The sequence below is a fragment of the Citrus sinensis genome, chromosome 7, assembly GCF_022201045.2.
Source record: "Citrus sinensis cultivar Valencia sweet orange chromosome 7, DVS_A1.0, whole genome shotgun sequence".
Taxonomy (NCBI): Eukaryota; Viridiplantae; Streptophyta; class Magnoliopsida; order Sapindales; family Rutaceae; genus Citrus; species Citrus sinensis.
The window spans coordinates 4364638-4567500 of record NC_068562.1 but is presented as its reverse complement, the minus strand read 5'-3'; the positions used below and the strand labels follow the sequence as shown (position 1 = coordinate 4567500).

Here is a 202863-nt window from a genome sequence, read left to right as displayed (position 1 = left end):
TTTTTATAACTATATAGAAATTATTCCCATATAAATGTCGCTATATGAAGATTGGAGAAAACTTAGAATTAAAATAAATAAATAATTAAAGGGCCAAGCACTTTCGATTGTTAATTAGTATCGTGGGTTACTGGTAATGTGAATAGGCACACATACCCACCAGCTTTTGTTATAGTCAACTATTTATCAATTCTTATAATGGATCCGGTCATATACGTTAGAATGGAGAAAATTATGGTGCAACGGTGGTACGGTACCACCGTTGCACCCAGTCGTTGGATCTCATTGGATTCATTCATCTAAGTAGATCTAATGACTGGATGCAACGGTGATACCGTATCATCGTTGCACCGTAGCCGGACCCATTGCAACTTGCATGTTTGCCTTTGTGTTACGGGTGGGTATTCACTATTCAGTTTTGTTATGTTTGAACCAAAACAAACCGAACTGTATTATGGCGGTTCGATTCAATTCGGTTAGGTTCAAATAGTAAAAACTAAATTGTTTATTAACCTTTGAACTATTTATTTTATTTAGTTTGGTTTAAAATTAAACCAAATTGAAAAACTAAAGATTTCAAAGAGAAAAATAAAAATTAGAAATAAATTTTATGTTAGTTAATACATGCTATTATTAATATGATATTATATACTTTAATTTTTTTAATTGTCAGTGCTTGGCTCGCGTTAGAACACGTGTGGAGTTCTAAATGTTAGAAGGCATATTGAAGAATCAAGAAATTATGAATGTTATGACTAATTGGCAATGGGACTTCGAAGTTTCTTTAATATGTAATTCTTTGTTGTTACTTTCTTGTTTTATTTATTATTGTACATTTGCAATTTGTAATGAATTTTTAGATTATGTAAGTTCATTTCGTGTTGGACTTTTATTTTGTTGTTTATTATTTTGTGAATTTATGAACTTAAGATTATTATTATAGTAATAATATATTAAAATTATGTTTTTTTTAAAAAAATTCAATATATAGGATAGAATTGTTCGAACTAAATAAAATAAAACTAAACCATAGAATCGAACCGAATTGGTTCAATTCAATTCAGTTCTAGTGATTGATTCGGATTTAGTTTGTAATTTTTTTTAACTAATTTATTTTGATTTGGTTCGGTTTTCAGCCAAAACAGAACTTAAATTGGATAGAGTTCAGTCCGACTTTGTGCATTCTTCACCTCAATTTTTTATTTATATATTTTTTCAAAATCTCCATTTTATTAAGAAAGTTTTGCATGAAATAGTCGTAATAATACTGCAGCATGAAATCATATTATGTGTTCTGAATTTTTTTCATTATCAATGATTGATCAATTTTTAAAAACAAGTGTATTATATATTTGAACTTATCAATGATTGATCAATTTCAAAAGTAAGTTTATTATACCTTTTGAATTTTATTAGACCAGTACACAATGCAGTAGTGCCCCATTCACGACTTCCTCCATTTGAAAAATTGATAATTTGATATCCCGTTGTTGACCCACCTCTTGATATCAGGATTAGGTGCCTGATGTTTTTATCATACAAAACAAGATCGCTAAACATTATCGATGGTTGCCTTGTCATCAAATAACTCTAAACATATCGACAATTTTTGCTTTTCTTATTTCATCCCTATATGGAAATCACGAATCATACTAATATTTATAATAGTGTGGGCATAATCACATAACAGTGCTTAGCTATATTCAAAATTTGTTTGTCCAATCAACAATATAACAATTGAGTTGTTCATATTTATATAATTTTTTTTAAAAAAATCAATGGTTATCATTTTAAAAGAAAAAAATATATATAAAATAACGAAATAAAACAAAAAGAAATATTTGCAATAAACAATTGAAAATTTTGATGATCTGGGCCCTTGAGCTTGTCCAACTGATCATGCTTTGGGCTAGTCCAACTGATGATGCACATGCCTATGGCAAGAAACGGGGCTCCAGAGCCCCTACATCCTTCGGGTCGGAAATTCTTCTTCTGGGTTTTATCTTGAATAAAAAATTGACTAACAGGTAGTATCCAATAAACCCTTGACTTGATCGGGAAAACCCAGCCAGATTGCATTTTCAAGATAGAGAAGCTTGAAAATGTTCTTAAGCAGCAGGTTTCTTTCCTTCCCGATGGTGATTGGAGCAGTTATGTAAGTTCGCTTTGTTTGTTCTATTGTTCTACACTTCATATCTTTAATTTGAGTTCATCATAGTACTTGGATTCATATTTTTCTTGAGTTTATTCTATTCATTGGAATTAGAAATTATCTTTTTAATGCGTGATGTGTATTTGGCTTTAATTATCATAGCTTGAAGCTTTAATATGGAATTTTATCTTAAATAAAACATAAGTCCATGGAATTGTAATAATCGAAACTGAATTGTTAGAAACCAGATTTAGAAGCTCCCTTATGATTATTTTGTAGTTTGGAATAGTGGTGGATAATATGTCTTCGTACTCTCCTGATCATGTACTCTTGAAGAAGTCCTTTTTTTTTTCCTTTTTTGTGTTTGTGTAGGTTGCTGGCCCGCCATTTGAGTTAATTTAAGTGAATCCCTTGTAATTGATTTGTTAGTGATTAATTCCTAATAACATACATCAACAGTTGACCTTTGCCATTTGCGTGAGATCAAGGAGATTCATATAGAAATGCCAAAATGGAGCCGGAATATGTGATTTGATTAATGATTTGATGCAATCTTTAAGAATTGAAATTTGTGCAAAAGATGGTGTCCGGAACTAAAGAAAAAGTTACATGTATGCATGCCTTAATCAGGTACGTGGATAAGGTATCCATAGAGCCATGTGATCTTGATCCTTTGTTCATTTTCTGAAAATAGTAGAGCCATGGCATTGCAATTTTTATGAGCAGCAAACCTGCAGTTCATAGTGTACTGTGATTGAGATGATACTGGCTTCACTTCTCGCTTTGATTTTGGAACAGAATTGTGAAGGTGGCAGTGATATAGAATTTATTTCCTGTCTTCAATCGCAGAGTGTTTTTATTTCTCAATGCTGTTTAATTTTCATATTCATATTATTTTTCTCAGCCTGCATTAAGGTGATGCCCCTTATTCTAAAGCAACCTCTTTCAACTTTTGCATTCATCTTTTACACCATTTTGCCTGATAGAATGAAGCTTCTTGCAATTCTTAGTTTTCCACAGAGCTTGATCTGATTATAGCGAATATCTCTAGAGCTGTAGGGATGACTCAATTAGGCTTTTTTGCAGAATTGGAGTTGTTTCCGGGAAGGCAATATTTGGGCCCCCACTTGATGAATACTGGAGAAAGAAGCTTCAGGAAGAGGCAGCTGCAAAGGATTCTGATGCAAACTCAAGTTAGCAGATCTTATACTGAATTTCCTCTCACCTGTTGATAGGTGGAGTAGGAGTCTTTGATATCATACAACATTTCCTTTTTGAGGAGGCTTAAAACGTGTTCAAATATTTTCTACTTCTTGATGTTCTTCATTGCAGAATTTGAAATGAGGCTAGTCCAGTCATGCTGAATTATTCAACTGATCAAATGTTTTCTGCTCTTGATGTTCTTCATTGCAGAATTTGAAAGGAGGCTAATTCAGTCATGCTGAATTATTCTACTGGTAATCAAGAACCCTTGTTGATTGATAGGATGCATTTTGTTTAATTTTTAGTTTTACTGGTCAAAGGAGAAAGTATAAGCAACTTCATCTCCTGAACTGTGCTTGGATTGCAGCACTCAAATAAATACTGCCCTTTTTTTTAGGAAGAAAGCAATTGACCCCCACAATGCTTTTATGGATATCCAAATCCTTGCTCTCACACATTGTGAGTGCAATAGTTTGCCCACTAAGCCAAAAGCCCATTGGTAAATAATGCCGTTGAACCTTAAAATTACTTCAGTGGTAAGAGTTATATAGGCTTCTTGCTTTCTGTTACATGACCACAGTCAAAATTTCATTTTACCTAATGTTTATTACCTGAAGATATCATACGTTCTCTGTTTTGTACAAATGCGCATGTATGAATGTTTCATATATGTAAAAAGAGCTGACACTGATTGTAGCATATGATAAAATCTTATAGAATGCTCAGTTCATGGGGATGCTTAATAATATCGCTTTCGTCTAAATTTCTGTTTTCTAAAGAGAGAACGTATGATTATGAATTGAATGCTTGTAATTGTTAAGGCGACATAGGTTATGGTATAGTTTTGTTCGTTATAAATGTGAAAGTATAGCATGTTTTCACATGAGGTGTTCAGTCCTAAACATTTAAGAAGACAAGAAATTCAATAGCAAATCAGAAACAAATACATTCAAGCAGACCCACCAAGGATCAGAAGAAACACTCTGCAACACGACTCAATTATTCGAGAAAGAATAATCGATCTCGAAGAAATCATAATTTCGAAGACGACGCACTAAGTAGCCAAAATAGCTGATGTCTCGACGCCTGCCAGAAAGGAAGATTTTACGTACTGTCGCGATTTGCTAATGTATTTCAGGACCACAGCACAACTACTTAACTGAATCAATCAGAAGCCTATCCATATCTGTTATTTGTTGTAACCAAGGCCAAGGAAGTTCATGTTCATCCACATACGAAATGAACCAAGCAAGTTGCCGTGCTACACGAAATCAAGATCTTACATGTTTGCAAGATTATCTTAACTTCAAAATTCAGTTCGCCACTTAACTCGATATCCAAATTACAAAAGAATCAAATAGAAAACAGGCAAGAGTATGAGTAGAGTAAATTAAGAATAATTTTCATTTGTGATTTCAGTATACGCTTAGGAGTTTTATGGTAGTCAATCATAATGACGTTCAGTGACATACAGTGGAATACAACCAATTTACGGTATCAAAATGAAAATGAATTACAAATGCGTTGTAAATGTAATGACGAGTGGGACACCCAACCACTTAATTCCACAAATGAAAAAAGGGAATGGCGAAGATTCTTGTGGCAAGAAGCATCAATCAACAGCAAAATAACTTCCTTGATTATGTGGGACACATTAATGCACTTTCCTATGATGCTGCCAGGGGAAGGTTGTTAACCGTCCAATGACGAAATGAAAATAGTGAACTTAAGAGGGCGCCAAAATCCAAGGAGCTTCTAATATGTGCAAACACAAAGAGAGACATATCGTAGCAACAGCAGAAGACCTAGCAGTAACATATCTCACAATCTCAAGACCACTGTCAATAACAGTCTCATTAACAACGTCTACAGATCTTTTCATACCATCAAATAGCTTCTCCAGCAAGATTTCTAGGAAAGATCTGACCATTTCGAAAGTAACTCTCCCAGAGACATCAAGGACAAATTTCCTATTGCTTGGCACTGCCAATGTAGATGACACTTGCCTAACCCACCCACTATGTTTAACTTCGCCAAACGAATTCCTTGCTTTAAATTGAGTTGACAATGCTTCTTGCCCAGAAAGCTTCTTCCTTCTCGCACCCAGTCCCTGATCAACAGCCAAGTATGGGGAACCTGAGCTCGAATTAGAACCTGTTAACACTTGATGGGATGTTTTGACAAGAGTCTCCATTGTACCATTACAAACTGCTACCATCATGTCTCTCACTTTTCCTTCGTGTTTGGGGTTAGTCAATGCCGCAAAGAATTGATCATATGTGTTTACATCCAGAGTCTTATCCAGATAAACAGAAACCGCCGTGCTTACTAACATTTGGATACAATCCCCAATTAGTTCTCTACTCCTCTCATCGCCACAAACCGCATTCAGCCATCTTGGAATTGAATTGTTATCATGGTCCATATTCATCGAACGAGTAGAATTCGAATGCATTTCTCCACAAGACTTCCCCTCTGAATAAAAGGCCATAATTAAGTTCCTAGCAAAGCTTCCCACAACAACAGAAGCAAAACCAGACCCAGCTGTTGTAAACAGCTTGTCGAAAACTCTGTCCTCAAAACTAGGATTATTGTTTGCACCCTCATCACTCTTAGCCTGGAATCGATATCCACGCAAAATTCCTCTAGTTAAAGCTTGTGTGACATAAACTACCGACTCAGAGAAGTCATTTGAATTCATGATTTTGGAAATTTGCTTAAGACTATTGGGAATTTGGTCCGAATCAGACTTCAAGAAATCTTTCAATTCCTTGGAGACGACTCCAAATGTTTCAGCAGAGTCAGAGATAGCCTCTGCGATAGAAATCAAAGCTCCTAAGAACTTGAAAACTCTCCTTCTCTTCCTAGCCACAACTGGCAGATTATAAACCTTGTACACGCCGTAACCACTAAAACTACAAGCTGCGACTAAAAACAGCCACTTCTTCTTTTCCCGAGTAAAATCAAGACCCTTTTTCAACAGTATAAGCTCCATAAAAAAAGACTACAATATCAAAAAGCAATATTGATTCTAACCCACAAAAAAGCCACACTCCCTGCTATATATTTCCCAACTAAAAGAACACAAAAAGGAAGCTAAAAGAATTCTAAACTTGCTTTTCTAGTTCTTATTTTCCTATTGGGTTCGCAATAACTGAATCATCAAAATAAAAACAAATGAAAGAGGAGGCAGAGAAGCAAGAACAGACATCCGGGGGGCTCTGGCTCTCATAAAGGAAAAAAATATGACGTAAAAAGGTGGTTGCAGAAGACAGTGCCCTAACTTGCGGGAAAAGGGAAGTGTTTCTGAGGGTGAGAGTGTGCGACTTTTCAATTTTCAGGATATGGAGGAGTGGCGGAGAGAGCAGCGAGCAGCTAACCTTTCATAATAACCACCGCCTGGAAATTTGTTAAATGCGAATTACGTAGCTGTTGATTTTGTGGGTCAACGAAAGTTTGCTTTTCCTCCAACTCACCCGGTGGATCTCTTATTTTGAAAAAAATACAAGGTTGGTTGTTAAAATGGCCTTACCTGTTTACCCCTATTATGAGCTAGCCTCAAGTCAACTACACGAGTCTCCTACACTCTAATCTCTAATTGGACAAACACCGGCACCAGCACCTGCATTCTCTTCTCCAATTTCCTTCTCTTTCCCCTTCTTTTCCTTTTTCTTAAAAGATAGATTAAAAAAAAAAAAGAACGCGTGTTTCTTTTCTTATTTTTTATTTTGTATAAAAATCTATAGTACCTTCTTTTTTTTAATAATAACAATTATAATGATGATAATAATAATTCCTTTAACTTCATATGCATTTTTTTTTTTTTGTACTCACTCATTTCTTTTTTTGTTTTGAAATGTTACCGCAAATGCACAAGAAATTAAAATTTTCTTTGTGGTTAGTCTGGTCAATAATATGTTATGTTAAAGAAATTTCCATCATGGAAACCAACGAATTCGAGGAAAGTGTTTTGAGTCCCCCACTTTCCCCTAGTGAGACTCTTTTCCTCCCTTTAAGAAATAGAATAAGATAAAATCATTTTTAAATAATATATGATAAGATAGAAATATTTATCGTATAATATAATTTTAGACAGCATTATAAAAAACTAGAGTTTGTCTTAGTAGTACTATGATAATAAATATTAGTTTTTTAAGGAAAAAAATTAAAAAGCTCTCAGCACATTATGTATTCGCGATTAGGATTGGCAAATTGTGGGGTTAGGCGGAGCTTTTCTAAGCCTATGCCAAAGCCTGTGTAATTGGTAATCAACCCAAATCTTCTTAAAGCTTGTCCAAACTTCAACAAGTCGGACCTAAATAAGCCTAGGCCGGGTTTGGGTCTTCAATAATTTTAGTTAAGGTTGCAAGGTCTTATTTTTTCTATTAGAAAGCTTTCAGTCATCACAATTTTATAATGTATGCAGATAGAGTTTTTTACATTCTGCTAAGGCAATTCCAAAAAACATAAATTTTCAGATACTCTTCCTAGAGCATCTATTCGAGATTTAGCCATTTGGATGTCATTCTAATGGGTGCAGGCTATGAGGTTATCATTTTGCATTCATTTGTCTTAGTTGCCAAACTTTATATGTATAGACTAGTTCAATGTAGAAATAATACTTGTTTGAGGTAATGGCTGCAATTCTTGGGTGGTTTCGTGGCTGCACTTTTGCACAGTTGCTTTGCTTGTTTAATTTAGGTTTGGTTGTGGAGTAATGCTATAGCCACAAATTCTTGTATAAATTTATTTTATACAAACTGATGTGGCGTTAATTCATTGGTTGAATTAAATATTTTTTGGCCCACATGATTTATTTATATTATTTTATATTTTCATTCAACCAATGAATTAATATCATATCAATTTATATAAGAGTTTGTAGCTCTTTGTTGTGACTTTAAGTCATTAACTTGTGTTTTTTTTTTCCTTTTCTTTTGTTCTTTTAATTTATAAATTATAAGCCTAGGCTAGTAGGCTTAGGCTCAGGCTTTTTGCAAATGTCCTTAACTAGGCTCGTTTGGGGTGGACTTCAAATCTATAATTTCATGATGTGGGCCGACTTAAAGCTCACAGGACATAGGCCGAGGCCGGCCAAACTTGGGCCAAGTTGGACTTTTTTTGCCAACTTATTTGTTCAATATTATATAATACAAGAGATTAATAAAATCTTTAGACATTGACAATACCGCCTCTATCTCTTTCCATAATCCACATATTTCGATCGATTTATTGTACACATTATCTCTTCAGTAATTGATTAAAGTAATTTAATACTAGTAACTGTACGTTTCAAGGTTATTGTTCTAATAAACATAATCCCTATAGTACCCACTATAGAAGAGATGAAAAAGTTTGATTTACAAAAGTAAGCTAGAATTATCCAAACCCAACCAGAAAGATCAAAGTTATTTTAGAGGGAATCAGGAACATACATAAAATTACAAATACTAGCTTCAGATAGAAGTCAAAGCTGAATAATTACGAAATCCGAACTCGATGTCCAACATCGCAGGTAAGATCAGGACACATACCCCACCATGACATTGCCACTTCAGCTTCAAGCGTGGGGTCCACAAAGCCCCGACTCACATCTTGCGGAAAAGCTTTGACTAGGTAAACAGTGCAACAAGAATGATAAATACGTACATAAATCAATCACGCTTCCTAAATCCCCTCTTAAAAATAGGACACCTTCTCCTTGTGGTTGTGATGTGAACCCGAAGTTGGAGACCGCGAGCCGCCGCAGTTCGATAGCATGCAAATTCTGATAACCAGCCACTTGGAGGACGCATGTTGCATACGTGGCAAGCTGGCATCGAAAGTCTAACTCTTCAAACCTGCGCCAACGCGTCCTCGTATTCTCCTAATTTTTACTAAAAGTTAAGAAGTATAAGAGAGAGAGAGTGTGTTTTATGTTTTCTGGTTGTCTTTGTATTTAACTCTTCTCATATATTTTGGAAAACAAAAGGAAAAAAATTAATAAAAAAAAGGGCAAAAACAAAAGAGGTGGAGTTGTTTTCATTTCCCCGTTTGGGTAGAGCATTTTCTGTTATAATGACTCTCCATTTGTTTCGGCTGTGAGTATTTCCGCTACCATCAAAACGTTCTATACTCGGAACCTTTCCGTATTCAGCACAGTTTGGTCTTACGCGTTTCCCACATCCGATTCTGATAATATCAGCCGACAAAAGAAGCTTTCCTGAATTTCTTCTTCAGCTTAGTGAATACCATTCGTGCAAATTAAACTCGATTAATTCAAAGGTATTTGTTTTATGTGTATTTAAATCATACTTCTGATATTTACTTTTCGTTTTAGAATATTTATTGTTCAACGTCGGCTATCAATAATGGAGTTTTCAAGAACTTAAACGATCAAAGGTGCTTTAATTTGCCTTATCAATTATTCATCCTATGTCTAAATTCGTATAATCAATTCGAATGGGATTTTGTTGATATATATATATTATTTCACTTGATTCCTTTTGTTTATTAAAAACCACTCTTCTTCTTTCTGAAGAAACATGAATATGAATCGGCGTACCAAATAATCAAATTAATTTGTACGGAATTCTGCAGCTGTTTCCTCGCTTATTTTCTCTATCATAACAATGCATAGAAAATAAAAAAAAACATTTTGAAGGAAATTTCCTGCCTTGTTAAACTAGTTTTCTAATCCAAAAACATCAGAATTCAAGTTGGACTCAAAAACTTCTTGATATATAATTTCTTGTATTCTTGATATTGAAGAAATAGTAAGCTATATAGAACTTGAGAAATTTCTACACAGTTGCCTTTGGAAGATCATATCATATTAATTACTTAAATTACGAAACAAGCAGACGCCGCTCGCTTATCTTCTCTGCCTCATGCAAGTCCAACATTAATATCTGTCTTGTGTTTTGAATATTATACTCAATATGCAATTAATAAGTTATCAATTAAGTTCGTGCATATATGCAGCCTTCTGTGGTGTTTACAAAAGCTCCACGCCCTTCCCTATGAACCAAACTTGAAGCTCTTCTAATCAAGAAAATGGAAATAATCCCTTATCAGCCTTACATCGACCCCGAATTTGAATCTCTCATCGAAAGAATTCACCCTCCCAGGTATCATAATAATCTTCTTTTTCTCTTATCCTCTTTTTTTCTATTTTCATTTTCCTTTTCCAGATTTTCAATGACATACTATTTAACCTTTGATGCATGATATTTGATTAGACGCAAATCATTTTTTTTAATTTGCAGGGTTTGTATTGATAATGACGCATACCAAGACTGCACGCTTGTTAAGGTTAGAACAATAAATGATTAATACATTATTCTTATATATGGTGCTACAAATCAATTCATTTAAATGTGCCTGTTGTTGGTAGCTGAGTATTGAACATTTTAAACTTCCCGATAATTTTATTTATTTACTTCTAATATTTTGAGTTTAATAGTGGGTCCCTAGTTGTTGGAGATTCCACCATAGATGTAATGTCTCATGTGTGAATTAACTTTAGAAAGATACCAGGCACGCATTTCATCAAGATTACGGTTGCTGGTTGTAACCCTAGATAGTCATTAACCAATCGTTTAATTAATTAATGATTCTGATTAAGTTAATATAATAATAAATGAATCAGTCCCTCACTACTTTCCCATACTCCGCTATTATGAGTGGAAGTTACGAGGCGGAAAAAAGTGAGTGATTTGTGGCCTGCAGCGCCATTAATAGAAATCATTTTTTTTCTTTTAAAATTAATGTATCAAATAAAAAGAGCAAGATGAAAGAAACCAAAAGCTTATGACAGTTAGCAGAGATTATTTTCTTAGCTTTTGAATGTCAGGGAAGGGAGGGCAGCAGCTGCCAGGCAGCAGTTGTGTTGTTTGCATGGTGGTAATGTTTAGGAGAAGGTAGCTATTCGTGTAAAATACTTTGATTTCGTTTACATCAAAACAACTATTGCCTGCCAACCTAACCAAATGCGTAATCTAGTTGAATACAAACCAACCATGAAAGAGTGATATCATTATATTGTATTATATTAGATGTAAAGACGACAGACGCAGTTTTCATTATATTGTGATTATGACTGACGCAGTTTTCATATAACTTTGCCCAGTTGCTATCTAACTCGGCTTTTGAAACTGGGATGTTGACATCTAATTTGAAAGTTTTCACGGGCTCCATTCCTTATTTATTATACACATAGCGCATACGATGAATCAGTAATTTTCATGATCTGAAACAACCTGTATCACGATCTATAATGACTTTTTTTTTAAAAAAAAATATATATACATGATAATAATAGGTTGATAGCGCAAACAAGCACGGGATTCTGCTAGAGATGGTCCAAGTCTTGACAGATCTTGAACTCGTGATATCAAAATCATACATTTCCTCTGATGGTGGATGGTTCATGGATGGTAAGCACTCGATCAACTTCCCTCTTTACATCACCTTACTCACCTAGTATGTGCGTGCATTTATTTATATCCGGATATTTTATTTTTATATTTTACAGAAAACAGAATTTAAATTACTTTATGAACTAATTTATGAGCTATAGATGAATCACGTACCCACGATGGTTCTGTGGCTAACTCATGTGGGTTTGTTTTGATTGCATGATGGCATTCAGTCTTCCACGTGACAGACCAGCTCGGAAACAAACTCACTGATGAAACCCTCATTCTTTACATTCAACAGGTTCCCCCTCTCGAAAAAAAAAAAAAAACTCTCTCTGTGTTTATTATTATTTTTAGTATTTAATTTCTTAAAAATATATATGTATATTTTTCAAAAAGAGACGCTTATTTATATATATGCATATAAACAATGATTACTTGCAGGCGCTGTGCGCTAGCAGAAGAGGAGGAGGGGCATCAAATGAAGTACAAAAATGTCTCAAAAGAGATGTTAGACCACGGCACGTATCAACCGAAAACACGGCCTTAGAGGTGACTGGGGTGGATCGACCGGGTCTAATGTCCGAAATATCAGCCGTGCTTTACGAGTTAGGATGCCACGTGCCTGCTGCCGTGGCATGGACCCACAAGACAAGGGCCGCGTGCATATTTTACATAGAAGATGGGTTGGAAGGCAGGCCCATCACAGCCCCAGAGATGCTGGCCCACGTAGAAGACCAACTAGAGATTGTGGTTGGGGCCCATCATGGGGAAGGGGAGACAAGGAGTGTGAGGCTAACCACTCCCATGCCCGGTCGGACCCACACGGAGCGGCGTCTCCACCAGTTGATGTACGCCGACCGGGACTACGAGCTGTGTCGGGGCTGCGATGGTGGTGCTGGCCATTGGAATGGGTGTACTCGGACCCATGTGTTGATAGACAGTTGCAAAGAGAAAGGATACTCGGTAGTGAACATTAAATGTGTAGATAGGCCAAAGCTGTTGTTTGATACTCTATGTGCATTGACTGATTTGCAGTATGTAGTGTTCCATGCTGCAATTAGCTCAAAGGGCTGTTTCGCCGATCAGGTACGTACCGGGAATATTCATCTTCACAGAGAAAGATAAAATTTGTTCAGTCAGTCATATTAGCCTTTTTCATGTTGAGCTAGCTATTGTTGATGTTTTGTTTGAATGCTGAAATGGCAGGAGTATTTTATAAGGCAGACGGATGGCTGCACTTTGGACACAGAAAGCCAAAGGCAAAAGCTAACCCAGTGCCTGATTGCTGCAATTGAGCGGAGAGTTTCACATGTATGTGTGTCTATACATATAGTTCACGTAATAATAAAACTCTGCTGCTCATGCTTAATTTACAAGCATTCCCTCCGTGCATGACTCGCGATTTAAGTACTTTTGTGCAGCAGGGTTTGAGGCTAGAGATTTGTACTCAAAATCGAATGGGACTGCTCTCAGACGTTACACGAGCCTTCCGCGAAAATGGACTCTCAGTATCCATGGCTGAGATCGGAACAAACGGAGAGAAAGCAACCGGTTCATTCTATGTTATGGATGCTTCGGGGCATGATGTGAATCAGCGTACTGTGGAACTTCTGAAACAAGAGATTGGGGGATCCGTCTTGGTGGTTAATAAATCCTCTAATCGAACTTCTCAAACTTCTTCAGTAAGTCTTAGTAGAAGCAGCAGCGGCGGCGGCAGCTTGGATGATAGACCAAAATTTTCGCTAGGGAACTTGTTGTGGTCTCGTCTCGAGCGTCTCTCAGGCAACTTTAGCCTCATCTGATCGTGATCATGAGCTAGTTCCCAACTCAGGAACTGCTTTGATCATCACGTACTTGTGTGAGTGTGTCTAGATTAGTTTGTGTGTTCGGAGTTCAGCTTCTCTCTCTCTCTGCCTTAGCTAGTCGGTGTAGTCTGTGATGCTTTGATCTACAAAATATGCTCTTCTTGCACAGTCATATGTATATAAAGCATAAATACAAATAGTAGAAGGCAAAAAATTTGAAAATCTTCCTTCTATTAGAATTTGGCTCAAATCTGTAAGTAACGCATTAATGCCAAAAGATCCATGGCCAAACACTCTGTGTCCCTACACGGTTTCAGAAGGCTCTTTTCAATTTGCAGGAGAAAGGCATGTGTAGAGCCAAAGGAGTCTGCATATATGCAAATCAAAATTTCAAACGAATGCAAAGAAGATGATGCTATTGCCATAAACGAATTTGGATCACAGAAATATCATTTCTTTGTCCAGCTGTAAAGGGACTTTTCTTTTCACGATCCTTCCATGCAGCGGCTGCCAAAAATACGAGGCCTGAAAAAATTCCAATTGCCTTTCATTCTTATCGATAAACAAATGCAGTTTTACTGCCGCAAATCAGTAAGATTAAGGCTAATACTTGCCACCGCATGCTTTGCTATAGGGTTGCTATTCGGTTTTGTCTGAACCAAATTGGAAAAATGTCGGTTTGGTTCGAACTATGTAATAAGAACTGAATCGATCAGTTTTTCAGTGGCTAATACATACAATACTTCTTTTCGTTATAAAATCATTTTTTATCAATTTTTTGTAAACATAAATAATTAATGATTACAATTGAATTGGACTGAAAAAAAAGATCAAATTTTGGTGAAAAGTCTAAAAATTTGGTTAATATAAAATTAAAAAAATATTAAACTTTTTGAACCAAACCAAACTTAAGAACCAAACCGAATTATTATTTCGGTTCAATTCTCTTCCTAAGTTTGGTTCACATTTGGTTCATAAATTCTCGAACCGATCAAGATTGGTTTGGTTTGGTTCTTGAGAAAACTAAAATGAACCTATTAACATCACTCCTACTATCATAGGTTGATTCCTAAAACCTTATATATATTTTCTTGTTGCCTAAAACGCTATTTCCTCTTGTTAGGTGGAGAAAAAAAAATTAAAAGAATGAAACCACCTGTTGTTTGATAAAGTTATTAGTCGAAAACTCCGTGATTTCTAAAAAACATTAAAGCTCTACAATAAAAGCAAAGAGTGATAGAACATTAAATGATAATATTACGTTTGCCATGAATAAGTTTCCACAAAAAGTCAAATCTCATTTGTATGCCAAACAGACGGTGGGCATATGGCAATTGGCAAAGGCTCATCAAATAATATATCTGTTTCTCGTGTTGAGAAATGCTTTAACGCCTAGCTGGGCGATATTCATGATGGTTGGTGATACGATGTAATTAAATCGAGAGAAATCGAAGGGCTGCAAGCTAAATTTAGCCTAAATGCAAAGGTTGGCGGTTAGGTTAGGGTTTTAGGTATCTACAGTAGTTTTAAGGCGTTTGTGCTCTTCTTGGCATGTGTAAGAGTAAAAGGATATGATAAGAACACTGATTTCAAACACCACATGGCTTGTCGTAAGAGAGATCATCATTATTCATAGGCTTTTGAGTTTTGAGGCCAATGTGTTGCATATGTGTGATGTATCTTAATTTCTTGGTCAAGGCTAACAAGATTCTTGTCTCATCTCGCACGGGTGTTTAATTAAAGAGGCAACTTCGTCCTCGTATGTAGACAAATTTTGTTTATTGTGTGGAGAATTTTGCCCTCAAATTCAAATTCCAAGCATCCTATTCCGGCACGCTGATGCCTAACTTTGGTCGTGGTTAAGAAATTTCCTGTCTTACCTCACACGGCTACAACTTGATTCCTCGCAGAGACTTTTGATCAATAGCACGTAGCAAATTAAAGCTTTTTTATTTGTGGCCTCTTCTACGAGAAGACTTGATAGGAGTTTGCTAATACTGCATTAGGAATGTGAGAAAGAAATCCCTACTTTTAGCAGATTTGATCAAAATATTACTCATTAAAGTGCTTATATCCAAAAATGTAAACCAAACAATGCTAAGAAAGTGCAAACAAACATACATAAAAATTTAGGAAGCATGAGTAACATAACAGCACATGACAATCATATTCATATCACAAACTTAAAAAAAAGGTTAATTCATAATTTCTAAATTCTTTACACATATATAATTACATGAAACATGACTAAACAGTCCTCAAACACTATAGAACTACCACAGTCAGCCAATATTTCAACAAATGGGTTGAATCCCTCTATTTTTTCAGTATGATCCAATTAGCCTACATTAGTAAATATAAACCCACTATGTATCGGTGGAACTCCTTAACCTTTTTTTGTCTTTCTTTTCAGTTGATAACACAACCTCACCCATAATCAATAAGTTTGAGATCGGGGAAGTACAACTTAATCCTACTAGTGGGATAAATATTGGCAATTAAGACCCTAACAGGCCAAAATAAGAATAAAAACACAACCTTGTTGTATATATAAATCTATTTAAGTTTTAAATTTTATATCTAAGGTTTTGATAAGTCTGTATATGACTCCTAGTCTCCTACCGCTATTCCCATCCAAATAAATACAACAGTAAGTAGACTTTCCAAATCTGCCCTTCAGCTCAGCTCTTCCATACTATTGTATTTTAAATTTACAAGGATTTTTATCAAATTCAATTAAATAATAATTAAAAAACCAAAAATAAGAGTATTAAACAAAATCAAACTTCCAAATTAATGAATACAAACAGTTCCTCCATGGAAGGAAAATGAGAGGGAGAAAGTATGTACAAATGAGAGAGAGAGAGAGAGAGAGAGAGAGTCAAATGGGACCTTTGGCTATGATAGTGATGGTATGGCGGAGGTGGCTTTGTTGGCTCCACCGGTTGGCGTGGTGATCGCAAAAAAAACTGCAAGATTGTGGCTTTTGCTCTTTTTTTTTTTTTTTTTTTTGGGATAAGAGATCATTTTCTTTGATCTGAAAATGGCCGGTTTTGTGGTGGCGGTCAGATGAGAGGATAAAATTTACACAGATAAGGGATAACATTTGTACTGTTTGCAACATGCATCGATTCCTTCTCTTTTTTTGCATTAGTTTTAACTTTTTGAAAATATTTAACATTTTTTTAATATTTATGGTGGGCCAAGCGGAAGAGAGAGAAGCACATGTTTGCCATTTTCCTTTCAATTCTTCGGAGTCGTGTTCTTTGCTTCTTTAAAGAATCAAACTTAAAAATTACGGTATATTGTTCAGCAGCATCTTCTGCTTATCAGTAGATACTCGGTTACAATTCATCCCGTATTGCATGGAATAATTTCTCTTTTTTCCTAAAAAAATAAAATAAAATAAAACCGAAAAAAAAAAATCCCACAAATACTTGGGACTAATGAGGGTCCAGATATTCATGTAGTTGACTGTCCTATAGACATGAAGCCAGGAGAAACTCCTGCACTAATAAACCATAAAGAATCTGCAATTACAAGAAGAAAGAATTTGTGATGGAGATTGGAGAGTGAGCATCTTACTATGATCTGAAAAGTAGCAACTCCAATTCTTCTGGTTTACACTTGGATCGTCTTTAAGCCTGCAGCAATTGGCATGCCTATGAATCCAATGACTATGCTGGCAAACCACTGTGTCAAAGTAAGAGGCGTTGTATTGGCAAAAGTGCCCAGAAACTCAACAATTATGATCTGGAAGAAGACGGTGACGCCAAGAACAGATGCAAAAACATAGTTATCCAATATGCCTTTGAAAACATTTATTTCCTCCATCTCCCGCGAGCTTATCTCATTGAAAATCTGCAGAATTTGATGAACAGACTTAGAAAATCGATAGTATGCAAAGAATGCTCAAGAAATCTTTGCAAGAAGTTTACCTGACAAAAGACAAATGAGTTGAATATAAGTGTGTTCAGTTCTAGAGTAGAGTCGGGGCCATCAAGCCAAAATATTGCTTTTCCTTTTGCCTGAAGCAATGATATCACCATAAATTGATAAAGTGACTGCCCTAAGATATTCCTCCACATGACATTACTGATGAAATTCCCTCTCTTTCCGACTGGTGGACGCTTCATTAATTCATCAGTTGGTGGCTCTGTTGCAAGTGCAAGAGCTCCCAGTGTATCCATGATCATGTTGACCCACAATAGCTGCACAGCTGTGAGGGGAGCACTACCTGGAACATTGTTCAATGCAAATGGATAAGTAGGAATCAGGAGTACTGCTTAATACCAAAGAGCTGAATATTCAAATTCAAGGGTAAAAAGGTAGACAAGCAGTGTGCTTTCTTACCAGTCAAGCAAGCTGAAGAGAAATTGACAATCAGCGCAACTATGTTGACGGTCAGCTGGAACTGCACAAATTTTTGAATGTTTATGTAAACTGAACGTCCCCATTTGGCTACTGTTGCAATTGTAGAGAAATTATCATCCAAAATGATAACATCAGCACTCTCCTTAGCCACCTGAAATATGGGAATTACATTACTTGAATATTGGCACCAACCGGAAGCCATTTTTTATCATCAAAGAAAAGCTTCAGAGTTGATTCGAAAACTGACAGACTTTACGAAAATGCCAATGATAAGTTTATTAACGACTTATGTCTCACTATGAAATCATTTGTAGTGTACTAACCTCAGTTCCAGCAATGCCCATTGCCAGTCCAATATCTGCTTCATGAAGTGCTGGAGCATCATTTGTACCATCACCAGTTACGGCGACCACTTCATCAAATGTAGTTCGCAAGTGCTTTACCAATGTATGCTTGTCTAGAGGCGAAGATCGAGCCATCACCTGGAAAAGCAGGTAAAATCATTAAGTCCCTCGTTGGTTAGATAAAGCGACCTAATCATCTTTTCAAAAATAAATAAATAAATAATAAAAAAGGTTACCTAATCATCGAGCACCAAAATGAAGAATGAAGGTTTTCTAGTAAGTAGAATGTAAAAAGTACCTGAATTTTGGGAATTAATTCCATCAATTCCTCTGTAGTCTTCTCTCTGAAAACTGGACCTTCAATGGCTATACCATCATCAGTAAGAATCCCACATTCCCTTGCTATAGCCTTTGCAGTGTTTATGTTATCTCCAGTAACCATTCTTACAGTGATACCAGCTGAACGACAGACTGCAACAGACTCCTTGACTCCAGGACGAACAGGATCCTTAATACCCACAATTGCAATTAAAGTATACCCAGAAACTGGAATCGGGTTTTCAGGCAAGAATCCAGTCTCCAGTTCCATAAAGGCAAGACATAGAGTTCGAAGAGCCTCATTAGCAAACTGATCAATGGTAAGTTTGAGATGGTTAAGGGATTCTTCATCTAGAGGAACTACTTCACCAGTTGAATTAACTACCTTGTCACATCCAGATAAGACTATTTCTGAAGCTCCTTTACTATGGGCACGTAAGCCTCCTCCAGGGAGCTCCAGCACCACTCCCATCCGTTTCTTTGAAGAGTTGAAGGGCTCAACTTTAACAATTTTAGATGTTTGTCTCTCTGCCTGGAAATCTCCACCAAGAGACAGGCCAAACTCCAATAAAGCAGTCTCAGTTGGTGTTCCCAGTATCTCACGTTTTCCATCTTTGTTGACAACAACTTCACCCCCAGTGTTGGTAAAGATTGACTGTAGCAGGAGTTGCACGGCAGAATCAGGGATCTCAGAGCACAAGCTAGAAGCAGAATCAGTTTTACTTACTTCCTTGACATTCATGCATATGCATGATTTCACAACAGTCATGTGATTAGTTGTTAGTGTGCCAGTTTTGTCACTACAAATACTGGAAGCTGATCCCATTGTTTCACAAGCTGCCAGATGCCTGACAAGTGCTTTGTCATTCATCATCTTCTTCATCGCGAAGGCAAGGCTCAATGTCACAGCTAATGGAAGCCCCTCTGGAACTGCAACAACAACAATTGTCACAGCAACAGCGAAGTATTCCAACAGTTTCAAAGCATCATCTCCCGACCAACTCCAGATGCTCCCTTCTCCCAGTTTATGACTGAGCAATCCTTGCACCAAAACAGCAAAAGTCACGACGGCAAAGAAAAGGCCTCCCTTTCCAATAATGGTTGCCACTCCATTCAATTTCACTTGCAAGGGAGTTTCATCATCTCCTCCTTCACTTAGAGTAGCCATCAGTTTACCCCATTGGGTTCTCATTCCAACAGTCGTAACCATCATCTTGCACGAGCCATCTTGGAGTTTGGTTCCGGAAAGCATAAAAGGATTTTCTTCATTCACCATAACTGGCTCACTCTCTCCCGTTAAACTTGATTCATCAATCAACACAGAAAATCCTGAAACAAAAAGTCCATCAGCCGGGACCTGGTCTCCGATACCAAGATGAACAATATCACCAGGGAGTAAATCATAAATTGACAATTTCTGTCTGAATCCATTCCGCGTGACCTGAACATAGATCTTCTTTTTCTCCTTGTCTAGATCCTTGAACTGTAAAGACTGGCGATAATCGCTTGTAGCTGTAACGAACACAACCAACAAGATACTAGCAACAATTCCAAGACCATCGTGGGCACCGTGAGGCCATCCTTCCATTACAATGCCAACTATCAAGGACACAAAAGCACAAGCCCCAAGTATCATCAGAGTCATATCCTGAAGTGCTTCCCAAACAAATACCCAGAAACTCCGTGGAGTGCTTTCAGCAAATTGATTGAGTCCATATATCTCTTGTCTGCGATTGAACAAATCAGTATTGGAAGTGAGCCCATCAGAGATTGATGTGGATAGTTTTTCAGCAATGCCAGTGACACCACCATGAAATTTCAGTTTCTTCACATCATGGCCTTCGGTAATTGATCCCAACTCTTCGGCGCACACTTGAAAACCAGCGGCTTTGACTTCCTCAGGTACATTGTAGTCGCTTGGTGTCACACCTGCAATTAGTCCATGAAGAGGGGTGAGGTTGAGGAAGATTTTTTATACATGTAAAAGTTCGTTAATTTGAAGAAGCCAACTCACCTAAAAGAAATTGGATGGCAGCTTTTGAAACCAGAACTGCAATGCGCAATTTCTCCTGCATATGGTAAAAACAGAAAAAAGAATTTAGCCCCGCAAGTTGAATTTCGTAACACATTACAAGTTAGTTTTCAAAGCAATGATCCCTACACTGCTCTGCTCTGCTCTGAAAAATGAGTTACATCATCATCAGGGAATTGCTCCTATAATATTTACTATATGCTAAATAGAAGAATCTAGATTCTACAAGAAGTGTGATATGATATGTTGAGTCACTTGCAAAGATCGAGATCATGTCAGCCCTCAGAATGCCCATTCTACCACTGACGATTGTTCATGCATTCGGCATTTATCTCAAGCAGGGTTTGCTGCTTAATTATTTCAAGTTCAGGGGAATTATAAATAATCAAGCGAGATGAATTTGTAATTAAGCACCAGTCATAAACGAATAAATAAATAATTCATTTCCGGATATATATATATATATATATACTGCATACATAAACAAATCTTTTGCTAGCAGGGTAGAGAATCTAGTTTTAAAAAAGTGGCAAAGATGAAGGAGAATATATATATATATTTATTTATTTATTGGTATCGTGCATGATTTGGCTATATCAGAATGACAATTTAGTTTTACTAAAAGAAATATTATTATAGCCCTCACGCCTCACCAGATGAGATGGCACGACCAATATGATGAACGATCATGATTAGCAAATGATCTTTTAATAAGTTCATAAATATGAATGAAAATATTGGGAAGTCGCATGCATGATAAGAAATTGACAATTAATACTTCGATCGTGAAGTATGAAGGAACCTGATTGGTTTTGCGCATAGCGGCAGCCTCGTAACGTTTGGAGAGGTTGGCAGTGAACCGAAACCTGCGTTTCGGATTCTTGACAACTCCGCATAAATTTCTCCATTTCTCCAACGCTTCAGTTGAAGAGTGTTTTGGTTTCACCCCAAAGTTCTCTTGCAAATAGCTCTCCATGATTCCCCACTTCTAACTGTTTCTTATTTCTTCAAGCTACGTACGTACTAATTAAAAGGAACCACTAGATTTATTTTATACATGCAAATTAAAGACAATCCGAAATTACCAGGAAAAAAGTTGAAACGAGTAAAGAGTTGGTCGCGGTAAATGCAGCCGCAGTACATGGAAGTTTCATTGATATTTTCTTCTTGGTACTTTTTTTTTTTTTTTCTTTTTCCTTTTTTTTTTTTTAAGTGAATGGAAAAAAAAAATGATGAAGATGTTTCGATTTATGTGAGTTTGATTCGTGTAACAATTAAGTTCAGGCGTGATATTAACAAAATGGACTAGTACAAATTGTGGAGGAGATTTGAGAGGGGAAAGAGCGAGGAGTAGTATCCGATCCGAATTTTGATGCATTTAATTTGCTCGAATAACGCCTAAGGGTAGTTAACTGTGTCTCCTGTTCTTATGGGAGGGAACGGGTTACTAGGAGTCAAAATGATTTAAAAAATTTTTAAAATCGTTTTATTAGATGGATCGACTAATTATATTTATGGGATAGCTGTTAAGCTGCATCGTTCACCTAAAAATAATTTTTCATGACTCCTTAATTATTTAATTAAATAACAGCTGAATGTCATACACAAAAGTTGATTTTGAATTAACGTAAGCTACATATTATATTTATGGAGCTTTGAGAAAGAATTTATTAAATTTGATTACGAATTAAAGAGTTAACTACTAACGGTGTTATACCGTTAATACTAATTTGGCGTTAGTAAGTAGTTACGTTTCAGAAGCATTTAGCATCAGTCGTTACGCGTCGCACCCACTACCCGGGCACACGCGGAAAGAAAAAGAGTAAAGACAAAGTGGTCGCCTCCCCTCCTAGCTAAGGAATTGAGCCTAGGAAACGTCATTGACTTTTTGCTTTTGCCTTTGCTTTTTCAGGCCGTCTCTGCCCGAGCCATCAATCGTTGATTAAACTTTGTTTGCCTACAATTATGACCGAATTAAACTACATATAGAAACCTAATAGTCTCGCTCATATGACAAAGCTATATATATATATATATTGAAACTCAAATCTGTAAATTAACCAGCAAACAAAATTTTCCCATGATGTGGTTTATATCTAATCGTCAAGTTATTATCTAAATCTAACATTGTTTATCGACTTGTTTCTACCAGTGAGACATGAATTTTAGTTTTTTCCACTTCTGTACTGATTAACATTTGCATCGTGGGGTTGGTTAGTTCACATATTTAGTGGGCTTTTAATTGATCGGACCCATCGGGTTCAGTGACGCGCTATCATTGTGAATAGCTTTCTTTAATTAATACAAGACGAAGCTTCGTGAAGCAATTTGGTCCAATAACACAAACGCTAGCCTTTTGTTTTATTCCCTCTATCTAAGACTATCTAAGACCTGTTACACAACAGCATAGGGAAGAGCAATTCCAGGTCCAGCTTTCATGGCATCTTCCGAAGAAGACTATTCAGATAAAATTACAACTAAATCTTCAAGCCTAATTCACTGCCGTCATCAATATGCAATATGCTGTGACAGCCAACAGCACGAGGATAATCAACAAAAATCTCCATCAATTAAATCTATCTTGCAAAGAGCATAAGAATAACCTCTAGCGTGAAGTGCAGTGGTGATAAACAAACATGAGGACGATCAACAAATTTCCCATCAATCAAAACAATAACCTCCACTACCCAGGAGAATAGACTGCACAAATGCCAAAATGCCGCTGCAAATTTCCAAGAAAAATGTTCAAAATAGAGAAATAGATGACCATGGTATCACCTAAGCATCAAAACAATTAATCCACAGTTACCAAGAACCTAGAAACAAATTTATCTTGGAACTCCTTATTGACGACACTTCTCAAGTATCACCATTAAATTGGAAAACCTCTAAAATTCCAACAATGCATCATTTGCCTGGAAGAGGATCATCAGGGCTTGAGGGCAATGGCCAAACCAAACCTAGGAGTTTTCTCCAACGCCTTAGTGTCAACCTCACTAGAAATCGTAAGCAATGATTTTGGAATAACCTCATGCTGCAGCAGCGCACCAAGCTTTCCATGGTTGTTGAGCTTTGCCTTCACTACTGTGAGGTGATCAACAGCATATGATCCTCCAACTGTAAAAGTATTCTCATTTGTTGAAAACCTTCTGGTGATCTCTCCCACAGCAGCACTCTTCTTCAAGTTGTCCAGATGATGTACGTATGATGCTCTAATTGTGTCTCCCTTGTCACCCCTTAGGAACACAAAAAGAGAAAGAACATGTGAAAAAAAACCTCTATGTCACCAAAATTTCTAATAGAATAGACTGAAAATGAATCTAAAAGCTTACAGAATTATTGAAGCACATGAATCTGGTTTGGTCACACTAATGCCGGCTGTGTACTTTGTAAAATTACCAGATGTGGTATCATACCCAGCCTCAGCACCAAAAGCAATGCTCGGGGTACCAATGGTGGCTGTAACATCAATGCAAGGGGATTGATTCAAAGCAATGGCTGAAGTAAAGGTGGCATGATCATGGAAGTACTGAACCTCCAACTACAGAATGAAAGGCAGATAAAAGTTCAAAAGGGTAAGATTGTCTTCTACAAAATGTCAGCATAAGAGATGCCAAAACTTCATACCTTGCCAGAGTTATAATCAGGCACTTTCAAGGAAGCAATAGCCTTTGTTGATGGAAGGATCTCAGTAAGAGTGAAGGTTGTCAAAATCTGCAAGAAAACAGAGAAAGTACATGCTGGCTCAAGAAGGAATTTTTGAGGTAATTTTTTTTTTTAAAACAAAAAGGGAGAGAAGAATGAAGAAGCCCACATTAGACTCTGTGTCCACTTTGACATCGAATAAAACATTCTTATACTTGTACTGTGCAGCAACATCACCAGCAGAGAGTCCTCCCTTTTTCACAGCAGTTGATGTGAGAGCCTGAAAAGAAGAGTAAAAAATTACAAAATTACTCAATAATTAGTCAACAGAGAAAAATAATAATAACGGGACCATCAAAATTTCAGAAGGCCTGATGATAATCCATTCCTCTAGGGTTCTAACGAGGAACAATATCAAATATGGTCATAATTAATCAGACTTCATGTTCTGATTCTTGGAGACTTTGTATAGAAGACACTCGAAACTTGTAGAACGACAATGTTCTAGCAGAAAACTGCCACAGCAACGGCCTGAGCTAAAAATTATGCTTTCATCTAATGTAAACAAAACAAAAGACAGCAATAAATTAAGTATTTATATAGATAGTTTTTAGATACCAATCCTGGGCAACCTAAGACCAAGAGAAATGGAACCTTAAGCTCCACACCACCAAGTCCGTAAAAAGGATTGGTCTTAGCCTCTTAGGTCCAAATCCCTTCGGTCACACCTTCCAGACCAAACTGCACGTTTCACAAGTCTACTGTTAAATAACCGTAGTAAAAAATACAAGCTTCAAGATGGATTCATCCATCATTTGTAACATGCAACAGTGAGTTTTCCACTCTTGCTTCCAAACGGATTACAATCTAAAGTTTCCCCGAAACATTCACTTAACAAAAGCCATATATTTCTTCCTACAACGCCAAATAACAGAAACCTTAAACTTGTAGCACAAGACTAGGATCTGTTTTGTCATCACATAATTAAAGAACGCCAAATAACAGAAACCTTAAACTTGTAGCAGCTTTATTAATAATCCAGTAAAGAAAATTAATCTTCAATCATAAATTGCCAATGAACTTAAAAGTTCAAACACCGGCAGCCAATACAAAAAGAAACAAAGCGAAGGAATAAATTTACAGACGAAATCCGAGAACACATTCTCTCATTAAAATCGAAAGTTCTAGACATGCAGCAGTACTTAATCAAAAAACGGTTGATAATAAATAAAACCATGATTAAATATTCAATCCTAACCCACAAACAGAGAAAGTTACAAAGCTAGATCAGTAAACGAATTTACATACAACATACCACTCCGGCACCGCTGTAAGTGGAGATACTGATTTTCTGATCGGCGTTGTAGTCCTTCGTCAAAAGATCTAATTACAAACACAAACACTCATAACTAAACTTCCGATTATTATTATTTTTTTAAAAATTTTCTGTGTTAAGAATGAATAAATATAAATTCATAAAAAGCAAGACAGATGCGGGCGACAATAACCTTTGGCTTTTTTACCGATGTCGGCGAAGAGCCCCGGTCCCTTACTCATGGTTGACTAGTGAGAGAGACGAAAGTGAAGGATCTGTGCGAAGTTTGGGAGAGCCAGAGGAGTGGTTCAATAGTAAGGGAAATGCTGCCAGGGTTTATTTTCTTTTTGTTTTCAAATTTTTTTTCTACCACGAATGCGGAGAAGTCAAGTCTGGTGATTACCTGTGACCTTTTTAGGTAACAGGCAACTTTTAGACCGTTGGATCTGATTCGAAGCAAAGTTTATTGTTAGTTTGTGGTGTGGGTCGTAGTCGCAAACTCCCGGAGACTGGGCTAAACCAACCTTTGGTCACAGCTCACAATGTCTAACTGCCACGAAGGGTCGTTTCAAAATCACTTTTTTTTTTTTTTTTTTTAATTTATCACTTGTGAGATACTATTACTTCAACTAATGCTAATTTTAGTTTTTAAAAAATACTATTATTTTTAAGTAGTCATTTTTGTGAGAAACGTCATAAGCACCAACCTTTATTTTGTATTATTATTCGAATTTGGGTGACTGCAAAACTAAGAGTCAAGTTACGATTTAAGGAGAAATAATCACAATCTAATTTTTGTATTTATAATTATCATTCCATTTTTTTATATTTAACACTGATTTTTTTTTTACGAACTAAATACGATATTTAGAGATAATAATTAGTTAATGTGAAAACCAAAAGAATTCCTCACAAATTTTCAATTTCTTATTGAAACTATTAAATTGAAATATTAAATAGTTACTCTGATTGAGCCTGAGAGAGAAAGAGCTTAAGAAGTATAACTAAGAGTTTAATTTATTTAATTTTACCAAATAAATTTTAATTTAAAATAGAGTTTGGCATGTCAAAAATCTTTTATTAAATTTTGATTTACAAGTTACTCTAAATATATATAATTATAAGAGTATAAAAATATCAAAACACAACCTTTCAAATATTTTTAATTTACAAAAATTAATATCATTCACATACCTGCATTTAAACCTATTCAGCCTTCAACGAAATTTAAATCTATTTAATTTTTTTTAAGAGCCCTAAAATATCATATATAGGAACAAAATAAAGAAACTTAATTCATATGATTGGCATCGAAAGATATAACTTTTATAATTAATACATCAACTTCAAATAAATCGTGAGAGAGCGAATGGTTCATTGAACATGTTAAAGTTCTTCAGATAGTCCATTCAACTGCATAAAAAGGTTTAAGGGTTGGCAGAATCCACAATAGGTCGAGTGAATCACATCACCCTTCGCTTCCATACTCCTAATAAATTCTAAAAGCGTTTTCCCATATATCTATGTTCATTTGATTGAAATACAGTAAATAAAAATCATATTAATTGATTTTTTCCAAAACTTAAATCATAATATTAGCAAAATCTTTAGCAAACTGAAATCATAACATCAACAAAAACTTTAGCTGGCATCGCATTACAGGTGCAGATATGGCAAGCGTGGAATCACAAAATCTTAAAACTAAAGGAACTGGAAACCATGAATTAGATCAGAATTCTGACCATATAAAATGATCTTCCAAATTCCCAACCATATTTTGTGTAACCAAATTTGAATTTGCATATTGTACAAAACTTACTTCGGGTGCAAGAGAAATTATTTTTAAGTCAAATTGATAACCATATCAGCTCAGAATAATATGGACCTTTAAAGCAAACGTCTTGGCTTCTCTATACAAAACCAGTTGAACTTGTTATATAGACGCCAACTTTTAAATGTATCAATCTGAGGACCACAATCGACTGGCAAACATTGTTATTGTTAAGAATTTCACGGATGTTAAAATCTAGGCAAGCCATAATCTCAACATTCACAACACATTCAGAAAATGCTTGGTTGAATGGCATGAAAATTTATAGTTGAAAACAATTCTGTTGTTCCGAAGACAGAATAGTATCTACTCAACTTTGTGAACTTTTAGAAAATAGAGGAACATTCAGTTAAAAAGCATAAAAAAAGCTGACTAAAATTAGAAGGAGGGTTTATAATTCATGTATGAAAACCACAGCAGACTTACAGTCCACTCTCCTAGAAATCAAATTCAATCCGACTAGCCTAGAATACACCAATATGCAACCAAGGTAGATTTTTATAAAGATAATATATTATCATACAAAGAATCACAATCAGATGAACATATGCATCGTATAATCAAAATATTCTTCATGTAACTTCGGCATGTGAAATGGTTCACGCATCTCTATCATTATCCATATTCATGCAAGTAGTAACCAATAACAATAATAAACTAAGCAACCAAGCATTACTATGCTCTGTTACAGCCATACCAAAACCACAAGCAACAAAAAGTTAAAACTCCCAACACATAACATGATTGACTGGTATTCAAAACAATAAACCTTCTAATCAAACTTGTAACCGGTCTAGGAAAAACTATTATGCATCAATGCTGCATTGCAATGTAATTTGTGACCTGACCCAAAAACACAACACCGATACAAGTATGAACATATAACATAAAGCCAGAAGCCCACAACATTAAAAAAAAATATTACCAAGAAATTTTAAAATATAGAATTAAAATTGAAACGACGAGGAGAAAATCCAAAGAAGTATCTTAAATCTCCAACATAAGCCCATAATCGGATCCTCATGGCATAACACAATAACAATAGAAATATCTTAGTGACATTGCCAAAACAAAACATCCTAAATCCATAAAATCTATGATTAAACAAAAACTTTAAAAACAACCTCTTATAAAAATTAGTCAACACTCTGCATAATATCCTCTGGGGTGAACTTGGTACCCTTCTCCTTGTCAGCGGCGGCACGTCCCTTGGCCTTGCGATCGAGCAAAGACTTCCTGTCCTTGTCCAGACGGAGCTTGGTGATCACGACCTTTGATGGGTTGATTCCCACATTCACAGTGGATCCATTAACCTTCTCGCGAGTGATGCGCTCGATGTGAATGACCCACTTCCGGCGATACACTTGAACGACTTTGCCCTCGCGCCCCTTGTAGGTCCCACGGACAACCTGGACCTCGTCGTCCTTGCGCACAGGCATCGACCTTACGTTGTACTTCTGACGGAGGTCAGTGGACAGCGGCGCGCTCATCAAGATGCGGCGCACGCTGGAAGGGGCGGTGAAGTGCGCCTTCCGGTTCTTACGGCGAGAGGATGACACCCTGGGGTTGTACTTCATGGTGGATGTGGAGGACTGGGCCTAGGGTTTTACAACAGCGGCAGCTAGAGGAAGAACTGGGAGAGGCTAGCAAATTAAGGGTTTGTGTGGTTATATATAGCTGCAGTCTATCGAAACGGTGCCGTTCTTGGAGGGAGAAGAAATTAGGGTTTTGTTTACATAAATGGGCGGGCTTAGTTTGGGTTAAGATAACTATGAGTTATAGGCTTGGAACATGCCATGTTTTCCCATTCTTTTGGGCAATCAAATCAAGCCATACTGCTACTAAATAAGGCCCACATTGCTTTTCCCATAAGAGCGATGGGCTTGGAGTGGCGATATTTACGCTCTCAAAAGTCCTTTCAACCCCCTATTTAACGAACCCTGCCTTATTCCATATAAAGGCCCTGCTAGCTTTTAAAACTGAGAGGTGACGATGGTGATGAATAATAAGAAGAGAAATTGGGTTTTATAGTTTATTTTTTGGGATACACAAAAGAACAAAGATGTGATTTCACAAGGAAGAAGGCGCCAACAATAGAAGGGGAAGGAAACTTCAAGATCTAGCCAAAACAAGACGACTTCAGTTTCATACCAAGAAGAAATAATAGAGAAATTTGATTAATTACAAAACAGATGAATACTTAGAAACAAAATAGATCATCAACAATGATACAAATGATGCATCACAAGCAAACTACCAAATTTCAGAAACTACGAGTTCAAAAAGTAAGATAACGATTACCGATAGGCATTTTTCTCCACAAACATTACAACGAACTACAAATATATTAACAGTTAATAATACAATTTGTGAACTCAAATGGGAAGTTCTTTGTGGTGCCAACGTCACCATGTCACATGCACAAGCGGCAGTGTTGCCGTGTTGGCCAATTAATTTCCGACACGTGTGGCCACTCCTTTACAGCGCCTCTTTTTTTTTCAACCCCGCTTCAAATGATTCATTCATTCATCCTCTTATCTTAGCTTCTTTTTTTTTTTTTTTTTTTAATGCTGTTACTAATATTACATCATATATTATTAATATTTACAAACATATTATACAACTGAAATTTTCTTTGTGTCATATACTCCTCTAAAGTACTGTCTAGATTCTTTAAACTCTCTCTAATATTCGAAGGGTGTCCACTTCTCTCATATTTTGTAAGAAATAAACTGTCTCCACTCAATTATTTAATAATTAAGAGGAGACTGAAACTAACTCTCATAACGTTTTTATAGAGGCTCGAGACCTTACTCTCAATATTGTAAGTGCAATGATTCTCCTACTAGGTTAAAGACACATTTATAACTTCTTATGTTACACTTAATTAGACGAAAAGAGTACATTTTCTCTGCCTCTGGCTATTCATAAAATTTTCCTTCTCTTTTTTTTTTTCCTTAATTGTATTTTTAATGTTTTTAAACTTTGATAAAACATTTGAATGGAAAAATGATAAATTCACTTGTATACCATCCCCTTGTTCAGTCACCGGATCGTGCTGATAAATTTTGAAACGCAACGTGTGACCTCTCGTAAACAATGGTAATGGTAAACATCAACTGATTGCGGGAAATTGAATGACAGGCATGGACTTGACATATATTGAACTTTTTCACATCATCATTAACAAATCATGGTTACGTTATATATACCATCAGTCATTCAGTTGTAACTCACAAAATTCTACCGCAACAGCCTAATAAATAACCTAATTATAAGTACCCAAAACAAAATCCTTTCTATCGGTTACATCGGTACGAATGCTACTAAAATTCATCTAAACCAAAACTTCTGTTGAGAGTTGGGAGAAATTTCTTCAGTTCATTTTTCTTTAATTATATAATTAAATCCGTTGGCAAATTTGTCAAATCTTATTTTATAAGTCACGAAATTTCGCTACACAGTCTTGCACCTGCGTGGTGAAGACAAGTATATGGTATTTTAGCAATACATTACAGAGAAGTTCACAAAATTATCCTTTGATATGCAGATCACACTTCCCATATAACGAAGGGAAGAGAATTTCCGTCAGCACCCAAAAATAATTCGATTCAATTAGCTAGGCCATTAAAGGGCAGCATTTATGAGTCATCACATGCACCATAAATACAGCAGGGAAAATTTATCTCGCCTTCTGCAGAAAGAACCCTAATGGCAATAACAACAGCAGCATTGGAAGCCGAAAGGCCTTGAAGAAGCGTGAAATCTCTTCAAAGAAAAGAAAAAACAATGAAGAGTTGGGGAAATTTAGGGGTTGTTGACACTATCTATGAAGAAGAATATGAATGCTCTTCTCCTTCGCTCGCCCCAAGTCCCTCCTCTTCTCCTCCAAATTTCCATTCCAAAAATTGGTAAATTTAATTTCTTACTAGTATTATTTTCTACTCATTAAATGCATTTTTATTTTTAAAAAATTTTTGAATGTTTTATTTGTTTCTTGTCACTTGCGTGCTAACAAAAAAAAAAAAAAAATTATCTTCTGAAATGAAAGGTTCTTGGAACATTCGAATCTATATGCATTTTCTTTACAGAATGAGGGAGTTCCCCAAATTTTGTCTTAATAATTTATCGAACTTTGTTTCAATTAGGACACTGGCAAATGGGTGCAAGACGGACGTGTTGATACGAGTCCAGGGAACATGTTTCCTTCTGCACCGGGTAAGTTGATTCACCAATATTCATTCTGTACACTGTTGATTTTTCGAGTTTTAATTTTCACTTGTTGAGTTGATCATCTAGATAATAAGAGGGATTTTCTTTTTGGATTTCATACTCCTATTACTTCCAAATTCGTTCAAAATAGGATACATTACCAGAAATGTTTTTTCCTCCTTTTTTTCCCTCAGTGTCTATAACTGTCAATGCTTTTTATTATATCTTCATTCAATATAAGGTCCGTTTAAAATTGAGGTTGGACAGTTATATATTTTAATATACAATACTAAAGTATTTTGTAAACATATTTTAAAAAATATGTTAATATAATTTTTTACTTGTATGATGAAAAATTAATTATATCTTTACTAATTTTATTAAAATTATTATTTAAATTTATATTTACGACATATTATTAAATTTTATTTTATAATTATAACTTTTTTTTAGTAGTTTAAAAATTACAGCACCTTAATTTTAAAAAAGAACATAATCGAAATAAATTTTAAACTAAGGTTTGAGACTTTAAATATTTTAAAAATTACTATATGCTAATTAAGTTTTTTTTTTTTTTTTACTTTCTTTCCTAAAACCAAATTTAAGAAATTTTAGTGAATGATTTATTTACGCTCATCAACATTTGTTTTCTTCATCAATTGGCAGGCAATGCTTTTATTAGGTAGTATTTTAGTGTTGTTTATTACCATAATAGAGAAAAATCACATTCTAGTGATCGATACACAATCGAAAGCAAGGTTATTTTAAAATGACTTCTGCAGCTTTCATTACATATTTCAAACAGCTTTCATTCATATACCTATCAATTTTAATTTCCTTCCTCTTTTCAAATACAACAAAAGAAACTATCGTGCATATCGTTCAATTGTGCCAAAGTACAAAAAATTATCATTTTAGCCAAAAATTTTAATTGAATTCATCAATACATGTGACGCAAGATCGATAAAAGATTAGAAATGCTCGGATCAAGAAAGGATCCTGATCCTTTTAAATAACCATGGTATCATTATGTTATTTCTCCAAAAAATTATGAATTATCGTTTCACCCAAAAATAAAAAAATGTCAAGCACTCAGGGGAGACCAAAGCTCAGAATGTGAAACATTAAATGGGGCCATATGTGCGTGTCATTTAAAAACACAGACCGTACTCTTAAGCAATTAATGTTAGATTATGGGCTCTGATTAATATTTTCATCTGTGTTTACTTCCTCATAGGATCCTCTGACATCAAGGAGCACGTATTTAAAACGGCAACTAACGGACCACAAGGAGTTAACTCTCGCTCCACCGTTGAACATAACGGCCGAAACCTTCTCTTTAGTAGCAGAATTCTGTTACGGGACACGCATTGCCATAACGCCGTTCAACGTGGCGGCACTTAGAACGGCAGCGGAGTTACTCCAAATGACAGAAGCTAACTGTGACGGCGACGAGAATTTAAAGCAGCTGACGGAAACATTCTTCCGTCGGATTGTCACCGTTAACAAAGAGTACGCGTTGATAGTTTTCCGCTCGAGTCTCGCTCTGCTTCCCGAAGCAGAAACGACAGCGTTTCTTGTGAGCAGATGCATTGAGGCTTTAAGTTTGACGGATGAGGGTTATGGGGTCGTTGAGCTATTCGAAGAAGTTGTAAGGTTGGGCGCCGAAGATTTTAAGCTCGTCGCCGAGTCCATGAACCAACGGTTTACGAGCCACGATGTGCTTTACGAAATTGTCGATCTATATCTTCAGGTATAATATTATACATGATAGTGTCACATTCATCTTCTGTTACGTATTACTTACAACAATTTATTTATTTTTCAGAAAAACAGTAGTGGGGAAATGACTGAGGAACAGAAAGTAGAGATATGCGATTCCATTGACTGTAACAAGCTCTCGTCTGGATTCCTCTTACACATAGTGCAGAACCCCCGAATGCCGTTACGATTCATGATACGAGCAATGCTGGCGGAGCAGCTCCACACCCGCAGCTCCATCTTCTCTACAGGAAAAACTAATAATAATAATAATCATCATCATCATCACAACGCAAGCGAAGACCCCGTCACGCTCGGTGCAATCCTCCAACGTGACGAAGCTCTTCGCGAAGCAGTTCAACTGAAGGCAGCAATGGGCGCCACGAGTTTGCGGATACAGAGCTTGGAAAATGAACTGGATGGAATGAAGAAGCGGTTGAAGGAGACTGAGAAAGAAAGGAGTGACCTATCTGACTTGAATAATAGGCTTCTGCATGAGAAGGGAAGAAGCATATTATCCTCCTCAACGTCAGCTGGTAAGTCTGCGAGTTTTCACTATGGGGACGTTCCCAATAAAAAGATTGTCGGAGGTGAAAGAGGATCAGTTTCTTCGTTGAATGTACGGGATGTTGGTGGCAGAGGCCGATTGTTGCTGTTAGGGACTGAGGCTTCACGAAATCATGACAAAATGAAGAAGAATATCGGCCGCAGGTTGATTAATGGATTAAAAAGCGCTTTTCGGGTATCAAAACGAGCCTCGCCTGATAAACAAACTAATGCTAATAGTAAATTGGCAAATAGTCGTCGAGATGAAGGTTAATTAATTTTATGGTCATCACAGATTGGCTGCGCATACTTAATTACACAATTTATAATTACAAAAACTGTCTCTTCGTCGGTCTACGGTAATATTCATTGAGATTAATTTGATCATGGATAGATATATTTAAGTTAGGTATTAAGTTTTTGCTTTTACGTCTTTTCTAATGCTGAATCTGAAATTAAGTGCAGCGAGCAGCTGTTCGTTATTAGTGTTGTATGAGAGGATGAGGTCCATTTTCATTAGTCGTCTCTAATGTCGATCAATGGTGTCTACGACAACACAAATAGATCGAGGGACGTATTGGCACAAACTCTAATAAGTTCTTAGAGAGCGCATTTACATGCTTTTTAGTGAGTATTGGTATCATCGGTACAGCAATTACGGCCGTTGTGGGTGGGTCAAATACCAAATTTCGATCCGAATCAAAACTTCGTTTTGAGTTGCGTCTATAGGTCTGTACGAGGTTAACATATAATTATGTCGGTCATTATTCTATATTCTAAACTTCTGGTAATAATATATAGAGTGATTTGAATGAGTGATAATAAAATTTAAAAAGTTGACACTCCTTAACTCTTTGTATTCTATATTTGTTTACATTATAGCAATTGTATTGTACTTTACGTGCTATGAAATTGAATTTTTTTATAAATTGACACACCACCAACATAATTTTCATTTTCATTCTTTGCCTTTTTACTAAATTTACTACTAAATTTGAAAAATTAAAAATTTAGTTCTATAAACTCAGGTAAATACCTAATATATCCTTTGTTAAATTAAGTTCTCTTTATAACATTATTTAACCCAAAAAAAAAAAACAATGAGAGTTCTTTATTTTATTATTATTATTATTTTCTTTTGCTGATAAAGACAAACACTGGAAATGTATAAGAGTAATGATACAGCCACAAACTCTTGTACAAACTTATTTTGTACAAACTGATGTGGCATGATAAGATTGGTTGAATTAAATATCACTTGGCCCACATGATTTGTTTTTATTAATTTATATTTTTATTCAACCAATGAATTAATGCCACGTCAGTTTGTACAAAATAAGTTTGTACAAGAGTTTGTGGCTGTATCATTACTCAATGTATAATCCCAACCTCTGTTTCTTCTTACTTGCCCAGGTGCACTGCATTTGGCTATAGTTTGTAGCAGGATAAGCTTTTTTTTTTTTAATTAAAAAATTTAGGGTGCACCACAAATTAAAAGTTAATTTGTTATCATTTAGGATGCTTCAAAATTTTGATGGGAGAGAACTGAAAAATATTAAATCATAAAGAGTTTTTTTTTTTTTTTCATTTTTCATGAATTGAATTCTAAAGAGATTTGAATCAAAAGAGAAGATGAAATTTAATAATATTCAATATCAAATACTGTATACCCAAATTACTAAAACAAGAAACAATAGCTGGAAAAGAGCTCAACTTTGGAGTGAGGGTGTACTTAAAAACTTTGTTACGCTTGTTCATTCTATACAGAAGAAGAAAATAAGCATATACTGTGATGGAGTTTTGCAGTGGGTTCAAAGAGAGAGTAAAAGTAAAATAATTTTATATAATATTTGTTTGTCTACAATCGGAATTGAGGCTATACGTAATTAAGTAATAAAATTTTTAATAGAAAAGTGGGTTTGGACTTTGGAGAGTGATTAAGTGGGTTTAAATATTCTTACTTTATTTTTATCAAAATAATAAATATAATAGCAATTAAAAAATAAATAAAGGTCTAGTACAGTGGTTATTGATTGATTTTTTTTAGAGACTTAAAAATACTTTTGAAAAGGTGAAAGTTAATTTTAGTTTTTGATAAAATTTTTTTTAAATCACCATGTCCTACAACATATTTTAACAAGTAAGGCAGACATAGCTTTGTAAAATCTGATTTTAAGAATCAAATTTATACTTATTATAATTTTATATACATCTTCACATATATTATAAAAATGTAAAGTTATTTTTATTCAATTAGAAAATAAAATCATTAAATTTAAGGAGATTATTATTATTACCAATTATATTGAGATAACAAAATAAATAAATAAAATAAAATAATTTATTTTAGTTATTAATTATTATATATACACAATGAAATATTATTATATATACATATTTATAAATGCATAAATAATTTTTATTTAATTTTACATCAATTTCAATAATTTATATTCTTATAAAATTTTAATAATGAGATTTATCAAAAACAAATGATTGTCTTTGAAGTTTATAACACTCTTAAAAATAAATTTTACCAAACATTTAATTAGTTCCCTCCACAATTGATTATTTTTATACCAAAGCTAACAACAATTATTTTAAAAGTTATAAAATTAGGAAACTGGCCCAACGTAATTTTACAATAAGAGAATCATTTTCTTTAATAAATTAAAGAACAAAAACAGATACTCTAATTTAATGTATTGTGTATATATATAGGGTGTTGTTCTAGTATGAGAATTAGAGGGTTAGTTGTTCTAGTATGAGATGGATTGGAACAGTATCCGGAACTATTTGTTGGCCTTTGGATGTAAAAAAAAAAAAAATTCTAGATGATGTTCCAATTTGGGATTGGAACAACGCCCTACACACACACACACACACACACACATATATTAAATCTCTAATAAAAGATTCCTTAAATTATTCAAACAAACTAAAAGAGAATAAAACACACACTCCAATATACTAATAATAAAATATACTGCATTAGAGTTTGTATTTTATTAGTCTTTTTGTTTATTCCTTACTTTAATATTTTAAATATTCCCTTATTAAATAATGACTATATATAGAGAAAGAAAAATTTTTCAATCCGAGTTAAAGTGCAGGAATAGATTTACAATGCTATAAATCGATTTTTACAATATTATAAACTAATTTATGATACTGTAAATCTATCTCAAATTTGATAAGCACTATATATAGCGAAACACTTATTGATCTAGTAGTTAATGCTTATCCTAATTTTGGGTAGATCTCCCTCTCACTCTTTAAAGAAGATTTTAAAGACTAAGTTTAGCATTGAGATTATGAGATATAAAAATATTAATGTCAAATAAATTACACTACCCATGTTAAATAAAGTTAGTCAATTTTATGAAGTAGCATTAAATATAAGATCATCTTCAAGGCGTAACCGAATATTTTTCGCAACGGTTTCATTTAATTGGTGAACTAAATTCTAATTAGGAAATGTTCATTTAACTGGTCAACTTAGACGTCTAGAGGGTTAAAAAAATTATTTTCAAATTTGATCACCTGAACCTTATATTCCACGTGTACATATAATATAACGTGGAGTTATCTATATTTATGGTTACTTCTTATTATATAAATGCTGCCTATGGATGACAATTTTTTTGTGCTGCGTTAGTGCGTTTAATTATTGGCAAAAATCTCATCTTTTTTTTTTTTTTATTAGTTTTGTATTTTAATCTCGCGGCACTGGGTTTGCAAAATCAAGCAAAATCAAGCAAGTTCAGAAGCATGAAATCAAATCTCAGTTTCTAACAACCTTTCCCACTCAATTTATTTCATTTGAATGAATCAATCTATGTGTTCGATCGAATAAGATACATTTGTTATCAACTTGGTAAGAAATCTATGCAGTCTAATTCCACTTTCAACCGAATTACGGTTATTAAACGATTCACGAACCTCTTACCTGCAAATTTACATTCAGTCCGAATCTTCTCTCTGTTCGTTGATTGACTGTAAATTCCGTTTCATTTGAGCTGGTGACAAGCATATTTTGGTTAAGATTATGGAGAAGGTTGTGGCAGTAGCTGTGGGAGCGACTCGGCCGGCAATTTGCAGCCCTTCGCTGGCCGAGGTTGACTTTCGAACGTCGGTTAAGATGTCAGGGTTTTTCAACGTGTCGAGGTTGAGGTCTTTGCAGCCGATTAAAGCATTGGAGGAGTCGGCAACTGCTTCGGTGGTTCAAGAATCTGCTGCCATTTCTGGTATTGCCTTTCCTTCTATAATTTGTCCCAAAAACTTGATATAAAGAAAATATCTGATTTATTTTTATGTTCTTTCTAGTAACGAAATAGCAAGAAAATTTTGCCAATTGAATTATATGATTTGTCAGCTTTTTGATTGTCTTCTTATTTTAAATATTTATCCTCCTTCTTCGTTTCGGCTTTAGTTGGTCATAGCAGTTGAATGGTTGTTGAAAATAGCTTTTGAGTACTGTTAATAATCTAATGATTGTTGTACTGTCACTGTTATTTATTCATTTATTATTATTATTATTTTTTGGGTTCAGCGGGATTCCTAATGTAATGAGCTTTTAATTAATTTGAAGGTCTTCTTTTATTTTATGCTGTTGGGTTATTGTCTGGGAATAAGAAAGAAGAGAGAGTCAATGTTATACACTTTATCTACTCCTTCAACTATGTCCCATAAAGCTTTATATAGGCTCCATTTGATATTCTGTTGTCACTTTGAAGCTGCAGCAGCTGTAAAATGGAAGCAGTAGCTGTCAAGTTAAAGTCAATAGGTGTCTGGAAATCCTAACTTTTGAAGTTGGGTAAAATATAAACTACATAGGTGTGTGGGATAATATCTGCTTATATTCCATAGCAAAGTTGAAAGTTTTTACCAAATGCTTTGGCATCTTTGCTTTGGAAGTACAACTGCTAGAAAACACTAAGAAACAAAGCCATAGTCTACTACTTGTGTATTAGGAAGATAGGGAAGATAATTGGACGATTTTTAATTTAAGTTTAGTGCTTTCAGTACTCTGCTTTAGACATGGTAATTTGTATAATTATTATATGTGAATCCTGAAGAAATATATAATATATGTTTTTAGGTGACTAGCTGAGGTCGTTTGGCATTGATTTCTATTCTATCGCATACTTTATATTCATATTTGCTTAAAAATGTAAATTAATATACGGCTTCTTTTATCAAGATTTTGTTCACATGGATCCATGTAGGCTACTAACTTTGACCATCTAATAGGTAACAATCTCTGCCAGAATTCTACTGTTGCAAAGTCGACAAACATCTTGTGGCACAAAAATTCAGTGGATAAACGTGACAGGCAACAGTTACTTCAGCAAAAAGGCTGCGTCATATGGATTACTGGTCTTAGTGGTTCAGGTTAGTGATGGTGTGTTTTCTTTGTATAACTTGATGATTGGCACCTGTTTGGGATGATTCAAATAATCTCTTTGTTTCACTCTTTGGTGTCAGGGAGTCAGTCAACAGGAGATGTTTCTTATAATCATAACATAATAACGTTTTACTGATTTTGTTTACATGTCTCTGATATGCTAAAACTATTCCACAAAAAGACTGTTTCATGCATATGGTTGCAGGGAGAGGAACTGGATAGGTAGCAATAAATAATAACGTACATCTATTATTCAGTTAACACATTCTGCTTATATGATGATCTAGTTCTTGCTCCTGGAATTTGACTACGAAGCCTTCCTCTCTTGGCTTTAATTCTCCATCTCTGCATAACTTCTTTCTGTCCATGATTGTTCATTTATTGGATTTTAACTGAGGATGAATGATTTTCCCGTTTGATGTCCCATAGATGCATTTTGCGGTAAGTATATGTAGTACAACTGCATGCTTTCAAGTGGAAGCGGCCTATAGTAGGGGGTTAATATATGCTGAAAGGAGCGCTGATAAAATTTTCAGATGATGATTTAAAGCATTGTTTATCATTTTATGATGGTTTTTCAGAGCTAAGCAAACAAAACATATATTACAACAAGACATGGTTAGTTTCCGAAGGATCAGAACATGATCCTCGTAATGTTAGGATATTTTTGGCTGATCCTATCAAGGGCATATGAATGTTTTATGACCTAGGAAAACCGAAAATTTATATGCCTTTATTCTTGGATTCATATGGAAGGTAAACTGTCATACTATTCTAATTAAACTCAATTCTTGGGTTCATAATGAAATAATTGAATGAAAGTTACACTATTCAGTATGTAAATTAAACACCCTCCCAGATTAAGGTGAGAAAGGAGCTCTATGAAAGTTAAGAGAGGTGAACAATGATATATGGAAGTTGACTTCAGATAAAACATGAAATGGAAGAAAAATATTTCATGAACAATTTTGTTAAACACAAGTTTGTCTTGTAAAGGCAGAGCGTGCTTAGCATCCTGTAAAATATACATCTGTGTTTCAGGTTTTTTCGCTTAAGTGTAATTATAATTCCTATTGGTTCAAGTCAATTAGGAGTAACTTACAGACTTGCATTCAATTGAACTTAGCTATCCATTGGGTTTTAAGCTTGCGTGCCTATTCAAGCTTGTTTTCTCCTTTTATGCTTGGCTAAACTTGAGTTTAAACGAGGTGCGAATTTTAAATAGTCTAATCCAATTATAATCTCGTAGTCAAAATCCTACATTACTGGAAATTGATGGTCAAAGTCAAGATAATCTTCTTTCTTGTGTATTGTGATTATTTTTTTCTAAATACTGGAAAGTAGTGAGTGTTGAAATTTATGTCTCTTTCACATCTCCAAAGACATTTCTTGTTCTCCACGTGCAATCTTCTTCTCATCACCCTCCCATCCTGAATCTTACTTTGTGAACCTCCTCTTTATATATATCATTCCTCTTCTCTTTCTCTAATAGTTTAGATTCTGATAATAGGAAAAAGCACTCTGGCGTGTGCTTTGAGTCAGGCCTTGCACTGGAGAGGAAAGTTGACCTACATTCTTGATGGGGACAACTGCCGGCATGGACTGAACCGTGATCTAAGTTTTAAGGCAGAAGATCGTGTGGAAAACATACGCAGGATTGGTAGTGTCTTTGTTCTTTCAATACATCTTTTTCTCCAATAATTTTTTAATCTTTTCTTGCAATTCACTATTTTGTGTTTTCAGGAGAGGTAGCAAAGCTTTTTGCTGATGCTGGTGTTATTTGCATTGCTTGTTTGATCTCTCCTTACAGAAAAGATCGAGATGCCTGCCGTTCAATGTTGCCAGAAGGAGATTTCATTGAGGTATGCGGCACTCAATGTTGTAGTTTCCTGTAAGCTCTGCATTGGAGTGAAGGAACTGACTTTTACTGATGCTGGTTGAAAATTGCCAAACCTTACCTTTGACAGGTGTTCATGGATGTGCCACTTCAAGTGTGTGAGGCAAGGGACCCAAAGGGCCTTTACAAGCTTGCACGAGAAGGGAAGGTCAAGGGTACTTTCTAATCTGTATTTGAAGTGTGCCTCTGTGGATTCTGGCTGCTTGTGTCTTCTCACATTTCTTAGCTCTCAATTTTGAAATCGGTCTTGCAGGTTTTACTGGGATTGATGATCCATATGAACCACCATTAAACTGTGAGGTTGGTGTGCATGTTTGGTATAGATTTGAACTTGCAGAAACATGGCGCATATCTAAATGGTTGTTTTGATCTAAAATTGTGAGGAAGACACACCACTCAATTATAATTTTAAAGGAAACTGCATGCATCTCTAACCTCAGTAACCAACATTTGTATGTGGAAATGGCTATTGGTTGGTTAGGAATAGTTGTTGTGACTTTCTTTTGTTCGTCTGACCCAATAAATCTGAAGCTTCTTGTGGATTGAAGGATCCTAGGAGTATTTAGTATAAACTACTTCAAGATAAATTGGTCATGCATTTCTTTTCTCTCCCCTGGATGCAATTTATATATTTAAATAATTGAAGTTAAAGCATTATCTTTTGCAGATAGTACTAAAACAGACGGGAGATGACTGTCCTTCACCGGCTGATATGGTTGAAACTGTGGTATCTTACCTGGATGATAATGGCTTCCTGCGGGCCTAATTTGAAGAGAAAGGTCTCAGCTCTTGGTTTCCATTGCCTTTGGTCACCTGCAATACTTTGAGGTATCGACAAAAATCATGGTACGATCCAGTAAGGAAACTGATTGTTTCCTGCATCTGTAGCGACAATAAATGTCTGGCACTTTAATTACTCGATCGAGTAGTTGACGTCAGTGCCAAGCAAGTTGCATAGCGTTTCGCGTCTTTAATTCAGGTTTGTTTTGGAATAAGTTATATGTTCATAGGGTTGGGGATCGATGTAAATCAGTGTCATGCAGCATTAGAATAAAAGTTGTCTCAGGTTTGCAAATTTCGATTGTACACGTACCCAACCCCGGCATCTTTGTATTACCATATTTGTGATAAGGAGCCAAGCTCTTACAGGCGTCTCATTTCATTTCATTGAGTAGAAAATTTTGTAATTTTGTTATGAAACGAGGCGGATCCGATCTAATCTTGAATTGGTTTTCAGTGAGACATGCTCCACTCATCAGAACAATACATCTCGTAGTGTACGTTCATCAACTGAGAATAATTAAAGATCTTTTAAAGCAAGCAATATGAATTTTGCAACCGAAATATATGTATCAGAGTTCAAGGCAAGTCCACACGGAGAAAACAATATCAGGTTAAATTTTGATTGCATTATGACATAAAGATGGCATGTGATAAGGGACCCAAGATATTGTTCTTACGGTGTCGGCGAAGATAACAGCCGCCCGTTTGGGTCCAAACGCAAATTCCGTGCAAGTTTTGTCTACGTGCAATCATTGTTTTTCAATATGAAGATAATGGTATTTGGTCGGGTGCATGTGCATCTTTTACTAATAAAAAATAAAATAAAATAATGAAAATAAATATATTATATGCTTCCCTTTATGACTATGAGGCCTATGATTAAAGCCTAATTTCATGCTTTCAGAAGCAACCTGGTATTACGAACCAGTAGCAGAACTATATACATACATACATATATATATATATATATATATAATATATATATAGAGAGAGAGAGAGAGAGGTGCAAGTGCCCAAATTTTTCTAATGTAGATGTGCTCTTAAACTGTGATTTAAAGTAGACACGCTATTAATTTATATAATATATCAAAGTCAGTGTTTAATTTATTATAAAGTTATATGGTTTAACGCATGTCTGCATTGACTCTTTTAAATCATATGACTTAATAATATATTCATATGATTTCTCTCTCTCTCTTTTTCTCCTTCTTTGTATATTGTTAAGTGCATGAGTCCTTTTTAACATTCACTCTATTAAATCTTATAGTTTAATAACATATCCACTTAAAAAAAAAAAACACAGCACCCTTACTTTGAGAATATATATTGGTAAGCAAGCAAAGCGGTCAGGTTTTCGTAGATAAAACAGATGAAAGAAGCGGTAAAGAGGTTGGAATTAAAGGAGATGAGGATAGCTTTAATCTGCAGAAAGAAATATATAGGATTGCTTGTGAAGTTCGATGGAGGAAATGTAGATATGTGATCATAGCAATGAAAGTTTAACATCACTCATTTTCAATTGCTTATCTGGTTACAGTTGCCTACGGTTCATTTTTCGCAAGGTGCACATGTCACTTACCTATAAAGTTTGAATAACAAGCCATCTTACCCTATAATCTACGATCGTTAGAAATGGCGTCTCTAATGAATTATTTATTAATTATTATCGGGGCAGTTGGTAACTCAAAAGAAGTGCACCATCCAAATCTATGACATCGGAAACTCTCCCTAATAGGCATTCCCAGTTTTCTTTCCTCTCACAGCACCATCTAATTGTATGTCTTCATAAAGAACAGAGTCAGGAGATAGCTGAATTACCATTTACTGGATTATTACCACACGTACAGAATGACAATAAATTAATTTTACTAACCCAACGACCGCTGCTGAACTAAAACCAAATAAACAAAATGCCGAATATAAATACAAGAGAGACGCATTGAATTAGAACGAAGATCAAATGAAGGGAAGAAACATATCTCCTCTACTGTGACTTTGTATGGACAAGAAGCAGACCACAAGCGCCATGGTCAGTGAGACTGCAGCAGAGCTCACAGCTTCAAACGTCGAAGAGAACCGCCGCTCCTGCAGACTCCAAACTGTGCTGACAAACAAACTCAAACCATCCACCACCATTACCAGCAGCATTGCCATCTTCAATAAGTGACTCAGTTTCAGTGCACAAGGACAAATCCAGAAACTGAAACTTGCAAACTAACTTATCCTAACTCAAACACTCTCTTTCAGATACGTAAGACTTGGAAACTTTATAGCTGCTGGTTTTTGTTTGCTTTTTAACAGCAGAAATTGGGTCATCTAGTACATAAACCGAAAGACCGTTGCTTCCACGTTGCTTCTCACTTTTAAATCTTACCTTTCCATCTGAAGTACAATTGTGTTTGTTTGTCAAAAATGAGAAATGGGATCAAGACTATATTGAGACAATGAAAGGTTTAGATTTTGCTTTCATACATTGACATAAATCTAACTTGCAATTCCTTCCAAGGCAATAAAATTTGGTGGGTTGGGTTTGCCTTTTATTAATTATTATTAACAGCAATTTAGTTTGGAAACATCGAAGGGCGCATGACTATTTGTCATGATGTTAACATGTTAACAAATCATTGCAGTACCGGATTGACCACCCATAATAGAGGTTGAAATCTAGCACTGATTACTAAGAGATCTTTTAGATAACCCAAAGGCCCTACCTTGTATGGGAAGAACCAATAGATGCAAAAAGCTATGGTGACTGCTAATTGCTATTGTCCTCACTTCAATAATTTGTAATCACTCTATAATCTTGAATACAGATATCCCTCCATCATCTCCCTTGGTAAATTTGCACTGCTGCCTTGTTATGTATTTTTAACCTTTAGTTGGGACATCTTTGTTCCACTCAATTGTTACTTCACTATTACATCATTGGCGTTTGATGAATCCAAGTTTCCCCTTCACAATGTAATCTAATAGCCCGTGGCATCACTTATTAAAAACTTAGAAATAAAGAAGAGTCTCATTGCCCCCTCATTTTATTTATTTCTTTATTTTTTTGAAATAAAATAAGAATAAAAATGGAAAATGAGCTTGAGGTGGAGATTTTCTGACCGTCGTGTAAAATATTTGAGCAATTCATTTTGAAAATACATTTTTAAAGTTGCTTCCATACATCAAATTCATACATCAAATTTTCTGTAGGTTTGTGGGAGAAATTTGGAGTCCAATGATGTATCCGACTATCCGCTCTGGTTAAATCCTTCAATCATACCTTGAACAGATCTCTGAATTTTGCTCACTCACTAGCAAAAAGCTCAGGAGGCCTTTAGATGTTTGTCTGTAGCTCTTGCCTTCAAATTCTATTTGACTGGGCAGAAAGAAAAATAACAAACAAAGATTAGCCGACAGAAATTACAGCAGATAGAAAAACATAATATGGGATGGAACACAAAAGAGAGAAGGAATGAAGTCCGCAGCACTAAATAATTTATAAACCACCTATTTTAACCTTGAGAATTTACCTGCATTTCACTAGCAATGGAAGGCAGCCATCGTTCCCCTCTAATCTGTTTCAATTCTGCAACTCTTTCCTCCTCCTTTTTGGCTTTCTCTTTCGCAGCTGCATCTTTGGCTTCTTGTCTCACTAATGATTTCTGGCAAGCATCTCTTGCAGTAGCCAATACATCCACCCCATCCACAACGACAGATCGAAGTTGCCGTTTGAACTGTAAACCATTTAGACGATTGAATATAAACAGGAAAGACCAATACACTTTCAAAACCCAAAAAAGAAAAGAAGCAAACCTGCTTTGATTTCATATCAATATCCTGTCCAGGAAGGATTCTTGGTTTCTTTTTTGGACCTTTAAGCTCATCTGTTAGCGCAAATATAAGCTTCAGTGTTTATACAAATCGTAAAAGCAAAAATGAGATGAAAGGTTAAGATTAGAGAATGGTAGAACTCCAATTACTTGAATTTCCCCAATGGCAGGTTGGTGTCCTGTAAACTAGTCAGGCAGCTCTTGGCAGGATATTTACTAAAGATTGGGCAAGGCCAAAAATGCAGTTCCCCTGGAGTGGTTTTTAAGGTAAGCAACTCATAGGTATATAGAGAGTATTGCACTCAAGGGCGTTGCTCTTTTCTCAATCACTTAAACCTACTTGAATTAGAGGCTTCGTATGACACTAATGACATTGGGAAAATATGTCTAATGATTGTTGGCTTCTGGCCCGTGCTTTTAAAATTAAGAGATTGGTGGGTTGAATGCTGCATACCAATAAACAACTAAACTAATTTACACGAACCCAACATCAATATTTGAATCATAACCAAGTGCTCTTATTTGCAAGTAAATACATTGGAAGCATGTGAAGAATATCAATATACCTATATGATCAAATACTATCCCAGGTGGAGAATGTTTGAATAATTGAAGAACGCCTTCATTTATCACCTGATCATTATCAGGTACAGGAACGTCCCTCGTCATCTCTAAACTCTTGTCTAAGATTTCATCCAGAAGCTTTTGTGCCTGTCATGAAGTTTTTTATTTACTGCACAAACTGAGTCATTGAAATAATAATTATAAGCTTCCTAAGCTATTCATTTTTTTCCGCTTTCATTTGATTAATTCATTATTTTGTATTCAACGATAGAAGTACATATAACGACCAGATTCGATTAATGCTTCATTTCAAGAATAAGCTACCAACAGTACATATATGGAATCAGTTCTAAACGAAAAAGTTAAAAATAAAGTTTTAAGAAAATGATCAATGACCTTAATATGGTAGTGTTTGAGCTTGTGGGGTTTGTGTTGCTGGTCATTTTCATAACCATACTCTATGTTTGAAGCTGAATGGGCAACGGATTTGGCTGTTGTTGTTGAGCCATTATCGATACCAAAAGTGGTGGTGGCAGCGATTGACTCTACGGCTTCCCTCCACTCGGCGGGCCCATCTTCCTCCCCGCTGCTGCTACTGCTTCGACTTCCCATCTGATCACTAACGTCTCGTCCAACACCTGTTTGATCAAATTTCTCTTAACACTCTAAAGTGTTAAAAAGTCAAAATCTTTTATTTTTAAAAAAACTCACCCGAGTGGGCTAGCCCAAGCGAAGTTTCAGAGCACATTAATTTTGGGCCTTAAAGAAGCAAGCCTACTCCTTTCGTATCGCTATCTGGGTCGGGCCGCACTTGACAAAACGCAGAATTTCGATTTCACCTCTTGCAACCAGCGTCAGCGGTGGCCGGCTAGTTCACCGCCTCAATTCTCAATCTCAAACGCTCAAATCTCCTTCAAATAGAAGAAGCAAACTCCAAAAAGAGTGGGGGAAAATATCAAATCGCTTTCTGTTATTTCCTCCAGAAAAAGCCTGCAGTTTGAACCCTAATTCGATAAAAAAAAGTATCTTATTAGCTATTTGTGAGCTGGAATAAAGATGGGGAAGAAACAGCATAGCAAAGATCGAATGTTCATAACAAAAACGGAGTGGGCCACCGAATGGGGCGGCGCCAAATCCAAAGAAGTCCGTACCCCGTTCAAACGTCTACCCTTCTACTGCTGCGCGTACGCCTTACTCTCTTTCTAACTTTGTTGCATATAATTGATTGTAATTTATGCTTCATTGGATGTTCCTGATGCAGCCTTACATTTACGCCATTCGAGGATCCCGTGTGTACCGCTGACGGCAGCGTATTCGAGTTGATGTCAGTATTTGTTTTATTTTGGAGATAAGTGTAATTATTGTGAGTGATTTTGGTTTAATAGAAAATTTTATTTATTTTGTTATTCTGCGTGCTTGCAGGAGTATAACTCCTTATATTAGAAAGTATGGGAAACATCCAGTTACTGGGACTCCGCTGAAGCTTGAGGATTTAATACCACTCACTTTCCACAAGAATGCTGAAGGTTTGGAAATTTTTTTTATTTTTTATTTTTTGGCCTTATAAACTTATAGTTCATTGTACAGTTTATATTCTTTAGTTAAAATCTTTAAGCATAATTTGTGAATGCTACGTGATTACATGTGGATCCAAGAAATTAATTTGATGAAGTTGAGTTTGAGTTCCACTCAAGTATGTTGATGCGTAGCTCTTAATTGTGACATGTATTGGCTTTCTTCAGGAAGATACTTACCTTAGTAGATAGTTTGTGCTACTAGTAGCTTGAATAGTATTTCCTAATCTGACAGTAGTTATCTTTTGTGTATTACATAGGCTATTTGCTTGTGCTAACCTATGAGTTATGACATTAGTGTTTTTTAATTTTTTGGAACTGTTCATTTTAGTTAAGCTTTCTTATGAGCTTACATTTTCATCTGAATTTGGCTTAAAAAAAAGCATAATTTTTTTATTATTATTTTTTCTAAATTAATGCTTTCACAAACTGTTCTTTAGATGTGCACTGGCTTTTGAGTCACGGATTTGAAGGTGATTGTTGACCGACAACTCATTTGAGGGACTAGAGCATACTGTTATGTAATTATGTTTAGCTTTGGAGCTAGGTAATCTATTGGTGAAGATTTTCCCTTTCTCTGCAGGAGAGTATCATTGCCCTGTGCTAAATAAAGTTTTTACTGAATTTACACACATTGTTGCTGTGAAGACTACAGGGAATGTGTTCTGCTTTGAGGTCTGTTCCTTGCCTTATTATAATCTTCATGGGTTGTTCTTTCAGTTCTGTGTATATAGTAGGTAAATAAATCTGTCATCCATGTTCTCTTGTCTAATAGGCAATTAAAGAGTTAAACATCAAGACTAAGAACTGGAAAGAGCTCCTAACTGATGAACCATTCACAAAGGAAGATCTTATAACAATTCAGGTAATTAGCAGTGGAGGACATACCCTGTTTAGCCATGTTGATCAAATGTCAATGGGTTTTTCTAGCATAAAATTGCCAATTAATGAGGTTGTTATCTGGTTGGGTGGCGTTTGTTGCAGAATCCTAATGCACTTGACACCAAGGTTACACTGGAATTTGATCATGTTAAAAAGGGTCTGAAAGTTGATGATGAAGGTGAGACATAGTATTTGCCTCTATTGTAAGGTCAGTTATAGATTTTCCTGCCCTCTTCCTGATTCTGATGTTAGTTTCCATTTTCCAGAACTAAGAAAAATGGAGTCAGATCCTACTTATAACATAAATGTTGCTGGGGATATCAAGCAGATGCTGCAGGAGCTTGGTACTGAAAAAGGACAAGAAACTGCACTTCTTGGGGGAGGTGGCAGCAAGGCCCAAAAAGAAAGGGCTGCAGCCCTTGCTGCCATTTTAGCAGCAAGATCGCGCATTGAAGAGAATTCCAAATCAGATGCAAATGGAGAGGCTAAAGCCACCAAGGCTTTCAGTATTGTTGATGCAGCATCTGCTTCAGTTCATGGTAGAAGTGCTTCTGCTGCAAAAACTGCATCCAGTGATAAAACAGCTGCTCGTATAGCCATGCACATGGCTGGTGAGAGGACACCTGTGAATGCAAAACTGGTTAGTAATTCGCTGATATTGATATCTTTGACACAACACAATAGCTGAAGTTCAGTTTTCCATCCCTCCTTCCCAAAGCCTACTTTCTAGAAGTGTAGTTTTAGGAGATTACATCAAATGCATTTACTCCCACTAGTTATGTTTTTACCTCAGTTATAGATGATGATATGTTTTTCTCTTAACTTGTAACTTAGATTCTAACATGATTAAGCTCGAAATACTTTAATATTTAGCAATAGTTACTCATCAACATGATAATTCAACGAAATGGTGGGATGGTTAATCGCTGAAGTATGATTTGGGACAATCTAAAGAGTTCTTTAAGCATCAATCCTTATTGCCATATGTTAGTTGACCTTCCAAGTCATTCGTGTATTTTGGCTGAATAGATTGCTATAACCATCTTAGAATGTCAAGCTTATCTGGTCATTTTAATGTTTTATGCAATCAATTGCCTGTTAGAAAGTAATGCCTCTGTTTTATGGCAGTTATTTTCATCTCCGGGTCATACTTGTCAATGCGATATCACTACTGTGACACAGCAGTAGGTTAAAGTTATCAAAAACAATGATAAGCAATAGTGTAGATTTGACCTGAATTTTTGTTCCAGGTAAAGAGTCGTTATACTACTGGTGCTGCTTCACGATCCTTCACATCTACGGCATATGATCCTGTCACCACAAATGAATTTGAGTATATCAAAGTTGAGAAAAATCCCAAAAAGAAAGGTTATGTGCAGCTGCATACAACACATGGTGATTTGAATATTGAGCTGCACTGTGATATAACTCCCAGATCATGTGAGAATTTCATCACACTCTGTGAACGTGGCTATTATAATGGAGTGGCTTTTCATAGAAGCATAAGGTAGTGTGACAGCTACTTGATTATAGTTCAACGTAAATTACATTTTAGTTGGTCTATCAGCATCACTGAAATCGATAAGGTGCTTTTATCCACCTCTGTAGGAATTTTATAATTCAAGGTGGCGATCCTACTGGTACAGGAAGAGGTGGCGAATCTATATGGGGGAAGCCCTTTAAAGATGAAGTAAACTCCAAGTTGCTTCACTCTGGAAGGGGTGTTGTTAGTATGGCTAATAGCGGTCCTCACACAAATGGTTCCCAGTTTTTCATCCTGTACAAGTCTGCGACTCATTTAAACTACAAACATACAGTTTTTGGCGGAGTTGTTGGTGGTTTGACTACACTGGCAGCTATGGAGAAAGTTCCTGTTGATGAAAATGATCGACCTCTGGTGAGTCTCTGTGTTAAGTATCCTTCTTTTCGAAATCGTAGACATTGAATCTGCAGCAAACTATTTTTGCTTCAGATTTTCCAGTTTAATGGTTGTCCAAACGTCTGATTCTAGATATAATGTGTATTTTCTGCTATGTTATCTTCTACTCAAGCAAGGCCTGTATTTATGCATTCTGCATTGTATGTAGGCAAGAATAGTGATTAAAAATTAAAAAATCATTTGGTAATAAATTTGGAAAGTTCAGCACCAATAGTGTCATCAGAGCAGAATTGGTATGTGTAATATATACATATGAAGTTCGTGATATTTTATGAAGTTCTGTTTGCAAATATCCATTTGTTTTATTTGAAGTTCTTGCTGGAACGTATATAGATTTCAGCTTATTCGACGTTTATTAGAAACTATAATTAACCTACTGCACTCCTGTACCTTACTTATATGTTCTTTTTCTCTCATCTGTGCAGGAGGAGATTAAGATAACCGGTGTAACAGTGTTTGTCAATCCTTACTCAGAACCAGATGAAGAAGAAGAGGAAGAGAAGGCCAAAGATGAGAAAAATGCTGAGGATGAAGATAAAGTTAGCTTCTGGATCCTTTTGACATTTTATTTTCTCTTTTTCCAAATTTTGGTTTGCCAAAATATTATCTGTTTTATGTTTCTTTACATTTCAGGATAAGGTTGGGTCATGGTATAGCAATCCAGGTACAGGAACACAAGCTGGAGCTGTTGGTGGTGGAGGGGTTGGAAAGTACCTGAAAGCTAGGAGTGCACCCATTGATTCTGCTGCTGATGACGGTGGATTGACTGCCATTGCAACTGCCAAAAAAAGGAAAGTAGGAGTTTCGGCAGGTGAATTCAAAGATTTTTCTGGCTGGTGAAAATTCCCAAATCTTTTACCATAATTTGTGGACAGTGATGAAAAATGCTTTTGAGCTGGTAGGTGCCATCATTGTAATTGTATTCTTTTCAGTGAGAAGAATAGACCAAGAAAGGAAACATAAAAATACAGCTGCATGTGTATTCATAGTAGTATGTACAATGATTACGGGATGCATGGTCAGAGTTTGTTTCAAGTTTTTCTGAATTCTAATAAATGTAGATTTTTTTGAAAAAGAGTCTCTCTTTTCTCCTCTTCCTCAAGTACTAATTACTGCTTCCTAATCAGTTTCTCTTGTTTTCTGGACTTGGTAGGCTTCTAGCTATTCTCTCCTTTTACCTGCAGTTTACAGGATGTACTAACTGAACGGTTTTGACCACTTTCTTTAAGAACAGTGGTTTGTACTTTAGGCTTCTGGCTTCCAGCTGGTTATATAATTGATAATGTCTGTCCTATCAGTTTCTTTATTCAGAGACCTAGGCTCAGGGTTCTCTTACTTCAATGTGTGCTCCTTTTTTTTTTTTTCCCTTCCAATTTTCAGGTGTACATTTCATTCATCCTCTGGTGAAATGAGTTAGCTCTAGAGTCGAGCGTCAATTAAAAAATAGTGTATAATTAAGATCCAAGTGCTAGTATAGCTTTATATGCTAACCACCAATTCTCTCTTTTTACTTTTATTGGAGAAGATTTACAATTCTGAAGAGCATCTTGGTTTGCTTGGTAAGACAAGTATAAGATGTGATTGATTATGAACTTCTTCCAGCAGTACAGGCAGAGAATTCTTGATTCTTATTGTGTTTTTTCTGAGGGGCAATATGACCATATCCACTTATCCAGTTGTCCACCAACTTTCTTGTTCCCTGTTCTGCGTGCATAAAAAAAGGAGCAGAAGATGACACAATCAAGTTGCAGGAGCGTAAACATAAAAACAGGCCAGTTTGGCATTCACCGGAGCGGAGTGACTGAGTGTGTATATATTTTTGGTGACGCACAAGCTGCGCCATGCTGACGCTCTTTGGAAGCATCCATGAAAAAAGGAATATAATCGCTCCCAAAAACTATATATGGCTGCCAAGAGCATCATGCAACATAGCTTTAAATGGAGCATGTGGACCACTTTGCATGAAAACATCTGATTTTGACAACGAAGAAAAAGGTTCTCGAATGGAATGGCTTTTAGAGTTTAAAGATTTAAGGATCAACCGGGTGGGCTAGTGCCAGTAGTATTCAAGAATCATGTGACTCACGTTTATCACAAAGTCTTGATTATATTTTTGTGTGCAAACATTCATGTTTGTGTTTCAACCAAAAGCCAATCATTTGTATTGTAAGTAAACAAATATAAATATTTTCAACCAAAAATTTTCCCAACACCATATGCAACTTATGAACTGAGTTTAATTAGTTCTAGATGTCATGTCGAAAGCTGAGAAGACAAAACTCATTTCTGGTGATAATTAATTAATTAATTAATTAATTATAGAACAGTTAGGTAAACTACTCTAATTAATCTTACATGTAGGGCCTCTTACAGCGTCATTAATGGAGAAAAAGTATAATTAATCTGATAAAAGAAAAAAGGTTGGTCGCAAAGAAAAGTTCGTATACACGTAGAGGTAGGGGCCTTTTGTCCATCGGCATTATGGCATCATTCATGATCAGGGTTTTTTTTTTTTTTTTAAATCTTCCGCTCGATCTATTTATGGTCCACTGCAAACGTTATTTTCATTCCGCAGGTGTGGTATCAAGAAGACGTGAAGAGAAAGGGGGGAAATATATTATTTAAAGAAAAAAGAGACGAAGAAACCTTGAAGAAAGTATGTTGTTCTGATGATGAATATGAACATTTTGTCTGGTTTAAGTAAACCCCACAATTACCATTTTTAAAGTGATATGAAGCTGTTGTTTCTCTTATCAATCGATAATGATTTTGTAATAATTTATCAAGTCTATATATTATGATAGATCATAGATGAAAATATTAACCCACCGAACCAGTCGTAAACGCATATTTTTTTTGTAAGCCGTTTCCAAATATTATATTATGGTTAAGGCAATGACATTTCATCTGACGCAGACGTTTGATGCAATAATCTTGAAAGGGAATGAAGCCAAGAAAGGACCCACGCGGCAACAACCATTGATCGTTCCTTAATTTAAGCCTTAGAATGTCTATGTCTTATCGTGTTTTAGTATTTTAATAATTATGAAATTCAACTAATTAACAGCATGAAGAGAGGAGGTGATATTTAATAATTAAAGAACTAGAATGGAATGACCAAATAATATAGTTGTTAATTTCCAGAGGAATTGGAACCATTCAAAGGAATATATTTCTTGAGAAAATTTCTTTGGGAACTGAGTGACTCAAATTGACCTTTCATTCACAACAAGTTTTGAATTGCAAGATTGCACATATGATTCCCTACTCTTCTGTACCTGCAATGTCGTGTGATGTTAGTTTCCGAGAAAAAAACTACCTTAAATCAATTCTCAACAACAAAGGGACAAGGAGTCCAAACATGGAATTCTCCTAATGATTGATGGAGAAACCCGATGACGATATCCGGAAACTGCGAACGAATTATGTTACCAAACTCGACAAATGAAGGAGGAATAAATGGAAAATTGATCACTAGAAGCTATAGCTAGAGAATCATATTCAACCCAAGCGATATCAAATCTTGACCGTTGATTTAAAATCTTACAAGAGGGATAGGCTTAGGCTGACTCAATACGACAGTGAATAAGTAGTAGGCCTATACATAATAGGACAAATCAAATATGGATTTTGTGCATAGAAAGAATTAAGATTGAGCTGAATGACAAGAGAATAGAGACAACGAAACCTTATAGTGGGCTGGTGGTGCAATCATAATGAACCAAGTTAACCAGGAAGATAAGTTAAAAGAGTCATGTAGTCAAGTGGGTGGTGAGGCATGGAAGAAAGCTATATTTATAAACCTGAAGCATCTAGAGAAATGGTCTAGTTTCTTTCGGTCGAGCGCATGGAGTATATATTAGTGACAGTGCGTTCATAAATAACCATATCGTATCATATGAAAATGGGATGAGGGGGAAAATGGAAAAAAGAAAAAAAAAAGTTGAAGAGCATGCCCTAGAACTTAGGGAAAGGTACATTTTGGTATTAGAAAAGAGCATTATTATATATGTGACAAATTCATGTATGGGGTAACAGGGGTTAGAGTAAATAACTAGTATATATAGAAAAGGAAAAAGTTATGTGCAGAGTTTGGAAAGGGATTAGGAGGCAAGGAATGGTGAATGAGTTGTGTTGGGGGTGATGGGTGGTGGTGGGTTTGATGATATGATGATGCAGGCCGGCAGCTTTACTACTCTTTGCTGTCTCTCTCTTCATCCAAAAACCCATTTGGCACGCCTGCTCCCACTACAACCCATTATTATTATAACATTCACTTTCTTACTCCTCTTTATAACATTCAAAAGCCAACCCACTATTCCTTTTTTTTTTCAAAATATATAAAAATATAAAAAGCTAATCCATCCATTCACTTTATATCATCTCCCAATCTTATTAATATTATTTCACTCTCTCTTTCATCTTTTGTTAGGAAGAATTCTATTTCTAAACCGAGGGTTAGTTCAATATGAGACCTTCTAATTCAACCGAGAAACCTATATAAGAATCAATTACACCCCCAATGTAATCTTCTTTAAGATAATTATAAAAAAAAAAAAAAAAAGGAGGAACCCCAAAAAGCAGAGCACTAGAAAAGAAGGAGAAACGCAACCTCACTGCATTACTCATCGATTACACAAAAAAGAAAACTCATTTTTACTAGACTTATTGTAGGTCCCCATAGCTCAATCTCCCCCGTGTTAATATATTATTGTTATTATTATTATTATTATTATTATCAGTGCCAATGCTTAATAAAATCCAATTTTTAGGATCCTCCTTTAATCATTTCTCTGTCCCAATTCCCACTGTTAAAAACTCAAAACTCCCTTCCACAAAACAAACCCAACATGCAAACTCCAGTATATCCAAAATAAGCTTCATTGATGCGGGGTCTCTTCAAGTTAAATGGATACTTTGTTTAGACTAGTGAATCTCCAACCCGATCAATCTTTCAACTCAAGCAGAACATCAAGCAGCTCTAGATCTTCAAAACAAAACAATCACTACCAGACAGCCGAGGAAGAAGAATGCTTCAACTTTTTCATGGATGAAGAAGACTTCTCCTCGTCTTCTTCCAAACAACACTACTACCCTTATCACCAACCCCACCACTCCACTCCCACCACCACCGCCACCACCACCACCACTAGCAGCACTCCCCCACATCAACCCAATTTTGACCCCACTCTTGACTTCTCTTTCGAATTCTCAGCCAACTGGGCTACCGACTTACTCATCGAAACTGCACGCGCTAGTGCTGATAAAAACAGCGCCCGCGTTCAGCAGTTGATGTGGATGCTCAATGAGCTCAGCTCGCCTTACGGCGACACCGACCAGAAGCTGTCTTCTTACTTTCTCCAAGCCTTGTTCGGTCGCATGACCGATTCGGGCGAGCGGTGTTACCGGACTTTATCATCTGCCTCGGATAAGACTTGCTCTTTTGAGTCCACGAGAAAGATGGTGTTGAAGTTCCAAGAGGTGAGCCCTTGGACAACTTTTGGTCACGTTGCTTGTAATGGTGCAATTATGGAAGCTTTTGAAGGGGAAAGCAAGTTACATATTGTTGACATCAGCAACACGTATTGCACACAATGGCCTACTTTGCTTGAAGCCCTCGCCACCCGCACTGACGACACCCCACATCTGAGGCTCACCACTGTAGTAACTAGCAAACCTGTCGGTGGCTCCGGAGCTGGAGGCTTAGCCGCGGTGCAAAAAGTGATGAAAGAAATAGGTAACAGGATGGAAAAATTTGCTAGGCTAATGGGGGTCCCTTTTGAATTCAATGTCATTCACCATGTTGGTGACTTCTGTGACCTCAATTTAACCGAACTCGATGTCAGAAGCGATGAAGCGCTAGCTATAAACTGTATCGGTGCTTTACATACGATCGCAGCAGTTGATGATCGCAGGGACGTTCTGATATCGAATTTGAGAAGCTTGCAACCGAGGATAATAACTGTTGTTGAAGAAGAAGTTGATCTCGATGTGGGGATTGATGGGGTTGAATTCGTTAAGGGTTTTCAAGAATGTTTAAGGTGGTTTAGGGTTTATTTTGAGTCATTGGATGACAGTTTCACAAAAACAAGCAATGAAAGATTGATGCTGGAGAGGGCAGCGGGACGGGCGATCGTTGACCTGGTGGCCTGCCAACCGTCCGAGTCAACGGAGAGGAGGGAGACGGCCACGCGCTGGTGCGGACGGTTGCATGGGGCGGGGTTTAGCCCATTTATGTTCAGTGATGAGGTGTGTGATGATGTACGCGCCTTGTTAAGGAGGTACAAGGAAGGCTGGTCAATGGCACAGTGTCCCGACGCTGGAATTTTCTTGTCCTGGAAAGATCACACGGTCGTTTGGGCGAGTGCATGGAGGCCGTGATTGATTATTTCGCACGTGCATGCATGGAATGAGGATTTGAGGACTGCGGATTGTAATTGGGTGTGTTAATTTAATTACTAGGAGATCAGGAACAAATTGATGATAGAGGAATTTGCAATTAAGGAAGGATTTGCTTGATTTCAATAGGGCTAATGCAAGTAATTAAATTGGTTTTCATTAACTCGGCCCCTTGTTACCATTTTGTGATTAATTTTAAATTTTCATTTCTTTCAAGAAAAATTGGTTAATATATATGCTCAATCCACGTCTTTAACCTTCCATTGAATAATGAATAGGCTAGGTCGTTGGTCATTACCAACTGAGAGGAGATATTTTTCTTTCCTTTTCTTTTCTTTATAAATTAATTTCTTCAACTAATCAACTCAATAGCTATTATAAGACATTCAATATTTGACCAAGCAATGGCTCACTCAATTGTCTCCACGCTTATCCCACAATAGAGACAAAAAAGCACTACTGAACTTCAAGATATACTCAAAACCAAATAGAGTTATTAATTTCTAAGCTATTTAGATGTATGGTTGGTGACTCGGCATTAGCTTCAAATAAAATTGTTCTCTTGTTTTTTTGTGAACTTTTAATATAAGTAGGTCCAAAACTAAAATGGGTTAGTTGGTGTATATTTGGTGTAACAAATTAAGGTGATATCAGGTCGATGGTTTTTTTTTTTTTTTTAATTAATTAATTAATTATTTAGAGCTAATTGAAAGGAGGGTGAATTTGAATTCCAATAATCGATAGGTCCAACCAAACTAAATAAACTACGAGAGGGTCGTTTTCTAGTTGTGGGGGAGACTTAGAATCTTAGGACGGCTGCTCGGAAGTGGGTTGCGTTTGGGGGAATCTTTGTGAAAACGTGTTTAGCCATTAGTGGTACAAGTGTTGTAGTGGGCAGCATGCTGTATTGATGTGTATGCTTGCACTTTCTCTTCTTTCGTGCTTTTAAGCTTATAATCTATCGATGGCCCACACAGCCCCTATCATTGATGCCCCCTAAAATAAACTCCTCCTATTTCTTCCACTGTGGTGATGTTGGTTGAGTTTGGAGCTGCATGCTTTTTGTGGAAACATCTTTCGCCTAAAAGCTGTAAAGCCATTTGAACTGCAATTTTTTATTTGAAAATGGTAAGCAAACACTTCAATTCTTTCTTTTCTATCTTAAATTGTGTGTCTTTTAATTAACTAAAAATTATAAAGGGTTGGAAACTTTCAACTAAACATTAACTTGTGACTTAAAATTTTGACAATAAATTTCGTAGCTCTTCCTCATATTTCGTCTAATGACGTAGATTTAAAGCTGAAATTCACTTGCACAATATTCACTGAATTCTTAGCAACTGATATATATAATTTTGTACCAGCGCACTTCAAACTCGCGTTGCACACAAAATATATCAAAGCATGGAGCACTTTTTAATTTTTATGGTCATTTGAAATGTCTCAAGCATACCCTAATGAGGTTAAGCGGTGGGTACTTTTTGGCCCACAGAAAAAAGAAAAGAAAATCGAAGTGGGAACTGCTTTTTAGGGTTCACACTTCACACCTTAATCTTTTGATAAGACTTGCCCCCTCCACGTTAACATGCCAAACTTCTTTTCATGGCCGCTCCTTTTTTAAGCTTTTTAATATGGCTTTCATTTATTGAATTATTTTTTCTTGTCATCTGGACAATTTCTTTTTCGTCCTTTTTTCTTCAGATAAAGAACGGGTCAGGATTGGCCCATTGCTCCTTCTTTGGCTTAGTTAGGCTTCTTTCTTTGGTTTATATATATATATATATATATATATATATATATATATGTCCACTACACACAGGCCTTAGGCCCTCTTTCTGGGCCTCGCTACATCTTGGCCCAATTGAGCAGTGCTTGATCTCGCCCATCTTAAACAATCGGCAAAACCCAACTGTGGGAAAATAGTAAAAAGAGAAGTGAATACCCACGTAATCTCTGTTTTTATTTTTGGTTTTTTTTCCCTCAAATTTGAATGAGTTTGAATATAAATGTTTAGATTACATTTTTTTTAAAAAAATATCAGACCACTCATTTATTTTTATAAATAAAAAAACTCAAACATGATTTGTTTGTCACATATATCTTTATATTTCAGAATTAAAAAAAAAAAAAGAGCACTAACTTTATAGTTTAGGAAATAAGCATTTTTAGTAGTAATATTTTAGAAATACGATATTTATTTTTTATTCAGATCTTTTTCTATTTTGATTTTAAAAAAAAAACACAAAAGTGTACATTTTTTACTCAAATGTAAATATCTAACACATAAGTTACCAAAAAAAAAGAGTATGTTTTTTAAAAAGTGTGAAATTAATAAAATTCTAAACTTTAGACGTTTAAAAAACAAGCCTTTACACAACTGGGATACATAATTTGTATTTTAACTAATGCATCACCAATATAAATTCACCAATACAAAATAACACAGCACGGTAAAACAGTCATAGATAACTTTTGTTATGGCATATGCATATTATATAACTATAATTATACGCGTAGATTTTGAAAATTCAAATTACAAATGTAGTGAATCTATTTTCTAGCTTGAAAGATCTCACATAAAAACTATTGAAAGTAATAGTTACATTATTTGCTAAAACTTCTCCAGAAATGAGATTTCTTTTCATTATCTACTCCATAAACACTCCATCCTCCTCAAAACTAGTATTAACATCCATCACATAAACAAACAATGTATAGGTTCACTGGCCGTGCTCAAAGACTGAACATTGAACTCGGTATTGTTGCCGTGTGAGCCAAACGCCAAAAGCTTTTGAAATGGAAACGCAACAAATAGGACCAGTGAGAGAATAATCAAGAGCCTCGATATATGAATATGATACACTAAAATCATTTAGAAAAAGGACGTAAAATCATATTAACCGCTCCATCTGGAAGGAAGTCTCCACTTTTTATGCCAGTAAATTGATACTCTTGACCATAAAGGGAACCCAAAATTATACTCAAGTGGCCGATCAGCTGGCCCTCTAACTATCAACGGTAACCATATGTATCTCGATTCCCTCAAGTCAGCAGGATTCCACCGATCTGCCATGAAAATATACAAACCTGGAAGCCCTGCCAAAGGAATCACATACGTGCTTTGTGCAAAAAATGTTGTAAGCCGAAACACTTTGTTCCCACCAATGCATGGGTTTCCCATAGCCTCCCATGGCCCCATGATTGACTCGGCTGCATGCACCAGTGCTTCGTTTGGCGCCCATCCAGTGCAACCAGAGGTGACCATGTAGTATGTGCCCAGGTGCTTAAATAGAGCCGGGGCTTCCCGGTGTTGTCCCACAAGAATCCGTCTCACAACATTTGAGACATCCAGATAATCCGAGGTTAACGGTCCAATGTGAAGTTCACTATTGTCCTCAGAAGAATAGACAAGATATGCCACACCATCATCGTCTTTGAAGATCGTCATGTCTCTGCTGTCAAATCCATGAGGCCGCTTGCTATAAAGATAATCAAATGGACCAGTTGGGTAATCGCTAATGGCGACACCAACAGCAGCTTTAGTGTAGTTGCAATCATCAATATGCATCCACATTACATACTTTCCAGTTCTGTCATTGTAAATAACTTTAGGCCGCTCAAGCACGTTTAATTTGTAGAGATCATGTGTCTCATTCGTCTCTTCTGCTGCCAACACAATGCCCTCATTTTTCCACGTCCACATGTCCTTAGAGGAATAGCAACCAACTCCTATGATGTCAACCTGGATTAAGGATTCAACAATTCAATGAAAAAATTCTTGGAAATAGCAAGCTAGATTTGAAGTAAACAGTGAAAAGTGAACTATCCGTCCTATAGATACTGAAATCAGGGACTATGATGACATGAAATGGTAAGGCAATATAGCTAAGTCACCAGTGCATGTGAAGGCATGACACGACAAAATGACATAACAGATTCTTAGTAGCAGAATAGGATCAAAATGGTCTATATTCTTAATTCTGTATCTTCATGAATTTCTATGTGAAGTCTCACACCTGATACCACTTTTAATTGAGCTAAACATAATGTTAAAGACAACTATAGCAGCAAGAAGAGGGTCTGTGTCATGGGTGAAAGCATGTTCAACAAAATAGATAGGAAATGTCGTTAAGAAAATGTACAGGGGTATACTATCGGGTGCTAAATCTCATGCTTTAATTTACAGTTTTACTGAGGCATTCACGCATCCTCAATCTCTACACCTCTAACTCCTACGTATCAACGCTCATGGTGTAGTGCAGCTGTTGGCCTCACATCTGAGCACAAAAGAAAGTCAACAATTTGAAAATTTGCACCACATCAGAGATGAGTGATTCATGAGAAAAAGAAAATACTCCGACCATGTACATAAGTGGAACTATTCTCATAACAAAGAAATTATTAAGCTGAAATCTCATGTACGTTGAGAGTATTAACATCCAGCAATGGCATTTGATGAAACTTACTAATTTGCTGGAAGTATTATTCCAAAGAATATTTCATTATTACTTATTTCTGAAAAAGAAAGCCACAACTCAATAATAGGACCAAATCCCAAGTAATCTGTCTCTCTCTCTAAGTTATCTATTAAATATTAAGAAAAAGTGAGACAAGCACAAAGAGGACAAATAGCTCTTCCAGAATAAAGTTCCAGAGAAGTATATAGCAACTGCACCCTACAGGAATTTCCAACATGGAAGCTAGAAAATGCCTAAAACACCAGTATTGCAGATGCCTCAATACTATATGCAATACCAATATCTTGTCCTACGAAATAAAACTGATTTCATTAAAATGATGGCCCCCTTTTTTAACCCAGTAAGTAACTAAAAACCCCTGTCCTCAACACCTAAGATCCACAAAAGAAGAAAATCCCAATATGAGAAACCAGACATATCTAAAGGCAAATAAAATCCTAGATGAGATACCAATCATATGAAATTTCTGAAAATAATAATAATAAAAAATAAAAAATATATAGACACACACAAACACACACACACGCTAGTTCTATAAATTTGCATAAGCTCTTTTTCCAAATGCATGCAATAAGAACCTAGTGAACGATAAAAGCAAGAAACGTGGTGAGAGACATAAGCAATGTGAAGTGTCTCCATAGGAAGGTGATCCTAGTAATTAGCAACATGCTTTATTCAAATATGACAATCAATTTAAGAAGAAAACTAACTCGTGCTGCTGCCTTCTTGTGAGCATGGTAGGTGGGTCCATCTTTGTACTCTCCATACCAAAAATATGTGCGCGACCTCTCATCATATAATATACCTCCTCCGTGAGCTTGAATGGGCGCTCCCTCGGTATCCAACCAAATCCTGCCGGGGTAGTAATAGAAGCTATCGTTCCCATTATCCTTCATTGGATCTATAGCAGTTTTCATATCAGGGAAGAAGACATGCCGAAGTTGTGAATTCTCATCAAGAAATTCATCAATCAGTGTGGTTGTCCGCTTAGGTCTTCGTTTAGCAGCACGTGGTGATCGTTTTCCCCTAGGTGGGGGAATCTGAATATTCTCCTCTTCTACCTCTACTAGTTCACGGAATGATGGGTTATGACTGATGTGCAATTCGATTTCTCCGCTTGTCCCATCTTTATGACTAACAAGGGAGAAGAAGTGAAGCAGAAGAAGAAATCCCGCCAAGATCCACAATATGATAGACACTGAACATTTGCTCCCTGCATTGCAAGGGAAAGTGGTTGGTTTTTTGTATTTGTTCCTCATCCTCATTTTTCTCTTCCTTTTTATCCCCAAGATAATGCTGCAATTAAGAAAATGCAACCTACGGAGATAATAAACCCGACCAAACATAAGTCACAACCATGCTAATCTCTATTTGGTCAAAAAGCTATCATTTTCAGAAACTTTGAGCAATATCATGATAAAGAATTTCATATAACTGATTTGATTGTAAAAAATCCCCTAAATTTCTCAAATTGCGCTCTTTCATGATTGCCATACAGGATCATTGGTGGATAAAATGAAATATACCGGGTTATTAACTTCATGATTTAGTTAAAAAATTGCCAAAAATTCAAAATGGGAAGAGAATTAAATTCAATCCCAGCTTCATGCTTACTCATAAACATTAAAGCCAGTGGGGAAAAAAAAAAAGATCAATATAAAAACAATAAATCCAGTGTCTGTTACCACAAAAACTTCCTAAATATTGGACAATGAAGTTAGTTTTACACGTTTATCTATAAATAAAGAAAAGCGGGGCATTTTATTATTTATTATTATTATTTTTATCACTTCAACATGAGAAAAACCAGCTATCGATAATCAATCATCAAACAATCATATCCGTCTCAATACCAACTTCAATTAACAATAGTACCAATTGCTCAATCTCGCATAGCAGATCCACTTACACAGCTTAAACCCTCAAAGCAGAAAAAAAATAAAAAATCAAAACACCCATACTTAAAACGTTCAAAAGGAATAAATAAATAAGACAAAAGACAGAGCAAAGTGAAAAAAAAACTTACCTGACAGCACGCGAAACATGAGTTGAACATAATTTCCAGACATGGGTTTTTCTTCTAAAACTCCTTTTCAAAGTTGAAACTTGAAAAGAAGTAATATAATTATATCAGTTATCAAAACAATAAAATCGTATCCCAGCTCAAGGCTCAAGCTTGGTAACTCAATAACTATGAACTACAAGGGAAGTTGCTTGCTGGGTTGGTTTTGTTTCCAACTCCAACCGGATCTGAAAATGATGATTGTGACTCCCTAACGAACAAAACTTGGCCTTGCTTAATTTAATCTCTTTGAGTTGTGCTGCCTGCTTTGTTAGACTTTGAGTTTGAGGTGTCCCATGGATATGGCTACGGCATGTGAGTGCGCTTAATTAATGAATGAATGAACGAACGAGTCTGCCTTCGTTCTTTGTTAAGAAGTTACTAAATTAACAGTATCCAATGACATTTTGACAGTTAACTTTTTTTAAAGTTCGGGTGCAGTCAATGCTTCTTACACAAGTGACAGTAACTATGTAACAAATCACACATTAATAATTTCTTTTTCGAGCAAGATATTAAAATTTTAATCCATTTTAATAATATAATAACCAACCAATAATTCAAACAAGTGAACAACAAATAAAGTGGAACATATATCAGTGCCCAATAATCATCTAAAATATATATATGTATATTAGTGCCCAATAATGGCTTGTAATCTTGAGCTCTTGAAATAGAAAATGTATTATATGATGTGGTTCATTTCCTTATAATCAAAGGTGCAATAAAAGGTGCAAGCTGTTTAGTCATATTTGTTAAAGAAAAAAAAAAAAAAACACGGTGTAATAAATGTAATCCTTTAGACCGATCACTTCCTTAAATTTGCTGCTATTTAATGAAAACCGTCCCATTTATGTGATCTATTCGCATAATGGGTAGTAGGTGTTGCTGCCATTCAAAGATATGAAGGTAGGTGCGTCCCGTTGACACAGATGGGCATCTAAATTTTGTGATTAGTTGACCAAATTTGAGCATCACAAATAAATAGCTTCATTACAGTTCGCACAAAATGATGCCTAAACCATTCAAAATGAAAAAAATCATAATTGTGTTATGATTTTCCGATTGGGTTTCAAACGAACTGTATGTTTCGACAAATTTTTATTTGTAATATTGATAAAATTATATTAAATTTTAAATTAAATTTAAATGGATCATATGAACATGAGTCTCGCGAAATTGTAATTATAGTATTAGTAGATTTATATTATATTATTCTCATAAATAAAAAAAATAAATTGATGATTAGTATATAAAAATATAAAAGCAGTTAAATTCTACTTACACACTAAAACTAACATATACAGTACAAAATCTTTAAAAATCCTCTAATCTCAAATAAAAAATAAGATTCTAATATATAAGTAGTATAAGCCTGTTATTTTAGCTCTTACCGAGGCCGGATGAAAACTCTGGAAGGATTTCGCAATGTACATTTAAAATGTTAAGTTGTAATTTATGATCTATAATCTATCTGGGGGATTGGGGATGATGGAGCATCTGGAAAAGTGTCTTCCCTTATCTTGCCAAGCTCTTGCCACCCAAGAAATTATCAAAGCCACCATAAAAATAGAAAGAGACAGCATCCATGACCATAGCAATCGAATCGAAAACTTAAATGATGTGCATTGGTTCACGGCAACTTCAGCAAATGTGGTCTTCACGATTGTGCAATTTGTCAAGCTTTGCAAGTCAGGATAAATGTCTAGCATGCCCTGCACCGATTCACTGTAAGCCCTAGCTTTGTCATAAGCATTCTGGGGGATAAATTTTCCTTGTCTCAGGCAATTTTTAATAGAATTCTCCCCGTAGCAGGTGAATCCCGAAAGAACCTACAATGGAATTTTCTGCCAAAAGTAAGTTTGCCTTTGCTATCATAAATGATCAGTTCATGAAATCGTTTGCTTACGTTGGGTAATTCACCAATTTGAATGTCATCCTTGGCGCATTTTTCTGGCACATATGTGCAATTACCAGCTGAGAAAGGGTCACATATCTTCCCAGATCCGAATAGACCGTCAACTTGTTGATGTAATCCGAATGACAAATACACACGATCTATAGTTTTGTTGATCTGCAAAAACAACACACGCATAAATCTATAGGCACGCATTGCAGCCTCTGCAAGGGTATATGTAAACGAATGAAGTGAATAAATGAACTCCTACGTAGTACCTCGCTTATGAACTTATGAATAATGTAGCCTATGTTTGATAATACTTCATCTGAATGTGTTGAATTCATGCAAGGTAATATGACGCTCAGACTGTTATTTTGGGGATTCTGCTCAAAATCCTCAAAAGCTGAGCATGTGTCTTCTGCAAAACTGTATTGCCGTGTGAGAATTTAACAAATTAATTACATACGGATTTGGAGTTACAGCTTCAAGTTCAAACTAACTAACTATGTACTAACTCACTTATGCAGGAAGAAATCAAAGCCTGTCAAAACCCAGCACAGAGTAGTTAAGATCCAGCAGAGGATAATTATACTGGAATTTTACCCGAAAAAATGGTCAGAAAATTAAGGCTTTTACCGAGTTAATTTAATTGAGCTGAGGAAAATGACCGTGGGTGGGACACATGCAAAATTGACTTACGTGATGAATCCGTGATGCCAGTGCAACAGGAGCAGAACTGAGCCAAAGCAGCAAATAACCATTAGTCTCTAACACCATATGTCAAGGGCTAGTTCGCGTATGATGAAGTTTATTACCAATTGCTGCGACCACCGAGATCAAGTTGATGCTTAGAATCACAACATGTGATGCTTGCCTGTGCCACATCAAAATAATAATAATTATTATTATTGATTTCTATATGTAAGGAAATGAATAAATTTCTAGTAACTTGACTACGGGAAAAAGAGCAAGATGCTGCTTACGAAGCATGGACGCCGTTTTCAATGGAGTGACCATTTTTATGAACAAAATTTTGGATGGTTTGCGATTCGTTTCCAAGTCTACGGATTGTGACATTCAAGAGGAGGGATGTCTGTTTATCATACTTCAGCAATTGAGATTGTATTAATGTCATGTTGTTGATCACTCTTTGGATGGTACTACACATCTCTTGTCCTGCTTCGAGGATGGTGTTCTTTAACTTATTGGTCCTTTGTAAGGAGCTTTGGTTTTGTTTGAGGACGAAGCCTGTAGCGACTCTGGAATTGAAAAGTACATACACAATATTGCACAAATTATAATTTGATGAGTTCAAAACCCCCATTACAAAATTATCGTTCCCGTGTTGGACTTGGACTGAGAATTGAAATTCACGACAGTTCCTGCATGTAATGCAACAATGGTACTTACATGGTGAAAACGGTAAACAAGATGACCAAAAGGAACATCACGACATAGCAACAATCAGAATCTGAGAAAAAGCCACTCCCTGGACTCTTCAGCCTCACGAAAAGGCCAAACCCCAGCCCGGATAGCGCCCAGATCGCAGCTATTGCATATCCATGGACTCCTGTAAATGCCGCAGACTGAAACATCATTAAAAGAGGAACACTTCGCTTAATGATCAATTCTAAGTTTCAGATTCCACAAGTTGATAACTTTAATCCCCACTTGATGAATTGAGACATGTAAAGTGTGAAGTTTTAGATTTTTACATGTGAGTGGGAGTGGGACGGGGGGCACAATTTATGCTTGAGACATGCAAAAAATGAATTGCCTATTCAAGTAACTTACAGCCCAGTAGTGCTTGTTTGTAACATTGTAACCTCCACTATAGTACTTGAAACGCAGAGGATCGGGTCTCTTGAAGCCGTGCTCATGATCCTCATCATCGTGAGCAGATGAACCAAAAACTACCAACTTGGGCGAAACAACAGAGGTTAAAAACAAAAGGAGCATAAATGCAGCCACAACTCCATTTGGTTTAGACATGATGATGAAGATTTTCTACACTGAAAATAAAGGGTAGCGAATGTTGCATCGAAATGCTTTTTTTTTCTTTCTAACTTTAGAGATAAAAATAAAAGCCCTTGGGCTAGCTAAGACTTGGAGAGTAAGGTAAGAATAGCTTGTGGCTATGGTTTTGTGACTTGTTTTGAGGTGAATCCGCGACCCGGAATTTCGGCTCATGATAGTTGAAGAATTTGACTTCGTGTCTTCGTATGCAAGCCTCTTCTTTTAACAGAACCAGAATTATGTGATTTTTTTTTTTATAATCGTCTTTTACATTGTAATCGTTATGTGATGGCATCGCTGTAAGAACTAATTTAAATATCACTTTCATTTTTCAAACTTTTTGCATGCCGTGGGCTTCCCTTTCCCCCGCAAATATTGATAAATAAACGATGAGATTCTTACCAATGGACATTTGCAAATAATACGATAGATAATTAACATATTTAAGAATTAAAATTAAGAACAGTGATATTTCGACCCTAATTTAATTTTATCTCATTTAACATCATTTCTCAATCAACTCTACTAAAATATTAAAAATAAATTATCTTTATCAGTACACCCCATGTAATTCCAATGTAACTTCAGTACAATTAAAGCTGGGGGAATTGCCACTTTCTCCCCTACAGTAATTAACATAAACTATTTATCCTCATGTTGTTTTTATAATGGCTAAAAAATCCATTGACAGCATAAGTTTACAATATTACCCTTATTTTTAATTACTCTTTTATTTGCATTTATTATAAATTAAATAAATTACATGAATAGAAACTAAATAAAAAATTAAATATTAAAAATAAGAAATATATGTTTTGATATGAGCAAAAAAATTAATAATAAAATTTTTTTTCTTGTACTTATTTATTTTGTAAAAATTTTCTTATAATAAACATTTTGTAATATTTAAAAATTAAATGTAAAAAGTATAGGAAAAATATTTTATTATTTATCTTATAATAAATTTTTATTTGTCATTCAAGTTTTCTTATAATAATTTTTTTACCATTTTATAGTAACTTTCTTATATATTTATTATAAGAAAATTTTTACAAAATAAATAAGTACAAGAAAAAAAATTTATTATTAATTTTTTTCTCATATCAAAACATATATTTTTTATTTTTAATGCTTAATTTTTTATTTAATTTATATTCATGTGATTTATTTAATTTATAATAAATATAAATGAAAGAGTAGTTGAAAAAAATAGTAATATTGTAAACTTATACTATCAGGAAAGTTTTTGGCTATTATAAAAACAGTAAAATATTGATTACTATAGAGCGGAAATTGACAATCTCCCATTAAAGCTGCTAAAGGAAAACATCTTGCTGGTTTTGGAAACGCATAATCGCTCAACTTTTTTCTTTTTTGGGGTCGCTAATCGCTCAGCCACTATAATTTTCTTTTCTTATTTTCTCGTTGAAAGCAAGCAAAGTTTATCCAAAATCGGCCACGGCAGCAAAGCAATCGTCTAAACTGTTTTTTTTTTTTTTTTGGTTTTAGGCTTTGAAATTGATGTTATTGGCAAGAGTTTTATTATTATTGTTATTAGTTGCAAGAGATTTTATCTAATTGCTTTAAAAAAAAGTATAAATTGAGATTTTTTTTTTCATTTTAAGAACATTTAATTTACTTGATTGAAATTCATGAAGATATCAATTTGCAGTTTAGAGAGATAAAAATGAAAGGAGATAAAATTGAAATGATCATAAAAGTAGTTATTGCATCTTTGAATGATGCAAATATTGGGCCCATTCTCAGCTTCTCCGAATGAATTGGGAATTGGGACTAAATTGTTGATCCCAGCTACATATGAGTTGCCTACCGAACATCTGCTGTGACTTCATTCGTTCTCATGAGGTTGGCCCTGGGGTGGGAAGTAGGAAGAGTGGAGCTTTTACCACCGTTCAAAAGTCCTTATAATATCCTTTTTAAATTTGAGTTGGATTATTGGCACCCATTTTTTGTTCTTATAAAATTCTTATGATATTATAATTATATTTAAGGAAAAATATAAATAGAATTAATCTCATTTATATTTTCTTTCTTTTTTGAATTTCATTTTACTTGCACAATATAAATTTTTGTAATCAGTAAAATAATTTGAATTTAAGAATCAATCTATAAATTTTTTTTAATCATTAAAATAATCTAAATTTAAGAATCAATTTTTTAAGACAAAATAATACTCTTGTAATATATGTAGCAACAAAATTAGGATACAACATTGTGAGAAAATAAATTAAATAAAATTTTATCGCACTACAAATAACTTTTTAAGGATTCTCAAATTAATTGTTGCACCCAAAATTTATATGTATGATAAAATTGTGTTGGACCCATAAAATATTCAATATTTTATAAGGTTTTTCTTACTTTTTCTTTTAGATTTTTTTTTTAGAAATTAAATAATAAAGAAAGTTTGAAGAGAAGAATGCAATTATTAAGACTGAAAGAGTGAGATAATTATTAAAAATTATAAGATTTATACATGAAAATAGCGTTTATTTAGAAAAAGGCTACTTTTGGTATTAAATGGAATATAATTGAAAAAAGGGTTTCAAAAGTACTTTGGAGGGGTGCTATAGTCTGACTCTTTAAATTTTTATTCTCCAAAATATTTCAGTCAAATTTATATGACACTGACACATAAATTAAAATAAATCATCTTGTTAATAAATATCATCCTAAAAAAATATTTTTTTAAAATATTTATTTGTAAAATGCATATAAATCTTAAAATTTAAAATTATTTTTTTCTTATAAATTTTTATTTCCGTAATTTTAAGTTCTTAAAAGTTTCTAAGAAAAAGTATCGTCAATTAAATTCAAAATTTAAATATAAGTACGAAATCGAGTGAGTGTAAAAAGGAATTTTTAAAATAATAATTTATTTAAGTGTTTGATTAATTTTTTTTAAAATAAAAAATTAGTTAAGTTTTCTTTAATTATTTAGATAATTTTAAGTATAGAGAGATTTTATAAGGAATTTAGAGGGGTGTTAAAATCATGCTCGCCTGTGAAAGAAGGTGGAAGAATAAGCCTTTTAAATGCAATTGGCATAATAGGGGGAATTGTGGGACAGCGCCTCGTTAGTCATTGCATCAGTCGGAAGGTAGGAAACAGTAGTCAATATAAATCACATGCATGATCCCCTGTACCTAATTTAAGTACAAGTATACTCCAGTTTTTAGTATAAGCATATCCAGGTGGTTTTAGCAATTAAAGCGATCAGAAAATAAATAAATAAATAACAAATAAACTTGGGCATGTACATTTTATATGGTAGCTCTATTAATAAGAGCCCGCCACACATGTGCACACATAATAATTATTTATATTTATAAAAATTATAATGCTGAGTTGTGATATACTATTTCCATATTGCTCCAGCATAGTCGATTAATATTATTTATTCACTCGACCATATTATATTCTACGAACTTATTAGATATTATTATTATTGTTATTATTACTATTATTTTACTGATTAAATTTTAGAATTTGACATTTGACAATACCGTTTAATCAGACCGTTGTATGTAAGTGATGACACAGTTGGCAAAGCTGGTCGGCCGCCTGGCTTCAGCCATTCAAAACTTAATGGACCCGCCTAAGCATTCGTAACCAATCGCGTTTTAGCATCACCCGCTTAAAAGATTCACATTGATTGGTTCGTATGCGTCACACAATAGAAACGAGCGTGGAGCGATCTCAACCTTTCTTTTCACAAACCACTATCTTTTCTCCTAATTGGTTCGCGGCACCGCCTGAAAAATCTGAACCGTTAATTGAATATCCAAATCCAATCAACAGCGTCAGAATTGTAACTCCCTGAAATCAACGGTCAGGATTACGGGCCGAAAATTTTAATTTTGGATTGATCTTAATTACGGCAATTCAAATCCCTATTTTAATTGCATAATTCTCGCTTGCTGTAATAATTACCATATTCATTCAAGTTACGTATATTTGGTCAGTTTGTGGGAACGTACGAATACGGTAAATCAGTAGACGCAAGCGAAGGAGGAAGCTTCATCAGTGGGGGGTCAATTCAAGGCTTAGATCTCAATTGGTTTCTGATTCTGTGATCATCGTCATCACCATCATCATTATCAATGGGATTGTGGGAAGCTTTTCTGAATTGGCTCCGCAGGTTTGCATTTTCTCTTTCTAAATATTTGATTGATTGATGAATGATGAGAGATTTTGATTTGTTTCGTCCGTGTGAACTCTTAGTGAACGGTTTCATTGCATTGCCAACTTAAATATAAGAGAATTGGATAAGGATATTGGAAACTAAAGCTGGACTTTAATTTACAAGCTCAAGCTTATAAATTATTCTTTGTAATTGTTTGAATCTGTATTCTGGTTTGGAATATATATATAATGCTTGATGAAGCTTTGCCTTTGGTGGTAATTTTAGGTTGTTTCCGCTGATTAATAAGCTCTTTTTTTGTTTCTTTGTTTGTTCCTAGGATTGTTAAACACAACTGCTACTTGTAAAATAATACTCATCGGAAAGCAAAGGAATTGAAACATAATAAAGAGCTTGAGGCATTGAATATGGTAACATGTTTCCCAGATAAACATGTTATTAGCAGACTTAATGAGCAAAAAGTGTTATGGAAGAAGTTAACAAGATTAATTATTTACTAAATCTTGGATCAAAGCAATTGCTCCAGCAGTCGGTAAGCCACAGATAATGTTGGAACTGTTGATTTTGCGGATTCTAAATTTAGCAAGCCTAGGTTATGGATATTTGATATGGCAGGTTGCTTTAACCACTGACACGTGTAAGATTAAGGATACGTGCCTCTTGTATCCTCTTAGTTACTCAAGAAAATGTTCCATTAGGACTTCATATTGAAAAGGTTTGTCCATATTAACAGCTCCATTGCTGGAGGATAATTAGTGCCATGCAAGCTAAAGGGATTTGCCCGTGTTTTATTCTGTGATACTGAATCAGATTTTCTGTATGTTAAACATGTTTGGAACTGTTTGTCTCTCATAAATAGCTCCTGTTTATGTTGGTCTAAAGTGATAAAGACTTCACATTGCTTATTCCGATCGATGGTGAAATATTTTTAAGGGTTCGAGTGTTGTGACAGTGGAAGCTTATTGGAGATTTTTGTGTGTTCCGTTAATATCACCTAGATAAAACTGTCACCTTGTTGGAGGACACAAAGTTCAATACTCTGTTCTGGGTGAATTAGTTTTGGCTTACATATGTTGTGTGCAGATGTAAGGAACTATTTTGGCAATAGTTAATGGGAGCCAATTCTGTTATTTCTAATGGACTGTCATGGTCTTTTCCCGATTAATTCTGGTGCATATGGTTGTCAAAACATTAGTTTTTAGCCTTTTTCTTCCAAAAGTCTGCATTTTTCAAGTAAGAAAATATCAGCACTGGTACAGATGGTTAATTTCTTCTTGAATTTATCTATTCAAGGAAAAAAAGTTAAAAGAATTTCAATTCTTTCTTCTGAATTCTATAAAACATGCTTATTGGGCTTTCTAGTGGTGAATCCTGCTACAGAGTTAATTACATCTATAGAATTGGTATGAACGTGTACTTGTTTAATGCATAAGTGGGATTCTAAATTTTTTGTGGTTATGAGTTAAGAAGTCAATTTAATGCATATCAATGCATCAGGAGGAATCGGAAGGGGAGAAAAATAAAATATGCATGATATTCAAATGAAGCAATGAACCGACAAGATACTGGTTTCTCTTTTAGGCATTTCAATATTTTATTTTCTGGGATTAATGTTCTTTACTCAAGTGTTAATGGTGCTTATTTACGATTTTCATAGCTTTGCGAGTGGCGGCCTCACTTTGTATTCTTTTGTTATATATATGGCTTTTACTGAGGTGAAAATTGATTATTGTTATTATTATTATTATTATTAATTTTTTTTCTTAAGTGAGCACTTCTAATATACTAAATTTGAATAAAGCTTATTGGTTGTCCCTTCAATTGATCTAGTGTTTTGACAAAAGGCCCATTTTTTGTTTGACTTGCTCCATCCAGTTAACCTTAATCCTTTATATTGCATCAGCTCACTTCACTTCATATGTGTCTGCAGCCTCTTTTTTAAACAGGAAATGGAGCTGTCCCTGATTGGACTTCAGAATGCTGGAAAGACCTCACTTGTAAATGTTGTTGCTGTAAGTGCATTATTAGGGAATGATGTGCGAGTATGAGTTTCTTTTTGTCCACTACTTCGGTTTGATATGCTGAAAATTTGTTTGCTTATCTCCTTTTCAGACTGGTGGATATAGCGAGGACATGATCCCTACGGTGAGTTGTATCTTTCAAGAAAATTGTGCTTGATTTTTACCTTCACAAAAGAGAATATTTTCCACCATTTAATTCTGGTGCACCGTGATCTCTTTATGGTCAAATCAATATATTAATGGCATGATTTTCAGGTCGGATTCAACATGAGGAAAGTGACAAAAGGAAATGTTACAATTAAGCTTTGGGATCTTGGAGGTCAACCTAGATTCCGCAGTATGTGGGAGCGGTATTGCCGGGCAGTTTCTGCTATTGTGTAAGGACCTACTTTCACTTGTAATTGTCTAATAGTCTCTCCAAGCATCTACTTTGCAAATTTGGTAAACTAACTATATCAGCCAAACCTTCTTTATAGCCATTTTTTGGTTTTATCTCCAAATGCTATTGCTGCTCAATTTTTAGGCTTCATGTTAGTTCCCTTTTCTTTTCGCTAAACTTGTGGCAGCGTTAAAGTCTATTTATGCATAGTTACTTGAACATCTATGGTATTTCATTAATCTTTTTGAGTTATTATCAGTCAGGATGACAAGTTCATGTTTTATATTGTCAAATTCGAGTACCTTGTTCATGTTCTTTTAAGAATCTTTTATACTCTCTCTCAATATTAATTTTTTGAATGCTTCCTCTAAACCAAAATCATCTCTTGCTGGTTATTAATGGTTGACTGGTTTGCTTTTTCTGTAACTTTTACGGAAAATTGGTATTTGTCAGTAGCACTAGTTTATTCATGAAAACTCAGGAGATCGGGTGAAAGAATTACTTGGTTAGAACATTAAACTCTAGAAACTGTGGCTTATGTTTGCGAGAAATGAAAATATTTTCACTTGAACAGAAAAATGTGTATGGTCAAAATTTTATGAGGGAATATTATGTGCTGCGCTTGTTATAGGAATACCATGAAGGTGAGTATATGATTATTTCTGAATATGTGGTTGAAAGTTACCGAACTTTGTAAGTAGTTAATAGTTCCTAGTAAATAAAATTGCGTGGTCACCAATTTCTGTTAATAGATTTAGTAAAATGCTATTCTAATACATTGAACCTGAAGATAAAATATTATCTTTTGTTGTTTTTCCTATTAAAAACTGATTTCTTGATAAATTGAACCTTTATCTATTAATATCAATCACAGCTCTCTTTCTTGACAAAGCCGTGTTTTCAATAATATATGAATGAGTTCTCTATAAATAAATTCAGCAATCATATATGGAGGAATATTTAGTTTTGTGTAGGCTTAGCAAGTTATATTAACTGATCTCTCCTGCAGTTATGTGGTTGATGCTGCTGATCCTGACAACCTGAGCATTTCAAGAAGTGAACTTCATGATTTGCTGAACAAACCCTCACTTAGTGGTATCCCTTTACTGGTGCTAGGGAACAAGATTGACAAACCCGGAGCTCTATCTAAACAGGCTTTAACTGATGAAATGTGAGACATTTTACTTTTCTAATGAGAATTTTTTAGTGAAACAATAAAGAGCACCCATTTATTGTGAATGCTGTAGATGAAATGATTACATCTCTTATGAAGTAGGCATTATCTTAGTGCTAAAAGAGGATTGATGCTTTGCAGGGGACTAAAATCCATCACCGACAGAGAAGTTTGCTGCTTTATGATCTCATGCAAGAACTCGACCAACATTGACTCCGTAATTGATTGGCTTGTCAAACATTCAAAGTCAAAGAGCTGAGAGGACTTATTTTTACTTATCCCTTTTCTTCTTCTTTCTTTGTGGATGTCTGTGATATAATTTCAGAAGGATGCATTTCTGGGGTGTTAATGGAAGTTTTCATCATTCAAACTTGCTTTGCTGTTTGTTAATGATTTTTTTCCCTTCTGAGTTCTGAGTTCTGAGTTGCATGTAGTGTATTATATTAGATAATTTATTCCTAATTATTGGCTTTTGGGGTTTGTAAAGTGCTCTCTCTCTCTCTCTTTCATCAAATCTTATCTGCTGTTTACCGCAGAAACTTGAATGAATAAAAGAAGGTTGTTGGCAAAAATGATTCAAGAAAAGCAAGATTTAAATTAGCAGATTCTATCCCCATTAGAAGCCCTACACACTGAATAATCTCAACACATGTCCCATTAGTATAGCTTATTTTTTAAGTACTTTCTCTTATTTATAATGGTAAAATGAAGGGCGGGCAGAATGCATAAGCCAGTGATAAGCACGATGAGAGTAACCAAAGATAAGGAATGCTCCTTGGCGGAATTTATCGGCGTGCGCCTGATATTTAACCGGGGGATTGAATAAAAAGCAGCCAAAGTATTTGGATAATTCATATCTTTCTCGACCTTTCCGCTAAGATCAAGCGTAGTAACAGTTTTTCATGGAGTGCTCTCTTTCACTTGCTTCCCACGATGCTGAAATTGATGGTAAAGAAAATTGTTTTAGAATCAATGCGTAAGCTATGAGATGAGCCAGGTGAGACTTCTTTACATGCTTTGTTTTATTCTGAGCATGCTCATGAGGTGTGGCTATTGACACCCTTTGTAAATGTAGCGTCTTCGGCGCATTGGGTCTGTCTTTAGGCTGCTTTTGAATTTTTTTCGATTTACCTCCCATCAAAGAGTTACAGTTGCTGATCTTAGTTACGTGGAGTATTTGGAGTGACAGAAATCGGATCTTACTCTTACACGATGGGGTTGCCTCGTCTCCTCCTTGTGTCGTGGCTCGCGGAGAGGTTTTAGAGGATTCTGTTCATGTGAGCCGTTATAACTTGTGGCCTTGTGGGCGGCAGTAATTTGGATGATTTGAATTTGGGTTCTGGTGCTTAGCAGTTAGTGGAAGATTCAGAAAAAAAATTTATCGAAAACTAACTTATATAATAATAAGGTGTGAAAATTAGATTTTTAAGAAAATAGTAAATTACAGTAAAATCATTTATATGGGTTTATTTTGAGTTTTCACTTCTTTAATTAAAAGGTAGATTTTTGTAGTTCCTAAAGTTTAAGTTTAAACTTTGAGTTTATGAATATAAAGGGACTACTTTTATTGATCTAATGGGACTATCCTAATAGTTTTAATGGGAGTTAAATAGAAACTTAAGTAATTTCTCTTAAATTTTTTGAATTTATTTTCTCCGGCGAGGTTTGAGTCCCACTTTCAAGCTTAATACTGATGCTCCGGTAGATGTTCAATGTGGAATGATGGTTTGTGGTGCATTGGTTGTTAGGGTTGATATAGGTTGGAGTTGAGGTAGGTGTCTATTTGATGAAGTTGATATTGCTGAGGCAGAAGCCTTACGCTTTGGTTTGTGACTTGCTTGTGAGATTGATTCATCTCCGTCAATAATGGAGTTGGATTCATTGCTCATTACTCAGTTCGTTTTAAGACAGCGAATTACATGTACTGAGCTATTTTGGATTATCCTTGAGGTGCAACAATTTCTTTTACCAAAATATGATTTTAAATTATATAATATATCGAGCGCTTCTAATCAGGTGGTAGATGCATTAACTAATTTTTATATTTAAGTTTTATTTGGGATTGAAGTTGGACATAGATACAGTAATAAAATATTTGGTAAACACCCGCTGCTATAATTTATAAGTTAAGTTGATTTGATTTTATATTTGTGTAATGAAAAATCTATTATATTTTTTTATTAATTTTATTAAAATTATTGTTTAAAAAATTTATATTTACTATATATTATAGATTTTTATTTCATACCTACAGTTTTTTTTTTCAACAGTTATAATTTAAAAATTACAATACCTTATACCTTAGTATTAAATAAGGCTTTAATTGCTATGATTTTCTTATATGAATGAAAGACTTCTATAATATTTGTCCTATCATTTATGAGTTACTGATACCTAAAATAAAGTTTATTTAAAAAAAAAAAGAAAGATATAATAACGGTTCTAATCAATATAATATCTGATGACCAATGCTTTTCAAGCCCCATAGAGGTCTAGAAACACTCCTCTATGAAGTTTACAACTATAACCTTAGTGCAAAAACTAAATGAAAATTACAACACCAGCCTTAATGACAAAACTTATTTTTGATAGACATTTCAATGAAATAATGAAACAAAATTGTGAAATAAACTAATAATATTACAAATAATTTATCTTTATAAGAGTCCTATAACTTTTACACCTAAAAGTTCACTGAGTAAAGGAGAGTTAACTTTTGTAATACTCAAATTATAACTAAATGATTGCTAAGAAAGGATATAGCCCATACAAAAGCATGCTTGACAGTGGGTCACACATGTTTTTGTATGGACTGTAACTTAACATGACCCTTTTTTCAAATACACACACTAGTCCTTCATTACTTTGTTAAAAGTGAAGTGTTATTAAAATGTAAAAAAAAAACACAAATTTCAATATATTAAAAATTATAAATTTTATAGAATGACTCCCTATATATAGAATCGTGGATTGGAAATGAGATTCAAGTTGCCATTTCTTAGAAAAGAAAAAGATGCATTGCATTGGCAATGAGAGACGACTAGCAGATCCAAGGGAAATCCAAATTAATTGTATATGAATATACATAACCCATTTATATACATCATCGATACTTGTTTTAGTACAAAGAAAAACATGGTAAATGACATAACAATGACTTGATCCAAATCCATAAAAGCAAATGAAGGGATCCAAATCCATAAAAGCAACTTAAAGTGATTTCTTGCCATGTTCGAAGGGAAAGAATATCCCATCCTTTTCTCGGCTTTCCTTCCATGCTTCCAGAATTTCGCTTGCAGATGGCAACTCCGATCTCTGAGATCCAACAACTCTGTTCATCGACTTTTGAAGACCTACCACATCATTATCTTGAGATTGTTTGCTTAAGTAAAGGGCTGCAAGCTCTTTATCTAGATAATCAGAGTGTTCACTAGATGCCCAATCATCAGCTAAACCCTCCATGTCAATGCACAAATTAGATGGTCGGTCATTGCTATGAATATAAGATAATGCCTTTGAGAACATTTCTGTATCGGCATCAGCCTGTCTACTCAAACTAGAATGGTTAATAGAATCTATATCAACTGCAACATCAGTTTTTTGTGGAAGAGGATCTGCGCCCAAGTCAGCATTTTCGAACATCATGCTAGCAGAACTTGGCACATTTTCTGTTTCTTTAACATCAAATGCCTCATGGATTCCATGCAAGGGTGAAATATCTATCGCCTGACTGCCAAAATGGGCAGAACTTGATAAGTCTCTCTCCTTTTCCGATCGGCAAAGAGCATGCAATGCCCTAGACAAGTTTGAGACTGTGATTTCAGATGATGCTGCATTACAATTACAGAGAGCATTCAACAGTTTCTCTAATTTATCCCGACTTATCCTGTCTTCGTTACTCTCGAAAAGTTCTGTCCACTGTCTTTCGGTGATATGAAATGGTGCATAAGCCATGGCATTAATGAGGGCAACAGCCTTTTCATAGTTACTTTGAACAATAGCTTGAATTAGCATTTCAGTGAAGAACAAAGGATGAGGTATTTCTCCAGCCTCCAAGAGTGAGTCAAATGCATGCTCTAGTAGATGACACTGCAATTTATATTAAAAAAAAAAAGGCTTATTTACATGTAATCCAATCTCCATTAAGCACATCAAATAATGATAGGACCCCATGACCAATAATAACAATAGTAAATGGAAATTCCAGACTGTTAAAAAAAGGGCAAATTCCAACCATATAGCCATTAAAGCCACTTTCTCTAAGCTGATATGCTTTTAAAATATCACAACTGCCTATCAGCTGTAGTTAAAAATGTCAAACTAGAAAAAATTTCATATAATTTCATGATTAGGTCATTAGATCAACCAACACCAAGCTCATACTCCCACACACATAAGTATATGACTGCAGTTAGATATCTTATTTAAGGAAATTCATGTGCAGCATAACTAATGTAACTAAGAAACCATCAAGAAATTATTCTTGTTTTCCATCTGTATAGTTTAAAAGCATGCCACGATTGCCAAACTGTTGAATTTGACCAAGGAAAATCAAATCCAGGGAAAAGAAAGTCTTGTGACCCCTTGGTGGTCAGGTGGGGCAAAGAATTTCAGTACAATTAAGCAGGACCTAGCTGATAATACAACTACATTTTTAAAATAAAAAGAAAAATACAGCTCACCTTTCCAGCTCTAGAAGCTTCCACAAGTAACCATGCATGTTTAGTTTGATCTAGCTGACACCCCGAGAGAGCCATCCCCTTGTACACATACTCAAAGTATTCCCACTGGTGTGCAGTAGCAGATGCTTCAAGCATTGAGCTATATGTGTACTCATCAGGTTTGAGGGGAGTGCCATCGCCACTCAGGAAAGTGTATCCACTAGAATTGGCTCTCGTAGTTTCTTCAAATAACTCTTTAGCTTTAGAAAACATATCATTCCGGCTGTACACTTTAAGCATGGCATTCACAGTCCCAATATTGGGTTCACAATGATCTTTCATATGCTGAAATATAGATATGCAGTCATCGATATGTCCTCCATCCATGGAAGATATGATCAGACCAGTGAAGGTAATCTCCAAAGGTTTACTATGACGAAGACTTTTTATCTTCTCCACCTGCAGACATGTCGTACAGAAAGTTGGAAGGAAAAAGATTTAAGAAAGGTAAAGGACTGCACTTAGAGATTCAATTTCACTAAAGCCTGAGTAATACTCATAAAAGGATCCTGTATCCTATAGGATATTATATCATATAGTAATACTCAATCGAACTTTATTTGCATATAGGCTATATGCTTATCAAAGAACTCAAATATCAACAACAATTGATTGAAGCTCTATGCAGAAAGAAACTCACCACCAACATAGCGTCCTGCCACCTTCCATTGTTGCAAAGGCAGCAAGCCAGCTCATAGTACACACTGGCTGTTCCAACTACTCCCCTTTGTTCCATGTTCCTGACTGCTGCCACAGCTTCGTTAATTTTACCTTCCTCCCAAAAAGCTCTGACAAGAACTGTAAAACCACAAATCAAATAGGTAAAACCAGTAGAATATAATATCAATGTTGCTCATAAAGGAGAACTACCTTTATAAGTAAGTGCGCCAATGGCCTCTCCACTTTTTGCCATTTTCCTGAAGAACTCGTGCACAAGGTCATATTTTCCAGATTGCAGCATTACCTTTCAATAAGCACCTCCTGTAAGACTTGAATACAAATATAGTTTGAGGATAAACAAATTTCACAAATTAAGTTCTTTCCAGTCACCAACCACAGTTTGATTCAAGCTTTTGGTAAAAGATATTGAACGTTTATAATATCTTATATACACATGCCCAGCACAAACTGTTTAGGAATCTTATTTGAACCACTATCTGGCAACTTTGCAGGATCAGAAAAGGTTTACTGGCAAGACAACTGATACAAAATGATGGGCAGAAGAATTCACAATATGACATCCCTTTATGGTCATTCTACTTTTTATGTCTTGATCCTCTGAAAGAAACTGTATCGATTACTTTGGAGTGGAGATGTCTGAAAATAACTTTTGGAACATTGCATGTCCATAACATCATCATTGAGTACTTACTTCCATTGCAAGTCCATATGTTGCTGCGCTAGGTTTCAGTCCACTCTTTCTCAACTGCTTGAACACCCAAAATACACCCTTCCACTGATGGGATGGAACACAAGCATTCAGAACCTAGAGAGATTTAGCAGAGAAGTAGTTAAATGAACATGAAAATTATAGAAGTCAGCAAAAAGTTAATATGCGTCACAAACATTGTAATGCTTCCATACAGCATTATATACAACAAGATCAGGTTCAAGGACTGGATCCCAATTCTTGCGGCACATATTTTTTATTCGTTTGGAAGGTTTCTGCCTCATGCGCTCAATTAATTTAACCAGTTCTTTGAGAAGACCAACTTGACCGAGTGTAACAGCAACGCTGTGATATGCAGCTATGTCAGGATATAAATTGCAATCTTCCTGAATGACATGAGTGTAAGAGTCATAAGATTCAATCCAGTGACAGCATATGAATTCTTAAAAAAAGAGAGAGATTCATGAAGTAACAAAAAAAGTGGAATATTACAAGCATCAGATTGAAAATGCGAAGAGCTTCGTGGGGCCTCCCTGCCTTCCCAAGAATTGCCAAAAGTTTTGTGTAAACAAACCTACAAAGCAGTTTAGTCTTCACTTATAAAGAATTGACAAAATTTTTGTGTTTGTCAAAGATAAATATTTACACCATAACAAATATCCAGGTTGGTAAAAGTAATTCATTATCTGCCATCATGCAAGTCCATACCCCATTCCATGCAACTATGCCTTAACAAAAAAGCTAGATTCTCTCAAATTAAAGGTAGGTCAGAGTGATTGTGTTTGAAAAATCCACATTTCTGCTGTATTAAATTTTGAAGTTATGGTTAAGCTCGGGCAGGGTCTTCATCAACAATTCACAATATGGCAAAGTAGTGCAACCAACAAATAGTTACAAAACCAAAATATAAACAAATTTACCTGCTCTTTAAATCTCTCTTATCCTTAAGTCCATAAACCCAGTCAAGAACCGACATTGCCTGTCTCCAACTTCCCTTATCTCCTAGCCCTTTCAATAGCTTTAGCATCTGACCCTCCGTAAACATCAATCCTGACTGGTTCATTATCCTCACGAACTTCCAGTTCTTCGCAGTCATCTCCCTTTCACTCAACCTAACAACACCATCAACAAATGAGAGAAAAAAAAAAGGGGAAAAATACAAGCCAATCGAATAAATGAGAATCAAAACTCCAAACCTATCAACAAGAACTCGAATTGCCTCTGCCTCGCTACGCCACCGTTTTTCCGGGTGCCACTCCACATTTTTGGCAAAATAATCAGATCCCAGTTGTACATCATCATCGAGAACCCAATTCAAATCTTTCTCGAACATCTCCTTCAACTCTCTCAAATTCTCTCTCTTCAAGTTGTCTCCAGCAAACTCTTTACTCTCAGAGGCAAGTTGCCTGAACTTGAGTCTCTCAATCCTCTCCCACGGCTTTCCAACTAACGGGTCACCGGATTTTGCAGCTACGGCTCTGCGGAACATCTTGAACTCGCGTTTAAGGGTCTGGAAATGTTGTTCTTCGGCAAGAGCCTGTTGCTGGGACGGTGAGAGTTGTGCTTGGGACTGGATTTTGGCTTGCTTCCGATTGTGTTTCTGGATTTCCTTTTTGCGGATGCTCCTGAGGATTTTGGGCGTCGGAAATACGCCGTGTTTGAGGAGTTTCTGTTTGATCTTTTCCATGTTGGGTTCGAATTGTGCTTGCGCCGGAGCCGGCAGTTGAAGAGGAGCTGGCTGTGCTTCCATGTCCACCAACCAACTACTGAAATCGTTGTTATTAGTTAGTATGTTTGGGTTTGGCAAGCAAAGCTAAGTACACTATCCGTCCGCTTAGAGGTTTTGGCTAATATTTTACGTGTGCCGCTGAGATTTTGGCTCAATGCCGAAGATGCACACACTATTTCAGAATTAGTCTCAAATACCCTCCCGTGATGTCATCATCAAATATTGCATAAGATATTTGTCAAAAAAAAAAATATATTGCATAAGATAATGTTATTTTAGTTGTCTTTGCATGGGCGAAGTTGTCTCATCCCATTGGCACAACTCATTTATTCAAAGCTTTCTAATCATTGTTGGGATTTTTTTTTTCTAAGTTAAATTGAATATGAGTAGATTTTTATCATAATAATATAAGTAGATATTATGTGGGATAGAAATTTGAAAAGTACTATACTGAATTTATTAAAGAAAATAATGTTAATAATTTTTTAATATGAACATTAATAATATTTTAAGTGTAATATATTAATGTATGTGTGTGTATATATAAAAGACTAATAATCTTCACGCTCACAATTTCACAATATGGGTTTGTTCGTAAGATTATATATATATATTCAAGAAATTAGATTTGAAGAATGTTTTCAAAGTTAACGTGGATGCAGTCATAAACAGCAAGAGTCAAATGGCAGGCCTAGGAGCTGTAATAAGAGACTCAGAGAATAATTTTGTAGCTGCAGGCATCATGCAAACTGGTATGAAGGAGCATGTCAGCTATGCAGAAGCTGAAGCCATTGAATGGGGATTAAAGCTAGCTAAAAGGGCAGCTCTTTCCACTTTGATCATAGAGTCAGATTGCCCAAAAGTGGTTGAGTTAGTAAACAACACAAAGAGCAACAAAACAGGACTATGGTGGATAATTGAAGAGATCTAAAACCAAAAAAGAGAATTTTGTAATGTAATTGTCAATCATATCCCTAGAACATGTAATGTTTGTGCTCATTCCCTAGCAAAATTTGCTGTGGGAGTAAATACGCCTGCTGTCTGGTTAAACCATATTCCAGCAGAGGTGATAAATGTTCTGGTTTAGTGTTGTTTTAAATGAAAAAGTTTACTTTCTTCTAAAAAAAAAAGAAATCAGATTTGAATTTCAAATAAAGAACTCCTGAAGAGTGATTTACAGCCCTTTCAAAAGAGTTCACTTTTCATTTTTAGTTACCTTTTTAAAGGATCTACTCAATTATAGGACCTGTCTACCTTACAGATTCTGTAACATACGCACCCAATGCATGCACCACACCTGTCCTGCATATGGAGAAAAAGCATGCAATTGTTTTTGTTTGGTAGCTAGCTAACCAATCAGGAGCTGGCTAAGTTGGATCTGTATGTTACAGAATCTGTAACTTAGCTAGCTCCCTCAATTATAATAAGAGTAACTTATGGCCCATGAAAAAGAAAAAACCCCGCGGGCCGTAACTTAAAATTCTCACTTTCCTCCTCCTCCTAAATTGAAGTGCCGAATAAGAAACCCAGGTCTCTAAGCTCTCTACCTGTCCCCTTACAAAAAGTAAAAAATGCACTCTGTTACAATAAAATTTCCACGCCTCGGCAGAGTGTTTACGACTCTCAAAGTAACCGAAGCCGTGACCAGTTCTCGGTCTCTCTGCACGGTCACGGAGTCCCGAACCCAGAAACTCGAACGCATATCCGACGAGCTTCTCGACCTCACGAAGCTCGAGCGATATGATTTTGCAACCTTGTTAGGATGTAAACTGGGCCTCGACCGCTTCGGCCCTGTAGTCCCGGCGTTTCCCTCCAGTGGACCGGCGGCTTCCGGATCCACGTCAGCTGAAACGAAGGCGGCGGAGAAGACAGCGTTTGACGTAAAGCTTGAGAAGTACGACCAGGCTGCTAAAATCAAGATTATTAAAGAAGTGAAAACGTTTACTGGTTTGGGACTAAAAGAGTCTAAAGATTTGGTGGAGAAAGCGCCTGCTGTGATAAAGAAAGGAGTTACGAAAGAAGAGGCTGATAAGATTGTTGAAAAGCTCAAAGAGTTGAACGCCATTGTGGTATTGGAATGAATAAAAATTATATTTTTTTGGATCTTCGGTTTAAAAGTTTTGGTTTTTATGTAGAATAATAACTGATGAGGCTTAATGATAAATTGAAAGTTGCTTCTGTTTTTATTTCTGGAAATGGGTTTATGTTGTTGATTTTTTCATGCGTTTGCTTGATAACTCAATCTGGTGTTTGTCTGTCATTAGTATGCTTTCTGAAAATGGGTCATCTGGAGGAGTTTTATTGTGGGATTGATTGCCGCAGTTTGAAATGAATTCATTCTGTTATAGTACGCCCATATCTGAATTAGGCTTCATTTGTGATGTATTTTCTGCCTAATCATCTTTCCATATAGTCTAGATTGATGAGGAATGTGCACTTTGGTAAGAGCAAGTTTGGTCTGATGTAAAATGGGCTTTTGTTATTGGGGTTATCCTTTCAGCTAATAGCAAAATTTTCAGAATTTCTGTGTGTTTCTGAACAATGTGTTCTTTGATTATCTTGTCATGTAGTTTTGGTACGGAGGGATTGCATTTTGAATTCAAGTGTACAGTTAGGTATTCAATAGGATATCATTGTTGCTGCATTGATTGGATTCCAACCAAAAAAAATTAGTGTTGAATTGTTGGTAGTTGAAAGGGTGCCCTCTTATCGCAGATGCATCGGGGATTGATATTAGTCAGTCTATAAAACTGTTTCCACCTGAATAGCCTATCATAAGTGAAGGCGTCTTTCATTTTATGACCTGGAACTAGAAGCTTTTACTTATGTCATTTTAGGGATTATCATGAGAATAACATATCTGTAGCATGGCATGGAAGGACGCTGTATTTAACAATATTGTCTTGTTGTTCTGAGATAGTTGATCTTGCATTTGGGGAAGTGGTTGGCAAAATTTAGGGGTCAGTGAAATTGAGGAATGTGGAAACATTGCATATTAAATACTGTGTTGAATAGCAGAGTTTATTGGACGAGGTGATTGACAGTTGCTTGATTGCAGCTCTTTTGGTTCTTGTGGGCTACAAGCAATTCTTCTTGTTTCTTTCGATGTTTCTAGGTTTTCGTTGGTTACATTATTGATGTTGTGTTATCTAAATTCTTGTTCTTCTATAATTATTATATTGCACTTAAAAAATCTTGGATTTGCGAAAACTTTAGTCCTGGCAAAATCTTGGATGTCATTATCTCAGTTTTGACCAAAGTATAGCGCATAGACACTTTGTTCCATTCAGTCAATCTGTCGTAAATGAATTAAGTTTTGTAAAAGGCAACTGCATGCATGAGCCACCACAAGAAGTTTGTTCAAGAATAAATTTTTTCTGAAACGGCACCCCTTTTTCATCTTAAGCAAAATATTATTCCTCTTTGTTCCAGGAAGATTAAAAGGTTTGCAATAGATTAATATGTTGTCTGCTTTATTTTTTTCAGCTGTTAACTGATATTTGATTACTATGCAAATGATGGTATATGTAGCCCCAGTAACTCTTGCTGACACAAATCAAGATATGCACATCTCTTTTCATTCTCATGCTGCATGCATAATCCCATTATAGGTTCTGGATTATGAAAGATGGCACAAGTTATTCATGCAAAACATTGTTGGAAACTTATTTCTGCTTTTTAGTTCATAGATGCTTCATGTTATTGCTTGTTACAATGCAAGCTCAGAAGTATGAGGTGTTGGAATTTCCCTGCTTGCATTTATAAATTTCTTATAGCTTGTTGGCATGCTGAGATGGAATGTTTGGTGCTAGAACCAATCTTATCTTACAGTTATCATCAACCGCACAAGGAATATAGAGACACATGCAAAAAAACTTGCAGACATCTGGCACTCTATAATATAATTAGATGAACATAGTGCCAACTACCAAATCCTATTAGATGGAACAGATTCGTCACATATTTCTCTTCTTCTTGCATGGAGGAAAAACGAGAGGAGCTGGAGATAAGCCTACTTACTAGTGACCTACAGAGAAGGGGAGAAAGAAAGAAACAGGCGACTTCAACAAATACAGACAATTAACAATTTGCTATTAGATTCTGCTTATGGTCATTGTTCAGTTTTCCCTTGAGGGACTCTTGTCAAAAAGGAAGGGAAAAGAAGATTGTATAGCTAGCCAATAGAATGTTGAATTCTACATCTTTCACTAGTCTGCTTACTTTAAGATCACAAGGCCTGTAATGCTGAAATGGAAACACTTAACACAATCTCGCAATTTCAAGATTTACAACTAGCCCTAAGCATTATTATTGACATAGCAGATGTGGATATTGCTGCATGTTCAAATATGATGCTTGGAAGCAAAAACTCTCTGCAAATCCTTTGTTCAATTTCAAGATCATCTGCACAAGTATGAAAGAGATAAGCCAACACAGGATTAAAATTCGGTAACATGGCATTGTCTACAGGACTAAAATTCAGAAACATGTGACGTTGCCTACCATATGAAAGCTTTACTAAGTGAAAAAAATACAACAAAAGGGAAATCAGATTAGTTTAGAAAGTTAAAATCCCACACCATTTCAAGCGTATGTGTTAAAATCAACCAGCTGATTAGTGTCATTGCCTCGTATTAGCAGCAGTGGTTTCCAAAATTTAATGAAGAAAAAGGATACAGCATTGCTGACTGCAAATAGTTAGTTAATGCTCTATCAAGTGGCAGAGTTTGAATGAACTCTGCCTGCGTTGAGACAGAAGCCCTTCAATCCACCCATTACTAATTACTTGGAGTTTCAGTAGCAGGGTTAGCATCGTCGAGAAAAACCTGTGCATATATATATATATGGCCATTGTATGTTAAAGGGTGCTCTGGAAGAGAACAGCTGAATGACTTTACCAGGTATGAAGTGCCCTACATTTCAATGCCTTGATTGCTGCCTTGGCAAAGACTTGTGCTGCTTCGGCTTCAGCTTCTGCTCTTTCTGCCTCCCTTGCTGCCTCTTCAGCCTCTGCAATTGCAACTTCTGCCTCTGCTATAGCTTGTGCAGCAGCTGCAGCAGCTTCCTGCGCTGTCATACCCCTCATCCTTGAAAGATCAGCATCAACCAGGGACTTAGTAAGAATGTTGATTTCTTTCTTTTGTGCTTTAGGGGAACCTTTTTGCCTTCCTTCCAGTAGTAGCTTGGGAGACCTTTTCGGTACAGAAACTGGTGTGTTTGGTGTAATCCTGTATTTATGCTTGGCCTGTTGATATAAAGATCGTGAAGATTATCGAATATACAATCACAATCATTCCATATGATCATGTTTTGGAGATATTATCTTCCTTCTGTATGAGCTCTTATGCTGATACATACATTTATATCTTATCATGAACATACATCAACATGACAACACCAAGGTTAGAACTTTGTCCGGTCCAAAATAAAAGTCAATAGTAATGTATCTGGAACCTTATGCATACTGGTTTGATCTCCTTATCCTTCATACTAATAATCGTTTACAATTAAACTCAATATTTAGTTTAAATATGCCATCTAAACTTTCAGAACCAATTGCGTGGACCACTTTCATTGAGCTCTGTGGTTAGAGAATTTGTACACAATCCTTCCAATTAAACCACTCATACATTATGGATCTTTAATAAGACTAGGGAAAAACAACATTTACCTACTATAATTTCAACAAAATGCAAGCCATGGATGTGATGGACTTATTAGTTTTCATCCAATACTAGGCTGAGTCATTACCTTGATCAATGTGCCATTTGCCGACAAAAACTTCAGTTTTGTAGCCAGTAACTTTCTAAGGTTTGCAGGTGCCCAGTATTGATCCTACAAATAAATATATACAATGTCAAAAATCAATTGAAAGCATTCAAATGCAAAGTGGCAAATCTATAGGTTGGTAATCCACAAACACAACTATCAAAGTGTTCCAAAGTTTCCTTGCACACTACTCTAAAATCACCCTAGGTTGGTAATCCTAGACTAGGAAATGTTCTAACATAAACATCAATGTAAATGCATGATATTCGGTAAGATTTGATTCAATGAAAATGCATGATATTTGACAAACATAGACTAGGACAGGTTCTGACATAAATTCCAATGAAAATGTGTGATATTTGATAAGATTTGATTGGACTAAGACATTAAGATTTGATTTGACTAAGACATTTATCAGCAGTCTGCTATTGCTATTAAAATGTTCCAGTTTTGAACCATAGCAAGTTGGAATTAGCAACGTGTTAATGAATAAGACAACAACAAAGACCATTTAAATATATTACAGGAACAAAGATTTTTTGTAGGGGGGGGGGGGGGGGGGTGAGTTTTACCTTACAATTTCAAAAGAGGATCTATAATTTGTGTACATTGGCAGTAGTGCAAATCTTTTCCAATATTTCTTTCTTTCTTTTTTCGTTTTGATAGGCAACCAATTTCAGAAAAGTGGTAGCAAGGAGTATATCTTTTGAAGAAGCAAACTGATGAGAAAATCTCCATGATATAAAGCATTACAAGCACTCTGCACTTTAATCAGTTCATTAATTGTATCAGCAAAATAAAAGTTTGTTTATCTTTACACACAAGTGGAAGTACCTCTATGTAACTAGCGATTGAAGCTCTGTCAGAACCATTCGGCTCCTTCAAATTGGAGATAGCCTCTAGTATCAGTTTATCCAATCTACAACACAAAGAGGACGTCCACAGGAAGTGAATAATCATGTATAATTCAATAACAGCATGGCATGGCTAATTGTACAAGAGACTAATGGTCTATAAAAATAAAATTTCAACCATTAGAGAATGCAATTTTGGCTCCTTTTCCACATCCTCTACTAAAATCATTGAGTAGTATCAGACTGATTAAATCATCTTTACATTATTCTTGTTATATGATCAGTGATGCAAACATGTTTAGGAACTCGCACGTTTCCATAATATCAGAGTGAACACAAAAGCTAATCAGATGTTGTCAGAGTAATCATTCACTTTCACATTTTCCAATGAATAGACTTCAATTTAACAACAAGAAATGCTTAATTACATGCCATCCAAATTAATGTCCAATTTCAATGAGAAAAGAACAAATTTATATAATCGCAATGGATGTAACCTTGCAACTGGTTCTTTTGAACCAGAAGCTTGCATTGTCCCACTGGAAATAGCAAGAGGCTTAGCATCTACAACTTCATCATTCTGAGGTGCAGTGCTCAATGCAATGGTGTTATCATCATGTTTAGGTGTCATCTGAGTCCTACCATCCTGTTTAGGGGTCACTGGAGTCCTACCATCATGTTTTGGGATCACCGGAGTCCTACCATCAAGTTTAGGGGTCAGTGAAGTCTTTTTAAGGGCAAGCTTAGCCTTCTGCCGAGATCCCCAAATTGCTGTGACATTTATATTTCTCCATTTATCCTGTCCAGCATAGAAACCACAGAACTTAACACACTATTGAAAGTCATCTAATGTTAGTAATGAAATTAAGCAAGAGACTGTTTTTGATTTATAAGAATGCAATAAGCAAAAGTGCTACTGAAAGAGATAAATTCAAGAACTCTGATCCGAAAAAAGAAACAGATAAAAGTACATTTCCTTTCAGTAAAAATTGGAAATTCCCTCCAAAAATCAATTTGTACCTTGAGATCCACATTTGAACGTGAATGCAAAATGGCACTAAACTCTGGATCTGAAAGAATGGTTCGCCATTTTCCGGTGCCATGCTTACGTACTCCAGCTTTGAGGGCAGCTTCTTCTTCAGCTGTCCACTTTTGCTTTGGAGCACCCATCAACAGATATCCAAAATCCCTCTAATGTAAACCACAGATTTATGCCCACTGTTAATGCATCCACCTGTTTACAGATAAAAACTGAATACTGTTAACTCCATTAAACCCTACATACATTAACTGAATGTAGTAATAAAAGATTGAATCAAACGGAAATAGAATTTTGAATTTACATGTAAAGCTTTAAAGACATTATCGAAAGAAATGTTTAAACATACCCACATGCATTCACATGTTAAAAATAATAACAATCCAATACTTGGCACAAGCAGGAGTCGAGAGTTAAGGATATAACAATGTAAGAGCATCAGCAGCCAATCAATTACAGTTAATCAAATATATTATGACCTCACACAATGGCGCAAATAAGTCGATCAAGTGGTCTAATCACTAAATTATGCAGCTACGAAAGAATTGAGCTTAACATAGCAAAGAAAAGCCCCAAATATTGCTTAAATTTTTACGTCCGCAAGATTAGTGTCCCAAATCAGCGCAAAATGAGCTCAAATTGCAAAATTTCTGCATCCAGTAGATGAATTTTGATTCTTTGGCTATGTATTTCACAACAAGAGGAGCAAATAGCAATGCCAAATCAGCAGAGCTCGTTCACTTCGATAAATAAACCAGATTTAAACATAATCGATGTGAATTTCGTACCAGAATTAAATCAATTCAGCTGGCGAATCAACACGTCGTATCTGTTCACCAAATTGCCGCTGATCAAAGATATTATCGTTGAGTTTGGAAACGATGAGAGAGCTAAGAAGTGAAAATTTACGAGTACTTCGTCAGATGATATCAAAATTTTCAGTGCTTGATCGAAAATGTGAACAACGAGAGTGAAATTAATTATGGGACATTCTTCGCGTCCGTACAAGCAATTTTTGTTCCTTTTCTGAAACACAATTAATCTGGTGCCCCTGTTGTTTCTCCAAATAGCAAAGTAGCCCAGTCTTTTTTAAATAGAATTTCTTTGCCTCCTTTTTATATTAAAATAAATAAAAAAATCACTACTTCTGTACTTCACATTTGAGAATACATGCAAATGCAATTTGATGTGAATGTTTTAAATTTTCATCATCATAAGCTAAGAGAGCTAAAATAAAAATACCATATAAAATTATAAATGGATAATGAATAGTCTCATTAAATGTCGAGAACCATTAGGGGCCTTTACAATATACACTAAACTATTGAGATAAAAATGTAAATGTCAGAAAAACCAGGTATCATCTGTTTGAACATTTTTTTTTTTAATGGATCTGTTTGAACATTTTTATCCTCACTTTGGCGGAGTTAGAAGCTTATTTTACAAGGCACAAAGAGCAGTCGAATAACCTTTTGTTCGAAGATGGCGCAGTCTCTGCAGCGAATATGGAGCCACGGCCGCACTGTGCGAGGCACCGTGTGCCCATTCTCAAGAGCGTTCTCGGCAGATGCGTTGGTTGAGGTCAAGCCGGGCGAGATCGGCATGGTCTCTGGGATCCCCGAAGAGCATCTTCGTAGAAGAGTACCTCTCTCTATGCTTTTCTCTTTTCTTAATTAATTTAGTTTTTGACTTGTTTCAGACGGATCGCATTTTATTTTTTGCGCGATGGTGTGGGAATAATAATTTTTTAGTTAGCGAAATACTTGCATTTTAGATTGAATTGATTAATTAGGGTTTCTAGGTTGATGGAAGACGCAGCTATTGCGATTGCTAACTAGGATTTTGTTTAGGTTTTAATTGTGTGACGTGCTAGATTAATCTGATTATAAACTTTTAAAAATGCAAATTGAAACGAGAGAAATCTCTTGGAATTGAAATCATAGCATTTATGTTCCTTCTTGTAGCTTTAAAATAATTCGCCCTAATGACTTGGAGTAAACCAAATGTTGCAGCCGTTTCCTTGTCTTCATTTTTTTTTTTTTTTTTGGTGTTGGTGGTGGGGGTGACAGGTGGACTTCTGCTGAGTGCACAACTTCCTGTGTTATACAAGGCTTTTATGTTTCTTTAATCAGTTATGTGTGTTTATGATATTCCATCAAAATATTCTTTCATCTGTTGATATGCATGACAGGTGGTGATTTACACACCTGCTAGAACTGCTACTCAACAAGGATCTGGAAAACTTGGAAGGTGGAAAATCAATTTTATGTCAACACAAAAGTAAGTTCTTTCTTCTGAACTTTTTCTTCCACTAGAAGTTCCTATGATGGCCAACTTAGTCGGCCTGCTTTTAGTAGCTTGGTATTCAAGGATAGAATTGAAATGTAGTTCATCACAATCGGACTAGCATCTTCATAACCACTCGATTTCATATCCAAATCTAATTCCATGTTACTAAATGTAGTTTTGTCAAATGTGAATTCATTTTAGTTGAATACTACCTCTTAGTGGAGATATTTTCTCTAGAGGCCTTTTAGTGGAATGCAATATTATAAACGGGATTTTTCCTGAGCTACCAGACTGATCTTTTAAGTAGTGTTATTTACAGAACTTATATACATTTTGCTACATTTGTGCGCCACAGAGTAGTTGAGCTTCGTTGACATATTTCAAAGTATATCTACTCTTCTCAAATTCGTGGAACCAAATATTTTGTGGATGATTCTAGACTTTTCGTTTGGTAGTATCAATTTCATGACTAATAGCTCAATTTTATGAAACTTGTGTGCATTACTATGTTGTTCTAAAACAAACTGCTTGTTTTCACCCCTCATATTTACATTATTATTTTGATTTTGCTTTCACTAAAATTGTTAGTATGTAAGATCACATGGCCAACAGTTTCTCATCACTAAGTAAAATGTTCTAGGTGGGAAAATCCATTGATGGGTTGGACATCCACAGGGGATCCATATGCCAATGTTGGTGATGCAGGATTGAGTTTTGACAGCAAAGAGGCTGCAAGAGAATTTGCTGAGAGACATGGTTGGGAATATGTGGTAAGTGTTTACTAATTATTCAATTTAGAGCAATACTACTGATATTATCATTGTTTTTTTAGGAGTTTACTATGCTTTGATTAGGAGATACTTTGCAATTTAAGTGTTTCTTGCATTACCTATCTAGGCTGCTGGGGATATTTTCAGAACATTTTGTGCCATCACTATTTCCCACACCACTACTCCCCTCACCCCGCACCCAAAAAAAGAAAAAAGAAAAAAAGAAATGTATGAGACGTTGGTAAGACCTAGTGCTTTCCTTTTTTAACATGGTTTTGAGTTACACTGTTGTGTTGTAATAGACTGGTACCATTTCAGTTGTGTGTTTATACTTTTTAATTCTAAGATGAATTATCCGGTCAGTTTCTTTATGCTGAGTATAAAACTTTCTTTTTTCAGTTTCCACCTTATCTATTATTGACAACACTTGTTTTACTCATTTCAGGTGAGGAAGCCCCACAGACCATTGCTGAAGGTTTGACTCATATTTTTCCTTTTGGGGGCACTTTTAGCCTTTTTCATATTGTAGTGTAGCAATCTTTCATACTTTGGTGGGTGTTCCATTCCTTTTCTTTCTTGTTTCTAATTTGTATTTTTTCTTGGGGTGAATTATTGTCCTAAGTGCAGTAAAATTTTATCTCTTTGATAGATTCCCAAATCAAAGATGTCAATTCGAAACTGGGAAATACTGATATAGTGTATTAGAGTGGTAAGACACAGCTGATTGATAGATAGTAGATGGTGAGTCATGCAGAAGAATGATTGTAAATCCTTTTCTTGTACCTAAGATTAAATGCATGGGCCTTCTGTATCATAAACTTAAAAACATGTGGCCATATATGAATGCAGAGTTGAGTAGGTGCACGGCTCTTGCTTGCCTTGCATTGGAGCGTTCCATGCATGTCTAGAATGTGTAAATTGTTCAAAATGCCATTTTAAAATGTGTCCACACATAACATTGAAATATATAACATCGCAGCTCTTACAGAGTGGAAGTGTCTTTCTATTATGGTTGCAGGTGAAGTCATATGCAGACAACTTTAAGTGGAAGGGTCCTCCCAAAACAGATGGAAACTGATTGTGTTGTCTCACCTGCATTGTTACCATAAAACAAGTCATGGGACTGAGGGTTGATTTCTTTTGCTGCACATTCTCTGCAAATGGCAGAATGTAGCTCTTTGTTGAATTTGTTGATTATAATAAAACGGGACATGTGGGTTGTAACCCTTTGCTCCTTTTACGATTTCTACAGAGAAGACACGGAGCATTTGGTGTTCCCCCGAGAGATTTAGGCCTTATTTTATATCGTGGATGAACAGTAACTCTAAAGTATTTGTTAAACAATAGTTGTTATGGTTAATTTTATCTCACTTGTATGATAAAAAAAAAAATTATAATCTCTTTAATACCTTTATCAAAGTTATTATTTAAAAATCATATTTATTATACACTATCAACATTTATTTTATAATTACAATTTTTTTCTATTACAACTGTAGTTCTTGATTCACTGCACCTCAATACTAAGTAAGATCTAATTTGAACTGACTCATTTACCATTCTAACTTTTCCCTTTAGTGCTGCATTAACTTTGTTCACTGCATTTTGCACTTCCCTCTTATCTCCTCGTCCCATCTGCCAACTGATCCTGTTGGAGGGAATACTATTCGAATATGAATTTTCTTAAACTTTGAAGATCATCTTAGGACTTGTTCTTGTAACTCTTAACCTGTTTAAAAACCATTAAGTTGGATTAAGACCAAATACAAAATCAATTACACGGCAATATTTTAATTTTTTCATCATGGAAATCAATTACATGGCAACATTTCAATTTTGCATCATGGCAATGGACTTAAGTTTCCTTAATAAAATTTTACGATGATCAACAATGACATGACTATGAGTACAGATTATCAACTAGAACTGCTAAGTTGAAAAAACTGATACCAAACAGACTCCGGAAAAGGGGTGATAAGTATCAAGATAGCATGGGAAAATCATAACAGCTAGAATTAATCATACAAACTTATAGGGGTGCAGGGGGAACTATTCAAAAGCTTGATGCATGTCGTAGGTGACTGTTTCATCTGAATGCCCTATCAACAATAATTCCACTTGTGTCAGGTAGCAATTTCTTCATATAATACTTAGAATTTCGGGATAGATTGATCCTTTTCCTCCTTTCTTCTGGAATCATTTCAATTGAACATTCTCTGAAGCCACGACTCTTAAACCTGTAACCAAAAGCGTACATTCAGATTCACGAACAAACAAACTAGTCAAATGAATCTCAGAGTAAATGTGAAAGCCATAAATTACAAACCAACTAGTCAAACGAATCTCAGAGCAGATGTGAAAGCCATAAATTAACAAATAATCAATAAACGATGCAGAAAGAAAGTAGTAGCACAGTTAAACACAAATTTCCCCAGTTTGATTTACGTTGCACTCGACTTCACGATTTTATGCTGAAGAATGATTAGATATGAAAACAAATAGCACGCAGATATCATGTGTATTTCAGTATTCAGGTAACAAACCAGTCTGCAGTACGGGTAGTCAGTAGGAAAAGCATGTCCAATCCAAGGGATGCCGCTTTCTTCTCAATATAGTCTGCAATGTTTGATTACAAACCGTGAAATTATAAGCAACAGTTGCTGCAAGCAATATCATAGACTATGCAGACTAATATGAAAAGATTTTGAACTACAATTAAACTTCAGTCTGTAGTACGAATGAGTTCTACCACGTAAGAAAGGGAATCCATTTGTAGATATGTGATCATATCTAGTTTCGGAGAGTAAGGGCCAGATGCATAGGCCTGTGAAAAAATTAAAAATTGAAAAAAAAAATGGGGGCTATATGAAATATATTGGAATTAAAGACAACCAATAGCAGTGGATGCTAACAGGTATAAGATAATAACATTTCCCCATTAAACTTCTTAAATCAATAAAAGTTTCCTTATTCATTTCCTTCAATTTCAATCATATTTGGCGGGCACAGAACCCTACAATACAGGACAAGAAACCATGCTCATATCCAATCAATGGTTATAGGTGTCATAAATCGTTAACTTCAATTGCAGAGCAAGCAATGTTGCATGAAGATAACTAATATCATACCAAGTAATTTGTCACCCTGTCCTTGACCACGGCACTCAGGTGAAACACCAATAGCCGCTACCTCTCCACACTTTTCCTTAAAGAAAGGGAAAAGAGCAGCACAAGCAATGATCTGACCCTCCCGCTCCACAACATAGAATGAATCTAATGCTTTAAGTAGCTATTAACATGAAACAAATGATAAACAAGTTACTTTTCCAAGAAAATAAACGAGACCTAAGTAGAGTTGTATTTCTATTCTTCTCTCTGAATTATGTAAGTGAAAAGATTAGTAAGAATTGATAAAATGATAAGATTTAAACAAAAATCTGAAAGGGCAAGAGCCCTAACCTCTTCATCAGTCCTCCTGACCAATGCGCCAGATTCTACTAGAGGTTGTATGATCTGTTTTATCCCAGATAGATCTGTCACCTTAGCCGTCCGTGTCCCTTCGTAAAGGTCACTAACAAAAACAACCGAACGCCAACATCATTAAATCCGATGAAAAAATGGCTAAAGAAAGTAAAATCAGTTTATGTCAGATAGGAACCAATCAACTTGTACATGTACCCAAATACACGCATCAAGGACACAAGGGACCCACCAACAGAAACTACTACTATTCACACCAAATTCTAAGTGATCGAACCGTATAAATCTAGTTTAATACAGAAGATTGTTTGGAAGACATTTATAGGAAAAAATTGCATACCTTGCCACCATGGTCCCCATTCCATCTCTTTTGAACAGTTCCAATAATAAAACTCCACCAATGGTGCCATCCAACAAATGAACTCTTTGAACACCTCTCTGATACAAGGAAAAAAAATACCATGGGCTGAATGCTAAAGACTAGTATAGAAGCGTTGAAACTTCATATTCAGGAAAAGATCACCAGCAATTTTCAGAGGATGCAAAAACAGGTAACTCGGAAGAAAATAGGACTTACTCTGCAGACAAAGGCTGCAGCAGCTAACTCTGAAAGATAACCATTTAATCGACTTAGCCGCTCCTGTCCTCCAATAGCAAAACCTTGTTCACTAGACCATAATCCATTTCCATTGTCAAAACCAACACCATTGTTAAAGGTCGCAATACGCCGTTCACTGAAAGTTTTTCCATTTTGGGAAGAATAAACACTTCCAATAGAATCACTATGCCCAAAACAAGTGATATCTTCCTCAGCAACAGCTTTCACATAGTTAGCAGCTATCTCACTTTGTTTCACCCGTTGGCGAATTAATGAGTCTGCTTCTTGAAGAGTCAAGAAACGAATAAGGTGTCCACTCTCATCCAGAATTGGACCATCTATAATACAAATAAGCTTGTCTGCTTCAATGGCTAAGGCACAAGCCGTAGCTACTTCATATGTGCTGAAATTTGCAAAAGCACATAAGATTAGTGATTCAAAATCAACATTGACAGATATTCTAATCCAAAACATATATAGAAACATCTTTTACTTTTTCCTTTTCTGTTGGGCACGCTAGGGTAGAGAGTCAAATTGTTGAAGGTCATAAAATTTAGGCATATAATAATGTCAAAATGGTATAACAGCAACACAAAGCTCAAGCAGATCCAGAAAAGAGAACAAAATATATACATAAAGGGATGCAGGTGACACACAACTTTTTTTGACAGCAAGAAATATTTATCTCTGCTGAAAGTTATATTCTTTCCTTTACATGTTATGCTGCGCCCCCCCCCCCCCCCCCCCCCCAAAAAAAAAGGAATAAAAATTTTCAGTCTCTTTGTGTAAACCTGAATCTAAATATTATCAAATAAATACTTTTTCCAAAATCCAGAAAAGATTTTTTTTTCCCCTCTATAATATGTTATGGGAAAAAGGATCCATGTTCTACTAAAGGCAATGAAATGAAACAGAACAGCACAGAGGAAAGTGTCTGTCAGAAGCCATAATGTTTTGCTCTTGCATTAGCAAACTTCAATAATTTTACTCGAGTCATGTGCCACTCTACTAAATAAAGTGTGTCAGAAGCACATATCAGAAGGTCAAACAAGGTGTTAACTACTCAATACACGCAGGGAACCGGGGACCCCGGGGGGGAGGGGGGGTGGGGGAGGTGTTGGGAGGATGGGGACAGTTTTATGGACAAGATTTTAAATAAGCAAGAGATATGTGACTATGTTGTGGAAACCAGTACAAGCTATAGAAAAAATTAAGCTCTATACATTAGATCAGGGCAAATCGGAAACTATATTGCATACTTGCAATTTAAAACTTCTCCAGAGCTGGAATAACCCAGGTTGCTTAATATAACTAAACATCCACCATCAAGTCGCTCGCGCATGCGAGTGACATCTACTTTCTTTACTTCACCTGTTGCTCCATAATCAACACCGTCAACAACTCCTTTTCTCTGGAAAAGAAATTAACAGAAATCACAGTGGCAATGATATTTAAACAAGAACGGAAAAGCACATATAAAACAACCAATTAGACAAATAATTCATCCTCTCGTATAAGTATATATGAAAGCAGGATTGCCCATTAATGCAATCATGCTGAATGTTATATTCGAAATAGCAAGATGTTACCTTGGCTGCAAGGAAGTTGCCACTGGCTACACTAACACCAACTTCATGCCAACGACTACTATCACCGTGTCGACGGATGTTACATATGGGGGGTCCAGGAGACAGTTTTGCTTCTATCATCATACGAATTCCCCCAGCAGCTTCCATTGCAGCGGCTAGAGATTCTGAGTCAGTTATCCTGTATCGACCCAGATACTTAGCCTCATGTCCTGCAATAACATCCCTGAATAAGTTCTTCTAAACTTGTTAATCATGTGTGGTCAAAATGATTTACGAAAAACAATAACTACTAGATAACTTTCTAAAAGTTTAACCAAAAAGCATTAATTCATATCTTCAGCAATGCTAAGTAAACAAAAACTAAGAAAATAAAATTACAAGAAACCAGAAAGAAAATTTTGGAAAATTAAATTTCAGCTGAATATCATCTCCACAACTTGTATTAGAGCGGCAAAGCAATAGTACTCATAGATGCAACAAGTATGCACATCATCAGTACTGGCATGCTAACAATGAAAGAATAGGCACGAACTACCCTCTTTAATGATGCTTAAGGGTCCTTAAGTGACTTGGGAGTGAAAGGCGGCAGCAAGATAATAGAAAATTTTAAGAAGGAAAGAAGGAAAGAAAAACCTTGTACTTTCAATAATGACAATTACACAAAATCCAGTATCATACAATTCAAATAGAAATCTTCTTATGAATAGCTGCAAATGAAAGAAACATAAGAGCAGGCAAAAGTATAAGCTTTGTCTTTCACCTACCCCTCTCAGACAAAAGCTTATCAATTTGGACATGTGTTCCGGGAACAAGAACAAATCTAATCCCCAAATGATGAAGAAACGCAATATCCTGTACCATTACCAACCACGGAATAAAAAACATCATCAAAGAGAGAGGAAATGAAGAATCCCAGAAACATTAAAAGAAGAAAGAATTGCCTTTAAAATAGGGTCCAAGTAAGGGCTTGAAACAATTTCACCAGAAATAATGACGACGAAAGTTCCCCCTCTATGAGCCCACAAGTAAGGCCATGCCTCACGAAACCACTTCACAAACTGCTCGTCTTCAACAGGGTTATAAGTCTCCTCAACATTCCCACCCATTGCTTCGCTGAAAACTTTGCATTTACTTAAATTTCTCTCTTTATTCTTGATTGAATGATGACATAAACCCTTCAGTATTTGGCCTTGAAGTTGGAACCCAAGGTTTTGGGCGGGTTTTAGGGAATTGGACACGCGGGAAGAGAAAAGGAGCTGGGTTTTAGTGGCAGATGCTGACACTGAGTGATGGGTAGTTGCCATGGAAGAGCAAATTGGGCCAAAAAAAGAAGAAGAAGAAGAAGAAGAAGAAGAAGAAATGAGAGAAAGAAAAGGAGGGAAAAACGGCGACAGTCGGAGTCTGTCTTGTAGTTGAAGGGTTGCTTATTATTGGTTTCAGTATCACAGTGGATCGAAGTTCGTTAAACTAAAAGTCTTCAAGACTTCCGCTTTGCCCTAAAAGGTTACACGTCAGGAGACGGGAAAATTTTGTATGCGCACACCAAATCATCCCGCACCGGCGCACGTGCGCCCTTCCGGTCAATTCCTTTTTTATTTTTTTAAACACTACTATACTTATGTTGTTAAGTTACATTAACTTATATTAATCTAAAAAGTATAATTAGTGACTTAAAAATAGTTTAGTTGATTCTACTTTTAAGTCACTAATTATATTTTTTAAGTTGTTGTAAATTACATCATCATGTAACTTAACAAGATCTTTATATTTGTATTTTTTGTAATTAGAAATCAGTAAACATAGTGGCAAAAGACAAGGACATCCCACCAAAATTTATTTTATATATATATATATATATATATATATAAAGTTTTGGTAGTGAAAAAAAAAAAACTTTAATTTTATAGCCGTGGACCTATTTTTGAAATGAAGAGAGAAATTTAGGAAGTGAGAAAAACTGTGGACGTATATTTGTCATTATAATTATTCATTAATTCCCAACCCAACCATATTGTATAAACTACGAACTTCATTTATTATAAGTTAAAAAAGATGGGATTAAATTGAGGAGATAATTCAATAAAATAATAAGATGTATACATATAATAAATGAATCAAAGTAAGTGAGAAGTGTTAATCGCTATATCTTAAAAGAGAAGAGGGGAAAAAAAAAATTAAACAAACCTTGAGTATGGTGTCCAAGCAGGAATCTGCAATAATTTCTGCAGATAAAACGACAACAAAAGTACTGCCTCTGTGCATAAAAATGTAAGGCTGAGCTTCCCGCAAAACCTCCACAAATCGTTCATCTTCCGGCGAAATACCGTAGGATCTCTCTCCTCCACCGGCCGCCGCCCCGGAACCAGCTTTGGCCACCAACTTCGTCCCCTCTTTAGGCTTCGCCGTTAGAGCATGACTGAAGAAGATGTTTCTTTTCTTTTGGTAGCTGTACATGTGGTTGCAGAGATTTGATTTGCCTGTTGCTTGAAAGCAGGTCTGGAGGCAAATCCATGGATGGTTTGCTGTTGCTGATGACTTGGATGTTGCCATGATAGATGCTGCCTAGCTAATGCCTAATGGCTTAACGTAATGTAATGATAAATCGAAACTAAAAGAGAAAAGTTAAATCTGTTAAATATAAATAAACGATGGCGACAGTGGTAGGCAGGCCAGTGACAGGGGGGGCCTGGATGATTCGCAAGTTATCATCTTATATCAGACGCGGCTAAACGGTGGCGGAGCTCAGATACGTGGAATCAAAAATTAATAATGGCGACAAAATGCGTTGACCATTTTTAGACCAATGATTCTCACTTTGATGTAGCACCAATACCAGCCATGGGTCCAGTTGTTCGGAGTCCCTCACTGGGCAGTACATAGATGCTGATAAGTATTCCAAATTCTTTCAATTAAAGGCATAAATATCAAACCCTGAAGCTCAGAAAGATTTTGGAAATACTTGAATGCAATTTAATTATTAGAAAACCAACTAAAATTTTTTGAAAATGCTTTCTAAAATCATATTCGAAAACACTTAATTTATTGAACCCAACCAAGTGTCAGTTTTTTATGAACTTGTATAATTAATAAAATGAGATGAAGAAATATTATTTATTAGACGGTCGAGTTGAAGAATCATAATTGGAAATCAAATCCACCGAATACAATTATGTTACAAGTTGAGAAAATGTAAATTATAGTTTCAGAATGAAAGGGGTCTGTTTCCCGGGAAAGTTCGGATCACCAAATTCACTGCAAAGAGAAACCAAAAAGATTCACTGTTTCATGATATAACGTTTCACAAAATATAAAATAACTAATAATAGCTGGAACCAAATATATTGAAAATATCGGACCCCCATTCTCTCCATTGGCAAACGTATAATTACCTAACCCAAAAACATGGAAAGATTGAAATATTTATCAAGATATATGTAAGTTCCGATCGAAATTAAAGTTGGACAACTATAATTTTTAAGTTATAATATTAAAGTATTTAATAAATAATAATTGATATAATTTAAAATTTTATATTTATATGATAAAAAATATTTTATATTTATATTAATTTTATTAAAATTATTATTTAAAATTATATTTATTATATATTATTAATTTTTATGTAATATAATTTAAAAGTTATAGCATTTTAATACTGATCGGACCATAATCATGCCTCGGCGTCAAAAATTTGCATGCAACAACCAAATAATCGAGTTAAGAAAGAACAAGACAATGTTGGTGGGTCCCACAAATTGACTCGCAAGACTAACCCTGGCCGCTAGTTCTAGATGCCCGCAAAATGTACGATGTTGGATGATATTGTGATCAATCGAATCGTAGAGGATGTTGGTTGATATTGTGATTAATCAAATCAGAGAGTAAAAGAACCCCTTCATTAGATGGGTCTTGCCATACTAGAATATACGTTTCAAGATTCCTTGGCACATGCCACATACACTACTTGGGCTCACTCTGGTTAGATTAGCGTCTTCAGATCAGCAGGCCTCAAGATCCGCTTCAAGTTTCAAAGTCGGTACTGGATCTGAAGAAGTTGGGCGGCATGGGCCATCTTCGGCCTTCAAACATTTGCAATAAATCTGACGCAGCGATGTCATGTCATCTACGACATTCTCTATAAACAACATGTCGTTCCCCCGCACGTGGTTAAGATTTACGCCCGCATTCTTGTAAACTTAACCTTATTCCATTTTAAAGAGCCAAAGCCCAAAGGGTCATCATCGCTGAACCGAAACTCATAAAGAAAATAGACTGAATTTTTTTTTATAAAATTATATATTTGCTGTGGAAGTATTGCAAACAAATAATGGAAGAAATCGAAAAGCATAATGAAGGCTTAGTGCGAGAGAGAGAAGATAATCCAAGGGAATAAATTTTCAGAGAAAGCATAACTCCCTATATTACGAGGCTTGATATTTTTTAAAATACACACACTTGCTCGCTTGTCGCTTCCATCTTCACCTCTATATATGATTAATGGAATTCACTGTCAAACTAGCACAAAGTGAGTGGCACCACAAAGTGAGTGGCACAGTGGAATCCACATTGAAATGTTGGATTAGGTGCGGATTAGGTAATGTGGGGACATATATAATTCACAACAAAAATAAAATTTAACAGCAGAGCATTTAAAAATGTTTTGGCTAATGGTGAAACGGATCCCAAACAATAGACAATAAAGCATCCTAATACATTGGGAAGATTTTGTTTGACAGACTTCTAGAAGATGATGCTGCAGGAATGATCAACTCTGAACAATTGACCATGGCTGAACACCGAAAGCTCTCCTCAACAGTCAAAAGCAAGCATCCAAAAGGCAACAACAGCAAAGAGCCGCCAAACTGCGCTCACACAAACAAACATACCTCAATTTCCAAATCATAATGCAACAAAGTAGTGTTAAGTAAGTATATTGATTATTGATTAAGCTCATCATGTTTAGCTTATATTGCGTCCAGACTCTACTCATATCAAGAATTAATTTCACGATAAATAACATTCAGAACGATAAGAAGGTTGATTCTCGCACTTGCTGCATCTATTAACCTTTCATAATTAAACGAAACAGGCAAGCGGCAAGTTGCCATAAATCATAATTAGGAATTTCTTTATCCACCATAGTCTTAATGGAAGTTTGAGTTTCAATTGACAAAAATTTCCCATGTCAAAGGTCGCAGATTTTAACTAAGAATCCTTAATTACTGAGCACATATACTTTTAATCAGAACTAGAGCAGCATCCTCAAATTATCAAATCAAAGTACATATTTGAAGTTAACAAATGATGGCAAAGCCTACAGCACCTTAGTCTTAGATCTCTTTAACTCAATCAAAATCACGCAATCATTAATCAACTCAGTATACAAAAATAGCTAAGATATTGTTCACGTTCTACTTCAAAATAGCAAAGATACTGTTCACGTTATACTTCAAAATAGCAACTGTCACAAAAAAGATCAATGGAGAAGTAATAAATAATTATAAAGAACCGACAATAGAAGAACGCATAGTGTGAGCAATGCAACCCAATATTTGTATGATAATAGGAAATTGAAACAAAATAGTAAATATTCAAAAGCTAGTTTTTCACGCAAGAGAGAGGGCACGGGCATACCATCCTTCAAGAAAACCAGTTTCTTGACGAGGCGGAGGCTGAGCGTACTGTGGAGCATATTGAGAAGGAGGGTAACCCTGAGCGTAGCCGCCTTGAACTGGGTACCCTGGTGGAGGGTATGCGTCCTTGGGTGGATACCCTACAATTCATTAATAAATTCACAACTTATGTTATTATTAGCTTTAATTGAATAACCACAAGACCTTAATAGCTTCTTTTCTTTATTAGCCAAAAAGAAAGAAACAGGTAACCTTGAGGAGGGGGAGCACCAACTGGAGGCTGATTCTGATTGTAGTAACTCATCTTCTCTGATCTGTTAAAGAGCGAAGAGCCTTCTTCCCTGTTTTTCTGTTCCTCCAATCACCGATCGAAGTGCCTTCTGATTGAAGCAGTATGTGACTGTGAAGACCGGAACTCGTGAAAGTTATGGGTTTATTATGTAGGGAGAGTAAAGGCGGCGGCTACTGCATGTCGACTTTACGAGTTGTGTGAGGTTTGAGAAACTGAGAAGCACTTTCCTTGAGGGAATTGGAAAAAAAATACAACTTAACCGACTCTCCTCAGGATTCAGGATTTTCCGGGAACGGGACTCGCACACAGTTAACGCGTTTTCCAGCTTTTATCAACTCAACTCCTAAAAAGATGATACCCAGCTACGCAAAAAGTCTTAAAGTGAGTGACTGACGCCCATTAAGCAAATCATTCATCTTTATTATTGCTTTAGCCCTCCGCAACTTTTCTGCTTTTTATCCCGTAAAATCAAATCAATTGCCCTTTCATTTTATTTACTGTGTTGAATGATTAAAGGTCGGGGTGGACAAACCCAAACCGACTCAACCAATCAAATTTAATGTAAACCGAAATTTTTATTAAATTTAGGAGGGTTGATTGGATCAAATTTTTCCAATTTGATTAGTAATATGGTTGGCTTCGGTTTATGTTAGTGAACTTATATAACTCAACCCAACCCTAGAATAATAAAGATCATAAAAAAATAATATCAATTGTCAATTATTAAACTACAAATGACTAAAAATCTAATTTTGAACTTCTTTTTATTCTTTTATAAAATATATTTTTTTCATTTTTTTTGGTTAAATCCGACATTGATCGAAGTTTTTAGGTCGAATTTTCATCAAAAGTAAGTTGATAGATATTCAAACATAACATCATATTATTTATTTATAGATATTGGGTACAATGGACATATTTAATGTTATACAGGATAATTAATGTGTTTTTTATTATTTAATTTTGATTTTAAAAACTAAATAGTTTTTTAATTTTTATGTTTGAATTTTGTATTTTAATCAACTCAATCAATGCAATCCAATAATTTAAGGTTAGATTGGGTTGGATTGAGTTAATTTTTTCTCAATCCAATCAATAATGGATTGACTTCAATTTTCACAAATTTCAAATACAACTCATGCTCATCCCTAACTAAAAGTGTTAATTTCAAAAAAAGAAAAAGAAAAAAAAGTAAAGAATATTACCCTTTGATTTTAAGTTAACCACGCCTAATTATTATTTTTTTTCTTCTCTCCTCTTTTGCATTTTCTTTATATGAAGGTAAGAGCATGTATTTTGTCCCAAAAACATAAAATAAAAATAAAGACTTTGTTTTTTAATATAAAAAAAAATATTTTCACTTGATGATAGTTGGATAAAATTTTATACGACCCATTAACACGGTACAAACCCACAAATCCGGTCAAACCACTACTCTCAAAGTTAAGAAGATTATGAAGGTAGTGGTTTGAGTCTTCATATGCTCAAACTCCCTTAATTAAGTAAAAAATTATGTGGAGTTAATTTATAAATTTTTCTCCCTTGCGAAATGTGAGTGGAACAAAGACATTACTCTTTTATGAGGCCCATGTGTCGTGACATTTACTTCACAAAATTAATGTAATAATGTAAGTTCCAAGTTATATATCTGATTGTAAATATTAGTGTAATGTCTGTTGTAATAGCAGTCATGTAAATATATGTGCAATACAGCAATTTGAAGTGTGATTAGTATTTAGAAAAAAAAATTATCCTTATTTCTTCCAATGGTTGCTGGGAAAAATGACAAAATATGAGGCATGGTGTAGCGTGAACATTGTAGACGGAGCCTCAAATGATAATAAATGTTTGCTAAATTACTAATAAAAGTGTGGTATGTATTCAAATGATAAAATGGAATCCTTTAATGAATAACATTACAATTAGAAGAGTTTAACAGATTGGAGATGCGAAGATATTTTCCATTATGTTGGGTTAAAGTAAGGTAAATTACAATTCGCGGGATAAATTGAACTTTTCCTCTCCAAAAGGAAAAAAAAAAAAAAATTCCTCATTGCATTTGAAAAGAAAATTTTGAACAATATCCCGAGCTGGTGGATGTCTGCCCCCCTATACTCTCGCATTTAGCTAATTAAGCATGTGATTTTGAAGTAAAGGCAAAGCACGTGGAGCCTAATTAGATGGGCGGCACACAAACCGCACCGATTGGCCATTCGGCTATGTTAGCAAAGTGCTTTGAGAAACCAACATGGCTAAAGAGCAGCAAATCAGCCATTTAGCTCCCATAAGTGACGTGGCAAGAGATAATTGCTTGGCCAATTCTACATAAATAGCGTGGCGTGTTATGTTTATAACATAATCTTTGAAATGAATTGAAATTCTCTTTGGTTTCATATATTCAGATCCCTGACATTCTATCGCCTTTAAACTAGTTGCTTGAATCAAATATTACTTCCTGTTGTTTATTTATTTATTTTTCCAATAGAAGCTTCTAAATTTCTAGTGAGAGGTGCGCCGTTCTATCGGAGATTACGAGTTCGCAGTCGTAGACTTTACTCTTGCATCACCACTAATCAACACCTCTTGATTAAAGCTTGGAATCTTTTTGCTTTTTGGGGCAGACGAAAGTATGGCCACTCGGATGCTTCCGTTGGATATAATAATCGACAAATTAAGTCCGCCACCCATTTCCCAAAAAAAAAAAAAAAAGGTCGACTACCGGCGAAGAATGTTCTACTTTGTGTTGCGATGCTTTTTTCGATGGATTTGGTTATGATACTGCTACTGATTACTATAAATTGGTAATGATGAGAGATGTAATCATTTTGGGGTACACTGAATTTACTGTTTTGTAGTCTGAAAAGTGAATCACGGAGAAGGGTTCATGATTACCAGTATCATTTTCACGAAAGACGAAGAAAATGGAGCTTTCCTACACGGTGCATTGCATTGGGTGGCTAACCAAAATCCAGAACCATGTGAAGACTTTTTTATTGTTGCCTTTGATTTGAAGAGCGAGCTTGATCATGTATTTTGTTAATGTGGAGGTTTTGAGAGGACGTCTATGCTTACTTACCACCTATGCTACTGTGCGACCTTGCGATGTACGGGTGATGAAGCAGTATGGGGTGAAGGATTCTCGGACTAAACTTTCCTCCTTTCAAGGGAGAGATCAAATTAAAGAAGGCTCGTATATGAAACCTTTCGTGTATTCAAAGAGTGGGGACAAAGTTTTAGTTCCTAAGACCACCCGCCACCAGGGTTCTTCATTGGTATGACCTAGAAAATCAGAGTTGGAGTAATGTTGGGATTCCCGGTGCACCGCTAGATTACGACACTGCAAAGATAGGTGATGAGAGGCAGCAGAAAATCATGAAAAAGGAGATGACCAAATCGTTGCAAGAGCATTTTGAAGTTCGACAGGGTTTATGCTCATTTTGTCAAGAGAGAAAACTTTCTAAGTTCTAACGATGGAGAGAGAAGTTAATTTCTTCTGCAAATTTGACGATGATTTGTTCCTCTTATTCATTTCTATCCAATATAAGAATATATCTGTTGGGTTTTGAGAAAATTTTTCTATTAGTTTCCAACACCAGCAATGACTTTCTGGTATTGAAAACTAAGGGACTGGTGTTTGGGTTGGATTTTTCTAGTAGTATCTCAAAATATAGTCGATCTTAATCTACTCAGAACTTATTGTTGTTGAGCTGGCCTCATAAGTACAACCTGAAGCCTATGTTGACGACCTGATTTACAAGTACGACCTAAGATCTATGTGAATGATCTAGTTTAAGAATACAACCTCAACGCTATATGAGCGACTGAGAAATTCATCTGTCTGATCTGAAAATGAAGTAATCCGACCTTGAAATTCTCTTGTCCGACCTGAGAATTAGTTTGACATAGAAAATTGCTAGTTAAGAGAACGTGGCCTAATTTATAGGAAAGTTGTGTGCCACGATCTATTTAAACCACTTCCAACTGACAACCACTTGCAACTACTGAAGAAAGTGGGCTGAAGTTAAGGAGGTAACCGTACACGACGAAAAGTCTATTTAAACTGAAGAGCGCATCAGGTGAAAGGGTTAGAAAAAATCAACCAAAAACTCTAGAAGTGACCTATCTAAGAGCCTTAACAGAGCTTACCAGATTTTGAGTTCTTAGATCGGAAAATTCCTTTCTTTTGAACCCATTCACAATTCTTCCCTCTCATTTTCATCTCTTTATACAAAATTTCTGACTTAAGCATCGGAGGGTCTGTGCCGGAACCCCACCGGCGTATCCTAACCGTGTTTTCTGGTTGACAGGTACAAAAAATTGTGGTCATATTGGCGTTTGAGCTTGGATTCGTACTGTAATTCCCCTAAAGAAACAAATTCAGCTGTTGAGGTCGTTTTTCGGCATCAACAATATCATTACTAGGGATGATTTCCTTTCGGAGGAGTTCGAATTGATTTATACCTTTGGTGGACGAAAAACTAGAATAACATTGTGGAATGAACTAAATTTGATAGTTCCGTAACGTGATTCTTGAGAAGATGGATACTGAATGAATATTTTTATGGGACGAAGTAATCTGGTTTTTGTTTCTTGATCTTTTCTCTCCTCATCTTCCAGGTTTTGTCCTTCTTTAGGGCAGATACTGGATGACTTGGTTAGTAGTTGAGCCTCGTGGAAGACTTTGAAGAAGGGTAGCATGTTGCAAATCTCTCTTTTCTGGAAACCAAATTGCTCTGTCTCTGTCTTTGTCTGTTTAGATCTTCTAAAAAGCTCTCATTCATATGGGTTTTGAAAGAGATAGTTGTTACTCCTTTTAACGATGCTTGAGTGGGACAAGCTCGTTTTTTTTTTTTTTTTTCTCTTTATGAATTCTGAAAGATTATTAGCAACCAAAAGTCAACAAGATCATCCGCCTTAAAACGTTTGGGATCATCATTCAAGGTGTCTTGATCTCCAGAGTGAATTTTGAACAACTGGCACGGGAACAACTTGGTGATTTTACAGCTTCTGCCATTTAACGCTTCAAGCATGTTTTAAAAAAAGCGGACTTTGGTCTAGATGGTAGTAACTCCCTATAGTTCTTTATATCTAGACCAAGCTAATTAGCGATAATTTAACAAATAAATTATGTCAACTTTTAACTAATTTTTCATGCTTAATCATTCATTGGAGCTAATGGAAATAAAAAATCAACTGCTCTTCAGGCATTGTGGTTGACACCTTCACGTAGATACGGAGTATAACTTCTGTTAAATTAAGGGATATAAATAGAATTGTTCGTAAGATAATAAAGAAAAAATAAACTAATTTTTCGAAATTTTATATAACCATCACTCTTGACAGCACATTATGTCAAGCAGAATGCCCACGTTACATAGAATGGTCTAGATATAATTCATCAACTTCGAAACCCTTTATCGAACCGTAGAACCGCTGTAAAATTCAGAGCTTCAACTGGATGTATTTATACTGTGTTTACTTTCTGGAGTGGGAGTGTGGATTCCTTCCACTCTAATGTTTACTTACTATTTTTTAGGGGGGAGTGAGATTCACACTCCATATGTCCCACCTAATTTTAGAGTGGAGAGTTGGATTCTCACTCCCATTGGGGGAGGTGGGAGTGGGAATCCACTCCCCCTCTTCCCTTTTTACCCTCATAATTAAAATAAATAAATTATATCATATTTATTAAAAATAATAATTATAAACATGTTTATTTTATTAAATTTAATAAAATAAAAATAAATAAATATTATATTTATTTAAATAATAATATTATTTTATTTTATAAATTAAATTCATTAAAAATAATAATATTAAACATTAATTTTAATAAATATTAATTATTTATTTATTTAATAATAATAAATATTTTATTCTAAGAAAATATTAATTTTGTACTATATTATCAATAATAATGTTTCATTTGTGTTGCTATTATTAATGATTTTTATTCACATAATTTAAATTTAAATTAATTAAAAAATTATGATTTACATAATTAAGAATATTAATAATTATTATTAATTTACAAATATAATAAAATATTTATTTTATTTTTTAAATATATTTTTTATTAATTTTTTAATTATAAATTATAATTCTTTAAATAAGGATAAAATTGTAATTTAAAATCATTTACTCTCAATCCAAGACAATGCAAACACATAAATTGAATTCTGGTTTCAATTTCATTCTCACATTCCAATATAAGTAAACAACCTACTCTCACTCTTACTCCACACTCCCAATCCTAAGATTCTCACTCCTCAAGATTCTCATTCCAATCCAAAATGTAATTGCTACCTTAGTTAAACAATAACAAAACACCACGCACTGCATAACTCTGTAAACCACTTGGTCTTACAAAATCCTCTCTCCTATGATACACAAGGCTAATTCGTCTAACAGAAAAAAAATACTGAAAAGAAAAACTCTTTACAAGTGATCTTCAAGGTTAGTCCCTAAATACACGCACAGGACAAATAAACTGCCCAGTGTTTGTCAGCTGGAGTCAATGAATCTTAAGCTACTCTTCAGATGCCTAAACTGATGAAAAAACATGCATATAATAGTTCTTGTGAGTTTTTGCAACATTCCTTTCTCCTGTTCCAACCAGCATCTTCCTTTTTGCATGCTTAGCTTAGTCTTGACTGTGTTACAGAAATATTAACCTTTTAAAACAAAAGAAACCACTTACGGCGACGAACAGAAGAATCAGCAGAGGTTTTTCTGGGAGTTACAGTAATTCTTTCTGCATTAGCAGCGACCCATTTACTGAAGTCGGGTGAAGAAACAAGCCCTTCTAGAGCTCTTTCTGTTGAGTCTCTGGTGAATCTTTCCCACTCCTCTTTTGAGAAATTTCTCCTCTCAGGAGTGGAATGAAAGGCAGAAGGGTAAATCTCTGAATCTGACAGTTTCCTAGGTGAAGACCCACTATGACCTGGAGTATCAGCCAAGACACAGAGGAGCCAATGTAATCATTAATCTAGTAATTCTTAATGTTCTATTGCTATTTAAGAAAAATGCAAAAAGCCAGCAAGAAAATCAAAGGTACACGGCAAACCTTGCAAAGGAGAATTGCACGAAGACAGGGAGAAGCGCTTGGACCAACGCCGGACAAACTTATCTTCAGGGCTCTTATACATATATTCATCACAAGAATTTTGAAATGGTGATAAATCAGGAAGCTGAGAATGCCTAAAGAAATTCTTGACTATTTTGAACTTCCTGCAGAAGGTACACCATAGGTATTATGCATTACTGGAGTCAAAAGGTAAATGACAATGGTAACAAATATTCACACATATGTAGTAGAGAAGTGAGTGCACAATGAAACTGCAGACAATTTGAAACATATGGCCAAAGTTCTCCTGCTGCATAAACCTAACTAATAGTCGATTTGCTTTTTAGAGAAATAATATCATTTCAATCAACAGAACTATAATTGTATAGAAAAAGAAAAATTAACATAACCATATAGTGCCATTTTTACTGTTATTCTTTTACTAGAATAATGCAAACCCAAGTTCATACATTATTTATTGTCGGACAAGATTTTTCTGCTCCAAATATTAAAGAAAATGATTGAGCTCTGGATTAAAAGTACACTTACTTGCGAGCACGACGCAATAATCTCAATTTAGTAACATTCCTTAAAATTGATGAGACCAATACTCCAGATACTAACGCTTCAGCTGCCAACAGGGGATCCAGTGAACTCTGTAACAACAAATACTTTATCAACTTTGTAAACAAAATTCATTCCATGAGTCACAAACAAAAGATACAACAACTGGGGAAAAAAGAACCTGAAGAATCATGATGACTGCCAAAATGCGGATGGACCATGCAACAAAATTAGATGTGCTTATATCAATTGATCCATCTTCTGTAAGGACAAGTTTACGGACAACCCAGAAGCCTAACCATGCTCCAGCTAGAACGACAAAAGCCACCAAAAAGATTGCTAACTGCAGTTTATAATTTAAAAGCATTTCAGCTTTGGAAGAGGAAATAATTTCTTAAAAATCATTCAGCCACTACATACAATCTCATGCAAACCAATTAGAACTAGTGCATATACAATTTTTCTGCATCAGATGTGCGCATAAGCAATTTTAAATGAGGCAGCAAAATAAAAGCGAACTCCATTGTAAACAAATGAAGTAGCCAATAGAAAACTCTAACACAAATTAGGTTTCAAGAAATCATAAGTATTATCACTATCATCAGTAAAAAAAAGAAGTAGCTAGTAACAAAAATAAATAATTTTTTTAAAAACAATGAAAAAATTGAAAAAAAAAAAGGGTCTGAAAATGAAAGGATTTACCAAGATTATCTACTGAATAAAATTTACGTAAATGAGGGAACAGTATACAACTATTCTACAGAACCATACAAGTTCAGAGTAAATTGCTAATTTCTAGGAATTACCCTTGGTCAGTGATTTTCAAAAGGAAAATACAAAATCAGAAACTAAATAACACAAAAATATAAAATACAATCAAGCACCAACAGGTTTGTATAATTCCTTGGCACTAAATACTACAGTTCATTATCACCCCAAGTAAACAAGATTTTCTTGTTTTTAATTATAGCCTAATGGCAACACAATTCTCTCCCCACACATGTGAGCAGGGTTTGAATCCTAGAACTCTTGTTTCAACTCAAGAGATTTTACTAACTGAATTAGCTGGCACCCACCCATAACTAAACAAGATGCTAGAGAGGTTTACAAAATTTTAATCATATTCATTTATATAATAGATCACAATTGATTATTATATATAGTTCTTTAACCCAACAGATAACTCCCCTTCAACAAAGGATAGTTCTGATAATGGATTTTACAGCCATTAACATGACGTTAGTGACAGTTGTTGAATAAGATGGTTGCTCTAATTTATATGGAAGAATATATTATCATTATCTAGGTTGAAAAGAAATGGAAATAAAGCTTTTATTTCAGTGAAAATACGTAAACATAAAATCTCAATTGGATCTCCTCTGTAATAGCTTCTTCATCATTCTCTGCATCACGAAATTGATAGAAAAACTATAATCAAAATATAGAGGACAACTTACATACAGGATTATACATGTCTTCCCCAATTCCAATTTCCGTAAGTATTGAGCGCAATAACCCTGGCAAATACCGCAGGAGAAATGATCCCAAACCAATCTGAAAAGAAAAAAATAATTATAATGGCAAGATTAACACATATTCTTTCATTTGGAAAAAAGAAAAAGAGAAATTAAAAATGAATAGACAAGTTGATACTCACAAGAGATGAGTACATAAATATTGCAAGTGAGTTCTTTCGGCCAGTTGGCAGAAGTTTCATCCCCTGTCAATGCCACAAATGAAGTTAGCTAAACTAAAACATCCAACCGAACCAGAAACAATAATCCCATGTTAAGGTATCAGAAAAAGACACCAAGTCCAACTAATTTTACTACCAAACTAAAGATGAGAATCTTTCAAATAGCAGGAATAAACTTCTACCGCATGATAGTACATGTTAGTAGTACCAACAGAACTGAGATATATCATTTGGGCAGGAAACAGTCTCGGCAGTTAACAAAATCAGAAATAAAGGCTACTACACTATAGACAAAGCAAATTCAATAAGACCATGTCAACCTATCTGCAGTGTTCATTAGTTATAATCCATCAATAAACATAAGATATAGAATTATTTGTACAAAGAATTTATGTCAACAGTGCCTGAGAATTAAAATAACATGTGTAGCTTCCAAATTGTAAACAAAATTAAATAATGGAACTACTAAAAAAGTATTACCTGAAAAAGGACCATCAATATAACAAGGATGATGCCTACTGCCATTGCACTGCCATAGTAGAATACCAATGACTTGCTCAGAGAAGATGCCAAAGTCATCAGAATGATGCCCAAAATAAAAAATACAATACGATAAAAAAAGAATTCTGCAAACATAAAAAAATAGTGGATAGACAGGTTAGTAATGTTGTAAGTAAAGCAAGAGATACAAGCATTCACCAGACCATTGTTGAAAAATAAGTACCTTCTTCAATAGAAACCTCAAGAGGCTCTAAAGGCGACGTCGTGGTCCTTATATCTAAGATTTTGTGGTCAAAAGGTGACATTGACTGCACCCATAAACCCTTGGAAACTTTCTGCCAACGGCCTTGAGAGCACATTCCTACCCCAAGAGATGCATTCCTGCGAAGGAGGTTACAATGCTCTAAGAAACAAAAAGACAATATCGGAACCATATGCTTCAATGATCAATGTCGATAAAATTCCCAAAGCTTCTAAGTACTAAAGCAAAAAAAAAAAAAACTGTAAGAAATCCTAAAAGCTATCATTCAGACCGCTCACTATGCTATTTCAAGAAACAGCCTCATAATATAATAACTCACCGATGGAAGCAAACTTCCACATTTGATCTCCGTAAGCTTGAACTATTCTGGGAAACTTTCACCTTCAATGAATGAGCAAACTTTCTCAAATCCCTCAGTCTTGAGAATCCATGAATACTGACTCTTTCACAGAAAACTTTTGCCCCCGGCTTTATACCAGGAGAGTTCTCCACTGCCAAGCCGGGAGATAGCCGCAGGGTAGTATATTGACCAACAACTGCAAAACCCAAAAAAGAAAAAAACACATAATTAACTGACACCTAAACTTTTACGTGCACCCACATCCTACAATTGTTGCTAAGGAATTCAGCAAGCTTAAAACTAAAAATCCATCTGTTTAAAAGCTAAGTTCCTCAGGATATTAAAGATACCAACCTTAAGTATATGCTTTAGTGATTAACAATATGTCATGTGCGTTTTACTATATTTGCTTATTTTAGAACTTCTAAGGCACCAATTATTGGAAAAACATAAACCATATCTCTGTTACCACTAAATTTCTTAGATTTTATCGCCAGAAAACCAATATAATTTCTGATACAGACCACTGAAACCCTAGGTTTCAGAACTCAATGTCTTCAAAAACTCGCGTACAAGAAAAGCGAGACGATACCTAAAGAGCGATCATCGGCGGAGACGACGAGTTGAGAAATTGAGAATGCGATGAAGAGAATCAAGAGAATAAAATCGGAGCTCCGAATTGGCATTGCGGTACCCATCCGAAAGAGGAGGCAAGGCGCAGTTTTGAAAATACGAAGCAATTGAGAGGGTATTTCTGCTATTTCATCCTGAGTCGGTGATTTGGGCCAACTAAAGGCGGCTATTTGTTTGTGGGATCAATCTAGCCCAATACAAACCTCTTTTGGTCCATATATTGCTAATTTCATTTTCAGTTTTATTGCAAAACTGCAGGCTCAATAATCAATTTATTTACATAATACCATTTTTTTTAATTATACGTAATACAATTATTAGAAGATGAAGAATGGCTGAAAGTTGCAGTTGGTTTTTATTTGACTTGGCAAGGTGCATAATGAGTAGGCAGATTTAATACATTTATTTTCCTGAAAGATTAAAGGTGCGTTTGGGATTGAGGTACTGTAGTTTTTAAAGTACAGCTGTTGTGGAAAAAAAATTGTAACTATAAAAAAAAAGTTAGTAATATGTAGTAAATATAAATTTTAAATTATAATTTTGTCAAAATTATTAAAGATATAATAGATTTCTATCATACAAGTAAAAAATTATATTAACATAACTTGCAAGCTACAGCAGCTAGTGTTTACCAAACACTTTAATGCTGTAACTTTTAAACTACAGTTGCACAATCTCAATCTCAAACGCACCCTAATTACCTTACATTTCATTTCAAAATCAACGAAGTCAAAGCAAAGCAATTTATGGTCCACACATACGCATATAATTACTTGTGTGTTAATCATGTTAAATATACAAGTAGATCTATTTTGCGTTTTCACATCACATTCAAGATGACAATTGAGTTACTTCTACGGCTATAGTTTTTAATTTTGTCTAATGTTATTGGGCAGCGACTCCTTGCGGGCCACACGTACGTGTTGATGAGTGGCCGACAATGCTTTTCAATCTTGTTCGTTTCTTCAATGATTATGAAAAGCTAAAAATAAGAAATCAATACTCACATTTTAATGATAGTTGAAAGGCAACTTCCACCAGACAAATCCATCAATTTAAAAGGTAAGGACTGTGGAGTGTAATACAATTGATCAATTATTTAATCAACAAAACTAGAGTTACCTGCGTTGTTCAATTTTGAGAAGAAATTGACTGTGGTGGCCATAGCCCGTAGCACTAGGGGAACTGGCTTTTTCACTCGAATAGTCAAAATAGTCTTTGGATGCGGGCGGCGATGTGGATCACTCGCTTGAAAGATGGTTTTAACAATTTGTTTCTATTGATTAATCATTTGCAATATTTACAAGATATTACGGCCAGGCTAGCTACCAGTTCACACTTACTTTACACCATGAAATATTGAAGGCAATCACAGTACAGAACTTGCATTAACGGTTATGATGAGAGGCAACGTAAGCTTGCCGAAAGGTGATGGCTGCATGGTCCCCGGTCCCCCTTATTGCAATTAATTCAATTCACCATCATTAATGGCCTTCCTATATATAATTGAAAGCAGCTGCAGACAAATTCTGTCGTATATCTCCTTCCGTTTTCAGTCGGTAGTTAGGGATGGCAAAAATTTTTACGGGGACGGATATTTTAGGGGATTTTTCTCATTTAGAGAGGGTATGAGAATAATTTTATATATAATTTTTTATTTGGAGAAGGGACGGAAAATTTTTTTTATCCAATTTCTTATTTGGAGAGGGGATGAGGATGAGGTGGAATCCTCATCCCCTACCCATTTTTCCATTTTAATTTTTATTTTTATTTTTATTTTTTAAAATTACTAGTAAATAAATAATAAATTTTAAATTATAAAATTATAAATATTGGTAAAAATAACAAATATCAAAATATTTATATTATTAAACTTTTAGGCTTAATTAACTAATTAAAGTCCTAAATTTTTATTTAGGACATTAAAAAACCGGGTAAATTCTATTAGCCCAAAAATTTTGTTTTAATTTTAATATTCATTAAATGTTTTAAACTTAAATTTATTTTTTATTTATTTTTAGATGTTATAATTGCCCACAGCGAATCACAATTTTAATACCTAATTTAATATAATCTAATCTAATTTAATCTAATATTTGCTATTGATTTGCTCTGACTTAACTATTGTGCTGTAAAGAGAATAGTCCTCATTTATAAAGTGCCACGACACCATTGAAAAAGTTAATTTTGAATCTAAAATTGATTTTATTTGTAACAATTTTGTATTAGACTATTAATTTATTCACGATAGTTTGTAAAATAAGTTTGTATCTCTTACATGATGCGTTACTTACTAATTTAATGTATGTGACTTTTGTAATGGATATTAATGTAAGATATATTTCAAACTTTACTTTTATTTGAATTTTTTATTTTAATATGATTAACTCAAAATCGAAAACAAAAAATGTATTAGTTATTCGAGGATCGTGGACCCTTGGGGATCCCCTTTTATTATTCGGGGAGGGGATGTTGATTCTCTCAAGTAATTTTGACAGGGACGAGGATATACGCAAAATATCAAGGATGGATACAGACAGATTGGTCCCCTCCCCATTGCCATCCCTATCGGTAGTATATTTATATTTTGGTAGTAAATACCAAAGCAAATCTTTGACGCAAGGCTTTAAAGTTTACGTGAGAGACTATCTTTTATATCAGACAACTCGTAAATTAATTTCTTAAGATCCTCATCCTTGTGCAAGTATCCCTCTGGCATATGCGCTCTACTACTCTCACACATTAATAGCAAGTGCTCTCCCATTCAGTCAAAAGCCAATTGATTAATTAGGAATAAGTTAAAAGTAAGAAAAACATAAATTTCAATATAATATAGGAATAAAATATATTATAATAAAATATATATTTTTCTTATCTTTTATTTTAATCCTACTTTAATAAACCCTTACTTTAGTCTTCATAGGAATATAAAGTACTAAGTATATATATTACCCTCGATGCAAGGTATATTTGTCCTCTATCTCTTAATATTCTAATTAAAAATTAACATTCGCTTTCAATTATCAAATTTGAATGCATAGATATGATACAATAATATTGGTGGCTGGAGGTTACATTTAAGTAGCCAAAAAAGTGAAAATTTTATCGTTAATAATATGATCAACTACTGAGTAGGTGTCGAAACGAGTTATACATATATTTAAAAGGTAAAACATGCATGCATCTAAGTCTAATAGAAACCCTAAACATAGAAATAATACTAGTGGAAAATGGAAACTGGTGGCAATAACATAACATTAACATCACGGTTAAAGAAGGTTTTGGAAAGAGTGAAAGGCGTAGAGCTAGGCTTCTCCTTTTGTTTTTATTGGTCAGAAGAGAATGACATAAAGGTAAAAATGTACGCTTTATAGCTCCTTGGCGTGGGGTTGTGAACAGTGGTAGTGCTTTCAAGTCCCAAGCTCTGCAATGCTCTGTAAGGCTGGCCTCCATTGCCCAACAGTACTGTTTCCAATTCCATGATGCCTTCCCCGCCCACTTCTACCGCTTATGCCTCCCTGCAGACCCAGTTGTTGAACCTCCAGCTCCACCCGCTAAAAACGTCCAAAAAGAAACAAACAGTTTTAGCCATTCAAATTCAACATGAGACGATGACACATGCACAAATTTATCCGACACATGCACAAATTTATCCAACACATGAAACCACAGCCATAAGATCATCGTATATATGGATATATATTCTCAGAGATTGCCACCATTGAATTAAACATATATCATGGACGAACGCGTGCACCCTCAGTTTCATCTTAACTTTATGGCCCTTCGATCAATGTCGTAAAGTTTTGTTGTCCATATTTGCATGTCATCACTCATCAGACAATTTGCAGACCCACTACACTTTAAATTGTAAAAAGATACTGATAATTCAATTTCATGTCTACTCTAAATATTATTCCCCCCAAGTTGAATTCTAGCGAGCTATATGTAGTTATTATTATTTGCTGCATGGTCATTAACAGCTAATCTTAGATAGCATTATTGAGCCTCTAAGTTTCAGTTTTTGTGTATTTAGTGGCATGTCATTTATTTAATGGATATGCCTGCTACTATTTTTTTTTTAATTTATTGATTGGATTAAGATCTTTTTTCTCATTTGACTTCTTTTAAGTTTTTAAAGATATTTTTTCATGTGTTATATAGTGATATTATAAATATATTTATTAATTGATTAGTAGTTAATAATATCTTACACAATACTATAATCTACCTATCATAATATCCTTAAATTATTATACAAGATAAGCATGTTAAATATTGTAGATATTATATTACATCTTAGATATTATTTTTAAATTATTGTCTACAACCAAAATTTGAATATTTAATAGTTAATGATATACTTCAAAACCGTGTTTTCGTTAATAAGGTATTAATTTATATTTTCATTTAAACTTGTTGTACATAAAAGAAGTTATGACCTTAATAAAAATGCCTGTGGGTCTAACAGTAGTGTTCAAATTCAATATATTAATAGAGTTCTTATCTTTTTTTTTTAAAGAGAAATATAAAATTATGTGTAACATATCATTATTTATTAAAAAAAAACATAGTTCAGATTCAATTTCTAAGTTGAGATGATTGTTTTGAAATCTATCCTCAATAATATAAAGAAAATGACCCCTGTGCCAGAAATAGCGATTTTGCTTTTACATTGTTAAAGTTTTTTTCACTTAAAATATAATATAATGTGTATCTTTCTGGCCCGTAATGACTAATGAAGCTTTATATTACTATTACATACGATGGATGAAATGACGAACAAAAAAGATAAGATACCCCATGTCCCTCTTTCAGTAAAAAGAATAAAAAAACGAAGAACCCGAAGCTATTGTTCTCCAATCCCAATCCTACCACTAGACTCACATTTCTCTCAAAAACCGAGCTAAAAATTAGATATATTATAAAGCAGCAGTAATATTTTAATTAATGAGTTAATTTCCCCGTGACGAATTAACAGTTAACACACAGTGCAGACGACACAGGCCTCCCCATTTCACGATCAATATTATTAGGTTAGGTTTAGGTTTGGGGTCTAACCCTAAAACTGTTGTAACTCTCTTACGTACCTTAACAAAACTGCACTTCTCAGATTTTGAGTTCGGGTTCGGATTCGGAGCAGGATTCCGGTCACTAGAGTTTTTGCTCTTCATTTCATCAACTTCAAGCCCTCCTCTCTCCTTCAGTAATCTCCCCAGTTTCATGCACTTCTTTGCAGCAAATTCCTTCAACACATCTGCCGAAGAGATTGAAAAAGAAAAAACGAAAAATATAAAAAACTTAGTTATGTCGATCGGCTGGCTTGGGATTTATTTTATTTTTAGTGAATTATGGCGAGTAAGTAAATGAATGAATTATAATGTTACCTTCAAAACTGATGAGGCGATAAACCCTTCCGATCAACAAAGTATCGTCTGGCCTTAAGAGCTTGAGCTGCTTAACTGGCAAGCCATTCTCCGACTTCAACGTCGGTGAAGTCGCCAGAAGCGCCACGTAATGTCCTGGATTTGAATTCATTATCTCGTTAGCGCTAACAGACCAATAAATCCTCTCGATCTTGTTCCCCGGATGTTGAATCACCACCGTCGCTGCCTCAGCCGCTTGACAGTTGCCCATGATCTCGCAATATTTACTTCTTAATATAACACCGACGCTCGCTCTAAGTAAGTTTTAGTAAACAACAAGAAGAGTGTGTGTGTGTGTACATATATAGATATAGTAGATTAGTAGTAACTAACTGGTCGATGTTGTGAAATAACTAATATCACTGCAAGTGCAATGGCCCTGCCAGTGCCAGAGGCCCCTGTCGTCCCTGCAGCCCTCACGTTCACCGATACTTATGTGTATGTTGCAAGAATCCAGGCTGCATCCTGCATGGATTTGACAAAAGATTGCCAAAAATCGAGAAAAAGAAAAACTATAAACAGCTAGAGGAAGTGATCCCACAAATTCTCTCACTTTAAATTTTAATGAGCTAATTAAGACCCTAGCTAGCTATTAGTCAACAACTGATACAAGTGATGCGACTATATTTAAAAATGAAGAATTGATGATCGTTTGTTTAGAGAAATAATGATGCGTGCTTTGTGCTTAAAAAGTTAGAACAGTGTGGGAACTTATCATTGTGATTTGCGGATCGGAGACGTGTTAGATCTGCCAAGTGATATCTGGTGGGGCATGGCATGGGGTCTCGAACACGTGCACTCACTGCAACCTTTCATTTAATGATCCGATCAAATTGGTTGGTTGGTTTTTATTTCGGCCCAGGCCCCAAACCCCAAACGTAAACCATGTTAATCTTAATCATCAAACATTCACCTTATAAGTTGAGATGTAATTTTGAAGATTTTAAGTACGGCCATCAAAATCATAGAGATTTTAATTTGAGCATTAAATTATTGATTTTTTTTTCTTTTTGTGAACTACATTTCTTGCAAGTTTTACAGTGGCTATATCAAAATTTTCAAACATGTTGTTAAGTTATCTTGTGATTATATATGCGTTTCCAATAAAATTAAAAAAAAAAAAAAAGAAAGGAAAATAATATACACCATACTTGAATCTCATACACGGACTAATCTCGAAATTACGTCATTCTGATTCTGCAAGGCAAATTTCAACACATTCAAAACTCTTCTTATTCTTCAATTGGTAAGTTAACACATGTAGTTTTGAAATTTGTGCGATATTCAAGTGAGATCATCAATCTTAAGTGAAAGATTTGAACCATTCCTCGCATCATGATTAACCGATCTTTTTTTTTGTGTGGGGTTCGAAACCATGAAAAAGTTACTTGTTAAATTGAACATGAAGTCGCTGGCTAGATTGGTACGGATGTGTGACCAGTGAATTTGGGATGTGACTCGTGCGTGGAAGATTCCACAGCTACGGAGGAGCTAAGCTTCATATCTATTTCTCTCAATTTTACTCGCCTGTTTTGACCTTTTTAGGTTGCTTTTAACTCTTTAATGTTTTCCCGTTGACGATTATTAATGGGTGCTTTTACTTTTCAAAACTGCCAAATTATTTAATAAATCCTGCACTTTTCTTAAAGGTAATTTTAACGTGATGATTTTCTTTTTTCGAAAGGATATAATTTTTTTTTTTCAAAATTATTATTCTGAATACGTTAAAAAAAAACAAAACAAAAATGAAAGGTCGTGATACTGCAGTACTGCAGTTCTCTTTTCCGGTCCCCCCCCCCCCAATCTTGGTAATGGACATTTTAGTATCAAGTATGAATGATTATAGAAATGTTTGGCACAACTGATTTTAATTACTGTAAATAATTAAAGTTTGGAAAAGAGGTCATGCTCAAATTAAGGTCAATATTTTCCATTTCCCATCACTTTCTCAACCATATTTATGGATAACTAGTCCCTCTCTCAAATAAAAAAATGAAATGGTTTATTAAAGAAAACAAATAGATATGTGTTTTTGATCAAATATATATACACACACACATACACACAGACATACATACACGAGAATTGAACTAAATTCTTTTAAATACAAATAAAAATTATTTTTTAAATAAGCAGGGGATGGACAAAATTTGAAATAATTTTTTTGTCTCAAAGGTGACAAAAGTCGATGAGCACAGTATGACAATACCAATAAATATTGAACACTCATTCATTTATTTGTGAAATTAAAAGATCAGACTAATTGTCAATATGCCAAAAATCTCAAAATCAATATTCTTGTATTATCATTATATTTTAATATACAATATTTTGTCATTCGTAGAAAAATATTGTTGACTCCTTGATCACACGTAAAGGAACCTTAAATAATGCGTCGATGGCCGCCGTTAATGGCATAACTAATCTTGCGTCTCGTGTCATAAAAGGAACTATTTGAAAGAGTTGTTCTATTCACATTTTTGTCGGTAGATGTTGGTGAATTTCCGTTATTGTGTCTTTCTTTCAAAGCATGCATGTAAATAATTGTGAACGGCCATTTCCCCCAGGATTACGAAAGTTAAGCGATCGAGTTAGGCATGAATCAAAGCATTAGCGTCAGTGAGTTAGGCTGATGGACAAATGTGAATGGCACAACTCTTTCAACGTACGAGAGACTTTTGCGCAATCAAACAAATTTATCTTTCAAATCAAGCATTTCTTGATGAAGGTTGCTTATTAATGCTCCTGTTAGCTTAGCTTATTACTTGTTTCTTAACACAGTATTAGCTGGCTGGTCAGTGTCATAATGAAATATCACCCGCCGAAATATTATTTGTTGTATTCGCCTTGCATTATTGCAAATTGCAATTGCAGCCTCCATCCGCTGCGTGCTTGTTGATTTGTCGTTGTTGCCGCCACTGCGAATAAAACGAATTCATTACTCATCACAGATGGTGACATCAGTTCTAAGAAATTTGTGTTAATGGATTCGTTTCGACGCTATTTTGACAAGGCCTCCAATGTCTAAAATTCACTTCTTCTTTTTTTATCTCAGATTTTTCTTTTTACATAAACAACTGTTAATGGGTACGTTAATTGCCTTAGGAATCTAGGTAGAGTAGTTTTTTAATAGTTGTCTAAAATTCATTTGATCAATTTTTTTAATAAAAATTAATAAATAAAAAAGAAATAATAAAAAAGTGTTAGAATGTTAACTTTGTTACTTGAAGAGAGTAATAAATGCTACTTAAACTCAAAAAGATTTTTTAAAAAAGTTGTGATATTTCACTATTCCCTCAGCGCATGTTTGGTATGCCGGATTGAATTGGATTGGATTGGATCGAATTAGATAAGATATGATTGGATTAGATATTACTGGATTATATATAATACTATGTTGTGTTTGGTATGACATGAAATTAGCTAGTAACTAATAATATATCTTATATATTAATTTATTAAAATCATCGTAGATTTACTTTAAAATGACATGTAATATAATCTAACTTAAATCAATAATTATTGGTAAATTTATAAAAAAAAATGCAAAATCTTCCCTTAGTTTTTTTTTAAATATTTAACATGTTATAGTTTTTAATCCCATGAATAGTAGAGGACAAAATTTTATCTTAGAAAATGTAATCCCAAGGGTCCCCTTAGGATGAAATTTTGCCACTATTGGGATTAAGTGGTGGGCCCATTATTATTATCCTACCTTTACTTTTTTTACACCAAACATAATATAAGGATTATTTTACACTAAAGTTATCCAATCTCATAATATATAACTAAAATCAAAGGGCCCTCACTGTATTTGACCATTCTATATTAGTACGACCAAATTCCCCAAGTGGATCAAACGAGCGCACATTCCGAGCAGGCTCAATATTCGACTCGACGGTTTATTTTTAGCCTCATTATTGAAAGCCCAAAATATTGCATGTGATCCGCAATGTTGTCAACCATGATCATTATAAAGCTAGTGGCGATCTTGTTATTTGAAGAGAAATATGCTTCACAGTTGGCCCATAATGCTATTGCATTGGATCCATCAATGTCCAAAACGTTGTGGGCTTTCGTTCTTTCTTTTTTTAATGTCATTTTAAGCACGATCTGGAGTGAGGACGATCAATAGAGGGATAGAGTGCTGAGGATTAAAGAAGTCGATATAGAGAGAGAGTAAGGACGATCTGTAGAGGGAGAAAGTGCTGAAAGAGGGAGAGAGGGAGAGTAAGGATGACCTGACTTTTTTATTTTTTAACAATAAAAAATGTTTAGAACGCTGAGAGAAGGAGAGAGGCAAAACGGCAACACAAGCTGTCATTTTTCTCATCCTTCTCTCAACCTTCTAGTTGTTTAGCATGATTGTAATTACATATGGGATATATAAATAAATTGCAGAAATTCGTTATTCTAGGGGTAACTTCGATATTAAGTTGATATATTTCAAACTAGGGTCATTAAAAAGTGGGGTGGAAATATCTCTAGTCATAGGATATCATTTATATTTTATATTTTATATTTATTAAATATTAGTCATTCATGTGAATTTTTGTATTTTTCTATTATTTACTCTAATAACAATCTAATCTCCTCTCCACTCGTATGCGCGAAATTTGAATCTCACATATTATTTTCAATACAAGAGATTTTACTATTTCAATCACATAAAAGCTCACATATATACACGTATGTATGTACGTACAATCATGCGATTTTATTATCTTCCACACGACTTAACTGTTGCACAAAAAGCATGTGGCTAATTAAATAAATGAATGTGCGTACGCTGGGAGATGAACTTCTTAGATTATGACTTGAGAGAGTACTAACAATGAATTATGACAGCTCCCAAACCCAAACTAATAATTAACGTACTCTTTCATCGTTTCCCATATAACATATATGGCAGTGCATATATAATCCGACGAAATGAAGCTTGAAATTATCCTTTGAGTTCTTCATTTGCTGGCGAGGTTTGGTACGTATGCTGTGAATGCCAGTGTATTGTCAATTTGTCTGCAGTGATCACAGAAAAATGAAAGAAACGAAGTCTATGCATATCATAGCAGAGATCGGGGCCTAACTTTCTATTGTCATTGATTCTCGGAGAAAGCAAAGGATTTCAAACCGTGAGTGTATATTTATGGTTAATTCTCAACTTGTATCGGTGAATCTTCTATCATATCATAGGTAAGCCGTAAGCGTAAGCATACCATTTACGATAAGTGGTTTATGATACCACGATATGACATGTCGTCTCAGAAATCAAGTTTGTTAATGCATTCTCTATATAATGGGACGATGGCAACCTCATGTAAAAGATATCGAATTATACCATCATTTATGTCTTCTTCGAAGTTTGGAATTGAGAGTCCAAATGTTATTATTCAAATAGAAATTATACATAATCTCTATTCATCGGCATTATCTGAGATTCATTGATAATTTGATGACTTTGTGAAAAGCCTTCTTATATACTTTAGCCATGGCTAGAAACGTAGAATTCTTGTTCATATCTAGTTGAGGCCATGATAGCTCTTTGATCCAACTCAGGCAATTAAGTAGGAAAAGATGGTGAAAACAATTAATTACGGAAGAAAAATAGAGGAAAATTTAAAGAAGATTATCGGTATTATTTAGGTTAATTCAGGTATGGCTTCCAGCCTAATGCGTTTCGATTTTGGACAACCTGCGCGCATTAAAATCAGTAATTTGTAAAAGAAGTTTATCTAGTAATTAGTTTTGCCAAGTGATTGTTCCTGCAAACAATTAATAAGCTCCTGATTTCTTCCTTAATGACCTCTCCCTGATTTTTGATTCCTGTGTTTTCTTATGACAGCCCCAGCTGACCTTTTGTAGTCTTCAAATTTGCGTTATTTTTTTGTAATTCTTCAATAGGTGAATTACACATGATACATCAAATCTTGATCAAGTTTGGCTGTTTACATAATGTCGATCCCCCACGATATTTTTATTTTCTTAAAACAACTTTTAAGAAAATAATTAAATAAAATAACCAAAAGAATGTATTTGGGTCGTATGCACATACAACCGAGGTATTACGTGTGAGCCAATATTGACCATCTTATTAAAGCTTTGCCTCTCATTGTCATTTTCAGGTTGTAACATTATCTCCATGTCACCACCGAAAAAAAAGGAGGACAAAAAGAAACAAGAGAAAAAAAACAGTGTACATGAGACTACATATATAACTTAGGCAATACAATGTTTAATGGAATATAATTAAAATGATTGAAGACCCCTCCACTCCGTCAGCTCCATGATGGCCGGTTGGTGAAAAAGCCAGAGTGCAGCATAAAAGAAACCATTCTAGTGCCCCCAGAAACCTGACGGATTTGCTCCCATTCAGGTAAAAAAAAGGGAATTGCACCAAAGAGAAAATATATAGTAGATAAGCCAGACACGAGACCGAGCTTATTGATTATATATGTAAGGGAAACCAAACTGGAACTGATCAAATTAAGAGTGCAACGGTAACGAGCTAGCTAGTCATCACCCTGAATATACCAGCAAAGGAGCATGGTAGCACAGCGTCGCAGTATATACATGCGAGCACGTTGCTCCTTGACAAGGGCAGCACATTTGGTTGTGAAGCCATGCCCCTTTCTACTCTTTGAAGGAGCCTTGCCTCTGCACTTGTAATATTGCTGTAGCTTAATCTCGGCCATGGGTTAATAAATAGTTAATGATATTGCAAGCTAAGTAATTAAACAGTTTCAGAAGACACACAAAAAAAAGCTCACTCAGAGCTTGAAAGCTGAAACCGAGTGTTGTAAGGGGTAGCATATATATAGTAGTACAATTTTATATACATATGCTTCAAAATCCAAGAAGTTGACTTGGATACGAAGGAAACCAGGGGGATGAACATGACCAGTTTCGAAACCTGAGGCTGAGGGCTTTGCATGGGAAGCCGCAGCATTTATCGTTTTCAATGAAGGGGGAGTGAACGTGGCCTTTAAGCTTTTGATTAATTTCCACTACTGTCCAAGACTTGTGATCTCGATTACTAGCTTCCCCAATCTTACAATTTGTTAATTGATTTAATTTTATTATATTATATGGATATTAGTTGGAGGTGATCAAGAGGAGGATTTTTGGTAATTAATGAATTAGGATAGATTAGAGAAGTGGCAAAGGCGATGAGCATGAAAAGAGGAGGAGTGTTGAATGAAGACAAGGCAAGAGATTAGGCTCATGGGAACAGAGTCCCGGCAAACTTACCTCAATTTTGAGGTGGGAAGTTGGTTTGGTTGGAACGTTGGATTCACTTTAACGTCGTTCAACTCCTGTGTCTCACGCGTTGGATAAGAGGACAATTTTTTTTTTGAAGTCACTTAGTCAATTACAATTAATTACTGGCTACATTCGTACGTTTTTTTGACAATTATATTTGGTGTGAGAGTCTCAGATAATTAATGCACTGAGAGGCCTCCAAAATTTTTATGATTAGTAGAAATATCTACATGAAACTTGTTAATGAAGAAACAGCACGCATCTGAGACTTTCTTAATGGAACTAATGGATGGAGGATTCACAGATATAATAGAGCTAGCTAACTAAGCTTCAAATCTTTTTGCAAGGGTGATATTTTGATACGACGATCGATTATGTTAATTAAAATAATAAAATGACTCCTTCTCTTTTAAATGATAATAGAAAAGGAGATGGCATGACTATAATTTGAAGGAATTTAAGTTAATGTTCAAAAAGGAAAATCGTGAAAACGGTATTTTAATGGATTTGGTTCAATTCCATTTACATAGGAGAAAATCTAATATGAAATGGGCATACAGGAGTTTTGATAATTGTACATTATTTTTAAAATGATAAATCGCATTATAAAAAAAATTAAAAAAAACGAAAATTGTAATCCATGGCAAAAATTTGGTTTACAAAATTTTTACAATGAATAAAGGACATTTTAGTCTTTTCATTTATTTTATCCAAATTCTAACTCGATTTTTTGTCAAATTAGCATTGTAGAAAACTTTATGTCACGATCCCAAACACGTGAAAAAGTGAAATTGAGTTAAAATCATTAGAAATAAGATCATGTTCATTTGGCTGACTAAAAAATATGTTTGGTAAGGCAACTTATTTGATTAAATTTTTTTTATAAATAAATAATTAAAAGAGATTGATATTCAAGATGTCAAGAATTTATAGGAAAATCTTGACAAGAACTCCCCTAATGTATGAACACTCTTGATTTATCTAAGCCTAATAAAAGTAAATTAAATCAACTACTTCGTCACAATTTGACAATATCATATTTGAAGTCTCAAAACACTTTTCACCATTCGTCTATCTTACTAAGCAATTAACATCACTTCATTAACTTAAAAGCAAACTTATAACATAAGCTTGTCCACTACAGTAAGGGTTTAAACAACCACAATATCCATCAAGAAACAATTTTATAGTCCAAGAATACCCAATTACAAAAGATTACTCCCATATCTTTTCGTACAACAAAATAGCTACTAAAATGATGTACAAACCCCAGACTACGCCCAACAACAAGAAGGCAAACTTCCACTGGCTTACACTTGTCACTATCACTGTCAGGTACCTGAAAAGCAGGGAGTAGCAGTAGATAATTATAAATAATTGGGGATGTTTTTATTATAATAATGGATCCAATGGCTGGGTCGCCATAGCTGGATCCAACAAGGACTTAGCTATTTTGCTACTAATAAGAAGAACAAAACTTTAATATCATCCAAATTTTAACAATTTAAACAAGTTTAAAAATCAATAAATAAATAACCTAAAGGCTGATCACATATACTCAATCAAATGAATCTACTTGGCATGTGTCCACAAAGTAGCATATGAACAGTTTAATCCAAATAAACTCCTCGTGTAATTAAACATCAATTCAAGAAAGAGATTAACGTCTAAATAAATACTTCAAATATTCATTTAACCAGATGCCACTTATGTGCAGGCTGCAGCTATGCGTAATTTTAGGAGCACAATTCCTGAGGACCGCTGCCCATAATCTGGCCAAGCGTATTTTGGGAGACTATTCCCAGGGTTCGCCGCTCTTTGGCGGACTTTCACCGTAATGCCGAAATCACAATTTTCTAATCATCATGGTGTTAAATAATTTAGCCCTCAACCCACTTCAGTCTCAGTAACTCATTTTTAACTATAACCAAAGGAATATTAATAGACATTGCTAAAATAATTTAATTCAAGCAAAGAGTTTCTAATAACACTATAACAGCAAATTTAAAAACAAAAACAATTAAAAAAGCTCTGCTTCTCAGGGTTAAAACATGATTCACTCAATTGCTTATGATGGCCAGCGTCGAACCAATCTCAGCAGCTCCTCAAAGATTTCTCCTCACCTCTTCAGTATCCATAGCTCGACCAAAAGTTACTCAAATGCCTAGTTCCTTTCTCTTTCTACAAGTGTAATTGTCTCACTAAAACCCAAATTATTTCCTTTCTCCATTTTTTCTCTTTCTTTCCTTTTTAACTCTCTCTCAGACTCTCACTCTCGTTCTGTCCTGTTTTCCTTCTTTCTCCTCTCGTCTCTTTTCTTTTTCCTTTATTTTTTTTTACCAATAACCCAAACACTGGTTTATTTGTTCAATAAATAAACAATGCCGAAAATTAGAAACATTATATAGATGTTCATGGGCTGGGCATGTAACAAAATATTACAAAAAATAGGTTAAACATAGAACAATTAAATTAATAATAACAATAAGAATTAAAATATATTTTTTAAACTAAGTAATTAAACTCAACTTAGAAAAAAAAAAAAACAAGATGTTACTCTTTTTTCTTTGAAATACCGACATGTATTATATAATTAGAAATCTATTGATATTTACATCAAATACTTATTGAGACCAACTACATCTATTCTATAATAACACATACCGGATATCTACCCTCACAAATACTGAAGGATATCTACTCCACCTAAGAACTAATGAAGGAGATGTCTGTCTACCTTCACCCAAATTTTATTTTGACGAAGACACAGTGCATGAGTCTGCTTAAAGGGACTCGAAATGTAGCTCTTACACATGTGAGAGCTTTAACTACAAATAAAGCGAATTTTTTTCAACGTAATAATTTAACTAACTAGGTTTGAGCTCACATCAATCACCTCTAAAAATAGAGAAAGTCTTGAGTAATGCTGACTCTGCCACATTAAATTTAAAAGGGAAAAATAAACATAAATGGTGAAATTTGATTAGATGGTGGTCAGGTAATGGTGTGTGCTGGCTTCTCCTAAGGAGACTAGCTCAGCCCGAGTCTTATTTTCTCCTCATTGTCGAAAGTGGACAATGTGGTATGTGACGTTCAAAGTTAGCACAGTTTATAATCGCATACGGTTGCCGACGATCTTGTCAACTTGTGTTCTATGTGAGTTAGTATTACTGAATCAGTAGTACTCAGCAGTACGAGCTGATTGTGACGCAAAGCAAAGACGGATGCTCCGAAATTAGTCAAATTTATACATAACTAGGCCCAGATCGATTTTAAAGCCCCAATTTAGCGGCGCCATCTTGTGCTATTGTATGCGACGGATGCGGCAAATGATCCATTACTACTAGACAACTTGTTGGCTGATGAAACTCCATCCAAAATTCATAAATAAATGAAAGAAATTGATATAACTTATTCAAATCAAACTCCAGTCTAAGAGAGTAACCCTTTAGACTTTTCGGCATATTTGATTTGAATAAATTAAATGAGGAAATGAGAAAGAAACAAGGAGGAAATGAATGAATTTTGTTTAAATAATAATAATAAAATGAAGACTGATTCTCTTTTTCTCTCCTTTTCATACCTCTCTCATCTTCTTTCATTTTTTCCAACTAAATACCCAGCAGTTTAAAAATGAATCAAATGCCTCTGTCTGGGTGGTTTAATTAAATTTTCTAGTTGATTTATTAATTTATTTTTCATTTTTTGGGTAATTTCTGTATTAATACTTTTCATGTTATTTTTTTAATCCCACAAGCAAGCTAGATATTCCTTTTGAGTACAACTTGAAACAGAACCTTTAATTTTATATATGCATGACAGAGACTACTACACTTGCTGAAAGTTTAGGAACTTATATTTGTTTTAAATATGTGAATTAAATTTATAAAGTGAGATCATGATTTGATGTATAAAATTGAAAAAGAAGAAGACTTTCAATATATGCAGGATCATTAAAAAATGTCCATTAATTCAATAGTTTGATTGTTGAGATTAAGTGTGTGTGTGTATATATATAATTTTATTCCGACTTAAAAGGTTAAGGTGGTATCCTAATTTGGCCTTTTTTTAATAAAATTTTAGTATCTAACTATCCTATCATGTTTTATCAATTTGTATAAAAGTAGTTTGTATAAAGGCTTAATTTATCAATTTGTATAAATCTATTGATTGATTCTTAAACCACCAATACAGTTGGAATCTTAGCTTAAATTAATTTGAATATATGATTAACATTTTTACGGCTAAATAATGAAAAATATTAAATTAATAATTTTTTAATTATTAAATTTATCTCGAGTCCAGTTCAGGGAGTCCATAAAATTTCCTAACCCAAATCTAAAAACTTTTTGAGTTTTGGATTCATCTCCGAAATGAATGCGATTTCATTTTCAAGCTTTTTTAGGGGTCCTTAGGAACCCGTGGGTTAAAGAATTGCATCTAAATAAAACATCAAACAAAACCTGCTAATTACTACCTTACAAATCTTTTTCTTGTTCTGACGCTGTCACACGTCCGTTAGCTATTTCTAGGAGAAATGTATTTATCAGAAATACAGAAAGACTTTGCTGGGAAGCATTGAATATTAATGTGATACAAAACACACCCTGTATGGCACTGATATTTGCGCCTCTGAATTCTGAGAAATGCGAATGGGCCCTTCAGCATTTGGATTCAGTGCAACGAAGTTTCATGCGAAATTCTCCATGGCCCGTTCACATCTTGCCACATCATCCCTTTACTTACGTCACGATTTGATCTCCACTAAAACAGACCGGTCTACTTCTACCACTGCATATGAACTCTGAACTTTTCCTGTGGGATGATATTTAGTTGCTACTGACTGATTTTACTAGCACCCTAAATGTCTGTGTCTCCTACTTGTAACTTGCTCTGTGATGAATCAACCGATGACATTGTTTCTATGGATGCTGACATCTGCAGTGATTATCATGAATCTTTTGATCATTCCCTTATTGATGATGAGGAATTCATTGTAAACATTTTCAACTCAGAGGTGGATCATCAGAAGCAAGGATCAGAATTACTGGCAAAATATCGTAAGCTTCCAGAGCTTGTCACATCTCGACAAGAGGCAATCAAATGGATTCTAAAGGTATATATGGTAATCAATTAGATGGTTCCTGAATTGAATTTTTCCTGATCACTCATGTCGTAAGACCATAACAATCTGTGTTTTGCATGCAGGTGTATTCTCACAGCCAATTTCGGCCTGAAACGGCTTATCTTTCTGTGAACTACTTGGATCGTTTCCTGTTGTCCCATAGTATGAAGGTTATTCATTCTCCATTTACTATTGGAACATATATGCTCTCTTTGCTTTTATATATTTTGGTTACTGATTAATTGGCCGGCCCTTTGCTGTATGCAGCCAGGGAAAGGATGGCAATGGCACTTGTTATCGGTTGCATGCCTGGCCGTAGCAGCTAAAATGGAGGAAACAAGCGTCCCTAATCTCTTAGACCTTCAATTAATAGAACCCAGTAGTAGATTTTTGTTCAAGCCCAAAACAGTTCACCGCATGGAGCTTCTGGTAATGTCCAGTCTCAAGTGGCGATTGTGCACCGTAACCCCCTTCGATTTTGTACATTATTTCATCTCTAAAATCTCATGCTTCAATCCCCAACGTGATGGGTTTGGCTCCGTTTTTTCACACGCAGCCGACTTCATTATTAGCACAAGGACAGGTGATTTCCAAATAAATTAAAATTTCTTTCCCTCAGCCTTTTCACTCTCTTATACTCCGTCCATTCCATTAATTATTTTCTCGGAATTTCCAAGCAGTGATCGATTTCTTGGCTTGCCCTCCATCCACAATAGCAGCAGCTGTGGTGCTTTGGGCTACTGATCACAGTGTTGATGAACAAAATTTAGGCTGCTTTCACAAAAGATTGAATAAAGTAAGTACATAATTCAGTTAAATCCCCTGAATCCTTGTGAAACAACAGCTTTTACAAGTTCAAGAAATGCATAGAATGTCATTTCCAGAACGGGTCATATAGCCAGCTTGCCAGCTCATATGACTCATGATGGTTTATTTAAGAAAATGTTAAGTGGCGGAATTCATAATGTGATTCGTGTATTTTAACTTTTACTCAAGAGTGAACAAATATGTTTTGTCATGAACAGGATATGGTTAGAAGATGCTACAATCTTATAAGGAAGAACAGGTCCCAATTGCTGCACATTAACTCTGTCCAAAAACCAGAGCATGTAGCAGTAAATGATAAGCTTAAGGTGGTTTTCGGGGGAAGCTGTGATGACTAAGACAAGATAAAAGGACACATAATCAAGCCAGGACTTGCTTTCTAGCAAGCGTTGGAATCTGGAAATGCTAGATAAGCCCAAAAATTTGATCAAGTTTGTATTTGGTTTTAATTCTTTCCCCCAGAAAGTTTCGATTTGTAAGAACATGATTTATTTTTATTTTTTTCTCGTGTTTGATTGTTTTTCAATGTGATATGATGATTCTGATGAAGTTCTAAACATGCACTTGTGATCAAGCATTAAAGCGTCTTCTTAAACTGCAAGTATGTGATTATCTTCAAGTGCCTGTTTGCAACTAAATTTTGGAGAGTCAAAGTCCTGATCAGACACAATGAGGGATTTATATTTTTAGTGCAGGAAAGGTGAGGTAAATCGGTTCAACAATACAGTAGAGGTGTGTGTTTGAGAGCGGAGCATAGGAGAGGTTCTTGGTGGTGTAGTGGTCAGATGAGAGTAGAGTTCTTATTTGAGAGGGCTTGTAATTTGAAGACTGGGTAACAGGAAGCTTAGGATAGCTGATCAGGAAGGATTGTTTAGTGGAATTTGGGACGTCCCTGGAGAGCCAATCCTAAGATCTCAAGGGAGCTCATTTAAAGCACCTATCGGAGCTTGTGGTGTGCTTAGGTTATCTAGGGGTAGTTTAATAGTGCTCACAAGAGTTAGGGATCAACTTATATATAAAGCATTATTCGGGTTTTAAATTAAGAGTAAGGTAAAATTAAAAAAGAAAAACGCATATAAAATACGTGATTCGACCTTTGACTTAGTCTACTAAAACAACTCATCAATCAATCCAATATGTAAATGAAATATTACATGATTTTCTTTACTATATTGATGATAAGCATAGAGATGTGTAATAAATTAATAATATTGATCATTGATTTTTAGTTCTATTCAATTAGTAAATTATCTTGCACTACATTCTTTTATTAGTCAAAGTATGGTGTCCAAAATAGTTGATCTTGAGACCATTTTACGCTTAAAATTGTCCTCGTGTCCTTTAATAAAACTAATCCAAAATCATCTCAATTTGACACAGTACTCAAATCAAAATATAAGAACAGCAAAGCCATGCGGCGACTCATCAGCTGTCAGTAGAAGATAGATGCAAGGAAGGATCGCTAGTGAAAGTGAAAGTGAAAGAGCCTAAAACAACATGAACAATGATGAGCAGCTGCTTCTTTTGTTTATTGAATTTGCAGTTGATTCAGTCACACGTTTGGTGATGTTGATTGCGAGAGGAGTTATGTGATAGAGGAAGTTTCTCCTAGCCTGATTGTGTCACAAGTAATAAAAAAGATCTCTATGATTTTTAGTTTAGTTTGTTGTAGCTTGAGGAATAACTAATGATGATAATATAGGATGGCTGGTCCTCAAAATATCAGTACTCTTTTGTTTCACTCCCCCCGGTTTTCTATTGTCCGCGTTATTTACGATTAAAGCTTTCATGTCACCCATCAGCCCATGAAGAAATTTTTTATCTTATTATCGCATTGAACACCACAGTATTCTTTCGTACTCTTCAAGTCTTTGTCACTGAAATTTTGATAAATCATACTCGAGAGCGGGTATAACAAAAATCAAACATAAGAAAGTTCGGAAGTGTAAGCACAATTTTTCCTCAGAAGGCAAGTGAATTTCAAACGGGCTTGAATGTGATGACTTAACAAAACAGTTTCGGTTGATCTAAGCTAAGCCCATAACTTCATCAGGCCTAAACCCCAGTCAAAGCGAGCACGGGGGAGCACCGACATCATTCATTCATTTGTGGGAAAAATGATGTAACTTTTTTGAGAAAATGAAGAAACAAATCCTAATATCAAAGTTCTGTTTGATGCAAATTCTACAAATATTATCAGCTTACTTTTAGTATTGGACGGCCCATTACCATCAAGTCCCGAGCTTTTGTTATTATTGATCAATATATCGGCACTTTCGTTTTTTATTTTTCTTATATGCAAATTTCTTGTCCTAATATATTAAGGTGTTGTAGTTTTTAAATTGCAGTTATTGTAGAATAAAAAGTATAATTGTAAAATAGAAATTAAGAAAAAAATTTAATAAACTGTCAAACTTTAACTATAAGTGTTATAAAACACATTAATAACTAGACTTTGACCGCCCAACTACCTCACCGTACTCTGTATAAAACTTGGAACAAAAATATCTCTGGCATCTGATCTTCGAGTATTCCCCCCTGTGCCTTCCTTTTGATAAGGGTCGCTGTTTCCAAGTTGCGTATCAAATGCTCTATTTTCCAATAATAAAGACAAAACGTGCCTTATTCAGCAGGGTGCCAGCGTCCGCCTAAGCACAGGACAAGGCTACCTTGCAGACTCTGTATGTAACAGCTCAGTGCAAACTGGCCTTGCATCAGCTGAGTTTGGGTTGCTTTTCCTCTCTCCTGCAACACGTGGAAGCACCCCATTTGCTGTGTTACATACAGTTCCGTAAGCATATATTTCTGGAATATTTTAGTACCCTCAACTTTCTTTCGCTTTTGACATCATCTTTTGTCTCCTTGTCTCACTTCCACGCTGCTTTTTCTGACTGCTTGAAAAAAATAATACAGTTTCTTCTTCTTCTTCCTTTTTTTTTTTTTCTGTTTATACCTAAACAAATCCTTCGTCTACTTTTGGTCTCATGCTTTGCAAATTGAAACACGAAGGGGATAAGCAATATGTTGGTCATTACTTTTCATTATTTTTTTTATTTTTAATTAAAATAAGTTCTCCATTTTGCAAGTAGAAACCAGAGAGGAATTTGTTATCGTTCGCGTAACTAAAAATCTACTCTCTCTATCATTTTTACCCACAAATTTATTGGACCAGATTTTGTAAAATAAATTGGCCTGGACCACCAAATACACCAGTTGCCGGGGAAATTGAAAATTGAAAAATAAATAAATAACTGGCCCAAAACTAAAGGGGTCCACAAAATCTTAATTGTTGCCATTTACCGTTCTAATGTAAACAAAATCATCAATTAATTATTAATTCTACCAAAGCGCAGCCTTCAAACAAAATCAAAGAGGGCATCTCCGCATCTCCTATTCGAATATATTTTTTCCTTCTCTTCCCATTAATGTCAAGAGCTTATAATTTTAATTTAGCTCGCCAGTGTTACAGTTTTTAATAATACGTAAAAGGCATGCGAGTGTGACTTGAATGTTTTCGTACTTCCGCATTTGTTTGGCTTTGAATTATAATTATATATATCGAATCCCCATTCGGGTTTCTGCTCCCAGCTGCTGATTCTTCAATTTCAGGTACTTTTATTTCACTCTGTCTCTTTTGTTTTCTTGGATCATTGCTTTTTATGTTTCTGTTGATCATATATTTGTTTGTCGGTGAACTGAAGGAAAATACAAGAAAAACAAAAGGGTATTTTTGTATTGATTATTGAACTAGAAAGAAAGAAATATGCTTCGTATGTTTTCTTACATCATCTTGTGTTTGATTGTTGGTAAAGTGAAGCAAAAACCAAGGAAACGGGTATGTTTTTTTCATATTAAATTGCAAAACACTACCATCATGAGCTTAGATATAACCGGCAATCTTCTTAACTCAACTGAAATATAATAGCGTATCCCTTTTCTTTTCTTTTTTTAATAAGAAAGATAATAGCGTATCTTGCTTGGCTTAATGAGGCTGTTTGAATTTTAATATGACAAGCTTTGATTGAAAAAATATCAAGATGACAATTTTTTTTGTTTTGATATTGGTTTTAGCAGAGGATGAGTGGCGGGCAACTTAACGGTGAGCATATGAATGAAGCTTCTGAAGCAATGGAGAACCATGGAGTTGCTTCTTCCAAGGAAGGAAAAGGGAGGAGATTGTGGAAGAGGGTGAAGTGCCAGCTTGTGGAATATCATGCTTTGCCTGGTTATTTGAGGGATAATGAGTTTATCATTGGCCATTATAGATCAGAATGGCCATTGAAGCAGACTTTGCTTAGTATCTTCACCATCCACAATGAGACGTTAAATGTTTGGACGTAAGTTTTTCTTTAAAGCAACTATTTATTTTGATCTGGAAGACTAAATAGCTAAATGCTAAGGTAGAAAACTGTGAAGTATTATAATTTTATTCCATATGACTATGCACAGACTATGGCAGCTTCAGTGGTGAAATTTTTGCTGATGATTTGTAATAATTTGTTTGCCTTAGTGGAATATATTAATAAGATGCATCACTAGGACCAGCTATGTTGTTAAGGTGAAGTCTATAAGAAAACTGCATCTTCGCATGTCTTGTATTTGGAAAAATTTAAATTCAAAAACACCGGTCAAGCATTAGCATATCACAAGTGCTGGAATTCGTTTGCCAGGAGAAGGGAAAAGGCAAACTGAGCTCAGTTTGAGGCAATTGGAGAGGCTTATTGGCTTATTAAACTAAGATTAATCTAGATTGGTAGAGTAAGACTTTTGGCAGGGCCCACGTATATAGCTGCTGCAAGACTTATTTGAGTGAAGCGTGTCTTCAGTATTGCAACACCCTAGTAGAGATCTGGGTCTTATAATATATTTGAAGAATGTGGGGACATCTTCTTATCTAGGAACTTACTCGAAAATTATCAGAGAAGATCCCTGTGTTGCTTCGATTTTGTGGATTTCTTTCCCAATGTTTCTGCAGAACAAACTATCCTTTGTCTTTGCTATCAATTTTTATACTGAAATAAAGGAGGAAAATAGCCTTTCCTTATGTTTCCTCATTATTTTTGCTCATTATTTGGCAAGAGGAAGGGGAAATTGGAAGGCAAGTGCGAGAGTACAAAAGAATCAAGAAAGGAAAGTTAGCTTTGAGCATAAACAGATAAACCAGCACAGCTACTCAGTTAGTTTAGTCTTCTAAGTGCAGTGAAGAGGCCCAACTAACGGTAACCATCGAATGATCTTCTAAACGTGAATCCGATCTATCTGCTGACCGCTGTCAGTTGACCAATCGTCCAAAGGGGTGGCTGGATCCAAATACACAATGCTACAAAGAAGTTATCCTTTAATATTATCCTTTGCTCTATTATGTTGGAAAAAGATGTACTCAAACTTTTAACCCGACCCAACCCCAGTCCCCTATGGCCTAAATTGATGTGAATGGGATTTGACGAGAAATCATACCAGCTAAACTAGTCAGGACCCACAAAACCTACTCTTAACTTTTCTATATAGTAATGTTATAACTTGTTAACCTTATTTTGTTCACATTTTCCGAATATTGAAATGCCTGGTTATTGTCTAAATCTAGTATTGCGATCAATTCATATTTCCAATCATATATTGATGTAGATGACACCTCTAGTTCCTGACATCATAGCATTTGTAAAACGTTTCGAAACCAAGGGATCTTTGATAACTTTATGTGGGAGTCTGAAGTATAGGTGGAATTTTGATACCGCAGTCTGCAGTTAAAAACCTAATGTTTTTGCTTTTTTATTTTTTATTATGAGGAAATGTTAGAAAACTTGTTGAGATTGTATCTTATTATGGTTTAGAATGTTTTTTGCATCATGGATTTGATTATTCATTGGTAAGTATGGAGGATCTCAGTTTGTAAACATAGATAATGAGAAAGTCGCGTGGCCAAAGTATTTCAGCTACTATCTGATTTACATAACCAGCACTATAATTCATATTAAATAGACTTTTTTATGTAACAAACTGGTAGTTCTATGAGTTAAATATTGCTTAAACATTAGCTATAGGACATTTTTTTAAACACGCTACCTCCCCTAGGATTTGAACTCGGTTGGCCATTTAAAGAAAGCTACTTGAAAACCACACGGCCAATCTTCTGGGGGCACCTAATGTCTAAGATTAATAATTATGATATATACTCCCTTATGTCCCAAACCCTCGTATATTTGTAGCATATTAAATTTTGAAGTGCATTCTTGAAATAAACATTGCTTGATTCTTGGATTTGATTAGTAGCTTTCCTACTATAACTTTTAACAGCAGAGTTTTATTATTCACTGCAGACATTTGATTGGGTTCTTCATTTTCCTTGCTCTTACCATATATACTGCAATGAAGGCTCCAAGGGTTGTTGATCTCCATTCTCTACATATTCCTGAGGTACTTAAAAATGCTGATCTGCACAAATTGCAAGCAGAACTCTTGACATGCCTTCCATCTTTGCCAAACTTGCCTAATCTGCAGAGGCTTAGAGAGGAGTTAAAAACTACATTGCCTTCTATGGATTTACTTCCGTCACTCTCTGGTTGGCATGTCATGGAACATCTATACAATTGTTTGCCTGAACGATTCTCTCATGGAAACCAAACTGAAGTTTGTGTTCTGGTAATGCTTCTCTTTAATGCTTCAGTTAATAGTAACTTTCTGAGCTTACTTCAGTTGCATGAGCTTTAGCTGTCCATCTCCTTTTTAGTTGTTGAGACCGGATGTTTGGTTGTATATAGTAAAAACACGTTTATTTCCCTTTAATTTCTTTGGCTCCACGTGGCGGGTATATTTTTTCCTGATGCTTATTTCCGGCCAGAATATTTGAAATCTCTTCTTTTACTGAAGAACAGAGATTGGACAGGTTTATTTCCCTTTAATTTCGTTGGCTCCACACGGTGGGGATATTTTTTCTGATACTTATTTCCAGCCGGCATATTTAAAATCTGTTCTTTGCTATAGAACAGAGATTGAGTTTCAGTCCCCTGATTGATGTTTGGCATGACCAAACAAGTTGGCAGAGTGTGGAGCTGTATTGCTATTTCCTTAGCCAGCATTGCGAATTAGTACTGTGGGGGAATAGTCAAAATTATACTTAAGTGCATGATGCTATATACAGTTGTGTCGCATGTTGTTGATATATTTTCTGTCAGTGTAGTGATAAGTAGACATAAGGTCTTTATTCTTTTGTCTAAATGCAGCATAGTGTTAAGGAGGATGTGGCTAACATAATAGCACCCCTGATGGTGAGACCAATAACACGGTGGCCATTTTTTGCCTTCTTGGGTGGGGCTATGTTTTGCTTGCTGACGAGCAGCGCATGCCACCTGTTGTCATGCCACTCTGAACGAATGTCATACATTATGCTCAGACTCGACTATGCTGGAATTGCAGCCCTTATATCTACTTCCTTCTATCCGCTTGTCTACTATTCTTTTATGTGCACTCCCTTCTTCTGCAACCTGTACATGGGATTTATAACTCTGTTAGGAATTGCAACAATCTTGGCGTCTCTTTTGCCCGTCTTTCAGACTCCTGAATTCCGTAATGTTCGTGCATCCCTTTTCTGTGGCATGGGCTTGTCTGGTGTTGCACCAATCCTGCACAAGGTTATCTTGTTCTCGCACCAGCCTGAGGCACTCCACACAACTGGGTATGAGCTTCTGATGGGGTTATTTTATGGCCTCGGAGCACTGGTTTATGCCACAAGGATTCCAGAGCGGTGGATGCCTGGGAAATTTGACATTGCTGGGCATAGCCATCAACTCTTCCATATATTGGTGGTCGCTGGGGCATATACTCATTATCGTGCCGGTCTGGTTTATCTGAAGTGGCGGGATATGGAAGGATGTTGAAGTGAAGTTAGATTATAATTGGTCAGTAGCTGAAGTGCTTAAATAACTCTTGTTTGTTGTATCTGTTATTGGATGGAACAAATTGGTATGGAGAAGTGTTACATTCCCCGATTGTTTGTAAATTTATAAGTCAGAAGCACCCATGGATAATAATGGACCCAGTATTGCGCACTTTCTACCGATATCTAATAAGTGAGAAACTCTTATTCAAAAGATGTTTCCATGAGAAAATGGGAGGGAAAGAGAAATTACAAAAAAATTGCTTTCATTGAGAGTCGAACTCAAGACCTCCCGCTTACTAAACGGGTGCTCTAACCAACTGAGCTATGAAAGCGTTCCGGTTAAGTTTCGCAGAAATTAAAATTTAATCTACTGTCATAAAAGTCTCGAGAATCCCACCCACTGCGAATTAAAAACTTTAGCCGGTTTGTTGTCAGAGGATCACATGAGCATAGGACCCAATGATGCAGGGTAGCGTCGCGGTGTCTGCTGGTGGGCTGGTCAGAGTTACAAGGACTCATCATCCTTGGAATTACCACCACATGTGACGGCAATGCCATCTCATTATCAAGGACTCGACGACATGCTGCTATCTATGAGAACAAAATCTACTTATTTACCACACAACTGTAATATATTATAACATCCAATTCTGATTGAAGTAAAAGTGTCATTCTATCTCCTAATAATATACATGTGTGACGACAGTTGATATCTAACAATGATAAAAGATTCTCGTTTGGAATAGCAATTAGAAATCAACTCCAGTGCGATCCGGCGGGATTCTTTCAAAGAGACAAATGAACTTTCTGACTTTTGATGGGTGTGGATTATACAATTTGTTGATGATGTCTATTCAAGGTAAGGTGAGAAATGACCTGTGGACTAAAGAGTTAGAAAGACTATCATCGGCTACGGCCCTTTACAACTATTTCTCCTTAAATCAAGAGCATCGCTTTCAACGATTGACATGGACATGGTGATTGGTTTATGAGCGATGATGTCTGAATGTCTTAGAAGTATAAATTTAATTTTAGGGGTCCAAACTGGGTGTTAGATATAATAGGGTCAAAATAGTTTTGTCCTTAATTTAACTACATAATAAATAATCGATAATGATATTACAAAATAAATATACAATAATGTAGCATTATTGTATAAAGAAAAAAGAATTGATTACATAGCTAAGGAAAATAACATTTTCCCTTATTTTTATTAAAATAACATTGAAATCTTACAATAATATAATAACTCAAAAAAAATTGCTGACTAAAGCTTCCATATCTTACATGTGAGGTTATTGTTTGATAATAATAATTGTATTCACTCACTAAATATGCTCAAATTAGGTAAACAATAAAAGAAAAAAAGAAGATAAATTTAAATATGTAGAATCATATTGTATAAATTATTTTACTTATTTATATGTGTTGATAACATATAGATACTATATTTTTTTTAATTCCTGACATTCTTCTACGTCAAGCTTCACGGTCCATTTTTCTTTGTAATGTGGGTTTAATATCATGTGTATTCTTGTGATTAAAAGTCTGTAAATGAAAAGAATTTGTCTAGGTATGACAGGGTTGTCGACAATAACCCTCTAACTCTTAAATCAACCATTTGTGCTCAATTTTTAGATTGATAAAATTTAGAGAGAATTAAGTAGTATTTTTGTATTCAAATTTTTTTTTCTTTGGGTCTTACCTTCAAATGTAGGAAGCTTGCCCTTTATATGCAAGCCACTTGAAGTATAAGGTGAAAGAACTATCGTGACACATCCATTAAACCCATGCATAAAGATGTCATATCAACATGTGTCCGGCTTGTTCATGACAGGTCTTCTCTAGACACTTGTCATGATTTCTGGGCTTTTACCGGCTAACAAGTTTGAGCTTGACTTCGACTCTTATGTTGGTTCCTCATATGTAAAATCAGTTTTGCGGCATTTTGCCTGTAAGTGATTTCAGTAGAATCCTACTTGTAAGAAATTAATTTTTTTCCTAAGCACCTTCTTTATTTTTGTATCAACACACCTTTGACGCTTTATCAAAAACCTATCTTTTCAGTGTTTTCTTTAGAAATATTAAAAAATTGAAATGTTTTTTTTTTTTTTAGAGAATAGGCTTAAGTCTTTTTTTTTTTTTTAAAGATCACGCATTTTACATTTTGTAGAAAAGCTCACACTTTGGGCGTTTCACTTAGGAATATTAAAGAACAAAACCTAAGTCTTTCTTAGTAGATGATGGACCTAAGTCATTTTTTGTGAAATCATACCTTTGACATTTTGTCAAAAACTCACCATTTGGGCGCTTTATCTATAATCGATTTCAAGGTACTTAGGTTACTTAGGTTATTCTTTATAAATAATAGATTCGTGTAATTTTTTATTGGGATTATCTTACATGTGGACTTTTTGGGTCTATTCAAATGTTGGTGTGTGTGTGGGGATCCAAAATTTTAAAGTGCGGAAAATTTTTAAAATTATGTGTTTAATAGTATATAAAATTAAGTGTTAAAACTGTAAGATTTTAAAGTTTTTTTGAACTTTCTTGCACTTTAAAATTCTAGATTAAAAAATTTCTCTCTCACTATATATATGTGCATGTATGTATATATGTATGTATGTTTCAATTTAGGATCATAAATAAAGTCCAAAAAAATTATTAAATTATGTGTTTTAATGGTATTAAAAGTTATTAAACTATATAATTTAATAGTACAATAACATTATACTATTAAATTATATAATTAAATAGTTTTCCCCCAATAAAAGATTTTGAACTATATCAACACTAAAACTATATATATGTGTACCACAATTTTAAATTACTGAAAATTTTACCATAACCGACTACTCAATATTTTAGTCGAAACTGTAATGATCTGGACAACCAAGACGTCATCTGCTTCGTTTGTCCTTCTTGACCATGCGAAATCAATAGTTTTGTTAAATCGCAATTAAACCTCAATTAAGCAGACAACTAAACGCAAGATACGGCCAAGTCCGAAGCGCATGAAGAAGATCCGAAAAGGAAGTGAAAGTCCAGTCCAAAGTGTCGGCACCCAGCAAGGTTTTAAAAAAATATGACGTGTCATTCTCAAAGACCCGACACCTAAGTTAAAGTCCAAACGCAGTTCTCGCCTTTAATTAACACGTCAAGCGCATTTTAGCATCCTCGGGGCCACGAAACCGACGCTTGTCCCGTTTCATTCTTTTTCCGTCTTTTCAATGTAATCCTATAAACTGTTATTAAGTAAACCAACCGTAGTTGGCGAAAGCAAATTTGTCAGTGTATCCCTCGCCTAACTTAAAAACACATTCTAAATTCAGACCAAGAACCGAAGAAAAAGCCACCGAAGCTAATTAATTGTCCCGTACACATGTCGCGCCGTTACACCCAGTAAGTGAGTGGGTTAAGACGATTCACCACCGAGTCGTCTAAGCCTTTTTAAGGGTTTCAATCTCATTGAAAATGGTCTCGCCCGAGCTCTCTCATCAATATTCTCCAATGGCGAAACCACATGTGCGTAACAAAACCCATCCTTGTTTAACAGATGGGTTTCTGTTTCTTGGGGGTGCCTTCTTTGCTCTTTTAATCGTCTGGTCTTTCTCATCTCTTCTCAACTCCGCTCCTCGATTTGACTCCACTCCACTCTCCGAAGCAAAAGCTACGAGCGAGGCGCGATCACCGGGTTGTGCTGCTAATTTACGCTACGACCCTCCTGATGAAACCTTTTACGACGACCAAGAACTGAGTTACTCCATCGAGAAAAAGATCGAAGACTGGGACGAGAAAAGAAAGCGGTGGCTCAAACTTCATCCTTCATTCGCCGCCGGAGCTCGCGAGCGCGTTGTTTTAGTCACAGGCTCACAGCCGAAGCCTTGTAAAAACCCTATAGGCGATCATTTGCTCTTGAGGTTCTTTAAAAACAAAGTTGATTACTGTAGAATCCACGGCTATGACATTTTCTACAACAATGTGCTGCTGAATCCGAAGATGAACTCCTTCTGGGCTAAGTTACCTGTTGTTAAAGCGGCCATGCTGGCCCACCCGGAGGCCGAGTGGATCTGGTGGGTTGACTCGGACGCCGCGTTCACCGACATGGAGTTTAAGCTTCCGTTGGAGAGGTACAGGAATCACAACGTCGTCGTTCATGGCTGGCCTAAGTTGATTTACGAGGCCAAGAGCTGGACCAGCTTGAACGCTGGCGTTTTCTTGATAAGGAATTGTCAGTGGTCTATGGATTTCATGGACACCTGGGCTAACATGGGTCCCATTGGTGCTGATTATGCTAAGTGGGGTCAGGTTCAACGATCAACCTTCAAGGATAAAATATTTCCCGAATCAGACGATCAGGCAGCTCTGATTTATTTGCTGTACACGGAGAAGGATAAATATTATGATAATATCTATTTGGAGGGTGAATTTTATTTTGAAGGTTATTGGTTAGAGATTGTGCCAACGTACGATAATATTACGGGGAGATATATGGAAATCGAGAGAAGGGTGCGCACGTTAAGAAGGAGGCACGCCGAGAAAGTGAGCGAGAGCTATGCTGCGCAGAGGGAGCAGTATCTCAAGGAGGCTGGCAACGGGCGAGGGAGCTGGAGGAGGCCGTTTATCACGCATTTCACGGGGTGCCAGCCGTGCAGTGGGGACCACAATCAGATGTATTCTGGAGAGACGTGTTGGAGCGGGATGGTCAAGGCTTTAAATTTTGCTGATAATCAAGTCCTTAGGAAGTATGGGTTTGTGCACCCGGATTTACGAGATTCCAGCTTGGTGTCCCCTGTGCCATTTGATTTTCCTGATGATGGTCCTTGGGGATAAGGTACAATAATAAAAAAAATTATAATGTTTGTTTGGCTGTACAATTTTTATGATTTGAGAAATAGTGGGTGGACTGAGCTCTTTTTATGCTGATGTTATATTAAAATTGATAAATATTTTTTTTTTAAAAAAAAGATTAAAATGGCATTTATAAGGCATCCTAAGGAAATAATGGGAAATGTAACACTTTAGAAATGTTGTATAAGTAGATTATTTTATCTTCGTATTCATGTCTACTTGGTAATATATTACTTAATTTCCTCGGTCAAAGTGATACACACATATTTCATCTGATTTATATAAGATATGAGATTCGGGAATATGTGATTTTACAACCGGGGCCAAATGCTGTAGAGAGGTGATATAGACTATACGGTTGATTTTTTTGTCCTGTAAAAGAAAGTAAGGAAAAATGATGAAGTTATGAGCGTCACATTTATAGACCTGTGTGAAATAAATGTACACCAGGGGATGAGACTTAGGCCTGTTTGGACGGCAATCTACTTAAAGGAAGCGGTTGAAATTACTTGAAAAGCCAGCCTCACATGAGTAAGGATAGAAGTGCTGATAGTGTGTGACTTAGCATCTTGGGTTAATTATGAATCAGTTTACCTGTATTTTTTTAAAGCACTTGATTCTCTATGCTTTTGCTTTTCTCGTTTCCTTTATTTCACTTTAAAAAGAACAAGGCAATAGTTTCTTCTCTTTTTGGTGCCTCGGCGCTGGTGGCATAAACTAGTGCATGATTGAAGGGTTAATTTTCATGTGAATACTTTTGCTTGATGAGAGCATGATGTTGTTGGGTGAGTGTGGCTTTATTATTAAATAAAGAATGGTATGCTAATTGTGCTGCTGGTGATTGACTGACTTTTGGCCAAATTATGGTGCTTTTCGCACCCACGAAATGGACTTGAAGATTTGGATTTTGCTTTGGTCACTAAAATTAGTAGTGTTTCTATTCAGCATTGTCTTAGTTGCTAGGTTGAACTTTTCTCTTACCATCTTCTTAGGTGTTTCTTTAACCAAACCTGAAAATGTTATTAAGTGGCTCCAAACTGTCGCTATACAGAAGGTGACAACTATTGAGTGCTTAGTGCAACTACAGGAATTGATATGTTATGTTTATTAATATTTGAGCCCGTGCCCCTTGATTCAATAGGGTTTATGGGCATTGTCCTAACTCTGGCTTGAGTTAGGTATTCATCCTATAATTGTACTTAAGTGTCCGTGTGACGTTTTACTTTAGGACATTATTGGTCTTACAATATTTCTTTGAATACTTATCATGCATTTCAATACTTTTAAATATTTTCTAGTTTATTGTCGTAGATGATTCTTACAATATTTCTTTTGTTTTAACATCTTTGAATAATTTCTTAAAAAACCTTTCAATAATTATCTTTTTATATTACAAGAGTTACAGCATCTGATAAGAGAAACATATAATAGAAATATTTAATATATATTGGACTATATATATTTTTCCAGTGGAAGAGAGAGCATGTAGATTGTTAATTATCTTGTATTTTCCGCACAAATAACATTTGGAGTTTTATAGGCTGAGATTGATGATATCTTCCAAGTAGCTTTCAAACTCTTGAAAATATCAGATTAATCAAAGATCATTTTCCATAATCAAATGAGGTCTATCCTGCTTTTCCGGAGCAGGCCATGGTTTTTTTCTTCCCCGGGCCCACGGAGGAATATGCAATTCTGCAAATTGAACATGTGGTTCAGAGAGAGAGAGAGAGAGAGAGAGTGGAGGCACGCAGAAGAATGTTAGCATATCAAGAGGGTGGCAAAGTCAATAATACATCAATGTACTTTGAGTAACTCAAAAATATTTTGACTAATCCATTGAAGGACTTGCTTTGCATAGTTCGGCGCTGTTGTTTAAAGTTATAGTATTAAAATATTTAATAAACATTTGTTATCTGTGATTTAAAAAATTAAATTAATTTTATTGAACATTCATAATAAAAAATTTATAATATATTTTCATATTTTCATTAAAATTAAAAATTATACGACACATCCTCAATTTTTATTTTATAGCTCTAATTTATTTTCTACAACGGCTACTATCTCAATACCCAAGAGAGCCCACATACACTTCAAACGAAGCAATATCCTGTTATGCGAAACTCCATTTGAGGCTTTAAGCAATTTCTGAAATCGACACCACGATAGTGATCACACCAGTTTGACATATATAGGATGCAACCACACCATGTTTCGTGATTCGAGATTCGAGATCAAACATTATAACGCTGGGGAATCGCCGGAGCCTGTCACATAATTAACAAACCAATATCTTTCAAACTGTAGCATACCGGAAGGTGGTAAGATCCACAACTATTTAAACCAAAACACGTGCCACATATGTATGGATAAAGCATAGCTAAATGTTGCAAGTACTGGCAATAACTACAATTAACAAGGCGAGATTGATGCATAATCTCAATATCACAAGTCTGGAGGAACTATTCTGGAACCATGGCATTGGCATCATCTTCATCAGCTTCTATTGTCACTTCATTGATGTACTGACTCTGGTATTCCATCAAATACTGAGTTGATCTCTGTACATCCAAAAATAGACGGTAGACGCGATCAATGTCCTGAACTTCCACAACTTTTCCTTTCCGTTTCTGAGATGCCAATGCAGCAGCTGTTATAAGATGGATGGCATATCTCAACGATGTTCCTTCCCCAACACGGGTCAACAATTGCTTTGCATCTTCAGCCATCTCCACATCTTCCTCCTGGCATCTGATATCTAGAATTTTGCGAATTTCATCCCTAGTATAGGGTTTAGTAGAGATGATGAGTAGGCGATCGAGAAGATCCATCGGAATCCCATGAGCAGATTTGTAGTTTGTGCCCCTGATTCTAGTGATCCCTCTGTTGGTAGCAACAACTAAAATTGGAGCCATCTCATTCTCCAGAGCACGATTCAGGAAGGAAAAGCACTCGACATCAAGCATGTGCACCTCATCAATAAAGAGGACACCTGGCACAATCTCTGCCTTCCCTTCCTCCCTCCACTCTGCGACCTTTGTGTCAATCTGTTCCCTTACTTCAGCACGGATCTCACCAGTATCACCAGTGAAGAGCGCCAAAAACCCCTGTGTTCTGAAATTGGGAGGTATGAAGTTGTCAGACAAAAGAATGGGACTATAATCCTCAGGGATCAGGCAATATCTAACTCAGTCTCTTTCTCATCAAACTGCAGCCAGGCAATCCATACAAGTAAAAGTCTTTTCCAAGCAGACCGATAGACAAAACTATGAATAGATGTCATTAAAAAACAGCAGACCTCTATCCTGTTTTATACAACATCATTCCAAAGAGATAAATGAAGGACTTATTGTACATTGCTCATAGTTTACACAAATCTTATGGCCTGAAGCAGGAATTTCAAGTTCTTTTTAAGTCAACTAAGTGCTCTTATCAAACTAAAAACATATTGATTGTTGTTAAAGTTTTGTTCACTTTTGATCTATTGGATTTAATCACTTCATCCACTCAAAAATGCTGCTTCAACTTCGAAATCGGGATCTTTAGTTATGATTACCCAAAGATCTAATGCTGCTGAACACATTGATAAAGTGATCTCAGTTATAATGGCTAGATCAATATTTCAATGCTCTTTCATTTGTGGTAATAAGAATAACTCAACCTTGGACAGATTAAACGGAATGCGTAAAACATGAATCTGCTATTTTTTCAGTTTGACTTTTGGTCCCTAACTTTATAACAATATGCACAACATTTCCCGTTCTTCCAACAATGTGCTGCTTTAATAAACTTCAAACACGAAACTTAAACTAATAGCAGACTTACAATGCATAACAAGCATAACAAACTAAATTTACAATGCATGATTTTGACTGCACCAAACCAAAGGAATTAGAGTCATACAACTTCGACCTTAATGAAATCGTCGTCATTATCAAGCTAAACTAATAGCAAATGACAGGATAAGCAAAGACCAGTCCAGAAAGACTAGCTCTGCCTAGTCAGTCTAAATAAAAATTTACTCAAATCCTTTCCATCTTAAATTACAATATGATCATTAAAATTCGAGATTCATAATAAAAGCAAAAAAAAAAAAAATTCAAAGAAGTAAATACCTGCTGTTGATCACATCAATCTCGTGAAGAGTAACACAATGCACAACCTCTTTCCGCTTCTGCAACTCCCCGTCAGGACACTGAACAAACTTAGTATGAGGACCCATCGCATCATAATCTCTAGACCTCGAAAACGACCTCCCAAGCTTCGTAATCTTCCCCGAAACCTTATCAATAGCAATCACATCTCCGCTCTGCACCTTCTCCTTACCCAATGCTTCAATCATCTTCCCACCCAAGTCATAAACGGTCTCCATCTCCGTAGTTTTCAGTGTCAGCTTCCCTGTCTTCGCTGCCGCCCCAGATGTTGCAGGGCGGTCAATCTGCACCTCAACAACTTCTCCTTCAATAACTTCGGCTTCTTCTTTGATTCTCACGCCAATAGCCTTTCTAAATGCTTGCATTAGGGCTTCGGTTTTCGACATTTCGAGGGAGAAAATTTCGGAGCCGGAGATCATGGCAAAGGGAGTTTCAAGGCCGAGAGACTTAGCCATGCCCATTGCTATGGCGGTTTTACCAGTACCGGGTTGCCCCGCAATGAGGACGGCCCGACCCGCGATTTTTCCTTCTTTGATCATTTGGAGTATGACGCCGGCGGCCTTACGGGCGGGGAGCTGACCCACCATGCCTTCAGAGACATCGCGCGCTTCTAGGGATGAGTCTAGACCAAGACCACGAATATGGGAGTGTGCACCTATGCGCTCGATTCGGGTTAGGTCTCGGCTTTCCGATAGCTTTAGCTCCGCCATTCTGGTGATGGTTGTGGTTTGATAGAGTGTGGTTTAGGGTTTATGGTTTTCTAGTTCTCTACAGATTATAGAGGTTAGAGCGAGCTGATTTTGCATCTAGCTGAAATGAAGGGCGGGGCAATAAAGTAAATGTCCAAGCTTTTTCATTGACTTTTAGGGGGCCTTAAAATATAGGCCCAATTCGGCCCATCTAAAGTCCAGGCCCCACAAAAGAAATAGAGACGTGCAATCATTTTGTCATCTTTAGGCCCAAAGATTTGAGAAAAATTTACGGCATTGTCTGTATGAATAATTTCATGTAGATGAATTGATGAGAATTAGAGTGGGCAGAACCAAATCGTATATGAAAATATCTGGTTTGATTTATGTTGTTGCAAACAAATAAGCTCTGTTTTTTACTGCTATTATTACTTTCTGTTTCAGCTTTTCATTGGTTCATGATCTTCGATTTCTTTTTGGTTTCTTGGTTGCTTCTTTCTTGGCTACTTCACCTCTTTGTGCCTTCATCATTGCTTGACTTCTTTATGGCTTCTTGGTTGCTCAACCTTCCAGGCTTTTTATGCTCTACTTCCTTTTGGCCTTTCTTTCTTCTTGATTGCTTGACCTTTTGGCTTCTTTATGTTCTGCCTCTCTTTTACCTCTTGTCCGTCCTCTCTTTCCGCTCCTACAACTTTGGTTTTTATAGACTACTTTTCATTTGGTTCCAAAAGCGAGCCAATTCGAACGACTTCTTGATTATCTGGATCTATTGGAACAATATTTACATCTTCTACGGTTGGGTCTCTTATTGATTCGAATTCTCTGTTTTGTTGACCCACGCCGTTTGACTATAATTGCTATTTAGCATCTCGTTTGGCCTGGTTTTCAAAATCTGAATCTTTTCTCTTGGTTTCCTTTAATGCTAGTACCGCACATGTCCGAGCTGTAGCCTGATCACCTCTAATTTCCCCCATCCCGTAAATCGTCGGATAACGCAAAACCTGATGATAAGTTCAGGGTACAGCTTTCATTTTATGTATCCATTGTCTTCCTAATATTGCATTATATGGTGAAGTCACTTTCATGACGAGAAACTCAGTTAACAAACTAGAGAAATTTATATTATATCTCTGAAAATTTTATTTTTAACCACACATAATCTAGCACAATAAAAATTTGTTGAGCAGAAAACAATTTGTAGATGCTACTGAGCACAAAAGTAAGAGACATTTATTAATCCCGGATGAAGTCTTGTGAATCAAAAAGAAAAACAATATAAACCGTGATTTCACTTGATCAATGCCAAAGACAAACAACAACAAAATTCCTGCTTCTGGGCATGGCATCAATGTCGACAGCAAGAATTATGAGCTTTTTGACACTATTTCATATATCGACGGGCTATTCTGTTTTATCTTGTCCACAACTTTCTTTCTCATGGGCGGCGGACTCACGGCTTTGGTCTCCTCTGTTATTCTCTGGAACTGAGCTAGAGAGCTTCAACTGTTCTCTGGCCAGCCTCTTCGCCACCCTCCTATGTTTTAACTTCTTCTGATTACAGCAACCACTAAACTCTCCTTTAAACAAAAAAGCAAAAAAGAAAAAAATGTTAACTGAATTGTATCTTTAAAAAATAATAATGCCATTTGAGTTCTACAATCTCACCGGACTCGACACTCGGAGTAGCACATTTCTCGTCGGCATTTTGTCGAACGTCTGGAGAGTTAATTTCACCCCCACCGCCGCGACCACTACTATCTCCATCCCTAGTTGTAGGCAACAAAGGACCGATAATATTTCTGCGGCGTCTAGCATCTTCCTTGAGTTTCTTCTTACGAAGCCGCTTCCGCTGAGCCCTCGTCAGCTTTTCAGGTCCACACTCGGTAACCTCGCCCTCGTCATCATCATTATCATGCTCATTATTTGATGCACTGCTCCTCAGATAATCATCTGCATTCATTTATACCTCTTATTACTAAGTGGTTTGTTCCACTGGGAAAGAAAAAAAAATGCAATGTCAAGGCTCAAACCTGGATTTATAAGTGCCACATCAAAGTCTTCGTCTAATTTGTCGGCAGGTTCATTATCTTGATCCTCCTGTATTATTCAAAATGATTCAATAATACTTCTATGGAGAAAGATGAAAAGTGAAAAATCAGGAAGAGAGAGTACTTGGGGTGGAGACGATGGCGGTGAAGGATAAAGAGTGCGAACAACGGCTTCATGGAACGTACGTCGTTTCTCTTCACGGCCCATTGACGAATAAATCGAAAATGCACAGCAACCAGTACCCAAACACAAGGCAGCCAAAGCGTTTGTGAAAATAGCACTTTCTTTCTTTCTATATAATTATGCCTCTGTGTTTATTGCTCGCAAGTATTTTTGGGTTCAAAGCGTCTGTGCATCTATGATCAATTTTCACCTTCAAAAAGACGAGTTATTCAGATGATTTTGGAATTCATCAAAAACTTTCCATGGATTTTTTAAAGATTCATTAAACGCGAGCCAGCATCCGTTCCACAGCCTCCTTATTTTTTAATTCTAAATGTTTGTTTGTATGCAAAATATTCCTAGACCACTTGATATCAATATTAGGGAGAAGTCTATGTTACAGCTTCTGTAAGTAACACAACCAATGGGGAACTTCCACGGGTGCTAGAGGAGAGAGAAAGAGATCCCAATGCAAGGTGATGGAAATGGGAAAGTTCGAAGCTGTTACTTGCAGTTTCTGCACCTTAGCCATGCCCAAATATTAGATGATATTAACTGCGATATGAAAATATAGCAGGCTGTCGATGTGCAAACCAAAACACACAAGATTTTCATCTTGCAACTCGCAGATTTTGGAACTTGGGCTGGACCCAGGAAATGATCACAATTCACAGAGGTTCTTTCAAAGTCCCATCTTTTGAACATAGCTAAGCATTCCTTCGGCTTATACTCTGGAACCGTACGGGGCCTGTATCAAATAAGAAATACATCAAACCAAAAGGAAAAAAGACAAATAGAAGGAGAAGAATTGTTATTTTCATGAGGCCAGGATCACTTAGGGATGGTGGAATATGGTCATAAAGGTCTTATATTTAAACAACTTTTCTCAACAACAAGTCCACTGATGCCAGAGCAACCAGGGAGCTCCAGTAAGCTAGAGCACTAGAGGATCCTCACTTGGATTCCCTACTGATTTAAGTAGGAGAACAGCTGCTGCACATCTTCATTCTCATCCACTCCAATATATCGGAAGACATAGGAAAAAAAAAAAACTCTTTTTATATACAAATAATTGCTGACTAGAACTTTATCTAGGCTATGAATGATTGGCAATTTACTCTCCCTGTCTCAAGCTTGAAGGGAAGGGGACCAACAAATTCAGGCAGACAATTAAAATAGTTGAAAAAGAAGCCGCGAGTCTGGATGAAAGCATCATAAGGATCTCCAGGAAACATATCAGAATAAAATCGATGGTCCTTGCTAGATTCTTCTCAGGAATCGGAGCTGCCATATTGGCCGATGATCATGAATTTGTGACCCTCAAACGGAATTTTTTTTTTTTTTGAAATTCTTCCAAGTTTTAAAGGATTTAAAATTTTAGAGAAGAGCAAGCATATGTCAGTTGCATGGCCAATACAGATGACCATGCGTTACCAAATTTTCCTGCACGTCAGTTCAAAATCACATGGGCTACTTTTGTCACATTTTGCACAAAGCGGCCAGCTTTGTCTTGAATCAAACCTGCGCAATAGTTGGATTAACTCTCGCTTCATCACCTTGTGACTAACTCTGGTCCCATATGTTACGGAACTATATATAGCCTATGCACAATCTTGCATCGAGTTTTTTGTACGTGCCCATAATTCTGATATTCTCCAATTAATTTCTAGTTCTTGAATCTTGACAGGTGAACAGTGAATAAATTCAGTTTCTGTGGAAGTTGTGATTTCCAGCAGCAAGTTACAAATCAAACAATTGAGCCTTCATTAATACTTCCAGAAAATTGTACAAAAACATGTTCCTCTCTTGTGACATGATTATGTATGATCTGCACTACATAGGTTCGGTTTTTCTGATGTTCTGTTATCCTGTAATTCTGAGTTTCTTTAGTTTTGAGAATTGAGAATTCAAATGGTTGGTCCAATAAATAGGGGACATTAGTTTTGAACATTTCATTCGTCATTCATTCCGCCGAAATTCTCTGTCTAGCTCTCTCTCACAAATATCATAGTCTATACTTCTTTTTTTACAATCTCTTTTATAAATATGAGGAAATTTTCTATTTCATCCACAACATTCTCTTCGTTATAAACTTGATAAAACATAGAACAGAAAATCCAGGAGGATGAGTGCCAAATTTGTCATGCCAAAGTCTATCTCGAGACTACATTGATGCTTTCTGAAATTCTAACAATGGCATATCCATAAGGCGACTAAAAGAAGTTTTTAAGAAAATCTAAAATAAAATTGATCTTTTACTTATATGTTAATAGACATTATTTTGTTATAAATCTTTCCGAATTTCCGTCTACTAGATTTATAAAATAATAATAGAGTTTAGGGGCCAAAAAAAAAAAGCCTAAACACGGCTACTAAAAATATGGAAAAGAGAATTACATATTTCCCGTCAAATATAGGTAAGAATCACTCACACCCAAACTCAAATGAGGCCTTTAATATCTTTACATTAACAGAAGTTGGTATATTCAGTTAAATTATAATAAAAAATTCCATGTTGCCCTAATTCAATTTAAGTTATTTTAGAAATAGTAAACATCCATAAAAATGAAATCCTCTATAGGTGTTATAACAATATTGTCCTTTATAAATTGAACTAATTATCTAATTTCTGTATTCTTCAATTTTATTTATTTTCATATTTTCTAGGCTTAAAAACTAAAAAATGTAAATAAATTGCCAATATAGTATTTGAAGGTATGGTGAAGCTTATTTTATGTGCTATCAATGAGAGAAATGCATTATTTTGTGCAAGAAATAAAATTAATATATAATCGGTGAAATTATGAAAATGGAATAAAATGAGGGTTTTATGAGAAAATTCAATACACAAATATCTTATGTTCATGCAAAGATTCAAAATTAAAAAACCAAATTAGGTAATTAACTTAATTTATCAACTACAATAATGTTATATCACACATACAAAATATATAAATTTCATGGATGTTTACAACTTGTAAAATAATTTAAATTGATTAGCAGTAGTACGAACTTTCCATCATAATCTAACATAATATATTAATTTCTATTAATTAAGTGGATTAAGATTGGCATTTCTAAATTTGGAGAAGGTAAATATCACAACTCAGGTAAGTTTAGGTATAAGAGTTTTCTACCTATAAGGGGAGAATGTAAAATTTTCGCATAAAAATGTTTTACTTCGGTTTTTAGCGGGTTGAGCACCATAATCACATTTAATCTTTACAGGTGTTTTTCTAAATCGAGAAAGGGCTCTATTAAATTTTTAATACAAACAGTAAATTTCATTGGTTAAATTTGTGTGGTTTTTAATGCCAAAAACCACACAAATTCAATTACGCATTGTTTTATTGTTTTACGACGTCATTGTTTTATTTGTATTAAAAGATTATTTTCAATTACGCATTTTATTAAAATATATTATCTGTAACTTACCTTAATTTAAAATTAATTATTTTGTATGACTTAATTGTTGTTCATCAAATGATTAAAAAAAAATTATAAAAAGCCTATTTTTAAGTTTTTAACTGTAAGTTATGTACCGCTGTGTTTAATTGCTTTCGCGCGACAGCGTAAGCCGTAAGGGGATTGCACGATTCTACAGCTAAAAAATAAAACATGATTAAACACATGCATAATAAATAATTCAAAAGTGACCAACATTAAAATATCGGAATTTTTTTTTTCAAATTTTCTACCAACCAGATAAAGAAATGTAAATTACAGTAACTCTTTCTTTCTTTTTTCTTTTAAAGTTTTATTGTAAAAAATGATAAAATTTATAAAATAAGAATTTTCTCCTAATCTGATTATGTACTGACTAAATAATAACTCAATTGTTTGTTAATTAATATTAAGAGGAGATTATTAATCGCGTGGATTCATCCAATTGTGCCTCGTGTAATTGTAGGTTGGTCGGCTGTTATCAAAGAAAAAGTTTTGGAATCAACCCCGCAAGTGGATCTGTTATTATTACAAAAAAAAAAAAAAAATCATTTATGATTGGGTCCTGTGCGACATACGCATGAATGACGTGATATCAACTAGTAGTTCAGTTACTGTGGTCAGTGCTGGCGTCATAGAAGGTCATTCAGGTAATTGATGATTCCGAGAGACATTTATGATAGGCATGCCGGGTGCCACAGCCCCACCACTTTATATTCTATCAGCAGGATATAGAAGTGGGGCCTTCACTTCAAAGACATCCACTGACCATCGACGATCTACGAAGTTTTGATTATAACCGGAGATCTATAAATTTCTACGATTTTTCTAATCGGAAAATCCCGAATACCTCAAATTAATTAATTTGGAATCAAAGTCGTCGAGAAATTACATACACATGCATAAGAAGATGCAAATTTGCATAAGATAATGAAAGAGTACTGGGAATTATAAAACACAAATGAAACATGCAAGAAGATATGGTTAATTAAAATTAAAGAAATTAATCAAGAAATAAAGTGGCATTTGGTTCGGCAGCTTACTACTGTATTTGATTAATTAAGCTGAAACGACGGCGGCAGTTGATCTCCTGGAAACAGCATAGCTTTTGCTTCTCGGGAATACGACAGCAGGCTTCATCTGCAAATCATCTTCGAAGTCACAGGGCTTGTCTTCATCAATCCTCCCAATAGCAGCACTACTGTTACTTCTGGGCATATGGTTCTTACCAGCAGCAGCCTCCTGGTTTTTTGTCCGATGAAACTCCAAGTGACCAATTTGATTTTGACTGGCAAGAATCTTCATAGAATTAGCTCGAACAAGCTCTCTGAAATCTTCATCACCCCTTGATGATCTGGAAGAGTTGGTGCTATAACTCCTAGGCAGAGTGTTGACTGAGCCTATTGGGACGCCCCCTGCCGAGCTAAATACAACACTGTCCGAGCATGCGGTTATGCTCCGGATGTAAAAATCCCTGGCCTTTATCAACATCTTTACAGGTGCCTTTAGGTATCTGCTCAGCTTATTATTTCCTTCTTTGTTCCTCTTCTCGCTGCTCATCGTCTTTAATTTACACAGAAGAATTCATGAAGAAACAAGAGAAATTCAATTAGAAGCTACCAGGCATCACCTATATATATATATATATATATATATATATATATATACAGAGAGAGAGAGAGAGAGAGATGAGTTTGGTTTTGGGAATTTCAAGGGGAAATAGTCGTTAATTATAAATGGACTCAACTGTTGACTCTATATATCTGTAGCGGAAATTGTCAGGCGTTACTGCGGCCTGATTGCGAATTAAAATAAACGACGAGACGTAAATGAGGATACAAAATATGCGAGGCCAAAGCAATGGAAATGGTCTTTATTTGCGATCAAACGATGACTTCATGACTTTGCTAAGTGAGTTATTTATAATTTAACATACAGGCTATAGCCTATTATTTTTATTATGATAAACACGGATTAGTTTTTGATGAGTTCGTATAATTACCAAAACACTTCCATAGCGTTTTTAGCATTTTCATCGTCATGCTGGTCAACAAGGCAACAAAAACCTGAAGCTAACTACCAAATAAATTTTGTAATTATCAAGGAATTAACAGCAATGAAGTTTAATAAGGTAATGACTCCAAGAAGCAGATATTCATGAGTAAATTTGGTTTGATTTTATTCGACCAAAAAAAACATGATCCGAATAACACCTATACCACAAAAATAAGGTAACTGATTTTACACACACACATGCATATATGCATACACATTATGGGTGCTTTTGATGCATTACATTTTATTGTATTAGTCGCATTGTATTATATTGTATTAAGTACTAATATAATATTATGTTTAGTGTAGTATGGAGTGTCTTATATAAGATAATATTTTTTTTTAATTTTAACATTTATATTAAATTAATAATTTAAGATTCATTTATATTTTATTGTTATTTATCTTCAATTAATAATTTGAATTTTTTAAATTAAAATGAATGATTTTCACTATTGGCCGCTATCATATTTTGGTGTCATTTGTACTATATTTTGTACCATTAAAATTCTTGTTGTTTAAGCTAGGACTATATAGTTGTTATGGGCAAAGGAATTTTTAGTTCATTGTAGATCTACAGTCCAAATTTTAATTTTCAATTTTTTATCATAAATTTATGACAAACGAATCCAACGTTAGCTGCATCAATGCATAGTTCCAACAATTAAGATTCTAATGATACTAAATTTTAGTGCAAAAGATGTTATTATGAGACCATATCATTGGTGTGCTACCATCAAAATGTCACCAACAATTCAGCAATACCAACAGTAGTATTTCTGAAATTTTTATTTTAGTTAATAATTATATTTATTTGTTTATTTTGTTTTTACTATTTTAATTAAAGAAAAAAAACTATGTGATTGGTACCCACATTTAACAAATCCAATCTTCACTTGGGTTTGTTTAATGCGAATAGTATTACATGATGTTGTATGACAATTCACCACAATGCAACCTTAAAGATTTACTAAATATAAGATCATTGCATTAATGCAATCTTATATAATACGAATGCGAAACACATCCTATGGCCATATTTGGATGGTAGGATTAAACATGGGATTAGACTAATTTCAAAACTAAATATTTATCCCATGTTTAGCAACCATAGTTAGATTGGACTAAGAGAGACTAAATTTAAATTTATCTTAAAATCATGCGATTAGTAAATCCTAATTCACGCACGGGCTTAGTTGGGATAAGATTAAAAAAAATAGTTGTTCATTTATGAGACTTTCATTTATAACATTATTTTTTTATTTTTGATTTACTTATTTATTTATTTAATTTATTTATTATCTATGATCTAATTAAATTGGTACTTTGACTTCTACTAACTATTGAGATTAAATTTTCATTACTTGTATATTTAATAATTTATCAATAAAAATAACTGTTTAATAATTTATTGCATTATTGATTGTATTAAATTTAATAATCACTAATATAATATTAAAAATGATCTTGAAAATTATAATACAATTAATTAATTGATTTTATATAATATTTTTTAAATATTTGATAAAATTAATTAAATACTTAAATCATTTTATTCATTTTTATGACTACCCAATAACTTATTTATAATCTATTTAATTTTAATTAATTACCTTTTAAATTTATTTTAATTATTGTTATCAAATTTCTTGAATAATTAGTATTTATATTTAAATATCAACTTAAATACTATTTAATATTATTCAAATATAATTTATCATATTTCTATCCGGCACTGAATTAAATATAAAAAAAGTATAATATAATATAATTTAATCCAATTTAATCTTGCAATGACAATCTTACCGTATGTGTACTCAATTATTGAGTCACCCTCGTGCATTTTCTGTAAACACTACTTCAAGCAAATAGAAAATATGACGAGGAATGTCAAAGTATCAGAGAGAATAATAGCGTGTAACACGAGCCAGGATACGGCGACTAGTTTAGTCGAATTAATTAATTAGCCAGCCGGCCGGTGGCCTCAAAACTGACTGTCGAGTCAATAACCCGCAAATTGCGAACCAATTCTACTTATAATAGTTGCTTGCTAAGTTGCCACAACGCCACCCCCTTAAATGACAACTCATGCGTTGAATTTCTTTAATTGCGGGAGATTGTTAATTAGACATTTCTATCACTTCTCTAGTTGAAAGCTTTACTTTCTCATCAAAATAAATAAATAAACAATTGATTTTTTATTTTTTTTTCTCTTTAGCGATATATGATAATATGAGCCGTTTATGAAAATTACTTTCAAAATAATATTATTCAATCATTACTTCAATTGAATAATATAGATATCTGTGTAATATCCACTGAAATATTCCTCTTTATTTGTAAGGTAGGTGAAAGAATCGCTTAATTTTTAATTATACAAGTTTATTCAAATACATATTATTGGCTGCTTGAAAAGAAAAAAAAGTTGCATGCTGTTGGCTGTCGACCTCATATTGGTCTGCCATTTTTTGTCCAATATAATGGACAATAAAAGTATTAGCGGATATGTTTTTTATTAGGATCAAGCAATCGATTTTATAATAAATAGTAATGCTATGCTTGGACCGACCCCTTTAATCAATTGAATTGAAAAAGAACCTGTGATTCAAACTTGAACCTACTTTTTGGCTATATAAACAATAAAATATGTCATTTTCACTCTTCTTTTGCTTGAAAAAAGAAAGGCCAAAAAGAAAAAAGAACCAAGTGCAAATAATAGATATAATTTACAAGATGAAATTATTAAGAAAATTTGTGTTTCAACTATTAAGAACTTTTAAATTGATTTAGAATGTAATTTTTTTCGTGTGTGTATACAAAATATGATAAAAATATACTATAAATATTTATGATAAGAACAATGTTAACATCTTTTTACAAGCATCCTGCCTACTTTATCATATTGTCGTGGTCCTCGTGGAACTTTTAAATATGATGCTAACTTATAAATGACCCAACAACATGTATGTAGTTGAAAAGAAGAAACACAATAAACAAATAAATAAATAAATAAACAGAAACTCAGATATTAGTTAAAGCGCCACATTGACAAACATTTTCACGCAAATAAATAAATAAATAAATGATTTCATTATCTATGTTAAATAATAACAATAATAGGCAACAAACAACACAAAAGTGCAAAAGGAGAAATAGATGTATAAAGTAGAGATTCAATGACATGTTGAGTGATCTTGTGTAGATAAATAATCTTTTAAAAAAAAAAAAAAAAAAGAGATGAGCACATTAATTCTTTTTGTAGAGAAATGCACATACAATAAAGTAAATAAATAATATAGGAACACATATAAGTTTTTATGAGATTGAAGAAAAAAAATTGCTAGATAAAAGATCACTTTGATTGACATCACATAAATAATTTCATTATAATCTCATCAACTTCCCTCACAGATTTCTTTTGTATTAAATCTGCGGGGCCAAATTATAACATAAAATTTTCAAAATTAACTATATAATTTAAAAAATAGGCTCACTTATTTCCGAAGAAGGAGGGAGAAAAGAATTTGTTAATAATAATTTACTAATTATAAAGCTACGAGTTATTATCAAAATTAATGTTCGAGAGACCATGTAACTTAAATGTTATTTTTCTCCAAAGTTTAGAAAATTTGTGAGAAAATGCGTAATGGCCAAAATGAAGATTGTACTCCTAAAATTCATACTATTATCATATTTTATTTAGGAATTTATTGATTCTACAAACATCTGCTGATGCTATGGCACCCTCTGGACTCTAGTTTAAATGAAGCTCTGGCCCAGAGTTTTTAACTTCCAATCCGTGAACCAATAAAATAAAATAAATAAAAATAAAGGTTTGGCCGTGAATTATAAATGTCAAATATCGGGACGAAGTCAAGGATTATGTTCTTTAGAATATATAGTATATTTTCGTTAATTAATGAACACTTGATTTTTTTTTAAGATACTAATCAAGCATAAATAGATTTAATCGCCTACATATATATTGATATGTTAAAACTCAAAACATAAAATTTTGCATCTGAGTTATATGGTGCGTTTGTGATTAAAGTTTGACAGTTATAGTTTAAACGTTACAGTACTAAAGTGTTTAGTAAATACTAGCTGTTGTAATTTGAAAACTATGTTAATATTGTTTTTCACTTATATCATGGAAAATCTATTTTTTAAAAATAATTTTGTCAAAATTATTATTTAAATTTTATATTTACTATAAATTATTAAATTTTGTTTCACAATTATAACTTTTTTTTTATAGTAAATGTAGTTTAAAAGTTACAGTACTTCAATTCTAAACAGAACCATAGTTGATATTTGAGAAATCGAGGAAACCATTTAATGTTATGAGTTTCGATATGATATTAGATGGAGCATTTTTATTTTTTATTTTTTTAAGAAATACACTTAAAAAATCATATTTACAATATAAAATTTTACGCGTATAACAACCATAAATTGTAGCTACAAGGAGTGGCAATACAAATACGATTTCATTATGTATCATATGAAGATGTGAATATAGATAAACAAATACGATTTCATTATGTATCATATGAAGATGTGAATATAGATAATGGTACAACAGGAGAGAAACGAATTGCAGATATTTACAAATCTAAGAAACATACGAGGCAAGTGCCACCCACCCTTTGTATATAGTCTGCACTTCCTAAAAATTTTATCTCAAAATTTTATGGTATTTAGTAATTGGCTGGTGAGATAATATAATTAATTAATTTAAATCTTAGAAAGCATTACTAACTAAACACCCACTAATCGATACATTATTTGAGATGAAATTAAGACCAAAAGTTTAAAATATCTATCATTATTCATAATAATTTATATGTTTACATATTACAATCTGTAATCTTAGCCAAACCGCTCCAAAATAATACATAAGGAAAATTTTTTGAGTGCTCTTAAAGTATTGCTCATTTCTCATTCACTTATTGTTATGTGTATATTTTGTTCTTTATACATATAGAGAGAGAGTAAATAGTGAACGAATAAGGGGCAATGCTTTAGAAATACCAAAAAGCTTCCCCGTAACTAAATTTCTGGTACTTCAAGATAGAGGCCCAAGAATTGGCAAAAATTGGGCTGAAAACTATATGCCCATTGAGACTGGTACGCGTGTGTCCGCTTTCGGCTTTGCAAGGCCTACTTAATTTTCGGTGACAGCATATCGGCATTGGGCAATGCCGGCATATCCCTCTTGGCCTATAAGCATATTCCCAATCCCAGCAACCATCCATTTGGTAAGATCCGAATTTTAAAATACGTTCGCGTCTCTTGTTTTTCACACAAGTATCAGTAAACAATTAGGCAAAGTTAATGTGATATTCATATATTAAAGGGAAAATTTTTAATTTTGCTCATCTTAATTTTGATTATAATACTGTTGATTTATTTGAATTAGATATCCATTGGTGAGGTTTTCTTTTCTGTTACCTTGTTTAAAAATTTTAGAGGAGTTATATGAACGATTTCAGGATTCTTAAAACAGAGTCAGTGTTAAATATTTGAAATGTCAATGAATTTTAATTACGGATCTAATCAAACTCTTGTTAAGATTAGCCACGTGAGGATTCTTTTTTCTCCTTCTCGTACTAGAAGTAGTCCAAAAAGCTCCTTGTAATGCTTATTCATAAAACCACGTAGTCACGCATTCAGCATTATGGTCATGTGACTGAAAAAATTTTTGGGCACTGAAATTAAGATTTGGATCAATTTTAAACTCATATTATCTTAAAATTAATTTACTTTGAATCTTGAAGTTGGAGGAGACTAAAGACCAACCTTACTTTAATTATATGGATCAATGGCAAGCATATGAATCCCAATAAGATATTCATTTTGCATCTTTAAAATAAATAAATTAAATAGAATCTAATCCAAACCCTACTGTTCCAGACTGGAACCTACTCAAAACCTTAATACCGAAATCCATGCCTCTGCCTCAAGCTCATCTAAATTTTTGAAGCAAACCCACCAAATTCCCCATCTAATTACAACACATTCTTCTTTTAGATTAAACACTAATTAGGCCAAATGCTGATTATTTTGTGAATAATAAAATACTTTTAAATTAGGAAAAACATTTTTTTATGTTTGGTTGGTCACATAAAAATTGCAATTGAATTAGAGACATTGAAATTGCATTTTGATGTGTTTTCATTGAAACATATTTTCTAAAAGCACAAAATAAAGTGTTTTAAAAAACGCTTTCTAAAATTGTGTGCCCATTGCCGTTAGTACTTATTTTCTCTGGAGAACACTTGAGGGTTTTTATTTTTTTTTCTCTCAAATTCTTCATTGATTTTTTTCCCCTTAAAATAGCTAACATATAATTCTCATAACAACTTATTTTTAGCATGAAAAGACTTTGAAATATTGTTCATAATTTTTTATTTTTTATTTATCGAAAAAGTATTATGTACAGCCCTACACTTAGAAATTCACTTGAACACTTTTACACAGTGACTCTGCCTGCAACAAAACAACATCGGTTTTAGATCTTTGCCCCCCCCACTCCCTCATTGAAAAAAAAATATATATATATATACAATTCCCAAAACGAGAGAATATTAATTTTATTATAAATAAGCTATAAACAGAGAGGTAGCCAGATAGACACGTGTGCCGTTGCCACGTATCGGTAGCAGATTGGGCAGGTCCAGTCAAACCTAAAGACCGGATAAGCCAAGGAGAGGCATAGGCATAGACAGCCGAGGCGTACAGTCAAAGCAAAAAAACTGTCACGGTCAAACGCTTGGGCTGGCACTTTTACCTAAAATAATATTTTTTTTAAAAAGCAACATTTTGTGGCCCCACCCTCTGCTTTTGTTGTTTCAATAATATTTTTTTTTTGTGGGTGTTTCGAGAGTAAAAATTTGTTAAATCAATTTTTATAAAAAAGAAATGTCGACGATATTCGATTTTGTTAAATCGAGTGGTGGAATCGTACACTTTTAGGCAGTGATTAAACAATAAAGCTAAACGAGCAAACAAAATGTAAAAGTAAACAAAGAGGAGAAGCGGGAGATTACGGCGACAACTGATATGACTGCACGTGTGGTGCGCGCTCCAAGGGGTTCGTTTACCGGCTGCAGCCCGTGCCTCCCGGTCACCACCCCTATTTTTACGAATTTCTATTTTTAGCCGATAAGATTTTATATTTTTTATTATTTAAATATTTACCGTGAAGGGTTATCAAATTTTCAAGTCCTGCGACACAAGCAAAGTGGACCCACAAAAGAAGAGCAGTAAGAGAAAGGCTCCAGCAGGTCATGGCTTTTCTCTGCTCTTTTTATCTCTCTCTCTCTCTATTGAGAATTGACCTGATTAGTAATAGCATGCCCTCTTTTCTTATTTTCTTTTCTTCATAAAATTTCTCCTAATTTATTATCTGGGTCTGTGCTATTTTTTCTCAAATGCATCTAAGCTTGTAGTATTACTTCTTCGACAACAACTACTGCTACTTTTTCTTTTCTCTTTCTTTCTTTTTTTTTTTTTGTGTCAAAGTTGGTGTTTTGAAGGGTCAAGTATTTATTTTTTTGAGCTGTTCTGCTTTTGGTATCTTTTATTGTTTTGGTGTGAAGCTTGAGCTACAAGTGAAAAGAGCTTGCTTGTGTGTTTATGATGAGTGTTATTATGATGGTTAATGAGTCTTTTGACCATGGAAAATAAAGCAAATGAACAGGAGATTGTTTGTGTGCAATAAAGAGAGACCAGTCTTTTGCTGTTTTTGTTGCTTCTCATTTTGTCAATGAGGGAGAAATTTCGAGAGAAATTTCATTCATCTGCTTCGTTCTTTTTTGTTTTCACTTCAGTCACCTCTCATGTCCAAAACCCAGATGTAATATGCCTTGAGGGGCTCTTGTCACTGCTTTGATTCTTGTGGAGGGGAGGGTGTGTTAATCTTCTCCTTTTTTTGGTTCTTTCTTTGAGCTTTGAGAGTTTGTGTCAAAGATGCCTATGTTTCAGCCTTCAAAAAGGGATGTGGTTGTTGGGTTTGAGGGTAGTGGTGATGGGCAAATTCTAGATCTGGACACCGCGGTGAAAGATGGGGTTTTGGGTGGTACTGTTGGTGCTGGGGTTACTGGGGCTGGTGTTGGTGAGAGGTTGGATCTGAAAAAGATGATTGCGGAGCTTGATTTAGCTGAAATTCCTTCAGTCTTTGTCTGTCCAATCTCCCTTGAACCAATGCAAGATCCTGTTACTCTTTGCACCGGCCAAACCTATGAGAGGTCCAACATTCTCAAATGGTTCAGTTTGGGGCGCTATACTTGCCCCACCACAATGCAAGAGCTCTGGGATGATTCTGTTACTCCTAATAAGACCCTTTACCATTTGATTCACACTTGGTTTTCTCAGAAGTATTTGCTTATGAAGAAGAGATCAGAGGATGTACAGGGGCGGGCGAGCGAACTTCTTGGGACATTGAAGAAAGTTAAGGGTCAAGCAAGGGTTCAAGCCTTGAAGGAGCTCCATCAAATTGCTGCAGCTCATGCCTCTGCCAGAAAGACAATGGTCGATGAAGGTGGTGTTGCTCTAATTTCATCTTTGCTAGGTCCATTTACTTCGCATGCCGTAGGTTCCGAGGCAGTTGGGGTTCTTGTGAATTTGACACTTGATTCCGAATCCAAAACCAATTTGATGCAGCCAGCAAAGGTTTCATTATTGGTAGACATGTTAAATGAAGGTTCTGTTGAGACAAAGATCAATTGTACGCGGTTGATTGAGAAATTGATGGAGGAGAAGGATTTTCGTCCAGAGATTGTGTCGAGTCATAGGCTGCTGATAGGATTGATGAGGCTGGTGAAAAATAAGAGGCATCCCAATGGAATTTTGCCTGGATTAAGCCTACTTAGATCAATATGTTTGCTTAACGAAGTTAGGAGCTTGGTTGTGAGCATTGGGGCTGTTCCCCAGTTGGTTGAATTGTTGCCTTCTCTGGATCCTGACTGTTTGCAGTTAGCACTCTGTATCTTGGATGCATTGTCTTCCCTTCCTGAGGGAAAATTAGCTTTGAAGGATTGTGCGAACACAATACCAAATACAGTGAGGTTATTGATGCGGGTTTCAGAGGATTGTACTCAATATGCATTGTCCATATTATGGTCAATATGCAAAATTGCTCCTGAGGAATGCTCATCAGCAGCTGTGGATGCTGGTCTTGCGGCAAAGCTTTTCCTTGTGATCCAAAGTGGTTGCAATCCTGTCTTGAAGCAGAGGTCTGCAGAGCTATTAAAGTTGTGTAGTCTAAACTATACAGATACCACGTTCATTTCCAAGTGCAAGCTTACAAGGACAATCCAATGAGAGTGAAAGTTTATTTAATGTCTTTTGCACAATCCCTTTGACGCCGAAGGCCTAATGGAAGCATCGGTAATGGTGGTTTCATGAATTTGATCTCCTGTACATAAGTTCTTGAATTGCAGTTTGATTCAACAAGCATGAAGATGAAATACATTATGGACATAACATAACATCAACACTTTTGTATGTTGTGGTAAATTGACATCCACTGATCGTTAGTTCCATTGCCAAGGCTTTATTAAAACAAACCCCATGAAGAAGTGATGATGTAAAATGTTGCTAGTTTGTATTGGGGTATAGTTGTTGGATAAGAATATTTTGTATGGGTAGGGAAATTTGTGCAAGTATTTGGAGGTTGCATCTGCAATTGCTTAGCTCCGTCTGGGGGGGTCCCTGTTTCTTCCTATCTTTTTCCTTAGTCTCTCCGGGGGGGCCTCCGATTTTCCTTTTGATTTAGTGGGAGTTTTGCTTTTGACCCCACAAGTGTAGAGACTTTGGAGTGCCTTTGGCCTACAAATGTCAATTCAATGTGTACAATGAAATTAGCTCTTTCAATTTTTCGTTTGATCTTATCCTGCACTGTTGTTCTTTTATCCTCTGATATGTTACATTTTAATTAATTTTATTTCATCTGTTACAATAATTATGAGATGAGGTCCGTAAAAATCTTTCATCACTGATTGCTAGATTGCTTGTGATTCATGAAAGAAGTGTAAAGAGAGAGAGAGAGAGAGAGAGAGCGATTTTCAGGTCTTCAGCTTTGGTACAGTTTCAGAAGAATTACTTTATCAGGGATGGAGTGGTGACAGCCAGAGGCATTGTGTGCACCTTCTTTTACGCTTTTGTGGGAGAAAGTTGAGGACAAGACCTATTGTTGCTTCTCCCTCAAGTCACTGTTGGTTTTGAAAAGAAAGAAAAAGAAAGTTGAATGGTTCTAGTCCTGAATAGTCTGTCATTGAATTACTATTTACTAACAGTAGCCAGTAGTAGCTCCAAATTATGAGGGCAGCCTTGGGCCTTAGGCCTTGGCTGTGGCAAAAGGGCATTGATAGTTTGATACTCCTGCAGGAACACAATGTAACCATGGGAAAAACATTACTTGTTAAACAAAATAGGCTTTCCATAAAACCAAATTTTGCAGACTGTCTGTTGGATTTACCAAATTGAATTGTTTCTGTCCACTGTCCTATATATTGATTTATAGGGAAGCTATTTCTCCCTTTTTTTTTGAGCTTTTCTTTTCATCATCATTTTTTTTTTTAAATACTAATAAATTGAATGGAGAAAAAGCAAAGAAAAGATCCCAACTTTTGAAACCTTGTGTGTCCGTAACCGTAAAGCCTAAGGGGCCCCCTAGTTAAAGATTGTCCCTGGCCATGGCATCTTTGAATAATGGGTTGAAACCCAAAAGCTTGGGGAAAATATATTCACTCTTAAGTCTTAAGAAAGAAGCCTCCTACAGTAATACAAAGAAACTTTGACCCTTCTGTTATCTTGATTCTTGTATCACATTCTACAAGAAAAAGAAGGATTTATCTTACAAGTAATCAAAATTCATATTCAGCTATTAATGTTAATTTCTATTGCATCTTAAACCAATTTGTTCAAAATTTTATTTAAAGTTAAGAATAGATAACTTAGTAGTACAATAAAGTGTATGGGAGAGGAAACAAACGACTTGGCTATAATTACGCACTTTTTACTTTAAAGTGGGACCAATTTAACCATGAAATCTTGTCGATCCATGTAGAGTTAACCATTTAATTTTTTAATACTTCATAAATATATCCACCTTCACCAGACGTGGAGTTACCCATAGACCAATAGGTGCTACAACCAAAATAATAATAATAATAATAATAATAATGCATATGTGTATAATAAATATATAATCAGCTTTCGGGATATTAGTTCAACAATGTTGTAAAATGTATTTTTTCATGCAATGATAACATTATAAAATTTACAACGTTGTCAAAGGATCTCGGATTTTATAAAGTCTACAGTTTAGTACTTTATATATATATATTTCACCGAGAGAATTCATTGCACATATGAATTTTCTCTCTTTCTACCTGTCCTCAAAGCAGGGATGCATATGATGCCTCAATAACACCCGTGAAAATATAGAAGGCTACATATTGAAAGAAAATATGAGATACTTGAGAAAGTAATTATTAAAAATGAATTAGTGACTTATGGAAATGCTTGTACGTGTATAGGGGCGGATCTATCATGATCTGTGGAGGCTTAAGCCCCAGTTCAGAAAAATAAATTCTAAAAATTAAAAAAGAAAATTATTTGAGTTTCCAATAGCCCCCGTTTAGTTCATTAAAATATCTATCATTAAATAAATAAAAGATAGCCCCGTAAACTCATAAATCCATAAAATTAAACCCTAACTTTAAAAATTATATATACCCATATTTTAATTGAAAAAAATAAAAACTCATAGTAACCTATATAAGTGATTTTACTATTAATTAATTTAACCGCATTAAATCTATTAAAATAACCCCTATAAACTCATAAATTCATAAAATTTTAATTTTTACATCTTTTTATTACATATTTTACCCTGATAAATCATTTTTTTATCCACCATTATAGAGCTGGTAAGCATTGAAGGCTTTTTTTTTTTCTATGAAAAGCCTTTACTTGGCCCATTGAGGCCCAAATTAACAAAATCCTAAACTTTGCCCACAGCGACAAAAGCAAAGTAGGAGGAACAGGAAGCAATAAGGACCGCCCTCCCCTGTTAATCACGTTCATGTTTTCAGTTTTCACATGAGTAATTGTGCATTCGTGCCTGTGTAGGGTAGGAATAGAAATCTCTCCTGATCTAAGTATTACTAAAATTTTAATGATATTTTATCATGTGTTTTTTAATAATAGTGTATGAATAAAATTTAACTTTTTTTAAATTTTTATTTATTAACAATCAATCAGTGATTGAATTATTTACTCAAGATATGATCAGATTAGAAGAAAATCTTAATCCGTACTGAATACTGTTGAAAATCGACGGTCCCCATTTACGTACATATAAAAACGATGTAGTACTAGTATTACCAGTACTGTACCACCATCCCTTCTGCTGTTTTGGATGCTTATGGGGCTAATTATGGCAAATGAAGTGAGAATTAAGCCCAAAAAAAAAAAACGAATTGAATTGATGGTTTTAAAACTTTTTAAAAAAATTGTTAATTATAACTATTGAATTTATGACTTTGAGGGTGATTTATGCATATAGGTGGGGCCGTTTTGATAAGACATGGGCTAACATTTTTGTCGTTGGTGGAGCCCTTTTGAATGACCGTTCAGCGGCTGCTTTCCTTGTCTTTGAAAATTGAGCCCAGCTATTATTGTATTTTTATTTAATTTCTGCTCTGTGCTGACCGCTGTATTGACGTTGGATTATCATGTTGTTACAGTAAAACTTTACTATATCCATATCATTCACATCAACTTAGTTTCTTATTATTATTATTACTATTATTATTATTACAAGGAGATTATGATTTAATAAGTGTATAATTATAAAAAATAATATTTTAATATAGTTATTATTTATTTAAGCGATATGAGAATAAAGTGGACATTACATTAATAATTAATCAAAGGAATATGTAAAATTCAATGTATAGATATTGATAAAAAAAAAAAAAGAGAGATATAGTTTTAAAAAATCTATACATGCATCATTGTAATATTATGAAAATTTAAATATTTACAATCTATTTAATGCTTTTCTCTCAATATAAATTTCATAAATATTTTACATCGTATAAATTATTATTCCAAATAACTTAAACAAATTATTTTGTTCCATTTTAAACTTCCCTTATTATTTTGTTCCATTTAAAAAAATTAAGAGGACGAATGAAAGAAAATAAAGGAAATTTTTAAAAGTTTTGTTAATTTTAAAAGACCTCATTTGTAATTTATTTTAACTAAAATGCTTAATCATAAATTAATTTTTTTTGGGTTAATGTCGTTTCAGTGATATATTTTTTTCACAAATATCAAAAAGTTAGTAGAACTTTTTAAAATAGGCAAATAGGTGATAATCCGTTAATTATTTGCCGTTAATTGTTAGGACATAAAGATAAAATGGAAATTGATACAAATGATAAACAACAAATGGTTAATGTCACTTGAGTGACACATGCTTCGACATTGATCAGGTGATAATTGTTTGAAAATACTTTTAAGTGGCAAACTGTTAAGTTTTGCCATTAATTCTGACGATACAAAGATGTTATAATTGATAGGAAACATGAGGGAAAGCTATTGATAGAATGTTGTTGGAAAATATATTGAATACCTTTGTTGTTTCAGAATTGGGCATGTAGATTGGTTGTTGTGAATAGGACTTTGAAAGAACATATTTACTATGAACAAGACTTTAAAAGAATAAATGTGTAACATCCTAGGCAAATCTCACATCAACAAAGCACATGAGAGATGCTAAGTTTATAAAGGGTGATCTACACCTTAATTGGCAGGACGCGTTTTGGGGTATACGAGCGCCTCAAGAACAAAACCATGTAGGTTTTGTTAAGGCCCAAAGCGGACAATATCTTGCTAGATCCGAGTTGGGTCATGACAGATGGTATCAGAACGGCTATGTGTGTCATCTTGAGCAATGGTGGGGCAAACCTCAGCGATGACACTGAGTTCTTAAGGGGGGTGTATGTGACATCTTAGGTGAATCCCACATTGGCAAAGCACGGGAGAAATACTGAGTTTATAAGGAGTGATCTACACCTTATTTGGCAAGACGCGTTTTGGGGTGTATAAGCGCTCTAGGAACAAAACCGTGCAAGCTTTATTAAGGCCCAAAGTGGACAATATCTTGTCATGTATGGGTTGGGTCATGACAAAATGTTCACAAAGCCATCATCTAGAATTCTTGAAGATTTGACAAAAATGTTATAATTGATAGGAAACATAAGGGAAAGATATTGATGCAGTGTTGTTAAAAAATATATTGAATATCTTTGTTGTTACATAATTGGGCATATAGATTGGTTGTTATGAATAGAACTTTGAAAGAACATATTTACTCTGAACAAGACTTTGAAAGAACAAATGTTCACGAAGCCATCATCTAGAATTCATTCTTGAAGATTTGACAAAGATTAATAATTGATAGAAAACATGAGGGAAATATATTGATAGAGTGTTGTTGGAAAATAAATTGAATACCTTTGTTGTTACAGAACTAGGCATATAGACTATAGGACTTTAAAAGAATATATTTACTATGAATAAGACTTTAAAAAAACAAACGTTTACGAAGCCATCATCTAGAATTCTTGAAGATTTGAGTCTAATATTTGCAAAATTAATGCTAATGAGAATTCTATGAGCTTTTTTATATTTGTTGAAAAAAGTATCACTCAGGTGACATTAATTATATGGCTTTGGCTAAGTTACGTTAAACGTAACTTACGTCAGATACAGCAACAGTGCTAGTGATGGGACTTGTCACTGTAGCTGTGCCTGGCGTAAGTTACGTTTAACGTAACTTAGCCGGCTCCTAATTATATTTCTTTTAGGCCTATTAAGTCACTTTTCATTGTCAATACTTAATGTGATAGTTTTTTACATTTTTAATTTAAAGGGTAAAATGGTATTATAGATAATTAAAGTCAATTAATTGATTGATAATTTATGGGTGAGGCTATTTAAGCCGACAAAAATACTCTCTAAATAATTTTTTAATTTAAAATATTATTACCCAAATACCATAAAGTAAAATTACTTAAAAGGATAAGATTTTTTTTTAGAAAAAAAAACCTCTCTGAACCTATTTTACAAACCGAAATTATCTTCTCTAAAAGAAAATAACTCTAATTCATGTGCAATTATATATATTCGCTCTGTATACAAATCATATTTCAAATTTTAATTATTGCAATTATCAGTGCTTCGCTATTGAATATTGATAGATAGTTAGGCAAATAACCAAATCTTTCAACTTCTTGCTCGTTGGCGCAGCCATGTCGGTATCGAAACTAACGAAAATAAAAGTAAGTTCGTGGCACGAATTTGCAGTAAAAGAAAATTCTCCAGTGTTTTTTGTTTTTATGAACCATTCAAAAATTAACAACACTTAAATCATTGATTGTTTCACTTTTAAATTATATCTAATATCTTTTTTTTAAAAATATTTTAATAAGGATATATTGGGTATATGGATGAATTTATAAAGTAAAAGATGAATTTTTAAATTTTATTAATGGGTTTTTTGAGTATATGGGTTTGTTGAGTATTTTAATGGTTTCAAATATTCTCACCCATGATTTATATGTCTAAGGCAATGGCTAACATTAAGATGATAAGGTTAAAATTAATTTTGTTGGTTTTCATTGTGGTGATATTGTAAATAAAATTTGTGATTATTATATTTATTTTATCAATTAAAATACAAGTAAAAGCTAATTTTATTCTTTTAAGGTCTGTTACTAATTTTTTCTATAAGGGGTTTTTATTAATGGATTTATCTTTGTCATCTAACTTAGGATATGTCATACCTCAAGGGATGGAATGAAATTATCATTCTAAACCCCACAAAACTGTCTGTTAGTATATTTAGTTAGGGTTGAGGGTATTTATTGTACTTTAATGAGTCAACAATAACAACAGTTAAATTTAATAAATTTTAAAGATCAAATTGAAGGATTTCATTCTAACCGGGTAAGTTAAAACTTAAAGAAATAGTATTTTTTTTTATACGGTTACAACAATCTTTTTAATAATCAATTATAAATTAATTAATACCAGCCAACTTAAGGCAACATTTAATGTCTTATTGTCTTGTTAATAATTATCTATAAAATTTAAATTATTTAATTAACCCTAAAAGTAAAATAATAATAATAATAATGCATTTACTTTAATTTTTATTTTTATTTTTATTTTTATTTTTATTTTAGTGCTAATTTGATAAATTAACTTTTTTTTCTTTTTATTAATGTCACCAAGGATATTATTACTAAGGTATTATTGTAAAAATAATAAAAAATAAGGGAAAGAATGTCACATATTTAATATTAGAGAAATTTTGTGATACTTTTTAAATTATAATAGTTAAACAAGTACTTAATTTAAAATATAATATAGTTTTGTGATACTTTTTAAATTATAATAATTAAACAAGTACTTAATTTAAAATATAAAGATTAAAAGAACATTTACTCAAAATAAATCCTACTTAATGACATCACTATCTTGCAGATAACTGGATTTTCCACTCTCACACTTCCTTCTGCATTTACCATAGCATACGTGCCAAACTTTTTTTTTTAAAATTTCTTTAATGAGCAAAATATCCAGTTAGCACTTGGCAGTAAAATTTTAGTCTTTGATCATCCATATCATAGCTTATAGTTGGAGCGTGAGTTCTAATTGAAAAATGTGTTCGGTAGAGTTTTTCCTTTTCAAATTTGTCTTCTAAAAATAAAAACATCTAAAATGTCTTTCAATAATCAATACTGTAAATTTAAAAGAAAATGAAAAATTGTGGATGGAAACAAATACTAGACATGTCAACTAGTATGAGGTATTCTAGAATATATTAGCGTATCATGTTAATCATACAATAAGTAAATGATGTTATGACATGTGTATTTATTTTAAAAATCTAAGTAATAGTTATATTAAATTGAATTACATATATTATACATGTATTAATCAATTGTATTACTTCTAATATATGTTAGAATTTTTAATTAATTACACTATGTGTCAAAGGTGTGTGGATCATTGTTGAATGATGGATATAATTTTTTGAAATAAAAAATTTAAAATGTATACTACGCTTTTATTTGATACGAGTACAACAAAATTTATTTAAAAAATAATAATAAAATTGTCTGGTTGGAACGCTTCAATTAGCTTTTAAACTATGGCTGTCTTAAAACTTATTTAAGATAAAGTATGAGTCATAATCACACGCGTAAAATAATAAATAATAATAAAATTATTATAATTATAATTTTATAATTATGAAAAAAAATATTCTACCTTGAAAAGGACCGTTACCGACCCTTTGAAAAAATATTGAAACAAAAAGTCGCGTCCCTTAAATTTTTGAACTCGTGTGAAAGGTTAGTACTCAGTAAAGCTGATTTGGAAGTCTTGGATTGAAAAATGATTTGGCATCTTTAAAAGCTAAAAACAATAACTGGGATTTTTAAGGTGCTTCGGGACTTTCTAGAAGTAGTCCAGCTGGACCTGAAAATCCGAGCAGATTTTTTTGAACAAAAGGGCATTTGGGGTCAAAGAATTCATCCTCAGATCCGATGATTGAAAAGCGAAATAATGAAAAACCGAGTCTACATTTCCGGAGAGAGCGATTGGTTTACGAGATATCGGAGCCGCTATGCGTGACACACGTGTAAACGTCGTTGGCTCGTGGGATTATTTAAGAAACATAAATGAGATGTGCAATTTTGTAGAAAGCATTTCACACTGTTTTGTACGTCACAAATATTAAACAGCGCCGAGCTGCCAATAAATTGACCGGTCACCAGTCGTCTAATTTTTTAAAATTGTTGAATTGAACGACAAATAATTATATGCCCCTTCATTAAAATCCGGATTTTTTTTTAATGCTTATACGATTTCCGTATATTTTTATAATCTTTAAATTACAAACAGTATAATACCGTTCAGAAATCTATCATTTATTAAAATAAAAAATTTACTTCTAACTTATATACAAAGAAATATTTATCTACCCAAGAGAGAATCAAGAATACCCATGGACTGAGGTCTACAAGTCCAAATGACCATTAAATTTGGATTATAATAATATATTGAGTTATGTTGAGTTACAACTTATGTAACTTTTTTTCCCTCTCGCCAACAGCAACTTTTTTCATCTTTTGGGATTGCAATTTCTCTCTCTCTCTCTCTCTCTCTTTATTTTAAAGCTTGGAATACAACTTCTTGTAGATTTACTGAATTCTATCAAAATTATCCCATCATGACTAGATTTGATCATAAACCAAAAAAGCAAAGGCCCAAATTTTATAAAGAAAAATGAATGAGGTGAAAGCTGCTTCATGAAGTCAAAATTTATTTTTTAGAAGGAGTAAAAAACAAACCCATTCTAAGTTTTGAAATCATGCATGTTAAAGATCTCTTAGGCTGTGAGCATATTTATTTGTTTATTTTCTAGATCATATTTCACATAAAACTTGTTAAAAAGTTTGTAAATGCAGAGTGTTTCCGACGGATTCTCGACGAGGACAACAGGCAGTACAAAAAGACAAATAATTGGCGTGCGTGCGTGCGTGTACTGAAAGTCGTAACTTTTACTCATTCAACTGAAATGCAAAGACTGTAGTAAAGTAGAAAATGATGAATGTTTTCTTAATTTGATAAACTGACGCAAATAGCAAGATAATGAGACAGGTGTTGTTGGCTTAAGGCGGCGATAGTGATGGCAACGAGAAAGGCCTATTTAATTCTCCACCGCCATTAAAAATTTTATTTTCATTCTCCATCTCATTTCTTAATAAATTTAATAAGGTGAAAATAAAAAATACTCGCATAGAGATCCCCGTTTCCTCCTCATTATTTATTTATTTATTTTATAATAAATATAAATATATAATTTTAATAAATTAAAAATTAAAGACTTAAATAAAATTAATACTATATTATAAAATATTTAAATTATTTTTAAAAAAATTCAAATATTTAAAATAATATCAAAATTAAAAAATATTTAAAAAGAGCGGTATCTTAAGAGAGAAAAAAAAAACATAATAATATTTTAGAGTTGAATAAAAATTATATTGTAGGGTTTTTTTTTAATTATAACCCATTTATATCAAGTAAAAATAAAAAGAATATTTATTAGCCAACACAGTAATTGATGAAATAAAAATTATTCAATAAAAATTAGAAAAATATTTATATATAATGAGGATTGAGGTGGGAGCGTGGTGAGGAGTGCAAAACTAAATCCCATCATATTAAAAATTTGGGATTATTTTTTCTCAATTTCTCAAAAATTATTTAAAATTCACAACATTTAAGGTGGACCCCCGCGAGACCCCAAACCCATGAAAAATTTTGTCATAAGTAGGCGGCGACTACAATAGATAAATTACTTGTATGGGTGACAGCTGCTACCATTGCTCCAATAGTCTATAACACATTAGACGTTAGTGTTCACTTTTTTCTTTTTAATACTGCTTTCAGAGCTTATTGAGTTAAATAACTTCTTGGCATAAAAATTGTTGTGTTACATCAATAATAAGTGGATATATTAAATCTGGGAGTTTATTAAGAGTCTAAGTATATATATATACTTATAGTCTTTTTTCTTTTGTAGTATAACTTATAGTCTTAAAGATCTATTAAACGAACATTAGTTCAAAATTTACTCGTAATAATATTTGAGAAAACATCTATCCTAACCCGAATTTTTAAGAAAGAAAATGAGATTAGTCCCGCAGAGAATTTGGAGGTGTGAGTAGGACAAGCACTGGGCCATAAGCTCCAGTGGCATATAAAATGCTTGATTGAAGCTAGGGTTTCCGAGAGAAGGAATTATTCACGTGTTGAATTTTCCTTTTTTTTTTTTGATTGATTGAGACAGCTGCAGAGAAAAATAAAAAGAGCAAAAACAAATGGTAGTGTTTATCATATGATCAATGATAACAAATTGAATTGGATGGATCCAAGATAACAATCGATTGAATAGACTTGTCCGATATTAGACCAAACTACAAAATGATCTAAATTAGCATTTGCTCTGAAAATGAATATACTGCACAAATAAACGCGTAGATCAAGTGACATGTGGTTGTTCTATCTTAATCAAGGTCCTCGGTTCGAGACTTGAGAATGTAGCTGCGTTAAATACTTATTGGGAGAGCTTTGACGCCCTAGTGATCCTACCCGGCTCGAAGCTGGATTAGTCGGGGCCCAATGTGGTGTTCGGATACCGGATGATTTAATACACCGAAAAATATATTGCAAGAATTCTTTCTTTTTTTCAGTTCTGTTTGACTTTGACCCTTCAGATCCAGAAAAATCCTTGAAGTTTTACACACATCGTAGCTTAATTAAATGAAATGCAAGCAAATAAAAAAGGTTTTGCATGCACTGCAATGGGAAGCAAATAGAAAATGGTTTTTGTTATCGTAATAATGAAATCTGGTAGCTAATTAACGTTCAGTTGCGTTTGCTCGGTCAAAGGGCCCACAACGAGTTGTGACATTTATCATAAATTGCATGAGTTGGATTGTGTCGCTGTTAGGAGGCGGCTATAGCACCTGCACGCATTACCAAAGCGATGACCGAAGGGAATACGAATTAATAATGAAGCGCACTAGCTGTGGCGACTATAGGGTAATAATCCGGATGGGACCCTATTTTTTATTGTTCATCAACAAAATTGGTCAAAAATTGAGCACTTTGACTACGCTGTTGTACCATGTCAGCAGTCACCTCTGTGGCGGCCGGTCTCAATTTTTAATTAAAAATAAAAAAAACTGATATTTAAATTTATGGGTTGCCTTGCCTTCTCAACGGTTGCATTAATATCTCTGCGTTAGCTGTTTCTATATAAACAAAGTCCAAGTCCATTAGGAATCACATGCATATGCTCATATTTACTTATTAATTACTAACATGGAAGCTCATACTTCGTCTTCATCAACAGCAGCAGCATACATGATCGGGAACAAAGAAGAAGCAATTAGGGGTGTGAAAGCGGTAACAACAGCAAACTCTTCTTATCAATCGTCGCTTCATTCGGTTCGTAAATCCCCGTTAAAGACAGTGAAGAAGCCAATAGCACCGCTGCCACCGACACGACCAAAAGTGTACAAAGTGGATCCTGTAAACTTCAGGGACTTGGTACAGAAGCTGACAGGTGCATGTGCATATGAGAATGAGAGTGAGAGCCAGCAGCCGCAGTCTCAGCGCCTGAAAAGCGTGGCACCCCCACCGATTAATGTTTCCAGTTCCCGAAGCCCATTTTCATTTTGTGGTGGAGAGTTTGCACCCCAACAGCTGCTTCCTTCACCAGCGAAGTCTCCATTCTCTGCTTTGTACAAGGATTTGATGTCAGAAGTATCATCATCGGATGCCAAACCTCAGAAGTTATCAGATTGTGGAATAGCATCCAATTCACTGGGGCTGAGCTTGTCGCCATCCTCTTATAATTGGTTTTCTTATCCTCTCCTGAGTCCTGCAAGTCTTTCCACTTTGTAGCTGAGAGTAGTTCTTTAGTTTCAGATCCCCTTCGGGATTTCATTTCTTTTTTCTTTTCTTTTTTACTTCCTACAATAAAAGTGGTTGATCTCCGTCACCTCGATCAATTTGTGCAAGACAACATTGGATTGTATTGACTTCACAACTTTTAATTTATTCAGCATTATGTTCGAAATTATGACTTTTGAATTATTGCTTCATTTTCAATAATTATTGTATGTATGTATGTATATAAAACATGGAGAGAGAGAGAGAGAGTTGCATGAGGCCAAACAGATAATTAAGAAGTAGCTTTAGACCAACAAGCGCGTAGATCAGCTGGTAAAGGGTTGTTCTATCTTAACTAAGGTTTTCGGTTCGAGACTTGGGAATGCAGCTGTATTAAATACTTATTGGGAGAGTTTTACCGCCCTAGTGGTCCTATCCGGCTCGAATCTGGATTAGTCGAGCCCTAATGTGATTTTCGAATATCAGATGGTTTAATATACCAAAAAAAATTAACTTTAGAAATTAATCTCCTTATGTAAGACTCCGTTTGTTATAACTTTTCAAATAATTTTTTTTAATTAGATATTTTATTAGAAAAACCTTTACAAGTAAAGTTTTCACTAAAAAATTTTTCTTTGTCTAGTTGTTAATAAGAGAAAGTTTTCTAAAGTTATTATGAAAGGGATGAAATAAGATTATAAAATAAGCAAAGTTTTCATCAAAAAAAAAAAAAAAGAGTTGAGCTATTAGCACCCCTTTATTGTTCTAATTAAACACCTTCAAGATAAAATTACATTAAAGGACATTTAAAAAAAATTAAACCTATTATTATTTCTCTTTCCACCAATTCTTTACACCACTCTTGCAAAATTTACCTTTTCTTTTTTCGGCCAACACTTTTGTATTCATCATCAATCCTGTTATGCTACTGTATTATTATAATCTCTTGCTAATTTCAAGATCGGATGAATACAAATAGCTTAAGAATTAGCAACCAACAAAAAGTTTTTTGAAGTCAAATACATACAAATTTTGTAAGGATATCTACAATTCACTCTTGAGAAATTGGTTCATGGACATCCAAAAATAAGAGTTTGGCTTTAAGAATTTTGAGATGAATTTGTTCTATTATTCATTTTTTGTTGTAGTCCTGATGAATTTAATTTTATTAAAGAAAGGAATTAAGAAGGAAAGAAACACATCAATTAAAGTTGAAAATTGTAAACTTGTAGGTTATCCTAGTTTACACGACAATAACTGCCACAGAAGCAAAAATGTTTTATTTGCAACACCTCATGAATCATGATTACCCAATTGTCAGTGCATAAACATCAAGAACAATCTCTCTCTTTCTCTCTTTTTTAATAGTTTTCTTATAAGTCAATCATTTCCTTAAGGATTAGTTTTAAACTCTAAATTAAAATGTACATTTGATTGAAATTAAAGATGAGAAGACTGATGGAAAGAGAACGAGAAACAAGATACCTGTATTTCAAATTTTAAGAGAGAGAAAGTTATTTAGAATAACTGAAATAATGATATTTTTTGAATTAAAGAGGGTGTTAATAGTTATGATGAATTTTCTAATATTATTAAATGGGGTACGCTTAATAGCAAGGTTTTTATAAGATGTAAGAGGGGTGCCAATAGCTCCACTAAAAAAAAAAATAGTTGTTTGATTGCTAATAACAACTTTTATTAGAATTGTAAAATTATTTTAATTAACAAGTTTCTCAAAGTTACTTTATGAAAGAATCAAATAAAATTGTCAAATAAGTAAATAAGATTTTAGAAATTATAATATTTTTAAAAAAAGGTTTTCAACCTATCCTCATAAAATGTTAAAATTTGAGCTTTTCAATCTCAACTGAAAATTTGAGCTTTTGCTAGTAAAAGGAAAATAACTTATTTAATTTTCAAAAGCTATACTTAAAAAACAAACAAATAACAACGTGAAATTTAAAAAGAATTTACAGGATTAAATAGACAATTATAACCATTTAATAACTCATACTAATCAGACACTAAGGCTATGTTTGGTGCAACTTTTCGAGTAAAGTTTATTTAAATATAGCTTTTATTAGTAGAGTTTTTACAAATAAAGCTTTTACCCAAAAGATTTTAATTGTTTGGTTATCAATGATAGCTTTTATTAAAAATTATAAAATTACTTTAATAGGTAAGTTTTTTAAAATTATATTATAAAAAGAATAAAATAAGATTGTCAAATAAGTGGAGGATATATTAGGTATTCTAACATTTAAAAAAAAAATTAAACTTCAACTTCTAAAAACCCAAAATTTGAGTTTTTTCTTATAGAGGTAAAATAACTTATTTAAATTTCAAAAACTCTACTAAAAAATCAACCAAATAACAACAAAATTTTGATAGCTTATGAGATTAAATAAGCACTTATGACCATTAGATAAGTCATACCAAACATGTACTAAATTACATGCTATCTTTTTTTTCTTTTTTTTAATGCTATAACATTAAAATATTTGGTAAATTTTCAAAAATACTACTGTCACTAAGTCACATGATCTCTTACTTTTTAAGTTATAACATTAAAATATATGAAAAATTTTGGTAAATACTACCGTCCCTATTGTGACTTAAAAGTTAATTTAATTTAATTCTATACTTGTAAGATTAAAAAAAAAAAACTTATGGTGTCTTATTATCTTTGCTATTTTTAAAAATTATTACTCAAAACTTATATTAACTACATTAATTTTTATTTTATGTCTATTTTATATCCACAACCTTTTCTCATATAGCATTTGTAGCTTAAAAAGTTACGGTGCTAAACGGGATCTTCGTTTATTGTGGTCACCGTCTTGTTCCTTTAGCTGCTTACTATTCATATCCGAGCCTCAAAGGATGAAGGTGGTAAATTCGTCACCTTAAGCATCGGGATTTTCATCTTGAAACTTGTGAGGTAGACATATACAATTGTCTTGGATACTTTCGACATGATAATTAATTATTCTGTATGTATAAAATAAAGCAAATCTCCAATATACCAATCTACCAACTACGCTCATTAATGTAATAATCAATATCTCCAATACACCAACAAAATAAACAACTAGCAACCAATCCATTTATGAATCCCTCAACCGATAAAGTATTAAACGTATTTTTAGGAACACCAAAAACACAACTCCATACACCTGTGGCTGTAACGCCACCATCCCACATCCATACTGCTAATAACCTGACCCGACATACCATCACAGACATTCACACTACAATTAGCAAGTACAAAAAACTTAATAATCAACATTGAAGATTTGTCTGCCCTGAAATATCTATTGCACAATTCCTGCTTGGACGTGTAGTAAAACTGGAAAAAGTAGTAGACTTGACCTGAGACAATGCATTTAATTTCTTTGTATTTGCCGATGACTATGATATGGTCCAAGGAGTTACTTTATTGACTAAAATTTTCAGTTTTGCTTGCAGCATGATTAATCTGCAGATTCATAAATCTCCAAAACCCACAGAATATTGGGCCCTAGAAAGCATATGGAATAAGAATAATACTGTAAGCCATAAAATATGGTTCATCTATATTTATATATACTCAGAATCACTGTACAAGTCATTTTCCGCATTTTGGTAGGATTCAAACAAGTTCATGAATTTGCCTTGAAATCAGGGAAACAGGAGAAATAAAAGGCAATTCAGATAGAAAACCTATGTGTTCATGTACTATTTCAAATTCAGTTACATGAGGGTTGACTCTGCTACTATTGATCCCAGTAGTTCCGAAGCTGTGACATATGCAAAAGAAGCTCATCTCTTCCCAAACCAGTGACACTGCTAGTCATGATCCAAGGGGGATGATGAGGGTAGTTTTCTCTAATCAGCTGTTGAAAACTCTTGATGTTCTCATCAGGCCTTCTTCCTTTTGCCACCTTCATCTTATCACACTTTGTGAAAACAAAAGTCAACGGTATCTGTACCAAGCAGAAATATCAAAATACTCTTAGAAGATTGAATTTTCACATTGTTTCAGTAGATTGAACCAAACCCCTCCTCAACCCTAGTGTAAACTAGATTGAACCCACAGATCTGTTATACCTCCGCAAGAGGTTTTAACAGTTGAACCAATTGATACCCACTACCTTGTTTCAGTAAGCTAGCAATATAATCTGTATATCAATGAAACTTAAGATAAAGAGCAACATACATTGTTGCGTCCAAGCCAATTTGCACAGTCTAGATCAATCTTTTGAGGAGGAACACTCGCATCGATGAGAAGTAGGACGCCGACCAAAGATTCTCTATTTAAAAAGTAGCCTTTTGTGAATGAGGACCAATCCATCCGAGTAACATCTGGTGCTTTAGCAAAACTGCAAACAAAGTGCACCCCCTAAACATTATGTGACTAACAAATAATCCATGCCTTCACTAGGTTTAGTTAAACTAAAGTGAACTATTAAGCCAAATTACAGATTACAGAGTTTTCAAACAAGGCAAACAAACTCCAGAAGGATGTAAGGTACACACAAACCCCTAATCTACAATTGCCAGTAACATAGTTGATGAAAAAGACACCCCAGGTATAGATCACAGACATGCAATTTCACAACACACCTTCCAAGGTTTACAAAACTTGGTTCAAAGTTCAAGCCAATTTCAAACTTTATGACGGAAGCAGAAGAATATATACTAATGAAGAAAAAACGGAAATAAGACAATGGACCAGATGTGCAAATTATAAGAAAGAGAACATCCTCAATGAACAACAAGGCCGTAACAAATGAACTGACATAAAACAGAGACCTGCCAAACATATCATCAAGAGAACTGTCACAGAGATTTCCAAAGAGTTTCTTACAATCACAAAATAATCCAAAATTATTTAAAATTTGACACCCAACTCCATTGATTGATGCTCATGGAGTGCAGAAAAGTATTAATTTTCTTCGGCTTTTCAGAAATGAAAAAGTCGATGGTATTTTTACTCCGTCCGGTCAGCTATCCAACCATGTCCACTTATATATTACAGAAACCTACACAGCTTCAAAAATAGTCTTCTTTCAGACAAAGATAAATCCGCGTCTTCCATCGCAGAAAAGTTAACATCGGAAACCTTTGATATAGTCAGTACAACAATGAAAATAATGCTTCGTTAGGTCAATTTCCCTGCACTTAACACAATTTCAACTAGGATCAGATACTAAGGGCAGTATACAAGAGAAATTCTATCCTATCTAACCTATGAAAGCCTAGAAAGTTCAACCCAGCAGATTCACAAAACTAGATTATTAAATGGAGTTTTGGATATAATTAGCAGAGGAAAATATAAAAGCAATACTCTTGTTGTTTTTAGACATTAAACTAGTTTTAAATTGTATCTGAAAACTGCTTATAAGAACTCCTGAGAAATCCATTTTCTTTCAACTATTTCGTACCCCCACGTTTTTTTTTTTTAATATTTCCGCATACACACAAATAGTATACTTGATAAATTACTTACAAAGACAGAAGAACTTACCCATAACCAGGCAAATCCACTATATACCAACTTTTATTCACCAAAAAATGATTAATCAGCTGAGTCTTCCCTGTAAAACTCATAATTTAATTACAGCGAACAGTTAAAAAGAAAAAAGTACATTAAACAAGCAACAAAACAAAAAACCTGGCTTTTTGGACGTGAGTGCAAGTTCTTTCTTGCGAACCAGAGCATTAATAAGCGACGACTTTCCCACATTGGATCGACCCAAAATTGCAAACTCGGGTCGGTCATCTTTCGGACAATCCTTAGCCCGACCACTGCTTTTCACAAACTCGACTTCTTTAATCTGGGAATGACCCGCGTAGGGTCCTACTACAATATTCGATCCGGGTAATATCATGTCCTCAGTTACCTCGTCTGGGTCAACACCAGGCGGCACGAATAGGACGGTCCGAACGAACCGGGCCGTGTCTGATACGGTTTGTGATTGTTTTGACGTTTTCGAGGCTGAAGTCGCATGGGGTCTCCGGTTCGGGCTTCGGGTGGAGAACACCAACTGGGTTTTGAGAGAGAGAGCAAACGGATATGGTTTTGGAGATGGTGAAGCTGAGAAGAGAAGGAACAGACGATTTCGAAGTAACATTTTTCAGTGGGAGTTCTTGGGGTTTTGGGATGGGGCACTGGGGCTATGCAGACTTAAGCACCGAGACAGAAACGACGCCGTTCCAGCGATGAATTGAAATTGCTGCCACCTTTGCTTCTCGTTCTTACCATGCTTTTCAGTTGCCAAGTAATTTGTACTAATATTAGCGTTACAGTTTACCCAAGAGTTTACCGAGGTGAACTCAAAAAGCAATTAAAATTTTATAATTAGAAGTGTGTATAGATATTAACCATACATGAGGGGTTGAGAAAGACTTGTTTTAGCGTTTGTTTGGTATGATTTGTTTTATGGTTATAAGTGCTTATTTAATCTAATTAAATTTATCAAAATTTTTATTGTTATTTTATTTTTTTAATAAACATTTTGAAGATTAAAAAAACTATTTTATGGCTTAAATTTTAAATTTTATGGTTTTTGAGAATAAATGGAATTTTTTTAAATGCTAAAATATCCTCTACTTAGTTTATAATCTTATTTTATTATTTTCATAAAATAGTTTTAAAAAAATTTACCTATTAAAGTAATTTTATAATTTTAATAAAAATTCTCTTTGACAATCAAACAACTAAATTTTTTTGAAGTAAAAGTTCTACTTAAATAAGCTTTACTTAAAAAATTATATCAAACGGAGCCTTACTTGGGGAACGGGTTGTGAAAAAGCTTGATATCTTTGGAATCGCCATTGTTGAGAGTGAAGAACTTAGTGATTGAAATCCTATAAAACAATAATCCACGTGCTTAAATCAGAAGTTAGAGTGACATGGTAAGCAAAGAAGAGAGAGTAATAAGAGGAAGCTTGTAGATATTGCACCCTTCCTCTAATATACTTGTCTACCTTTGTCTATACATTTGAGTGATGACGTCTTTATAGAAGAGAAATAATTAAGTGAGAAAAACCTATCTTTTATCTTGTATCATTTGAGTTTTGTGAGGACTACAACTTGTATTGTTTGATCATATTTAGATTAAGACATGTTATCATATGTGAGTTCTCATGAAAAAGTTATAAATTAATTTTAGTATTTGGTAAATTTTTTTACAAATCACTTTTGCAAAATAATATCTTCCTAAAGCATATTTTGAAAAGAAATGAAGAAGTATCTTTTAAAATTAAAGAAGTTTGCATTTGAAAAAATTGATTCATTTAATAAAAAGGAGAATTTGATTTGATTTGATTTGTTAAATAAACTGATTCGTTTATTTATTTAGGATCCATTTGTATTTTTTAGGATATTAATTTTATGATTTTTGTTAGGGGTGGGCAAAAAAAGCATGGTTTTAAAAACACCGAACCGAACCGGCGATTTTTTCTAATTTGGATTGGTTTTCATTTTTAAAAAAAACTGAAATATATCATTTGTAAAAAAAAAAACTGAAATGTCAGTTCGGTATTCAATTCACTTAGCTGAACTGAAAAACCGAACCGAAAAACCGAATTAATTTTAAATTTTATTCAAATCGATATGTGTTAAATTTTTTTTTATAGATCCAAATATTGAGTTGAAAAATGCCTAAAGTTGATGTTGATATTGATGAAGATGAGAGAATGTTGTTGGCGTTTGTTTCTAAATTTTATTTTTATTTTGTGTTGTAAGTTGTAATTGTTATTATTTTTATTTGTCTTTACAACATTATGATTATGTTTATGTAGATGGAGTATTGGAGTTTGGTTATGTATTTTGAAATTTTAATATTTCATATTTTGTGAGTACCTTATTAGTAGTTAGTAAGATATTAGTGATAAAATGTGTTTTGAATACTTTATATTTATTGTTAATATTTGTAATGAAATTAGGATGAACTAATTGTTGAAAAAAATTATTACACTCATGAGACCCAATGAGCTAAAAATTTAAAAATTTAAAATAGGCCCAATAGGTCTAGAACCGAAAAAACCAAACAGAACTGAACCGATCTGAAAAGATCCGTTTGAGTTCGGTTCTTATTCGGTTCTTTTTATAAAATAACCGATTTAAATCGGTTCTACTTAATTTCAATCTGAACTGAACCGTGTCCACCCCTAGTTTGTCATTTTATTTTACTTGATTTTTGCTCATCAATTATTATTTTTGTAATCTAATCCATATTCAAATTATTTTGTTATTAATTTTGCATAAAAGAATTAAATGAATTGTAAATAAATCCAAAATTTATTCGATTCATTTAATTGTACATCAAAAAATTAAACGAATATTTGATTAATAAACAAATTGAATTCGAATATAATAAATTTGGATCTAATTCATTTATAATTTGATTTAAGTTCAATTTGCTTATTCTTTTTGCTACCTTGAAGAAACGCATCGGAGTTTATTGAGTCAAACACATGTTTTTGTTTTTGAGGTGTATGGGCCGAACTCAGGGCTTTTGAATGAAAGCTCAGGTTTATGCTTGGCTCAATGTGGGTTCGGCACACTTGAAGCCCGAGCTCGGACCCTCGTAGACCGGGCTAGAAGCCCAGGGAGCTCGGGCCCCGGTAACCCAGGCGGTGAATGAGATTTTTGGTAAAATTTTCAATTTAGTGAGAATTTTCTGAAACTCGATCATCTGGTTGAATTGAAAGGTTTAATGGCAAGGCATCCGTATGATGTTTTCTGATTGAATTTTGTCCAATCATTGATAAAATACACAAAGCGACCAATAATTCGAAACGACGCCGTAAAGAAGTGTTATCCCTGGTAATAGAAAGTTCAACAAAGGGAATCGCTGGTGACAACTCTCACTCAACCGAAAATGTCATGGCTTGCTAGATCCATCGCCAACTCGCTTAAGCTTGACGATGACGACTACGAAGAAGGACACTCACCTATGAGCAACACCACCACTGCTCCAAATCAAGATCGAAATCAAAATCAGTCAACGGCCGACTCTCCACGCGGCGTCAAAGAGGACCTGACGGAGCTCACGAAGTCCTTCTCGCGCCAACTATGGGGCGTCGCCTCCTTCCTAGCTCCTCCCCCGGAGCCGCAAGAACATCAAACTCAAATTCGCGATCAACGCCAGCAGTCCGATGAATCTGACCAGCAACCTCAAATTAGCGATCGACACGATCCGGAAGTCTCTGACGAGGCCTTGATTGAAGGAATCAAAAGCGATTTCGCCGAGATTGGTGGCAAATTCAAGACCGGAATCTCGAAATTGTCGAATAATATTTCTGTTTCGGAGATCACGAAAATGGCATCTAATTTTCTGCAGTTTGGATCGGAGGCTGACCCGATCGATGCTGTTGGTGTTACTGAAGAAGTGTTGATGTTTGCTAGAAACATATCGCTGCATCCTGAGACTTGGATCGATTTTCCTGTTCCCGACGATGACGATTTTGATGGTTTGTTATTTCTCTATCAATGTGATCTTATTATATCGTAATTTTGCTTTTTTGAAAGTATTAGACTATTTCATTCTTTAATGTATTTACGATTTTGCTTGTGATATTAAGGGCTCCAAATGTAACCAATGAAAATGTATTTTCAAGAGCTTTAGGCATTTACTATCCCTTCTAAGGCGTGTTGTCTTTGGATTCCCACTCGTATGTGATCTGTGAAGCTTGAAATTCCTTAAGCACAAATGAAATTCTATTATCATTTTGATAGAAGTCTGGTCAATTATCATGGCCAAATTTGTTTTCCTTTGTTGTTTCTCTTTTACGAGATCTATGCCTGACATTATTACGTTCTGAACTTTTTCTTTCTATGCTCATTTATACTCATATGCCAAGGGCTCAATATTCTAAATGCAAACAGTGCATCAAACAAGAGTTTTGTTGCTTTTGGCACCTGAGAAACTGATTTGTTTTATAAAGAATCCTTTTGGTTGGGTTAGGTACAAGAGCCACTCTATTTTCATTGTGCATGACTTTTTCTTTTCCAAGAAAAGGAGTCATCCTGACATCAGTTGTGTTTAATTTGTTTTTTTCAGATTTTGACATGTCCGATGCTCAGCAAGAACATGCTTTGGCTGTTGAACGTCTTACACCAACATTAGCTGCTCTCAGGATGGAACTTTGCCCAGGGTATATGAGTGAAAGTTGCTTTTGGAAGATCTATTTCGTACTTTTGCGCCCTAGACTCAGTAAAGAGGATGCTGAAATTTTGTCAACTCCCCAAGTAAGTTGTTTTGTTGCTACATAGTTTTGTATTTCTTTCTTTTACAAATCATTCAATATCTGTTGGATCCAGAGATGCTCAACTCATCGGTTTGTTCTGGACTTCCATATTACCTACATTCGATGTCTGAAGGCAGTTTTGAATTCGTATTCCTCTTTTGCTTGAAATGATAGAGTGTTGATGTTTTTGGGAATTCTCTCTCACTTGTGAGATGTTTCTGGAATTGTTCCATGAAAAATTTGTGGTTCATATGGCTTCTACACCAGTTCACTGCTCCTCCCTTCTTTTTCCTTTTCCTTTTCCTTTTCCTTTTATGGGTGGTAAATATTATTAATGATTGTGCTGATATCTTAACAATTTTTAAGCCAAATAAAATTGTAGGCAACTAAAATGTTGTAAAATACATGGTATTGAATTGCAAAGGTACAGTTTTCCTAACAAAATATGTAGAGCCTTTGTGAAAACTTGACATGAATGTCAGCTAACCACATTCTTTCTGTATCTGTTCTGATGTTTTCCATTTTATTTTGAGCTTATGTTGCCGGTCATTTCTAATAGATGACTGTGAATGCCTGTAGATACTGGAGGCCAGAGCAATGTTGGCGCAAGACCTGCAGAACAGAGCTAAGTCAAAGCCTGAACCAGTTAATTCTGAAGTGCCATCTGGTTCCTACAAAACTGATGAAAGTGGTGCGTCCTGTTTGGGTGAAACTGCTGAGTTACCCGAGAAAGATTGCCATACTGTGCCGTGTCCTGTGCAGTCTGAGTCAGTGCAGAAATCTGCCACTGATGGAGACCCTTATATTGTAGCAATTGATTTTGAAACAGACAAGCACCCAGTTCAAAGTACTGAGGTGCAGGTTGTTGACAAGACTGTTGTCAAGGAAGAGACAGTGGACCTGGCCAAACATCAATATTCACTCTCTGGTTCCTCTGTTGGAGTTGAAGAGAAATTTGAGGATGATGGCGATGATTGGTTGAAAGAGGAAAGTTCAGAAACAGTTGGAATGAGTGGTTCCAAAATGCATCTGGAAAATGACGAGGACGTATCATTTAGTGATCTTGAGGAAGAAGACGGGGATGTGCCTATAAGTTATAAGAAAGTGACATCTGGTTCTGATTCTTCAGCAAAAGACTCACGGGACTGGGTTCAACTTAGCAGGAGCTCCTCTAATGCAGTAAAGGATATTAAGTCAGTAGGTGTCAACCCCACTGCTGCTCATCAGGGAAGCCCTCGCAATCCTGAGTCCAAGGAATCCAATGATTGGCTTGATGTTGATGATATTGATGAGATGTGAAAATGCCATACTCGCCTTCTTGGTTGTCTGTATTATCAATTGTTCTTTCGAACTTGTTAAATGTTAATAGCCTGCATATGGTTTCTCCAGTCCAAGTTAGGCTTTGGTTGCTATATGCTTGTACATAAAACTCTTATCAAAATTGAATAATGATATGCAAACGAACTATGCCCTTGTTTTGTTTGTTTTTTCGCATTCTATTATTTGAATTTTATGTGCGAACAATTCAGCACATTGCATGAGATCCCATTTTAATTCGATCCGGCAATTGCATACTGTTATTTTAAAATCGTTGGGAGAGAATTGAAGCACTAGAAACAGGCAATAATATGGCGACTTTGAAGCTGAAATATTAACCGAATAAAAGGGTTATTTATATTCTAAAGATTAATTTAAACATTCTATTACTCTTTACAGTCATGTATTAAATTTAAAATATTAAATTTTATTTTGTGCACTTAGAAATTTAAGAAAAAATCCTTATTTAAATTAATTATTTTTATTACTAAAAACACCAATAAAATAACACAACGTGCCCAAAGAAAATTTTTAAAGATATTTAGCATATATATATATATACTTACAACAATGGCCAAACAAAAATTTTTAAATGCAATTTTAAGATAATTAATTTTCGTTGAATTTAACAAATAAGTTCATTATTGAAATAACTTGCAGTATTGATTTTGCCAAAGGAAAAAAACAACAAAAAGAAAATTCGTGAACATGACACCGAGAAGAAGAAGAAAGAAAAAGAAGTTGAATAGGTTCAAGATCTTTCTTTTTTTTTTCATTTTTTGGGTGAAATAAAAAGGCAAAAATTGTACTTTTAATTTTAAATTATTTATATTTACGGTACTTTTATTCATTTTAGTTTTTTGAAAAATAAAAAACATCACTCAGTTATAGTTAAAATCTTTTAAATTTTGTTTCAAATGTTGAAAATAACTGTTCATTGTTTAAAACAAGAGAATTACATTTAGAATAATAGGTGTGTTATATGAATTTTCATAGCAATTAGGTTATATTAGTTCATAATATATATTCTTAATGGTAATTCATATGATAGGTAGTTTTAATTTTATTAAAATAAGGTTGTTCAGAGTATATACGTATGTCCTGCATTCACAAGAATTTTCAAATGATTCGTGATTCAACGAACTTTCAATAAAACCAGTATATTGTGTATGGGTAATAAAACATGTCATGAACAAGGAATACCATTTCATCGAAGTCTTAAGAGAATGTAGCTTCCGTAGATACAACGCAATTTGAGTTGTTTTCTACAACGAGGCATATTATATGCCCTTTGTAAACACAAAACCACATCCATTCAAGAATCCATATCTTCTTCCATCACAGAAAACCTCTCAGTTTCAAAAACATGATGCATCCAAACAGGTTCCAGCAACACCTTTGCATCAAGCAATTTCTGTCTTTCATCTTCTTGACTTTGTTCTTCAATTTCTTTCTCGATCCGAGGATATATGTCAGGCAGAGAGACCAACATTGCATCAAGACCATTCCACTCCCTATTATCTGCTCCTATTAACTTCACACAAACAAAGTGTACAAGTCCCAGAAACAAACCAAAGTCCTTCCTTTCCAGCCCAACCACTGAGCCAGTCAAGAAAACAACCCCAACTGCATCCAATATACCAGGATTTCCTTTCAGCAATGGTATTATCAGTTCCATAAATTTCTTAAACTCAGGAAATTCCTCTTGTTTAGAAACCCTGCCATTGTCCTCGTCTGAATTAACTTTACTTATTTCATCAAGCTCAGTCCTTGCCAAAATTAAGAGCCACCATGGAAAATGGACTTTGAAGTGATCAGATGCAGTAAAATGCACCCCTCCTGCCCGACTCTGATAAAATATACACCCAGATCCTAGAGCCAGGATCAGATCAAGCAGCCAAGCCTTTGCTACTACAACAAGACGTGCAGCATAACCAGAATCCATGTGCAGTTCAACTGAGCATATTAGGTTGATCAGTTCATTCACAAGGTCAAAAGCTTCTGCGGGGGGTGGAGAAGCTTCACTGCTATCTCTAAGGCACAGATTGATTAACTTGGCAGCATAGCTGAAGGAGCTCTTCAGAGGGATAAAAGTTTCTTTTAAGTCATTGTGGTTGACCAGCAAGCTATCTCTAGATTGTTGCCCTAAGGCAGATATGACATACTGTACATAAGCTGTAGTAAACTTGGCACAACTTCCTTGGATGTGAGAAAGAAAACCCAACGCAGTGGAATCCACTATGAACTTGAGAACTACAGTTAGCATGTTCACCTTCTTTGACGTTATTTTTTGTCCAGTACAGACAGATCCTGCATAAATGTCAAAGAATTATTGCTTTGAGCTATAAGAATGAAAAAGGCTGAGGAACAGAAAATGTGGAACTTTTCTAGCAAGATGATTTGAGCTAATAATTATGGGTGCACAATTGCTCTAAACTGAAGCAGTCAGAGAATTGGAATGTTAATCAGATGATCCCTTTAGCACCAAGGTCCTAAATATGGTAAAACTATAATCTCTTTAGCATCAAAATAGATGGTCTCTCCTGGCTTATCTTTTTAAAAGAATACAGCAAAATTGGTATCCTCAAGTGGACTAATAAGACATTTAAACAAATGCAAAATTATCTTAGGTATCCTCAAGTGGAATAATATGATATTTTAAACAAGTGCAAAATTATCTTTTCTAGATCAAGTAAATTTTGACAAAGTAAGCTACCTCTGTAGCTTAGCCTTCTAGTTGTGAAACAAAAGCATGGTCTCTTGTCAAAGCAAAATAATGATAGTCCACAATATATACTATCAGGAGAACCAATTAAGCCAATAGATATTCTAGAGAAGCATGCACAGATTTAACGCATCTTTATATGACCATTCCAGCGACCCTGAGAATAACATGCTTCTTACTTCTCTATATATGAGTGCCACCAGCGCTTTCAAGAAGTTTACAACACAAACTCTGGTGTAACAGAAAGTGTCGGTCAACCACCAACAGATATGTGTATCAGTCTTCAACGAAAAACCTGTCTAGTGTATCAATACAAATACATGTTATCTAGAAATTTAACTTTAGCCATCTTCGGAAGAAGTGAAATTAAGGATATTTCCTTTCAGCATCAAGTCAATATCAAACCTAGGCATCAACAGCTCTTCTCAGTAGATTACATGAAACAACTTGAGTGCTTACCCATGTAAGCATGCATTTGGATGATCTATGAACTTTTTCTATATCACTTACCATTGTCATTAGAACTGGAGGCTTCCTTCTGAAGTTCTCTGACTTTGTGTCCACGACCTTGACGCATATTGCTTTTGTCATGCTTAGAGCCTGGAGATAATTTGCTAGAGTTTCCAGAATCACCGCCAAGCAACTCATCTGTACAGCTAAGCAGGTGAACCATTGCCTGGTCTATCACTGTCTGCAAAAATGATAAAAAAAAAAAGACAGAAAACTGACAGTTCTTCATATCAGCATTCCTCAAAACCAAACTTAAAGCTGAAGTTTCAGCAAACAAAAGAGTAGTTGCCGTTTCAAAGCAGAGCTTCTTAGAAGGATCAAACCCATGACCTAGTATGAATTTCTACCAGCTTTCAATGCTAATTTTGACTATACTCAAAACTGCAAGTATCAAAATGATTCTGGTTAACATGGAATTGAGAGACCAGCTATAATGATGGCGTCAACTATTTTCTATTTTTGGATTTTAAAAAAGGCAGTAACAACAAGTAGAAAGCAAAGAGAAACATATGACTAAGAATGTTAAAATATTGACCCAGCCTAATCAAGCATCAAGCAGGATTGACACAAGACCAATATTAGCTACCAGTAGCTTGGCCAATGTTGAATTGGTCGTCAGCTTTCTACGAGTCATAACGAGCTAATGACCATAACGTCAACATAAGACCAGGTACTTTGGCATTTTCAAAATTCAATTAGAACTAGGTCCAAAACACAGTCAAGATAATTTGAAAATGGTCCCCAGATAAAAGATATTTCAGAGTAGCATGCAAATTGTTAGCATTTCAAATGGTGCATTTCAAAAAGATATGTTGCTTTGTAGTGATTTTTCCTTGAAGCAGAGCTTCTAAAACTTGGCAAACATTTTTTCTTACAGATATCTAATTAATATAACAAACAAACATGCAATTTCAGTATGAGCAAATCTTTAGAAAAGTAATAAAAGCAATTTCACAAAAGAATCTTCAAAAAATGATGGAGCAAAATGAAAAATAAAACAACTAAAATATTGATTCTACCTTGTATTGCAAAGACTGGAATTCAAGTGAAAAACAGCTAAAAGAATAAAACTTGCCTCTGAACTGGATCTTGTAGATTCAGTCCTATCATCCTTCTTGGAACCAGAACCACTTGGTCTACTTATCCCAATATTTTGAAGTGTCAATTCAAGAGCAAGAGCTGTATAAGCCAAAACAGGATATACATCCATGTAATCGCAATACATGCAATGTAGAATGCTGACCTCAGAAATGACTTTTAAAGCAAGAAACAACAATTCTAGATGTTGAGACCCCAACATGGCCTTCCTGGAGTCCTCAGATGTAAGCAAGTCTTTTACTTGCCAGGCTATTCCCACAGCAATCAAATAATCCTCCTCAAAACTGGATGCCTTTTTTCCACTCGCATATTTCCACTTACCTGAAATTTTCACTGCAGACTTAGGTTTCTTTCTTTTTACAGATGAAACATTGTGCTTGGGTATTTCAGTGCCAAATTTAACATGGCATCGATACACTGCTTTTTGCAAAAGCATGGTTAGAGCTTCAAGCATATCATCAAAGGCACAAGAAGACAGCAATAACTTGTGGGCAGACCTCACTTCAGCTTGCCTCTCCTCATCTTCTGATAAACCCTTGCATTTACTGATTAGCCCCATGCATTGTTCAAGAAGCCCAACCACATTGTCCGGGGAAACTGTGGAAACAATTTCAAATACAGAAGATCGAGCACGCCCAGTAGATGCAGCAGCAAACAAGCTCTTCACTTTATCATTGGCAAACAACTCTTTAAGGGCATTCTTGTAACATTGCTCACGAGCTATGTCCTTGCAAAGGTAGGAAACAGCAGCTAGTAATCCTTCAATCTGATCTTCATCCAGCTTATCATGGGACAAGACCAATCTGATGAATACTGTGACAAGTTCCACAAGAGATTCAAGTGGTGCCCCTTCTGATACAGCAAATTCACAGAACCTTGCACCAGCCACAGGAGACCTTTTCACAAGTGTCACACAACGACTGCATGCCTCTTTGATATTCACTTTCAGAGGAAAGTATGATGGCATTAGTAGTCTTGTGATTTTCTGAGCAACCTGAGATTGATCGTTTGCAAGAGCAGATAGTAATATATCTAATCCCACCACCTGCAGAAAAGTACAAATTCTAAATTTCAAATAACCCACGTAGGAAAGGTCATAAAAAATAGCAACTGGTGATGCACATCAAATTTTCAAAATTTTGATACCATATACCTTATTAAACTGGAAAGTTCGAATATCACGTAGCAGAAGAAGAAGATCTGCCATAGCAAGTCGGACTGAAAGGACGTTATCCTGCATCAGATGCCCCAACCTTGGTAGAAGCACTTTAAGAACTTCATGTGAGAGAGGGTTGCCTAGCAAATAAATGATGCCATTCACTGTGGCAAGTCTAACCTCATTGCATAGATCATGTGAATTGTCATCAAAAATTTTTGTGATTATCTTTGTAATTGTTGCTGAAGGAATAAGTTCCCAAAATAAATGAAGGATTCGGCAACACCCTTCCACTGCAACAACTCTCACATCTGGACAATCATCCGTGAGTAACTTTTCTAACAAAAAGAACTGCTTATCAAATAATGTATCTTTAACCTCTTTTGTGGCATCAGGATCTTCAAGAGGGAACAAGTCCAAAAGTAAATGCAATGCATTTTGACGAACATTTGAATTCGCAGCCTGCAGGAAGAACCAATCAAGCTCATCCATTTTGGTCTATATTTAAATGAAAAATGTTTCTGAGCCACCAGATTCTTTGAGATTTTTAATCCAAAGTAACCTAAGAAGCTTTCAAACAATTACAGGAACAACAAAGAACCTCCAGTTGTAGTAGCTTAACAGTACAAAAGCATTCAAATACCTCTGCGTTACACGTTTTTTGATAGAAAATAGCCTTATTCTTCAATTTGACCACAAGAATAAGACATCAAGGGGCCTCAGTTTCCAAATATTTACATTACTTTGCCACAGGGATAACATGGGATCATTTGCCTAAATCCATGCAGATGTATTCGATGAAAAAGAATGCACAATAGTAAATCTTTTAAGTCACAATGGTGTCATTAATCAACAAAATTGCTGGCTTGTAATAGTGACTTCATCAGCAGTTGTAAACCCTTCCTAATTCCTATATGGAACTTACTTTGACTTAACAACACACAACAGCCAGAGCAGTCATAAACAACTAACTTAGTCAAACAATCTCAGTAAATCAAAGAATAAAAGATGTTAACGTCAAAGAAACAATAAGAAAGACAAACATCACACTATCTTAAGCAAAACAATTCAACAAATACTTTTGTCTTCAAAACCAAATTACTAATGCAAAAACCACAAACCTGAAGTGATCGAAACATCACTGGCTCAGTTAAATTAAAAAGCATCTTCTCAACACCAGGAGTGGTCCTCTGATTTACAAACCCACCCAAAACCCTTCTAATAGAAGCTGCAAATGCCCTAGAACTTGCATGTATAGCCCCCTCAATCAAAACCTGCAAAAAGCCACTTTCAATATCCTCTCTAAAACCCTCTTCAACCCCTTTCCAAGCTCTGTACAAGACATCCCCATACGCCTCCAACATCGACTTTCTCTCAAAAGAAATCTGGGACTTAATCATCGCCAAAACGTCTTTCAACATTGGCTTACTCAATCCAAACAAAAAGGCTAGAAATTTCCTCCCGTCCTCAGTTTTCAAATAAAGTGGTGATATCACACAACGAATTAGCAACAATTTTAAATCCTCAATACTATTATCATCAAAATCAAACAAAGCAAACGCATCACGGAAACTATACACCCTATGGACATCAACTTTCTTCTTCAAAGTCAGAGACCTCGAAACCAAAAAGGGTAAAAACTGTGAAATCAACATTTCTTTACCTCCCAAGTCGTTTTTCCACCAGCTCTCGCATAAACTCGCAATCTCAAAAGATAAAACGGAATCCGACTCAAAAAGAATCAGATTGTTGTGCAGTAGCTGTACAGCTGGCAACAAGTCTGATGACGAAAAGACCTTTCTTGGATGAGCAGTACATAAATAAGCCACGTGAGAAAATATCTGCAAGTCTTCGAGAACTTTCTGTTTCCTTTCAGCGGCATAATTCTCGTTAGCATTGTCAATAGAACTCGAGGATTTTGCGGTTCTGGAATATCTACGGCACCGTTTTGTGGGCGGCGATTTGGCGTGGCCAGGAATTGAATCGTTCTGTAGGGTTTCGATGGCGTTAGAGATCGAATTGCACAGAGAGTGAGGGAGAGAGGTGACTAGATTTGAGGAACTGGTGATTGAATTAATTAGGGTTTTCAGGACTTGTTTCGAGGATTTGAAATTTTGTTTTGTGGCTGATATTAGGAATTCTTCGGCTGACGACTGGAGTGAGGAACGAAGCCGCTTCTCCATATCATACGCTTAAGTCTTAATTTGCTTCGATCACAGAACACTCCTGGGATTTAGAAAGGGGTGCGGGAACTGGGGAGGGAAAACGAACCGTTTGTGTTTTTTAAAAAACTAAAAAATTGACGATAATAGGGTGACGGGTTGTGACGAAAGTTGAGATGACGGGCCAAATATACATGAGGTCAAAGACGTCCGACTTTGGGAAGTTTTTGTATTAACGATAATGATTGGTTTGTCTTCGGAACTTAAAATCCCTTCGGTGTAACTTTGAATAGTTTAAAATTTTCAAATGGGTTTTTTGGCGCTGAATTTCAGCCTTTCGGATATGGCCCAGCCTTTTTCACCCTGATAAATAGCCATTACCCAGCCCAACCAAGTCAGGTGGACCCTCTTTGACAGCGACTTATGTACGTTTACAAATGTCCTTTATGGAATTTAAGTGTATAAAAGTGTTGAGTAAACAGTCATGGTTATAGTTTAAAAATCAAGTTACTTTAATTTTACACTTATTTGATGAAAAATTATTATATATTTATTAATTTTATTTAAATTATTATTTAAATTTTATATTTATTATATATTATTAATTTTTATTCCATAATTATATTTTTTTTGTACAACTTAAAACACACAACACTTTAATATCAAAAAGTGCTAAAGTATAAGAGATAATATTATAATAATGAATAAGTCAAGTAGTTCATTATAATTATTATTTAAAAATCATATTTATTATATACTATTAACTTTATTTCATAATTACAATTTTTTTACAGTATTAGTAGCTTAAAAGATACAATACTTCAATATAAAAAAGGGTCAAAGTATAAGCGACAATATTATGACAAAGTAGTTAGTTATGATCCATTATATTAGATAGCTACTTATTTTATAATTTTACTGTTGCATTTGAGGGCTACATATATACTACATTGGTTTGTAAAATTTTTAATGACATGTTCACAAGTAACACTAATGTACACTCTTTTCAATAACATAAAAATACCTTACAAATTGACTTCCCTCCTAATCTAAAGTGCCGATAATTTTTTTTATCTAAAATCTAAATAAACGTGAATTACTCTGCATTTTAAATAGTCTATCTGAATCTGAATAACATGTTTATTCTTTTAGCTTAATCTCTTAAAATAAGTACTAAATTGTTTGTTGTTTTAACTTTAAAAAAATTAAATATTTATATTTTCAAATTTTAAAATCTAAAAGTATATAGAATATAAATTAGAAAATGATAGATCACTTCCTAACCATAAAGGCCTAAACTCAAAATCACAGTTTAAAGCGTGAATTAAAATCCAATTTAGTAAAAAAAAGGTTTTATACATATACATTATATAATTACATTAGAAAACTTGAGGAAAATACCTCTTATTATTGATAATGGAAAATTTAAGAACTTGATAAATGAAGCAACTCCGTAAAATGAGGAGGAAATTGGCTGGAGAAAAAAAAAAAAACAAAGATGAGTTTATATTAGCTAGATAGATGTGTGTGAAATTTGGGGGTAAGTATAGAAAACAAATAATAAATT

At 34.8% G+C, this 202863-nt stretch overlaps 33 protein-coding genes, 1 long non-coding RNA gene and 1 other non-coding gene across 49 annotated transcripts; 15 read left to right on the top strand and 20 right to left on the bottom strand.

Moving 5' to 3' along the window:
- Positions 1 to 1855: 1855 nt before the first annotated feature.
- On the top strand, positions 1856 to 3636 carry LOC102619636 (uncharacterized). Its single transcript, XR_369401.4, has 2 exons — positions 1856 to 2155; positions 3239 to 3636. It is a non-coding gene; the product is annotated as an uncharacterized LOC102619636 (long non-coding RNA).
- A 1100-nt stretch (positions 3637 to 4736) lies between these two features.
- On the bottom strand, positions 4737 to 7019 carry LOC102620021 (protein PHLOEM PROTEIN 2-LIKE A10-like). Its single transcript, XM_006466367.4, has one exon. It carries the CDS (start codon positions 6348 to 6350, stop codon positions 5082 to 5084), a length of 1269 nt encoding a protein of 422 aa, XP_006466430.2. The 5' UTR covers positions 6351 to 7019; the 3' UTR covers positions 4737 to 5081.
- Positions 7020 to 9032: 2013 nt separating this feature from the next.
- Positions 9033 to 13812, top strand: LOC102620306 (ACT domain-containing protein ACR1). 3 transcript variants are annotated; one of them, XM_052431424.1, is made up of 8 exons: positions 9033 to 9619; positions 10319 to 10464; positions 10603 to 10648; positions 11658 to 11772; positions 11988 to 12055; positions 12199 to 12843; positions 12964 to 13068; positions 13182 to 13812. In XM_052431424.1, the coding sequence occupies exons 2-8, from the start codon at positions 10391 to 10393 to the stop codon at positions 13557 to 13559; spliced, it is 1431 nt and encodes a 476-aa protein (XP_052287384.1). In that variant the 5' UTR covers positions 9033 to 9619; positions 10319 to 10390; the 3' UTR covers positions 13560 to 13812. The 3 variants fall into 3 exon arrangements, with proteins under 3 accessions (XP_052287384.1, XP_052287382.1, XP_052287383.1); XM_052431422.1 differs by having other exon boundaries at positions 13179 to 13812; XM_052431423.1 differs by having other exon boundaries at positions 10302 to 10464; positions 13179 to 13812.
- A 2985-nt stretch (positions 13813 to 16797) lies between these two features.
- Positions 16798 to 21714, bottom strand: LOC102620594 (calcium-transporting ATPase 2, plasma membrane-type-like). Its single transcript, XM_006466368.4, has 7 exons — positions 21433 to 21714; positions 20613 to 20667; positions 18579 to 20527; positions 18260 to 18418; positions 17916 to 18087; positions 17501 to 17799; positions 16798 to 17423 (listed from the first exon to the last, which is right to left on the bottom strand). Exons 1-7 carry the CDS (start codon positions 21604 to 21606, stop codon positions 17184 to 17186), a joined length of 3048 nt encoding a protein of 1015 aa, XP_006466431.2. The 5' UTR covers positions 21607 to 21714; the 3' UTR covers positions 16798 to 17183.
- Positions 21715 to 23291: 1577 nt separating this feature from the next.
- Positions 23292 to 25952, bottom strand: LOC102620853 (mitochondrial outer membrane protein porin 2). The gene is made up of 6 exons (XM_006466369.4): positions 25784 to 25952; positions 25591 to 25658; positions 24445 to 24555; positions 24258 to 24344; positions 23963 to 24171; positions 23292 to 23866 (listed from the first exon to the last, which is right to left on the bottom strand). Exons 1-6 carry the CDS (start codon positions 25830 to 25832, stop codon positions 23560 to 23562), a joined length of 831 nt encoding a protein of 276 aa, XP_006466432.1. The 5' UTR covers positions 25833 to 25952; the 3' UTR covers positions 23292 to 23559.
- Positions 25953 to 28342: 2390 nt separating this feature from the next.
- LOC102621144 (60S ribosomal protein L26-1) lies at positions 28343 to 29094 on the bottom strand. Its single transcript, XM_006466370.2, has one exon. The coding sequence runs from the start codon at positions 28996 to 28998 to the stop codon at positions 28558 to 28560; it is 441 nt and encodes a 146-aa protein (XP_006466433.1). The 5' UTR covers positions 28999 to 29094; the 3' UTR covers positions 28343 to 28557.
- A 1862-nt stretch (positions 29095 to 30956) lies between these two features.
- On the top strand, positions 30957 to 34790 carry LOC102621427 (BTB/POZ domain-containing protein At3g49900). Its single transcript, XM_015532814.3, has 4 exons — positions 30957 to 31332; positions 31570 to 31639; positions 32871 to 33386; positions 33462 to 34790. Exons 1-4 carry the CDS (start codon positions 31211 to 31213, stop codon positions 34212 to 34214), a joined length of 1461 nt encoding a protein of 486 aa, XP_015388300.2. The 5' UTR covers positions 30957 to 31210; the 3' UTR covers positions 34215 to 34790.
- Positions 34791 to 37577: 2787 nt separating this feature from the next.
- On the top strand, positions 37578 to 42486 carry LOC102621720 (adenylyl-sulfate kinase 3). Of its 2 annotated transcripts, none has more exons than XM_006466374.4 (7): positions 37578 to 38187; positions 39194 to 39334; positions 40858 to 41007; positions 41091 to 41209; positions 41315 to 41392; positions 41498 to 41544; positions 41912 to 42486. In XM_006466374.4, exons 1-6 carry the CDS (start codon positions 37989 to 37991, stop codon positions 41534 to 41536), a joined length of 726 nt encoding a protein of 241 aa, XP_006466437.2. In that variant the 5' UTR covers positions 37578 to 37988; the 3' UTR covers positions 41537 to 41544; positions 41912 to 42486. The 2 variants fall into 2 exon arrangements, with proteins under 2 accessions (XP_006466437.2, XP_024958085.2); XM_025102317.2 differs by having other exon boundaries at positions 37579 to 38187; positions 41315 to 41399.
- A 1347-nt stretch (positions 42487 to 43833) lies between these two features.
- On the bottom strand, positions 43834 to 47269 carry LOC102623283 (uncharacterized). Its single transcript, XM_006466379.4, has 6 exons — positions 47121 to 47269; positions 46806 to 47047; positions 46412 to 46556; positions 45829 to 45899; positions 45546 to 45749; positions 43834 to 45391 (listed from the first exon to the last, which is right to left on the bottom strand). Exons 1-6 carry the CDS (start codon positions 47155 to 47157, stop codon positions 45377 to 45379), a joined length of 714 nt encoding a protein of 237 aa, XP_006466442.2. The 5' UTR covers positions 47158 to 47269; the 3' UTR covers positions 43834 to 45376.
- Positions 47270 to 47406: 137 nt separating this feature from the next.
- LOC102622401 (peptidyl-prolyl cis-trans isomerase CYP65) lies at positions 47407 to 51879 on the top strand. Of its 3 annotated transcripts, none has more exons than XM_052444570.1 (12): positions 47407 to 47552; positions 47671 to 47733; positions 47832 to 47935; positions 48424 to 48456; positions 48567 to 48658; positions 48759 to 48848; positions 48968 to 49043; positions 49132 to 49505; positions 50116 to 50372; positions 50474 to 50762; positions 51230 to 51343; positions 51438 to 51879. In XM_052444570.1, coding segments are annotated over exons 2-12 (1638 nt in total). In that variant the 5' UTR covers positions 47407 to 47552; positions 47671 to 47731; the 3' UTR covers positions 51645 to 51879. The 3 variants fall into 3 exon arrangements, with proteins under 3 accessions (XP_052300530.1, XP_052300529.1, XP_006466441.2); XM_052444569.1 differs by having other exon boundaries at positions 47445 to 47593; XM_006466378.3 differs by lacking the exon at positions 48424 to 48456 and having other exon boundaries at positions 47445 to 47593.
- Positions 51880 to 55171: 3292 nt separating this feature from the next.
- On the top strand, positions 55172 to 57515 carry LOC102623584 (protein SHORT-ROOT). The gene has a single exon (XM_006466380.4). It carries the CDS (start codon positions 55713 to 55715, stop codon positions 57183 to 57185), a length of 1473 nt encoding a protein of 490 aa, XP_006466443.2. The 5' UTR covers positions 55172 to 55712; the 3' UTR covers positions 57186 to 57515.
- Positions 57516 to 59673: 2158 nt separating this feature from the next.
- On the bottom strand, positions 59674 to 64098 carry LOC102623877 (uncharacterized). 3 transcript variants are annotated; one of them, XM_015533575.3, is made up of 3 exons: positions 63708 to 64098; positions 62392 to 62998; positions 59674 to 60945 (listed from the first exon to the last, which is right to left on the bottom strand). In XM_015533575.3, exons 2-3 carry the CDS (start codon positions 62944 to 62946, stop codon positions 60100 to 60102), a joined length of 1401 nt encoding a protein of 466 aa, XP_015389061.2. In that variant the 5' UTR covers positions 62947 to 62998; positions 63708 to 64098; the 3' UTR covers positions 59674 to 60099. The 3 variants fall into 3 exon arrangements, with proteins under 3 accessions (XP_015389061.2, XP_015389062.2, XP_015389063.2); XM_015533576.2 differs by having other exon boundaries at positions 62392 to 62977; XM_015533577.2 differs by having other exon boundaries at positions 62392 to 62894.
- Positions 64099 to 64995: 897 nt separating this feature from the next.
- On the bottom strand, positions 64996 to 67948 carry LOC102624167 (hypothetical protein). Its single transcript, XM_006466381.4, has 9 exons — positions 67438 to 67948; positions 67054 to 67229; positions 66627 to 66902; positions 66459 to 66517; positions 66343 to 66379; positions 66163 to 66234; positions 65919 to 66069; positions 65653 to 65817; positions 64996 to 65575 (listed from the first exon to the last, which is right to left on the bottom strand). Exons 1-9 carry the CDS (start codon positions 67633 to 67635, stop codon positions 65207 to 65209), a joined length of 1503 nt encoding a protein of 500 aa, XP_006466444.2. The 5' UTR covers positions 67636 to 67948; the 3' UTR covers positions 64996 to 65206.
- A 3648-nt stretch (positions 67949 to 71596) lies between these two features.
- On the top strand, positions 71597 to 75770 carry LOC102624447 (ADP-ribosylation factor-like protein 8a). Of its 2 annotated transcripts, none has more exons than XM_006466382.4 (6): positions 71597 to 71821; positions 73755 to 73836; positions 73937 to 73969; positions 74101 to 74222; positions 75234 to 75395; positions 75540 to 75770. In XM_006466382.4, the coding sequence occupies exons 1-6, from the start codon at positions 71784 to 71786 to the stop codon at positions 75655 to 75657; spliced, it is 555 nt and encodes a 184-aa protein (XP_006466445.1). In that variant the 5' UTR covers positions 71597 to 71783; the 3' UTR covers positions 75658 to 75770. The 2 variants fall into 2 exon arrangements, with proteins under 2 accessions (XP_006466445.1, XP_015388270.1); XM_015532784.3 differs by lacking the exon at positions 71597 to 71821 and adding an exon at positions 72333 to 72356.
- A 2669-nt stretch (positions 75771 to 78439) lies between these two features.
- On the bottom strand, positions 78440 to 83410 carry LOC102624719 (pentatricopeptide repeat-containing protein At5g67570, chloroplastic). The gene is made up of 9 exons (XM_006466383.4): positions 82706 to 83410; positions 82430 to 82621; positions 82002 to 82083; positions 81704 to 81895; positions 81492 to 81605; positions 80990 to 81083; positions 80760 to 80917; positions 80081 to 80518; positions 78440 to 79487 (listed from the first exon to the last, which is right to left on the bottom strand). Exons 1-9 carry the CDS (start codon positions 83257 to 83259, stop codon positions 78609 to 78611), a joined length of 2703 nt encoding a protein of 900 aa, XP_006466446.2. The 5' UTR covers positions 83260 to 83410; the 3' UTR covers positions 78440 to 78608.
- Positions 83411 to 84697: 1287 nt separating this feature from the next.
- On the top strand, positions 84698 to 85428 carry LOC102625007 (uncharacterized). The gene has a single exon (XM_006466384.4). The coding sequence runs from the start codon at positions 84810 to 84812 to the stop codon at positions 85317 to 85319; it is 510 nt and encodes a 169-aa protein (XP_006466447.2). The 5' UTR covers positions 84698 to 84809; the 3' UTR covers positions 85320 to 85428.
- A 1881-nt stretch (positions 85429 to 87309) lies between these two features.
- Positions 87310 to 91895, bottom strand: LOC102625292 (telomere repeat-binding factor 2). 2 transcript variants are annotated; one of them, XM_025092185.2, is made up of 7 exons: positions 91689 to 91895; positions 90882 to 91095; positions 90359 to 90660; positions 89842 to 89926; positions 88990 to 89073; positions 88156 to 88483; positions 87310 to 87642 (listed from the first exon to the last, which is right to left on the bottom strand). In XM_025092185.2, exons 2-7 carry the CDS (start codon positions 91029 to 91031, stop codon positions 87518 to 87520), a joined length of 1074 nt encoding a protein of 357 aa, XP_024947953.1. In that variant the 5' UTR covers positions 91032 to 91095; positions 91689 to 91895; the 3' UTR covers positions 87310 to 87517. The 2 variants fall into 2 exon arrangements, with proteins under 2 accessions (XP_024947953.1, XP_006466449.1); XM_006466386.4 differs by having other exon boundaries at positions 87390 to 87642; positions 88137 to 88483; positions 91689 to 91893.
- Positions 91896 to 92307: 412 nt separating this feature from the next.
- On the top strand, positions 92308 to 95324 carry LOC102625768 (NADH dehydrogenase [ubiquinone] iron-sulfur protein 4, mitochondrial). Of its 3 annotated transcripts, none has more exons than XR_008050717.1 (6): positions 92308 to 92541; positions 93092 to 93180; positions 93830 to 93959; positions 94087 to 94200; positions 94405 to 94510; positions 94978 to 95324. XR_008050717.1 is itself a non-coding variant. In XM_052431623.1 (6 exons), the coding sequence occupies exons 1-6, from the start codon at positions 92383 to 92385 to the stop codon at positions 95035 to 95037; spliced, it is 582 nt and encodes a 193-aa protein (XP_052287583.1). In that variant the 5' UTR covers positions 92308 to 92382; the 3' UTR covers positions 95038 to 95324. The 3 variants fall into 3 exon arrangements, 2 of the variants coding, with proteins under 2 accessions (XP_052287583.1, XP_006466450.2); XM_052431623.1 differs by having other exon boundaries at positions 94405 to 94434; XM_006466387.4 differs by lacking the exon at positions 94087 to 94200 and having other exon boundaries at positions 92311 to 92541; positions 94405 to 94434.
- Positions 95325 to 95734: 410 nt separating this feature from the next.
- LOC102626052 (probable amino-acid acetyltransferase NAGS2, chloroplastic) lies at positions 95735 to 101203 on the bottom strand. Of its 2 annotated transcripts, XM_015533463.3 has the most exons (11): positions 100567 to 101203; positions 100390 to 100477; positions 99626 to 99834; positions 99296 to 99447; positions 98016 to 98439; positions 97779 to 97876; positions 97418 to 97529; positions 97088 to 97247; positions 96709 to 96783; positions 96503 to 96575; positions 95735 to 96196 (listed from the first exon to the last, which is right to left on the bottom strand). In XM_015533463.3, the coding sequence occupies exons 1-11, from the start codon at positions 100927 to 100929 to the stop codon at positions 96046 to 96048; spliced, it is 1905 nt and encodes a 634-aa protein (XP_015388949.2). In that variant the 5' UTR covers positions 100930 to 101203; the 3' UTR covers positions 95735 to 96045. The 2 variants fall into 2 exon arrangements, with proteins under 2 accessions (XP_015388949.2, XP_006466452.2); XM_006466389.4 differs by lacking the exon at positions 96709 to 96783 and having other exon boundaries at positions 100567 to 101201.
- On the bottom strand, positions 99626 to 102995 carry LOC127898954 (uncharacterized). Its single transcript, XM_052431624.1, has 2 exons — positions 101810 to 102995; positions 99626 to 99848 (listed from the first exon to the last, which is right to left on the bottom strand). The coding sequence occupies exons 1-2, from the start codon at positions 102173 to 102175 to the stop codon at positions 99828 to 99830; spliced, it is 387 nt and encodes a 128-aa protein (XP_052287584.1). The 5' UTR covers positions 102176 to 102995; the 3' UTR covers positions 99626 to 99827.
- Positions 102996 to 104215: 1220 nt separating this feature from the next.
- Positions 104216 to 105997, bottom strand: LOC102626533 (protein CYSTEINE-RICH TRANSMEMBRANE MODULE 13). Its single transcript, XM_006466390.4, has 3 exons — positions 105511 to 105997; positions 105260 to 105398; positions 104216 to 104487 (listed from the first exon to the last, which is right to left on the bottom strand). Exons 1-3 carry the CDS (start codon positions 105560 to 105562, stop codon positions 104442 to 104444), a joined length of 237 nt encoding a protein of 78 aa, XP_006466453.2. The 5' UTR covers positions 105563 to 105997; the 3' UTR covers positions 104216 to 104441.
- A 5860-nt stretch (positions 105998 to 111857) lies between these two features.
- On the bottom strand, positions 111858 to 116783 carry LOC102626832 (uncharacterized). The gene is made up of 10 exons (XM_006466391.4): positions 116572 to 116783; positions 115959 to 116175; positions 115601 to 115758; positions 115357 to 115502; positions 114838 to 114900; positions 114642 to 114734; positions 113362 to 113523; positions 113166 to 113272; positions 112617 to 112780; positions 111858 to 112493 (listed from the first exon to the last, which is right to left on the bottom strand). Exons 1-10 carry the CDS (start codon positions 116675 to 116677, stop codon positions 112228 to 112230), a joined length of 1482 nt encoding a protein of 493 aa, XP_006466454.2. The 5' UTR covers positions 116678 to 116783; the 3' UTR covers positions 111858 to 112227.
- A 2911-nt stretch (positions 116784 to 119694) lies between these two features.
- Positions 119695 to 122718, bottom strand: LOC102627102 (uncharacterized). Its single transcript, XM_006466392.4, has 3 exons — positions 122000 to 122718; positions 121703 to 121869; positions 119695 to 120166 (listed from the first exon to the last, which is right to left on the bottom strand). The coding sequence occupies exons 1-3, from the start codon at positions 122247 to 122249 to the stop codon at positions 120023 to 120025; spliced, it is 561 nt and encodes a 186-aa protein (XP_006466455.2). The 5' UTR covers positions 122250 to 122718; the 3' UTR covers positions 119695 to 120022.
- An 11342-nt stretch (positions 122719 to 134060) lies between these two features.
- LOC102627697 (cyclin-D2-2-like) lies at positions 134061 to 135745 on the top strand. Its single transcript, XM_006466394.4, has 5 exons — positions 134061 to 134414; positions 134507 to 134593; positions 134691 to 135006; positions 135104 to 135219; positions 135449 to 135745. The coding sequence occupies exons 1-5, from the start codon at positions 134163 to 134165 to the stop codon at positions 135584 to 135586; spliced, it is 909 nt and encodes a 302-aa protein (XP_006466457.2). The 5' UTR covers positions 134061 to 134162; the 3' UTR covers positions 135587 to 135745.
- A 2451-nt stretch (positions 135746 to 138196) lies between these two features.
- LOC102628182 (heptahelical transmembrane protein 4-like) lies at positions 138197 to 143335 on the top strand. 2 transcript variants are annotated; one of them, XM_006466396.4, is made up of 4 exons: positions 138197 to 138857; positions 139320 to 139585; positions 141566 to 141887; positions 142469 to 143335. In XM_006466396.4, the coding sequence occupies exons 2-4, from the start codon at positions 139326 to 139328 to the stop codon at positions 143120 to 143122; spliced, it is 1236 nt and encodes a 411-aa protein (XP_006466459.2). In that variant the 5' UTR covers positions 138197 to 138857; positions 139320 to 139325; the 3' UTR covers positions 143123 to 143335. The 2 variants fall into 2 exon arrangements, with proteins under 2 accessions (XP_006466459.2, XP_006466458.2); XM_006466395.4 differs by having other exon boundaries at positions 138199 to 138857; positions 139323 to 139585.
- Positions 143336 to 143382: 47 nt separating this feature from the next.
- TRNAT-AGU (transfer RNA threonine (anticodon AGU)) lies at positions 143383 to 143456 on the bottom strand. Its single transcript has one exon. It is a non-coding gene; the product is annotated as a tRNA-Thr (tRNA).
- A 2793-nt stretch (positions 143457 to 146249) lies between these two features.
- Positions 146250 to 148044, top strand: LOC102628669 (putative glycosyltransferase 7). Its single transcript, XM_006466397.4, has one exon. It carries the CDS (start codon positions 146599 to 146601, stop codon positions 147955 to 147957), a length of 1359 nt encoding a protein of 452 aa, XP_006466460.2. The 5' UTR covers positions 146250 to 146598; the 3' UTR covers positions 147958 to 148044.
- A 2183-nt stretch (positions 148045 to 150227) lies between these two features.
- On the bottom strand, positions 150228 to 153484 carry LOC102628941 (uncharacterized). The gene is made up of 2 exons (XM_006466398.4): positions 152094 to 153484; positions 150228 to 151092 (listed from the first exon to the last, which is right to left on the bottom strand). The coding sequence occupies exons 1-2, from the start codon at positions 152840 to 152842 to the stop codon at positions 150441 to 150443; spliced, it is 1401 nt and encodes a 466-aa protein (XP_006466461.2). The 5' UTR covers positions 152843 to 153484; the 3' UTR covers positions 150228 to 150440.
- A 545-nt stretch (positions 153485 to 154029) lies between these two features.
- Positions 154030 to 156401, bottom strand: LOC102629215 (uncharacterized). 2 transcript variants are annotated; one of them, XM_052445027.1, is made up of 4 exons: positions 154994 to 156401; positions 154852 to 154918; positions 154487 to 154771; positions 154030 to 154398 (listed from the first exon to the last, which is right to left on the bottom strand). In XM_052445027.1, exons 1-4 carry the CDS (start codon positions 155075 to 155077, stop codon positions 154223 to 154225), a joined length of 612 nt encoding a protein of 203 aa, XP_052300987.1. In that variant the 5' UTR covers positions 155078 to 156401; the 3' UTR covers positions 154030 to 154222. The 2 variants fall into 2 exon arrangements, with proteins under 2 accessions (XP_052300987.1, XP_052300988.1); XM_052445028.1 differs by having other exon boundaries at positions 154030 to 154395; positions 154994 to 156400.
- Positions 156402 to 159377: 2976 nt separating this feature from the next.
- Positions 159378 to 160247, bottom strand: LOC102629714 (uncharacterized). Its single transcript, XM_006466401.4, has one exon. The coding sequence runs from the start codon at positions 160034 to 160036 to the stop codon at positions 159536 to 159538; it is 501 nt and encodes a 166-aa protein (XP_006466464.2). The 5' UTR covers positions 160037 to 160247; the 3' UTR covers positions 159378 to 159535.
- Positions 160248 to 167784: 7537 nt separating this feature from the next.
- On the top strand, positions 167785 to 170427 carry LOC102629988 (U-box domain-containing protein 30-like). The gene has a single exon (XM_006466402.4). The coding sequence runs from the start codon at positions 168506 to 168508 to the stop codon at positions 169856 to 169858; it is 1353 nt and encodes a 450-aa protein (XP_006466465.2). The 5' UTR covers positions 167785 to 168505; the 3' UTR covers positions 169859 to 170427.
- A 10997-nt stretch (positions 170428 to 181424) lies between these two features.
- Positions 181425 to 182276, top strand: LOC102630285 (hypothetical protein). Its single transcript, XM_006466403.4, has one exon. It carries the CDS (start codon positions 181517 to 181519, stop codon positions 182099 to 182101), a length of 585 nt encoding a protein of 194 aa, XP_006466466.2. The 5' UTR covers positions 181425 to 181516; the 3' UTR covers positions 182102 to 182276.
- A 3356-nt stretch (positions 182277 to 185632) lies between these two features.
- On the bottom strand, positions 185633 to 188308 carry LOC102630587 (GTP-binding protein At2g22870). Its single transcript, XM_006466404.4, has 4 exons — positions 187746 to 188308; positions 187599 to 187668; positions 186288 to 186450; positions 185633 to 186054 (listed from the first exon to the last, which is right to left on the bottom strand). The coding sequence occupies exons 1-4, from the start codon at positions 188203 to 188205 to the stop codon at positions 185845 to 185847; spliced, it is 903 nt and encodes a 300-aa protein (XP_006466467.2). The 5' UTR covers positions 188206 to 188308; the 3' UTR covers positions 185633 to 185844.
- A 2450-nt stretch (positions 188309 to 190758) lies between these two features.
- LOC102630892 (uncharacterized) lies at positions 190759 to 193810 on the top strand. Its single transcript, XM_006466405.4, has 3 exons — positions 190759 to 191551; positions 192142 to 192329; positions 192908 to 193810. Exons 1-3 carry the CDS (start codon positions 190960 to 190962, stop codon positions 193625 to 193627), a joined length of 1500 nt encoding a protein of 499 aa, XP_006466468.2. The 5' UTR covers positions 190759 to 190959; the 3' UTR covers positions 193628 to 193810.
- Positions 193811 to 194779: 969 nt separating this feature from the next.
- On the bottom strand, positions 194780 to 201535 carry LOC102631196 (uncharacterized). Its single transcript, XM_052443945.1, has 5 exons — positions 200256 to 201535; positions 199132 to 199596; positions 197952 to 199023; positions 196881 to 197057; positions 194780 to 195955 (listed from the first exon to the last, which is right to left on the bottom strand). The coding sequence occupies exons 1-5, from the start codon at positions 201315 to 201317 to the stop codon at positions 194961 to 194963; spliced, it is 3771 nt and encodes a 1256-aa protein (XP_052299905.1). The 5' UTR covers positions 201318 to 201535; the 3' UTR covers positions 194780 to 194960.
- Between the last annotated feature and the right edge of the window lie 1328 nt (positions 201536 to 202863).

Bases quoted from the DNA above. Each gene is read 5' to 3' on its own strand.
- LOC102630892 (XM_006466405.4), top strand. From the start codon at position 190,960: ATGTCATGGCTTGCTAGATCCATCGCCAACTCGCTTAAGCTTGACGAT. The intron at 191,552-192,141 runs GTTTGTTATTTC...TGTTTTTTTCAG, and splicing joins CGACGATGACGATTTTGATG to ATTTTGACATGTCCGATGCT. The intron at 192,330-192,907 runs GTAAGTTGTTTT...GAATGCCTGTAG, and splicing joins AAATTTTGTCAACTCCCCAA to ATACTGGAGGCCAGAGCAAT.
- LOC102625007 (XM_006466384.4), top strand. From the start codon at position 84,810: ATGCACTCTGTTACAATAAAATTTCCACGCCTCGGCAGAGTGTTTACG.
- LOC102629714 (XM_006466401.4), bottom strand. From the start codon at position 160,036: ATGAGCAGCGAGAAGAGGAACAAAGAAGGAAATAATAAGCTGAGCAGA.
- LOC102624167 (XM_006466381.4), bottom strand. From the start codon at position 67,635: ATGTCTAAACCAAATGGAGTTGTGGCTGCATTTATGCTCCTTTTGTTT. The intron at 65,818-65,918 runs GTACTACGTAGG...TTGTTTTTGCAG, and splicing joins TTCATAAGTTCATAAGCGAG to ATCAACAAAACTATAGATCG. The intron at 65,576-65,652 runs GTAAGCAAACGA...ATTCCATTGTAG, and splicing joins AAATTGGTGAATTACCCAAC to GTTCTTTCGGGATTCACCTG.
- LOC102620853 (XM_006466369.4), bottom strand. From the start codon at position 25,832: ATGAGTAAGGGACCGGGGCTCTTCGCCGACATCGGTAAAAAAGCCAAA. The intron at 24,556-25,590 runs GTATGTTGTATG...TCTTCTTTTCAG, and splicing joins CTTACAGCGGTGCCGGAGTG to GCTCTCACATCAACTGCTGT. The intron at 24,345-24,444 runs GTGGGCTTCTTC...GTTTTCTTGCAG, and splicing joins AAGTGGACACAGAGTCTAAT to ATTTTGACAACCTTCACTCT.
- LOC102621720 (XM_025102317.2), top strand. From the start codon at position 37,989: ATGGAGAAGGTTGTGGCAGTAGCTGTGGGAGCGACTCGGCCGGCAATT. The intron at 41,008-41,090 runs GTAGTGTCTTTG...TTGTGTTTTCAG, and splicing joins GGAAAACATACGCAGGATTG to GAGAGGTAGCAAAGCTTTTT. The intron at 41,545-41,911 runs GTTGGTGTGCAT...TATCTTTTGCAG, and splicing joins AACCACCATTAAACTGTGAG to ATAGTACTAAAACAGACGGG.
- LOC102630587 (XM_006466404.4), bottom strand. From the start codon at position 188,205: ATGTTACTTCGAAATCGTCTGTTCCTTCTCTTCTCAGCTTCACCATCT. The intron at 187,669-187,745 runs GTTTTTTGTTTT...TGAGTTTTACAG, and splicing joins ACTCACGTCCAAAAAGCCAG to GGAAGACTCAGCTGATTAAT. The intron at 186,451-187,598 runs GTAAGTTCTTCT...CTTTGTTTGCAG, and splicing joins GTGGATTTGCCTGGTTATGG to TTTTGCTAAAGCACCAGATG.
- LOC102626533 (XM_006466390.4), bottom strand. From the start codon at position 105,562: ATGAGTTACTACAATCAGAATCAGCCTCCAGTTGGTGCTCCCCCTCCT. The intron at 105,399-105,510 runs GTTACCTGTTTC...AATGAATTGTAG, and splicing joins TGGTGCTCCCCCTCCTCAAG to GGTATCCACCCAAGGACGCA. The intron at 104,488-105,259 runs GTATGCCCGTGC...GTGTGAGCGCAG, and splicing joins ACTGGTTTTCTTGAAGGATG to TTTGGCGGCTCTTTGCTGTT.
- LOC102624719 (XM_006466383.4), bottom strand. From the start codon at position 83,259: ATGGAAGCACAGCCAGCTCCTCTTCAACTGCCGGCTCCGGCGCAAGCA. The intron at 81,606-81,703 runs GTATGGAAGCAT...AAATCTCTCTAG, and splicing joins ATCTTGTTGTATATAATGCT to GTTCTGAATGCTTGTGTTCC. The intron at 79,488-80,080 runs GTGAGCTGTATT...TATAAATTGCAG, and splicing joins AAGCTTCTAGAGCTGGAAAG to TGTCATCTACTAGAGCATGC.
- LOC102622401 (XM_052444569.1), top strand. From the start codon at position 47,466: ATGGGGAAGAAACAGCATAGCAAAGATCGAATGTTCATAACAAAAACG. The intron at 47,734-47,831 runs GTCAGTATTTGT...GCGTGCTTGCAG, and splicing joins GGCAGCGTATTCGAGTTGAT to GAGTATAACTCCTTATATTA. The intron at 47,936-48,423 runs GTTTGGAAATTT...ACTGTTCTTTAG, and splicing joins TTTCCACAAGAATGCTGAAG to ATGTGCACTGGCTTTTGAGT.
- LOC102631196 (XM_052443945.1), bottom strand. From the start codon at position 201,317: ATGGAGAAGCGGCTTCGTTCCTCACTCCAGTCGTCAGCCGAAGAATTC. The intron at 199,597-200,255 runs GTTTGTGGTTTT...TTCTTCCTGCAG, and splicing joins TGATGTTTCGATCACTTCAG to GCTGCGAATTCAAATGTTCG. The intron at 195,956-196,880 runs GTAAGTGATATA...ACATTTATGCAG, and splicing joins CTCCAGTTCTAATGACAATG to GATCTGTCTGTACTGGACAA.
- LOC102624447 (XM_006466382.4), top strand. From the start codon at position 71,784: ATGGGATTGTGGGAAGCTTTTCTGAATTGGCTCCGCAG. The intron at 73,970-74,100 runs GTGAGTTGTATC...CATGATTTTCAG, and splicing joins GCGAGGACATGATCCCTACG to GTCGGATTCAACATGAGGAA. The intron at 75,396-75,539 runs GTGAGACATTTT...GATGCTTTGCAG, and splicing joins CAGGCTTTAACTGATGAAAT to GGGACTAAAATCCATCACCG.
- LOC102621427 (XM_015532814.3), top strand. From the start codon at position 31,211: ATGAAGAGTTGGGGAAATTTAGGGGTTGTTGACACTATCTATGAAGAA. The intron at 31,333-31,569 runs GTAAATTTAATT...TGTTTCAATTAG, and splicing joins AATTTCCATTCCAAAAATTG to GACACTGGCAAATGGGTGCA. The intron at 33,387-33,461 runs GTATAATATTAT...TTTATTTTTCAG, and splicing joins TTGTCGATCTATATCTTCAG to AAAAACAGTAGTGGGGAAAT.
- LOC102623877 (XM_015533575.3), bottom strand. From the start codon at position 62,946: ATGAGGATGAGGAACAAATACAAAAAACCAACCACTTTCCCTTGCAAT. The intron at 60,946-62,391 runs GTTAGTTTTCTT...TCCTTAATCCAG, and splicing joins ACAAGAAGGCAGCAGCACGA to GTTGACATCATAGGAGTTGG.
- LOC102621144 (XM_006466370.2), bottom strand. From the start codon at position 28,998: ATGAAGTACAACCCCAGGGTGTCATCCTCTCGCCGTAAGAACCGGAAG.
- LOC102627102 (XM_006466392.4), bottom strand. From the start codon at position 122,249: ATGGGCAACTGTCAAGCGGCTGAGGCAGCGACGGTGGTGATTCAACAT. The intron at 121,870-121,999 runs GTAACATTATAA...TCTCTTCGGCAG, and splicing joins TCGCCTCATCAGTTTTGAAG to ATGTGTTGAAGGAATTTGCT. The intron at 120,167-121,702 runs GTACGTAAGAGA...GGACGTTTTTAG, and splicing joins AGAAGTGCAGTTTTGTTAAG to CGGGTGGAGCTGGAGGTTCA.
- LOC102620306 (XM_052431422.1), top strand. From the start codon at position 10,391: ATGGAAATAATCCCTTATCAGCCTTACATCGACCCCGAATTTGAATCT. The intron at 10,649-11,657 runs GTTAGAACAATA...TGATAATAATAG, and splicing joins AAGACTGCACGCTTGTTAAG to GTTGATAGCGCAAACAAGCA. The intron at 12,844-12,963 runs GTACGTACCGGG...CTGAAATGGCAG, and splicing joins AGGGCTGTTTCGCCGATCAG to GAGTATTTTATAAGGCAGAC.
- LOC102620021 (XM_006466367.4), bottom strand. From the start codon at position 6,350: ATGGAGCTTATACTGTTGAAAAAGGGTCTTGATTTTACTCGGGAAAAG.
- LOC102628182 (XM_006466396.4), top strand. From the start codon at position 139,326: ATGAGTGGCGGGCAACTTAACGGTGAGCATATGAATGAAGCTTCTGAA. The intron at 139,586-141,565 runs GTAAGTTTTTCT...TATTCACTGCAG, and splicing joins GAGACGTTAAATGTTTGGAC to ACATTTGATTGGGTTCTTCA. The intron at 141,888-142,468 runs GTAATGCTTCTC...GTCTAAATGCAG, and splicing joins AAACTGAAGTTTGTGTTCTG to CATAGTGTTAAGGAGGATGT.
- LOC102626052 (XM_015533463.3), bottom strand. From the start codon at position 100,929: ATGGCAACTACCCATCACTCAGTGTCAGCATCTGCCACTAAAACCCAG. The intron at 98,440-99,295 runs GTATGCAATATA...TGCAAATTTCAG, and splicing joins GGAGAAGTTTTAAATTGCAA to CACATATGAAGTAGCTACGG. The intron at 96,197-96,502 runs GTTTGTTACCTG...TTTTGGTTACAG, and splicing joins ACTACCCGTACTGCAGACTG to GTTTAAGAGTCGTGGCTTCA.
- LOC102626832 (XM_006466391.4), bottom strand. From the start codon at position 116,677: ATGGGTACCGCAATGCCAATTCGGAGCTCCGATTTTATTCTCTTGATT. The intron at 114,901-115,356 runs GTAATACTTTTT...TGGCATTGACAG, and splicing joins TATTGATGGTCCTTTTTCAG to GGGATGAAACTTCTGCCAAC. The intron at 112,494-112,616 runs GTTTGCCGTGTA...CTGATACTCCAG, and splicing joins GTGCAATTCTCCTTTGCAAG to GTCATAGTGGGTCTTCACCT.
- LOC102629988 (XM_006466402.4), top strand. From the start codon at position 168,506: ATGCCTATGTTTCAGCCTTCAAAAAGGGATGTGGTTGTTGGGTTTGAG.
- LOC127898954 (XM_052431624.1), bottom strand. From the start codon at position 102,175: ATGGCAACATCCAAGTCATCAGCAACAGCAAACCATCCATGGATTTGC. The intron at 99,849-101,809 runs GTTTGTTTAATT...GAACTTATTCAG, and splicing joins GCTTGGACACCATACTCAAG to GGATGTTATTGCAGGACATG.
- LOC102623584 (XM_006466380.4), top strand. From the start codon at position 55,713: ATGGATACTTTGTTTAGACTAGTGAATCTCCAACCCGATCAATCTTTC.
- LOC102620594 (XM_006466368.4), bottom strand. From the start codon at position 21,606: ATGGAGAGCTATTTGCAAGAGAACTTTGGGGTGAAACCAAAACACTCT. The intron at 20,668-21,432 runs GTTCCTTCATAC...TACCATATGCAG, and splicing joins CTATGCGCAAAACCAATCAG to GAGAAATTGCGCATTGCAGT. The intron at 17,424-17,500 runs GTAAACTTCTTG...CAAATTCTGCAG, and splicing joins ACTCATTTGTCTTTTGTCAG to ATTTTCAATGAGATAAGCTC.
- LOC102627697 (XM_006466394.4), top strand. From the start codon at position 134,163: ATGTCTGTGTCTCCTACTTGTAACTTGCTCTGTGATGAATCAACCGAT. The intron at 135,007-135,103 runs GTGATTTCCAAA...ATTTCCAAGCAG, and splicing joins CATTATTAGCACAAGGACAG to TGATCGATTTCTTGGCTTGC. The intron at 135,220-135,448 runs GTAAGTACATAA...TGTCATGAACAG, and splicing joins TTCACAAAAGATTGAATAAA to GATATGGTTAGAAGATGCTA.
- LOC102628669 (XM_006466397.4), top strand. From the start codon at position 146,599: ATGGTCTCGCCCGAGCTCTCTCATCAATATTCTCCAATGGCGAAACCA.
- LOC102630285 (XM_006466403.4), top strand. From the start codon at position 181,517: ATGGAAGCTCATACTTCGTCTTCATCAACAGCAGCAGCATACATGATC.
- LOC102623283 (XM_006466379.4), bottom strand. From the start codon at position 47,157: ATGTGCTCTGAAACTTCGCTTGGGCTAGCCCACTCGG. The intron at 46,557-46,805 runs GTCATTGATCAT...ACTTCATGACAG, and splicing joins TCAAACACTACCATATTAAG to GCACAAAAGCTTCTGGATGA. The intron at 45,750-45,828 runs GTTTGCTTCTTT...AATGGTTTACAG, and splicing joins TTGATATGAAATCAAAGCAG to TTCAAACGGCAACTTCGATC.
- LOC102628941 (XM_006466398.4), bottom strand. From the start codon at position 152,842: ATGGCGGAGCTAAAGCTATCGGAAAGCCGAGACCTAACCCGAATCGAG. The intron at 151,093-152,093 runs GTATTTACTTCT...TCCCAATTTCAG, and splicing joins ATTGATGTGATCAACAGCAG to AACACAGGGGTTTTTGGCGC.
- LOC102625768 (XM_052431623.1), top strand. From the start codon at position 92,383: ATGGCGCAGTCTCTGCAGCGAATATGGAGCCACGGCCGCACTGTGCGA. The intron at 93,960-94,086 runs GTAAGTGTTTAC...TTACCTATCTAG, and splicing joins GACATGGTTGGGAATATGTG to GCTGCTGGGGATATTTTCAG. The intron at 94,201-94,404 runs GTAAGACCTAGT...TACTCATTTCAG, and splicing joins AAGAAATGTATGAGACGTTG to GTGAGGAAGCCCCACAGACC.
- LOC102629215 (XM_052445027.1), bottom strand. From the start codon at position 155,077: ATGGGCCGTGAAGAGAAACGACGTACGTTCCATGAAGCCGTTGTTCGC. The intron at 154,919-154,993 runs GTACTCTCTCTT...TGAATAATACAG, and splicing joins CGCCATCGTCTCCACCCCAA to GAGGATCAAGATAATGAACC. The intron at 154,399-154,486 runs GTGAGATTGTAG...TTTTGTTTAAAG, and splicing joins TACTCCGAGTGTCGAGTCCG to GAGAGTTTAGTGGTTGCTGT.
- LOC102625292 (XM_025092185.2), bottom strand. From the start codon at position 91,031: ATGGGTGCTCCAAAGCAAAAGTGGACAGCTGAAGAAGAAGCTGCCCTC. The intron at 90,661-90,881 runs GTACAAATTGAT...TATGCTGGACAG, and splicing joins GTTCAAATGTGGATCTCAAG to GATAAATGGAGAAATATAAA. The intron at 89,927-90,358 runs GTTACATCCATT...TTTGTGTTGTAG, and splicing joins TCAAAAGAACCAGTTGCAAG to ATTGGATAAACTGATACTAG.